The sequence below is a fragment of the Falco cherrug genome, chromosome 3 (assembly GCF_023634085.1).
Source record: "Falco cherrug isolate bFalChe1 chromosome 3, bFalChe1.pri, whole genome shotgun sequence".
NCBI classification, from domain to species: domain Eukaryota; kingdom Metazoa; phylum Chordata; class Aves; order Falconiformes; family Falconidae; genus Falco; species Falco cherrug.
The window spans coordinates 112,367,669-112,604,587 of record NC_073699.1 but is presented as its reverse complement, the minus strand read 5'-3'; the positions used below and the strand labels follow the sequence as shown (position 1 = coordinate 112,604,587).

The 236,919-nt window shown below is 40.5% G+C and overlaps 6 protein-coding genes and 1 long non-coding RNA gene across 17 annotated transcripts; 5 read left to right on the top strand and 2 right to left on the bottom strand.

The window, feature by feature from the left end:
- Window positions 1–6,666: 6,666 nt before the first annotated feature.
- On the top strand, window positions 6,667–33,358 carry TNFRSF8 (TNF receptor superfamily member 8). Of its 4 annotated transcripts, none has more exons than XM_055703978.1 (12): window positions 6,667–8,538; window positions 9,020–9,229; window positions 18,935–19,025; window positions 22,585–22,710; window positions 23,130–23,285; window positions 23,387–23,480; window positions 23,908–24,188; window positions 24,397–24,507; window positions 25,039–25,086; window positions 26,200–26,225; window positions 28,082–28,286; window positions 29,817–33,358. In XM_055703978.1, exons 2-12 carry the CDS (start codon window positions 9,158–9,160, stop codon window positions 30,011–30,013), a joined length of 1,407 nt encoding a protein of 468 aa, XP_055559953.1. In that variant the 5' UTR covers window positions 6,667–8,538; window positions 9,020–9,157; the 3' UTR covers window positions 30,014–33,358. The 4 variants fall into 4 exon arrangements, with proteins under 4 accessions (XP_055559953.1, XP_027658050.2, XP_055559954.1 ...); XM_027802249.2 differs by having other exon boundaries at window positions 6,670–8,538; window positions 29,766–33,358; XM_027802248.2 differs by lacking the exon at window positions 6,667–8,538 and adding an exon at window positions 8,551–8,904 and having other exon boundaries at window positions 29,766–33,358.
- Window positions 33,359–33,732: 374 nt separating this feature from the next.
- On the top strand, window positions 33,733–49,086 carry TNFRSF1B (TNF receptor superfamily member 1B). Its single transcript, XM_055703980.1, has 10 exons — window positions 33,733–33,861; window positions 38,874–38,976; window positions 41,152–41,280; window positions 42,415–42,564; window positions 43,435–43,528; window positions 43,613–43,806; window positions 44,563–44,637; window positions 45,586–45,623; window positions 46,082–46,352; window positions 46,923–49,086. Exons 1-10 carry the CDS (start codon window positions 33,808–33,810, stop codon window positions 47,159–47,161), a joined length of 1,347 nt encoding a protein of 448 aa, XP_055559955.1. The 5' UTR covers window positions 33,733–33,807; the 3' UTR covers window positions 47,162–49,086.
- A 332-nt stretch (window positions 49,087–49,418) lies between these two features.
- VPS13D (vacuolar protein sorting 13 homolog D) lies at window positions 49,419–156,994 on the top strand. Of its 6 annotated transcripts, XR_008731233.1 has the most exons (71): window positions 49,419–49,560; window positions 52,075–52,245; window positions 53,135–53,212; window positions 53,451–53,641; window positions 53,957–54,037; window positions 55,339–55,455; window positions 55,678–55,782; window positions 56,124–56,294; window positions 57,254–57,354; window positions 58,012–58,180; window positions 59,449–59,541; window positions 60,263–60,473; window positions 61,058–61,237; window positions 61,685–61,815; window positions 62,574–62,646; window positions 63,150–63,320; window positions 64,478–64,608; window positions 65,521–65,653; window positions 66,558–68,777; window positions 69,140–69,291; window positions 70,079–71,116; window positions 72,033–72,123; window positions 72,667–72,793; window positions 73,702–73,882; window positions 74,892–75,074; window positions 77,734–77,953; window positions 78,418–78,628; window positions 78,761–78,932; window positions 80,272–80,384; window positions 80,883–81,092; window positions 83,093–83,358; window positions 83,534–83,667; window positions 84,579–84,734; window positions 85,333–85,558; window positions 86,447–86,521; window positions 87,233–87,439; window positions 87,904–87,993; window positions 88,985–89,125; window positions 90,353–90,475; window positions 91,122–91,196; window positions 93,620–93,725; window positions 94,032–94,184; window positions 94,801–94,936; window positions 95,936–95,983; window positions 96,723–96,873; window positions 97,510–97,720; window positions 98,838–99,085; window positions 99,753–99,944; window positions 100,517–100,643; window positions 101,552–101,694; window positions 102,535–102,665; window positions 102,912–103,087; window positions 103,210–103,333; window positions 104,168–104,403; window positions 105,155–105,263; window positions 105,914–106,071; window positions 106,425–106,533; window positions 108,407–108,586; window positions 108,849–108,965; window positions 109,306–109,455; window positions 110,319–110,468; window positions 111,314–111,410; window positions 113,090–113,238; window positions 115,612–115,746; window positions 116,076–116,243; window positions 128,494–128,626; window positions 130,574–130,769; window positions 148,037–148,168; window positions 152,855–153,095; window positions 153,926–154,206; window positions 155,052–156,994. XR_008731233.1 is itself a non-coding variant. In XM_055703965.1 (70 exons), the coding sequence occupies exons 2-70, from the start codon at window positions 52,149–52,151 to the stop codon at window positions 154,055–154,057; spliced, it is 13,179 nt and encodes a 4,392-aa protein (XP_055559940.1). In that variant the 5' UTR covers window positions 49,419–49,560; window positions 52,075–52,148; the 3' UTR covers window positions 154,058–156,994. The 6 variants fall into 6 exon arrangements, 5 of the variants coding, with proteins under 5 accessions (XP_055559940.1, XP_055559939.1, XP_055559938.1 ...); XM_055703965.1 differs by having other exon boundaries at window positions 66,561–68,777; window positions 153,926–156,994; XM_055703964.1 differs by having other exon boundaries at window positions 77,737–77,953; window positions 153,926–156,994.
- LOC129735538 (uncharacterized) lies at window positions 156,458–158,903 on the bottom strand. The gene is made up of 3 exons (XR_008731235.1): window positions 158,719–158,903; window positions 157,998–158,121; window positions 156,458–156,569 (listed from the first exon to the last, which is right to left on the bottom strand). It is a non-coding gene; the product is annotated as an uncharacterized LOC129735538 (long non-coding RNA).
- A 19,552-nt stretch (window positions 158,904–178,455) lies between these two features.
- On the bottom strand, window positions 178,456–208,770 carry DHRS3 (dehydrogenase/reductase 3). Of its 3 annotated transcripts, XM_055705659.1 has the most exons (7): window positions 208,704–208,720; window positions 207,783–208,022; window positions 185,686–185,829; window positions 185,289–185,408; window positions 184,294–184,532; window positions 183,132–183,257; window positions 178,456–181,949 (listed from the first exon to the last, which is right to left on the bottom strand). In XM_055705659.1, the coding sequence occupies exons 2-7, from the start codon at window positions 207,975–207,977 to the stop codon at window positions 181,865–181,867; spliced, it is 909 nt and encodes a 302-aa protein (XP_055561634.1). In that variant the 5' UTR covers window positions 207,978–208,022; window positions 208,704–208,720; the 3' UTR covers window positions 178,456–181,864. The 3 variants fall into 3 exon arrangements, with proteins under 3 accessions (XP_055561634.1, XP_055561633.1, XP_055561635.1); XM_055705658.1 differs by having other exon boundaries at window positions 207,783–208,770; XM_055705660.1 differs by lacking the exons at window positions 207,783–208,022; window positions 208,704–208,720 and adding an exon at window positions 207,659–207,754.
- An 8,414-nt stretch (window positions 208,771–217,184) lies between these two features.
- Window positions 217,185–225,943, top strand: LOC102059059 (arylacetamide deacetylase-like 4). The gene is made up of 4 exons (XM_005437124.1): window positions 217,185–217,355; window positions 221,677–221,893; window positions 223,430–223,493; window positions 225,172–225,943. The coding sequence occupies exons 1-4, from the start codon at window positions 217,185–217,187 to the stop codon at window positions 225,941–225,943; spliced, it is 1,224 nt and encodes a 407-aa protein (XP_005437181.1).
- Window positions 225,944–231,203: 5,260 nt separating this feature from the next.
- LOC102059230 (arylacetamide deacetylase-like 4) lies at window positions 231,204–236,248 on the top strand. The gene is made up of 4 exons (XM_014278275.2): window positions 231,204–231,359; window positions 233,375–233,591; window positions 234,387–234,450; window positions 235,471–236,248. The coding sequence occupies exons 1-4, from the start codon at window positions 231,204–231,206 to the stop codon at window positions 236,246–236,248; spliced, it is 1,215 nt and encodes a 404-aa protein (XP_014133750.2).
- The last annotated feature ends 671 nt before the right edge of the window (window positions 236,249–236,919 follow it).

Here is a 236,919-nt window from a genome sequence, read left to right as displayed (position 1 = left end):
GCAAATTTGGAAGCTATTATGTTGCTCACAGTGATGCCATTAGAAGTTGGAATAGCCAAAGTGAAGTCCAGCATTCCTGACTTGACCTGGATTTTTTTGGTTAGTTTTTTTCCTCATTCATAGCACTTGGGAACACGCTGGCTTAGTCTGCTCAGCCGTGTCTTCTGTTAACGTCTGACTCCAGTGTGTGTGCCCATTTGCGTTCTCTTTTGGCATGAGTGATGACTACCTGATGCTTTTGGTGGTAAAGCTGGTGGTTTAGTTCCCCTTTATGACTGTATTGCGTGTATATAACACTGATTCATAAGCTGGGAAACCCAGCTTTGCTTAATTAAACAAATTAGACACAGTAAATAATGCATTTGTGGTCAGTTTTAACAGAGAAGTGTAGTGCAGCCTTTAAAATGTAGCTCTGCCTGCTTCTCATTTAACAGCCTTAGGCTGCCATTAGTGTTTTGTCAGTTTGCTTCCTCTAGGATTATTGTAAGACAGTTTCAGTGATGTCTCAGGATCAGATGTTTCTTGCATCAGTACATTGTGAGAATTAATATCAAGAGTCGTGAATGAATGTAGTGCTGATTTACACATTCTGTTTAGTTATCAGCATGTCAAGGAATGAGTGTCTCCAGAACCCTCAGGTGAAGCATCTGCATGTGGCATGAGCTTGCTTTCTGAATGATTTGCAAACTTTGATTTTTGAGGCTTTCATCTCTTTGGAACTTGCATTTTCAAAGCCCAGAAGAATTTGTTTTCAGAGTGTGTCAAATCTGAAAACACAAGAGAAGTTTTGCCCCTTCCCTTTGGAGTTAAAAACCTCTATTTCACCTGTTTCCTGGGTAATGGCAGACTAAACATAAGGACTTGGGTTTCTCCTTCAGCTGGTGTATCCCATTGGCTCCTGCAGAGCAAACCCATGCTGCTAGGAAAAGGAAAATAAGACCCTAAATTGTCAAGCGTTGAGATGCTGAGCTATAGTCATAGACAAAAATTTTACACTCTTTGAAAAAACTGTGTCCTGAGAATATTCCCATTCATTTATTTCACAAAAACTATGTAATATTTCCCAATTTTCTTTTGGTTGTGTCAGCAAAGGAAAGCTCATCTTGCTTCTGTTAATAGATAATCTTTAGAACTCTTAGCTTTTAGATGAGTACCACCAAGAAAGGATATGAGTTACCCAAAAATTCTGTACACTATGGGGAACTAATGAGTCCCACTCCTGTGTTTTAATCGTAAGGCCAGTCTTCCTCAAACATTATTATTTTCAACTTTGGATTAAAATGTATAGAATTGGAACTCTTGGAGCTTTCTCAATTTCCTTGGTTTACTTCCCAGGTATATACATAGAGCACGTTTCAATTGCAACAATAGCATTAAAAATTGCCTATCAGTGAACAATTGTAAAATACTTGCACAAAGGGTAGTTAACAAGGAAAACTTTGGCATATCTTCTTAGTATTTTGAACTTAGTAAGACTCTTCACCTTTCCAGTAATAGAGGTCAAGAGTTACTCTGTTGAGTTTACTGGAGTTTGTTTGTATTTATATTTGTGTAAATGTGAGCAGAACTACTTTTTATTGGAAGGAAGTGAAATGCTCATAATTCCAGTAGTCTTCTAAAAGGGTGTATTTATTCCCGAAGTAAAAACCCCAAAAGTTAATATAGGGAGTGCAGTAAAATCATAAGTAATTTCCAGTAAATGATAGAGTAGCATTTCATCCTGAAACAGCTGGTTTATTTGGGAACTGTTTATTGAACTGCAGATGAACTTCATGGGTTAAATGCTTTGCTGAAATAACTGAACCTGGCTACAAAAGACCTGTCTGTCAGTTCACAGATGCAAAATATCTGAAAGTAGATCTGTGAAATGACAAGGTGCTGCAAAAGCTTTGTCAACAGCTAAACAGGTGAAAGAGCCTCTTACTTTGGTTCTGTCCTATGCTTGAATCTCGCTTCATGGTATCTTTCACTGAAGTTGTCTTTAGCATTTTCTGCCAAGAGTTTACAGATAAATTCTTGAGTGCCTGAGTATACTTTCTGGTTTAATTCTGTTCACAGTTGAAAAGCATCTTCCAAAAACTGTAGGTGAAAACTGGATCTGATGAGGTAGGTTTTAGTTTTAATAAATCTCAAATAAGTAACACCTAGAATGGAATACAAGAACACCATTAAAAATGCCTAGTCTGATATTTGAAATTTAAGAAATGTTAGCATTAAAGTGTCTTTGCACATGCCCACTCGCTTTAACATGGTTTTTATTTACAGTGTCCAATGAGTCCAAGCTTCCCTCACCAGTTGTCTTCCTCCCTAGGGAGCTGGTCCCTAGTCTAAGCTTTTTGATCCCTTCAGTTGATTCTGTCTTTGTTCTCTATATGAATTTTATGGCACTCTCTTTCCAAAGCTTCACTTTGAATGTCTCCTTGAAATCAAAGGAGATAGTCTTCCTCTTCTCAGTTTCAGTTCCTGGTCATATGCTGATGAGGAGAAACTGCTATGGAGAAAGTCTGGTTTTGCTTCTGAAATGCAATGTGGGAATTCAACGATGTGAACATACTGCACAACAGGCAACTTTGGGAGCTGTGAGTGCCTTCAGAATGCTTAGAGAGAAGGAATATATTAGAGATCTCCCTGCTGAAAATCAAACGCATTCACCGTTAGGGTTGTGCAAGGTTTGGATTTTTGTTAGGCTTTAGGTTGGTCAGTTTTTGGCAGACTTTCATGGCTTCTCAAAAGGCACATTTCTCCACATTCCTGCTACGAGAATTACTGTGTAGTAGGGGAATTCAAGAATTCAGACTGAGGCAGATGTTCTGCTCTGGCACTGCAGAGTTTGGCTTGTGAGTAGCTGAAAACTAAGGGTTTTTTTTAAGTGCCAGATAAAGCTCAACACCGACCTGCAAAGAATAACTATGCAGTCAAAATCAAATAATGTAAACCTTGAACATGCTTCTTTGACTATAACAACAATTTCCAGTAGAATTTTTGCATGGGGAAAATTACTATGAAATAAAAAAGGTGTGAATTTACTGCAAACTGGCTGCTGCTATTAGCTCTATGCAGATATACTGTACGTTTAGAAACTGTACTTAGCTGCTTGCCTTTTAGCGGTCCTTTCGTGTAAGTGATGGCCTTACAGAAGCCTTCCTGCACTTTCTGGTTGGATCGGGGAAACTGAGCTTTATAGAGCTCCAAAGACTTTTGACATGAGGTAAGACCGAACTAAAGTCAAAGCCGGTGCCTGTGGATTAAATTGTATCAGTGCAAAGGCTGGGGGTGGAGAGAGGGGCCCAGAACAAATAGTGCTGTTGTGGGTCATTTAAATTTACAGTATGATTACTCCAGCAAATGAACAGCAGAGAGGACTTTTGCTTTAAATTAAACCTGTGCTAGGGAGGCGTGGAGAAGTGGGCATGAAGGGTCTTTAAAATGCCTGAGCCTTCACATGCTCTACCTGTCCAATCTTTGTTACCCACCACTTTCTTCACAGCTGTAATGATCAAGTGGCTATCCTGTCTGGACGTGGAAGATTCACCCTTGAACCTTTCCATTTCTAGCAAAGTAGAGGAAGGGCATAATACAAATGATATTGAAAAGAACATCTTTCTCAAGAGCTTTTTCTCTGGAGAATGATGACATGTAAATCTACCACTCTTCCAGAAGCTATAGTCAGAATTACTGAAAGTACAGACATGATGTGATCTTTCTTCTAAGGTCATCTCTCCCTCTCAGCCAGCTTCTGGGGATAGTAATTCTGTGATAAGGGTTTAGTTTCTTTCATGGAAGCCAAGTCTTTCCTGAGAGCACAGAGTTCGCTGTCAGCTCTTCTCATTTTTCAGTCTGACTCAAAATACACTTCAGTTTTGAAGCTACTGTGCACCAGAAAAAGACATTTTATACAGGTTCTTTTTTTTGTTACATTAGTTATTTTATCGCTCTATATAAGGTAGTAGTATTAGTTGAGATAACAAAAATAGGGTTATAAGATTGTGATCCACATCAGCTTTCTTTAAATGATACCTATAAAAGAAACCTAATTGCAAATTTAGCCATTGCTAATTTAGCCATGTTACCATTATTACTAACATGATCAGTGTGACACAGTTTTAGCTGCTTAGGTTTTTGTTTCAATCAAAGTTCTGGATGACTTAAATCAAACATGAATAAAATGGCAGACATACTGTGATATCTTGTTTTGCATATAAACACTGCATCCAAATCTCTGGTAGCAGAAATACGTGGTTACGCTTCCAGAAAATTTTACTTTTTAAGCATAACAATACTCAGAGTCATTTTGCTGCTTCTGGAAGGCCAGAGTGTAGTACTGCCAGATACCGTACTATTTAAACTAAGCATATATTCAGGTGGAAGTAATTGAAATGATAACTAGGGAACATGAATGGAGTCAATGGGCTTTGTGTCTGTGGATTTATAGATCCTGGCTGAAGCAAGACTTCTTGCGGTAAGACTAATATCAGCTGAGAAGATTCTTGTTTTTTGCCCAGTGCATTTAGGTTCTCTGCTGTCTGAGAACTCTTCCAACAGCTATGTTGTGGCTCAGTGTCAGCAAAAAAAATTTGTTGACAGCATTTCTGAGCTTCCCACAGTCAGGAATTGGCTGTTTCATGTAAGTACTTTTTGACATTATATTCTATAATTAAAAAAAACAAACCAAAACCCAAACAAAATATAACCTTCTCATTGCTTGGTAACAGACCAGGATGCATCTCCTTCCTTTGGTGGTTTATTAATTGCCAAGAATTTTCCTGTGCTCAGCAAGAGCACAGCTGATTGAGACAAAAGTCCCGAGTTGCAAACAAACAAGAACTAGTCTGTTCTTTTATTTTAGATTGCTGGGTTTCGTATGTGTGAAAATCTTTATAAAGCAAGGAAGCTGTTTTCTTTTTCTATTACTTTTACTAGAGAACAGAAACACCCTGTGAGAATGTCCATCTAGTGAAACTACATTTACTGAAATGACTTGGGATTTCCCATGTGTACTGGGACTTTATTATGTACCACAGCTCATTATAACCAGTTTATTTTCTGCTGGGAACTCTTGTTTTAAGCCATCGCTCCATTTCAACAAGTATGCAACAAGAGCTTCGTAGCATCTTCCTTCTTAGTCACAGTGGACAAATATACCAAGGTAAATTGCTAAATCAGTATAGCTCTGCAGATCACATTATCAAGAGCACCTGCAGTGTACTTGACATACCGTGGGTGGTTTGATTGATGGGACATGGTTAAATGGATTGACAAATATTTAATACTGAGAACCAGAGACGTGCATGTGCCGGAATGTACGTATCAGTACCAGAATGGCAGAAGAGCAGAATTTTGCCAGTCTGTGGCATACTTGGCATAAATGTGATTTTACTCCTTTTTATACATTTAGACAAGTTCTAATACTGTGTCAGCTACAGGTAGTTCAAACTCTGATTGCTTGCTTTCTCACCAAGTGATGTTTCCCCATGAGATCACGTTGCAGCAGTGTTGCCCTCCCTCCTGTCTGTCCTCTTTGGGCTACTGAAAGATTTCCAGAGTAGTTCAGTATGTTGGTTTTGCTTTACAATACCTAAAATCATTGGGATCCTGAATGCTGTCCCTGTGTGTTGTTACCACAGTGTCACTTTCCAAGATCCCAAGGGAGAGAGCTCTCTGATGGCTAAAATGCATAAATAGATTGAGAGGTGTCAAGAAACTCATCCTTGGTGACTGCTTGCTTGCCACCTTTTAACCATGAGATTCTTTGGGGTTTTATTACAGAAAATGCCTTAATTTTTCTTTTCTTTTTTTTTAATTTGTTAAGAATTCCACCTTTTATTTGCACCCCATATAGTATATAGCCTGTATCCCAACAAGCGCTGCCTTTGGTACTGCTGAGACTCCTAGTGAAGTTTTAGAGTCTGGTGTTGTTTCGTCTGGGTAAGTAGCAAGAGTTTAGTGATTTTTCATCAGCATGCCACAATGCTCTAAATAGCAACACTGACAGACACTGAAATCCAGATTTTAGATTTTAAATTTCACGGTCTCCTTTATCTGTTTGACAGGTGTTTAGAGATTACGCTTCTCTCTGTTTTTCTTTCACCGATACAGCTAGATAAATATTAAGTGAACATACATATTTAAAAACACAAGGGACCATGCTAGAAGTACAATATGAGACTAAAATCAGCCACTTCAAAATTAGAAACTGTCGTGGGTACTTTTGCTTGAGCCTGTGTGTAACAACGCTACTTCTGCAGTATTCTGTTCCTCCTTTCTTTACTAGGCTGTCACCCATAGCAGCACAATGACTAGACAGTGCTGAAGGAACGCCTTGGGCATGTGTTGAAGAGTCTTTCCCTCATGGCTTAGCTGGGTCTCTGCATTCTTTTGCTTAGGTGTCAAGTGATGTTTGAATAACCGCTGACTTACAGGACCTTCCCTGATCTCCTCCATGGGACTCACAGGTGATCCCTGTAGATCAGAGACCTGGTATAAAAATTACCTAAGCATTAGCTAAGTTCAGTATTAACTAATTAGTTAAAATAAAAAATGCCAAGTAACCTTATCTTTGGGCCTTGCTACCTCTAACACCTAAACCAAAAGGAGATTCAGATGTTAGAGACAGATGTGTGTGATCAAATAAACATAAATAATAATAGCATGCTCATAGAGGGTTTCCCCTTTTTTTCTGATAGTCCTCTGGTGGAAGAACAGAGAAATAGGGGTTGGTTGTTTGCTTCTATTTGTTCTGCTTTTTTTTTTCTTTTTTTTTCTTATACTAACATAGAAGATTATTTTCTAGGAATTATAGGCAACATTTAGAGAACAGTAGTGTGGGTTTGTTATAAGACAGAGGTGCTTCTTCCAGTTACTGATAGGGCTTCTTTTGGAAAGCCCCTTCCATTGTATTTGAAATCAAAACACGCAGAGTCTGAAATTAATGCATTCAGATAAAAATGCATGCAGGTTGGAACATTCCTATTAAACAGAACCTCATCACTCTTTTCATTGGCGTTGCCTTTATTACAGACTTGTAATAGCACCGTGAAAGGTAATAGCCTTTCCAAAAAAGCTAGCAGTAACAATAGGCGCTTTCCACTTCCCATCTTTTTTAATACCTAGTTCTAAGAAGGATGGCAGCTGGGAAGCCTGGTTTCACTTTGTATGTGTGAGAAGGATTCTTTCTTCTGAGGAACACTGGTGTCCCACTGCAGCCTTTCCTTCAGTGAGAGTATCTTTCTCTTTGTCCAAGTCATCTGCTTCCATGAAACTCTGTAAAACTTAATGACATTGACTGAACCACATTTGATTTAAGTTATCTAGCAGGTTAAAAAATTATTGACACCATTGATTGAAAAGGAACTGACATACACATATATGACATATATATATATATATATACACACATATATATACAAAATGCTCAGTATGCTCATCTCAGTCTTATTTTTTTCTGGAAAACAGGCCAGAAAACTGTTGCCAGTCCTGGAAAGTATTTCACACTTGATTTTTTGTACTCAGATACTTAGATTTTGTATCGGATACGATGACCTCAGCAGTGTAACTTACAGAGGCTAAAACTTTCCAGGCTGTGTCTTATGTTGGTTCCTGTACTTTTGCTAGAAAAGCTTAGATAGGAGCTGATCAGAAAAGAAACCCTCCATGTAACCACACCCCCCCCAAAACAGAGCTCACCAATTGCCCTGACTACTATGTCATTTGAAAACACACTCATAAATTGGGAGAATTGCCTAATGGCATATTGCTACACAAGATTAAGACATTTTCTAGCCCATTATTTAATTGGAAAAACCAAGAATGAAATATCTGGACATTCAAATACTTAGTTGTCTCTAGACTTTAAAGGCATACCTGCTACAATCAGCTGTTACAGCTAAGAGAGCTTAGAAACTGAGAAGTAATCTAACAGAGTGAAGAAAGAAATAAGGTTAGTTTGTATGTCAAATACACAGTATGCAATGCAAAAAATGCCTGGTTTTTATAAGATGGTATTCTGGAGAAAGAAATAGAGGCAATTAGTTAAACTGAAAAGAGTTATAGCTGTGAGTTAAAGAAGATACTTGCGTCATCCCAGGGTCTCCATGGAATGCTCTTTTCTTTGGAACTCTGTTGTGATGGCAGTGAGGTAGCTGTGGGTCTTTAATAAAAATCAATTATCTGACTTTTAATCTTTTCTCATTTCTTTTTGTTTTTGCTGATAAGGGTGAGAAGCCGAAAACCATGGGTGTGAGAATTCAAATTCTCATTATTTTTCTGAGCACCTCAGAGAGTTTTCAAGGCAGTCTGCCCTTTTTTGAAGTGGCTAACTTTTACTTTTGACAAAACTTTTAGGGCAGATAAGAAAGCTTTGTGACACCTTAAACCGACTGAAATCTTTCCCAGGCACTGTAGCCAAAAAACGTTATCCAGAGCAACAAATGAAAGTGAGTGAAATGACAAGTGGCAGTCTGAGGGATGATTGTCAGCCACAGGAACTGATTTCAAGTGGGACTAGAGGAAAAAGGAGGATTCTCAAAAGGATGGTCTGCGGTATGTTGGTGATTAAATGGCAACGTGTAAAGCCTAAACCTTCATGGAGTCACCCTGGCCGGTTGTGAGTTTTCACACACTCACCCAAACAGGAGTTAAATGACTGTACTGAAAAAAATGAGTGTTTCTTACTGGGAACTCTCTTGAGGCTTGGTTGCAGCTCTCGAGAGTGTGGCGGATGGATGGGGCAGGGCTTGGACTCATGCCTGGCCAAGGCTTTGGGGTGGTGAAGTGCTCTCTGAGGGTAGCCTAGATGACTCAGGAGCCTGCATTGCTGCACAGCCAGCCGTGTACCTCGGGTGACAACCTTGATGCAGGCAACCGACTCACAGAAACCAGACAGCTCCGGGACTAGTGATTGACGCGGTTTTGTTTTGTCTTTTACTTTTCTTTTTTGGGCAGCTCCCCCTCCTCCTTCCTTCTGCATTGTTTTCTCAGCTTGCTTGTGTCTCAAAGCCTGTCTCCTGCTTGCCTTGAACAGCTGGAATGGCCCTGGATTGAATGAACAATCACTGAGCAAGACTAGGCTGGACCCTGGGAGGATCTCTACTTCCAGGAGGAGCAACCTGGCTGTCTAACCTGTGATGCTGGGAGCTGGGGAGCTTTGACACCACTGCAGATGGCTGCCTGCAGCCTGGCACAAGGACTGTGCCTCCTACTGCTTCTCCAGGATATCCAGACAGCCCCACAGGTAAGGCAGGGTGGCACCAGGAGCCTGCAGTCCCTCAGGATGCAGGAGCCTGGAGAGGTCTGGCAGCACCCTGGGCTTCAGGGCCATTGTGCCTCTTGGCTGGGTGCTGGGTAGTAGGTGTCCACAGAAACAAAGAGGCTTTGTGCAACACACGGTGATACAGGTATAAAGCAGAGCTACGAAGAGATAAAGTTATAAAGCAGAGCAGCCAGGAGATTTTCCCCTCTTTGGGAACTTTGCAGGCAGGAGCAGGGGACATGAGCTATGATCTGCATCTTTCTGTTGGCATTGCCAGTGTTACTGTACCTCCAGGCACATCACAGCTTGGAAATGAGGAGAGATTTCCTAGGGATGGGGGAGTGTTCTCATTTGTTTGGGCAAGTGGCTTTTATTTTTGCATGGATAGCCGGGTGCTCTGAGACAGACACGTTCCTTGCAGAGCTTGGTTCATTCTGCTCACTCTGCTGATGTGAGTCAGGGCTGGCAAACTGGAAGGTGTAAAGGCAAACTGGAAGGTGTAAAGGCAAACAAAACAATAAAATACCTTCCTCTTTATAGCCACCCACCCCTCTGACACTGACTTCTTCATGAATGGGCTATTATTTCTGCATAAAATTGACTTAAAATAGACACAGCCGACTACTCACAGCTGATGCTGTAGATGCAAGCTAGCTCCCTGCTCAGATTGTATCACCTCTTGTGGGTTTGCTCTCCCCTCCACCACCACTCACCCCCTCCTCCCTAGAGGATCATGTGGCAATGAGCCTTCAGCACCTGGCATAAATCCAGGTAATTTCCCTGGCTGACACTTATGTGTGGTCATGAAAAAAAAAAAAAAGGTCAGTTAGAGAGGTTCTTTGCACAGGTAAAGTCAAGTAGGTGAGTAATTGCGCACTGTGTTGGATCCTGGAATTGGCCATTTTCCCTTGCAGTGGAAATAGGAGCCTATATTAACTATGACACCTGTCTGTTCATTGTAACTGAATGATACAGCACATCACTTGTGCTGTCAGGAGATTTTTTACAAGAAACTGACTCTGATTAGATCTTTGAAAATAACCAAGTCCTGCATCCTCTTCATAGACATTTGAAAAGGATCCTCCTGGCTCTTTTGGTAAGAGTAGGAGTTCACCCTTGTGTCTTTAGTTGTGAATTCCCCTCCCACGTTGTAAATTTGCTCTATTTTGCCCTGGTTATCTGTCCTGACACTGTCTCCTTCCTGAAATATAGAAGGATCACTGTTCTATAGGATTGGAGTCTGTAGTCCTTACTCACCTGAAGAGCACTTAGATAAGCTTGTCTGGTCTGCTGAATGCAAACTGCTTTAGGAGAAAGGCAATAGAAAAAAAGAGGGTATTTTTGCTATTTGGCATCACTTTTGGTGTCTTGTTTGCAAAATGAAAGGGACAGAGAGAAAATTTGGTTTTCTGATGCTCATTGTCAACGTTCAGACTCACTGCAAGATCATCAGTTACCTAAAATAAATATGTAGGTCTTGCTGGGATAAGCAGCTAGGTTTTCACTGTCTTTCTATATTACCTCTATCGCAGCAACACTTACTTTTACTGCTACAGGAATACAAGCGATACTGTTTTGTGTGAGCAAGTCAAGCTTATTGCTCATATTTTAAACCATATTCCACCTTACTTGAGTCCACAGTTTGGGTTTTGGTTGTTTGCTTTTTTTGTTTGTCAGTTAATTCTTACTTGTTAATGATGTCCTTACTATTAAACAGATTAATCTTGACTAATTGAAGTCTTAGATTATTGGCTGCTTTTGTACTGTCAGAATTTGGATAGAAGCTTGAAAGGGAGTCAACTGTTTTGCTACAGTATTAGTCAGTTCTAGAATAGCCAATGCTGGTAGAAGATTTTTTTTTTACCGTAATGCGCTTTCTTCCTGACTGACAGCTCATTTGTAGCAAGCTGATTTCTTACTCTGCCTCACCATCACTTTTTCTCTATGAGCTCAAAAGGCCATAATTAAATGAGTCAAACCTTGTCCTGACTGAATTGCAGAGTAGCCCACTGAATTCAGTACCATCTTTACAATTGCCATTACTTAAATTGGAACGGCAAATGTGTTTGTAGGTGCAAGGAAACAGAGAGGAGCTACAAAAAGCCCATTTTCTAAAACAAATTCTCAAAAGAAAGCACTGAAAACCCCAAATGCTTTGTATCAAATATGTTTGCTTTATTTAATGGGACCTTGATCTGCAGTGCTTTAAAAAATTTAAATAAAATATTTGACCTGATAGATCAATGAAAGCACTAAGCCAAGGGATCCCTGGCCACCACGTTGCAGAGTGGTCCGAGGAGGATGTGAATTGTGGTCTTTTCTTTCACAAGATGTATTCCTGCTCCTTCTTAATAAAAAACATTTATTTGAAGTGCATGCAGGAAATTCTCTCTGCCACCCTCCATTTGAACAGTACACTGAACCCAATTTAAGAACTCTTCGTATTAGAGTAAAACCAGATGCAAATTTCTAGTCTGATACAGACTCGTGGCTTGTTGAAATTTGTTCAAAAAAAGTACAGATTAACTTGGTAGTGGCAGGCTTTCTGCTATGCTGGCGATCGTTTACTACACCAGCTTACCTTCTTGTTAGTTTAAATATTTATCTGTTCCTCTGCAGCTGGCATAAAGCAGCACAAACTCTGCATTGTGGCTTCATATGCAATCCCAGTTCTGTTGTAGTATACAGATGCAGAAATAACGCCTGTGAGGTTTCCCATTACAGCTGTGCCTGTCAGCAGAGAGCTGTCATGCACCGGGGCGGGGGCACCTGCTTCTGACTACAGAGTGCCAACTTTCTTGCGTCGATTTAGTGTACATGACTGTGCAGCTGCTAAGTGAGTTGTTTCACTGCAGTAACCTACCGAAAACCAACTTCACAAATTCAGAAAGCAAAATTTTCAGTCAAATGAACTCCTAGAACTGATTAATCCTGTAGAAACACAATTTCTCAGTCTCAGACAATCAAGGAGTTAGAGGGGAAGGAAAATGCAGGTACAGGCAAGAGAGGAGAAGTGGGATTGCGCTCTTGGATGGCAAAGAGACACAGGATTAGCACAGCTGTAATAGACACGTATTCCTGCTTGGCTAATCTGTTCTTCATACAGACCCATCCATGCAGTTTCCTCAGAATCAGAGGGAAGGACAAAGACCTACTGTCCACCACAGCTGGATTCCTCACCCCCACCCACCAACACTTCTGTGATCTTCCTTGAATTTTAAGTGTTTTTTTTTTTAACAATACATACTAATAAACAGAACTGTAAGTACCTAACGGACAATACTATATGTCATTGGGATAAAATGGGTATTTCTTCATTAGGACTGAATTATCTTTTGGAGAGGGGACAGGGAAATGTACAACGTCCTCTTTTCTTCAGGAAAGAGTAGGAAATGATGCCTTAAAAAGTGAAATTGTGCTAAAATTTTTAATTCCCCTGGTAGAGCCTGAGTTCTGTTTCTGTCTTGAGATTCAGACAAGAGTGGATAAGGAGGAGGGACAGTCAAAAGATAAGAGAAAAATACTCTGAATTTTAATTAAACAGGATTTTGAGGTTACTGTGTTTTATTCTGTTCCTTGCAGAGATGAGGAAAATTTGTTCTGTAAAACTTATTGGAGATTTCCTTGATGCAAAGCCACATGCTAGTTGCTGCTCAGTATGGATTATACCACACTCTTCAGTGTTTCTAGACATTCCAGGGAGAAAAGGAGGGAATGGAGCAGAAGTTAAAGTTCTTATGCACAAATCCTTCCCTACAAAATAAGTAGTAAGGGGCAAAAATGATGAACGGAATCTTCTCTCACTGGATAATTGATAATTTCTGTAAGCATATTGGAGCCAGAAGAAATGGCCAACACTGCTTGTGGAGAATTCCTTAGCACTTTCTTTTTTGTGGGCCTCTACACACAGGCATCGTGGAATCAGGAAGGTGACCCCCCCACACCAACACTCACAGGTGATGCTTTTTTGTAAGAAGGTGATAGTGTTGAGATTTTGTAATGCAAGGCTGAAACTTCTTTCTGTCTCCTTTGCTTTATCCCTTCCTTTCATTTCAAGAGCTATTTATGAGCAACCAGGACCTGCTAAGTCAAACCTTAACCTTCAGCTTCTGCCTGACGGAGTCTTAATTTAAATAAACTTGTTTTGCTCTGGAAAATTTAGTTTTATTACTGATATTTACACAATCCTGAGTCAAAGTAATTAAGTTCATATTTTTTTCTGAGACAGGGTTAAATTTCCACCCTCATCTTAGGATGTATTGAAAAAGGGTTCTTTGACTTATGTTCATACTAACAAATAGGGTAGTGGTCCAAGGCAGAAGACTTTCACTGTTTTGTAGTTAAACCTCCTGTGTTCTATTCAATATTTTATAATGCTTGGTTTTGTCCAAGCGCTCACAACCAGAAATATATTAGAAATGTCTTAATGCTGAGATTTTTGTTGGCAATGAAAGCAGTAAGAGCACATATGCTTTTCCTTCCTGCTGTGTTCTTCTTGAGCCCTCATATGTGAAGTACCACTTTTTACATGAATTTTTCCCTTTTCTCCTCACTGCCCTTGCAAACCCCTCCCTTTTTCTAGGTGATCCCTGTTCTGATTAAGGCTTGACAAGAGGGACATTTTCTGTAAAAGCTTCCGCTGTCGGCTACCATCACCTTGGCCACAATACCAGAAACCTGGTGCACAGAAGGTTCCCACAGTCACAGCCGTTGGTACCGCAGCTCAGAACAGGTCTGTGCAACTCGGCACAGCATGTGTCTGTGCTGGGGAGGTCAGTGTTGCTGCTGTTGGTGGGAATTTTTCTCAGAATTTCCCTCATCTAAACAGGATCATTCTGTGCTGTCACCAGATTGCTTTTGTAGCCATGATGTTAGAAGATAACTAGCTTTTCCCCTGCCTGTTTTGATTACGGACACCATGTGATGTCCTCCAGAGCAAACTGTTTACCCAAGTTTTTGAGTGGAAAGAAGCTGTTATATTTCCCTGGAAAAGCTAGAGTTCTGTAAGTTCTGCTGTGGCAGACTGACCTATCCTCCCTTGGCAGGGTGAGTGTTTACAGCACTATTGGCAACAGTTTGGACAAGATTTGGTAAAGGCAAGGCAATCTAAGGTTGAGGAGCCAGTGGGACTGAAGGGACAATATGTCCTGTATGCCCTTGCAGAGCCTGTCTGGGGTTCCCTGGCGCTGCCACCACAACAGTACCCACAGCCGCAGACAGACGTTGGGCCTGGTGCAGCAAGGACTTTAAGGTAACACATCTAAGGCTGAGCCATGACAGAGCCAGGAACGGAACCACCAGCCGTGAACATTAAGCTATGGGGCCTTTTCCTGCCCTCAGCCTTGTGGTGGCCTCGCTGGCACGTTGCTGTGGGTTTATACAGAGTTAAGGCTGGAGGTCCAAGGTCCTACTGGACTACTCAGCAACAGCGGTTCACCCAAGGCGGTTTGGTATGTAGCAGGTGAGGGTCAGAAGTCCGGTTTGTGTTCCAGCTGCCGTTTGTAGTAGGCTTACCACCATGCAGAAATGCTAAGCTGCTATTGCAAGTAGATACGTCGGTTCAACCACCTTAATTTCTGAGAAGTTATGCACATATGTTGCTTCCATAATTCTGTGGAAATCTAATGCTTTTTTTGGCCAAGCCACTGAAATACTTTTTGCTTTTTAACAGTATTGGTTGATCAGCATTAAAGTATTTTATAACTACAGCACTCATTCTGTCCAGAAACAGCTAGACAGATACGCATGAACTATTTTGCAGTCCCTCCAAATCTGGATGGATTTGATGGTTGTTGTCTAGATTTCTGCTGTTAAAAAGGACTAGCCAACAGCTGAGGAACGAAAACCCCAAACATGTCAATCACATCACTTGGAGTTGTCTTGCACACAGAAATTTAAGATGATGGTCAAATCAAGAAAATGCCTAAGGTATCTTTCCAGAAGCACAGAGTTGTAAAGGGAATGGGAAATACGAAATCTAGAATTCCTTGTGTTTCTTGGTGAATGGTTTCCAGTGATGTCTTCCTGATTAGAAATACTGAGCTCATCAAAATGAAAGATCAAACAAGCTAATATCTTATTGCAAACTTGCCCCCTAATTTCCCTAATTGTTGATGACATGTCAGAGGTGGTATTTTCTGTGTGGGAAGAGTAGTTACAGGTGGTGAAACTGAGGTGATTCTCATGTTCAGTCACTGAATGGGTAAATCACCTCAGTTCAAGCCTGTTGCTACCCACTAATAATGCACATTTCTGTTTCTTTTTCACTTCATGTCTTTGGCTGCTTATCTTTTGTTTTAGTTAACTTGCTACCATGATTTTCATTACATACAGACAGAAAAATGAAAATTGCAATATCCTTGTATGGCTTATTTTGTTTCACCCTTTTCTCAAAAGTAGCCTAATCAAACTTCGGCAGAAATTGAGTTGGCACCATTGCTTCATGGAAGACTTAAAACATGTTGAGACCTTGGCCCTTCACCTCTGCCATTTCTTCAAGGCGTGTTCTTTGGTTTTAGGCACCAATTTCTTTCACTCCCCCAAAAGCTTACGGAAGATTTGGTGGATTCTTAGTGCACAATGCCAGATGCATGAAAACTTGCGATTTAGCTTACAAAATGCCTTGCATACGTTAAGAAGCAGAGCCCATATAATTTTTAGTGACATTTGCCTTTCTGCACTGCCAGTTTTGCTTATGTAATTAATTTTGAGCTTTTAAGCATGAAGTGCTACAAGTATGAGGGCTTGGTTTATACTTGGGTCCTTACCTTAAAGTATGCTGTCTACAAAGGGTCAGCCTTTCTCTTAGTTTTAAGAGCAGAACTTTGCATTGTTGCGTTGCTGTTACAGGTCACATTAGAAATCAAACGGGAAAAAATGACAAGAATGGGGAGATGATGACTGCTGAGCATTGATATGTACATTATTTATCACTGGAAGGATTTTAGTAAGCTTCATACTCATGAAACACCTCTACTGAACAGCCAGCAACTGTTAAAGCCATTTTGCAGGGAGCTATGGATTAGAAGCGATGGGATCTTCAGAAGGTGGTTTCTCAGCCATAGAAATCATGTCATGATTTGCTAAAATGACTTCTTTTTACAATGGAGAACTTTGGGCTTGGCTCGGTAAACAGTAAAGGTGGTTCCAAAGTTGTGCTCCTAGCTGGACACCTGAAAGCAATATTTGTTCTAAAGCTTTGGCTGTCCTGTATTGCGTAGCTGGCAGTAGTATATAGCTGCCCTCTTGTGGAAAGGAAAAAAAAAAAGATTTGAGTACTCTCTCATAATTTGTGTGGTATGTATGCATATTTCATGCAGCAATTTATCACAGCGCTAGCATCAGGTCAAATTCATAATCAGAATTTGCACTGCTGTAACTAAAAGCAGAATCTAATCCTAAACCGATTTCAGTATTTTAGACAAAGTCACTTTTCAAGAAGCAGCCCTTCCCTCACACTTTTACACAGACAGTAGTCCTTTATTTAAATCCCAAAGGAGACAATTAAATAAGATGTAAGCTTATACGCTGCATAAATCACTCATGAATTGTATTCCCACCCCAATTTAAAATTCAGTATCATTTGCAGCCAGAGTTGGTTGCCCAGGAGAACTAAGAAGGGAAGATGAAGTTTTTGTGGTGACTTCCCATAGCTCTTACAGAGAAACTAATCCAGGATGACTTATCTACGGCCAGGATGCTGTTACTCCTTGAATTTTCGTTATAAAACTAGTTAATTTCCACTTCATGTCACTGAATTGACTCCTGAATGACCCTTTGTCTAGTGGCTGCTCTCGTTATCATTTCCTGGTACCCAGTTTGGTCTCAGAGTACCTAGCTAACCACGGTGCTTCTCCATGCAGATGCAAGGAGATTCCGCTTCCTTTGCCTGCAGTCTGGGGCTTCCTATTCAGAAAAGAAAAATACAGGGTGCACATTTGTAAGCTTGATTTGGGTCAGGCTGAGCAAGCAGACATTTGCTATTTCCTCTGTACAATAAGCCAGAAAAAAATGCTTTGCGGGGAGGCTGCGTGGCCAGGAGTTAGTGCAGAAATGTGTCAGGCAGGATTTCTTAGTTCTGTTACTGAAGCTTGATGAAATTTAATGGTTTCAATAAATTTCTGTTTCTCCTCCTTTTGTTCATTTCCTCCTTGACTGAAAGTTCCTGGGTTTTGATGTAATCTGGGGCAAGTTAAACAATTTCTGTGTTTTGTGGTCCTGCCATAAAAAGAACAGCGTATTGAACAGGAGAATATGGCTGTGAAATTAGGTGGGTAGTAAGATTCTGCACTGCATACAAAGGCACTGGGTATTATTTCAAAGACCAATGGGAAATTCATCTGCAGAAAGTGAGGTGTAGGTTTTCTGAATTATTTAACCGCTCTACCGGTACCATGTGGGAAAATCTGTGGGGAATCTGCTGATTCTTTACAAAAAATTGCCATTTGTACTTCTAGCAAATACTGAAAATGAAATTCAGGTAACAACATTTTTAGGGGATTATTAAGGGAGATAACAAATTCAAAAATCTGATTTTCTCATCAGAGAACTTGTAGCACTGTAATTTTCCAAAGCATGTAGTGGCCCTGCTGTAAAAAGATGAAATCTTATTATATGCTTCTTGATATGTTTCATAGCCAAGTCTCATTTTCTAAGCTAATACTAGAACTATTGTGTGGTATTTTGTAACTAAATATGTATTAGTTATGTAGTCAAGGTTTTCAGGAACAACCTGAAAACTTTGTGAAAACTGCACAAAAACCCCCTGTTTAACTCACAATAGAAGTGGGATTAGTTATTTCAATAAGGGCTTCATTGTGTAAGTGCTTGTAGCATTCTTTTCAAGGCAAAAACCTCTTGTTCTCAGTATAGGATTTATCCCTAAATGGTCGGTAAGACAGTGTATTGGTTTACAATAAACATATCTTTAGGTGGCTGAATTCAAGCATTATGACTGCATAAATAACTGAACAGAAAGACTTGTTTGCTGCAAACAAAATTTTTCTTTGTGGATTACAGCTAATCTAGCTAGATTTAGATGATGCAGACTATGACACCACCTCTTATTCCAGTGCGCACACAGCTGGAAAGCTGTTACAGATGTTAGAGATTTGGGCGGGGTTATTATTTATTTTTCTAAAAAATTCTTATCTCAAATTAATATGGGATCATTTTGGGACAGCGAACTAAAAAAAAAAAGCTAAAAATCGCTAACTGCTACAAGATTTCTAAAGGAGATGCCGACTAATAGACAAGCTTTTTTTAGTGACCTTGGTGGTGTTGCATCTAGGTTTTAAAGGGTGTTTGGTGGATTGGCTGAAAAACTTTTTTGTAGGGCAATGCCAGTACCTTTTTTTATTGTGTGAAACAAGGAGTTAGTCTCTGAGTGCTGAAATGCTTGATACATGGGTTGGGCTGCAGTGTTCCCGTGTCTAAATGACTTTCAGATAAAAGAGCCTGCTGAGCGAAGATACGTATTGAATTATTGCTAAACACACTAGATATTGCAATCTTTGTGTAAGCATATGGGCAACAGTAATTAAATCGCTTTGGGGATACTTGAACTTTCAAGAAGCTGTAGGCTTTTCCTTTCTATCTGCAACTACCGTCACTTGAGACAGATACCAGATCTGCTAATACAAAACTAATTGTTTCCTAATTGTATCTTTTGTCTGTTTCAATTTCTAGACATCACTAGCCCCATCTCATTCCTGTGATACACTTGAGAATTGGTTCTATGATGAAACTTCACGAAGCTGCTGTTACAAGTGTCCCTCAGGTCAGTACGCTTATAATTCCACCAGATTAACATGGAGCCTTTCTCGTAGAGATGGTCACACATGTGTATCTCCAGAACTGCTTTTGTCCCTGGAGAGAAGTGCTGTTTCATGAATCACTGTCTAGTGTGGATCCAGATGTGAACTTGTTCACCCCTGCTTTTGTTCAGTCTGCATGCAAACAATCTGTAAATTGCAAACAAGATAAATTGCTAGAACTTTTAATGTGATTTTTATTGGTTGACTTGACAATCTGAAGTAGCTAGAAGTAGGCAGGTCTAAGAATTCATTTCAGCTTGCCTCATGGTGTGAAATAGCACAGTGAAATTAGGCTAAATAAGTTTCTGATCAGAGACAAAAATATAAAATGAAGGTGTGGAAAATCTGTCATTAACCCTCATAGTCTAGTTTAGAGAGTGTCTCACATGAGCAAGGGAAGAGCCCCCAGCCAGGGGACACTGAGCTTTGCAGGAAGCTGGCTGTGACTCAGAGGCACATGAGGTCAGAGGCAGGAAACACCTCAGTGAGACAAGAGTTCTGGAAATGTCTGAAACTCTCCCTGTTGGCCAAAAAACCCCTCAGTGGGTGGGGCATTTTATGGTACTTCACCATCATCAAGCTCTTCTTATAGAAATGTTGTGTCTCTTTTTTTTTTTTTTTTAAAGGAAATTTTTGACATTTATTTGTGCTGTAATAATAAAGAGGGGTTGAGCTCTGGGTTGCTAGCATTTGCATGCAGTTACATTGGGGACATCTGTACTGCTGGCCACACCACTAGAATCATTCAGAAGTTGTACAAGTAAACAAGACCAAGGGATGGAGAAACTGGTGCCATAGAAGAAGAAGAGGGGTGGGGATCTGACTCTGAGCCAGTCCCAAGAAAAGCTCTTTTCTCCTTCAAAGCCATACTTTCCAAAATCTCCCATAATGACAGACGACATAGTGAGGTCCTGTGAAAAGCAGAGACCTGATTTACATCTGGCTGTAATGAGCCACCAGTCTCAATCATTTCACCTCCTGAAACTCGTTTTGTTGCCACATCCTCATGTCAGTCTTGGACATCTCTTCACATCCTCCAGGGCCTCCTTCAAACAGAAACTTGTAAGAATCCTTTTTCATTTTAATCTTTCCCTATTCCTTCAAGCAATAACCTGTTCATATCTGCTACTAACTCAACTGCTTACTGCAAAGAAAGAGAAGCTTTTCTAAAATTCCATTTAATCAAAGGGGAGCATCTCAAACTCTTGATGCAGCCTGGCTTCACTTTCTGTGCTGTTCCAGCCCACAGATGTACAGCTTTCAATCTGAGCACACTGGCCCACATGCAAGCCATCCTTCGTTTCAAAATTAATTTCAAGATAAAATTCAAACCAAACCTCAAAAGATCATTCTAATCAATTTCTATAGTTGCCACATCTCTTCTCATGTACTTAATTCTTGTGCAGGTAAAATGAGACCTCATTCCTGGGATACCAGAAGAATATTTTCTTTCTGGCATCACAGAACAAAGTATTTCCAGCTTGTCAAGGGGAGGAGTAGAGACTTTCATGGGAAATAATGGTAATGCTAGAACAGCTCATGTTAGGCAGAAGTTGGTGTTCCACTTCTATTTATTTTGTTTATGGGTTTTTACCTTTTTTGTGCAGGTTTTTTTTTGTGCAGGTGTTTTGTTTTTTGTGGAGGTTTTGGGGTTTTTTTTGTGTGCAGGGGTTTTTTTTTGTTTGTTTTAGACTCTAAATCAGGTATCTAGCTCCACGAGGCAGCACTGCAGTCAACACACAAGATAATTTCCTACCCACAGTTAGCAGCAAATCCTTAGGAGTAAATGAATGCACATACAAAAGAAAACCACTTAAAACACTTGTTTCATCTACTTACTTTCAGTACATTTTTCTGTACAGGTGGTTGCAGCTGGTATTCCTGCTGCTCAGGCTTTTATCTGGTTGTTGAGCCATGAACACAGTCAGTGGAGAGCAGCACCAGAAGACACTGTTAGTCAAGCTTCAAAGCTACTGCACCTGGGGCGCACGTCCCCCAAGGGAGGGGCCCATGTGTACAGGAAATCTCAAATAACTGAAGTTAAAGCTTTTGGGTCGCTGGGGGAGGAAGGGGAAAGTGACACACGTGCAGGTACACCTGAGTGCTGAGATTCAGCAGTCAGAATCGAAAAGAATAGTCTCAGACAAGCAGTTTGGAGCAGGTGGGAGTGGCATCGTTCAGGCTTGCCTGGTGGTATTTAGTGGGCCAAATATAGCACAGCTGGTTTTACCTGCTCTCCTACATCATGCTTGTCAAAATGTATAGTAGGTGAGTTATTTCCCTGCCAGGTTCTCCCTCCCTGTGGATAACTCTGTGATTGGGTGATGCAGGCTGGATGCTGAAACTGGGATTCATGTCCCTCCTGTTTGCCACCTGTGAAACATTCAACTCTTCCTATCTGTGTGTTGCTGCTGCTTTAGGTTTTCCTTTTGCTTCTGCAACTGTTGCTGTTCCTTACCCTCTTGCAGTTATTTCCACCTCCTTGCAAGGTCACAGCTGACCACTGCACCTTCTAATTTCTTTGGCATTATGGCCAGTGGTAGAATACCTCATCTGTTGTTTCAGGAGCTGAAATATTAGGAATGTTTCTGTCCCAGCCTTTCGATACTCCTAGCTCATTATTGTACCTAGCTTGCCAGACAGATGCTTTTAAAAGCTACTCACTAGAAAATGATTACCAGACATAAACATAGAGTCACAGAATAGCTTACGTTTGACAAGGACCTCCAGAGGTCATCTAGTTCAGCCAGCTGCTCAGCTTCGTGCATGTTGCATATGCACAGCAGGTCTGCAAGATCAAGGCTGGTATGCTTGCAAACCGTGAGCAGTGAGTCTGGGTGAGCTGGAAGTGTCGAGCACAGAAAGCGTGTAGTATATACATCCAGCATCAGAAAGACATACATATGTAGTTTAAAGGAAAAGGATTGGAAAGTTAAACCATCTCACAACTGCCAAGGCAACTGTGAAACTAGCAGGACTGCTCAGAAAGCAACCTACTGCAAACCTGCTGGGGTGTTTGGGGCTCTTGAAGTACCGTCTTGTAACGCCCCGTTCTGAACACGGGAGGTGGGGTAGTCCCTGCATGAATCCCTGTGCATCTAGGCAATTCTGGCAGCTTTTCAAAGGAAAAGTGATGCCTTAGCTAGCAAAATATTAGGATTTCATATGTGTAATCAAGAAGAAAACATGAAAAATGGTTGCCTGGGAACTCAGTAATGGCAGGGCAGTATCACGCTCCCTTGCGGGTTTGGTGGTCGCTGCTGACTCAGCAGATGACTTGCCAGGTGCCCTTTCTGCAGCAGCCCACACTGGCCGAGGGTGCCATGCGTAGTGGTGCTTAACAGGACAGCTGGGATCCCTCCACGCTTGGGTGGGAAGGGCAGAAATGTGCTAGAGAAACCCAACGGCAGGTACAAAGAGAAGACTCTGCTAGTGGGTCTAACAGGTAAATGAGCTTACAAGAGCACTTCAGCAGGATGGTTCTCAACAGGCATCCTGCATATTTTGTTTTTCTTTCTCCAGGCTATGTTAAAAAGAAAGCATGTCCTAGGGACCCAGATGAGGACTGCATGACATGTGGACCTGAACAATATGTGAATGAAGAATTAGGAAAGCCACAATGTGACGCTTGTGTATTATGTGCAAAAGGTTTGCTTTCCCTCACATATACATGGACATCTCTATTCCCTCTACGTATTTTATGTACACTTCATTTATATGTTATTCATTTAGAATTTTCAGCAGCAAAATTATCCATCCTTGGTTACCGAGGTCGAGAGCAGAATGCTACCTTGCACATAATCAGTGTTGCTTCCTGTGTGACCTGGGACTACCTAATAAATCTCTCGTCCAATGCTGGCCAAGTCCGATTTCTGCTTTCTGTCTTGCATTACAAGCCACTGTCTACAGCCTTCTGCCGTTACTCATGACTTCAGTTGCCATCAGGAAGAGCATCTGCAGCCTGTTCTGCTTCCTGAGCCTTTGAACTGATGTTGCTCAGCTTTGGCCCATCGTGCATTTTCTTTGCAGGGTGATCCTTTGTTACCGCATCTGTTTCTTCCCCACAGAGTCTGAGCTCGTGGAGAAAAAGCCCTGCTCCTTCAATTCTAGCCGCGTGTGTGAGTGCCGACCAGGCTTGTTCTGTCAAATGGCTGTCAAGAACACTTGCTTGCGATGCCAGCAGCACGCTGTTTGCAAGCCTGGTTTTGGAGTCAAAGTCAGAGGTAGGAATTCCTGCCTGTCTGGCTTATCTCTCCTGTTCTGGTCCATAGGCCTGGACCTGGTGGCTCTTGTTTGGTTGGTCTCAGTCGTTATTTTTATTCAGGCACCTCCACAAACGATGTTACTTGTGAAGAGTGCCCTTCTGGGACCTTCTCTGATCAAAGTTCCAGCACTGACGTCTGCAAGCCCCACACAAAGTAAGTCCGTAGTTATTTAAGGTGACAAAATAATTAATTGAAGTTAATAAAGGATGAAAAGGGACACTTCTGTGCTTCTGGTGCAAAGTATACAGATCTGTCTTAGAGGCGATGGGATAGCTTGGGGCCTGTGTGCAGAGTTTCGAGGCCTCTCTTTGTAACCATTGCACAACTCTGTACTGGAGGAAGGAAGGGATCTCTCTTGTCTCATTTTTAGTTCATAAGTATGGTGGAGTTATACATGCTTGTGAGTATCGGCTGTGCATCCAGGTCAAGAAATAATGTCACAGGGGTGAGAAAAAGGTAAAGCAACGATTGCAGGTGGTACGAAAATGACCAAAGGGATGTTTGGCACCTGGAAAACACTCTCACATTGTACCATGGCAGTTTCCTCTGGGCTGATGAGCTGTTCTCTTTCATTCCCTAGCTGTGCCAAGTTAAACAAAGTAGCAGTAAGTGAAGGAAATGCCACACATGATCAGGTTTGCCTGGACCAATTGCCCACCTACCTCATCCCAAGCACTTTGTCCGTGAGATTCAGCAATGAAACAAGTAACTCTGACCTCAGGAGGTTTGAGGAGAGCCTGGTGACCATTGCTAGTATCCTTTTAAGTGCCACGACAACTGAAAATCCCAGTTCAACTCCTGAGGAGAAAGCTCTGGCTGGCACTTTTCCCACCTCAGCCAAGGAGGGGATGACGACGGGAGGTAACAAAGTATTGACTCTGTCTAGCATGTTTTATTTTGATTTATTTTTGGTAAATGCAGTTTTTGTGTGGAAGCTTCCAGCAAATCCCCTATGAGTTATGAAATGATGTCCATGGACCTATGTCCGAACACATAGATCTACTAATAGTTTCCCCTCTGCCTTTTCTTAGCCTTTCCTGTACTCCCTTTCCTTTTCTGTGTGCTATAGGTCTAGTTCTTTGGGGAGTGGTTCTCTCTGTGATAGTGCTACTTGTGGGCATGCTGTTATTTTGGAAACGGAAGGTTTGCAAGAAGCGGATCCTCATTCTCAAAGCAAAGCGTGAGTTTTTAAAGCTGCAATACACAGCGTGCTGTTTGATCTCCAAGTGTATGCCAGCTGGGAACTCAAAAATCCCGAGATTTTGTGGAGTCATTGGGGAAGAGAATGTTCACCACTGCCTGGTGAAGGCAGGCCAGATAAGGGTTCTTGGCAAACTGTTCATGTTGGAGAACATGGGAGAAAGTCTGAAGCAGCTCTGAATTTAGGGAGGAAGATACTAAAAGATGGGTGGGGAAAGAGTCGTCTCTCAGCACAGACACTAATATCAAATGATACCTGAAGTGTTTTGTGAGTATTTGTTGGTTCCAAGGATGGGGTTGGACTTTCAGCATGAGAGGAAGAATGATTTTTACTGATACTGACTTTCTGTAGCTTTGCCTAGTTTCATGTAGGGTGTGCCTGCAGAACCACATTCCCTCTTACAGAAAGCAGGATGTGCGTGTTGTAGGTTGGCTGTAGACCTGTGGGTGCGGTAGAGCTGTTAAAGCCTGTACAATTTAGTTTTACTAAATGAATGGTTTCTTTTCTCAGCACATCTGCAATCTGTCAGTTCACACAAATCTGGGCTCGGCTCTCAAGGTGAGTGACTGATGGGCTGGGAATTGTAATCTATCTCTCTAAAGAATAAGTGGATAGTTTTAATATGGAATTTTATGCCATTTTAACTTGAACCGTGGAGGTTTTTTCCTGTCAAAGGCACGTCTCTGCTGACACCTGAAGGGCAGCCCTGACGCCGCGAGGGGCGGGCCGCGCCGCTAGGTGGCGCCCTGCCCCCACGGCACCCGAGCGGCTGGGTGGGTGCCCCGGGCACTGCTGGGTGTCGCGGGTGTGCGCCACGACACGGGGGCGGGAGCCCCGGCAACCTGGCCGGGTCCCCTGGAGGGCACACATCCTGGCCAACTAACTAATCCTTCTCAGTGCTTCCATTTTCATTGGGTGATCTATTTTATCTGTTGTGTTAGACTCTCCTACTCACCACACGCCATAGCTTTTTATACTCTTTATTCAGGAATACAATTTAAACCCTCTTGTGTGCGGCTTAATTTTCTCAAAATGGGATTTTTGCTTCCTTACTTGCCTTGCGCAATAGAAACTCTTACTGTGAAGCATTATAGAACTGATGCATTGAAAATAAAGGTGGCCGCATGTCAGGATAAAATTAAGATAGTAGGCCTGAGCCCAGCTAGCTTCATGGTGCTGCAGAAGGATGCTGTACGCTCCCTTCTTTCCCAGTGTTCATTTCCTCCATCCTTGCATAAAATCCCACCCCCTTAATATTCATCTGACCACACAATGAATTGATCCAACTTGTTAATGCAGTAGAAAGTTATTAACATTTTTTACTCTTTGTTGGTTGTTTTTTTTAAATAAGCCTGTCTTCTGCTTATCTAGAAAGTTTAATCAGTTCATCATTTCATCGTTTCAATAGCTGAGTATCATTTGTGATGTGGGGAGAGTGACAGGGATGGCTGCAGAGGGCTTTGGGGAGAGCAGGAGCTCACGATCTTGGCAGCAACATGTTGCTTGTTCACCTCAGCCATGTCACAGGAGGGTGCCCTCAGTGGTAAAGCATAACGCAGGTGGGTTGGGTGGTGGAGTAGGTGATGGCTAAGTGATCTTTCAGAGCAAATATGAACATTTTTTTGATTGCTGTGAATTTTCTTCTGATAATTTTTTCTCTTTCCATTGCAGGTTCTGACCTAGCAAACAAATGTGCAGTAAGTGTGAACAATATTCCAAAACAGATCGCTTTCTATTCCAATGTAAATAATGATATTTTTTAAATGTCCTGTCAAAGAGTGCCAGCCTTTTTGTTTGGACTTTCCCCTGTAACACATGATCCTGTAGGTGCAGTGATTGGATGTACTAGGGCTTGCTATTTTTATGTCCTGGGCTATCTTTAATGTGGTGTTAAATAACGTGATACTGTCAGTCTTATTTATGAAGGGAGTATTTGGTTTGGCCTTAGGCCATTCATGGGGCATTCTATGGGAAAAGACCCCAAATCACAGGATGAACATGACTTTTCTACCTTCTGGGAGAACTCTGTCTGTCAGTCCCATTTTAGCTTTCTGCTCCATTCACACAAGTGGGATTTGTACTCTTCTGTCTCCATCCATATTGCCTTCCCTCTTTCCAGGATTTGGCATGACTGTAATATAGGTACACAGTGGGTATTGTTTGTCTGGAAGACTTCCCATCAGGACCTGCTTCTGGTTTAACAGTATAGTTTGCAGGTGAACAAGACAAACATCAGTTGACACGGTAACAACAGAAAGCAGTTCCTGAGCTGCTGAAATCATCACAGCTCTGATTACTCCACTTGCAGTGAAATTACAGCATTTTTCATCCTTTGAGTCTTCTCAGTTTATTAGGCTTGTTATCTTTAAATGTCCATATCTGCTAAAACACTCTGTAGACCGTTCCTTTTTTTTTTTAATCAGTTTGCTTTTCAATGTGGTACATCTGCACACATACAAGGTACTACTTATTCTAATAAATCTGGTTGCAATCAGTTATCGTAATTTCAGTGTGTCATTGCTAATTCCTGAATTGCAGGGAGCTTACACTCTTGCTTTCATAATGATGTCAGATGTGAGCAAGAGTTTTAAGCTGCACATTTCAAGATCATAGTATGTTTTTTTCCAACCTTGTAGAAACAGAAACAGAGCTAGAAACAATCAGAAATTTGTCATGCAGGACCTTTAACCTGTCTTAGATTCTGGCTCTTCTTTTAAAGGACGGTTTGGAATTAATTCTTCACATAATAGCTAGGTTTTCCTACCTGTGGTTCTGCTGAGGCAATTCCATTTTGAAGTTCAACCAGTTCAACCTCTGGCTTGTTTTGTTCTTCCATAGGAGAATGGTAGGTCTTTGCAGAAATCTAAGAGGAAGTTAAACCATATATTTTCAGTTTTAACTGTTTGACTCTCACTATATGACTACATACCTGTACAGGTTTGTCCTCTGAACTTATCTCACAACTAAATATGAGAAATACCTTGTTATAAGTTCCTTCTGTGCAAATCCCTTAAAATTTTTACCTCCAGCATCTATCTTTCTTACTGATGTTACACTCTTTGCTGAAAAGTGCTACTAAGTTTCAGCCCCCCAGAATGCGGCTGCTACTGTATGACAGGATAGCACACTCTGCAACAAGACCAGAGAGCGTTAGGCTTGCAGCAAAAAGTCAAAATGACAAAGGTGGATTTGCAAGGTTCATCGGCATCTAAATTGCAGACAAGGCAGTGGAATTTACCAAAGTATCCAAGCAGGTCCAGAAAACTGGATTGCAGTGGGAGTGAGGTACATTCTTGCAAATGTCATAAAAAATTCAGCTTATAGAAGCGTTATTTTTAAATATGGCCTTAAGTGATACAGGAACCTAGTTCGAAAAAACTTACGTTCCTGTGTCAGTTAAGCACTTTGCAATTTTTTACTCCCTGTGACAGTGGTGCTATGAAGTACATTATGTTATTCTGATTGCCGCAGAAGGACTCGGTAGACCTATTGCAGTCTTCACAGTGCTCTTTTTACATTTACCCCACTTCTCCTCTCCTCTTTGTATTGGCAGATCATACTGACTACTGACAGTAGGCCAGAAGAGGAGGAGTTAATTGACAGGACCCTCCCTTTGGAAACGAACAATAACTTGGTCTCCAGCACAGAAAAAGCATGTGGTCCTCACCTGAGTCTGACTGACCTGACACAGAGCAATGGAAATGCCCCAGATTGCCCTATTGATTCCCGAGTGAGAGACCACACGAATAATCGAATTGGTGAGTCTTGATTATTTTTTTTTCTCTTGCCTTTTCAGTTCTTCAACCATCATTCTGAGATTACTAGTAAGCTGCAAAATGTCCAAAGCTTCTAAAAAGATTGGGGCTGAAACTGCAGAACCTTTGACAGCAAGTCAACCTTTGACACGCCAGTTCTGGTGTATCTATTCATTTGAATATAACACTTTCTTGTTTTCACATTTACCTTACTCACTTAGGAACCTTACAGAAAAATGCTCGTATTCCTCTTTTTCATTCCAGAAGATGTACATTTGCAAAAGAAATTTGAAATCCAAAATATGTCAGCTGGAAGATGCTTATGTAATACTTAACGAGAGTTGTACTTCACATGTCTCAAGCTATCACTTTGGTTTCACAGTAATAGCTTGAAGTGTCTCCCATATGTTCCCATAAAGTCTTTGACTACAGTATAGGGTAGGAGATAAAGTCAAGCAAGGAAGCTTACTAACGGGGGAGAATCGTTACTCAATATGCAGTCTACATGAGACATGCTGGCTATGTTTCCAAACCCAGTTTCGAGGTTATTTGAAGGGGGTTTTTTTGGTGTTACTAGGGCCAACCTTTCCTTACTAAATGCCCGTTCTGTTTTTTCTGTGAGTGATGGACTTTGGATGAATGTGATTGTCTGACTTACCGTACCCAAATATCTCCTACAATAACCTACAGTGTCTGATCTGAAGCATCCTTCTGAATAGAATGTAGTTGTCCAAGCAATAGCAAAGGCCTCATTTACCTTTTGTAAAGGAGTAGGGCCAACAAGCTGGACACAAGATTCAAGTCTATCCCAGAAAATTTTGTGTCTGATTCTCTGCTGGGAAGAAATTAATTTCTTTGCTGGTCCTACGACCCCAGAGAATTACCCAGAATTTCTGTACAGTGCTGATCGTTGCCCAAAGGCTGCTTTTAATGCAGTTATTATTGCTTCTTGAAACAGCAGGACCATAAACCTTGGCTTCTCTGTATCTGTCTTACCCAGATCCTGATTAATTGCTTCTTCTAACAGCCTCTCGTGAATATCTTACTGCCTTTTCTAATTTCTCTTTCTCCTGTAGTCCTAGCTATAGCGCAGTGGCTTCATCACATGGGACCTAGATCCACTTTATCTAAAATGCCCAGAGTCCCACTGACGGTGGTCCAAAAACAGACAGTATAGTATAAAATGTGCAGGCCTTCTTTATCACTTGGTATGGTCGGTGCTTTTATTTCAAAATTAAAAGTACCTCATAAATAAACAGCAAAATAGACAACTTACAATGTGTGAATTCTAAAAGCTCTAGTGGGTTAGTGAATTCTGTGTTTCCACAGTGATGGGCTTGATCTGTATGCCTCTGAAGAAAAAAGAATGAGGGTGGGGGGAGAAAAACTGAGTACCAAATACAAATTTTGCATGAAAAGGAACCATCTCTAGGGTCAGCAGTGACTGTTAACTACGCTCAGCACTATTTTTTTCCTCCTCAGAAAAAATATACATCATGAAGGCTGACACTGTTATTGTGGGGTCCGTTTCAGAAGTGCCTAGTGGCAAGAACTGTGCTGCTAGAGGATGTGAAAGTAATGTTGATGCCCAGGAAAGCATGGAAGAGGAACTGGCAATGCACTATCCAGAGCAGGAAACAGAATCTTTTCCAGGGAATGACGTAACGGTTCCTGTGGAAGAGGAAGGAAAGGAATTTCACCACCCCACCACTGCCACTGAAAAATGGTAACCCACTGGGATGTGTGAAGCTACAGAAACATCCAGCGTGACACTAAGCCTGAATCTATGACAAGGGAGGTAAACACTTAGTGCCTTAGGTTGTCTGAAAACTCATGAAAAACACTGAAACACATTCAAACAAGGAGTGCTAGAACCCATTTCATCTAACAAATGAGAGGAATCATCCAAACCATTGGCCTTCATAGCTGACATCAAATATTTCTCTTTTCCTCTCTCTCCCAGTGTTATGCTGGAAACAAATTTGAATAAAACCTACAAAATTTAGAGGAAATCTGCATGTCAACTCAAGTTTCACAGCTTGCTTTCTTTGCATGAAGGAATGGGTTGAAAACTATACCCAAGAACTTCTATTAGCTATGAAAATTCTGGCTAGAATTCAGAGTTAAGCTTGAGACTCAGCCATATTTCATACGTTGTTTCTATTCCAGTATTACCAGTACTTCCAATTTGGTCACGTATCTGATATTTTTCTTAAGGACTCTGCTCTTGACCGGAAGTAATGACAATTTCAGTTTTCTTGAACACAAACAGAACTCCTAAATTTGTGGACATTATGTCTCTTGAGGAAATAAGATCAAAAGATGCCTCACAGGCTCAGAAAACAGAAGGCAAATAAACCTAATTGAAGTCTGCTGTACTTTAGGCCATTCTTTCTAAGTTTTGAAGTCTGATTCATGTTTTTTGACTACTTCAGATCATCGATAACTGTACAAAATGGCCTCTTCTGATGGAAGCCAAACTGGCTGAACATTTGGATATTGGATGAACTATGGGTTTAGCCCGGCGTGGAGTTTGTAAAAAGGGAAATGAAGAAAAGAAACTATTTTTCTACAAAAAGGAAAGACTGAAAAACAGGCACAGCAGTTATTTCCTATAACATTGTTAATATCTGCTTGTTTTAGAATTGCTCATAATCAGGGTGATGCTGATTTGCATATCTATTCTTTTTAAAAAAATATGTTTTGTGGTCAACTGGCTTGTGTTATGCTATTTCTCAGTCTTTCATGTTGCTAGTTTGATAACTGTAAACGTAGTAGTGTTGACTGTATTTTTGCACAGGACAGTGGAAAATGAGCAAGATGACAAAGTATGCCTTAATAATCAAAAAAAGGAACCACAAAAACAATTACTTGCTTTGTAGTTTTACCCTGGACAGGATACTGTAATAACAGCTGTGCAACAGCAATGTCTTTTCCCTTACAACACACAAAGGGAACATAAAGGCATAAGAAACACCTTTTTGGGCCAGACTATAGTAGTATGAGCCCAACACACTATCTCTGGCAGTCGCAGTAAGAGATGTTATTTAGGAAGAGCACACAAGCCTGGTTAATATCTGCTGTTTGCATTCCTCGTAGTTCTGCAGTGTCAACTGTATTTGGATTAAGGATGTTAAAAGAATTTATCCCAGCCTCTAGTATTCATTCATATTATCATTTATTTTTCTTCTCTCTTTTGAACTTCCTGGGACAATCTGCCTCCACAGGCACCTCTGGCAACAGGCTACAGGTGGTTACCATGTACTGTGTAAAGTACTTTACCACTTTTAAACTGACCTCTTATTTCAGTGCCACTAGTTCTTGTATTACAGAATGTAGTGCAATACTGAGTTGCTTTTACAATCCTTGATTGTATCCTCAGTCTCCAGCTTGAGTTCCCATCTTTTTATATTTTTCATGTCAGTTAGATGCTCCACTGCCTTGGTCATTTTAGGTGACCTCTTCCACATTTTCTCTAACTTCACTACATTCTTCTGAACAGCTGGAGGCCAGAACCAGGCGCTGCACTGAAGAAGAGGATTGGGCCAAGGTTTTAAATAGTGGCAAAATGATACTTTCTGTTTCATTCTCAGTACTTCTCTAGATGATGCCCACCATTTTGTTTGCTTTTTTTTTGGCTGCCTGTGCACTTTAAGCAGTTGATTTCAGAGAACCATCAAGCATGACTCTTAAGATTGCTTTTCTGAGTGCTAGTTACTAGGTGTGAATTCAGCACCATTTATGCTTAGTTTAGATTTTTTTTCCCCCAAATGTATTGCCTTGCATTCATTTGCCACCTTTTTATGAGCTCCTTCTGGCTTTACTTGCCTTCTACATGTCATGTAGCTACCTGGATATGTTTAGTATTGCCTTCGCTATGTGGGCGCTCTTTTCGCCAGCTCACTGATGAAGATACTGAATAGAACTGGCCCCACCAATCCCCCCGGCTAACTGTTCTCTATCCTGAAAAAAATACCATTATGCTATGCTCTTTCCTTCTTGCCCTTTAAACAGCCATAACTGTTGTATCCTGTAACCTTTTAGCAAACCTATAACATGACCTTTTCTCCAATCCCATGACAACTTTGTTTTCCCACCACCTTAGGCATGGAACCTCATCAAAGGCTTTTTGAAAACCTCCATGTAGTAGGTCCGTTGGATCTTGTTTATCCGTTCAGCTTCACAGTGTAAGGGAGTGTATGTTATCAACATTTTGTGGTTGAAGAAATAAATCTGGAGAAATTCATACTTCCTGGAACTGCAGCCCCAGAGATGAACTGGGAGAATCTCAGCATTATGGGATCTAGTCACTGACTTCCATCAGTGGATAATGTGCCTATAGTACACTTGAAAACTGGTTGTAATTTCAAGTGGTGTTAGTTCCAGTACTTACTTCTTGAATTCATCATAAGATAATTTCTAAAAACAACTGCTGCCAGTGTCTATTTCAGTACGTCTACCGAGTCTCACAAGAGAGGCGATTAGTGAATCCTTTCTGCCTACTTCTGGGTTTGCACTTGTTTTCTTCCAGAAGATAAGCGGCTCCTAATGCTCAGATCGAAATTTCTTTTGACTATCAGTATCGCCATGTCAGCAGCAGAGACGTGAGGTGAAGAAGGAAACAGAACTGACATTTTTTGGTTTAAGTGCTTGTTGTGCAACAGAAGGTCAAGTCACTAAGCACTGCGATAAAACAGCAATGCAAGGGAGGAGAAACAACTGTGCGGGACAAACACCGGTCACCCTTTCCTCGCTTCCCGTCAGGGTAGTTCATTGTTTTCCAGTGCATATGCCTCATTGTGGAAAAATACAGGAACTCCTGCTCATTTTAGAGAACACCAGTTTGTGTATCACAAACTGTGAGTAACCACCTTCACCTGGCTGTGGCTGTTGAAGGATGCTCTGTAACGACAGCTAATTGTGTACTTCACCTCTGTATAGGAATTCACCCTTTTTGCTGGAACAGCTTTCTAGATGAATCACACGCATTGCACCTGCCAGATGTGTTAATCGTCAGTTGGTTTAATAATGCTGGTCATCTTTGAATTAAAAATGACATGGATTTTTAAGCCCTAGCCATGCTTTTCTTGTCTGATATGTAAATGTTTCATTGTTGGTAATTTCAGTACATAGATCAGTTGCAGGAAAAATATTTTGGAAAAGAGCCGTTCCAAACTTAGGAAGCTGTTAAGTCAGCCGGAGTTTCTCCTGGGTAGCGGCAGGCCTGCCTGTGCGGTAAGGGGGCTGGGGGGCGCGGGCGGGTGCTGCGGGCGGCAGGGCCGTGTCCCGGGGCTGGGGGAGCACAAACTCGGCCCGAGGCCCGGGGCGCCCCTCCGGCGCGACCCCGAGTGCCTCTGGTGCCCGCCGGCACCGGCGCTGCCCCGCGGTGGGGGCGGGCCCAGGCTCCCACCGGCACTGCGGGGGCCCCGGGGCGGTGCTCCCCGCCGGGACCGGGACCGGGGCCGGGCAGCCGCCAGCCCCGCCCCGCGCCGTGCCGTGCCAGTACCGCCGGCAGCCTCCCGGGATGGGGCCGCGCTGGGCGCTGCTGGCCGCGCTGCTCCACGCCGCGGGCGGCCGGGTGAGTGCGGGGCTGGGGGCGGGGGGCCGCTCCGGCTGCACCGGCTGCGCGGGGTCCGGCGCCTGCCGTGGTGCGGCAGCCCCCCGCCGTGGCGCTTGCGGGGGGGCGCAGCCCGTGGGCGCCGTTTCGCTGTTGCCGTCGCGGTCCCTCGGACCACCCGCCCGCTCCTGGCTGCGCTGAGCTCGGAGCGGCGCTCGCAGCAGCCTCGAGTCCCGCTCCTGGACTTGTTCACAGCGCACCGGGCTCCCTGCGGCTATGCCGTTGTTATTTCCTGCCTTCCCAAAGCGATGACTAACCGTTTTTCCTGGATTTTCACTGGAAATGGGTTCGCTTTTCAGGCTTGTTTGAATATTTGCAAAAAACTGTGAGTGGCCCGGCAAGCGCACGATGTAAATCCGCGTGTATTTTACACCGTTGTCTAAACAGGAAGAGCTTGTTGTGCCCTGGTGGTTCCCTAAACTACCTTATTTACATAGAAAAGCCCTTTAATTCACATCGAAGACCTGATGCGTTGCAGCTGCGACTGTTCTCTTTTGTATCCAGCTGTGCCACTCCTTGGCAATGAATGCTTTTAACTGTTTAAACCAAAGAGCTTGATGGGATCTATTTGACTTTGATGTATGCTGTACTGGTATAGTGATAGTATTTTTCTATCTGATTTTAAAGTGTCCTGGCTTGTGAAGATTAATATGGAAATGCTGCTGAGATGTACAGGTTGTTGCCTTTTCGTAGGATGTGTATGTTATTTACAAGTTTATTTAATCTTATTAATTTAGCCTTGATAAGGCAAAAAGGTTCAGTGAAACCAGATGAGGATGTCAGAATGTGTATTGAACCTGGAATTATGTAGTGGTCAAGGAGCACTGGGTGCTATAGCAGGCTGATACTACGTTAAAGTAATTCTTTTAACTGCTTCTCACTAATTTTTGATTCAGCCCTGGTTTTTGTAAGGTGATAGTATTTTGAACCTGATTTACTGAACACCTTGGAGTGGGTAGGGTAGTACAGATTAAGAAGGGAGAATCTCAGAATTGTAGCAGATCTTACCACCAGAATTTAAGTGTGAAGTTTTGTCATGCTTCTTGCTGAACAAAGGGCTTGGATTGGAAAGGATTTAACTCTCCTTTCACCCTAAATGTGCCCGTAAAATTGTGACAGGCTGGGAGTAGTTGAGACCTGAACTACCTTATCAATAGGTAGAGCCAGGTTGGTGCATTGGCTCAAGCTCTTCCAATTTGGAAGAAGTCTGAATCCAGACCTTGTGTTGTAGTTCGTGACATGGGCTCAGCTCTGGTGCTGACTGGGGTCTCGGTTGTGGTTGGTCTCTGTACAACTGGGGACACCCCCCCACCCCGCAGGCCGTTTCCCTTTACTAGTGCTGCTCCACACAGCACAGGTACAGCTGCAGGCTTGAAAATCATGAGATACAGGCATGTTCTCCACTCCTTTTATCTTCCAGGGGTAGGATATAGGGAATCTTGGAAACATTGTACTTGTGCCTACGTAGAGTTGTACTAACCTCTCAGCTGCGTGGAGAGTGCTGTTAGCCCACTCCTCCCCAGTGACAAATCAGGTCACTTATATACTGGGTGTCTGTAGTGCAGATGGGAAAACTGATTCAAACAATTCAGGCACTCTGGAGAGAGAGTCTTGAGTCATTGACTTTTTGCATCTAACTTCTTAGCTATTGCTCAATACGCAGGCATTGCAGAAATCTCCCTAGTGAGTTGTGTAGTCAAAGGCAAGCATAGTTCACTAGTTTCTGTGTCAAAATAGATTGCTTAATTTGATTAATGGGTATACAGCTAGACTAAACTTCATGTTTAATAATGTTTGTGCTTCTGCTGCTAGATAGATATGGCATTATACTTCTACTTGTACCTGTCAAATTAGATGGAGTCTTACAAAGTCTTCATTTTGTTTGTGTAAATACCCTAAAAGTCTGCTGCCCTTAGACACTACTGCCTAATCTGACAAGTTCTAAGGGTGTAAGAACAAAAGAAGCAACATCAGGTTAGTTTCCCTTCAGACAATCTGCTAACAGAACACAGAATCAATAAAAGCAGAAGGCAAAATAAGGACTTACGAGAGATACAAACAGTAACAAAATGCAAGGCTTGTGGAATAGAATCTGGCCCTACTCATCAGTCTTTCAGCCCAAAGTGGCCTACGGATCTGCATGCCAGATACAAACATTGTACTGCCCAACTCAGCCCGTCGAATTGGTGAGATGGCTAGAAAAACTGGGGTTGTCGTGTAGCCAAGAAATTTAGGAAAGTTTTATACTTAGGAGGCCTGCAATTCCTCTGACAGAGTAGGAGATTTTACTGCTGGCCTTGACAGCTTTGATTAAACTAGTTTACATTGGAAGTAACTACTAAAAGTAATGGCATCCTTTCAGTGCAAACAAAGCTGAGCTCATGTGTGTATAGAAATTGTATCTATGTGAGTTACAACTCCCTTTTAGTTTCCCATAATGTTCTTTGAGGACAGTTGGCTAGAAATTGTCAGTTGTATGTTACTGAGAGCCACAGAGCATCAGATAAAATTTCAGGGAGATTCTATCAGACAGTAGAGAGACCCTTTGAAGCACAACTTAAGAGAAATAGATGTGAACCCATCAACCGACAGGTTTTCCTGTGTCTTTAACTCACAGGGCAGTATTTACAGCAGGTAATGCAGAAGATAAGAGCATTTTTTGCCAGGAAGCCTCACCAGCAGGGTAATATGTGATGCGGTTTATTTTATTTCTCCACATTTTTTTTTCTGTGTCTGCTCTTGCAGTGAAGTTTTACATTTGAAAAAAAACTCTCCAGTATTTGTTTTAATGAAGTTGATCATAGTGACTACAAAAATGTGATGACAACACCTGATCTTTTTTAATAAACAAGAAAGTAACTTAAAAATACTTCTGATGAGAGCAGAGCCTCTTGCTTTTACTTCAAAGTCTTCAGTCCTCATGCAAGCCCCCTTTAAGTAAGCCTTTTTAACTGGAAAGCAAAAATGGAGGCCAAAGTAGATTTTGGAGGTATTTGAGGCTGCAGCATGTTTCCTGCAAACCTGGCTTTCTTCTCATCAAAAGACAAAGAGCAGAATTTGAAAACTGCACTTTGTGCTTGGCAGCTCTTTCTTATTTCACCTGCTCTAGTGTTTAAGGAGAATTTTTTTTTTCCATCCTTCCCCACTCCATCACAGTTTCTAGCCTGTTAAAGGCATCTTTACAAAGTTCGTTCTTCAGTTTGCAGCTTGACTGTTTCTCATTGATCGGGCTGTGAGAGAATGGGGCTGGTACTAGTGAAACCTGTCCCCAGTTCCCCAGTCTAGTCCTGAGCTCAACTGACGGATCAGGAGAGACCAGAATTGTCCTGATGGCTGGTCAGCGTTACCGGCTTTCACAGCGTCTTAAATAGAGGCTGTGAAACTCCTACTTAAATGGTTTCTTTCCTTTTTTCTTTTCTGGGATAAATATTGAAACTCAAGAATGCCTTTCTCTGCCTTCACATTCTCAGGAAAGGTTCTTTTAGACACTGACCATTGAGTAGATGGGCAAAACCCTTTTTTTTATACAGCTAGGTAAAAAGTAAAGTATTTCAACAAGCTGCATAAGAAAAGTTGGGTTCCCTTTAAGCAATTGTTGAGAGTGGGAAGTGTTACTCTCCTTTGTCCGTAATATGAAGACACAATAGATAATCAACATGTTTTTTCAGTAAGGAGGAAGGATTTTTTCATTACCGGCGTCTCAAGAGCATGTTCCTGTTTTGATTTCTCTTTTTAGTAATACTTTTTTAAAGTACTTCTCTAAATGTGTGTAGATTATACATTGAGCGGTCTTTTCAGACTGCAGAAGGCTGAGCAGCGTCACATACTTTTTGAACAGCATCTTTCTGATCTAGCAGGAAACTCCTACGCTTGTACTATCTAATATTAGCCTTTTTCTTTTGAGTGACTACATTTTTCCCTTTGAAAATGAATAGCAGGTCCTCCAATATTTTGACACTTGTTCATTGAAATCATTGAGCTGTGCTGATCCGCGTGAGCTGAAAATAAGGTACATTGTATTTTGTGACTATTTCTTGCACATTTGACCTGCCATGATAGGTAGCGTTTTTTATTTCTAATTATGTTTTGCAGCCAGTTGCTCCTTTTCAGAAGCAGCAGTGCAGTTTTTGGAGGCATCATTTTCAAAACATCAAGGCCTTTCTCATTCAGAAAGGAATCACAGAGTATCTGGAATGAGAAAAGCCTTTTTTCCTTTCCTTTGGTGAAACAGTTCTAATAGTGCAGGTCCTCTGACTGAAGGGGTGAGTTATCTTACCTGGATAGCACATGGGTGTAAGTGAGGACGTAATGAACATAAGCACAGTAGAGAATGGAGCATAGTGCCCTGTGGCCTTTCGTGGCACCCACTGATGGAAACAGAAAGATTCCTTCAAGCACTGCAGTAGTGCTGGACCTGCAGCTCCCTTGTCCACCAGCTCAAGAGGCCTGAGGGAATTAAGGAGCAAAATCAATCTTCTAGTTTCAGATGGGGCTCGAAATATGTATAGGGAGTAGACCTACTAAGAAAGAAGGTACGTAGCCACTTCCAGAACATGCTTCTCCCCACAAACCCACAAGTAGGAATTTACATTTCACTAGTGTTTTGTCAAGGGTTGAATCATGGCAAATGAGAATAGGTACTTAGTCCTTTGGTTTAGGGGATGCTGTGGTGACCAGGTGTGATCCCATAGTTCCATTGCATTCTTTTGAACATAAAACCTGGAGAAATCACCTGTTCGTTGTGACAGATCTTTGGAAAACAGAGGAATCTGTAAATGGTCTCAAGTAGCTTATAAGCTGTGCATTCTCCTTCAGTTTATGGCGTCTGCTGCTTTCTGTTTCATCAGGCTTACATCACTGCCTGGGAAAGGAAGGTGGTCGGAACTGCACTGATCTTTAAGTGTTTGTCTCTTTTTGAATCTCTACAGTTTGAATGGACTTGTGGTTCATGATCTTCCATTAATTTCTCCTAGGAATATTCATTGCCTTATACACCACAGTTTGCAAAATGCAAAGATCCCAGCACGGAATTCTATGAGGAAGAACTTAATAAATGTTGCAGCCAGTGCCCTCCAGGTAGGTTATAATTCAAATTATTACTTTACATAGCCAAATTCAGTCAGTTTTCAGGTAAGCATAGCACCTTTTGATTACTTATACATTGGAAGAACATTGGATTTTTGCTGCTGTAATGCACTCTAGCTGGAAGACAATGAAATGCTGTGAACGTAAAACCCATCTGCAAAAGAGACACGTTGTTCACCAGAACTGGAATTCTCGTACAGGGTTCACCTGGCCAGGGCTTATCAGGAGGCAGGCTGCTGAGCTCTTGTAAGCCCAGCTTTTTGCTGAGCTTTTGTAAGCCCAGCTTTGCTTGGTATTTTGAGTAAAGTATTTGTAAGTCAACATTGGGGTGGGAGCAACAGCTTGCTAAGGGGATTGCAAAAATTCGACAACATGTGTCAGACCCAAGCCCACTAATACGAAAAACGTTGTAAAACAGGACATGAGGTAGAGCTTAGTTTCTGTACTTTGATAATACCACTCATATAGGGGGGCTTTCCATTGGAGAGCTTAATCTATAATAGCTCATTAAAGGAGTTTTGTTGTCTTTTACTGTAAATCAGACACTGCAGAATCAGAGACTGGGTGCAAGAATACAGAAACTGTCTGCTTTGAGGTGTCATGTCTTACACTCCAGTGGTAATTATTAGTGATCTTTTGTTATCAAAAGTTGATGACAACCGAAATGTGGTTGTGTGGGTTGGCTTTTCTTGGGGCAGTAATGCTGTTTGGATATTTTGCTAACAGAGTTTTTGCAATGAGTTGTCATTATATTACTAGATTAGACACAGCAAAAATCTGCCTTTTTTTCTTATTACATGCTGAGCAAGCAAAATTTGTCTCCATAAATGCTGAGTTTCTGTCAGAGAGATCCGGAAGTTTAAGCAGGAAATCAGTATGTGCTGAAGCAGTCACAGTTGTCTGAATTAACCGAAAATGTCTAGATAGACCTGTCAAACTTCCTTTGTTAAAAACACAACAGATGAAAGATGGTAATTCATAGGTAAAACCTTTTTCTGTTGTGGTCTGTACTGTTCTGTCTATTCCTCCTTAATTTTATTTTTTAGAATAACAAACTCTGGACAACAAGTTGTTTAGACAACAAGTCTAAAATCATTATTTTCATTGTGAATTCAAATTTTTTTACTGTAATTTATGAAAAATTGAAGCCTAAATCATTAGCAGGATGTGGGAGGCAGAATGTTAAGCTTCAAGTAAGTACACGGAAAAACAAAGTCTTTGGAAATAATTCCTATGGCTCGCCTCCAGGGATCATTCTTTTGCAGAACAGAGATTCTCCAAGCAGCTCCAAAAAATTTAAGTGTTACTCCTGCTTTCTGAGTATATTTTCCAGGATATTTCTGTACAGGATATGAGACATTGACTTTTATCTTCCTCCTTTCAAGCAAGGGGGAAATGGCAACTGAGGTGTTTCCCTTTCTCCAAAATGGGTATGTTGGAGCTCATATTTACTTATTCCCACCACTGCACTGAACTCTGTTGTTGGTGAGAAGCATTGGAGAAACTACCTTTGATAGCTTTTGATTTTGTCTGGAATGCCAGTAGCTTTGGAAACTGACTGCTTTGCTGTGTTAGGGTTGGCTGAAGAGCTGAAGGAAAATGAGTGAGCTCACGTCCCTTCGGTAATGACAAGTGGTGAACTTCTAATTCAGGTCTGTTTGTGATAACACTTTATTAAGCCTTCTTCACTCGCTGCCTGTAAAGGTAGTAAGGGCCTCACCCAGACACATCATTCTGCCACATGCCAGACTTTTGGCGTGAAAAGCCATCCTCTGTGTCGCCACAAAACACAGCTTCTAGGAGGGTAAAAAGTTTGGTTTATGTACCATGGTGGCTGCATCAAAGTGTATGTTGAGGGGTTTTGTTAAGGATTGAGGCTGCCTGGTTTTGAACATGTCTGGAATTCACTGAACTGAATGTAGGAAAAGGGGGTCAAACCAGAACAACATAAATCAAATCAGAGTTTCCCTGTATATACATGCAGTCCTCCTTGAAGTCAGTACGTACTTGGTGTACATTACCAATCTGATAGTGGCAGTGAAGGGAAGGGGTTTCTACAGCTAAGAATGAAACTTAACCTTAAACAATTCCTAGTGATCTTTTCCAATGAGAGGCTTTCTGCTTTTTTTTTTTGTTTGTTTTGTTTTGGTTTTGTTTTTTTAATAGGTGAATACAAGACTGAGAGCTGCAGTCACACTGTGGACACAAAGTGCAGTCCCTGTAGCCCTAACACATACACAGCAATCTGGAATCGGTCTCCGCAGTGCTTTGCCTGCTCGCCACCCTGCAGGAAAGGTAGGCTTGGGTGGCTAAAGAGGCATTTGTGACTTTAACAGCCTGCTCAGGCTGGGCTTGGTTTAACTTAGTCTTTTCTCCCTAAGAGAACGAGGTGCTTTTGTCTGTCACTCGTGTAGTCCCATTCTCATGCTGTTGGTACTGGTAAGATCTGTGGAAAAGAATCAGGGAAAAGCCTTGCAGGCAGCCCTGCCCCATTTTCTTTCTAAGTCCTAAAAATGTGACACCAATCTTACATTCTTGGGAACTAAGGCACTGCATCGCTAAAATGGATCCAGATTTCATCAGCAGAGTAACTTCCTGCTTATACTTTCCAGCCCAGGGAGCTTAAGACCTGACTTGCACAGAGGTGAATGCGTAATTACATTCCAGCATCCAGTCATCTCGGTTTGTCTGCTGAACTGACAACAGCCAGCACTAGTTGTGATAGTTCTATATTATTTTTATTTCTTTTGCAAAGCAGCATAGTCAGTGAGAGCATGCTGGATGAGTTTGTTAAAGCAGCAAAACAATAAATAAGGTTGTACCAACGTCTGTAGATCAGTCTAATGGATCACATGCATTAACAAATTCAGTCACACTGTTGCCCACCATTTCTAACAGAAACTGGTGTAGAAAATTATCTACTTGACTCATTGGCAAGTAAAAGGATACAGTCTTTATCTTTGGTCTCATCTAAATAGATAATCCTATAAAACTGGTTAATTACAGTATGAAAATGTCTGTAATAAGGTCCCAATCACTTTGGATACAGTTGCACGATCTGCATAGACTGCAGATCTTGGTGTGGCCCCCAGATACTGCAGTGATGAACACAGGTAACACAAATTTGCATATTTATGGTTATGATACAATATAATGCAACTATAGGTACAGAGTTTCAAATGTGCATTCTATAGATGCAAATTTCTCCTTTCCTAGAGCGAGTGAGAGAGAGATAGAGTAAACTCTTCTGAAAATGTAGGTTTTGGGGCATATAATGTATTTGTTTTACGATGGTATACTAGCCAGAAGCTGCAAAATTGTCTTCAGTTTATGGTACGTGAACATCACCTCATATTAACTTGAAATGTTGCAGGCTATGATTTTATATGTTGCTAATGATATCTTCCCTTATTTTTGTTTTACAAACAGGATTTGTGCAGAATCAGACATGCACTAAATCACAGGACAGAATCTGTAGCTGCCCACCCAATGAGTACTGCATTTCGAAAATATTTGGGTACTGCGAAATCTGTAAAGTGCATAAAAAATGTGGAAAAGGTTACAGAGTTTCCAGAAGAGGTAATTTAATTCTCTACACACACAAAATAGTTTTACTCTATGAAGAGGGTTATTTTTTTTTGCATAAATATTTCTGAACCTGTCTCCAACTCAGTAATTTACAGGAATATGGCCTTTTAATTCCTTAGAGTTATGCATTCTTTTTAGTGCAAGCATTATCTTAGCAAGTAGGCAGTAATTAGAGCAACAGTATTCTCAAGAGGTATATCCAAAGGGACAAGAAGTTGCTATCTGTTACTACCATATATCATAAAGTTCCCCGATCCAACTTAATCTTCCTTTGTTTTGCTCTACTGTGTGATTTATTCTATAAAGATACTCAGACTCAAAACCACTTAATTCCTCCTGAAATCCTTGAAACAGAGCTTCACTTTGAATTTTGGTTATGGTAAATAATGATGACTATGCTGTCCTGCAGAATTAATCTGTTTTTATTAGATGGTGAAATTCACCGCTCTGATAATGTAGCTGTCTCAAGATGATGAATATAATTCAAAAAGGTGGAACACTGAGTATTTTTAAGAAACTAAGAATCATTTGAAAAGATACAGAGCTCCAACAGAATGGAGTAGGTGGTCAGTCTGCCAGGGACCAGTGGAAAAGCTCAGCTTTGTCTGCAGTACCATATTTTAACCTTTTGATGGGTTTTTATAGTCTTTGAAAAAGACTGACTACGATGGGCACGAAACTAACAGCCAGTGAATCTTCTGATTTGTGTTTGGGTGGGTGTTTCAGATTAATCTCTACAGTTAAAGACTGTATTTTTGTCTACTGTCTCTGTATCACTTCCAGGATCTGTACTGCCGACCTTGATTATTCATTTTTGTTTCTCACTAGATGACTAACGGGAGTTTTTCTGTTTGTTTAAAGGGACAGATAGCACAGATACAGAATGCAAACCTTGTCCTCCTGGCACTTTTTCACGTGAGGAATCTTACGATACCAGCTGTATACCACATACAGTGTGAGCCGGTGTTTCTGTCTAATAGCAACCTCAACTGTGCACAGGGCTGATTTCTTTCCTAACTTCTCTTTTTGTTTCTTGCAGTTGTAAATCAGTGGCTATTCCTGGAAACAGCGTGAATGACACTGTTTGCAGTGACTCAAGAAAAGCGGTTGCCACTGTTCTACCTCACACTGTTTTGAACCTGCTCCTGACACAAAGCTTGCCTTCCAACAAACCTGAAAAAATAACTCGACCTGTCACTTCAAACTCTGTGACTGACGTGTCTTACATCATCGGTGAGCTGTTAACTCATTTAAAGTTACTTCTGTCTGGCTAGGAAGCAAGTTTGTATTTACTGTTCAGCTTCTTTCTAGGACCAACGACCTGTACTCAGAGCTGCAGAAGAGCTGAATTAATTCAGTATGACACTGCTCGTAGTGAGTGGCGCAGTACTTACCTGTGCATCTGCGCTACCCAAGAGACTTTGTAATGCTGGAAATAGTTCTAAAAAGCCCCAAACTAGATTATACAAAGCATTTCCTGAGAACTGCTACTGTGAAGGAGCTGGTAGAAAAAGGTGTATCTTAGGTTCTGGACTGAGGCAAACCTGACTTCTTAAACTCCCTGGTGAGAAGTCTGGAGATTTCTGGCAGCCTTTCCCAAGACAGGAGGTCCTTGTGGCATTCGCAGGTGTGGATGCGTTCTCTCCTGTTCACAACCTGTCTGGAAGGCATGTATGTTTAGGAGCATTCTGGGCTGCCTGGCTGTGTGTTTAACAAACTGTTGCTAGCCTAGAGACATGTTTTGTGACCGAGGCCAAAAGTCTGTCCTGACTTCTCCGGAAAGGAAAATTCGATTTTATGAAGTGGTGGAGACTGAAATGAGATGTTGGTATCTGACAACAGAGGCATCAAATGTGAATGTCAAACACCACTGGTATTTGTAGATTTAGCTTTTGTAGCCGTGGACAGAAGCTACAAAACTACCTCTTTCTAATTAGATACTTTATCAGATCCACCTGCTAAATAATATATCTTTTTTATTTATTTCAGGATCAGTAGCAGGGCCGTTGTTATTGGTCCTGATAATCGCTATCTTGGGGTATTGTGTAGTCTCCAAAAAAAAAGGTAAGATTCATGAATTGAAAACAAGCAGATCTGTAAATACAGGAAAGAGTGTCACCTGATTTTGTATGGATTTGAGCCTAGTGGTTGACTACCATTACTGTCTTAGAAGATGCTAGCTCTCTGAAGCTTTTCTCATGGCTGTCTATGGATGAAGTATAACAAATGTGGAGATTCTTTGGTGTCTAATAATGTATGAGTTAGTTTATTTTCCTTTCAAGTGGATAAGGCGATGATTTACAGGTTTCTGCCTCACTAGCTGGCAACCTGTAGCTCTGTGAAACCGTGCGGAGCATTTGACACCGTTCCTCTAGTATACTGGGACGAAATTGGCAAGAAGCTTCAAAGGTCAATAGAAGAGAGACTAAGAGAAAACTCAGGCAAATCAGCTTGAACACATAAGCTTTGCAGCTACAGAAAAGTAGAATTAAATACTCCAGGAATTCAATATGTATTTAGAATAAAAGTATCTTTATTGAATCACATGGGGTGAAATTAATCTCAGTACAGGGATACAGTAAGGGAAATGTCCCATTCAAATCTCTCTTGTTCCTCTGATTTTAGACAATTGTCCAAACATACAACATCCTAGTGGAGCTGGACAGCTGTGCAACAGCTGTACTCCTACTGGAGATTGTTAAATATTTTGTACTTCATCATTTAAATATTAGACATTATCAAATGTTATCATTAAACAGTGATGACCATAGTTTATTGTCATCAATGCTTTTTCTCACTTACTAATTCATGTAGAGCGTCCTCTTTGCTTGCTGGCTAAATTTAAGTCACAGTTATGAAATCAATACAATATAGCTTTCAACATTTTCAAACACTGTGTAATAAACGTACATTTGGAGTTTATTTGAGGAGCAGAGGATGAGAGTAGTTAAGAGAGCAGATTTTGCAACAGAAACAAATTTAGGTGCTAATAAACTTTTTCCTCACTTGCAGCCCTTGTATACTCTCCACCGACCACAGCAGCAGATTCGGTGAGTGTCACTCCTTCCTTTCCATCTTTTCTATTTCTTTAGAAGTTAACACAGAAATCATGCAGTCTTACCTAAGCAGAAGAAAACAGCAGAAAGGCAACTGGAGTGAGAATGAGGTGGTCTGGTCCCCAAGGTAGAGTGTAAGATAACTTACATAACGCACAAAATGCACCAGCCTCGCTTGACATTAGGCTGTGTCAGCAACAAAGCACAGCTGCGGTTCAGCAGAGCAGCCTATAGATCCTCTGTTCCCTGGGCAATCAGTGTCGAACTGTAGGTGCCTTCAGGAGACAGGCTCATTTTGTTGAACGCCTGATGAGCTGGTATGAATTTTACTTAGTCATCACTATGCAAATGGCCATTACCAGTGGTTCCTTTAGCTGGCTAAGTACTGACCAGCTCTTTGTTAGTGTTTGTTAAAAAGATTAACATTTTGCATTTTTCTGCAAATGTTCCAGCCTTTTTCCGCTACAGAAAAGCAGTGTGACAAAACCCCAAGAAATACAGGATCACAAAACTCCAGCAGTTCTGAACAGGAGGAACAGCATCTCTTGGAAACTTCTGGGTCCAGCAGTAGCGCCCTGAATCGTCCAACTGGATCTGCAAGAGTCAGTGTAGTAAATAACAAGAACAATGAAAAGAAAAAAACAGAAGAATTTCAGCAGCAACACTCAGCTGCAGAAGGGTGTAAGCTTCACAGTGGAGACAGACACCACTCTGCGAGTTCAGGTAAGAATGTATCAGAATGATCAAGAACCCCTTGACATTTGATTATTGATTCTGAGTCTTTTTAGCAGAAGTTTAAGTGGCAGGATAAAACATCAGACTCACGTTCAGCAGAGAGTATTTTGTAACTTCTGAAAACAAGAAGCGATTGATTTTAGCTGTCAGCCTCAGACAGTAAAGCGTGTGTGCTCAGTGGAGAAGTTATTTGCAGCCTAGGGGATTGGTGCGGTGGTGTAGGCGCTTACCTGTGAGTGGAGTAAGAGCCAAAGGGAGCAGTAAGAAAAGAACATTGTCAAAAGCATCTGAGATGGCAACAGATGGGTAGGGAGTTGGCTGTGATCCAGGGCTCTGTATGTATGTATTTATTTATGGGATGACATGTGGATTTTATGGTACAAAAAAAACCCCTAAAATGTTATAGAACCAACTCCACCAGCTTGCCTAAATTAAGTGAAGCAAGACGATGTTTAGTGTCTATTTTAGCTTGAAGTCAAAGCACTGGATAAAGAATCCAGCTGTCCTGTTTTGGGTTTCATTCTTCTGTGTTTAATGTGTTTTCCGTTTATTTGACAGAACATTCTGGTAACGGAGGAACGCAGGTGAATGTGACTTGTATTGTTAAAGTATGTAGTCCAGACTGCAATTCCCAGTTCCCAGAACAGACGAGTTCAACAAGCATGGATTATGGAAATGCTCCCTCTTATTCCCCAACAGGGGAAGAAATTCCCCTTTCCAAAGAAGAAAACCCCTTGAAAAAAGAAACTGAAATTCAGATCTCAGTAGAAAATGAGGACAATTTACTTCAAGACTGACTTCCAGAAGAAATGAAGCTTCCCCTGGGTATTCAAGATGTGGGGATGAAAACCAGTTAAAGGAAATTACAGATCGTATGCTGATCGACTGATAAAATTAATCAAACAACCCATTATCTTCTAAAATAAACGTTGTTAAATGTAGCATTGTTAGAGAGACTTGAAATTTTAGGCCAATATAGACATTGATGCTTCTGGGGTTTTTAATCTTTTTTTGTCAGCTTTGAGAGTCAAAGGATGATCTTTGCAGTTTACAAAAATTTTCTTTTAAACTGAATGGCCAGCTTCTCCCTTTCTTCTGTGATACCCTACCAGAGATCCTTACCAGATTTGAAAAGGAACATTTTTCTAACTTCATGCCATTGATTTTTTTTCTCCTGAGACTTCCTGTGATGGTAATTTGGGTTCAGGTATGCCACCTGTCAAGAACATGGCTGTGACCAGCACTTCCAAGAGACTGGAGTTAAATCTTCATTCATTCAATGCTAATGAATTATCCATTTGATTTTAATTTTCAGACTATTGCATTCAGTTTCCTATCACGTATCTTCACGGACATACTTCCACTCATCCTCCTGGATATTTCTTTTGTTATTACAGTTTGCTTTTGCTCATTTTTGGATCAAACTTGTCAAATCCACATTAAGTATATCAAGGAGTGAAATCTTTTGCAGGAGCTTTTTAAACTAGATTACAACAATAGCATTTTATTAGCTGTACATACTTCATTTTATTTTAGAAAATCTGTATTAAGTAGTCGCCCTCTTGGAGTAGGAAGTAGATACCTTTTGATTGACAGCTCTAAAGTTTGTCATCTTTGTGTCCTGGTTGATTTAATATGGTTCCCTGATTGATTCTGACCTCTTTTTTGAGGTTAACCATAAACCCAAAATATTTTTGCCTATGTTCCAGTGAATATTAGAGAAGGCTTATGTGAGTATGTATGCCAGAGAGCTCATGCCCGCTGACCTCACGAAAAGGACACGCTCCTGACATGGCACAGCATGATCTGTAAGGAGGGGAATTGACTCAAACCTCAGAACCAGAAAATCCTGTTCTCCTTCGTTCCTTGCTTGACACTGAAGATCCAGCCACCTCTTACAGAAAATTATTAGAGGTTTTCCTTGAATCAGAGTGGGAATCTTTTGGGTTTGGATGTCAGTTTTTAGGATCCCATTTCCTGTAATTATATTTTATATACGTGACTTAACCGACAGTTGCGGTGTCTGTATTCAACCACAGTGTGCAGTAGGGTGTCTGAATTACAATTGAGTGAAGTCCTACAGTAGGCATAACTTTTTTCTTTTATGCCATAAAAGCATACTGTTGGACTAGATGCTTGCTGTACATCCCTTCCAGCCGAACTGTTCTATTCTACAAGAGACACCAAGTGCAGTAGTTATTTCTGAGGCCTTAGACTGAAAAAGGCATTTTGGAATAGCATTTATTCTGCAACTACAGAAGATATACAGATTTTTAAAATACAGAGTTTAAACTGCCACAGGACCTATGAGTTTTACTAATATTATTTCTGGAACAGAACCGACAATCAGGTCTTTAATTCTGCTGTGAAGGAACCTCTCACAACTGTATATTAAAACTTGCACTTGAAGGCAATTTTCAGAAAAAAAACTTTGAAAATGGCCACACTGAAACCATTACAGAACTGAAGGATTTAGGCAAGAAAACCTAATTTGTAGAGTGCTTTGAATCCCTTGCGCTGCAGCGGGTATGGCCATGCCCACCAGCTCCCTGTACGGGGACCGCGCTGGAGTAAGAGTGGAAGATTTTTGAGTAAGTTTTAAAAACAGTAAAAGGAAGATCTTGTTACAGCAGTTAATTTACTGGGTTCTCAAATTACAGAGCTGTGTGACAGAAGGAAAATCCAAGTTTTATGTTGAAGTAGGAAGAATGTGCTTGTGAAACCCCCCCCCCCCCAAAAAAAAACCCAGCCTCTCTTTTTGTAATTACGTGTATCTGCAAGTTTCCCGACATCTTTATTAAAACCTCTAATTTCTGGAATGGGTTCTTTAATTCCACAGGTTGACCTGCTGCTTTCCGAAGGCCCTTCCCTGTGGTGTCAGGTGCCGCCCGGCCCGGCGCGGCGGCCGCTCCCGCCTCGCAGCCCGGCCCGGCGCTTCCCGCCATTTCCCTCGGCAGGCGCCAGCGGCTGAGGGGCCCCGGCCGGGCACGCGCTGCTGCGCAGGGCGCCGAGCGGCGGCGCGGGAAGAGCCCGCCCCGCCCGCGCCGGCTCCGCCTCAAAGAGGCGGGCGAGGCGGCCATCGACAGCTCGGCGCTCCCCGACGCAGGCGCCTCCCGTCGGTTGGCTCGGGATCGATTGGCGTGCGGCCCGCCGACACCGCCGCGCCACTGAGGAGGCGGCCGCCACCGGAGTCCAGGTGGGTGCCGGCGGGCCGGGGGGAGAGCCGTGCCGGCGGCCCCGGCCCCCCGCTCTCGTTTCCTCCTGCGTCAGTCATCGCTGGGAACGCGGCCCGCGGCTGCACAGCGCGGACCCGGCCCTGAGGGCCCCTCCCTGCCTCACGCCCCTCGCAGGGCTCCGCCCCGCCAGCCCGGCCCCGGGGGGGCGAGGGGCGGCCGCGCAGCCCCCCCCCGGTCGCTGCGCCGGGGGGCCGGAGCCGCGGCGGGCAGCGCTCCCCCGCCGCCGGGGCTGGTGGCGCCTCAGCCCCACGCCCGGGTGCCCGCGGGCGCGCTCCCCGCGGGGCGCAGGCCGGCCGCCTCGCCAGGGCCGTCTCGCCAGGGCCGCCTCGGGGCTGTCCCGGGCGCCGCCGGGCAAGGTGACCTTTCGCCGCGCCACCGACGCGTGGTGTGTGCCAACAGGTCTCTCGGTGCCGCCTTCCAAAATCCCCACCGGGCGTTTGCTTGCGTGGGGGGAGAGACGGGAGAGTGCCCGGGAGGCGCCTCCCGTCCCGTCCCTGCCGTGCGGCCGCAGTGTGTCCGTCTCCCCCCAGCCCGCCCGCCTCGGCCCGCAGCTCCCGCCGCGCTTCCCGGGCCCGGCGCGGCCCCTCTGCCCCGCTGCCTCTCCCAGAAAAAGTGAGCCGGTGTGGGCGAGCCCCTGCTTTGGTCTTGGATTCTCATCCCGATGAGTGCTTACTGTGCCTTTTTTGTTATGTGTGTTAAGGAAATAAAAATACTGTCATAGAAAACAAGTGTTTCGGTTTTCTTCCCAGTGACACAGCAGTGGATGAGAAAATGACAAACGTAAAAGCCTTAAAACATTTGAAAGATGCCTAAGTAGTTGCTTATGATGCACAAGTTTAGGCTAAGGAAGCAATGTACTTTACAGGTCTTGTGGTGGCTTCAGGCATGGAATTGTTCTCGCGCCGAAGGTTCTCGGTCACTGAGACACTAACCTGTTCCATGCTCCTGAATGTCTCTTCAGGATCTTCTGATTTGGCTCCTGACACCTGTGGATTTCTTTTTTATTTATTTTTTTTAAGGGTAATATGGCAAGGATTACTGTATCTGCTTTTGCTTGAACTTCAGTTTCTCATCAGTTCTGTTAGACTAAAAAGTAGTGGCCCAGGTGTACAAATGCTCAGTCTTTATTATGTGGAATAAGGCTGTTGATTTTGAAGACTATTGAGAAGTTTAACAGATAAATGTGTTAAAATGCGTTTAACATGAAGATATGCCTTATTGAATGTGACTTCCCAGTGTTACTTATAGCTGTGTTTCGTTCTGCATGACAGCATAGCTGTACTTTCCAAAAAGCCTTTCATTATATGCGTAATTCTGGTTATTTTGTTGAATATTTTTACTGGCTGTTTTTTAAAGATCTAAAGGCTCAAATGAAGGTGCCTAAAATCAAGCAAACCTGGTTATTGGAAAAAACCCCAGAATCTTAATATAATTTAAAATACAGTTCTTGAGGTTGTTATTTTCTTCTATTGTCAGATGTGAATAAGTAATGTATCTTGCTTTTCTGCTCCGTAGAACTCAGTCGAATTATGTACACTGGTTTAGGGAGGTATGTGGGATTGGGACACTTTTCTAAACACGGAACTGATAGGTTTACTGCATTCTAACCTGAAGATATGGCCTGCATGCTTTTTTACTTACTGTAACAACATACTTGATCCTACCTTTGCAGCAGCTAATAGAAGTTTTGCAGTTTACTGGTTAAAAACTTGAAAATGGACTTAGTGGTTTTAATGGTCTGATTACCATTTAAGTTGAAGCAGAAACGGTTGGAGAAAAGTAAGACGTTTTCATGTTTGCGATGTTTGCACATATGACCAGTATTGCTTTGCTAATGTAGCTTTTTTTCTCATCCTTGATGCAGTAATCTACACTATCATTTCGCAAACCTGTTAGAGTAACTGTTGATGAGCTATTTATGGGACTTGTATCTGATTACTTCCCACACATACGCTCTTCCCAAAAAAGGGGTTTGAGCAGGGTGAGTTGTTTCATAGGTGTTGTATAAGAATTCTATAAAAATATGGTTGAAGGCTCTGGGCTGTTGCTTTGGACTAGGCTTCTAAAACCAGAATGCTGGCAACTTGGAGAAGATGCTGGCAGCAGAAGTCAGAGAGGCCAGTGCAAAACTGCTCCAGATCAGCATGGAATTTTAGTCTTCCCTTTTCTGGAAGGGGATTGTAGATTGGCCTTTTTGATTACTGCAACAACATCTGGTGTTTTGATTAGGAAAAGGATGGAAAGATGAACTTAATTTGCAAATGGGAAGTGGTCTGTAGTCATCAAAGTTCTATATGCAGCTCTGATTTGAGAATTAAAGGGCATAGCATAAAGCATTTTTTTAAGGTGGAAATAAAGCTTAGTGGTTGTACTGTTTTTTAGATTGATTACAGTAAGAACAGTGATAGCAGTATGTCAGCTCTGCTGAGAGTGTATGTTTTGGACAATAATTTTCTTCATGTTTTTTCTTTCAGAGCTAGACTGTAATTATGGAACAGAAATCCAGAAAATGACAGAAAAACACTAGTTGCCCTCTTCTAGGACAGTCATGTTGGAAGGGTTGGTAGCCTGGGTCCTCAACACCTATTTGGGCAAATATGTCAATAACCTGAACACTGACCAACTTTCAGTCGCTCTTCTAAAGGGTGAGGCTTTGTGCTATTTTCTGTAGTGTTTTCATACTGTGATTAAAAAAAAAAAAGTGATATGTTTTTGTAATAATTTGAAGGTGGAATAGAAACAATCAGTTAATATTGAGTTTAACATTTATATAAACCCTTTTAATACAGAGTTTTGTGCTAGTACTTCATAATAAATAGGAAATTCTCTTGTGTTCCTATCTTTGTTGCTTTTTATCAACACTGTTAAACCAATATATATGAAACTTTCAAACATATGCTTAACATACCTTATCAGCATGTTTATATAATATTTGAGTGTCATTTTTCTTAATGCTGTTCAGTATCTTTCCTGTTGAGGGACTGTGGCAGGAAGTATTCTGTAGTCTTTACCTCTTACGTTTTGGTGCTGGTAGTTACTCCCCTGTAATTAAGACTTCTGGTTTCTGTCATGTTATGTTTGTGAGTCTTGTACTTTTACAGAGTGCTCAGATCAGTACTTTGTAGTTTACCTTTTGCTGCTGTTATCTGCTGCTTCTGAAGAGCACATAACACATCAAAGCTTTTCTGTGCGTACTTTTTGTAATATTGAGAAAACACTTTATCTCTTTGGAAAAGACACTGAGGAGAAGCTTTCTCCTTGGTTATGATAAAGTTTGGATCTAAAACCTTGCAGAAGATTGCTTCTAGATGGCCTCATCAAACAGTTTGAACACGTGGCATGGGAAGATAAACAAACATATTAAATAACCGTTGCAGTTGTAGCTTGAAGTGATAGGTTGGCTGTTCTCATGAAAGCCTGTTTGATATTTTTTCCTTTAAAACACAGTGCCAGTCATATTAGGCTTATAACGTTCAAGCTGGCGTTCTTTAACGTAGTTTTGTTTAGCAGACTTGTCTTTTCTGCTTTGTGTAGGTGCTGTTGAATTGGAAAACTTGCCGCTAAAGAAAGATGCCTTGAAGGAACTTGAATTACCGTTTGAAGTAAAGGCAGGTTTGTATTTTGCTTGTGTGAGCAGGACCAATATTTATAAACAGGAAGTATTGCATATTTTAGAAGAGCCTTTACCTGTGAGTCAGAAGCTTGAATAAATCAGGTAGCCTGGTTTTCAGGTTATCCAGTTTTGGTTTAGCTTGTTTGTTTCTTACACCAGTTTTTCTTTCAGTTTTCCCAAGGGTGAACTATTGTGTTTAAGAAGGAATCTGATAGCATCTCTGTTTTGTATATCTAGGTTTCATTGGCAAAATAACACTGCAGATACCTTTTTATCGTCCACATGTGGATCCATGGGTGATATCTATCTCAAAACTGCACTTAATTGGTGCACCAGAAAAAAAAGATGATTTTGATGAGGAAAGGGAGAAGTTGCAAGAAAGAGAACGCAAGAAAGCCCTTCTTCTAGCACTTGAAGAAAAATGGAAAGTGAGTCATGTATGTTTTTCATGGTGGAGAAACTGCTGTGGTAGATGGGTTGCATTTAAGTCTCCTAACAAGTGGGGTAACAGATGCATAGGAAACTAAGTTAGAATTTGATTCGTACATGCTACTATAGTGCGTTGCTGCCCTGCCCCACCCCCATCATGTTGTGTATCCCACATACTTTGGAGATACTGAAATTGTTCTGTTTTTTTTTTTTTTTCTTCTCCCTGTTCACAGTAATTTCAGTGTAACAAGGTAATCATCTCCTGACCAGTTGTTACAGTGTTGGTTAATGCTTATCCCTATTTTCTCTTCTAGAAAGAACAACGACAGAAAGGGGAATCTTATTGGTACTCTGTTACTGCATCTGTGGTCACAAGAATTGTAGAAAACATTGAAGTAAGCCTTTGCATTGTAGAGCCTTTCCCACTTGTTAAGAATTACCTGTGCCCACTGTGCTTCACATGGTTGTAGTCTTCAGAGAAGAAATAATGTAAATCGAAAGTAAATGTTTGGCAGAGGGCAGTCCCTTTTCAGATTGAACCTTCATAACTTCAGTCTTAAACTGGCACTCGTGGGGGATTCTGGAAAATGAAGAACTATCCATTCTGCTTTTCCCAAAGGGAAAGCACCAACTTTTTTTTTTGGTTTGTAACAGTAGGTGGATAATGAATTTGAATGAAATCTGATGGGTTTTGCTCACTTTTTAATGTTTTGATTTATAAACCCACCAAAATAATTTGTTTATGAAGCAGAAGAGCATGATTTGTTTTGATAAAAAGCTAATTTGTAAAGAAGCAAATCTCTGCTGATTTACGATTTTGATTATTTGACTGCGTGGTGTTCTCAAATACTTGAATTATTCTTTTTCTACTAATAATAAATACCTGCCATGTGTCTCCTAAGTTTCAAAATAACTCGAAAGTGTGACTGTTACACTGTTGCTTTTTCTTGTTGGAAGTCTTAATGTAGTTAATGACATTGTAGCAACACCTCGTTAATCATTTGTGTTTAAGAACCAGAAGCCTTCTAGGTATTACTTGCTAAAATTTGTCTGCTCACCTCCGTGGAAAGCCTGGCCTTTCTCCTTATGTGCAGCTAGACTGACTGTGTTATTTGCTTGCATTTCAACTCACTAGAGGCAATTCACAAGCAAGACACCTTGGACTACTTGCTTTTCCTGATAGTTTGAGAAGGATGTGTTTGGTGCAGGAGCTCAAGATGAGAGTATCTGTGCTTTTCTCAGTCATGGACTCTACACGCTCTGAGAAACCACAGTAACTTGATGTTCTCAAAGGTTTTACCAATGTAAATTTAGTTTGGGTCACGTGTGTTGTTACTTGTAATCCTGGCCCATGCTGACAATTTTAGTACATAAACGAAATTTGAGTCTTCAGTTGACAGTTACACATTTGCCTTTAAACTGGAGAATAACAGTAGGAGAGCAAAGTCTTCGAAAGTGGCAGGTTGTTTTGGGGGAGAAAGGCAGGGACTAGTGGTATCTGAGGAGAAGGCAGAACCAGAGATTGCAAAAACAGAAGTGAGGAATAGGATTTCTGTGAGGTCTAAATAACTACCAGAAATTTACTGGAGAATTGCAGAAATTAAATACTAAATTGCTTTAGTATTAATGAACAGTACTGCTGTCCTCTCTAATGATGTAAATAGCTGTCTCTAGTAACCTTTTTTTTTCTGTCTAGTTAAAAATTCAGGATGTCCATTTGAGGTTTGAAGATGGTGTCACAAATCCTTTGCAACCATTTGCGTTTGGCATATGCATCAAGAATGTATCAATGCAAAATGCGGTATTTGAACCAGTATGTATAACTTTTTGTACAAGAACTCCTGGCGGCTAAGATGTCATGCTGTGTTTTATGGGTGCTAGTAAATATTTAGTAAAATGTATGGCATTTTAGTAATCTTCAGGTTACTGTACTAAATAGGTTCTGGGCATTTGATACCATTTATTGACTGTGGAACTAAAGACAACATGGCATGTGGTCTGTGATCTTGACTTTATTGCACTTTTTCTACCTCAGGTAGAGAGGCTGATGCGGAAAAAACAGTTGGATGTTGCAGACTTCAGTGTTTATTGGGATACCAGCTGCACTTTATTGGGTGACCTGCCTCCTGGTCAGATACAGGTGCGAGAGAGAGATTTTGCATATGAAACAAAGATGGTTGTTGTTGTTTTTAGTCTCCTTTCTGTATCGCAGACCTAATTGACTTAGAATTCATTGAATCTGGCGCTTTTAAGAACAACAGAAGTTTATGGTTTCACAGTGTAATGACAGGATACAAGTGCAACCCATAAAGCTATGCTGTGAAATACCTTGTTTTACCCTTGAAGAGAACGTGTTTAAGAGTTTGTTTTTTTTAATGGACTGGCATGTTCATAAAGCATATTCTAGCATATGAAATCCTGCATCCCAGTAAGTATTGTATGCTCATTTTTTAATAGAATAAATTCACTTGTAACCCACAGGAAGCGATGGATAAAAGTATGGAAAGTCGTGATCATAATTACATCATGGAACCTGTGTGCACTTCTGCTCTTCTTAAGAGAAATTGTTCTAAGGAACCTTTAAGGTCACGCCAGACTCCGCGGCTTGAGTGTGACATTCAGCTTGAGACTATACCCTTGAAGCTTTCACAGGTAAATACCAACCGTCTTCATTTAACTCTCAGTATCTGAAACAGAGGCAGTTGAGGAGCAGGGTAAATGAGGCCATCTGGAACTCTCTGCTGTGAATCATGTCAGGCTGCGTTGGGTGTCCAAAATAGTTAGTCTTCAAGATTGCTTGGGTGTCTGTATGCTGTACTGCACTCTGCTTTATGGTCAGATTCTAACAAAGTGACACTGATTAAAGAAGATGTTCCTTTATGTTTTGGTGATCACAATGTCTACAAATTCAAATTGGTACATTGACATAGAGTGTATTTTCTCCTTGCCACCTGCTGCAGCTGTTGTTTGTATGTCAGTGTTTTTAAAGATTCTGCTGGTAAATTACATCTTGAATTATCTGCCTCTAAGAAAACAGTTGCTGATTCAAACAGTGAAATATCTGTAGGCATCATAAATCTATGGTAGTGTTTGTTAACAGCTTAAATACCAAGTATTGTAGCATAAAATTAATACTTTCTTAAAAACTTAGTTTTAGAGGCAACTGAAAGGGATACACTACAGTTTGTTTTAAAACTAAGCATTCAAAACTGTTTAATTATTTTACTGCAACTGATTTACTTTCTTGTTAGTTTATTGTAGTAATAGGAGGGATGCATAGGCATTATTTTAGTCTATAGAATGTACAATAGTGGCTAATGTTAGGTTGATAATCTGACGTGGAAGGAGATCTCATTCTGTGTGTTTGTAAATAAAAAAACCTGTAAACTGAATGTCACACATCTAACTACTAGCTACTGGGAGAAGATCTGTGACACTAGAGAACCAAATTATGAATTATGGTTAACATTAATCTTCATTCTGAGGCCATATGCAGGCAATTGATGTAGTCAAACTAAGCTTGTAGTTGTTTTATTTGTTGTTGTTTTTTTCTCCCCTTTGCTTTGGAAAGCAATATTACCTAATTGATCTGTGTATTGTTTTACTAAAAGATGCAGTATCAGCAAATCATGGAATTTTTAAAGGAACTGGCTAGAAAGGAACGACAGCTGAAATTCAGGAAGTGGAGACCAAAGGTTACAGTAACAGAGAAGTGAGTATATCTAAATGTGTGGTGGTGTTAATATTATATTAAAAACTATAGTAGGGAGACTAGAATGAAGGCAAATACAAAAAGGTAGATAATAATCATGTATTAGAGTTTCTGTTTGCATGTTTTTTGTTGTCCTACCTCATAAATCAGTTTTAAATAGTCCATTTATTGTATTTTGAATAGATACAATATTGAAAAGACGTAATTCAGACTTAAAATAAAATTATTCTTACCTGAGGCATTAAATCCTTCTTTCACAGCTTCTGAGAATGAAATCAATTTGGAGGTTCTACCTCCTACACTGTGGTATTCTGAAATTTACTTTGTGGAAAGAGCTCCTATTAAATTACTTTTATGGATAAATAAGAAAGATGGTATCAGTTCAGACCAGAGGTCTGGGTAGCTCAACATTTTGCTGTCTGTGCCTGATCCATAAGAGCTGTGCGAACTCCCACTGCAGTGGTGGGGACTGCAGAGCACTGGTCTGGGCGGTTTGTAGGACTAGTCCAGCTAGGCTATCTTCAATACTGATGCTTTTTCTGACCAGTCGCCCTCTTGTTTTTTCACTGAATCTCTCCTGGACCTTTCACCAATTTGTATGCATTTGGGTGTTTTCTTTTTTTGGAAATACTGGTAATACAATTAAAAATGTTTCAGCTGCCGAGAATGGTGGATCTTTGCTTTGAATGCTAATCTTTCGGAGATCAGGGAGCAGAGACAACGTTCTACGTGGGAGTTCGCATTACATCGGGCCCAAGATGCAGTATCTTACACTGACATGTATTATAGCAAGTTGAAGGGGGAACCACTGTCTACTGCAGAGCAGGTATCTAGATTTGAGTTCTCTATAGTGTTTATTAATTATCTTGTTTGATTTGTTTCATCTTCTCAAGTTTAAAATCTATTCTAGTTTAGAGACACCTGCCTAAAGCTGCCTTTTTTTTTTTGAGCTGTAACTGGGTTTCACCAAAAATAGCATTAAATGGCATAGAATGCTTATGTCAGTCTGTGGCATGCTTTCTTGTGTTCCCTATAGACTCAAAAAATATTTAGGTATCAGAAGTGTGTCAGGTCACCCAAATGGCTGGGTAGATAACGTGGGAAAAATTGTGGCTAGTTGACAGTGTGTTTGGGGGTGCTTGTTTTTGGTTTTTTTTGGTTTTGTTTTCCACAGTTGATTTTAGGCTGAAGATTTTAGAGGGAAAGTGCCCATAACGGTGAACCTGTGTCCTACTTCAGAGAGAAAAAAACCTGTGAACTATAATTAGCTGCTCTTTGTGTTTAGGTGTACTGGGACTTCTTCGTTAAATCAGTTCAGGGCACCATGTACCTCACCTGTCTTAATTACAGATGCGATTCTATTGATACATTAAGGTGTATGTAATCCTTAACTTGTATTAATTTAGACATGAACTGTAGGAGTAGGTCAGTGTACTGGAAGTTTTGTAGTACTTGGCCAAGCGGGAGACTTTCACTTTAATATAGCTTGCATTGTCTTCAGCAGAGCTGTGAAATGTAACAAGGGCAATGCCACTGGACTAGAAAACTGTCTTTTGCTTTCTTGTTCCGTGATATATTTTTTAGACTTGGGTGAATCATAAGCTTCCACAAACAGCTTTTTTAGTCAGTACAAAGAAGACAACATATCTAAGTAACTGAAAACAAATACCACATTGTCCTAATTTATGCAGTTCACTTCCTTTACCTCCTTTACTAGAGACGGAAGCTTGTTTTGCACCTGGCTAAGCTAGGTGTTCTGTTAAATCGGGTATTTTTCATGGCTTAGACTCTGTGCTGCAGACCTTGCTGCTTATGCATGATAGGAGGATATAGTTGGGCAAGGAATTGTTGCCATGAAAAGTGTTAAAATCGTGTATTTTACAATGCAAATAAACTTTATTTGTGCTACAGGAGAATGCCAGTGTTACGGTTGCCCACATGACTTCTGTTTGTTTTCTTGTGCCTAGGTGCTTGGATACTATCATGCTAGTTTTTTCTGTGAATCTCTGAATTACTCCGTGCAGCGATGTTTGACATGTTCGTGAGCAAGATGCTCTGTTCTTTTAGCGTAGTTACTTTGTTTTGTCTTTTCAGGCCGAAATGCATCGTATTGAAGATGAGCAAACTTATGAAGAGTTAAAGATATTATATGAGATAGTTCATGATAAATTTCATGACCTAGCTGAGGTGAGGAACATTCTGCATACAGGGTAATACTTGAATCTTTAAGTGTATTATTCTGAGGTATTGTGTTCTGTTCTGCTGGGGAGTGTTAGCATGTATTTGCTTTGATTTAAATGCTAAAATCACAAACAGTGCTCGGTTCCTGCAGTTTTTACTGTTGTGTCGCTTGCACAGTGAAATTATTACTCTAAATGATCTTCCTCATTAGTATCCTTGCCAGAATTCCTAGGGCACATAGCCTTCATCTTAAAAACAAAGTGTAGAAATAAGGTCCTGTAATGAATATTTTCCCAGAATAAATATATGGCAGAGGTGAGGCTCCTGTAAATGGCTTTCTGAGCACACTGCATAAAATGTGGGCTAATGTCTGTAACAGTACAGTCTTATCTCTCTTCCAAATACAGCTGCTAAAATCGAGGGCTCTGGTTTTATGTGTCAAAATTACTTCCTACTTGGTTTAGTGTTTCTAGAATTAAGATTTAAATAACGCTGTATGGCTTTATGTATGAATATGCAGCAGTTAACGGACGATACATTTTTATTTCTCTGCTGCTGCTCTTCTAATAGGCTAAGTATTGATTGAAAATATCACTGTTGGTATACTGAAGAGTGCAGAGTAAACAGTAGATGGAATTATGTTTTTATTGCGATGGTTTTGTACACTTGTGATAGTCTTTCACTTACCAGCACTAATGTGTAGTATGTCTTCAATGTTCAAACACAGAGTGTTAAAGAGCCGTTCCCCGATTCCCCTGGAGGTTCCCCTACAGCAGAATCTGCGCATGGCAGTAGCACTGGGATGCTGCAGTATCTCCAGTCTTGGTTTCCTGGCTGGGGAGGCTGGTATGGGTATGCTCAGCAAACATATGAAGGTGAACCTTTTGAAGGGCTGCTGCCTGACCCAAAGGAACAGTGGAATCCAGAAGACATACTGGGTATGGGAATACAGGCCTTTCTGTTTCCTTGTAAGGCTGGCAATACTGCCGTAGTTAGATACCTGGTGATGCGAACAGAAACAACTCTTTGGTTCTGTCCTGTTAAAAGATTCTGTGTGTCAGATGATGTAGATAGGCAGCAGCACCTGTCTAAAGCTTAATGACCTGTTAAAAAGTCCAGCACCTGGTGTACCTGCTTATTTCTAAAGCAGTATATGGAATACATTTGCTTCCATTATTATAGATACTTATGGCAAAGGGCTTTGGGACGACTTCTGTTTAGGTGGGTGAGGGTCATGTGGTGGGCTGTGACTGCATATCATGTTAACAGTACCGGGTTGTTGGCGTCTTCATAAGTGTATGTTTACAGTACCTTAATTGAAATAGAAGAGTTCTATGGAAGATTCAGTTTTGCTGAGGAAGAAGGTATACCTGCTTTTATTTTTTGTTTCTATTTTTCTTCCCTAGAACTGGGGAAATCTTTATTTTCAAAATTAGAGAAACTTTTTTGTTCTTCAGTAGTCTTCCAGAGGAATTTGACTTATTTAATGCATTGTTTTGTGGTGTTGTCTTTTTTTCCTTAGGTGCAGATGATTTTTTTGATCCTGCTGCAGATGCTTCTAGCATGAATACCTTTACAAAGAGAGATCATGTTTTTGCGAAATTAAATCTACAGTTGCAGGGTGGCTCTTTCACTCTGCTGCATAAGGAGAAGAAAGTGGTACATGCTGAGGAGACTGCTTTCATGCAGCTGGAGTTCTCAGGTATTAAGACAATTTCCATTCTTTCTCAGAAAAGACCAGAGCTTTGTCTGCCTTCAGACTTTTGTTTGTTTTTATGGGTTTTGGTGGGGGTTTTTTTGTTTTAATTCTTAAATTACTACACCAAAACAAAGCTCAAAATGAAAATACGAAAACAGCTTGCAGAAATTGATATGTCATGTGAAAATAAGTTTCTCTCTTCAGATGTGTGGGTGACTTCAATTTTAGACATTTTTATGTGTGAAAGGAAGACAACTGTAGAAATACATGCTTCACAATCACTGTAATTATCCCAAATTTACGTGTTTAATTTTTTTTAGTAGAAATGAATATATATAAGCACTTCCAAGAGACTTCTTAGTTGGACAGTATTTGTTATCTGTAAGATTTAAATGAAACCTATGCTGTGTACTGAAAGACAAAAAAGCATTTTATGTTTTTATATTCCAGGTGTAAAGATCTTAGCAGAATCTCTTCCTCGCAGAAATTCTTCCCTTCTCAAAGTTCAGCTTGGTGGTCTTTTTCTGAGGGATTTGGCCACAGAAGGGACCATATTTCCTGTTCTTGTTTTCCCAAATCCTGTACGTGAAAAAACCTCTTCAGGTTACTATGTGGGATGCTTAAGTGTGTATGAGAACAGTTACATTCCAAAACTTGCCACATGTTTTTCTTGGTTTGTGCCTTATCCCAAAAAGAACACAAAAATCTTGAAGAAAGATTTCTACTTGTTGAACTTACTTTTCCCCTCCCTTTCCAAAGGTCCTTTGTAGAACTCTTGTGTTGTTTGCTATGTATGCTTGTAACTTTTAACATTACAGCTAGCGGTGTTGAGCAGAAGATAATCTGTTGAACAAGGTTTGAATTTTTTGAACAAACAGCATTGCTGTTTAATCAGTGATTGTTCTTTTTCCTAAAGCTCTTTGGTAAGTTTTTGTTTCACCTGTATACTGTTATGCAAAAAGCAGAAATACAGAACTTTTTTTTTTCTTCCTAACAAATTGCTGAAAAGATTTCAAATATCTCTTCTGAGCAAACAAAATTTGAATCTAATTCCATGAGAATTTCCTATGTATCTTGTACTTTGTAATTCATAGAGAACTGACTGAAATTTGCACTTCTGCTTCAGTCTGTCTGCTGCATGAGTAGATAGTGTTAGCTTCTTAGTCATACTTCTTCTCTTGACTACTTCAGGGAAAAAAAGCATAGAATAATCTCAGGCTATACATACAGTCACTTTATAAGTGAATTGTAAGACTAATACAGAAAAGACTTCTATGCTTGTATCAGTTGGCTTGGTTGATTTTATCTAAACTTTCTTTTTCTTTTAAATTTGTATCAGCAAAAAGAAGTTGGCTGCATGTCTTCCTTTGGACTCCAGAGTTTTTCCTCAGAAATGACTCATCAGAGCACTGGTAAAAATTTCATTTTATGTTTAATGATCACCAGCATATAAGATAATTGCTACAAATCAGAAACTTCAAATCTTTCTGCCTAGAGTTTGAATTCATGCAAATGCCCGTTGAAAACAGCGAAGGTAAAACCATAGAAGCTTTTCTTCAGATACAAGGGTGTGTTCAAGTTGACTTTAAAGAAAGCGAGTAAGAAAAAAAGTGTTTCAGGAGAAGGGGAGTTGCATTTCCTCTTTGTCTTTGTTTAAAAAAAGAAAAAAAATTGTTAGGAGTTCAGCATTAGGGCCCCAATTCTGAAAATGTTGACATGTTGAATTCTGTTGATTGTAGAAGCTGATCATATTACTTGCTTCTCTGTCACCGAAGAATATTCGGACAGGTACTGCTTTCCTAGTAGTACCAATGAAAAATTAGTTATTAAATTCTTTGGGGTTTGTTTTTGCTTTTGTTCATTTGTTTTGGGTTTTTTTACAGCTGCTTTATGTAACTCATTTTTTTAAACTCAGTTGCAGATCCTGATGCCCCAGTGTTTGAGATGCTTTATGAAAGAAATCCAATTCACAGCAATTTTGAAAGGCGCCTGGAAGTCAGTACCAGACCTCTAAATATTATTTACAATCCACAAGCCATTAAGAAAGTAGCTGACTTCTTCTACAAGGGAAGGGTTCATACCTCAGGTTAACTTTTCATGTGTTTTTTTTCGGTGGGGTGTGGGTTTTAGTAGTATTATATCTTTCCTTATCTTTGATTTTTATTTATTTTCATTCTTAGAAATATAAAGCACTAATCAAAGCATCTCCACTTTAAATTTAAATTAAGCAGTACTCTGCTCATTCTCTGCGTGGGGAGGTTGTTGTTTATTATTTGGTTTTTTCTGTTAATTGAATCGGGGATTTTGCTTGGGCAGACTCCTGAAACTTTTACTTAAAAATTGCAAGTTGCTGCATGGTGGATGTCCATGCTGCCGAAATTAAAATGCATAAAGAGGGCTGTTTCTGTAATCTCTTGTGGAAATTAGTGGAGAACAGGTTTTTGGAGAGGACAGTGAAAAGCAGAGTATTTTCTGTAGTAACAGTACATGGAAATTGTGTTCTGATTCCTGTTGTATCTCTTGTGTTGGTTAAATTAAGTCTGACCTTTGTTACAGCTGCTTGGGGTACCTTGATTTTTAGATCTTGAACATACTGGCTCCTTAAGCTTCTAAGGACAGCAAGACTTAGGAGTCTAGTACGTGAACCTGTTAAAATTATAGTGACTGCCTTTGCAATTTTAGTTGTTAAAGGTCAGTTTCTGAGGGGATAAGAGGTGAGAATAAGGAACATTAAAATGTTCTTAAAGTACCAATTCTTTTTCTGTTGGTTTTGGCAAATACCAAAAGACTTAAGTTACCTAGCCTAAAGGTGTGGCTGATACTTAACCTTTTCTTAGAAGATCAGAATGTTCCATAAATGTTAGAGGTAAAGTTTAAAACAAACCAACCAAACAAGAAAAGACTGCCTACACATGCCACAAACTTTTAGCATTTAGTCAGAATTTCCTCCCTTGCCTTACTTGTTAAGTAAGACCCTTTCTGTCTCCCTCAGATTTAGTGACTGAGGCTGAAGGTCTGTCACAACCAGAAAAAGATTTGGGAAGTGGTTTGTTTTGTGCTTAGATGCTTCGTTTTTTCTGTTAAGCAGTCCGGTGTATAGGTACAGCCAATGGCTTTCAATTGCTGTGTTATCAGGTCTATATTTTACTGCTAAAATTTAAAATAGATTCTCTCTTTTTTCTCTTTCTCCCCCCTAACAGATGAACAAAATTATATCTAGTCAGTTTTCTATCTCTCGTGCAGGTTTTGGATATCAATCCGAGTTAGAGGCAAGAGTGGCTGAAGCTGCCAGAAGACAGTACAACAAGCTGAAAATGCAGACAAAAGCTGAAATCAGGCAAACTATTGATCGTTTGCTAGTAGGAGACTTCATTGTAAGTTTTTGCCCTCAAAATATTTATGTAGGCTTTCTAGCCATATGTTTTACAACTTGAAGCTCTAAAGAATGGTGGGGTTTTTTGGTTCATTTATGAAGTGTTCTTTTTAAGAAAGTGAGGAGTTTTACATGTGGTATTGTAGTATTCCTTTTGCTGTCAGAGTTCCGTTTTTGTGGTGCAGACCTGCTGTGATTGATGGCAGAATAGTATTTTTCTGTTCTTGACCCCATTACTGAGATTACTTTGTGTCAACTTGTTGGCTTCAGTGTGCATTGGAGCTGTGTTATGTCAAACTTACTAAATTTGTGTGGAACTTATTTAAAGCTTATTTTCTAAATTAAAACATTGTTCTACCTTTGTTTTTTGCTCATTCTTTAGTCTTCAAGTAGTATTACTGTAGGTATCAGTATCGTAATCCCTAGCTTTGGAGTTAGCTGTAGTTAGCTATATTGATGCAAGACGGTTTATATTCTTTTCATTAAAATGAAAAAGTTCATTGTTCTGAAAAAAGTAAGTTTGATGTTTGATAAAGCAGTCTAGTGCCTGTTGTATTTGTGGATAGCCTTGACAAGGATCTTGCTGATCCAGTGTCATGTAAAAGGTAGATGCCTTCTCTTAGCTCTGCAGGTAGGTTTGCTCTCCTCAGTTTAGAGATGGGGAGTCCCTTGGCAGAGGGTTCATCGCATCTGCCTTAGCAGGGGGTGTTCCCCTACTGAGAATGTCTCTTCAGTGATAGTAATGGGAGTCTGTGGTGTAACAAGCCATCAGACTGGTATGGCTGAAGTTTGTGAAAGTTAGCTCTTCAGGTGAAAAAAAGTGGCTGCCTAGACTGATTTGTTTGACATGGCTTTTTTTTGTATGTGAGGGGAAACTATTTCTTATGGGCTATTACATCTTCTTAACTTCCAGGAAAACAGCAAAAGCTGGACTGTGTGCCTTGATATTTCTGCCCCTCAGGTGATCTTTCCTGATGATTTCAAATTTGTGGATCCCGTGTTAGTTGTTGTAGATCTGGGAAGAATATTACTTACCAATTCTCAAGGTATGATCTAGTATTGCTGCAGCTTTGCTTGTCTCCACCTTTTCCCTGAAATTGCTTTTTCTGTGTAGAAAGTAGCGATGTCTTAAGGTTATTGCCCCTATACACGTAGTTTCACATAACAATTCTGCTGTTATAAACATATTTTTAATTAAGATGGAGATACAGTTTTAAAATACTGTCTTGGAATAATTTAATCTCTTCTAGCACCAACTCATCTCTGTAAAGTTTTAATAGCTTCTTTTTTAGTAAATTCTGTCTTAACAGTAAACTAGAAAAAGAGCACAAATTGTTTATACAAGATTGATATGTATTTCCCTGTGAAACTGAGGCATTGGCCTGTTCAAAGTAGCTTGGGCTTTAAAAAAAGAAAAAGGTAAAGAAGTATGGGAAAGTTTTGGAGGGTGTTCCAGCTTTGTAAGGTAGAAAAAATAATTTTTTTACAATAATAAAATGAAAGTTAGTATTAGGCAATTAAGTTAATTGGGTAAAAACTTCTGATCATAAATATATTGTAGCTGAGTAGCTATTACCTTTCATTTGGTTTTGAGGATTGAAGGAATTGCGAAGGCAGAGTAATGTTGTTTTTTATTTTTTTTTGAAACAACTTGATTAAAAGTAAATCTTGTAGTAATATTAAGTGGGTTGAAAAATGAGACAATAGTGTCTATTGATACTATAATACATTGTCACTGACATCTGCATGCGTGTAAAAGAAGTGTAGTAGATTGCCTGTTGAGAGAAAAAAAGTGTCAGTGGAAGGAGAAAAGGACAGAACTGGATATGCTTTGTGTTTAAGAAAAACCTGCAACTTCAGAGAGGGTGATCAGGTAATGATGGGAAACATCCAAGGAGGGAGGCGAATACTTGTTATTTGTTTGTTTACAGTTATTTTTTTAATCCACAGAAGAATCTAAAAGGAGTGCAGATACTTTTTCTTCAGAAGTCAATGAATTGAGTGATGAGGAATATAAAACACCTCTCGCAACTCCTCCGAATACTCCACCACCAGAAACTAACACTAATAGCGGCCTAAAAATGTCTGAATTAACCGGAGTAGAAATAAGTGAAGAGCAGCTACAAGCACACTTAATGAGTAAAAAAATGTATGAGAGATACACACTTTCATTTATGGACCTTCAGATCATGGTGGGCCGAGTGAAAGACAACTGGAAACATGTTCAGGATAGTGATGTGGGTCCAACTCATGTGGTAGAAAAATTCAATGTTCACCTGCAGTTGGAGCGCAGACTGATATACACGTCTGACCCAAAATACCCAGGAGCTGTCTTGTCTGGCAGTCTGCCAGACTTGAAAATTCATATCAACGAAGACAAAATCTCAGCTCTGAAGAACTGTTGCACACAGCTGAGTACATCTGAAACCAAGTCTTCCGATGCCCTGCATTTGGGGAAGGACAAGATTTTTGCAGAGGTAGACCAGCTTGGCAGTTTGCATGATTCTGTGATGAATCTAACACAGAGTGTTGTAATGCTAGAGCAACATACCAGGGAAGTTCTTGTTGAATCTCAGCTGCTTTTGGCTGAATTCAAAGTAAACTGTATGCAGTTGGGTGTTGAAAGTAATGGGCGATACATCTCTGTACTCAAGGTTTTTGGCACCAATGCCCATTTTGTGAAAAGGCCGTATGATGCAGAAGTGTCCTTGACTGTTCATGGCCTGTTGCTGGTTGATACTATGCAAACATACGGAACAGATTTTGATCTTTTGATGGCTTCTCATAAGAATCTGAGTTTTGACGTGCCAACGGGAAGTCTTCGAGACAGTAGGGCTCAGTCCCCAGTTTATGGACCGTATGATGCACGCCCCATTGATGCAGCTAGTTTGACAGAGAGATGTACTACAGCCTCAAACACCTCATCTGGTAACAATGGGAAAGATCAAGAATCCCTGATAAAATTAGAGTATCAGTTTGTGAGTGCAGAATGCCCGTCAATGAATTTGGATAGTAGTCTGCAGGTGATCTCTGTACAGGTGAACAACCTGGATATCATCCTTAATCCAGAGACTATTGTTGAACTGATTGGGTTTCTCCAGAAATCCTTCCCAAAGGAGAAAGAAGAGTCTAGTCCTCAGCCTTTAATAACTGACTTGGAAAGAGACTGGAGGGAACAGGAAACCTTCCAGTCTACTTACGTACAGAATACAGAGGTAGCAGTTGATATTCACTGGTTAAATATACTCCTTCTCAGGACAGTTGGCATGACAAATGGAGAAAAATATGGCAGAAAAATTGCAACAGCCAGCATTGGTGGCACCAAAGTCAATGTCTCCATGTGCAGTAAATTTGATGTAAATGGCTCTCTCGGATGCCTTCACCTTACGGACCTCACACAAGATAGTATTAAGAACCAGTATGTTGTCAGCATAGGGAATACAGTAAGGTATGAAAATCTCATTGGTGATGTAGGTTATTTTGAATCTTTGTTCTTTAGGCTTGATGATGAAAATAGCCTTCCAGATGCTTTAAGTTTCACTTTAACAGAAAAGTCAAAAGAGGAATGTTCTCTCAACCTCAAAATGGCCTCTTTACACTACAACCACTCTCCTAAATTTTTGAAAGAACTAACTTTGTCAATGGATGAATTGGAAGAGAATTTCCGCAGCATGCTGAAAAGTGCAGCTTCAAAAGTTACTACAGTCTTGGCAACTAAGACTGCTGAATACAGTGAAATGGTTTCCTTGTTTGATACAACACCGCGATCAAGAGATATTGCCAATTTAGAAGATAATGAAGGCTGTGCCTATGGATCACAACCTCTCAAAACTGATACCATTAAGCTTATATTAAATGTAAACATTGAATCGCCAATTGTCTCAATACCTCGAAAGCCTGGTAGCTCTGAACTGCTTGTAGGTCATCTAGGACAAATATCTATTCAGAATTTTGTACCAGGAGAAGATGAATCTACAAGTGATAGACTGCAAGTTGAAATTAAAGATATTAAAATGTATTCTTTAAATAGCAGTCAATTTACAAGCAAGAAGGAGCCTGCAACTGAAATATCTCGTGGGCATTCTTCTTCAGGTCCTGCCAGTATTAATAGCCAGGAAGAATCCCATTTTACTCGTCATGACTTCTTTGAATCGTTACATAAAGGCCATGGTATGTCAATCAGAGGACTCAAATTATTTTATTATAAGTAGTAAATGGTACTAAAAATGTATATTGACCATAGGTCTGATTGTGTACTGTGTCACCCATCCTTCTGAAATGTACTGCTCAATTTGAATTACATTGGACAAGTTAATGTTATTTATATTCATTTTTAGTCTCCTAAGCAAAAGCTGAAAAGTGCCTTTCATGCAGAAATTTAACAAAACGTAGTCCTATATACTTACTTCGGCATTGCTAAGAGAGTCTGAGCAAGTTGAATAGATACTGTGTTATCTATGCTGTGCAGTCTTTATAGGATAATCAGTTTACTTATTATAATGTTGTTTTAATTTCATTTTCTCTTTCTTCAGCTTTCCACATTCTGAATAACACCACCATCCAGTTTAAATTGGAAAAGATACCACTAGAGAGAGAGTTGGATTTAACCTTTCCCCTGAGTAATGAAGACTTTGGAATATCAAGCGTTATGAAGATTGAAGGGAAATTTGTGAACCCTCTTCAGGTATAGTAATGTAGTATTTCCACTGTCAATATAAAAGTGTTTCCCTGCGTGGAAGATCAGTATTTTTCAGGCAAGAATCTTCAAGTTTAACATGTTGGTAGTTTAGAAATCAGATCTGTATACATGTGATTAGAAGAGACAATCTTAAGTCATAATAACAATGACCAACATTTAATCTTGGTTTGGGGCATTTTAGACATTTTTATGGTTTAGTCTAACTTTCACTTACCCTGAACAGCTATCAACAGAAATTAAAATAGATGTGTCACTGTCCAGGTGCCACTGTCCAAATACATTTGTTTGCAGTTCTAGTAGAAACTAAGAATTAAAGTGCCATTATCTTGAAAAAAAATCTCTGCAGGAGCAGAGATTTTTAAGTAGAGGAAGCAAATTTCTATGGAGACAAGCAATGATGGGCAAGTAGAATGTTTTTTCCATATATTACTGTTTACTCTCAGGATGGTAAATTAAGGCTAGTTTCTATGGTGAATTATTTTTAACTAACTCTGGGTGGGTGCTTTTTGCCTAGGGATACAAGGTATCCTATTCTAGGGTCCCGTGGTGTATGTTTCCAGATTGTGTCACCTTGCAGAGCTAGTGCAAAGGATTATTCTGCTTCAGCTTTGCAGTAAACCTTGTTCTGGTTTATTTTTTACTTGTGGACAAACTTAAAATGTGTCTGTTTTGAAGTTCAGAGTCTTTCTGCTTGGGAGTTTTAAAATACGTACTGATTTTATTAGTATAGAGATATCTAACATGATGATTGTTTCTTTTTTCTACATGGCAGGTGGTGTTAGCAAAACATGTGTATGAACAAGTCCTTCAGACTCTGGATAATTTAATTTACAGTGAAGACTTGAACAAATTTCCAGCCACTTCTGTATCTGCAACTTGTCATAGTTCTCCTTCAGCATCACTTCATAGTACAGGCACAGAATTGTCAAGTGAACGGAAGGAAAATGGCTTGTTCAGCCATTCTAGTTTTAATTCTGCTCCAAACAAGTCACTGGCTATCAGCAGATCTGCAAAATCTTTTACTCAGATTCAAGCAAACTTTCACATCTCAGAGCTCCAGGTTCAGTTAAGTGGTGATCTTACACTTGGCGCACAGGGCCTTGTCAGCCTCAAGTTTCAGGATTTTGATGTTGAGTTTGCTAAAGATCATCCTCAGACTTTGTCTATTCAGATTGCCTTGCGTTCTCTGCTAATGGAAGATCTTCTGGAAAAAAACCCAGACTCAATGTATAAGAATCTCATGGTGTCCCATGGAGCACCCAAGCCTTCCAGTTTAGCACATAAGGAGTACCTTTCACAGTCTTGTCCCTCGGTATCCAATATAGAATATCCAGATATGCCACGTTCCCTACCTTCCCATATGGAAGAAGCAACAAATGTCTTTCAGCTATACCAAAGACCAGTTTGTGCCTCTCGTAAGAAGCAAAAAGATGATGCTGACTCTGAGTATCCTCTGACTCCACCTCCTTCTCCAACAGCAGACAGATCCAAGTTGCCCTGTGGAAAAAGTAACTTTGATGATTCATTAGTTCATATCAATGTATTTCTAGTGGATAGGAAGCATCCTGAATTTTCTTCTCACTATAACAAAATTAACCGTAGCGTAGATGTTGATTTTAATTGTCTAGATGTCTTAATAACTTTGCAAACTTGGGTAGTGATACTGGATTTCTTTGGGATTGGATCCACTGCTGATAACCATGCTATGAAGCTGCAACCTGAAGATACTCAGCAGACAATCAAATCAGAAATAAATACCTTGTCGGTTTCTCAAGCGCAAGAGCCTGTAAACACTAAGCTGGATCTGAAGGTATACTTGAGATGCAAAATAGTAACTGGATTGTCTCTCATAAAATGTCTGGTTTATAGAAACTTAAGGTGACATTTAAATCAAATGTTTTATATTCTAGGGGAGAATGTGCATAGATTCAGAAACAGTAGATTTTTTTGAAAAAGTACAGAAGTCACAGAAAAGCAAAACGCTTGCAGAGCACTTGGCTCCCTCGCTCTGGGACCCTCCTTAGACACATGTGCCACTTTAAGGGACGCTGAGGTAGAATGCTCTGTGTTCATCCCAGGGAGCTGTCACGGGTAGAGTTTGACACACACTCCCAGCCCCATCCAGTATGCTTGAGAGTCTGAGGAAAGTGTACGTCTTACGGGCAGTGATTTACTTTTCTGGGATAACACAGGACACAGACTAAATGTCTGTGATCTCTTAAATGATAAGGTTGCTTTAATGTGAAAGACTTGACATGCTGAAATTGGCACTGTGCTGTTCTGGATACTTGGGAATTAATTTTCTTTTTTTAAAGTATATGCTCTTCTAAATATGTAAACATAAATATATATATAAACATGTATTTTAAAAAAAAATATCTTTGTGTGTATTTATATATAAAAAAGTATGTATAGTTTTTGCCCAGAGGTTCTGCAGTCTAACTTAACAAGTCTTGAAAAGAGAGAGGGGCGAAGGTAACAGTGCTTGGATTTTTGTGTGACCTGATCATTTGATCATTCTAAGTTGCTTGGAAGACCCATTAATGTGCAAACAAAGACTTTAAAAGGTTGCTTTCTTCCACAATCTGTGGAGGTTGCTGTCTCCCAATCAGATAATTCTTGTTAGCCATTTATGTTACACTGCAAATGTCTTGAAAAAAACTTAAGATGTTCTGGCTGTGAAGTCATATTGTTTAATACCGATCTGTTCCATTTTGTTTGACCAGGTCCATTCTTTATCATTAGTACTGAATAAGACAACTAGTGAGCTTGCTAAGGCCAGCGTGTCAAAACTTGCAGCTCACTTGGAAGTGATTGGTGAGTAGATTAGCAGGCTGAGGTTGTATGCAGTGTAAAGTAAAAGGAGGTGTGCCCTTTGTGCTTTGAAATGTTTTATTTTGGTGCTCATTGCAGGTTTTGTGTGTTTGTTTCCTGGGCCAGGTGCACGTTCTCTTCCCACTGCTTCGTCATCTGTTTTTTCAGACTTGAGTATAAATCCTTGCATCCCTCCCAGCTGTCAAACCCTTCATCGCTTTAGCTGAGATTTACTAGGTTTTTAATACTTCACAGAACAGAACGATAGTGTATATTGCTCTTTTAGAGAAATAAAAAAGAGTTGTATTTAAGTTTTCACAAATCACATTGGTGTGATCACATGATGTGTGTAAACCGTAGTTATGTTTGGGTTATTACAATCTCTGTAGCAGAAAGATGTGGTTTTCTTTCAGCCTGAGGTTTAATGTTTAATTGAGTGTGACGTATTGAATTACTTGTAACAAGTTTATCCCACTAGTAGAAACTTCAGGATTTTAGTAACTTATCTTTGTTTAGGGATCCTAATTGTCCTCTTTTGTTTTGCAGAGGGAGATTTAGCCCTGCAAGGAAGTATTGGAAGTCTGTCCTTAAGTGATCTTACAGCTCATGGAGAATTTTACAGAGAACGTTTCACTACAAGTGGTGAAGAAGCACTCATTTTCCAAGTCTATAAGTATGAATTTTACCTTCTTGTTACTCTATACTAGCACCACTAACTCTCCCCACTCCCCTCAAAGAAAACAAACAAACAAAAAAAACCCAACCAAACCCCAAAACCCCAAACTCACAACTGTCAGGTCTGCATGATTATGCTTTGGATGCTTGTGACTTAAATGAGACTTTGAACATTTTCAGTCATAAACTTATGATTATGATTTTTTACTTCTTTGTCCTGCAATGTACATGGCTTATCAGGAAGAGTAGTTTTTTATTTCCCTCTAAAGTTGTTCTTGAAAGTATTTAGGTGATGGTTTGTTCTGAGATAAAATAGTAGTGGTTTTTTAAAAGTTGGAAGAAGTTTTCAACTGGTGAAATGGATTCACCGTTACTCCTTGGTTTTGGAATTAAGGGTTTACTTTTGTCATTGTGTACTCTTGAAGTTCTGCTTTGTGTAAAGCAACAGTTCTTACCCTGTGATATTTCATGGTTTTCCACCCCGTCCTCCACCCAGTAGAATTAATTGGGTTAGAAATTGTCAAAGTAATGTTACGGAATTAATTTCAAATGTAACAGCACGCTGATTCAGAGTTTAATCTACATATTATCATGCAGTCGAGTACTTACCAAGCCACTGTTCAGATGTACATCACCACAGGTGTAGCTGTTAGATGGAGAGATCAGAGGTACCTTCCAAATGGAGAATTTTACTGTTTGCTTGATTAAAACTCAGTAGCACTTAAATATACGTAATTCAGAAATACTTAGTATAAAACCAGTTTTTCATATCTATAATTGAAATACTTATAATTATATACTGTGAACATCAGTGAAATCCTCTGTATTAAATGAAAAAAAAATGAATAGCACTATTTGTAAAATGTAGCAAAGAGAGCTGAATTTTACTTTCAACCTTTATCATAGATACGGGAGGCCAGATCCATTGCTGCAGAGGGAGTGTGATATGCGTGTCACCCTACGGATGGCATCTGTTCAGTATGTGCATACTCAGCGTTTCCAGGCAGAGGTGGTATCTTTCATCCAGCATTTTACTCAACTTCAGGACGTCTTGGGGCGGCAGAGAGCAGCAATTGAAGGACAGACAGTATGTCTGGGTTTTTTCTGTTCTTCCCTATAGCCTATTTTTGGAAGTTGATATGCAGTATAAAATTTATGTTAATGCATCAACTCGGTGAGTTGAAAAGATGGGAGGTTTTAGAGTTCTGATCTTAGTGAAGATTGCTCATACTCATCTTGTAGTTAAAAATCCTTATTTGGAACCATCCTGCTATTTGAAAGTGTAGAATACCAAATTTGCACGTTACATAAAATTTTGGCACCTGGATCCTGCAGTATGCACCGATACAGGTGTTTTCTTAATGTTGTGGTCCTGGACAAAAAGGGCTCAAGATCTTACCTTGCCTTGTTCTCTGCTGTTACCAGGTAGTTATAATGCCTGAATAAGGAGATCCAGGCGAGGAGTCCTTCTGTTCTACTGAGGTGTATGTCCTTGATTTGGTAGACTGAGAAAATCAGCTGCTGGATTCTGCACGATACAGTATATAAATAATCATGACAGTCATGGCCTATTTTGTCCAAAACCTAATGTGGGAATGATTAATATAGTTAATAGTAATAGTCTTGTTTAAGAAGTTGTGTCTCATAATTGGAAGAAAGACAGTTAATGCTTGCATATATTGAGATGCTTCACTGTACATCAGTTAGGAAGTTTGAATGTGATCTTGAAGCATTGTTCTAAATGACAGATTTTTTCCTTTTTCTAAGTAATTTTTCTTAAGTAATCTTTGTGAGCTGAGTAGAGTCTGTTATGCCTCTTAGTTCAGTGGTGACAGTATGCTTCTACTCCTTATTGCCACACCTGTTGCACAGGTGTGTGCTGTTTGCATCATAATCCTTTTTTAACTAGCTTTTGTTCTCTGCCTAAAACAGGAGTTTGAGGTTTGGTTTGGTTTTTTTGGTATAAAATTTTATCACATCTTAATTTCGTAAATCAAGGAGTAGTGTTCCTGAATGTAGTACTAATCAGCGTGAAATAATCTTCTGCTTCCCGTATTTTTGAATTGTTTTTTTAAATGAATTTTTGCTTTTCCCAGGTAAGAGATAAAGCACAGCGAGCTTCCCGTGTTCTTCTTGATATTGAGGCTGGTGCTCCTGTTCTGCTCATACCTGAAAGCTCAAAGTCTAACAGTCTTATTGTAGCTAATCTTGGAAAACTGAAAGTCAAGAACAGATTTCTGTTTGCGGGTATGCCGGGTACTTTTTCATTAAAGAACAAGGTAAGAACATTACTTCTTCATTTAGCAACTTGTGTTTTTTCTAGTTCTTGTGCATTTTATTTAGATACCAAAATAGTAAATGATTCTTACATTTTACTTTATATATACACTTTGTACTACTAGTAGTGAAACAGTCCGTGCTGTTGTGCTGGGTAATCAGGTTCTGGCCTGCTGCTGATTGTGCCCAGCTGCTCCCTTCTGTGCCTGCACCTGGGCTTGCTTTCTGAGACCTTCTGGGCAGAGGGCAGACTGTTCTGTGGAACTTGCTAGAACTGGCCTTGGTAGGCAGCAGGTCCCAGCTGGGTGTGCATCTGAATGTGGGAGCGTAACGGGCTTTCAGCCAGCTCTGTTCGGTAGCTCCTGCAGCTCTTGACCCAACAATGCTTCAGCAGTGTAAGTACCAGAAGGTAGAGATCTGTGTTGGCTAAGACGTGCTGGAACACACTGGAGAACAGAATTGGTTTTAACTTACATTTTTTTTCATGCTCTTAATGAAACTGAGTGTATGTAGTTGCTTTCATTAGGTGAAACATAATGAAAGGTTTCTAGTGAATGCTTGAACCTAAGGCTAGGCACAGGACAGGTAATAGTTGGTGTTGCTGTTGAGAGATGCAGCCAGAAAATTTGGGGTGAGGAAGATCCACCTTGGATGGCTTTCTCTGTCTCACCTATGCAACAGAATGGGTAGCCCTTCTGGGAACCCTCTAGTCCCAGTTTAAAGTGAGGCAGAAATCAGGTGGGCTAAATCGCTGCAGCAGTTTGATGGCGTGTCTGGTACCTCCATCTGATGTATACATACCGGTGTCCTTACTGTAAGGACATATGGGACCGTAGTATTGAATTGTCTTCTGTAGTCTAGTGTGCTGACATACTTAAAGGTTTGTAAGTGGTAGATGCCTAAATTAATGTTAGAAGTTAAAAGAAAGGATGTGTGCATAGTAATTTTATTTCTACTTAAACATGGTGTGTTATGTAGCACTGTAGAAATTTAAGCGTTTGACATGCAATCAGGTGGGTTTTGAGTTTGGGTTGGGGTTTTTTTTGTTTCATTTTTTCTTTGTTCTATGCTTATTTTTGAGGATCGGATTTTACAAGGCAATACATACAAGGATCCAGTTTTATTTGAGGTATTTCACATCTTTATAGTAGTGTTCAGGTGCTCCTAATTTTTTATTTTTTTTTTTAAATGAAGTTTTCTTGCGGAATTCAGTGCTTTAAAAGTTACTTTATACGTTAAAAATGATGTTTCTGTTCTAAAGACTTTGAATTCTGTAAGAATTGGATTTAAATTTGTTGTGGTGTGCTCTTTATGCATGTCTAGGAGCTATTTGGATTTATTGCATAAATTCATAGATTTGTAGATGGTGTGATGATTTTTCTATGCATGTATTTTTCAGTGTTGTCTTTACAGTTTAAATTTACACATTAATGTCTTCAGATGTTTAATTTTATATCCTTAATCATGGTTGAAGTGAATTTTCCCAATGAATAATACTTTAAAACTATGTAAGGCAAGTAAGATTAATGATTAAAATCAGAAAGGAAGGTTTATGGGTGAGGATTGTATGGTGACATCAGAAGCTGGATACAGAAAGAAGTTGGGAAATGACAGTAGCGATATGGCAGTCATGGGTCAGGTGAGCAACCCCAGAGTAAGGGGCGAGTGGATCACTAAAGACAGATCATAGAATCATTTAGGTTGGAAGGGGCTACTTGAAGATCATCTAGTTCTCACCCCTGGTGATTGTTACCTGCTAGGGTGTGTGAAGCTGAGTAGAATTGAAACATGGGGTTAATACAGACTAAATGAACCCTGAAATTGGCCTCAGAATATAAAGGTACTGTGTAAACCCATTCCACCAGAACTATGGTTTTGGGAGAATAAATTCCTAATGTTGATGTGACTATTTTACTAGTGAACTGTACCCTTCGCAGGTTTTTGATGCTGGATAAGCTCATAAGATTTCCCCTGGATACGTGGTGGTGGGGAAAGGTCTAAAATATATATCAATGTAAATAAACTTTTTCTCTTTTCACCTGTGGGGACTTCAGCAGTAAGGGTAGGGATTTTTTTCTGTCTTAAACTTAGCTACTGCACAAAAAGTTTTGGACACATTTCGGTATGACGACTGAAGTATTTAAAACACACAAAATAATTTCATGTATAGAAGTGTTTGTTCCCATATTCTAATAAAATATTAAGTTACTGACATAATCTTGCAGAAATAATGGCATATGTTGTTTTCATCATCTGAAGGTGTTCTGAAAAACAAATTTAAATATTTATCAGTCTTTATTCTACAGAAATGCTTGATATCTTGACAGTATTACCCCTCTATTTTGTATTAATTTCATTTACGGGGGTTTTTTTTGGTTTTGTGCAAAAACCACTGGTTTTGAATTAATTTCCTGCTGAAAAGATTTCACAGCTTTTTTGAAAATGTTGCTGAAATAAACTTTTTTCGAAAGAAAATGTTTTAATTTTCTGTTAAGTTTATAGGAAAAAAGTTTGACCGTCTTTCAACAGTAAAAGATCCTGGCATTCAAATAAAATATTTTGTTTTCTGACAGGAATTTGTTGCAGATTGAACCTTGGTGTATTAGTTCCTTAGAACTTAAATTAAAAATCTATTATTAATTACAAAATTACTTTAATTAGCAGGATTCAGTTCAATTTTCATCTCCTTTGGGAACCCCAAAACATAGCATGAAGAAAACAAGTACTGATGAATCAAAAGCAGTGATGGAAGGATTGTTCATGAAAAAATCATCAGGGACAAACGTTTCTAGGCTGAAGAATGAGCCCGTGCTGAGTACATTGAGTAAGCAACAAGGGCAACAACTAAAGCTACCTGTTGTACCAAACCCTGACAGCCCAGGTATGTGGTAAACAGTAGAAACACCATATAGAGAGAGCTCTTCTTTTTCCTTGTAAAATAATACAGTGCAGTTTTGCTTATATCTTCTGTGAAACTGGAAAAAGTAAGGCTTGCTGAGTCTAAAGATTGTAGATGTAAAAGAAATGGCTTCCTAGTTTCAGGGTTGCTTTTTTGCAGCTTGAAGGATCAGGGAATTGTAGTTCAGTTCTGGAAGAGCAATGCTGCAGTCTGGCCATGTTTTGAGATGCATATTGCAGATGTCTGGGGACTGTAGTTGGACTCGTAAATAAAAGTTTAAATTTACCTATGAATGAGTTTGGTGTCTGGAAGTTATGATATTGATGAGTGTGAATAAAAAAAAATAATTATATCAGAATAACTTCCAGGAGAAAAATTATTTATAAAGTTGCATTATACAGATTGTATTTTTCTTTCTTTATGTGTTATCTCCTGTGCACTTGCAGAGGATCACATCTGCCTCTTAGACTGCATTGTGGTTGATCTGCAGGACATGGACATATTTGCTGCGGAAAGATACCAGAGAGAGTATTCAAAGGCCATGGAAGATACTAGCATGGACTTGAGCTTTCCATCCTACTTCGTGAGGCAGACAGGAGGAAGCCTATTAACAGAACCTTTCAGACTGAAGTTACAAGTAGAGAGAAACTTAGACAAGTGAGTTTAAATAGGATTGCTTTTTGCTGTCATCCTAAACCCAGTGTTTTAGATGCCGTTCATTGTATCTTAGAAGTATTGCCTGCTCTTTTGTAGCACCTTGAAATACTGAGGTTTCTTTCTTTGTTATAGAGAGCTAAGTCATGCAGTTGCAGACATATCAATACATGGCAATCTGTCATCAGTCCATTGCACTCTGGATTTGAGCAAGTATAAGCTGATACGTGGACTGCTGGAGAACAACCTTGGGGAGCCTATAGAAGAGTTCATGCGGCCTTACGATTTACAGGATCCAAGAATTCATGTAAGAGGAGCTATATGCAGTTAAATTCTGTCTTGAAATGTCTGGGCGTTTGCTGATTAGGCTAAATTTCTGTTATTTTCTTGTAGTTTACCAATTGGAATGATGAATTTAAAAAAAATTTAAAAAAATCACGTAGATGAACAGCAAAGGAACCTTTTTGTCACACCTGTGAACTCTGGTTTATTATTCTCGGCAATACAGTTGCCCTTCCAGGTGTGGCTTGCTCTTGTGATTGCTTCGTGTTTCTGAGATTCTAGTCTTTAGAGGAGACGGTGTGACAAAACAGCCTAATTGTTAGTCCGTTTTAGGTCTGCCAAAATATATTGGTGGGGAAAAAAGTTAACAGATCTATGAGAACTGTACTTTCCCACCCCCTACTCCCCCCAAAGTATTTAGGCTGAGCTGCTGTTGCAGTATATTATTAGGACGTTAACAAGCTTAAGATTTTTCCATCTGAATGGAGCTTTTTGGAGCAACTTGAAGGTTATCCTGTAATCATGTTTGAGGTGATGATTCCTTTTGCATGGTGTCTATGACATACCTAAAGACTTACGAGATTGTGGAATGTGTATTACGTATTAAAAGCCCTCATTTTGTCCTATAAATCTGCAAGAAGAAGTTCAGTAATAAAAGCTTTACAGCAGAGCTTAGGCCTTGTTGTTTGTTGAGCAAATATTGCCTGTTTGGCTGTTGTCAAATAGTACCTTTTCAGGAAGAGTGCGGGCAGCACCTGGAAATAATCAATACTTACCCTTACCACTGGGAAGGGAAGTTGTTGAACAACCTGTTTCCTCTTGATCTTGTGGGTCTTCTAAGCATTGTCTGTGTCGCATGGCTGTAATCTTTGCTTAATAAGCAAATATGTGAACACAGCAGGGGGAAAAGTTGCTAGGAAGCGGCTAGGATTCTCTTTAAGAGAGGGGAGACTGGGTAAAGTTCTGCTAATACAAGTATGGTCTTCATGTCAAGCTTTTCACTTAAAACATCTTAAAAAGTTTTAGAAACGACAAATCCGATTTAATAATAGAAGGTTCCTGAAACACTTCGAAAGAATTGTTGGCTGTTTGTTTTTCTGGGGGGGGCGGGATGATGACAGCAACATTTTGTTTAAGAACAAAGAAGCTATAGAACAGTGGTTTGAAAATGGATTAATAGACATTTTTCAAGTTGAAGGCTACGTACTGTGAAATGTAGCGTTTCCCCAGCAACAGTTAATGAAACTCTTTGAAAGAGAAAGACACGACAGCTGTTTGCATTTGTCTAAAATAACAATATTTAGTTCAGGAATGAAAGTTAAACGGATGCGTTTAAAAAGAATGTTGGTGTTTTCTACTTTCAGACAGTTTTGAGTGGAGAAGTGTTTACTTCTATGTTGTTCCTCATTGACATGGTTAATGTGAGTCTGGAACTGATGGATCCAAAAGGAAAAGATGGGTGTAGCTCTTTAGCCAGGTACGAATTTTCTTTTGTTAGTGAGTATCTTATCCTAAATACTCCGCTCGTCTGAGCGGTTGTAGAACAGGAGTTAACATAATACATGAAAATACGATTTAATAATGCAATGAAGTAGAATTTCTTATTAGAGTCTGAATTGAGAGTGTCAGTTGATCTGAAAGATACCGTTCAAAAGAATACTGTCTGTGTCTTTCAAGTTGTCCTTGAAATCACAGTTCGGTAATCAGTTGACTTGCTCAAGACAAATGGTATTCTAACTAAGAAGATGTTGAGAGGTAATCTTAAAAAACAGATTTCTGCTATGTTGTTTTTGTGTTTTTTGTTGTTTTTTTTTTTTTTTTAATCCAGAAGGTTCTGTATCAGTGGAAAGTATTACATAGAATATAGATCTGCTTTCTGTCTCTGTGACATGAGATGTGATTATTGTTGTTTTAAGAAATATATCAGCAGTATACCATGCATATTTTAAAAATAAGTTGCGTTTTATTCTCCTAGGTTTGATTTTAAGAAATCCAAGTTGCTTTTTGAGAGCTCTTCAAATGGAACAAAGTCAGTAAATTTGGTTTCTCATTCCATGATGGCATTTGACACACGTTATGCCGGACAGAAGTCTACTGCAGGCACGCCGAATGTGTTCAATTGCATCTTTCAGTCATCAAAGAATACTAGCAGTCCAGGAGCCATCCAGATTGAATTGCACTTCAGGTTGGAAATTCTGGGATTTATTTGTTTTGTTTGTTTTTAATAATTACATATTTGATCAGGTTTGTCTCCCTTTTAACACAGCTGTTACTAATGTAGATAAACTTGCTGGCATTGTATTTAAATATGAAGACTTTTTGGGGTGGTCAGTGGTACCTGATAGTTGTTAATTAACTGCAGGTTGTTGGATTTATTTTTTTTTTCTCCTCATTCCAATAAAATTTAGGTTTGAATGTGTAATGAGTTGGATGAAGTTCTGGCCTCTTAAAATCAGTTAGATAAGTCTGGCCTGTCACTTGTGTGTTTGCATAAACACATATTATAGAATTTTTGATACATGTTGTGTAAAAGCTGTTTTCCAGTAGGTGTCACACTTGCCTTTCTGGGAGAATCACATCAATGCAGAAATGGCTCCTCTTTCAAAAAAAAAGTCTCTGCATTCTCTTCTGTATTCTGTCCTGCCCTGTTTGGTTTTCCTTATCCAGATCCCTTGCAGTGCTTAAAGGCATCGCAGTGGATGACTGTTTTGTTCTAATTTAATACTGAGAATGGGACTATGAAGTATAATGCCAGTATTTACCTGGATCAGCATGGTGTTTTGTTGAGGATGTTAACTAAAGAAGAAAAGGGTGAAATGAGATGACTAGAGATGTTGCTTTCAGGCACATCAGGTTTGTTCAGGCACACTAACCAAACTCAGCTTGTAACTCTTACAAGTACGATACCTTCTGAAGCAGTTGCAGCAGTAATGTAGAAAAAAAATCTGTGGACTTTTTTAGTCCAGTAGTAAACCTTGAAGGCCTTTGTAAAAACAACCAAACAAACTTGAGGCAACTGAGAGTAATTTGTTGTAAAGATGTGGATAATGTGTGGTGATTTTAATGGTACTATAACGAGTTTGTGTTCAGAAAGACACCAAGATTTTGATTTGAATAAAAAAAGAATGCCATGGGATTTACCAAATAACCCCAAACCAAGCAACCAAATGGTGACTGTTGAGGCAGTAGCTGCCTGGATTGAGGGTTAGTTTGCACAGCGTAGCCTAATCTGGTTTATGAGTGGTAGTTTCAGGAATTTTCTTCCCAACTGTTGTGCTTTTAAATTTTAGCCACATGAGCATGTGTTACGTTTTTACTGGTGAGAGCATCCTTGGCACTAGATGTAAGCTTTTGCAGAGCTCAATGATAGTGTTACACTGGCTCGTGCCTTTTGGAAATATCCTGGCGAGCCAGGGAGGGTGAAGGGCTTTTGCTATTGGAAGCAGTGCAGGCAGGCTGCTTCTCACAAAGGAATTACAGTTCTTCAGAGATTTTATAGTTCAGAATGTGTTGGATATAAAATTGTTTCATGGCATTTAAGTACTTAGATTATTTTCCAGTTAGCATGACCAAATATAATTGGTATTCCAGATCATGAAGCCAAACACTTTTATCCCCTCTAGCCAGATACTCAAAACGTGATGCTAGAAGTTCAGTAAGGCTAGCATTTTTTCTGAATGACAAAGAAGCTTCCTGTGCTGCAAAATGCTGTCAGGGCGTGAGAGGAAACACATTGTACGTCTAATCTTTTAGAGGGATATGGAGCCAGATCTAAGTTTCACACGCAGTACGTTAGGTTTGATACTGAACAGATGTATAATAATAATAAAAAGATCCATTTTAAAATTTGAGACTTTGCAAATTAATGTCAATAATATGAATATATTAAAGGAGGTTTTTTAAGTTCATTTCTTGGTACATAGTTTTTCAGTTCATCTTTTGTATCATTACAGCTTAGAATTCATGTGGTTAAGATCCATTGGGTTTCTGTAGGTACAGCAACTTGATGAACTTCAATCTATTTTAAAATAGATACATATTTTAAAGGCTAGACACTCTGTAAACCAAGTGTATCCCTAAAAAGTTCCATATAGTTCTTACTTGCTTGATACTGGTATTTTTCGGCCTAATTTTGAATATATGCAAGATGTGAAATTCATACGTGTTGTTCTGTCTTCTTAAAAGGTCTACTAAGGATTCCTCCAGTTTCACAGTTGTTCTGAACAATCTTCGTGTATTTCTAATATTTGACTGGTTGTTACTTGTTCATGACTTCTTATATACTCCTGGAGATACCAAAAAGCGGGAAAGTCATGTTTCTTCCCGGCAGAGAACTTACAGCAGTGAAACAACTGTAGTTCCAAAAGCAGTGAAAAGTGGAGTAGTTACAAAACGTTCATCGCTACCTGTCTGTACAGAAAAACAACTGGAAGTTAAGGTTAATGTGACAGGTATGTGTTCTTTTCTAGTGCTTTTTTAAGGAACTTTTCTGATTAAAAGCTGTGTGCTAGTGGAAAACCATGTCCATTAAAGGATGGACAATCAAAAACCTGCTACAAATGCTGAAACCACCTTAATGGTATTTCCAAGCACTCTGTTTATTATTTGTCATTTTGTTTTGTTAAGGAACTGAATTTGTGGTCGTTGAAGACATGTCTTGTTTCGATACCAATGCAATTATTTTGAAGGGGACCACTGTTCTCACTTACAAGCCCAAGCTGTTAGATCGTCCTTTCTCTGGTAGTTTGTTTGGCATTGAGGTAAGAAGAAATAAGTTTTGCTTTTGTAAAACATACAAAATTAGCAGAGCTTGTAAAGATACTTTACTGTAAATGTATTTACAATAGGTGTAGTCCACAATGAAGTTTTGTAGTTTGTCATCAAATGCTCTCATTCTATACCAGTTTTAAGAATGGTTTTATATTGTTTCTGTTAAGACATTGAAACCCTTGACTATAATCTCAAAATATTGCTAGTTACTAATTGGCTTCCAGCCATAAGCAGGTAAATTTAATTGAAAGCTGAGGAGTGACTGGGTAGACAGAAGCCGACATAGTCAGCAAAGGCCTGCAAGCTGTAATCGTAACCGACTTAAAGTGAACAAGCAGTATGGTGCCATTGGAATATGCGAATAGGCGTCTTTTGCAAGTAGGAATTTTGAGTTTGGCAAAAATGCAAGGATCACTTTGCAGTGCTGCGGCCTGTCTTGGGGAACCAGAGCAGAAGAAGCTCTGAGCAACTGACAGGAGAGCGACAAGAGCACTCAGAATTGAGGGTTGTGTTGAGATACTGGGAAAGTTTAAAAACTTGCTCAGAAGAAGAGGCTGTGCAGAGATGTGGTAAATTCTAAGTGGTTATTGTAGACCAACGAATAAAGCGTTTTCCATATCTGTGACAGAAGGAGTAGTGGAGCTAAACTTAGTGGTGAAGGGAATATTTGGTTACACATCAGACTCTTTAGCTGGCCACTGGAATAAATTGTCTGGAAAGATTTTGGACTCTCTGCTGTCTTAAAACTTACGATGGAATAGACTACAGAGAACGGTTAGTTCATGGCTATAGTTCATGGCTATAGTTCATGTTTTGTGATACAATTGGTCTTTGATTTTGAGGTTTATGCCAGGCCTGTTTTTTCAGTTCCTAATTTTTTAAAACCATTTGTAATTTTTAGGTTTTTTCATGCCGGTTAGGAAATGAACAAGAGACGGCACTGTCGATTATTGATCCAGTACAAATTCAGATGGAACTCATTGGGAATGCTTCCTACCCAAGTGGTTCAGGACTGCTGGATGCTTTCAATAGTGAGGATTTTCCTCCTATTCTAGAGGTAATGTTAAAGGCATGAATAAAACTGTAGGCAATAGAGGGTATGATCTAGCACACATTTTTTTATGCTCAAGGATTCAATAGAATGCGTCCAAATGCATAAAAAAAAATAAGAGTAAGATAAATTTTTCCTGAAGTGGAAAAGGCAAAGAAACAAGCATGCAGAAAATGCTCTTAGTGGTAATGGAGGAATGGTTTCTGGGATGTGTTACAGATATTAGTAGTGGGGAAAAAAGTGGGCTGGTAATGTAGACACATTAGATACTAATACCTGAAAGAAAAAGGTTTATTTTCTGTATCTCATTGTTAGTGTTTGTTAGAGGGGAGATCTGTTCAGGGACTTCTTTTTACCATTATACCAAAGGAAAACTGCCCCCACCCCTGCCCCCGATAAATGCTTTTAATGCTTTTGGTTGTTAATAAATAATGACAAGTTGGTTACAAGTTTACTGGAGCTTTAAAACAGTATTTTAAACAGTCATCAGATTTTAATATTAAATCTTGTCTTCCTTTGGGAAAAGCTTTGTTAATATCCAAAGTATACAGGAAAAATAAGTAGAAAACAGTAACTGAATCTTATTTTTTATTTTTTTATTTAGATTCAGTTGCAAGCACTTGATATAAGACTGTCCTACAATGATGTTCAACTGTTCCTGGCAATTGCGAAGTCAATTCCTCAACAGACCAGTGCAGCTATGCCTGACCCAACTGTATCGATTGCTGAAAATACTGCTAGTCCTTCCAGTTTAGCCCTGGTGACTGAGGCGTCCTCCTTGCCACATGAAAACAGAGAAATACCCAAACGTGTGTTGGATCCTGTTCTTGGTATGTTTTAGCTGTTGGAGTGAAGCCAGATTTTAGATCTAAAGGAGATTTCTGGAATGTGAAGCTTGACTATGTGCTTAAGACAAAAGATGTTGATATCTTCATGATGTAAAACCCTTCATTGATTCGAATTACCTGACAAAAGCGTTTTACTGATGATACTATTTTAAAAAAAAGTAGATTGTGGGTTGGTTTTTTTTTTTTTCTGCTTGTAGTATGACAGTGGGTTGTTTTATAGTAAGTTTTATTTAGTGTCACTTGTCATTGTAAATCATCATGATGGAGTACTTCTTAGGTAGCAAACTTCTAAAGGAGGAAAGGGCCACCTCTTCAAACTCATTAAAGTGAAATTATAAAGCCATTATAATTACTAGTTGCCTCTTCATGTTTAGCAATCTTCTGGTTTGGTGATGTTGCTTTTTTGTAAAGTAAAAATTGTGTGTGGTTGGAACCACTGCCTGACAATAGCAAGGAACTACACACTGGTGAAAAAGGCTTTCTTCTGCTCTGCTGCGCTTGACAGCCATGTAGGGAGTTCCAAATAAATGGGTAATTGTGTTCTGAATGAAGGTTTGGTTTACAAAAAAAATTCTGAAATTCAGGGAGTACATTGGCTTCCCATAGGAGAATATAAATAGCCCATATGTTGTAGAGTGTAAACATGATGAGTTGGGGATTTGGTTTTCAGGCTTTTCTTTTTTTTTTTCTTTCTTTTTTCTTTTCTTTCTTTTTTTTTTTTTGTAAAAGAAGTGGTGAATTATATGCTTTTTCTACAGTGGTGATCTTAAACAAACCCCTGTTTTTCATGCAGATATGTTTTGATTTTAGAAATGAAAAAGAAGTAGATAACTGTCAAGGATTTGTGATTGGTTAACTGTTTAATTACAGAGGTACAGCTGGCTCGCCTCCAGGAGCTGGGATTCAGTATGGAAGATTGTCGTAAAGCTCTTCTGATCTGCCAAGGTAACCTCAAATATTCTGAGCTGGCCTTGCAGATTGTTCCCATTGCCTAACTTGCAATTAAGTAAAAACTTTCAGGCTGTAAGGTAGCTGATGCAGAAGCATTATTTCCTTCTTTTCTTTACTTTGGCTCTGTGTTGGCGCGTAATCTTAAGCATTCTAATTTTTCTGTTCTACTACTGTGTACAACTTGCTGCCCCCCAAGATTATTCTTGCTTTTGGGGATGTTGGATGTGGTGTGTTGGAGTGTATTTTCGTTTTGGGCTTTGGGCTATTTAGTTTGTTGGGTTTTTTTTCTTTTGTGATATACCTATTTCTTGCCATTATCTATCTCTTTAGAGCACGTGTTTTCATCTCTCCCTTTTTGAATCATGCTTCTGCATGCAGTACGTGAAAAGAAGATGCTTTCACACAAGTGGTTCTTTAGCTCTGTCATGTTTCTGACCTTTCTTAAGGCATTGATAGTATTAGATACAGATTTATATTGTATTGCCACTTGGTTTGAAAACTTCAAAACATATTTCTTATTCTTAGAAAATACTAATTATTTATAATCTTTTCATATTCATGTTATTAAATAGAACACATTCAAGGTACTGTTGGTGTTTTGCTGCACTTCTTGAGAGAGGGAATTAGTTTGCTTCCATATGTTGTTTAAGTACATTTCCTTGAGAAAGTAGGTGATGATTGATTGACCGTTTGGTTTTATCTAAGGTGACTTAAAAAAGGCAGCGAGTTGGTTATTTAAGAATGCTGAACCTGTGAAATCAGTTTCCCTGACCTCTTCTGCTCGAGATAGCCAGGGGATTGTGCCTTTTCAGTTCATCTCTGGAGTGGAAATAAAAGCAGAAAGTATATGCATTTGCTTTATTGATGACTGCATGGACTGTGACGTTCCCCTTGCTGAGTTAACCTTTTCACGTGAGTATCTTGTTTTGCTGAGTTGCGTAAAACTGCTGTCACTTACTTGTGCGTTCAGCGCCATGCTCTGGTTTCTTAGGACTTGTGAAATTTCAACGGACAGTGTTGTGGTGGTGGTTGTTGTTGTAGGGGGTTTGGTTTTTTTGGGTTGATGATTTTTTTTTTCTTCATTTTTTGTTTGTTTGAAGTTTTGGTTTTAAGATTATAGTCTTTGTAGGGTTATGTTTCTGTTTTCCCCTTTATACATCACATAACAAGTGGAGTCTGTCCTGAGCAGAACCCAAGGGAGGCTCCATAGGCATGGCTGTCTATAAATGCTATTTGAAGAGTATTATGATATGCTTTTTGTACCGTTTCAGTTTAAAAGACGATACAAAACCTTCTGTTGCTTGCTTAACAGTTCAAAAAATCTGGAAAGTTGATTGGTTTGCATTAGTATAACATTCACTTCCCCCCCTCCCCAGGCTTGAATTTTCTCCAACATTTGAGAGCCAACCCTGAAGGCTATGCTGATTTTACCCTCTCTGGAGATTACTACAATCGTGAGCTTTCAGGTGAGATACTGGGGGGTAGAGGTTGTTTTTCTTTGTTTAAGTTTAAGAAAAAAGCCTTGGCTACTACAGTAGGCTGAAATTCACCAGATTTGAAATACATATAAGGGAAGGTGAAAGACAGGATGACTGTTGGGGTGTGTGAGAACGTGTGATCCTAGACAAGATATTCTAACTTGATATCAGATGGAGGGACATGGAAAGTAGAGACATTACGGATATGAAAGTTGCTTTGAAATTTTCAAATGTAACGGCATGAAAAGGTTACATAACTATCTGTGTCTGTATTCACTTCTCTTTTTTTTAGTATTTAATTGGTTTGATGCATGCAGTTGTTTCAGGAAGGAAAAGCACATGAGGGCAGGTGATTAGGCTGAGGAGAACAGATTAAGAAAGACAACCGTCATTTATGTTTTCATATATAAAAAAGCAAGTTATGCCTCAATACAGGTCAGACACTGACAAAAGAAATGATCTGTTTCTGTGTTTTCTCTGAATTTAGAAGCTAAATTTTCTGTTACAAAATTGGTGACAGAAACTTAGAAATTTTCTGTCAATAAAAAGGTAGGGTTTTTTTAAAAATAAAAATACATAGGGTGTTTTTTTAAAATAGCTTTTAGACCTTTGTCTTTTGTGATAATAGTAGGCCAACATACGTATAATTGTGTGAAAATAATTTTCAAAACTGTTTCAGAGAAATTAGTTCCAGCTAACTTCAGTGTGAAGCTGTAATTGCCTTCTAATGCTTTCCTCGGAGTAAGATATTTCTGCAGGACCATACATACAGTATGCACTGGTTCAGATGGAGGGGCTGGAGCAACTTTGTATTAGCTAGTGAATTAAATCTGTGGGCTTACAAGTTCATTTTGAACACAGACTGGAAGCAAAGGACCTCATTATTAAAGCTGTATTATTAAATTCTTAGATATGTAAACAGCATTCCAATGTGGCCTTCAAATCTGTAATCCATGTGACGTTTTCTGTTTGTTCTCAGGCTGGGAGCCATTTATTGAGCCGTGGTCGTGTTCAGTTTCTTGGCAGCAACAAGCTTCGAGCCGCCTCCACCCTTCCCGACTGAAGCTGGAAGTGAAAGCTAAACATCGTTTGGATATAAACATCACCTCTGTCTTCCTAGGTATGTAGGAGTATTCCCTGAGAGCACCGCTACACGGTCTGACTTTCACTGTACTGAAAATGACAGACTTCTCTAATTGAGTCCTGCTGCTGTCCCATAGCTGGAGGGAGGGGAGACTTGGCACAAATCCCTACATACTTCACATGATATTGTACACAGGTGTGCATTTAGGCAGCCTGTATTTTATCAGATATTGTGGAAGTGTAAAGACATGAGCTACATATTTTAGAGGTTAGTAGGAATTCTTTCTCTGTCATATGAATTCTATAAAATTCATATGTTATTTGAAATTCATTTTTAATCAGAAGCAGGCTTTCATCTAAAGCTTTCCATACTTTACAGTACTTAAAAATATTTTGATAAGCTTGTCATTTTTCAGTACATTGACAGGTGTAGTGAGGAGCTACTTATTTCAGTTTTGCAGTCTCTGACAACCTGAGCTGTCAATTCCCACTTCAGGAAATCAAAATATTTTGTTCATCATTAACTCAGACTTTATGTAAGCTTCTGTGTTGTGCGATGATGATTGTGTGCATTTCCTAGAAAAACTGTTGCTTATTCTGTATGCAAATCTGAATAATTTGGTGGTCACAGTAAAAAAATATAAACACCGGAGCTTGCAAACGTAACAGAAGAGCCTTCCTTGTTCCTTGAATATTTGTTCCTTTCTCCCACAAGGCTTGTGGGGTTGGCAGAAAGAGGGAGCCACGGTGGGAGGAAAAGAAGCAAATCAATGATTCCTAAGAGTTTCCATGATGCCTTTTATACTAGCGGTAACAAGTAGTAAGACTAGTTTATGGCTAATACTGTGCCAGAGGACTCCGGTGTGTCTTGATATTTATGCAGGAATGTGCATGTACCTCTTAAAAAGAAAAAAAAATAAATCAGAAACTGCTTCTGACCTGAAAATATTTAAGGTTAATGGCCTTCTCAGGGAGAGCTTTTATATTGCCACAGGAGTGTCTTAAGAACATGGAATTCCACTGAAAGTTTTTTTAAAAAAATATCTTAAGAATATAAAAATATTTGGTTTTGAAGATACTGCTGTGATTTCATGAGCTGTTGTTTGTCTTTAACTTATGTAAGTGGCTCATAGAAAAAGCAGTGAAGTAAAACTTTTGCCATTGAAAAGCAGTAACTTCAGTGTTATGAATTTAACGTACTTTTAAATTACTTTCTTTACTTTCACCTTGGAGGCATTTACTGTCTGTGCTTATATTCCTCTAGAACAATATACGTGTACCAAACAGTCATGGATGGAAGATTACTGCAAACAGGACAAAGAAGTGAATTTAATCAGTTCAGAAGACTGGATGGGTTCTTCAGTGGATCCACCGTGTTTTGGGCAGAGTATGATATTCATTAATCACACTATTTGAAACAGTCCTGACACATACAGTCACCAGTCTAATGTATTACAAACATAAGTATTGGGTCTCCATGGCGTACAATGAGTTGTTAGAGGTATTTGGCAAAAAAGGCAAAAATGCTATGTTCTGTTCAATTGTGTTCAATTCTTTAAAAACAAAAACCTTTCTGGCTGCTTAGCTTTGAGTGAGAACTTTGCACTGCTAGTTCTGCTTCCTTTTTTTGGTCACACTTTCAAAGTTAATGAGTGACTATCCTGTCAAAGATTAAATAAGAATGTCGACTTTAGGGTGCGTGCAGTTCAGACGTGATCTTTCTCTTTCTGTACTTTCTTTCTGTACATTTCTAATGAGTTTCTGGAAAGAATGCTGTTACATTCGTGAAACAATTCTCTAAGTGACAGCTTTTGATATGTGGCAGGTCTTTTCAGCTTCTTTTCTTCCATTATTACTTCTGGAAGAAATGTTAGCAATTCAAATGCCAGCGCAGTTAAGCAGCTGGGTTGGAGACTCCAAGACTGATTGCGTGATGCCGGCTGTCTGTATCTTTCCTGATGCATGATGGGGAAGAGTCTACCTGTATTTGTGTGTTTTTCTTGCCAGCTAACTTTGTCTTTCCTGTCTGCCAGGCCTTCCTCTTGTCTACCTTAGAACTAGGAGTACAGCCAGTTTGACTAACCTAGAGCATCAGATCTATGCTAGAGGTACTGTATAGCAGAGAGAGACAAAAAGGCTTTTTTCTTCTTTGGAGGGCTCTTGTATAATAAATGCTGTGTTGTGTATGTGACTTGCTGGTAGATTGGCCTCTGTATTAAAAACAAACAAACAAAGAAACAAAAAACCCCAAACCAGACAATGTAACAGCTACTTTGATTTTAAGCTTCTTAACTTAGTAGTTCAGCATCTCTTATGTTCCTCTCTGGGCCCTTCAGGAAAGAAGGGAGAAGTGTAACTAATCCTGTGTAGGAAGACTGTTTTTGAGGAAGGTCGTATGAATTGTTGACTGCTCAGTGTCCCTTTTCTAGAGAGACTGTAAAGGGTCATTAAAAATAGCATGATAAAATCACAAGATTTTATTTTATATTTTAAAAAATATCCCACATTATGTTCACTATATGTACTTGTACTTGATTCAGCATGTGTATTTAGCTACTTAAAACTCTTAGATGCCTTCACAAGGAGCAGTCTTGTTCTGAATAAGGCTTAAGAAGTAAGGCATTCCTAATAAATATCTTGTTAATTTGTTTGCTTTATATTTGACAGTACAGTCTTCGGGCAAAACCATGCAGTTTAAGATTCTTTAATTTTTGACACTATGGAAGATGCAATAGCACACTTAATAAATGTATTGCCCCTGCAGAAAAGCTGCTGAATGGGAGGACAGAAAGCTTCTATAAACCTACGTCTGTGGCCCATTCAGGCTGCCCCTTAGAAACATTTTCTCGGAGTGGCTGCAGAGAGTTCATAGATGTTTAAAAAAAAAAACCCCAAACCAGAAAATGATAGAAGGATTTCTTTTTCTGAGGTACTTTTCAGGAAGGTGCGGTGGGGTTTTTTTGTGGGGAAAAAAATCAATCAAACAAAAGCTCTCCAATATTTATTGCTTGGCTTTTAGTAGGTATTGCAACTAATTACTAAAATAATTGTGACCTTGTAAGAGTGGCCTTTATTTTCAGGCAGGAGTCTCAAAATACAACTCTTACATTAAGTTTTCTTTAGAAAATCCAGGCCATAGTCCCAAAAACAATTTTTTTAAAAATCTAAAAAAATAAATTGGCAATTAATTAATGCCAGAGCAAAAGTTTGTGTGGCTTCTGGTCTGTAATTCTGTCGAACCTGGGCTAGCCAAAAGACTGTATAAACTAAAGTTCAACACTAAAAAGATTGGTTTGTTTGCAGTTGGCAAAAGTCAGGGTTTTAATTTTCAAGAATTAAATCTTCTTGCTATTTAATTGGAAAGAACTTTCTCTGTAAGTTTTAGAGAGATCAGATTTAAGTCTCCACTGACAACGTAAGGTATGCAGGAATTTGGTGTCGTTGATGTGGAAGAAAGTTGTATGCCATCATCAGTAACTCCTTCATAAACTTACCTACCCACCCTGCACTATCCCTTCTTGCCTCTCTAAACCTGTGCTTAAGTTACTCTTGGTTAGAGACTTGTTGCGGAGGGATGAATGGGTCTCAGAACACAAAGTGCATGAACTGGTATCAGTCAGCCTTTGGAGTGACTGCAGACAAATTCTGTGGAATAGGTTTCATTTCTGTCTTACCTTTCCTTTAAGCAGCTTGTCACTGTGTGCACCGTCTTTCTCCTTCTCTCATACAAGAAGATATATGTATTTAGGTAGCAGCCACTTACCTTCCTTTGTAAGTTACTGGAGTTTGACAGGGTTTTCTTGTGTCCAGACATGGTAAGTATTTCCACAGATACAGTGTACTGCAGCATGGAAGATCAGAGTAACACTTGTGTACTTGTATGCATACTTGAAAAAAGTCAGACTTGTTAGGTGAAGTTTCTTTGTCTGGGGTTTTGCTGTCCCAGCATTTCAACAAAACCAGATTACCTCTGGTTGCTTTCAAATCATTTTTCATACTTCGTTTTAATGGGCTTTATACCATATTGGAAGATATTGCTACTTGTTCAGTCTTTAAGGATAAAAGTTCCATTCAAAGAGGGTACTGGGTACTGAATAATCCTGTATTCATCATGTTAAATAGAGCATAAATCTTAATTATAAGTGAATATGTGTTTAACACTTTATGAGCATTTGGATGTACGTAAAAAGTTACTGATTGTGACTGGGGTTTTGGTTAGGTTTTCTACATGTTAGTTGTAACTGAAGGTGTGGTATAACACTTGATATGAAGAAACAAAAGAACATTTAGGTTAAAAATCAGTTCCTGGGGAACTTGATGTAAGGGAAGACTTTGTTTGCTTTGTACCATTTCTGTAATAGTCACTGAATTTTTTAATGTTTTTAGTAATCTATTACCCTACCTATTTCTTCCATCTGTTTTTTAGTTAATGCAGATTGTGGTTCTGCAGCCATTGTATCTCACCCTGCATTAGCATCTGGTAAATGCTTCTCTCGTAAGCATTTAGACAAATATTTATTCTGTTTTATAGCTGAAATGAAGACTCCAAAACGTAGGCAACCATTTGTTCCGTTTGCTCTAAGAAATCATACTGGATGCACTCTGTGGTTTGCTACCCTAACTACAACACCCACCCGGTAAGAAGCTGTTGTGGGATCACTTTGACAGTATTTGGCTTCTCTAACACATCAGCCAAACCCTGTTGTTTTCAGTGCTTTGGTTTCCTTGCAGAGAAATGTAGGCAACTCCCAGTCTTGCTTAGTTAAGAGCCTTTTCTTTGACAGCAAGATAGTTTTACTACTAAAAAAAGATAACAGTCAGATCCATTCATGATGTAGATATGTTTGCTGCAGGACTTCGGTAGACTGAGGCAGTCTAAACAGCACTTGTTACTTGCAGTAGTCGTTTTGTCAGTTTGAAAAATGTTGGGATTCTCTTCACAGGGCTGCACTGTCTCACAGCGGGAGTCCAGGTGTTGTTCCTGAGGAAAATGGGACATTGCTAGATGATGCCCATAATGTCAGTGAATGGCAAGAAGTTATCACTGGGGAAGAGATTCCATTTGAATTTGAAGCCAGAGGGAAACTCAGACACAGGTGAAGGGACCAGGCTGAGAGATACGTTTTGACAGACTCGTATATGGAACTCCTAGGATCATAGTTATGAGGACTTCAGCAGATGTTAAATAAAAAGTGGATATTTTTTAAAATCTCCTGTTAATGTTTCAGTTTTCAATATTTAAAACTCATGTATAGAGTGAAATTACCAGTTGTTTAGTAAGCAGCATATATTGCTACTGGTGGCAGCTGTTCCTAGATATGAGGTGGATCATCATAAGCTTTCAGAAAGACATAGGGACCTCAATTACAAATCATACGTTCTTTATTCTAAAGGATGTGGGGGCAGTGTTGGTCATTTTAGCATAAGTGCCATCAGTGTTAAGAACTAGAAGAATTTCTTAACAAATATGGAGCATGCTTTTATTTTTGTCTGTATGACATAGTTGTAGTTCTCTGTGTTCATTAGGGAAGGTGGAACAAATGGATGTAAAATCAGGTCTTTATCCATGAGATGGAAAACCTCTGGAGACTTTTTTTATAATGCCTTGGATTCTTTTTTTCAGAATCTAGAGAATGTTTTTGGTTTGAACTGTTTGGTGCTTACACTATGTAATAGTGCTTAAGAGTAATTTAACTTGTTCTAACCTGGTAGGCACACGCATGATCTACGAATTCATCAGTTGCAAGTGCGAGTAAATGGCTGGGAAGAAGTCAGTCCAGTGTCTGTAGACAAAGTTGGAACGTTTTTTCGATATGCTGCTCCAGATAAGAACTCATCCTCTTCCACTGTAAGTTCTGATTTTGAGTGTTAGTTTTAATAGAATATGTAATTTGAGAGTAAGGATGTCTCCAAGATTTTAAAGCAGCCGCTGTATGAGGTTGTCCTCTTTCCAGTTAGCTTGAATTGGGAGAGTTTAGGGGTGCTGGGTTCCTAACTGGCATTTTTATACGTAACAAAACCACAGACAGAGTAGCCAGCAGTTAGTCTGTGCTTAGCAGTCAGAGCTTCCAATGACAAAACTAAGATATTGGTGACAGTGTCATGGACTCACAGAAACTGAGCTTTAAATCAGCCCAGCATTTCAGTGGCTATTTTTATTTTTTCCATTGCAGGAATGCTTTTCATGTGTTGAATTTACTTAAAATAAACACCACTGACAGTTTCCTGTAAGCCTAGAGATTGTTGAAATATGTGGCTGCTTAGACAAAATATACTTGTCATGAAGGAAAAATGCAATTGTAATAATCAGCAGGCTGGCAGTTGGTGGTTGAGTCTTAATGATAAAAGTGATAGTGTAGATTTCAAAACTAGTTAAGTTTTGAGACTAGCTACTGAAGATGTTTGATCATTTGAGAAACTGGAAGTTGAGATCTTTTTGTTATAAAACAGGATTAGAATTTAATTTCATGATGACAAGAGCCAGTAGTCTTTTATTTGAATTGTTTTTGATGTTTGTGTATTGAAGCATAAAAAGCATTGTCTCTCTGTGCAACTAGATTCTTGAAGGGAAAGGATGCAAATAATGGGAATTCCTGTTCAGGAACATCTTCTGTAGCTTTTTTCTTTTTTTCAACAAACCTTCTTCCTTCAGCTTAATGTCTTTTTGAAGTATTACAAATAGGTTTTGCTAATATAGTTCTGATGTGTTTTCCAAGCTGTATTGAAGATCAGAACCACAAAGTGATGAAAGAACTTAGTTTATTCTTCTGTAGTAACGTTCTGTGTTACTGAAAGTAATACCTTAAAAGCTGAACAACTTTAACTTTCTTGTTTACTCTTCTCCCAGCTTGGAAGCCCAATAAGTAGAACAAATATAATACATCCACAAGTCTACGTGAGTATATGTTTTCATCTTTCTAGAGCTACTTACTAGCATAATTCGACAAGTGAACTGGCTTTTACATCCTTCTAAGAACCTTTTCAATAGAAAGGAAACAAAAGTCAAGCAAACAAAACAAACTTTCAAATCAGAACAAGTATGTAACATGACTTACCATTCTCACCAGTGTAAATGTTTGGTTGAAGAATGGGTCTTAAATTCCAGTATGTGAATTCCAGCATGTGAACCCATATAAAATGTGCTTCTCAGGACTGAAGTGGCAATAACTTTGTGTAATGTAGGACATAAACCAGCTAAGAGTGAAGAAAGTATGACTATCTTAAGAAAGCTCCACCTTATTTTTTTAGTTTTGACAGATAGGAATGATGAGTGACTTAATTACATGAGGCTTGAAATTCAAACTCCGTGAATTTGTAAAATAAGGTAATAGTGTAGTGTATAAAGTGTTCTTGTAGGATCTGTATTGCTCTTATTGAACTTGCATCGTTTTGAAAAAGATAATGGAGTTTGTCGTGTTTAGAATTGCATTTTCATAGTTAGTTTTACTGTGTTTTGAGGAGGAGGAACAGGATTATAAGTCATTATTATGAAACTGTATATACTTTAGGTGTTGCATATGGTTGGACTCGGTTGGCAAGTTTTCACTCCAGCAGTTACTGCTTTAAAATTGAGGTGTCCCTCTTGTAGATATAATCATTACCTGAGCTTTTTAATGCTTTTAAATATCTTCCAGTTTTCTTCATTGCCTCCAGTTCGTGTGGTATTTGAAGTTACCATGGAAGGTAGTGCTCGGAAAGTGATAACAGTGCGCTCAGCCTTGATAGTGAAGAACAAGCTGGAAATGCCAATGGAACTAAGACTAGACAGTCCTTCCGCACCTGACAGTAAGTGGTGTCGATTTCTTCCACACTGGGGAATCTTTAGCTTCCTCCCTGAGAAGATTCACCACTCTCTGTAACAATTGACTACAAAGTAGACCTCCCTGGAGGGGAAATAGGTAGTGTTAAGAAGAAAGTGATCAGCAAGGTAAGCTAGAGAACCCACTAGGATTTTTGCTTATTGTTCAGGTAAACAGGAAAAGCTGAGACGAAAGACTGAATCTTACTTCTGTGTGTAGCATGTTTTATCTTTTAGCAGTAGTGTAGAAGGTTTCAGGTGTTAGCATGCAAAGGTGCAGTCTAGAAATACAGTGATACGCTGGTAATGTACCCAAAATATAATGAATGAAGTCTTTTTGAAATAAGCATTTTCACTAAAGCATTCAAGGAACAAGAATTTGAATTCCAGCAAGCTTTTAGTCTGTGTCCAGTTTCACATTTACACACGTAAATTTGTCTGCTGCCAGACTGTTAATAGGGCTTAAAAAAACTAGTTGGTGTTTGAAACATATATAAAGTAGCTAGTGTTTTATGTTAAAATGAAACGTGTTGCTTCAAAATTAGAGATTTACTATTTGAAAATTTTATGCTTTTTAGTAAAGGGGCCTGTTTTGATATGTGCGTTTTCTTTTTTGGTTGCAGAACCTGTAGTTCTTCCAGCGGTTATGCCAGGAGATTCCTTTGCTATCCCATTACATCTTACCTCTTGGCATTTGCAAGCCAGGCCAAAAGGAATGGGAGTCTTTTTCTGTAAGGCTCCGATTCATTGGACTAATGTTCAAAAGACAACAGAAGTATGTAGCAGTAAGCGAGAGTGTCATTCAATGGAATCTGAAAATAGCCGATTTTTCAGGTAAGAAAGACCTAATTATTTTGCTGTAAACTGTGTTATCTTCTTCTGATAAATGAAATACTGTGAAAGTAAGTAACAGGAAAGAAAATACTTGAGAGTTGAAAGCTTCTGCAGCTTCATGGGATGTTTTGTTTCTTCTGTTGAATAACCAGAAAGCATTGAAGCATAGCTGCTGTACATCTGTAGGGCTCCTTGAAGCCCCTTTGACAGTGCCTGTTAGCAAATGTCTAAGAATACAGAGCAAGCACACTGTTAATATTTATTGTAAAAAAGGAAAGGGTAGAAAATAGAATGTGTATTCATGTTAAGTTAGCTAGTCTGTGTCACGGAGAATAATGAGTGGCTTGCCATAGTGTGTTCGCAAATATTCTTTTTCCTGAATGTCCTGTACTCTGTTCTCAGCCCAAAAATGCTGCTGCATAGTGAGGACTTAATGGAATTTTGTAGTTGCCTGATACAATGGATTTAGAGATGCTTTCAGTTTGAGTAATACTAGAATAGAGATTATGGAAGTTGTTTCAGGAAATGACCTTTGCACACTATAATAGTTACCACTATGTGTTCCGTAGTTCATTTTTTAATATGCTGGGTTTGAATGTATCAACAGGGAGGAAAATTAACAAATTTAAAATTAAGGTTTATTTACTCAACTTTTTACCTTAACTAATGAAAAACTGAAGTGTCAGGTGGCCAAAGCAAGGCTCTGTCTATTGGAAGGAAGGACATGTTCAGCATTTATGTTTGAGAACATGATTATAATTTACTTCAATAGTTAAAATATCTTTTTGGTAATAGTGCATAACATGTGTTTGCAAGTTTATGGAAGTTGGTTTTAAAGTTGGTAATCTGTAAAAGCCATTTTCTATTAGGTCTCTGAACAGGTGAAGTTTGAGTGACTAAATTCTTTGGGAAACTCCTGTTGTCTTAATGTTAGGCACAAATACAGAATACTTTATAATCAGACTCTGAAGTGATTATGTGGAGAACAATTCTAAACACTTTTTTTGATATCAGTCCTGCAATTACAGCATGTTGTGTGATTTAGTCCATTACACAAAGACAGGGTTCGATTATTCTGACAAGCTCTTTGATGTCTCACATATGTCTGCCTTCACAGGTTTTGTGTGGCTATAAAGAAAGAAAATTACCCGGATTACATGCCTTCCAACATATTTTCTGACAGTGCTAAACAAATTTTCAGACAGCCTGGGCATACTATTTATCTATTGCCGACGGTGGTAATCTGTAACTTGCTACCTTGTGAACTCGAGTTCTATGTTAAAGGAATGCCAATTAACGGGACGTTAAAACCTGGCAAAGAGGCAGCGTTGCACACAGCTGATACTTCTCAGAACATTGAACTTGGTAAGGTCCTTCTTCAGATACCTCTTTCTGATCCTCCTAGAGGAGTATCTCAATATAACTTGTTCCTTGTACAAGGAACTATGTGCAAGAAGGGAAAAATGTAAAAATTGAAAGCATTTATATGAATATTTCATTGGGTTACAGGGCTTCTTATAGTTAACACACCAAGTGCTCACATCCAAAAAAGCCAACTATAAATTGCCATCATTCCCCCAAATCTGTCAGCTGTCTTGATCTGTTCCTTATTCAGCTGTTCACTTGTTTTCCTGAGAGTGGAAACAGTGGAAAGTTGAGAGAACAGTGATGAAGAAGGGAATAAATCAGATAAGTTCCCAGCATTTTGGGTGGTTTTGCTGTTTTCTTTCTGACAGAAAAAGTTCGTGTTGAGAAGTGTGTGTGGAATTACTCAACACTGGCTGGACATCTGACGCCAAAGGCAGTAATTAGCCCTACACAGGGTATTTTACAGAAGGTTCTTTTTTGTTGTTGTTTGTGACTTAAATTGAGGTATTTCTTCATGAGGTCAGAGGTTACTACACTGGGCAGAATTAGAAGTTAGGCTGGGTAAGCTACAAGAAATACTCAGGGAGATCAAGCCATGCAAAACACCAGCCTGTATGCTTCTCAGAAACTAACGTTTCTTTGGGGTGATGTTTGCTTTTCGTAGGCGTATTGCTAGAAAACTTCCCGATCTGTAAAGAGCTGTTGATTCCTCCTGGGACACAAAACTATATGGTGCGGATGCGATTGTATGATGTCAACAAACGACTGCTAAATTTGACCATAAGGATTATATGTCGTGCTGAAGGTTCTCTAAAAATACTAATTTCAGCACCGTACTGGTTAATCAACAAAACAGGTAAGTTTACAGTATTTTCTTTCATAGCTGTAATCATGAGCTAGGAAATAAAGATTTCACACAGTGTTGTGATTTGCTTTCTAGTCAAACAGAGCTTTTAAATACTGCTTAAGAGGAATTAAAAGGAGCAGGATTTTTTTTTTTACTTTTTTTCACAGTGCCAGCAGCTGTTGTTTGATGAATATTGGATAACTTAAGACATTTTAGTTGCTGTAGTGCAGGTCTTCAACCATGACCATAGATTCAAAAATCAGCATAGATTCGATCACTCATAAAATTGTGGTTTTCAAGAGCTTGAAATGCCTCGAGAAAGCCACAGGTCTAAATTGCAGTTACTCTGCGTTAGCGTCTGTTGGCACTTTCAGAGGTCCCAGAACTCCCTTTCTGCATGGAGCAGGCTCCCTGGAGCAGGTTAGGCAGATGGAGAGGGAGAATGCATGCAGACTGATGGCTATTACAGCCTGATTATTTCAGGTTGTTCCTTAATTTGAAGTAGTTTGTACCATTCTCATTTTCATTTGTGCAAAGGTGAAGTGTTGTTTAACACTCCATTTTTCTGCGTTTACTTAAAGGATTACCACTTATCTTCAGACAAGATAATGCAAAAACAGATGCTGCAGGTCAGTTTGAAGAGCATGAGCTTGCTAGAAGCCTCAGCCCCCTTCTGTTCTGTTACGCTGATAAAGAACAGCCAAACTTGTAAGTAATACTGCAAGAAGAGCAGACGGGAGGAGCCTTACAAAGTATGAAAGTAATTCACAGAGCTTGGGTGCTGAAATATTAGTATGAATATCATGTAGGAAAAAGACTTTCCCTGTTAAAATGACCTGTTAAGTTCTTAAGTTTCTAAATACTGAAATAAGCATATGGGATCTTTAGACATTTCCTACTGAAAACTCCTTGGCTGGCTAATTCTGTTGTGTCTGCGAGCTGCTTTGGTTTTATTTTGCATGTTTTGAACTCATGCTTCATTTCTAAGAAAATCAAAAACCTTTATGAAGAGACTTACCGAGTTGTGTAAATTGCATTGCTACCACTAAAAAAACCTGCTTCATATCCCTAATCCTAAACTCTGAATACTAATAGAGAAGCAGCAGAAAGTCTCCATGCAGCAGAGCTGTTGTGATTCTGACGTAAAAGGAAACGGAAGGGGTTTGGAAAGGAAACTTTTCAGCTACTTTAACTGGCATCAAGGAGAAAACTTGCTTTTTCCATGAAAATTAGAAATAAGAACATGATTTAAAATCTAAGAATTGTTCATTTGAGCAAAAATCAAAAACATTTCAGATAAATTTATCACAAAAACTTTGAATTTTTTTTCTTTCAAAGAAAAAAGACACACAAATGTTGTCATGGTTAAGCAGTCTGAAAATTACCAAGCTTTTTACCTGACATAGTCACTGAATCTTGACCAATATGTTAAAAGAGCTTATGGCATAAATGCAGAATGAATTACTCAAGAAGAGATTTGTCATGACTTCAGTGCTTTGATATTAATACACAGGTGTTCTTTTTGTACCTGGGTATGTGTTTGATCATCGGTATCGTGTTGATATTTGATCCCTCATTTAAATGACTAAATCTTTGTGTTTTCTTCTTGCCCGTAGTTGTACAATGCGGGTTGGAAAAGGCATCCATCCTGAAGGTATGCCGGGCTGGTGCCAGGGTTTCTCCCTGGATGGCGGTAGTGGTGTCAGAGCCCTGAAGGTGATCCAGCATGGAAACCGGCCAGGCCTCGTTTATAACATCGGTATGTGTTGATAGGAACGTTGGAGAAACACTGTAGAACTTGGTAAGACATGATGTCAGTGACAGCAGAAATGGAACAATAACAACACGTTCCCCTGCTGTAAAGGGTTGTTGAGGGTCTGCAGAAAATTATTAAACAAAAAATAGTATTCTAAGTATTTTTATGTCTTTATATTTAATTTCATTAGCTTAAAAATCAGTTTTCAGTTATTTCTATTTTTACATTTCATCAGTGAGTGTTAATAACTGCATTTGCAAACTGTCCTTTCTGTTCCTGTGTATTCCCCCCGATTGTTACTGCTAAGTGCACACAAATCCTACGGCGTTACTGTCTTCAGCTGTTTTGAGTGTCTGTGTGCTGTCACTGCCCAGCCATGTGCTCCTTCTGGGGCTTTTGCTTTGTGCCTCTCTGGGCTGATGTGCAACTTCTGTCTTCCTTGCACTCCAAGCATATGTAAAGTACAAATTCCTTGGAAGCTTTTAGTTTTTAATGACAGTTTGGAAGTTACACCACAGTGATTTTTGAGGAATTTTTCATATGTTTAAAAGTAGAATAATTACTTGCATTGATTTACTTGTTATTGAAAATAGTTTGGGTTGGTTTTTTTTATGTTCAGTGCTTATGATCTCTAAATTATACTTGAGAAACAGAGGGTAACATGACATAAAATTACGTTTAGTGTTTAAAGTGGTGCTTCAAAATATGGCAGTGTTACAGCAGAAACAGCATGTCTCAGGAACCCAAGAAAAGAAACTTTTGTTATGTGAAATATATTGTGGCAGATGTCTTTTGCTTTTTTTGTAAATAACAGCTTTGGTTTTAACTTGTTTTTATTACTAGGTATCGATGTTAAAAAAGGCAGAGGCCGCTATATTGATACATGCATGGTAACATTTGCGCCTCGTTACCTGTTAGATAATAAATCAAGCTACAAGCTTGCCTTTGTTCAGCGGGAATTTGCCAGAGGTCGGGTAAGATGCATCCTTTTTGTTACTTGTTATTATGATACTTGTCGTTAGTCACAGCGTCTTCCAACCAAAAAGAACACAAACATTATACTTGAAGGTATTGTTGGCTAGTTATGAGGATCTTTCTCCGTATTCTAATAGCAGCATCCACCTAACTGAATTAATTACTGGGTACATATTTGAGAGGTATATAGATAATACTGGTTTTTAAATATCTATAGGGTATGTATTTTCCAATTTCTGTACTAGGGAACGTCCAATCCTGATGGCTATATCTCCACCCTTCCTGGATCCAGCGTCGTGTTCCACTGGCCACGTAATGATTACGATCAACTATTATGTGTGAGACTAATGGATGTCCCAAACTGCATTTGGTCCGGGGGCTTTGAGGTCAACAAAAACAACTCATTCCATATTAATATGAGGTAGCTATTATATATAAATGTTCTGTAGCATACTTCTATTTTTTGAAAGAAGCATCTATTTCACACTGCAGATAATGCAGCTCAGAAGCCTGCCGCTCTTGTAATTGTTTGTTCTTGTTCAGGGACACCTTGGGAAAATGTTACTTCTTAAGAGTAGAAATTACTCTTCAAGGAGCCACATACCGCATTGCGTTCAGCGACACAGATCAGTTACCACCACCTTTCCGCATAGACAATTTTTCCAAGGTAAAAGAAGAAAAAAAAACCCCACATTTTTCTTTCATTTTTTTAGTTTAAAAAGCAAAGTTCTTTTGTGTTCGTTAGATGAGGGAGCTGATTAGCTTGTGTAATGAAATAAAAATTTGTGGCAAGAGGTATTCGTGTAGATACTAATTTTCTGAAGTTTTAATAAAAGTTGTTAGTACTCAGCTGCTTTATCTTGTTTAATAGTAGTGCTAACATTGTGGCTTTTATGAGTACGTTAAAAGTCTTAGAAGGAAGGGCCTTATTACTGTTGAGAAAATTGTGCGAGGGTGATAGTTTGTCATCTGCTCTGTGTTCTTTTCAACACTTGACTAACCCAAAGTTAATTCAAAGAAAGAATTTGGCTGCTGCTGCCCCTTCCTTTCTCTCTGTCTTCAGGCTTCCATGTCAGCGAGTATAAAAACCAGAGAATTTACTTTGCACATTTAACAGTAACGCACTGACTGCCTTGTGATCAGAGCAAGAGCTGGAGCAGTTCGTACTTACTGGTTCTCGTTCTGTTTGGTACTGAACTGTTAAATAGAACTGGGCAAGTCCTAATTTTGATGATGAGGTTTGAGATGCTACCTACCACAGGACTAAAGACATTTTGAACTACGGACAGCAGATAAAAGCAAAGATGACATTTCTCATCCCTTTGAGACTATCTTTAATGGAGACTGAATGGAAGAGAATGCATGTGAAACCATTGGCGGGGGGGAGGGGAGCTGAACACATTTCAGTGATCAACTCCTGAGAAAGGAACAGTGATAGCAACAAATCTGTCTGGTTAACAATTTCTGCATGAAACCACATCCTCTTTCATGACTGTTACAGGTCCCGATTGTTTTCAATCAGCACGGTGTTGTCGAGCCAAGGCTGTACACTGAAGTGAAGCCCATGACCTCTCTGGATTACGCATGGGATGAACCGATTCTGCCGCCTTTCGTAACGCTGACAGTTAAAGGGGCGGGCTCCTCAGAGATCGTCTGCAGCATGAATGACTTCGAAGATAGCAAGCAGCTTTACTATGAAAACTTCATCTATATTGCTGCTACGTATACTTTCTCAGGGTAATTCTTTATATATTAGGTGAACATACTTTGAATGTTCATGGTGTTCTTCAGGCTTTACATCAATATTCTCTTAATGGTTGCCATTTGAAAATTTTTCAAATGCAGCTAAACTTATGTCAACCTTATAGCTCACAGACAAATGCCAAATTTCAGGAGTCTATAAGCTGTGTATCTTACCTCGTTTGGTCGTGGTAACTTGGCTCTATAGGTGCAGCTTGCCATTATTTATTTTATCACATAATGAGAAGGATTTGGCATATAGCATCTGCTGTGACCCCACTGTCTGATCTTGGGAGAGCAAGGACGTTTAGGGTCATCTCTGGGGGCTTAATTTCACTTGATGTATAAAGGAACTTGACTACAGGGCATACCTGTTTATGAGATGCCTGTGAATTTTAACCTTGCACTGCTATATATGCTATTGAAAACAGCTACGGGAGGTTAATACATTGTTTATCGCTTTCCTCAATACAAGGTAGAAAATTTTCTTCAGCATTCATCTGCTTTGCTTGTGAAGTTCCTAGCTGCAGTGAGAAATCAAAGCCCCTTTTAAGAATGTACTCAAATTGACAGCTTACACTGGTGATTCCAAAAATAATGAGGAAAAAAAAGGCAATACAAATTTTTGCCTGATCGGCTATATTAGACGCATAAGCTTCCTCACTTGGATTTTGGTACAGATCTGATTCAGACTACAGAAGCAGCAGCTTCTGTGAATAAACATGATGATGTTTTCTTGGTGTTCTAGTTCACAGGAGCCAAGTGTAAGACCAGTTGCTTCGAATAAGGATGCTGCATATGCAGAGCTTGTCCTTGACGTTTCTCCAAAGACTCAGCGAGTTGTGCTGAAAAAGAAGGTACCAAGGCACATTTGTTTTTATTAAAATGCTGTTGCTACGTGCTGAAGTAAAATCATATGCTGGGAGAAGGGAAAAATAAAAAACACTTTCAGGATAACTAGGGTTGGACACAGACACCGTTGAAAGTGACAAGTTACTGCAATTCGGGCTGCTTGAATTAATGGTGGTGCTCCCACATAAGACTTTTTTATGGAGGTAAGGGTGACAGAAAAGAAAGTTTGAATAAAAGTAGTAAGGAACGTTGTAAACGCCTCTAAGACAATCAAGTGTTAATTATATGTTGGATGTTGTAATGAAGTTACAAGGTAGGGCATGCTTCCTTTTTGGTTGCCTTGTAAGTAAAATCTTCTATTTCTGGAGCTCTTAAGACATAGAAACTCTATTTAAATATTGCCGAGATTAAAAATAGCTTGTAAATGCAGCTCTGCATCTAACAGTGCTAATGTAGGATGTATACCTGTTGAACATCAGAGCTGAATTAGAAGGTTTTATACAGACTAGTTCCTAATTCTAATTCAGGGCTCTGAAGATAAATACGTACAAGTCCTTCCAAGAATTATAATTCAAAGCATCTGATAGCAAACCAGAACAGAAGTATCTGCTCTGTGCTGCTGTGTTCATTTAAATGTTGAGTTTTTATGCAACAGGAGCCAGGAAAACGATCTCAGCTTTGGAGAATGATGGGCACAGGAATGCTTTGCCATGAAGGTTCTTCAGTTCCTCATAACCCCCATAAACCTTCTCGGTCTGTGGACTCTTCTATGATTTTAGATATTGCAGGCCTGGCAGCTGTCACGGATAACAGGTATTGCAAATACAATTTCTCAGGAACCTGATGTATATTCTAACCATGTCTTTGAAAGCATACTTAACATGATATTCTCTGAATAAGGAAAGAAACTATTTTGAAGACGTGGAAAAGCTAGATTTTTATCTGTCTTTGTGAATGGACCTCATGATCACTTTTGTGACTTGGGAGAATTTTTACAAGCATGACTAATGTATTTTCAGCAGCAGATTGTTAAAAGACCACTTCAGAAGTGAGATTAGGAGAATTTGCTTGAGGAAAATTAGAGTGAGTGTTCACCATCAACAGATCTGCAGAGTAAAACTGTGTTGTAACCCTCTCCAGTGCTGGGTGACATGCTTTCCTTGCAGGTACGAGCCCCTGATGCTGAGAAAGCCTGATCGACGGCGCAGTACTACCCAGACATGGAGTTTCCGTGACGGAAAGCTGACCTGTGGTATTCATGGACTTGTTGTCCAGGTCAGTCCTGATCATATGTTAAACTTGTTTTGGCTGTTGTGATAGAGATGATGGAGTCATTTAGGCTTAGTATTGAAGTGAACTAAAAGCTTTGAGGCCAAAGTTCAGAATGCAGAGGAAACCAGACTTGCACAAACTGCTTGTATGGTTTAAATTCATGTTTGAACGTTCTTACCAGTTTCAAATAATTAATATCTTGCACTATTACTTACTATAAATAAGTAATCAGAAAGGTAATAGTACATCATAGTTGAAAATGGACGGTATAGTGATAAATAAGGGCCTTGATATTCTCACACATACCAGATGTGAAAAAGCTGCAGATTGTGTCAGTATCGCTGATGAAGGTCAAGATTTGCACTTCTCAGAACCATGGTTCTGACATTTTAGTAATTAGAATTTTAAAAGCAGTTTGAACTGTTTGCTCTGTGTGTTCCAGGAAACTGGCTTGCAGACAACTAACACTTGCAAACTGCTTGATAATTCTGCCTGCTGATGGTAGAATTTGTAGGCACAGAAACCTGGATTGCTTTTACAAATTTGAGAACTAAACATCAAAAGAATTTTGATTCTCTTTTTTTCTTTCTTTTTAAAAGTGTTTCAACCATATTTATCCATAGCTTACAAACAAATTTTAGTAAGTTATCCTGCATATTGTTGAAATAGAAAGTATGTTTGTAATAAATAATGATGTTATATCTAATGTTTTATTTTGAAAAATAAATTCTGCCAGCTACATCAATGGAAAACGACCTCAGTTCAGTGGAAAAAGTACCTTTATAGGGAATACATTAACTCTTGTGATGAAAGTGAGTCTTTTATGTACACAGTGAATCTGGAATGGGTCTGTAGGGTTAAGAATGTTACTACTTAAAAAATTCTGCAGCTAGAACACCCTCATGTCCTGTTGGAGATAGCTCCCCCACCCCTGTTCTTTTCTTGCTTCTAAATTCATTGTGATTCATTGGTTGGGGTTTTTTTTCCAAAACACATGCTTTGGATATTTCTTCATCTTAAAACAGGACAGCAATGACAGAAGACCAGCATCTTGGTCATTTTGCTCACTGTGTAATAGCAGGACAGTATGCATGTTCCCTGTGAAACTAGAAGTAGCCTGCCAAAACCAGTTTTGAAGTTTCAGATGCTTGTTCTGATGTAAGAAAAGAAGAAAAGTATGGGAAATGCTCCTAGGGGTTCACAATAACCTTTTAAGACTGTATTTGTAGTTCTGTTCTGATTAATTTTAAAGGAATGTAGTAGCCATAAAAGAAGGTTCCAGCCTCCAGGATAGATACAGTAGGGATAGCAGCAATGTAGTGTTCCTTTGTCACCTTTGATGCTGTGTTTCAATTCTAATACCAAAAAATAGATCTAGAGAGAAGTATTTGACTTAGTTCCATGATGTTGCATTGATCGTTTTGTGATCAAATTACTGTAGCTTAGTAAGTTACTACTTATCAGTTTGAAGCAACCAAAAAAGCCTTGCATTGCTGTTTTAAGGTGTTGACTCAGTAAGGATTTACATCCTGATCTGCAGATCCAGAGTTCAGCTTTTATGTCGTTTTGAAAATTTTTTCAGGAAGGACTTCCCATGTTCAGTCACAGTATGATATCTGCAGTTTCTGAACGTGCAGTGGGAATACTTAATTACTGATCTTGGCTTTTTCTTGTAGCTGCCAAACTGATTAAACACGAGTTACCAGAAGCTTTAGCAATATCAAGTCAAATGCTGCTGGACTGCTTTTCTTTTAGCTCTGAAGAGCAAGGAGAGGAAAGTAAAATACACTTTTAAATCATTGTACGTAAAGTTACCTGAAGCTTTTAACCTATCGCTTTTTTTTTTCTCTCCCCTTACTCTTTGTTCTCTTTGCAGGCAAAGGGAGGAATACTAGGTCTGCATGATGGAGCAGAAGTTGTTCTTGGTCCTGATACTGCACTTGAACTTCTGGGGCCAGTTCCACCTGAACAGCAGTTCATAAACCAAAAGATGAGGCCTGGGTCAGGAGTACTAGCTGTTAGAGTCATCCCGGATGGGCCAACTAGGGTTCTACAGGTGAAGTCCTTCATTAACTAGAATCCAGTCTCATTATTTGCTTGTACTTGAAATACCTTTTTCTGTATTGCATCTCTGAATTCTTGCAAGAAGAATTTTGTAGTTATATGAAGGGGGAGGAGAATATCATAAAACAGAAATAATAACAACAAAAGTTTTCATTGTACTTATGTTTAAAAATGATAACTTTGTAAGGTAGGACAGTATAGCTGTGATTTATAAATAGGAAAGCGATCATTCCAGTAATGTATCTGTTTATCAGATAACGGATTTTAACCAACGTAGAAATGATCGTTTATCTAGTGAAGGAGATGAACTTCCAGTTACGGAACAAGATCTACACAAGTTAAAAAATCCAGATACAGAGCAGGAATTAGAAGTAAGTTATTACAACTAGTATCTGTCTCTTTTATTTCTCATTTTCCTTTCTAGATTTTAAAGGGGGGGTTGGGGGGTTGATTGTTAACTTTTCCCCATGATGGCCTCTTGTTATGAACTTGTAGATTTTCCTGCTAAAACTCCTTATTCTTAAAAGTTGGGATTATGTCTTAACACCTTGTTATTTGAAGACTAATTGTCAGTTAGCTTCTCAGCCTCTTTGGAGAGATGAGTCTAAGAAAATAAATTCTTTGCAGAAGTATGTATTCAGTATCACAGATTTTTTCAGTGTTGATTTGTTACTAGGGGTTTTTTTTTTCCCTCTTCAAATATTTTCTCAGGTGCTTGTGAAACTGGAAGGTGGAATAGGGTTGTCTTTGGTCAACAAAGTTCCTGAAGAGCTAGTATTTGCGAGCCTCACAAGAATTCATGTCCACTACACACAACTGTCGACAAGTCAGGTGCTAGAGCTTAGTGTGCAAGACATACAGGTATTTACCATTTTGAAACATTTATTTGGTCATGGATCTTCTGCAGAAGTTCAGTCAGCATCGGTGTTCCTTTATTTTCTTTGTTTTCGACTGTATCTCATACCATCTGTCTGTTAGGCAAGTTAGAATCTTACTTTATTTTGTAAACAGGTGAGATTGAGATTTTTCTCCCTTCCTGGTTCTTGGTTCTTGATGCTTTCATTACGTAGTGGAAAAGCAGCTATTGAAAGCAGGAGTCCTAATGCTGGTAGCACTGCAGTATAAATCATAGAATCATAGGCAGACAAGACAAGTATAAACCTATTACATTTTTTCCACCTAGATTTTGGGTTTGACTCTGCAGTTCTGCCTTAACACTTGTTTTGAGTTCAGTCTTTGCAATTCAGAATTCACAAGTTAAACTGAAAGAGTGTAAAAAGTGGTTTTATTCTACTAAAAAACTCCTCTAAATTATTAGAATTTGTTCCCAATATATAAGATTTTATTGGAAGGGGAATTGTAGATACTGATGTAGATAACATGAGATAAATGGATATTTACATGCATCAGTCAAATGCAGGAGTAGCTTAAGTCTCCTGTGCAATATTTTTGGCTGTTTTTTGTAAAGGAAAAAGTCACAGAGGATGTAGCAATTTTGTTACAAGTTTTGTTTGTTGGTATCTGTAATAGTATTTTTTTTAAGGGAGGACATTTCTGACTACTTTTCAGTATGATCTCAGTGAGATCAATAACCAAGTATATTCAGTGTCTCTCTGGCTCAGGCACCATGTATTTCTGAAAGCTTTGAAGTCCTCAGTTAAGTGGGATCGATTTTGCTGTTGTCTTCTGCTCAGATTTTGTTGTTGTCCTTATCCACTCTGTAGGTGGACAACCAGCTTATTGGCACTACACAGCCTTTTATGCTCTTTCTCACGCCTAAGATGAGTGAAAACGAACCTGTGGAGACTGGTCCTGCTGTGCAAGTAAATGCAATGAAATTTCCCAGTAAGAATGCACTGACTGATATATACAAGGTAAACCCCAGTCTTGTGATGGTGCCATGCAGGTGCTGCTCTGTTTAAATGACCCTTCCTGTTCCTAATTTTCACTAGTAATCTGAATTCAATAATTTGTGAAATACACTGTGTTGAATTAATAGTGGCGTTTAAAGGACACTATATCCACCTTCTCATGTTCATAGTGTTTAAAGCTACGGTACAGTGAGGAGCAGGATAATAAATATAGTTAAAAATATAACAAATTGGGCCAGACCCTTGATTGTTCACATCTGTGGCCTTACTTTTCAAGCCAGTTATTCTCCCCTCAGAATTGGTAGGTACCATTGTAGCATAGTGAGCCAGAATATCTATGCTATATTTCTTGTGAGCATTTACAAGGTTATTACTTCTCTCTGATAAGCTGTTATCTTGCAGCATAAACCCTGTTCTGTGTACTGCAGCTGTTCGGAAATGTTGCCTGGAAATGTATCCACCAACTGTGGCATGCATTGTGAGGGCAAAATGGAGTTAGTTATCAAGACCTGTTTTCTCACTCGGAATCTTTACCTGTGTATGTCAGTGCTGTTTTCAAAAAGAATGGATCTTGGTGTTGGAAAACAGCTAAGCATCAGATGCTGAAGTGTTAGTATTAGGTAATGACACACAATGCCTCCCAAAAAATGGAAACAGTCATCACCAGTTGTAGATAACTTTATGTGAAGAAAACTACCAAAGACGTTTTGAAGGTGTCAGTCTTACACTACAAACCCATTCCAGTGAAAATATTCTGTTGGAGTAGAACACATTGTCCTGTTTAATGGATTACGTGGATTATATTTCTAGCGTTAATACTGTAAACTGAGACTTGTTTATCTTCCTAGCATCTGATGATCACTGCACGTAAGTTCACAGTTCAAATTGAGGAGAAACTCCTTCTGAAGCTGTTGAGTTTCTTTGGCTATGATCAGTCTGAATCAGGTATAGTATAAAATTACAAAGACCAGTTTTACAGCATACGGAAGTATTATGATCTTACATATAAAATAAGGTCAAAATGCCTAGATACTCTTAGCTCCTTGGAGGCTTCCGCTGCTGAATAGAGAGCTGGGAAGCTAACGTCTCGGTGGCCCCTGTAAAGCTGTTCAGATGTACTGTGCTCGGTACCGTCTTCAGGTGATGACCTGTGCAGCATGCTGTTGTCCAGTACATGATGGCTGAGCTGAGCCTCCATGGGAAGCAGTTCCATATTCATCTGAGGTTCCTGTATCTGGATTCATCTGCATTAGGCTAAAAGAAATTGTGTCATTAATGCAGCGAACCTCATTGTTTAGTAATGCTTGTTTATTTAAACCCAAGGCTAGAAATGGGATCTCTGTTCATTTGTTCCTTGGGCAGTTCCTCTTGTTTAACTGAAGGAAACATTTGGCTGTCTGACCTTTTAGTTGTGGCATCCATAGCCCTAGCTTTGATTGTAATCAAGTGTTCTTCCATTCAGTGAGACAAGACAGAGCTCTTGAATCTTCTAATCTCATAGATGTTGTTGTAATCCCTCTGTTGTGGGGTTTATCTGTACTTTGGAAACTTTCTGAAATGTTTGTTTTGGAGTGGTAATTGAAAAAGTCACTTTTATTATGCAGTAGGGTCTGTAGGGTTATATAATAAAGCAACTGTTGCAGGAAAAAAAGTATTTTTGGCGTGATTCCAAATGAGGGCAAGCCTACAAATGATGCTCAGGAGTCCTGTATCTGGCTGATCCACAGACATCTGAATTGTCTCTGAAAAACTATGAGTATTATGTTTCCCAGTTCCACAGAGGACTTAAAGACTTAGGTCTGTGGTGATGGGGAGAAATAAAGATTTTGGGTTTTGCTCTTAGCTGCATACTAATCTGTCCTTTGTTTTGGTTTACCCTGACGCTTTTGCTGGATTTTTTTCCTTATTGACTGTACACTCTTTGTAGTTTATCCACTGATGCTGATGAAGTCATCCAGGATTCAGACAAAAAATATTTTGTCATTTACAGTCAACATGTTAGTTTGTTCAACCTGAGTTGATAGGACTTCGTAATCTTTCATCTTTCCCCTGCCTTCTCACACCACCAAGGTGCTCTTACAAATAACATTTGAACCTGTTAGTGTCAATAATATTTGGCTCACTCTGTATGTAAATTGATTTGTTGAATCCCTTCCAAGTAGGCATTTTGTCCATTCTGTAGTGATAATTGAAGATTGTCAACTTTGCTTGCTTTGTACATACTATTGAGTTTAGTGTGTAAGGTAGCGGAGAGAGGAAAACGTAAGACCGTGACTACACAGTGGGTGACGTTGCGTAGTTATGTTTGTCTCCTTGTTTCTGTATGCTGACAGAGATAAATTAGAAGCAAGATTAAAAGCTCAAACAGCTTAAACTATGCACTTGGGTGATGTTTTAGCTAGCTACAAACACATTCAGTTTTTAGAGATGCAGGCAGATCTGAAAAAAAATTCTTGAACCTCAAAGGTCAACTTCATGTCACAAGGCATGAGTAACTTTTATGGCTACACGAGCAGTCGCACATACTTCTTATTTGTAGAGATGAACTATTAGAGTATGCATTCATAACCCCATATTTATTGATGTATAATCTATTCCAATTCCTGTGTTTTGTCTGGATGCAGAGGTTGAAAATTATGATGAGAACCTCCATGAAAAGGTTGTTGAACAAGGTGGAGGACAAAAGCGATACTACTTTGAAAATCTGAAAATTAGTGTGCCTCAAATAAAGTTGAGTGTCTTCACTTCCAACAAGCTGCCTTTGGATCTCAAGGTATGGCGATGTATTCACAGCGTACGCTTCCAAGTAAGGAGATTCTGGTGCAGGAAGAAGAGGGAACAGAAAAGCTTTAACTTACTGCTATTAATTTCCATTTACTCTTCCGTTATTTAAGTTACAAATAATAGAAGTTCCAGTAACTTCTACTATTTAATTTGCATTGATTTCCAGTCTCTTCTGTAATATTCTTTCATTTTTGTAATTTCAGTTGAAGCACAGCCAACTGAACCTAATAACTCACTGCTTTACAAAGGATCGTAGGTACATTAATAGTAGTATAAAGAGCTTAAGGGGAATGCCTGTCATATGGGAGGGCTGAGGTGAGGGTGAAGAAAGATAAGAAGTTACTTAACTTAGGGAGTAGAAATGCAGGACAACTCTAAGCGTTTTCATCCAGAAAATATTGTCATGTTTACAGTCGTCCAGGTAAACCAGGGATCCCAAATTATAGCAAGAAGATAATCGTGTCCCGCGTTCCCAACTTGTGTGTTGGGACCTTCCCGGATGTAATAAGATGGCAACAGTCAGCAATATTTTGGTTCTTTCTGAACTAATAAAACTAATTTCCTCCAGGGTGGGGGAGTTGAAACCAAGCCAACCAACCAAACCATAAAAACCCCTCCCCACTGGGGGGGAACAGAGCTGCTGCCTACTCAACTTGTGTGTTCAAAAAGCAAAATAGAGATGCTGATCAGGCTTTTTTGTGCCCTTGATATTAAGGGCATTAAGATGTACAAGTTTTAAAAGAAGTTTAGTTTTGTGGAATGAATGTCTATCATGGAGTCCTACCAAGATGACCCAGAATGCCATCAGCCCTGCATTCTTGTACTGCTTTTACCATATCCGTGTGCAAAGTGGACAGTTCAATAGCTCGCATTAGCAGTGTCTGGAATGTGTCTGTAGTTTAGCTTCAACGTGAACATGCTTATTATCCGATTATCTCAAATTCATAGAGAGAAAACAGTGTTAGTGGTGAGTGCCTTTAAGAAACTGGTATGTGCACTCCTCTGTTTGGATTTCCTACCACCTTTGGTATAAGATTGCGTATGGATATGGCTTGGCAGCCGCCAGCATTGTTCCCGAGAGAAAACTTGGCATATACATTCTCCCCCTCAACGATAACAGTCACTGGCTGTATTCTGTATATTAGCTGCCACAGAAAGAGTTCCATTCAGGTTTGTAGCACAGGAGAGTTCAGGGTAGGAGGGAGACAATAATCACAGTAGAGCCTTTGTAGAAGTTTTTCTGACTACCTCTAATGTTTCTGGCTTGGACATTGCTGTCTGGTAATTTGGTGTAGACAGATTATTTTTATTAGGTACCAGTATTAACAAAGTTGCCTTATATAATATCTGATAGTTAAACAGGAAATTACTTCCTACCCAAGTGAATAATGAGGACTACTCTAGTTAGTCATCCATTTACTGGAAAAATAAATAGGTCCTTTCTTACTCGCAAACTGAAATCAGACCTGTAATTTGCCTTAACTGCCTGCAGATGGCAGAACACCTCATACTCCTTACTGCCAAGCTCGCTTTAGTGATTCATGTAGGAAGATGCAACGCGAGTACCAGGCTTCTTGCCGCCTTCTGATTTTCTGGTGACTAGGACTGTGCAGATGCCATTATCAAGACCTGAAATAGAGAGGATCTCTTTCTTTCTCTAAAAGATTAGTTTTCTTGTGAATTTTTCAAAAATGACTGTATGTGTGTGTATATATAGATGTATGGCTTATCCACCTCAAACATATTTTTTTAATGTATAAATTGTTCAAGTTAGAGATGGCCCATGGACTAATTACTGTCTTAGTTTTCTTCTTTGCAAGTAACTGAAAAAGCTGGTGTAAATTTCAGTACACCACATAATGTGAAGAAATGAGCCTCAGGTGCGCAGGAAATTATGTATGTTATTCCAGCTCATCCTGACACTTCACACATTCGCAGAACTTCAGCAGGGTGGAAAATACGCAGCTTTGTCTTCACGGTATATCAAGGAAATTGATTTAGGGTCTGATTTAATTGAACATAGAGCCGTTACACAGCTAAATGCTAAGCATAGAATCTTAAATGCATTTTGTTTTGAAACATCCCTATCAAGTGTAGAAAACAAACAGATTGCATCAGGAAGAGCATTTAATGACTACCTAATTAGTGAAGAAATGCAGCTGTAGTAATTGATCATTGCTTACAGGTAAGAGGTTTATGGAGTGGTTGCACTCTGTATCAAAGCGTCTGCATAGCAGTGGTAAATTACTCTGGCAGCTTCAGATAATTTTGGTTTGTTACCTGCTTTAAGATGAATTCATTTGGGTCCTGTGAATGAGAAGCAGAGAGAAAAATCAAAGTAGCAATATCTTTTATTTAATAGGCATTGAAAAGCACACTGGGATTTCCTCTAATCCGATTTGAAGATGCTGTGATTAATCTGGATCCTTTCACTAGGGTCCATCCATATGAAACTCAGGAGTTTATCATTAATGACATTCTGAAACACTTCCAAGAGGTAAGTGTCATACAGATTTCCGTTGTGGCAAAGGCTGAACTTCCAGAGAAGTTCTCTACTGAGGGCGCAGGAATCTTCCTTGGCTATTTACTGAAGTGTTGGCACTGTGTTGCTGCTTTGGTACATGGAGAAATAGCATCACGTGCTTCTAAGAATACACTGCATTTTAAGGTGAAACTGTTGTTGATCTTAACTGATATTTGTGTGGTCATTTCTTCAGTGAAACTATTTTGTATAGGGGTTTGTTGCGGGTGGGACTTTTGTAATCAACCTTGCTGCTGTCAGTGTGATCTGTAAGCGGTATTTCATTCTTCCTGTTGATTCTACAGGAGCTGCTCAGTCAGGCAGCAAGGATTCTAGGTTCTGTGGATTTCCTTGGCAACCCTATGGGTCTGTTGAATGATGTTTCAGAAGGTGTTACTGGACTTATAAAATACGGCAATGTTGGTGGTCTCATAAGAAACGTCACACATGGAGTATCAAACTCTGCTGCAAAGGTAATAATTATGATATTAAAGTTTGCTAGAACAGTAGGCAAAAAAGAGTCAGGAAACCAGTCAGAATTACAGACCATCTTTAAATTGCGTTATGTACCGTTTGTTTTGTAAAAATTGTGTTTGAAGTGTAGATTTTTTTTTTTAACATTTTATATACACAGTTCAGGGATGCCAAAAACCTTGCAGGAGTCAATGAAACCACTTGAGGCCTTATTATTGATATACATATATTTGCAGATTGAATGCAGTAGTTAACGAGTGCAAGAATTTAAATGTTGGTTAAGTGTGGCATCATCTCCTGTGTGCAAGTGAACAGAGTTCTATCACATGATGTATATTCAAGAGAAAGAACATTATAGAAATTGGGAGTATTTAAGGGGTTATTTAGTGTAACAGGAGTTGTTAACTTTTATTTTTGGAAAGTGATTAAGCTGATATGAATATAAATTATTATGATAACACTTGAGATGTTTTATTGTCCTTGGCACACAGCAACAAACTAGGGAATTGCTAGATTGCTACGCATTTATCTTTAGTTTTAATTGCAAAGCCTTTGCATGGGGAATGTTCTTTTGTCCTTCCTGATAACAACTGAGAGAATTCAACTATATCAGTGTTATCGGTGAAAATAACTGTCCTTAGTGCCCGAGAGAGGTATGATCTGAGACGGCAGCCAGAAGTAGGAAGTGGCTTCCATCATGGCTGATACTGTGCGTGATACTGAACAAACATAATGCTCTTGACATATTTTTCATTACATGCATGGTGTACCAACATGTACTGTAAATGAACTTTGTGATCATGGGTAGAGCCGGAATAATGCTTTCTTCACATAAGGACATGTTAGGACATGTTGTTAGGATTTGTTTGTGGGAAAATTCTTTACTTCCTACTATTTTCATTTACCGAAGTGGGAAGTTTGTACATGTATGTTATCATGGTTCATCCTTTCACAACCTATTGCACTTATACACAAGGAGATCTACTCTTTGCCCCACATTAGTGGGAAACGGTAATTCAGAAGATGAGAAAGCTAAAATGTAGAGTTTGCATAATTACAGGTAGATCAAGAGTAACATTATGAAACCTAGTCAGAGTGCCCTAGAGATCCCCAGTCCATTGCTGCGGGCGTAGCTGTGAGCATGTCTAACCCAGATACTTGAACCCTGAGGGAAGATGACATACACCTTCTCTATCATAATTACCTTGTTCCCAGCATTAGCCCATTTGGGGCAATTTCAAGAAAATTAAACAAAATACCATGTTGTTGATGTTCCTGTCTTAACCCCATACCGAGTGATCCTGTGACTGTCAGCACCACACATCCCAGCTTATCCAGGCAGCCTGGTGGAGGCTTACTGAGCTTCCCCAGGGCAGGGGCCCTCTGGGCGGATGCCTGGTTTGGCCAGACTTTGTGCTCGTGGTTCCAGTCTCTGGTGACCCATCCATGCCACCCAATAGAGTTTGTTTCTTTAGAGTTTCCTTTCTGTAAAGTGTTGTTTCCTCATTGCAGTCACATCTGCAGCAACAGTCTCATAAATCTTTCTTTAAAAGGCACGAGCCTTCCTATGTTTCCCACAAGGGCAAGGTCATTCTTTGAACTTTGGAGTCATTTGTAACCAAGGTTTTGTGAAGGAAGAGTTTCAAAGGCAGAAGGGCAGTTGGATGCTGAACTCCTTTCAAAATCCAACAGGAGCTGAGTGCCTGCTTCCCATTTATACCTTTTGAAAATCACCCCATGTACTATTTATCTGTCTTCCCAGGTATTTTTTTCTTTCTCCTTGATAGATCCAAAATGTCTGTGATGCAGGTTTCACACAGTTCCCTTGTAAAAACTTATGTGGATTATGTATTTGTCCTTTCAGAACAAGGAGAGAATTATATCCTTTAGGAAGGCTTAATAGTACATTTTGGAACTCTTCATTAATCCTTCTTCCAAAGGATGCATCGTAATTCTACTGCATAGAAGATAATGGTAAAGGTTCATATAGGGAAGAACTAATCTTAATGATATGTCGCGCTGCCTTTAGGCATCTAAATCAGCTAGAAAATGGAGCCAGGAATGTCCATATAATAAAAAACTGACATTTCACAATTTGTGCCGTGTTGCGTACGTGGTACAGCATGGAACTTGGTCTTTTACTTCTTTCTGCTCTACCATGTGTATGCCTTATGATCATGCCTAGGATATGTGAAGTTTGGTAAAGAAAAAAAAAGGGGTGCAGGATAATTCCAGTTACTCAAGAAAACCATGGCTGAAACAGTAAATCATTTTCATCTTGCTATTGGTGCTCTCTGTAGGAAGGTATTTTAACGTATATTTTCACCTGATTCAGCCGTGCCATAGAGGTCCTCAGCCCTGCAGCTCCTGTGGGGCTGGTGTAACGCAGCCGGAGCTGGGTGAGCAGCGCTGCACAGGGCTGTGGCTGGGGGAACACCCGCTGCGGCCGGTTGGGATACCTGACCTTTAAAGGGGTAAATAAAAATCTATCCTAGATTTTCAGATCAGTTAGCTTTTAAGGTGTGAGTAGATAGATAAACAAATTTTAATGCTATAATCATCACTTTAAAAGTAACGCTGCTTGACTGAATTGAAAATGAAGCTCTTTGAGTTGTATCTGGTTTTGTCATGTTATTGCTTTCCTATTTTATAGTTCTGTTGATCATCCCTGTAATGGCTTTTCCATGCATTTCAGAACACGCAGTGGGTAATGCCTTCTTTCAAGTGGAGAGCTGCAGTGTATTTAAGTTGGCACAAAACCTTAGGTTAAATAAAGTTCACTGCAGACAGTTTTGTAGTTTTTATCCCTTGGAGACTCCAAGTTCTGTGTTTTAAAAAGTTCTTTGATCCTAAATATAGACACCTGAGGGAATTTCATTCCCTCTGAATGGAGACTTCTATAGTTGCCATATGCGTAGAAATGTCTTGCATTCTTGGCATCCACAGGTTATTTTTTTTTATTTCCCCCATCAGGCATGATAGCATAAATCCTAAAGTATTCCTGTTGCAGAGGTGTTTCAATTAGAAACAAGTACTGAACACTGAATTAGCATCTGAACAGAAATGTTCTGTAGCTTGTGTTCTCCAAATGGAAAATTAAGCGTGGTTGTATCTATTACTGGCAAATAGGTGGTGTGCTGACATCATGAAATTCCTGGTGGTAAAGGATTGAAAATTTGATTAATCAGCTTGTCAATACTGTATTTAATTTGCCTGATTCTTTCAACCCTCACAAGGAGTTCTGTTACCTTTTCTGAATTATGAGCACATAGTAATGCAGTTGTTACGCCCCTGCTACATACATATTTATTGGATGGAAATAATTGTTGTGTCCCTCCCTTCCTCACGAAAGGAATAATTTAATGAACTTGAAATAGCTTAATTTTCATATTGAACTTTGAAGTTTCCAGTGATAAATTTAATTAGGCTTCTTAAGGCAAGGTAAGCCATCAGCTGCAGTTGCATTTCCACGTTGGGTTTTTGTGGAAGCTGGCAGAGTTCTGAGGGGCAGGCTTGGGAGCAGGCACCCGAGATGCCAAAGCTTACGTGTAAAGGAGTTGCAACAAATTGTATGGTGGGTGGGTGTTTTCTTTTATGGCTGAGGAAGAGGCACATATGAACTGTGCCCCGGAGTTTCATTCCATATATTTATTTTAACTCGGTTCAGAGCAATGACAGAGGTGCTCAACAGAGATAGGAAAAGAGGTGGGGTGTTGGAACCAGGTAGGAAAATGTGAAGGCTAGTAAGGAGATGGATATTTCTCCAGGTGAGTGTTTGACATGGAGGCATTTGTAGAAAAGGAGCATGAAAGCAGCACGAAGGGAAACAGGAGTTTTAACCCTCATTGTGAAATAAATCAAAGCAGAATCTCAAGTGGTCGGCAGTGACAGAAAAATAAAGATAACTGAATGGAAAATGAAGAGGAAGTAATAAAAGGATTATTTAAAAACAAATCATGAACAAGTGTTTGACTTGTGTGAATGTTAACTTTAACAAAACTGGCAATAAATAAGATGAGAAGCGGATCTAGCAGAATACAAGAAAGTAGGTACAATTCAAGCAGGTTCTACCCAAGAACAGAGACAAATGTTTTAAAGCACTCGGAGCTGATGGTTCCCTTCTGTTTAAAGTTTCTTAGTTCATGTAACCAACCACTCTTACTTGATTCAGAAGCAAGAACAACTGGCATTCTTGTATCTTTGGAGACACTGTGGTTCAGTAGTTCTTGGAATATTAGCTCAAAATGCAATTCAGGTAGCTGAAAAAGAAACTTGTGTTGGTGACAGGGAACTTCTGACAAAGGCCTTTGTAGATGAAGCCTGAGAAAGAAGCACGTGGTGGTCTTTTCCTCAGGAGAGCATTAAACAAAATAGTCAGCTGGTAATGTAGAAAGGTCATGGTGGCATTCAGGTTCTGAGTTCCCTCCTATTCTGTATTTTCACAATTTTTCACTCCCTGCTCTTCTGTTTATATGTTAACACAGAATGTGTATGATTACTGATGGTCCCATACTGGATAAAAATGAGGAAGGCTGGAATACATGTCGTCTTCCTGGGCAACTTCACAGTTTTTAATTTGGGTCTTTGGGAATGCCGATGGTCATCCTTTACAAGGGTATTCTAGGTATTGAAGTTGCGGCATTTAGCAGCAATCGCCATAAATATTTTTTTTCTATTCCTAGAAGTGATTTACACAGTTCAGGTCAAACGTAGCTTTCCCTGTGTTTCCTTCAGTGTAATCTTCAGATTTTTTTTCCTTGTGTCTTCCCCAGTATTGTGTAGGGGCTACTGCAGCTTTTTCAGGTAATCCATCCAGGTGGCACTGCAAATCATCTCCAGTGCAGCTTGCATTTCCTTCAAAGATTAGCAGTTCCTGTGCAGGTTCAGGTGCTGAGCAGTGAGAATCTGTATAAAAATGTGCAGATTGTGAGATGAAAGTAATTGAAATTCCCAGGCAGAAATTTTCACTGCTGGGAGGAGCATTATAGATGAGGCCATTTCCCCGTTTCCTGGCAGTTTTAAAGGACAGCAAGTTTTATGGCCAATTAGTGACAATCAGAAGCCATGGAAAGCGTCGCTTTTTATGTGCAGGACATCTGGTATCTATAATCAGTATCTTTGAAAGAGGTTTTGGGCTAAAGGATCGTCTTTGAGAAGTTTGAAGTATTACTTTATTCTTCCTGTTTTTCATTTGTACCATGGGATAAGATGTGTGTGGCCAGCATCCTGGTGAGAAAGTTTTCTTCACAATTCAGGTTAAATTCACCCTTCCTTTTACAAAGTTGCTTCTGCAAAGTGTGTGTGAACGTGCTTTGGCTGCAGCGTGGGTTTACGTGGAGGAATGGGCATGGGTGAGATCAAATGGAAACGGTGACGTATTCTGTGGGAAGAACCGTTCTGATCTGGACTTGATGTCTTAAAACGTGCGTGCTCGGAACCCAGCTGGCACAGGGGCAGCAGCTTTGCGTGAGCCTTTTCCAGGAGAAAGTACCCAGCGGGCGGTGAGAATCCTGCACAGCGCAGCCGCTGCGGAGCATGAGGTGCTGAGCTGTGTATAGAAATTTGCAAGTGAGCATCTTGACAAAAAGACAGAAGGGGGGGGGTCTCAGAGAGCTTTTATGTTTTACACCTGCTCTAGAGCTTTGCAAAATAAAATACAATGTTCCTGTTTTGCTGACTCATTGGGGAATTAGGTGAAAAAAGGAGAACTTAAAATGTGGTATGCAAAACGTTGCCAAATCATACTGTGAAATTAGAAATGAACATTTATCATAGAGATGAAATGAAATTTGATCTTAACCTACAGTTTTTGAATGGTTAACATGTCATGAAAACAGGGACATACATCCCAAATATTACCATTCGCATCTGAAGGAGAAAAAATGGGGCGTGGGTTGGGAATTAATGACTTCAGTCCTGACAGAAGGCTCACTGCACCTCCCTACTGTGTATATAAAGTTATGTAGTTGTGTAGAATATGCTAAATAGTACAGATTTAAACTTGAAGTTCTTTGGTGGCCCATCCCTGAGGAGGGAAAAGAGGACGTTTACGTCCACGGGAGGCGGCAGCACCTTCCGAAGCTGTAACGATAGATGGTTGGCATCAGCTCAGCAGATCCAAACGCATCGTCCCTCAGAGCTGTTTGCTGCTTACACAGCACATGATGGCAGGCGGAATTAACGGGTCTGCGTTTTGCATTAGGTTTTCTTCAAAACTTTAATGGAAACGTGGAAAACCTGTGGGCTTTTAAATAGGGGTTCATCCAGAGCCGGGGACTCGTCCCAGGTGACCATGGCAGGGATGAAAGTGGCAGGGAAGAGACTGGCTGCTGGGGTGGCTGCGGCTGGAAGTGCCCTGGGGAAATAAAAATCCACAGAGTTGGTAAAGATGGTGTTAAAACCCGAGCGTAATGTGCCGCCTCCAAATACATTGTGGTTAGCTATTAACTGCAGAACCAGGCTCGATCTGTCAGGGTTTTCTCAGGTTTTCAGTATATAGAGGGGGTTTTAAGGAGGGAGGTGGAGGAGGGCAAATAATTCCATTCCCAGAAAATAAACAAATAGGAAGACCTTAAAGCTTTGCGAGAGTTGGAAGTTGGGGGGAGGGGAATTATCTGTTAAGAGTATTAGTTGTTTAATAAAGCCAGTTGTCCTCCAGATGAACCCGCCAGTGACTCTGCAGTTGGGGTCATTCCAAGTTCATGCTGTGGACTTTTCCCTGCCTGTGTCTGTGTGAGGGGTTCCTGCGGGGTGGCTGCCTGGCCCGGGACACCGGGCTGTGCCCAGGGGGCACCTGCTGCTGCCAGCCCGGGGGGGGGACCCCAGGCACCGGGGGCTCCCTGCCCCCCGGCCCCCTGGGCATCCACACGGGCAGCGCAGCGGGACGCTTCGCACGTCACCAGCCAGCACGCCGCTGTCGGGATGCATTAGGAAGCTTAGTTGATGATGGGATGTGAGCTAATTAAAGCTCCGTTACTTTAGTTATATGACATAAATAGGGGTGGAGAATGCTGCACCGAATCTCAAACACGTTTGTTCAATGGGAAAAGCTGTTGCCTCCTCTTGGATGTCAGTAATGTAGAGAGGGTCAAAGTTTATGTCTGAAAATGAGAAGCTGATGATAGCATTTTGCTGATTTAGTATTCTCTAAATTGAGAGTGTGTCAGTTCCATTCACAGTTCCATTACATGTTTCTCTCTACGCGGTTCGACTCTGTTATAAATGCCTTCTGGGCTCAGCCTGAACTGCCCTTTCTGTTTAGGATTGCGTTTAACAGTTGACCCGGGTATGTATTAGCACGTGAAGGAAAGCATAAAAGTCTGGAGAGTATAAATTTACCTGAGTTCACAGACTTTCTTGCTTAAATATCTTGAGTAATTCTTCCAACGCTGACAGAAGCCATGGTAAAAGTATTTTGTGGAACAGTTTCAGATAGCTAGGCCTTTTAAATCTGACAAGTAAACACCTGCTGTTTTTTCAAATCCTTAAAGCATTTAATTTTTTGATCCCAGTATAATGCCCAGTTGACCACAGCGATATGAAAGGAGGAAGCTGTGCTGGCTGGCTGCTTGCTGATGTCCAGTTTGTGAAATTAAACAAGCAGCGCTTCTGTTCCATAACTGTGCATGTATTTGGATTAGTAAAGAAGCTGCTCTAGAAGTTATTTTTATGGTTAGTTACAGAAATGTCTTAAGTATCAGTCATGAGACACTGCAATAAAAGCAAGGAAACTCAGGCTGAAGAATTTACTAGACAACTTTATCTGTCCCACTGCACATAGTCATTATGTGTATCCAAGAATACTGCACGTCTTTTTTCTTTTTACCCTTCCAAAAGAATTAACAGCAAGATTTTGAGGATAGCTAACTACTCTACCGCAAATCCTAGCAGCGTGTACTGCTGTCTCCTTAGCCTGTGACATGTACACTGTGAAGGTTTTTGCCTCCTTGTAGCGAAATAAATGCTTTATTTTGAACTGTTGCCTTTCACTGTCAGAAGTCAGTGTAGAGACTGGCTTCCTCAGGCTGCAGAGATGGTGATGTTTAATGATACCGCTAGAAGGCAAGTAACCACCAGGGATGAGACTTAGAGGTAGGTGTTAAATGTTTAGACATGGTCCACTGTAATTAATCACTTGGCTGAACAGCGCTTCCAAACCTTCTGTTCAGTAAGGAAGGGAGTGCATGTGTGGGTTTTTTTTTTAAAAAAAAAAAAAGCCAAAACACAACTTTAAAGAAGGCAGCCTCCAGTGCCTGACGCTGTCAGTCTACTTGAGTTTATGTAACTTGTAGCTATGTTTTATGTTAAGGTAACTTTTAAATATATATATAAAATATGTTTTGACATTTTATTTTAAATGTATCTAGATAATAGCTAAAGAAACATCATGATGTCATGGTAAAAAGACAGCTTATTGTGTCGGTGTAAAACATTTTGTACTATATATGAATATATCTTTTGGCACAGGGAGGTGTCAGTATTTTCCAGCTAATATTTATCTAGTGTGTATATATTTATTAGGGTTTTACTGTTAGGTTCACTGATGTGGGATGTTTGTGCCTTTCAAGCCACCTGTGCTGTGATGCCTGTTGCTTCTGTTGGTAGTACCTCAGAAAGAAGGTACATGTCAGGGTGGCGGAGGGGAGGACAGTGATGCTGCAAAACCAGTGTTCCTGTTGGGGCTTAAGGAAGAATGTATCTGACAGAACTCAAATAATCACTGGGTTTTTCCTTTACCTATACAGCCTTTGTTTCTTGTGATAAGCAGGTCTTCTCTTTCACGTAGACAATTGTATTTAGGGGAGTTACTATTGAGACTGTGGAATGAGTTTTAATCATCATGCCTAGGGATTTCTGTTGTTTGGAAAATATAAGATTGTGTATAAGAACTGAAGGTGACAATTCACAGTTTACATTAGACTTTCTAACCTAAATAAATTTTAAATACTCTTTTCTACCTTGCTGAAATAACATATTTAAATTTGTGCTTTGGTCTCTGAGATCCAGCCTTTATTATTGGAGATAAAGGTATGAACATCATTGATGCGTGGTGTTCAAGGTTTTTTTGAAAGGTGGGGGGAGCGTTGAATGGACTTCAACAAAACTTTTTCAACGGGTCGTGCAAAGCAAAAGTGAGAACTGAGCAAATGCTGCGAGTCCTAATTTACAGGCAGTTCGTGTAAGGTTTGCACAGAAGTGATACCTGACCTACATTTAATTTCATCACTTCCTCCCTTAAAATTTCATCTTGGAATGTTCTACTTTGCTCAGTCAATAATATTTGTAAATGTACCATTCTCTGATGCTAGAATTACAATGGAATGTTTGGACTAAAGTCATAATTGTGTATTTATCTTTTTGGGATGTCCTTAGAGAACCAGGCAGTGCCAAGAGCTTAAAAGGCTTTAAAAGATTACTGAAACCTTATTTCCATGCTGTGTGCTTCATGCATCTGGCTCAGAGGGAACATGCAGTACAGAGGCTCGAAAGAGTTTTCATTTGCTTTGAATTCTCCCTGTGCCCTCTAAGCGTGTTGTTTGGCACCAGCTTTGATTTGCAGATGCTGTATACCGGGCGGGTTTGGGTTTCGTCTGTTGCTGAAGCAGCAAATGATACATAGTCGGTGGTAAAAGTTTTTGCGGCAAAACTTTCTTAATTATTGGCCCTTTAAAAAGAAAGAAAAACAAACATATGCACTAAAACATGAGTGGATTAGTTTCTTGTACAGATTCAACTGCTTTTGCAGATCTTGTAGATAGTTAATACTGATTGGTGACACTATTTAAATGTAAAACAAAACGATGAATCATCTGTTTACTTGAGTCCGCAGAGCTAAGGCCAGCGTGCCCCAGGTTTATGGAACCATAATAACATTTTCAATGATCGTGAAGTGCTGAGTGGTTTACATCTTGTTCCAGAGACAGTGCTCAGAGTAGCATCACGTCCTGGAATTTGGAAGAAAATGTGAAAGTGGACGTATCCCACCCTCCTCAGGAGAATCAGTTTATGTTAGGCCACATAAGCTTAAGTTAATGAAGTGTGGTGGGTCATAATTCCTGCTTGCAGTGTATTTCCAGGTGGTACCTTCACATCGTATGTGAACAGTGTGGGGTGAAAAACCAGGGATCGAGTGTCTGTGGAACGCAGACCTGGGAGAAGAGGTCAGTGTGCTTCCACGGAGGGGCAATGCAGAAAGTGCCATCTGCTTTGGGGAGAAAAAGCGTCAGAGGAGAAAGGGGTGTCTGTGAGGGAAGTTGGCCACATGCTCAGATCCACGGAGCTTCTTGGAGAGGTTCTAATTTTTCTGTCCAGGCAGAACGGATAAGGCAAAGTATGAACCAATGCATATTAATGATAAGTTGAAATATTTTTAGTAATTGAAATTACAGAACTTTGAATTAGTAGCCTGGAAGACCCACAGTTCACTTTGTTTGGGGATGGCAGGTTGAGAGGTGAAATACCTGCCGCCTTACCTGTGCCTGCTGTGTGGGCTGGCTCTGTCCGGGGGCACGTGTGCGCCTTTTGGTCAGGAAGCAGGTACCGTGGCTTAGCTGATACTGATGGATTGTGTTGCAGTTCTTTCTCAAGGAAAAGGGTATCTGAAATGGGGAAAAATGCAGAGATAAAAGACCAAGTCAGTAGTTTGGTTTTTTTTTTCATCGGCAAGTAGACAAAGAACTTATTATGAAAATGAGGATAGAAAAGGAGGGGGGCTGGTTTTAGAACTCCCTTGATTAGTTTCATATTTGTTCCACAGACTGTTTTATTTAGTTATGTTGGCATTTACATACTCTTAAGCACACTTTGAAGTTACCAGGTCACACCTTATTAAAAAAAACCAAGGAGGACAAGGGTGGGTCACACTTTTGTTGTCACCTTTGTTTATCTGGAGACTATCTTCTGCATGACTGGGTTAACAGCTCAGCAAGCCACCATCACTGCTCTTCCACAGGTCTTAATATCTAATACCGCATCTCTCGAAGGAGGCAGCTAAAAGCGAGACGTTTGGGGGGTGGGGGGGTGGGGAGGCAAGTCTGCTCTTGTGCTTTAACTTGTTCAAACCTCCCTACAGAGTTTAAGCTGGACTTAAACTGCTTACGTTCTGATGCTTACATGGATTTCTAATCCTGAAGTAACTTGCTACTACTGAGTAATTTTTCTCAATACAGTGATTAGAATCTACACAGACTGGTCATAAGGTGTTGTGCGGGTGGGTGGGTGAGGTGTTTTTTATGTTAGAAATCTTTATTTTTCCTATTTATATGGGTAGACACAATCCTGTTTATCAAAACAGGCTTCAGAAACCATGTTGGGGCAAGTATTTCTGAGGTGCACAGGGAAACACCTGCTAGCAGTCCTTTTCTGTAATAATATTCTGAATATGAGGTCAGGTCTCAGTTTTTCTGTCTCCTTTTTTTGCCTCCCTCCCTCCCTCCCTCCCTCCACCAAGCTTCTGTTTTGTATCTGATTACATCAAACTAAAGGTCAACAGATAACAATAGATCACTTTTATTTGGTACTTTTTCATTGACGCGTACTCAGTAATGGTCAGAGTTCTCAGACCAGATCCTGTTTGGACTTGGGTATCCTTTCATCTGCAAGTATGTCTCAGGTCTTCCCACACACTGCTAAAGGTGAGTGTAAGGAGTAAAAATGCTCCATGCACACGTTCAGGGTTGCCCCTAGGCTTTTGTTTTACAGTGTGTAGTACCTGGGGAGGCTTGTCAGCATAGCCTCTTCTAGTGCACCCCCCACCCTGTGTGCTGCAGTGGACGTGGCATGGCTCCCCCGCCAGCTCTTCCCACAATGGGGCTGTTTCTACATTGTGTTACTGAAAATCATTAATTCTTGCAAATGTTTTAGTTTCGTTATGGGTGTATTTGAAGTTTTTCACATATCTTTGCAGAAGAAAAGTGCTGCATCTAAATAACGTTCCCCTGAGTTTCTGGAAGGTCACTGGCCCTTCTGGTACATCTTTCACAGACTACATTTGTTTTGGCTTGGCTGCTGCAGTTGGGCACCTGCTTGGTTTTTGGACTGTCACCTCAGGATGTAGGATGCACCAGTGGACAGCTCAGGTCCATCTGTGTCAGAGCTTTCTTCATGGCAGGAATGGTGGAGTGACTGCAGACGTGTAACAGAAGGAGTTGTGTAAATCTGTTTCACAACCAGAGTCTAGTTTTCCTCAGCAAATGGATGTAAGAGATGTTGTTCTGATAGTGACAGAAAAGGTTGGTTCTACTCTTGCAGTTCGCCGGGACCTTGTCGGATGGTTTGGGAAAGACAATGGATAACAGACATCAGACCGAACGCGAATACATTCGGTACCATGCTGCAACGAGCGGCGAGCATCTCGTAGCTGGAATCCATGGACTTGCACATGGTAACCCTTAGCTGTAATTTTAACTTCTTTCTCTCTTAAAAGTAATGGTCTGGCTGAAAAGCGCAGTTTGTACCAGTACTGGGTGATACTGGAAGCCAGGGAAGTGGAGCTGTCCCAGGCTTTGTGTTTGACTTTGAGTGCTTGCAGGTCGAGTGGGGGCACGGGCAGATCGTAGTTGACAGAAATTACATTTAAGAATAAGGGCTTTCACCTGTAACTAAGTAAAAGCTTTTCTTCCAATTAAAATGAATTTTTGAACAAAGTTCATCCAAAACTTCAATTTCTTTATAGAGGCATAAAATATCCATAGGGACAGGTTTGTTGAGGGCCAGACATTAAAATAAAAAAAAATTAAACAAACAAACAAAAGAGTATGGCTGGACTATAGCTTTCAGTTCCAGAACCCCGAGTTTCCTCAGAATCGGTACCTCAGTTCACAGGCACATTCCACCAGTTGGGTTATTTTGTGGTTCTGTTTTGGGTTTTTAAGTCTACTAAGAACTAGAGAAGTGAATTTGTGTAAAAGGCAGCGAACTAATCTTAATTTGGCCGAATCTCACATCAATTTAGTTATGATTTATCTGTTGAAGAAGGTTAAATTAATACAAGCCAAGTTTAAATCAAATATTTATATTTTGCATCATCGTGACTGCATTTGTTTAAATGTCATTCTTCTAGTGCAACTGGTGCAGCCCGTGTAAGGACAGTCAGCCTTTCACCAACAGGGCAGTCTTGTCTGTGCTAAGCAAAAGTCATTAGCTGGACTTTTGTCATAAAGAGTTGCCGTAGGTATTGAAATGGGTCGTGAGAGAGGTTTCTCTCTCCCCACTGTGCTGTAAAGTCTGAAATAAATCATATTGGTAGAAATGCAGAAAATCAGAAATAAGTCAGTCTTTGCTAAAAAGTCAGTTAAAAAAGCACTTTGTTCTATTGCATTATCCAGTAATTAGCGGGACTGTTTTTGTCTTAATTCTGTAGAGTTTTTATATGCTTCCCATTCAGGTTTTTTTGTTTCTTTTGGGGGGTTTGGGGTTGTTTTTTTGTTTGTTTAGGCTTTTTTCTTTTTTTCTTTCTCTTTTTTTTTTTTTTTTTTTTTTAAAGCAAGTGACTGCTAAATCCTATCTGTTGAAATGTAGGAATTAGCCATAAGCTCTAGTTACTCAAGAGAAGTGATTTAAGTACTTTCTCCTTCTCACGTGTGGAAGCTGAGATGCTGCCTGGTCTGTACTTCAATTACAGAACTTAAAAAGAGGACCTGGCTGCTGAAAGATGAAGAGCCAAATAGCCGTAAATGTTTTTAAATGAGCGCTTAGGCCAGTTCACTAAAAATTGTGATATACTAATTGTGGAGATGTGAGATCTGTGAAGAATATTCTCAGGTAATACGAACTGTTCCAAGTTTTCAGAAGCCACAGTAGGCTCTTGATTTCTTCAGAGCATTCAGATTCCCAGCAACGGAAAAGTGCACAGAGATGACTGTCGGCAGCATCACAGTTAAAATCACACGATGCCAGTTTAAAGTAATTGACTTTTTTTTTTCCAGTGGAGAAATGCACTTTTCTATTTTATGTCTCAAATTGTTAGAAGCTCTTGTGGGAACAGAGTTTTGTCACATGGTAAGTAACCACTTCACCTCAGGAACAGATGAGAACTGTTTGTGTAAATACAGCTGGGAAATAAAACAGTATGGAAATATTTCAAAATATGCATATTTAATAAGGAATTACATTTCTTTCTGTGGGACATTGTTGTGTGTATACTACACGTACAAAGTGATTAGCTAATGTAATCAGTTTTGAAACAGGTTTTGTATTGCACTAAATGCACAGTACATTTCTGTCAAGCTTGACAGTAAATCGTGTAGGCAGGCAGCATCAGCTGCGGCAAGGCTCTGTAATTTTTAGAGCCAATACTGCTGGCCTACTTTGTCGTTCTTGTCTCTGCTAGGTATCATTGGAGGGCTGACAAGTGTCATAACTTCAACAGTCGAAGGTGTGAAAACTGAAGGAGGCGTCAGCGGCTTCATATCGGGCCTTGGCAAAGGGCTGGTCGGCACAGTGACCAAACCTGTGGCGGGAGCTCTGGATTTTGCATCGGAAACTGCACAGGCGGTGAGGGACACTGCGACCCTCAGTGGCCCCAGGTCAGTAAGCAGTTCACATTTCTGATCCTTAATGCTATAAAAATGTGTATTAATTACCTGCTGCTGTTTCTGATCTGATTATCTTTCCTTACCCAAAGAAATGACAACTTAATCAAACTGACTGTGAGTTGTTATTAGTGCTGCAGCCCAGTGCTTTCAGTTGGCTTTTTCTTTAATAGATGCCATTTGTCGATACTATAAAAAGACTGAAATTTGCACAGAAAAGCCACGCCATAAAATGGGATTTCTTAAGCTGCAGCATTAGATTAAAGCAAATTTTTTAGAGGCTGTATGTAATGAGATGAAACTTCCAGCATGGAATCCTTCCACAGAATTGAAATGGGAGAGTTGTTCTCCCTGCTCTACCTGCACGTTCCATTTGGCTGTGTGGAAAAAGAGTTCTTCAAAGGTTTGAAGAGTTCTGGCATCAGTCTATAGTGCCATTATCTTCTAATTTTCATTTTGTACAATAGTTCTCATAGCAAGTGTGGATATATGCCCCCATGTCTGCGTGCTTATCTGTTCCCCATACGTATGTGGATGTTACGTGTCAGCACAGCAGCACAGAGGCTTTGGCTTCCTGCCTGTGCTCAGTTACTGGCATGATGTGGTCTCTACAAAATAACGACCGATGTCGTAAGTAAATGAATGTTCATGCACACCAACTATGAGCGTGGAAGTGAGAAAGGGCCTAGTTCTAGAAAGGCGGCTCCAAGAGAAGATCCTTCTTACTCTGTGGCCAGGGGTTTACTTTATGATAGTACCGTGCCAAGAAGTTCCGTTGTGTGTACATGAGATACTGCGTTCTGAAGAAGTGAAGGAAAATCTTAAGTAAACTTTATTGTTGAAAGCTTAGAGAAAAATGTTTGCAAAACGTTGGGTTTTCTGGTTGTTTTGTCTTCCCATTTGGCTTTTCCATTTCCTGTGTTTTATTGTGCCACACTTGGAGTCCTGAAGTGTCTGGGGTCAGCATTTCAGTAACGAACAATAAGCTTGATGAAGTGTGAGTGAGGTGCAGGAGACTGAAGAATGAACCTAGGTGTACTTTGTTGTGAGAACAGAAGTGTTCACATGCCGCATCTTGTGTGTTTGGTACTTGGCTTGATTTGCAAACCCAAGAGGCCAAGGATCCAGTTCGGTAAGTACATCTGTGTACACAAAATTACATGAGAACGTGAAGGGCATCCCCAAGGGAACACATCTACTGTTTTGCTTGTATGTCTTAACCTTGTGGCTGTACAGATTGAATTATTTATTTAAAGGTGAGGAGTACGTACCTGGCTGTACTGTTAGTTGTCTTAGTAGTTGAGCTGTGTTTCTATTCTAATTTGTTTCAAGATACACACATACTTAAAATTCCTGTCTTGACACACTTCTAGGAGATACGGGGAATACCCAGTAGCAATGATGCTATCAACAGCTGACAAACCAGACAGCAACTGGGAGGGGTGGGAGCGCCTCTGCCCAGCCTTATCTCTAGCTTGTGTTTGCTTGCCTGATGCATTTCCCTTTAACTTGTTAACTGGCAATTAAGAGACAGGGTTAAGACAGATGAGCTGAAACACATTTTTGCTTCCACTAGATTCTGAAATACTGTTGTCGTAGACAAGCACTGTGAATTATTTTAGTGTCTACACACACAATGCAAAAAGTTTCTGACCCAGCAACCTTCGGGGGTGGGGGGGGGTGGGACACCAAAAGAAAAACTTTCTCAATTACTACACTTCTCCAGTCTACAAAATCTTTTTTTCAGATGAACAGAGCAAAACTTATTTTAGAGAAACAAATGTACTTGAGAATATGTAGATAATGGGGGGGGGGGGGAGGGGCAGGGAGGAGAGAAACCCCAACCACACCACCTCCTATAACCAACCCTGCACTCATGTTGTATGGTAAGGTGGGTTTTTTTTTACTGTGCTTATATAATGAAGCGACCAAAGTGTTCTTTCAGGGGTATATTTTACAAAAAAAAGACAAAGGATTTGTACATTTTTGAGACTGCTGTGTACCAATATCCCCCTGCTGCATGTGTTAACTGTTCAAATATGTGTGGTTTGGAACCAGAGCAGAGCAGTGTTCCAGACCCAAGTCGCTGGCTCCAGTTGGATATTCTAAGCAGGCTGGGCCATGCAGCCTCCTCCAGGCGGAGTCCGCAACCCGGCCAGCCCTGCCGAGTGGCGGTTTGTGGCAGAAACACATCTCAAGTGTAGTTCTGAACAACTGAAAACGAGAGTTAATACGCATGGCAGGAGCCATCGACCTTATCTTGAGCCTGACGGTGTCTGTGCAGGTTTCCGGTACTGGTGCAAAGTTGAGTCAGCCAGTTAATTACAGTTGCATTTAAATAGCATGATACATAAATTATAGGCCCCTTGCAATTCTGTAATTATGTGCTTTAATTTTAGAAAAACCCTGAATTTAAGCTGCTTGACTTTAACCATTGGATCAGTTTTGATGTAGATGAAGAATTTTGAGGTTTTAGGTTTTCCTAAAAGGCGTGTTCTAATTCCAGCAAAGTTACTGAATTGAGTAGAACACTGATGAACACTGTGTAGCTTGCGTTACTGTGACCATGCTACAGGGACACAAGTCTCTTTTGGCCTCAGAATGTATTGATTTGTGCTGGGACTCGTGCAGCTAGCACGAACCGTGTGCTGGGACGTGGAGCCACCCGAATGCGGCTGGGGTGCAGACAATGGCTTTATAGCTGATGGTGGTCGTATAAAAGGTGATTTGTTTAAAGTACGGGAAAATATTTTTTTTTTTAAAGCTGAACTTTCAAGGTTCACCTTACAACTTCTTATGTAATCGTTTACTTTATTATGCTTGGGGTTTATGAACAAAGCTGTCTTAATACTTCTAAATTTTAAGACAGAGGAGAATGTAAAGTAGTTGTAGACAATGCAGCATACATCTCATTTATAAACAGTTAAGGCCTGTGACTCGATACCTTTTTTTGAGTGGGGTTTGTGTGTTCCAAGTACTCTAGTGTCACATACAAGAGTTCTGATTATTTCCATATTTGTCGTATACTGCCAAAAGTCTTAAAGACCAGTTCAAGACAGGAAAGCTGTTATGTCTCTGGATATGCTTGGAAAGCTCTCTCCTAGAAACGTGTTTTGTCCTAGTGCAGCACAAGTAAAGAACATTTATATTTAGATGTGTGTCTCACTTAACAAGTCGTGCAGGAAACTGCCATTCTGGCTTTCTCTCAGGCTTCAGCCAGGTCAGTGCAAGTTTAAGATTGTTCTTGAACTGTTGCTGCAAGGGTTTGTGTTCTTTCCCGGTAGTCGTGATGTGAAACTTGGAAGTAAGGAGATGACTTTGTGACTTGCCCAGCTCTAATGCATTCTGTCGGTGAACTAGGGTGTACTGGGAAAGAATGGTTTCAAATTGGTGAGCCATTCATGGTCACAGAAAAGCCTTATGTAAGTGTTTGATTCTTTTAAATGTAGTTCACCTGGAAAGAAGCAGCCTGTGCTAATTGTTCTTTTGTTCATCACTTTAATGCCGTCAGCTGAAAGTGTGCAGCTGTTTGAGACCATGTCAACAGCAGGTGATTTTAATTATTATTATTTTTTGCCTTTGTGCATCCATCTTTCTGTTAGCTAGGAGTTTGATTGTAAGGTCAAAAGCAGTAGAGTTGAGAGCATGAGTACCTGTGACACTGAGAAGTAGAAAATACATAGCCAATTGTATGGAACACCACCTCGGCTGATACACTGCAAAGAGTGTATTCTCAAGGTTCTCAGGTTTTACAGATAAATATTGCTTGAACCTTAACGCCTCTGTGTGTGTCCCAGATTCCATCCTGCCCTTGGCCTTGATCTAGCGCTGACTTCAAGGGTAATGTCAGTCATGTATGGGCCACGACTCCGGTGAAGGAGATGTTATTCTTCTCCTGGCAAGCCCTTCCTAAGATTTTCCTAGAGGCCAGAGAGCAAATACATCCATCAACTGGTATTCATTGTGTTGTCTAAATCTGGAAACGCTGCATGAAGGACAGTTTAGCTGAATCATCGGTCTAATCTGTGAATGACTTGGGCAGTGCAAGTTCCTTCATATCCACTTTTTTTTTTTTTCCCCAGTGGGATAACATGTCCTTAAAATGATCTGCTTTCTTTTGAGCAAGTTTGTCCACTTTACTCCTGTGGCCCCGTTACGTGGCTGTAGACATTGGCTCTTCCTCAGTGTCAGATCTTCGGTCACTGTCAAACTTCATTTTATGGGTTCATATTCTTCTGTCATTAGTCTGTCCAGATTCTTCTACTGATGCTGTTGAGCTACTTTGAAATCCCCCCAGTCTGTATGTCCCATCAGTACTGCGTGAAAAGGGACCGTCGTGTCCCTGTTCTGTGACAAGCTGTCCTCTGCAGGTCATCCAAAATTGTTGGCTGGTTTTACTGCCATATCATGTTGCAAATCGATATCCAGTTTTCTGCTTGCCATTTTCCCCCCAAGAGTTTTTTATGTTTTATTTTATTTTACTGCTTTGCAAAGATCTCCTTGTCATTTAATATTTGTGTTCTGGATTATTGTTCCCCAGATGAAGCAGGTTGCAATTTTGTAGGTTGAATCCCATTTCATTTCCTGCCATATTTCTGACCTCTTCAGGTTCTTTAGTACTTTGCTGTCCTCGCTGGAGTTTTAAACGCCTCAGTTTGTTCTCTCCAAATACTAGATCCTTGAAGTTAAGCAAGCCTGGGTTTGTGCCCGTGCATTTTGAAGCACCTCAGTAGACACTTCTCCCTGCTTTAATCGTTCTGTTACCAGTCTCACCTGGTCAGTAATCTCCTGTCAGGTTCTCGTTTATCACTGGTAACTTGCTGTAGTTCTGCTGAGTCTCAATTTTTCTTCTGAAAATGCGCCTCAGCTTCTTTTAGTTTAAGTAGAAAGAGACAATAATCCATCACCTAAGACCTAAAACGACTTCTAAACAAATGAAGCTACCCTTAAGAATGAACATAAATGGTTCTCTGTTCCTTCTGCCTGTTCAAAGAGTGCTTCTTACTGCCATGAGACACTTCTGGCTTGTAGTTGGGACTATGGTTTGCTTTTCTACAGCTTTCTGTAAGAATGATTTATTTTTTTCTTGCTTTTACTCAGAATTATTTTCCAAAGTAATGACTCAGAGTAGAAAGAAGTGCAGTCTTTCCTAGACTACACAGAAACAAGTCTCACATGCTGTATGTCAAGAAACCAGTAGGGCTTTTTGTCAGAGAAGTCTTATGCGATGATTATATTTGACTGGGAGTGGAATCCTGTCAAGATAGCTTTGCATTTCACTCTACCACTTCCCCGTGAAGCTCTGTGGAAGGAATTCAAGCAGCTGAGGCATGTGGTTACTCTTCCAGAGCACCTACCATCAGGAGAGTTGGATGGCGCGCACTGCCGTCCTGCCTTTCACTGCACTTCTGAATCTCCACGTGCTCATATAGTGGCTAATTCGAAAGTCAAGCTTCAGTTAATAAAACTTACTATTTCAAGAAATAAAAATGTAATTTTCAAAGTGATATAACTTTACAAATAAAGGATAGTAGAGTTAAGTCCAAGAGCTTCTGTGTGTGTGTGGCAGCTGGTTTTCCACACCCTCCAAGACTGAGCCTGGGCATCTCAGTTGTTTCCCTTTGCCTTCCCCCTCTATGACCAAGACCTGAATTACAGTTCCTTGGGAGCACAGCCTCTGTTCTCCACGACAGAGCAGGGTTTGCTGTGCATCATTTAAGAAAATAACTGATGCATGTATTTTTCTGTTTGTGTTTTTTTTTTTAATCCACAGGATAGGAAAAGAAAAGTGAATCTTTGAAACTTCATTCAGTTTGCTTAATCGTATTTTACAGCAGAGTCTGTAGGTCTAGAGCCGCACGTGTAGCAGTGTCACAGATCCCAGGACACTGCACTGCTGGCTGTGCAGCACCCGGCAGCAGGCTGCACGGCCTGGGAGCCCAGGCTCCGCGCTGACGTACCCCTCTCCCTTCCCTTCTAGGGGGCTGGGTGGACAGGGATCGGTACCTGCTGTAGAACCAAGCTGACACCTTGTTATGCGTTGCTGCAGATACCTTACTTCACATCTGAAGGATGTCTCCAGGAGGTTACTGCTAGATGTCTGCATTACTAGATACCATTTATATTTGGCATATTTGTGAAATCAGTTGTCTTTACAGTTGGTTGTCTCTGTCCCCTTTTTTGAACCTGGCTCAATTTAAGTATTCGAAAGTATGGAAGAAAAAACCCAGAGTGTTTGGGCCTACAGCAGCAACATAAGACTTGATTAATATTGTATAGATGTGGTTCTGTTCACATCTGCTGTATAGCAATGTTTTTAAGTAATAGGAGGTTTCAGAAAAAAATATTACTGGCTTGTATTAGGCAACATTTAGTCATGCAGGCCTTACGTTTTACATGTATTACAGCTCATTAGCTTCTGGAGCTTAGGAGCTAGCCTTTGAGTGGCAGGGTCTGAGGCAGGAAAGCCTGGACCCCAACCCCTTACCTACTGGTAAGAGGATGATTTTTCAAGTGCAGGGGTTGAAGCTGCTGAGGCTGCTCCATTAGAGCTCGTCTGGACCTCTGGAGTCACCATTGGGACCATGTCTGCTAACACTGCAAAGGGAGACTTCATGAGGCACTGACCTGTTGTTCTACATACCAGCATCTATTTTGTAAGTAAGAAAGACTTTCTGCTAAATCAGTGTTTAACTTGACATTTAAGGGCAGAAAGATATCCTGATTGCATCTGGACTGTTCGTTAAGGGACAGAACGGGACACAGGCACCAGAAGGGAACACTGCGAGCAGAGGACAAAGGAGCAAAAATGGAAAACATCAAAGTGAATAATGCTAAGTAGCTAGCCAACCATAAAATGTGATATTATGTTTTTCTTTAATGCCCATTCATTATTAGCAACAAATAATTTCAAAAAGATGAATGAATACAGAGTTCTTACTGCGATAGTCTTCCCAAAACCAAAATATTTACTGATTTTCGCTAGTGCCCTGGCATGTTACAACTAGAGGCAGGTTATACTTTCGTCAGACATCACATTATACGGTACTGCATTGAGTGAAACTTGCATTGCTTTTGCATTAAACAAAGGACTGCTGCTATGGCTGGGTTCAGATCAGAGACCAGATTAAGCTTGATTTTATTGTGTCCAGGAACAGGTTTGGAAAAGGTGCAAGTTTTGAGGAAGAGGCAGTATGTTGGATTAGGCTGGTCGGCTACGGCAGGAGGGAGGGCTGACAGTGGCAGGAGGGAGGGCTGACAGTGGCGTCGTGGGGGCGCAGCGCTGCTGAAGGCCTGGGGAGCGCTGCCGCGGCACAGACAGACATGCAGTAGGCAGCCAGTGATTCCCAGTTTGGTTAAATGCAAGGCACTGGTGTGTCAGCCTGGCGTAGCCCATCAGAAATATACACAATTACGAACTTCCTTCTGAAAAGAGCTGGTAAATCCATTGTTGGATTCACCACAGATGTATTCTGCTCCTTACACTTCACGTGACAATTAAGAGGACTGCATTTGCTCCACAAAGTGGAATTCTGATACTGTGTGCCTGCTTCACGGTATTGAGCTATTAACTAAAAGGAATGCATCTACACAGGGAAAAAAAAAAATCATATCCTTTGGAAATACTTGCATTTCTAGAGCCTGCATATTTTGTCTAAGTATCTTATGTGTTAGCAAAAGCTTTTGGACACCAAGCCCGGAAGGTAAGAGGAACACCTTTCACTGTGGTGTGTGTTTCCTGCTCTCTGGCATTTGTGTGTCTTCTAGATCCATCTTTACTCATAAGGCGCTCTGCTAGGTGATACTGCCGCTGTGGCGTAGTCGATGTAATGGTTTCCTTGGGCTGAAACAATTAGAGCGCTGCAGATTTAACCAGTCTGCAATGGAATCTCCTAGAATGGAACTGGAGAGACTTCAAAAAAGGTTACATTCACGCGCTAGTGTCAGCAGAACAAACTAAAGCCATCGAAGACCAGGCAGTAAAGTGTTCACGATTTCCATTCACAAATCTACTTGCTTAGAATTAGGTGGGATAAGTTGAAAGCGTATGTGTACCAGAAATGAACAAAAGCTTTATTCAAAACAGACGTGTCTGTTGGAATGTACCAGGACAAATCATCAGACTGCATTAAACCAGTCGGACTTGATCCCCAGAATTGAAAAAAATTTAATACACATTCTGTGGGTTTTTATAATATCTTTTGGCCCTCTTACTAGTATTTTCAGTTCATAAAAATAGCAGGAAAGTTGAAACTGGCGTAGCGCAATAGGAATATAGCATTTGTTTATTTCCTTCTAAAGCACAAGTGGCACGAACTGCTCGCCAATGCAGTGGCTGTATGACCTCATGTCCTGAAACATCTGCGTGTTGTGCCAGAGGGGTGAAGTCTGGTACAGCAGGTCTAGGGCAGCTTTCTGGGAATGGGCTGTGCTGGTCCCAGTAGTGCTGGGTACTTCCTGTACCGAGGAATGAGTACACGGGTACCTTGCGTTAGTGCATAACCAGGAACAGTCCTTGTGGTTTTCTGTGTATGTGTTTCTTTCTCTTGTCTGCATTTGGAGCACCATCTTTCAAGCTGTCTTTCCATTCACTTTCACTCCAGACAATTCTGCCTTGAGATCACATTAAAGCCGCCTTTACGTCCTTAATTTTGTGACCTTTATCAAGAAGTGAGTCTTTAATTCCCACAGCAGTAAATCTTTGAGTAGAGTATCTGAGCATGCCCAAAGGTGGACTTTTTCCATTCCAGACCAGACATAAAGATGCAGGAAATGCCTGTTACATACAAAATGACAATCTTCTCTACACACTGCATTTCCAGTAGTTTTGTGTTTTACTAGAATTAATTGCTGTGTTCTTCTCCCAAGCAGAAATATCATGGCATCAGGTTCTCCAAGGTTACTCCGCACACTTAACAGTATTAAACCATGCAGCTGGTCAGGTAGTCATTTGTACTGACATGTTTTATTTTCAAATTAAAAGACAGAGCATTGCTTTAAAACTAATCCCACTCCTAAGCAGTATTTGAAGCCAGGTTAGTGGAGGTTTGTATTTCTGTAGCAATTACAGGCTTAGTGAAAGCAGGGGACCTTGCGGCAAGGTACGTGCTGGAGCCCTGCTCAGCCGTTTACCTGTCACGAGACAGATTTTCCCGTGTCACTAACAGCGAGGTTTTCTGTTCAGTCCTGGTCCGGAGCCTGTAGATGGGAGCCCAGGGCCTGCTGGGATGGGGTTTTACACTTGTGCTGTCCTTTTGCCCTTCCACTGAACTCTTTTCATTTCAGTCATGAGCAAACAGTCAGTGCCTGAACTAACAACCCTGCAATCCTCCAAAGCACGCCTCGCTTACAGTACCAAACAAAGGGAGGCCCGCGTGGGCCGGCCCAGGCCAAGGAATGCAGCTTCAGGGTTCTGCTCCATAAATTTAACCAGCACGACAAAAAGGAGATAATATGAGCCTTCGTGATGATCTGAAAGGGGGAGGTTTGTGTCCCATTGATTGCGGTCTGGCCTACTGCCAGGCCCCAAGCCTGACCGACAGTTGAACCATATCGTTAAGGCGTGTAATACAGCTCGAGTCTTGTACAGCAGCCAATGAGTACATATCCAGAGGGCAAAAGTTTATAAAGAGTTGAGGCTGTCCTGTTTAACCCTCTCACACTGCATGTAATATATACTGCTGCCATTCAGAAATAGTCACATTGCTATTAAAAATGTAAACCTTCAGCTTTACTTGGAAAAAAATACACGTGTGTCTGATTTCTAATGTGCAGCAGATTTATAAAGTGATCTGAGAAAAATATGTAAAACTGATTTTTATTTTTTTATAATTTAACAAAAAAAATCCAACCCGCTTTTTCTTCAGTACTACTTTATCCGTAGTTGCTTTTTTGTTCAGCGACGTCTTCTGGGTTGTTCTACAAACTCTTTCATACAGATGGAGCTATTTATTGCCTTGATGTCACCTCATTTAGCATGTGGCTGGTATTTTTATAGATAATTTTTTCACCTAATGCTGCTGTTAACATGTGGAATGCTCTTTTATCAGTTTTGTAAGTACAGCCAGTCGATTTGAATTGTTCTTGCAATTGCTAACTTTAAAACCAAAACAAACTTTATGAGTAGCTTTTCGTTAGATGAAGTCGGTGCTCAAGGACTTCACTGTGCCTCTTGCGGCCTGGGGTGCACCAACTGGAAAGTTTCATAAAGCAGGGTCTGAAGAGAAAACACGTAGAGCCATCACCGCTGGTCTCTCACAGCCCTGGATGCACAGCTAGCAGTGCGTCCTGGTGCGGGGCGGGCGCGCGGCCTTGCTGCCTTCCCAGAACGGCGGGAGTGAATACGGAAACGCTCTGTTACGCTCGGAGTGAAGGGACCGTGTTTGCATTTACAACAAACGGGTGCTGCCGGGACCTACAGACACGAGCACAGACCCACCAGCGCTCCATCCCCCACACCGCCCTGCCTGGCAGCAGGCTGCATGCACAAGCCTTGAGACCTCGTCCTGTGCCCCGAAGCACGGTAAATGCTGTGGCCCTGGGCACTTTATTCTTCACTAAGGCACGTTCAGCTCACGTTTTTCAGATAGGTGTTTGCAAGAAATCCCTGCTTTTTACATTGAATTGCCAGGTGAATGGGAGCATTTTTCAACACATCTGTGAGACAGGGAATGTTAAGGTGACAGCTGTAATCGTCACTGTGGTCAGTACAGGAAGAGTCTGGCAGAAGCTGGAAGCTGAGATGGCAGTGTTAGGTTTGGTAACTTCTTAAGCTTGATGACATCGAAGTGCTTGAACAAGCTGGTTTGCTGCACAGCTGCTCCACTCAGCAGTGGAGCAAGTGCCAGAGGCTGAGGACTGGCTGATGTAAGTGTGGCTGGTGTAAGTGCCGTGCAGCTGTCTAGCATGCAGGCACACACACCTTACGCAGATCTTGGATTTGTAATGTGGACATCATCAGGATGTGCCATTTGGGTGAGTGCATCTGCTGGTTTTAAAGGGATTCTTGATACCTTAATTAAGCTCATCTCACTTCCTTTTGAACTTGGAGCCTGAAGAGGCTGTGTATGATCATAAACCCAATGAACAGTTTTCAGTTTTGTTTTGATGTTGTATACAAAAGAAAGGGGAAAGGGGGAGAAGAGCTGCATCTCATAAGAACTTGGCAGGAACGGCCTGTGTGATAAACAGTTGCTTCTTCAGCATGCTGTAGTTCTCCTAAAGGTATATCAGGTCAGATAAAGGTCCTTAGCATCTGAGCTGGTAGATCCCTCAAAAAAGGAGGGATTTGACTGTTAGTGGGAGGTTTTAACCCTAGGCACCATTTATGTGCATGTTTCTGCCTGAAACTAGCATTTTGGGAACACATTTAACAAGCACAATATATTCCATGCATTTGCTGGAATAAACGGTGCATATAAGCTTCCTCAGATATGCAGTCAGCAGGGAGCTGTCTGGCTCATGGTTTTACACATTCTTGCATCTAACTGAGACGTTCTAATGCCAAATCCAACACTCGGACTGACTGCACTGCATGTGCATTTTTAACACACCTTAAAAGCATCTGTGTCTGAGGCGGTGAATGAATGCCATCGCGGAGCTGTGCCAGGCCCCTGGGTTCAGGCGTCAAGTCTTCGAGCAGTTACCTGCCTGTGGGGAGCTGCACCCCCGAAGTCCCGCACTGGGAAGGAGGCAGCTGTAGTTACCCTTTGAAATACGGCCTTAACATCTGCCAGCACAGCCACAGCGGAACATGAACTCTCGGTTGTCACAGGCTTTTCTGAAATTAGGCCCAAGTCATTTAATGCTCTCAGACGCGGAGAACTAGCACGTAAAAAATAATGCTGAGTCCCCTTATGCTCAGTAAATTCAGGGGGACATTCAGTATTTGAAACAAAGCAAGTATGTCAGTGAGGAAAGAATAACGGGAAGTTTTCAGTATTTTGAAAAGGTCTGATACAAAATACAGATTATATCGGGAACAGCATACGTTTGTATGTTATCCTTATGATCCTGTGGCACGACTGCATCGTCTGTTATTTGTTGCTGTGATGGCTGAACTTTTAGGTTAATTTTTAAGACGCATATTGTTTAGCATTTAATTGTTTCTGGCACTTCTGAGGATGCTGTGCGCTGTCCGCGTGTTACACGTCTATGAGACAAGTACTGTCTTGGTGCTGTGTTTTGTGGAAGTCACGTGCATGGGCTGACGCCACTTACGGAAGGCTGCAGGTGGAATTCCGCACTGAGCTCCCACAAGTGTAGCAGGTATTGCAGTTGCTGCGCGTTTTATGATAGACGGTGTAAGGCTGTTCCTCCTTTAATTTAGCAGATTAAGTCACTTCTTAATGTCTGAAATGCACTAAAGCCTCTCAGACAAAGCCCTCCCTGTATTTATGAAGCAGACTTTTTCCAGAGCCAAGTAAGTAACAGGTTTGATATTGTTTCTTCAGAATACCAGCAGCAATTGAATTGTTTCATGGGCTTGTATTACCTGCCAATTTTCCTTTGTTTGAACTAAGGTTGTTTTATGATTATTTCAAGGGGATAAAAATTGTTCCCAGGCTGGAAGTCAGTATGCCAAGTTACAGCCCAGAGCAGGCTTTTATCAATAAATTTTATGCAAACCTGAAAAAACAAGTTTATAATGGAAACACTGACAGAATTTGAGCTATACCAGAACCAGTAAGTTACTGCTTTAAACGGGTTGGAATGATGGGGTTGTGAAACTGGAACACCGTTATGAAGGCTGGCAGGTCTGGCAGCAAGAGCCGGGTCTAGGGGAGGAAGATGATAACGTGGGGGAGAGCCCTGCGGCCAGAGAGCTCGGGGGGGCTTACGTGGCTCATGGGCACACAGCGTCTGTCGGCTCGAACGCACGGGGGTGTCGGTGACGGGCAGGCTGTGCAGCAGGTGAAGGCCCTGTGAAGAGCCTCTTCGTTAAGTACTTATTTCAGATGCCAAAATCACATCTCCTTGCACTTACAGCTGTTATTTGTGCAGGATTTGGGGGGTCCCTGCGCAATTCCAATTAAGGATCAAAATCTCTACACACGCCCAAGTTGGGCTCCTTAGTCAGCTTGCAGTTGACAGTGCTGCTCTCTTACCAAAAGGACAGATGAAAAATTCCACAAATACACATTTTACATGAAAAGCTGCGGTGATCACTGTGTCAGTCATAGGGTTCTTCCTTGTTGCTTTTTTTCTCTCAGGAGAAGCAGCTCCATTTCCCATAGCTGTTTTACTCTGAATTATTATTCTGGGTGCGATACTGAGGAAACAGAAAGATGTAAATTTGTGTATAATTTTAGAAGTGCAATGTTGTGTTTTCACAGATGATCATCTGTTGATACACAAAGTTTGATACCTTCTGATTTATATTTTGTTAATGTTTTTGTCAAAGCAATCTAGGTGCACTTCAAGGAAATTTGTTAGGTCCAAAAGACACTCAAAGATGAGTAACAGCTACTGTTCTCAAAACCTGTGTATTTATGCACCTCAGCAAGAACCTGGTATAATCCGGACAGCGTACCTGATGGGGTAAACATGTAGTGGAGGAACAAGATAAGTAGTTCTGTAAAACATGTAGTTGTTTCTACAAGAGACTTGTTGTTTCTACAAGAAAGAACTTGTAGTTCTTTCAGTCTAAGTTGGTAAATGATTATCACCAATCATACCCGAATGACTTCCTTGTATCAGTGGGTCGGTGATCTGTTTGATTACAAAACTTTTGGCTTAAAACTGGTCAACTGAATCACAAGATTTCTGTGAACTGTTAAGCAAAAGCCAACCAATTAACACTGTTAACTGTTTTTAGTGTGCATACAGCCATCTGAAATGAGATTCTCCAGGGTTCAGCTTTGTCTGAACAGTGAAGAACTGGAGTGTGTGCCTCAACCTTCTGACACCATTTCCAATCTCTTTGTGTCTTCATTCAGCAGCACTCTTCCCTGCTGTGACTAGTAGACGTGAGGGCATTTCTGTCTTGTATTGCCTTTGTGTGCTTATTAAAAAAGAATCAGCAGATCTGTTGAGTGCTTGTTTAATGTAACACAGATGTGGGCACACCACCGTTCATTCTGCCTTACAAATATTCAGCTTTTTGTATTTCATCAGTGTTGCTTATTATTTACAGAACGTAACTTGAGACAGTAGAACAAATTTTTAGATTAAAAAAATCAAGTTGTGTGGAATGTTTTTAGCTGTCCAGACCAAACAGACCAGTTTGCCAAGGGGGTGGCGAACTAAATCAATGTAATTTATGCTTGTGCTAGTGGCATTTAGTGAAAAGCAGCTGACCTTCTTATCACTGAGACAGGAATTACCTTTTATCACCAGGATGAACGTTTTGGCAGGGGGAGCAGTGGGGCAGTAAGCACTGTGCTCTTAAGTACTTCTTCCATTTAAAAACAAAAATGAAAACCAGCCAGAACCAAACGCACAACTCGGAAATTGCCAGGCCTTCCAGAAATTCACTGTGGTGCCTAGTTCTGTTGGAAACAGTTTCCCAGTTGGAAACCCGTGTTCGCTGGTGTTCCCAAGGCTCAGGCCTGACTACGAGGCCCTGCGCTTTCCTTGCAGATACCCCTTACGGTACTGCAGGACATGAGAGAAAACAGCGCGGCTGAACCTTTATCTGAAAGGTGCTTAATGTAAAAGCCATTATGCAGTGGTGTTGCTCACTCCCATACGGATGGTTGGCTAACCTTCCTCAACCTGTGACAGGAAAGTAAAAAGTTATTGATTGGTCGATAGTTAATTAAAAACTACATTATGCTTCAGACATTCACTCTTTAAACTTGTCAACAGAAGCTACAGGTGCTGTAGAGTGCTAGGAGCCAATGGGGGCTTCCTGGATAACCGAAATTTTGCCATTTTACTGCTTTTGGAAGTCAGGAAGTAGGACAAGCAGCAAGATGCGAATTACACTGGTTGGAAACCTGTAATTTCTTTGGAAATTTGCCTCATCTTTTTGTGTTTCATGAAGGCAAATACATACTTTTGTTTACTACTGTGTAAGAATCTAATGGGTAAAACAGGCAGTTATTTCTTCTCCTCTGGTGCAGGTTCAGAATGGTAACAATACTGCCATGTAACTGTGCCTGGTACAGGTGAACCCTGTTTATATCTGAAAAATCTAAGGGGCAGGAGAGGTGACTTGCTCTGGAGTCATAGTGCTTAACAGCGAGTTCTAACCACTGCATACAGCTGTTATTCAGTGGGATAATGTCAAGTTATACATAGGTGGTGGAAGTCACCTATTTACCTGGTGTTTAGGTTATTCTGATTCAGGGAAGTGCTACTAATGGAAGAATATGGCTTTAAGACATTGTACATTTTGCAAATGAGGAAAACTGAGTACCTTTATGCAGCAAACTGCAGTTTTCATACTGGCGTTTTTTAGCTTAGATGCGTAACGCTGTAATTAACTAATGGGCGTCTAATCAAAAGCAGCAGCAGTGTAGCAGGACAGGTAAAGCAGTGAGAACATCTGTCAGCAGAGGTAAAACTGAAAATTTGACTGGTCACATTTAATGACATACTGGCACTATTAATGACAACATTTGTTACGGTTTCTTAAGCCCTTGCTCTGTTTCACATTCTTTTAGTTGGAGAATTTCCACTTTTCATTTCATCCTCCCTGCTGACAAACTGACTTTCCATCTTAGCATAACCATAGTTCAGCTGAAGTGAAGTCAAGAGCTTTTTGTCTTTCCTGAAATTTCTCTCAAAGAGGATCAGGGATAAGCACTACTCTGAGCCACTGTAATTTGTTGTGCAGATCAGGGATGTAATAATCTCATTAACAAAATCAGAACTTACCAGGTAGCCATAATGCATTAAAAATATAAATTGGCTTGTTTTTCTCCACTGTGCTGGAAAGCCAGTATCTTTGGCTTCTATACCTTGTTTGCAAAATACCTTGTTGATACCAGACAGAGCAGTAATAGCCAAAACAGAGGCCAGTTACCCAACGGGAGAGCAGCAAAGATGGTATTAATTCATTAGTGACGTGTAGGAGATTCTGTTCCAGTAACATTTACTGCAGCCAAGAAGGGAAGGGGCAGAAAAAAAAAAAAATCATCACCATTAAAAGTCAAGGGTGTCAGAGGCTCGAAGGAGAACAAATTTTAAAATGGTGGATGGGTTTCCAGCCTGGGACAGGACTGCTGAAAGGGAAAGGTGACAAAGAATCAAGGCTCCAGAGAGAACATCTGCAGAAAGCAAAGCTTACGAGGCAAGTACTCCTGTGTGCTATTGCCAAGCAGCTTAGACAGAAAATGCGTTGTTACACAGGACTTTTTCCCTGTCTTCTGATCACAAATGATAGCAGCAGTTCATTGTACAGGATCTTTACAAAGAATCAAGATAGGAAATGGAGAGCACTGGTCAAAAATGGTACGCTTGCCTTGGAAAATTACTAACAGCGGTAGCCTGAGAGAGATACGAAAAAGCATGCAGCAGCAGACCCAGTGATGCTGCTGGGAACGGACAGAGATTAAAGCATGGCTAGGCAGTCTGTAACACAAGTCTTCAGGGGTAGGGCGTTCCAAAAGCTTAAAGGAATTCGGAATATTATTTTTTAACAGAATACTGTTAAGGGAGGAACCTAGCCTGCAGTTCTTTAGCACTGTGGCCAGTATCAACCTCTGATGCCTGTTAGGCCACACATATGTGTCTTTTCTGTCTTGGGTCTTTTTTTTTTATTATTTATTACTGTCATTTTTTTAATAGACACCCAAGAAAGGTAAAGTATGTTAAACCCTACTACAGAGACTCCAATTAACCGTGGATTTTTATTTTGTCTTAACTGCATGTTCCTATTTCTAGAACCTTCAGTTCTCAAACTACTGACGCTGTCCATCAGTGTGAGCTCTAGGTTGATGCACTCTTATTTTCTGTAGAAAAGTGAGAAGAAACAGTCCAATCAGTAAAACTCTGCCGATAAATAGATCCCAAAATCTGCAGACATTATACTCAGTTCAGGTTGCTTCTTCCTATTAATTTAGCACAATGCCCCTTAATTGCAGAATAAACCTAGGAGACATTTCTTTGAAATGTAAAACCGTATGAGCAGACACCACGCCTTCCAGATCAAGAACTACAGAATCCACATGCTGCATTTGTGAAGCCCTTGTATTTTTAAAGGCTTCGTCACACCTTGTGTTTCCAAATAAGTAAAACTTTGTGTGCTGACAGGTTGAAGTGGAAGGAAGAGCGCTGCTGTTGCACTCATTTTTCTGCATCTATTTTGCACGTAGGACCCAGGCGGAGAGAGTGAGAAAGCCACGCTGCTGCAGAGGACCTCAAGGGCTCTTGCCCCGCTATTTGGAAAGTCAAGCGGAAGGACAAGAACAGCTGTTCAAGCTGACTGACAACATCCAAGATGAGTTGTAAGTACTGACTTAAAGTATTTTAAGTAGTTCTGTTTGCTGGCATCGTATCTTCCATGTCTGTGGGGAAGAGGGACTAAAAACTGCTTCACACGCGCACACGCGTGCAGTTAGCTTGTTTTCTCCTGGTACCCATGAGCAGCACAGTGTGAGCACCTGGTGACTTCCACGGTGGCCTGCCCGGTGGCTGTATGCAAGTGTCACTGCAGGTGCCACAGGTTCGCTTGTCGCTTACTGCCTTTGATCACACATCATGTAGAGGCTGTGGAAGAGTCGGAGCCTTGGTCTGTTGACTCCTCCTCCTGTTAATGTCCCTGGTCCCCTTCTGTCATTACAAAAGATGAAATCTCAGTAAGTTTCCTTGGAATCGCTAGCCCACACACGATACGTGTCCAACCCTCCACGTCACTGACAAAACAAGCGCTTGTTTCAAGCCTGTGCTCTCCTTCCTCTGTAACATCCGTACAGGCAGAACCAGTGCCTCTTCCCCTACCTTCTGTTTCTCACAGCCCAAAGCCTGGGAGAGTGGCTAGTGAGAGCGGTACCTGAGCCACCAACAGGCACACAATGCGTCAGAGGTGGCTCTGGTTTACATGGGAGAGAAGCTGACTTGGGATACTATGGTGGTACATGTTATTCCTAAGCTGCAGCTGTTAATGACCAAAATAACCTGCAAAATATTTACATTTTTTTCTCCAGAAAAGTCAATACCGAGTAATTTGAATGAGTAATACGCTCAAGGTGCACCTACATTTGAGTGCCCTGGATATGGGTTCATGAAAGCAAGTGAAAACAGCTATTAGTGGTCAGGTCTGAAAACATGAAAAAAAAAACCACCTACAGAGTGAATGCATGGGAAGACCCGTGTACGTGTTTCTGTCTCTGAACTTGGCACTGGTGAGGCTGCACCTTGAACACCGAGTTCAGCTCTGGCCCCTCGCCGCAGGAGGGACGTCGGGTGCTGGAGCGTGTCCAGAGCCGGGCAGCGGGGCTGGGGCACCACTCTGGTGGGGAGCTGGGGGGGTTCAGCCTGCAGAGAAGGGGGCTCAGGGGGACCCTCTCGCTCCCTGCAGCTGCCTGACGGGAGCGGGTAGCGAGGGGGGGTCGGGCTCTGCTCCCAGGTGACAAGCGACAGGACAAGAGGGAACGGCCTCAACTTGCACCAGGGGAGGGTCAGGTTGGGCATTAGGAAAAACATCTTCACCGAAAGGGCTGTCAAGCGCTGGGACCGGCTGTCAGGGAGCTGGGGGGGTCACCACCCCCGGGGCGCTTAAAAGATGCGTGGATGTGGCGCCTGGGGACATTCTTTAGCGGTGGGCTTGGCAGTGTCGGTTAACGGTTGGACTCTGTGAGCTTTAAGGCCTTTTCCAACCTAAACAATTCTGTGATTGTACGGGAGATGTCAGTTTGTTGGATTGGGGTCGTAAGGCGTAATTCATTACTTAACCTGCTCTCCACCACAGCTACCTGAACAGCTGTTTTCAGTGGAGAGTGTAGGACACTGTGTTTTGCATCTATCATCCGTCAGAGTATCTGCCAAGGCAAAGCAGTGAGAACCACGAGGTGAGGCTCGTGGGGAGGTACCAGCTCAGCACCTTCATCTCACCCGCATCAGTGGTCACTGAAGCCACAGGCCGCTCCAGCACTCGAGCTTCTACCCTCAGCTGCCTGGGAGGAAGAGCCTGTGTGCTGGTGTATCTGCCACTTGCGGCCTTGTGATCTTACGCTGTCGTTATCCTGGTTTCATCTCGTTTAAGGGTCTTCATGCATATACAGTCTGGCTGTTCAGGAGGGAGAATTTAAAGAGCGCAATTTGTGACTAGAAAACGTTGTCAGCTTTTTGCAAGTGTACTCCATAAGCAGATCAGTGGGCTTTTGTCATCGAGTCACGCTGTTCATTCACTGTGACTTTCACCATTAGGAACATCATTCAACAAGAAAACAGTGTTTCTTGTCATGGAAAATAAGTACAAAATTATGCCTCTGACTTTTATCCTAGTATCATAATCAGAAACACATTTAAAGACCTGATTATTTGCATATTTTCCTTCAGAGTTAAATCCATAAAAGGGGGTTTAATACCTTGCTCTACTGTTCTAACTAAATGTTTCCACATTTTTTTCCAGTTAGGCTCGCTGTTTCACTTCTGGAAAATATTGTGTAATTACTTCCTGATGTTGTTAAAAAACCCACAGATTCTCCAGAGATCTGGTTGCTTCTACTTTGTTCTACTGGATCATGTTTCATCTAATTTTTAGTTTTATTAATTTGAGATCTTTCTAATAGTGTAGAAGTATGGGTTTAAAAAAAAAGTACTATCTTGAAGTAGTATCTTAAAAGGTTCAATACCCATTTTGAGAACTAGGCACAGAGAAGAAAGCAAGAGTTGGCAAGAGAAAATGGGTAATGATGCATGACTCAAACTTAGAACAGAATGTAGAACTTGAACTACAAATTAGCTAATGTTTCTGTGCTTCACCATTAAATCACTGACCTCTGTTTCCATACGTGACACCAGTAAAAATCGTGCATGGAACATTAGATATATAACCTGTTGTTCTTATGAAAAAAAAACCGAACCCGAACTCTGATCACCCAGTTCTTTCCACCAAACTTTGCAGTGGCTTTCAGTGCTCCAGTTCTCTCTGTGGATGTCCCTCATACCGCGTGCTGTGACACCCTGCGTTGGGGAATAGGTGTTCTGCTTTTGTGGGTGTACAGACCCCTCTCAGGTTTCTCAGCATTGCTGTGACAATTGCAAAGCACAGCGATACAGTATTAGGGGTTTCTGATAATCGCCTTTTCATCTGCTTTCCCTGCTGGGAAAGTAGCAAAGCAAAGCAAGGTGCCAGCAAGCTTCCTCTGGTTCCACTCCTAGTGGAGCCTGACCCCAGTCAGAGCTGGGATCTCTGTAAAACGCTGTACTTGCTTTCATCTGCCTGGCCTAAGGAACAAGGCTATTATTCTGCAGACCATAACGCTGCTCTATTTTAAAATTAAGTTTTCTATGACACTTCATAAAAAATACCACTCTCCATCCTACTTAACTAACTTCAAAGACAAAACCTTGCCCCAAAGTGTTTCAACTCTGATGGAAAACTGAGGGGCAATTGGTAGTTTCAGTAACTGCTAACATTGCTTTTCACCTAGTTTTTTTTAAGGCAAAATACACATTTTTGTCCATTTTGTTTTACTTAAAGGAACACAATTCAATTATCCTATCCCATAGTTTTATCCAAGGTTAGAGCTGGGCAAAGTACATTGCAGGCTTTTTGTATTGGAATGGCTGTGCTTTTCTCAGCGCTTCGATGAAATGTAAGTTGTTGACTGCAGTAAGCGTGTGTGCCTTTCCCAGATTTAGGGACCTAAGGGCATTTGTCCGCTGCCGTGGCCAGGAGGCGTAGGGCAGGGAAAAGACCATTTCAGTTCAGAGTACCATCTTTCAGAAGACTAGTATTAGAAAATTACTGGGATTATTCTTCTATACCACAGAAAGAAACTGTGATCTGACCTCTTGATATATTTTTGGCTATTAAGATTCTAGTTATAGCTCTGGGTTTATTTGGATATAGCTCAGAGTAATTTGTGCAAAGTGTTACTTAAATGGTAAAGCCGACAGTAATTTTGGAGATGGTAGGCTTTTCTTATCTGCCAAAAAACCCTCTCAGTACTGACAAAGTACTGTCAAAGATTGCGGTGTATTTTGCAGAATGTATTTGGACAACAGCAGCCAGATTTGTACAAGCAACAGTTCAGAAAATAGTAATTTTGAATCTACCTGACAGCATGAGGATCTTAGTTTTACAGACACGCTTCTGCTGCTGGGGGTTATTGGCACAGCATCATTACTCTGTTTAGCACACACAGTCATGATTTCATCCTCACTTTTCTGAATTTTTCAGCATTTTAGAAAACCCACTAATGAGGTTCAGAGGTTCATTTCAGTAGTAACTCAGAAGTGGGGGAGAAGCATCTGTGTGTGAAAAATCTATTTCATGTTTGCATTCCTTACTGTTATTTTTTTACACATCAATCTTTTCAGCCATCATAATTCTCAATATTCTTAACTCACTCTTCTCTACCTCTACTATTCATCACTCAGGCTAATCTCTCTGGGGAAACCTGCTTGCTGCTTAACCTTTCACCCCAGTGTTAAACAGCTAATTTCTCTTTCTAGCTGTGACTCAGGCAGCAGGTTAAACTTGGTTTTTGTTTTTAAAGGCAAGGGAGGTGTGTGGTAAAAGGAAGCACAGTAGGTTTACAGTGTATAGAAGGATAATGCTCTTGTCATAAATATCTGCAAACCTTTCAGGTATCAGCAGTGAAACTGAAGTTAGTTACAATTACATTGCAGTTTTAGGACTTGCAGTGTTCCAAGGCAAGGAAATTACTCTTTGTAAGCCTTATTAAAGGGTATTTTTATATGCCCTTTTAATGTTCAAAGCTAGAAGCCAGGCATTTAGTGCTAATATTTGATTTACAGCATGGTTTTTTTACCTGGGTGAGAGGGTACTTCATCAGCTTGATTTTTAGAAGAGTTTAAATTAAATACAGATGAATTGTACATGTTACGCTACTAATTTTTCTGAAAGACTTCTAAAGGTCACTGAAAGCATTAACAGGTGAAGACACTGGTTCGTTTACTATTTTTAGCTTCAAGTGAGTAATTTTTCTTTTTCTTCACAGCTTCATAGCAGCAGAGAACATAGACAGCTACTGTGTTCTCATTTCATCTAAAGCTGTGTATTTCCTGAAGAGCGGTGATTACACAGACCGCGAGGCCATCTTCCTAGAAGTCAAGTATGACGATCTCTACCACTGCCTTGTTTCAAAAGACCATGGGAATGTGTACATACAGTTGACGAAGAAAGCTGTCAATACAAGCAGTGGTGTAGCAATGCCAGGCCCATCACAACAGAAGCCAATGGTAAGGATCTAGCACCTATTGTTTCATTCATGCAGGGTTTCTTTTCCCCTTTATGCTTGTACTGGTGCTGGAAGTGTTTGTGGTCATTAGTGTTTGGTTTCCTGTGCTGGGTAACAATGAAAACTTTGTTCTGGTAGCAGTGGAAATAGCTGCTGCCGAAAAGGTTTAGGTGACAGTAGAACTTGCTTCCTGCACTCCTGAGAAAAGCTCAAGGCAAAATCTAAAATATTGCTGCAGGCAGAAAAGTTACCGTAGGAAATGTGTGTTTACCTGAGGAGGGCTTTTAACTTTAACATACATACATGAAGCTTAAGTACTTTGCTGTCTATTTACTCTAGTTTTCTCCTCCTAGACATAGTATTTTTTTACTGCAAAGTATCTAAGATTGGAAAGAGTGTTTATGTCACGCACATAAAAGTTAATCAGAACTCTCACTTCTAAAAACCCATTACAGGAGTTTTTTGCTTCATTACAGTAGTTGCTCAGGGGTCTGTTTTACGGGCAAGGTTACAAGCTCACCCCTGACCCAAGTCAGTTTACATTCCAAACAGACAAGCCAGATAAAAGGTAGAAGGGGAAGCAAAGGAAATCAAATATTGTGATGTTTTACTCTCATCCTAAAATACCTACTTCTATTTACCCATCTCTTTCTCTCTCACCTCTCCCTTACTTCAGCCTCAGCACTGAAAAAGAATCTCTACTGAAACATTTCTGTTCCTCACAGACTTCAAACCTAATCCCTTCACTAACTGAAGTTAATACAAAATACATACATTTTGCTTTAGACAACAGCAGTACCACATTAAGAAAAACTGCATTTCTTTTTGCAGGTGAAAGTGAAATCTGAAGTTCTTGCAGTAAAGCTATCTCAAGAAATAAACTATGCAAAAAGCCTTTATTATGAACAACAGCTTATGTTGAGACTCAGTGAAAATCAAGAACAATTAGAGCTGGACTCTTGAAGCCTCTCCCTTACTGCCAGAGTGAATTGCAAGGATCAGGCCGGAGCTGGTGGTGTTCTGTACCTAGAGAAAGTACCCCATAGGAAGGAAATAAATACGATTGTAGTATTTAGCTAAATGGAATCACTGTGCATAAGAAAATGAGTGAGGTGGGCTTTTTCTTTTTTTTAAAAAAAAAAGGCATTAGTTGTATAACAAAGATGTAGCTGAAATGCATTTGGTTCTGGGAGAAGCCCTGTATTTTGCTAATGTGTATATATGTAAAAGTGTTTCATGTAAATAAGAAAGTACAGACCAGGGCGTTGGTATAAATAGCAGTCTGTTTACTGTGTAAAGAAATTATAGGAGCTATACTGAGTCTTACTGCACTACCTGAAACTAGCCATTCTCTCTTTCTTTTCTTGAGAAAGCTGATATCTGCAGTGCAGAAATGCAGATAAAAGTTTAAAATAAAATTAAAGAATTAATTGCAGCTGTTGGAGCACAGACACCTGTAGTTTGGAGCTTTAACACTGTGATCAGGGTGCATCGTTTGGCGTTGTTTATTGGGGTTTTGGGTTTTTTTCTTAAATCACTAGCACAGCTAAAGGCACATGTACCTAGTGTTCCACTGAAATTTCATAGTTTGTTAACAAAAAGAATTGCATTTTGTTAAATACTGCAGTGAGGACTCACTAATTCAGTTACGTTTTTTAAATATTAGAAAACAAGACGCTGATTCTGAACACAGCACTCAAACCTAAGCAAAGTCTGCACCTCTAAAGGTCTCTGCTTCTAAGTTGTTTTAATACTAGTTCAAGTGAGCAGCCTTGGAAATCTTTAACTTCAGTTTTTTCCTTCACTTGGACTAAGTGTATATAGTTGGCTGGCTAGTATGGAATTCTGCTAGCACTGGAAATGCTGGGTGGGGGGGAGAGGAAACCACTGCATCATTTGTATTTGTGACAACCTCTTCAAAATTAAACTTTTTGAAATAATTAACATGTTTTTTCAGATGTTGTACATCCAATCAGTATTTGTCTCGATCGACTGGAACCATGCTGCAGATTGGGGCATGAGCGTACTTACATACCTTACTCGCAGGAACTAGGGACCTCCTTTTCGTGCCTGCTCCCTGGCGAGTTCAGCCACAGTGCTGAACGGCTGCGCAGGGTTTACGTGTGAACACACAACCTTCCTGTAACTGCTGAGTAACCTCTGTTCTAAAAGCATTATTTTGTAAACCTTTGAATCAAAGTAAGGCATCCACTATAGCTTTACTTTCAACTTAGTTTACCTTTTAATACCCTTTCCTAAAGGCATACGGGAATATTTTTAAACTGCAGGTTAGAATTAAACCAGTTCTCAACTCCTGTGAAGCAGAAGGTAGAGAATTATTGTGTAAGGAAAAAAAAACTGACATCAGTGGATGTGTGTATGATCTGTGACTGGAAATCAAAATCCGTAAAGGTCCATGACACAAATGAAACTGATAGAACACACCACTTTTGTATACTTCTCTGTGTAATTTTTAAGTAAAATGTAGAACTGGAGTGTATTGACTCAGCAGTGCTTTAACATGCCGCTCCTGCTGGACTCTGCTACCAGACTCCCTGCTTCTCTTCCCCTGTAAAATTCTTTTTTAATGCAGCGAATATCTAGCTGCTGAAGGTGGTAAGTACAGGGGGAAGGAAAATAAGGTAGTTTATTGCTGTGTGTTGAGAATTTACAGAAGAATGACTTGAATACTTAAGTTTTATAAACACTAGATAAGGAGCTGAGATGCAAACACATTTGAAAAATAGTTTGACAATACACACTTGGAGTTACCTGAACTCTTAATTTGCGTATTTGCTTATTTCTTTTGGACTGTGGTTAACCTGTTTGTTTGACTGTTGTTGATCACAATTAAACAGAACATTATTTAAATCTTTGAAAAGTGTACCCACTGATCACGGGCTACACCTGGCCCAGGTATGTCATGGTGCTGAGCCCCCCGGACAGCGATGGGCGGCTGAAGTTGCTCCACCGTCTCCCGGGAAGGTTTTCTCTGAGGGGCGCACACAGTGCTGATCACAAGGCATGATGTACAGCCTGGAAGCTGCACACTGCCTCGTTTAGCATTCCAGAACAAACTGAATCAGAACTTTTTTTTTAAAGCACAAATGATGTTATTGGTTGCTGTAACCCAACTATTTTTATATAATTTCAGAACTCTTACTGTGGACTTCCTATTGCTATTGGCACTACTAACATTATTAGTCAGTGAATAAATATAACTTTCTGATTCCAGGAGCCATACTCAAAAATAGTTTTCAGAGGACGTTGAGAGTCAGTTCAAGTCTCCAGCCTTCACTCAAACTCTTAAGCACTCAAACACAAGCTGTAAGCAGACAAAGACAACATCATAGTTCCATTTACCAAATTCTGAGCCTTCTGAAGACAGTACGCTTACCACACTCAGCCTGGTTTCACTGGAGGAGGTGTGACCGCTGCAGCAATGAAAGCGGATTCAGTCTTCAAATTGCAGAAGCTGGGGAGGAAAAAAAATTCACTGATGAGAGACAGCAGCAGAGCTTCCTCCCCCTGCCCACTGTCTTCAGCACACAGCCAATACAATTTAGGGAAGACAATGCTTTTTTATGCCTTTTTGCTCAAGTCTTTATAAAAAGCTGTTCACCTTCACACTCTGTTTAATAAAGATTAAATAACCCATCAACAATGCCGGTAGTATTTCAAAAACGCTGTAACCCATGCAGTGATGTGCTGAGGTAGAAGTACTTTGCTTTAACCTGTTAGCTCTGGGTTTACCTGTATTTTGCCGAGAACTGTACAACTTGTTCTCTGCCTACCCTGACCAACTTTGTGTTCTTGCTGGAGTTGCTGCTGAAGAAATCTAAAATTAAGATTATTGACATAAGATAATTCTGGAGAAGTGCAATAAACTTATTCCACCTACGCTCTTGACGTGTCATTGCTTGCAAAACCATTAATTATGTGCAGGAACAGAAAATGACTGTAGAGGACAGGAATGACTAATTGCCTAAGGTAGACACATGCCTCTTCAGTGGCTGAACAGCCCTCAAGACTGTCCTTACATCACACAATTCTGATGTTTGAGGTAAACCTGGACAATCCCCTGGAATGCTGGTTGTTGCTGCATCAAACCCAGACTTACACTGTGTTTCTCTTGTTTCTCTGAGCTGGGCACTCAGAAAATCTGCATTTGCAATGGTCTAGTGTTCCACAAGTCATTCAGGAGCAGGAAATATAGATGCTAAGTTGCTTAAACTTCAAAGAAAAAGCACATCTTTGTAAAGCAAAAATCCAGACATCTTTCTCACACAGCTGGATGACCAGCAAGGCTGATACAGACTTTTGTGCTACAGGAGCACCTCACAGTACATGTCACCTACCCATGCTATACAGTGCCACACTACGCTTCCAAAAAAAAAATAATAAAAGCACTTTCAGTAATAATATAATTTTATGCAGGAAACATGAATCCTAGTATTTTTTTAACGCTTACCCAGACCCATGCATTCTGCTGTCACTAAAATGAGACAGACCTGTGACTGAATTAGGTAAGCAAGATTTACTGTGCAATATATGCAGAAGAATACAGATGGCAATGCCATTTTATTCTAGAAGCAATTCTGGACAAGCAGAGCTACAGCAGTCGTTTCTGTTCTGACCAAAATCCACAACTGTGCTTGCAAGCTTGCATTTTGCTGCCCTGTATCTGACAAAGCAAGCAAACCACGGAGAATTACTGTTTTCGATCGTATTGGTTTAAGCTCTATGACACGCTTATAGCTAGCAGGAAGGTGACAAGGCCACAAAGAGACCTTTTTGCCTAGGAAAAAGTATTACTGGTACACAAGCCGGTACTGCAAAAATACAAAGATACAGGGAACGTGCATAACATAGCTGCTGAAAGAGGCAAATCCACACCACTCACCAGTACGTGATTTTTCTTCTTTTGTAACCAAAGGTTAATTGCCAGAGACAGTCCTTAGCTGGTAGCAGGATCTAGTACGGTACAGGTGGGATGAGTAGATGCGGTGTCTGCCCACTTGCTGCCTCTGGAAGAAGAGAAAGTAATCACCTTCTGAAGTCACAGAATGAACCGGGGAAAAAGTTTAGTAACTTTTAAGACACTACTCAAACCAGTGATGAGGTTCTACATGTACACACCATCTTACTATGGTATGATCAGGCTGAAACAGACTCTTTGTTATAGTCATTACTGGATCATAAACAATTCCGTTACCTGCTTAAATTAGCCATTTATAAATAAAGTCTAGGCAGTGAAACAGGAAATAGAAAACAAGGGATGCCTGAAATGAGGTAAATGGTGAACATCCTTCCCTTCTTTCTGCTCCTGAATAGATTTCCAATAAATCAGCTAGATGATACTATCTGAACTTAATAATGATACTTAAGCTGTGAATGCTGTTTACCAAAAAAAGTGCAGTGCTTACATTTTTGTGGAGAGACTGTAAGTGGCTAAATGGTCCACATCTCAAAACAGAAAAACAAGCATAACATTTCCCTATGACAGAGAGGTTTTGATCTAGTTGCTATCCCATCTCCTAGACTGCATGATGGTTTTCAGCATTTATCTATTTTCTCATCAATAGAATACTTAAAACTTTTTTTCCCTCTGTAACACAACTGACCTGTTCCCTACAGTACATGAACCACTAGATGATGACTCCTCTAGGAATAACCTTGCTTGCTCTCCTTCTCTTCTTAGAAGGACATGCCTCTGTTTGCCAAGCACAATGATTTCACCTCAGGTACCTGGATCTGAAAAAGCAGGTTTGGAGGAGTATACTCTCTTCAGGTTACAGGCTGCTGCAAAGATATATAAAAAAAACCAAACCACACCAGAACACATTTTAATTAAGTCAACAGTTGCTCAAAATCACTTACACAACTTGGATTCTTACAAAGAATAACCCTCTGTGTGTGTGTGTGTGTGTGTGTGTGTGTGCATATACTTACATACTTTTTTAATATGCACACATGCACACACCCACAAATCTATATACATCCATACTTATACTTTTTTTTAAAATAACTTATCTTGAAAAGTGATGGCCATACTCCAAACTCCTCTGTTCTTAAAAACATAGTTTTTACAAAGAAGGAATACGTAAGTCTTATTTTTCTGGGAAAAAAAAGTCAAGTTATGCCCAGAGCTTTAGATTCCAATCCAGACTTCTGTAAAATTCAGGCTTGATAGTAGACCCTTAATCAGTACATGTTCTGATGCTTTGTTTTATCAAATGTAGGGCTAGGACCAAAACACTTCCAGTTCCCCACTTGTATTATTAGTTCAACTTTATTTGTCTACTGGTAGCTGGTCCAGTGCGCTCACAGCCTTAAAAAGCAACTGGGACAGCACAAAGCCATCTGCCTCCGGAGAACCATAAAGGTACCTAGCTGAGAAGGCGTTTCACTAACAGAGGACAGAAGTTTGACTGAAGCGTATGCTTTTCATAGCTCTCTATCAGCAGATTTTCTGAAGTGGGAGCATGTGAGGAAAAAACAGCACCAGATGTGTGCATAAGGCTGGGTCCTCACACTGTGACCAGCTTTGCACATGTCTCATTTGTTAGAAAATGCAGTGTTAATCATATGGAAGGAAGCTTGCCAAAAAAGAAGAAAGGTTACTCATTAACCACTGAGAAACACTGGGGAGGGGGGGAATATTTTTTGCTATTTTCCTCAGTAGAAATACACAGCACATTCTTGTACAGAAATAAAAATAATCTTGGAGCGAACTGCAGTTACGTAAGAGATGCATGCCTACTGCATTAAATCAATTCTATTAATGGCCTGTTGTATAGTTATGTTGACTCAATGCAATCGGGCTCCCTATCACAAGGGGTTTGGGTTGTTTTTTGGGGGGTTGGGTGTTTCTTTCCTGTGTAGCTGACACACTATTGCCCAAGCAATGTGCCCAGCACAAAGAGTTCTCTGGGTGGATAAGAATAACCTTGCACCTCAGGCCTACTCTGCTCTTACTCAAAAGTACTACAAGGCCAGGAGAGAAGTAAACAGCTTTCATGTGCATTTACATTTTGGACAAATGGATGGGTCACCCAAAGGACACAGACTGTGTATGGGAGCTACAGAACAATTGTTTCTGCGCACTAAAAATGCCAGCAAAAAAGTCCCCTGGATGCTGCAGCTGTAGAGAAATTTTAACGAATAAAAGAGAAATCTATCATAGCCACTATCCCTCAACCCTCTAGACAGAGCAAAAAGCAAACATTTGCTTTGACCTGGGAGGGTGACTCATCATTCCCAACGATGTTGCTTCAAGGCCCTTGGCAAACAACTGATAAATCAGCAGTACAAATCACCAAGTATCAAAATAATGATGTAGCAAAAAAATTGTGCCTGCATATAGTTTTGGTGGGAGGGATGAAAAAAACAAAAAGGGAAACCACCGTTTGCAGGACCAGACTGTGCCCTCAGCCTGACTTTGGGAAGGTCAGGCCCCTGACACAGCACGTCCTACAGCCGTGAAAACACCACCAGTGATGTTTTCCCTCCGCCAATGTGTAATTCCAGGCCCTCTGAATAATCCTTTGTATGCCAATATATTTTTCAAGTATTCTTTTAAAGTATGGAGGGAACAGTATTTGAGGTAAACATCCCAGAAATGTGAAGATTATATTGAGCACTACTTTCTGTACCATGATACATCTTTATTTGTGGTATGACAGCAGTTGCACTATGAGTCTTCAGAGGGTTACACAGTGACAGCATCCTTACACTGAGTTCAGACAGATTATGCAGAACACAGGAACGCCATACTGTGTATATATATATATGGATAAAACTATTCTTTCTGACCTAGCTCAGTACAGAGTTGATCTCCAATCATGATATTTATAGAATCACAGAACAGTTTGGACTGGAAGGGACCTTTAAAGGTCACCTAGTCCCACCCCTGCAGCAAGCAGGGACATCTTCAGCTTGATCAGGTTGCTCAGACCCTGTCCAGCTTGACCTTGAATGTTTCCAGGGATGGGGCACCTACCACCTCTCCGGGCAACCTGTGCCGGTGTTTCACCACCCTCATCACAGTAAATTTCTTCCTTATATCTAGTCTAAATTTACCCTCTTGGTTTAAAGCCATTACCCCTTGTCCTATCACAACAGGCCCTGCTAAAATCTCTGTCCCCATCTTTCCTACAAGCCCCTTTATGTACCGGGAGGTGCCCCAAGGCCCCCCCGGCGCCGTCTCTCCCCCAGGCTGAGCAGCCCCAGCCCCCTCAGCCTGGCTCCGCAGCAGGGGGGCTCCAGCCCCCGGTCACTGTGTGGCCGCCCCTGGCCCCGCTCCAGCAGGCCCCTGTCTTTCCTGTGCTGAGGGCTCCAGAGCCGGACACGTTGACTTGCTACCTGTATTTAGTTACCTCTAATGCTTCTTAAGGGCTTCTGTAATGTGCACCAGCCTCAGTACACAACAGTATCTCAACTTGCAATTTGACCACCTTGTCAGTTCTGTGGCAGAAGAATCTGTTACTCACAGAGCTCACTCGCATTTTGCTTTGCTGACACTAATTTCAACTGCTGATCCCACCCATTAAAAAAATGTTAAGCCAAAGCAGTATCTACCTGGAGAAACTATCTCCTGATAAAACATCGTGAGCAAAAATAAACAGCTGCCAAGTTCATACTCGCACTGGGATCACACCAAGAGCTGACATTTATAAGCAGGTTTAAGAGCTAACTCCCCAGCTTTGAGCTTCCTGATTTCAAATGCTAAATCCACATAACACACAGACCTTCTTTCTTTCCAGTAGCTGCCTTTTTGCCCTCTCCTTCAAGCACACACCAGAGGGAAGCTAACGTGCAGCACATGTAGTGATATACCAGAAACCCAGAACACATCACAGCATCAGCAGTGTTGGATGCACTCAGAATCTGAAAGACAAGCAGCCACTGTCAAAGCAGAGGTTACATGCCTGTTTGACTATTAACCATCAATGACAGGCAGCATGTGCGCCTCAGCTGTATGCTGGCCCAAAGATTATGGTATTACTGCAGGATCTACTTGCTGTGGGTTCCTGTGGAAGTTTGATATAACACACACACAGCACAAGAACCCACTTCTGTGCCTTGCACGCACGGGTAAGCCTTCTAGACTCATGTTGGTAACTGGACTGCCGTGGGGAGAAAGCAGGTTTCTCTGCATCTTTCACAAACAAATGCTGAAACATGAGCAACCTGCAACAAAAAGCACGCCACTGACTGGCTGATCATCAACACAAGTACAGCACAGTGCCTGCACATTCCACAGAACAAACATCTGCACCCCTCCTGGGTTGTATTCAGCAACACTCCTTCCCACTACCTGCACTAAACGGGCAGCAGTGAACCACAGGTCTCCACCACAAGCAAGACACCCGGAAGAGCCTCAGCGCTCTCTCAGAGAGACAAGTAGGAGGTACTTCTGGAGGTCTGGCTCCTATTCAGAAGAGAAATGTTTCCCTTGGCTTGTGAAAGCTGCTCAGACTGAGCGCCGAAACAGGCTGAAGAAGCCAGCTTTCCATTCCCTGTTCCATTACTCTTTTTGATTGGCACTTTAATGAGGGCGCTAGGGGTCGACCCCCTGCCAGGGGGCCGGTTCATGCCCCGTTTATCTCACAGTCCATGTAAGACTAAAATAACACGCCAGGCTGAGTTTCACTGGCTTGTGATCCAACAGCCCACCATGATGGATTGAGTGACTGCAGCAAGTTGGCAGCTAAAGTGTGTTGTAACAGTATCTTTCTGTCAGCACAACACAATGGATTTGCTGATTCCCGGGCTTTCCCAGTGCTCACGGTTACATCGGCTCAGAATTTTCTAAAGTTCATTTTCCAGGGGGCTGCAAAGTGATAATAAATAACATACCAAGGTTACACCAAGCTTTTCTTCCCCTCAACTGTCCTACTGCTGACAAAGTAGGGACTGTGGTGCCAGCTTTACTACACACACAAGAACAGCCATAAATCCACTTGCTTTTCCAGAAAGGAAGAAAGGGGGCAGCTATATTGCTCTTTTCGTGTGAGCTCATTCTGCTAGGCCAACACCTGCTACACAGGACTTTTCACCCCTGAACAGAACAGTGAATACAATCCAACACAAGGGGCAGCTGCCATGTAAAGCAGTTCTCCCCAGAAGAGCCGTCAGCTTATTTGGGAGCTAGGTTCCCAGACTGCAGAGACCTGGCTGACAAGCCACAGTGCTTGCCATCATCTTTCTTTCTTGCATGGCGTAGAACCATCAAAATAACCCGTGAGTGAGCTAGAAAATCCAGGAACCCAGTGCAAAGGATGGATTATGCTATCTTTTTTATTAAAGACCCTTTTCTTTCATAGTATAAAATATCCTCCTATCTCCTCTGCAGAAAAACCCCAGACAAGACGGGGTTTTCCTTTAAAAAACTGGAGTACTAGGAAATTGACTGAACTTTTATGAGTCATCTGATGATGTCCTTCATGTCCTGTTACTAAGACCTTGTCTCCGTACCCTGTTTCCTCAATAGCCTTTCTGTTCTCCTTGCCACTGTCTGCGAAATGAACAACTCGCCTCAAACACCACAGAGAACATCCATATTTTCAGTTGTTGCCATCCTAAGCCCTCCCAGCAAGAGCGAAGAAATGAGCTCCACAGCAGAAGTGGCTTTTCACTTCCTGCCTAAGTATTTTTGACAGCACAAATTTCAACAAGCTAACAACTCCCCTGCCCCTCCCCAAAGTCAGATTAACACCCCACCCCCGCGGCTAATAAATAGGGAAGGGTGAATGCTTTCCCTTGCTTAGGGGAGAATAGCTCTGTAGATCCGTACAACTCCATGTCTATGGTTTTCAGTTTCTTTTAGGCCTTGCACAAGACAATCTAACACAGCCAAAAATACCTCTAAAATGAACTTGGAACTTCAGCTGCCTTAATCTCAACGTGTTCTAAAATATTTCATTGTGGGCATCCAGGATGGATCCAATCTCACCCTTTTCCATCGCTGGGACTGTAGATCCATCTAACTCTGGGCAAAACCAAGTGTGTTACTGCCAACAGAAGAAATTACTAAGAGAGAGAATGAGCAAGGAAAGCGAAAGAAACGAGAATACAAATGTGGAAGGGACTCAAACAGACAAGATATGAAGAATGCACAGGGTATGAGGAGAACATGAGGGGGAAAAGGGACCAGACTGAGGAGCTGCTTGATGAAAATATGGTGGCTCTCAACAGGTTACTGTTTACACTGACAATATGAATCACTGCACAGTACGGATTTCAATTCATAGTGCTGGAGAAACAAACCTACGAACCAGAACAGCAGCAACACATGGGGTCGCTACTGATGCAAGTCTTTGCTAGTGCAGAGCATGTAATTAGCATAGTTCTTTGCAGAACTCCTCTAGAGAATCCACTTTGTAGCTGAGTGCACCCCAACACCGCAGCCTGCAAATACATTAGTCATCCAGCTTTGAACTAGCTACCTCAGAGACTGCCACCGCCACAGCAGAACAAGTGGAAGATGGGCTGCAAACGTGGTTTGAAGCTTTACTGAAGCTGCCAGTAGTCGATCTACCTTGCCAGTTCCATTCCAGCTCGTATATGCCTACGCAAGATGCTGCAGCCAAGCCCCAAGTGTTCCTCTGGGGAGAGCCAGATACTTACACCTCAGCACAGTAACACAGAAGAGGGCATACTGAGCCTACAGCCAGAAAGCCTGGGAATTATTAGGAAAAATGAGTGGGTGGGGGAGCTCAAGGGACCAGTGGGAGGATGCGGGAAATCAGTAACACTGATTTGAATAACTGGTAACAATTATTAGATCTTTTTTGGTATGAATCATCTCTCAGAGACTCATCATTTAAATGATGTCACTCAAGGGGCAGTAAAAAATACAGTAGAAGAAAATGAGTCTGCCATGACACAAGGGTTTCAAGCCACAAGGTGAATGGCCAAACAGCTCTGGGAAGCTTTACCAACACATCTAAAAGGGAGAAACTTTTGTGGAGAATATATACTCTGACAGATCAGACAAGCAAATTTGTCTTTAGGAAGATTATGCTGTTGCTTAGAGCTCTGCAGAATCTGCTTAAACTGATGGAAAAGAAGCGGTCTCACTTACGTGATGACCACTGAACTTGCCCTTGCCCCATCCCCTCCCCAGTGGTGGTATTTGCATTTGAAACTACAGGTTGTAAATAAATCAGCCAGAACCATTCCATGGGAATAAACCAAAACCACAAGAACAAAACAAGCCCAAATGAGGAAACAAAAAAAGTGAGTTTGAAGAGAATCCCTTCTCTGATTGGGCTCACCAAACCTACAAAAATGCTCCTGTCATTGCAGGGGAAGGGGCAGCAGAGAGCAGTGCTGCCTTAGACAGATTTCAACGACTTCCCTTTTTAAACAACTGCACAAGACAAAAAAATATTGTTTGATAAACAACTAGTAGTATCAGCAACAGGCAGGCTCAGGAACTCGGTGGCAACCACACTAGCTCATGCTCCCTTCCTCCATACCTTCCCCTAACACACCCACACTTTTCCCAACCTTCAGAACCAGGTTCTGTCAATGAAAACAGCGAGCTTCTGCATCCAATCCACATGGGCAAAATACGCAATGTTAAGAAAGCAAAATTACATTCTCATCCTCTGGTACAGAAGGGGTGAGCAAACCGCAGACGGCAGCAGTAAGCTCTACAATAGGCATGGCCTTTCTTCCCCATGTTTTCCCCCACCAGTTCTCCTGTACCCAAGCATGGCTTGGGATAGCCAAAGCCAGCTGTTCTACTGCAACACAGGGCTGACCTGAATGCACATCTGGACAGCACGGTCATGTCTGTCTGAGCTCCTGTCCTTCCTCAGCACCCAGGAATTTGGGACACCAAGGGAGATGCTGTCAGTACTACTCTGCAGCCAATCACCTAACGTAAACCTGGCAGTGGCTGAAGAGCTGTGAACTGACCTTCACACAGAGTCCGAGAAGAACTTGACCTCCTTCCCAGATACAAAAATGCGGGGTGGAAATCATCATTCTGCACTGAGCAGAGCAGGGGGCAAAACTGAAAATATTCACTGCTCCAGGAAGATTCACAGCTTCCTGAAGTCAAGAGATTATCTCTAGGTTTATACAATGCTCTTTCCTTTTTAGACAGAGAGCTCCAGACATTTATATGTGAAAGCACACTACTGATAGAAGTTTCTTAAGGGGGGTCTTCAAAGACCCCTATTTTATGGAATTTAGGCATGCACGCAGAAAAATATGGGATTTAACTTCTGGAAATACTGTGTATTAGACAGCTTCTGTTGCTTTCAGACCTTCCTCACCTACGATGAGTGAAAAGGCAGAAGGAAGATCAGGAGAGAATTTGAGAGCCCCAGTTTCAAGACAGTGATCTTTAGCCTAGAAACTAGGTTTAACTGCTTTACCAGGTATTGTTCTCCAACAAACCTGCCACACAAAACAGAAAAATGGTCTAAGAGCACATCAGAAACTTCAGCCTCACCACCATGCACTGATTGTGCTGGCGCAGCTACTTAAAGAACAGTAACTTCAATTTGCTTGGAGCTTTCCTGGGAGAGCAGAGCAGGAGAAGAAGCAGTAGGGATTTAGGAAATGGTCAACAGAACAAATTCAGCTCTTGGTTCCATACTGCACCTCTGGAGCAAAGCCCATTATGTAGAGGTGATGTGAGTAAGAGCCCAAGTACACCATGTCTAGTTATCAATATGTATAATTAACTAAGAAAAAAAATAAGCTTAATGGTAAGCATAGTGCTATGTTTTTACAACATCTGTCAGCAATTATTTGTATTTACTTGCACTGCAAATGCAGAAGAAAAGTCAGAGAAATATAAACACCAGAATTCACTGAATTCCCATCAGTCTTGCGTTTTCCCACAAAGAATCTCTTAATCATTCTTATTCAGACACTGTCATTTCTTCCTTGCCCTCTCCAGTACAGAGTTTCTTCCCAATCCTCTGTGACCAAAAATTGCTGGTCCTCGTTCTATACTGGAGCAAAAAATGACTAACCCCTCTGCAATTAACGGTGTTAACCTCAGCACTCTTAAGACAGCAATAAGAACTGTAATATTTCTTGGACTCAAAACAGCAGATCAAACCCTTTCAGCTCCTGCTCTCCCCTTGGCCATGCTTTACACTGGAGCAAAGAAAGGCAGGGAGAGCAAGGGTTGTGCTCTACTTGAGTTGTACTCCACCTGTGCAAAGCAGGGTGAGGAACAGGTTAGCTGGGTGAAAAGTTCACTGCAAGCTGAGCTGTCTGTTTCTCTTGCTTAATTTATCCGATATTTGGCTAACCTTGCTCTGAACCCAGCCCCCAAGACCCCCTTCCTCTCATCCCTCCCCAGCGGGTTCATGTCAGCCAAAGACACCGCCTCTTATTCCCTTCTCCCTGACCCTGCTGAACGGAGCGGGGGCTGGGACAGAGGGCCAGGCACAGAGTGAGAGCCCTTGCACTGCAGAGATAATAATTATTTATACTCTAAACTTCAACAGGCCTCACCCTCAGAAGCAAACAGAAAAGTCTACAGTCAGCAACATCGGCTGATATTGTGTTCAAGCTTATCAGTTTCCCCAAGGCTGGATGGCACCCACCCGGCGCCCCCACCTCCTCTGCACCCTTGTCACTCCTCCAAGGATGCGGCACTTCCGAAGGCAGTTTGTAATGGATCCTTGAGATCCAATTTGGCAGCCCCTTGCAACTGTCATGCAGTTTCTGCCGCTTTCACGACCTCCAAGATACCAGGCAGCCCAGTATGCCCATTACCTCATTCCTGCACCTCAAGCCCCTCAAAAGGAACAGAACCAACACGCTTAAAATACCACGAAGAACAAAGCAGTAACTGCAGTAACACAGAACGTAAGGGGGAGATGGGTTTTCTCCCCTCAAATCCCATGAAGTCAGTGAAGGAAAGGCTGGGGTAGTGAGATGTGATACTGCTGCTCTTTGGAGAAACGGATTCCCTGATCCATGGACTTCTACGCATCTGTAAGCTACTCATACTGCATACAGAAGAGGGTCTGCTCAGAAACTGCTAGGCAGTTTCCCTTTCAGCACTAGCCTACAACTTCCCCACACATCCTCCCCCTGTACCAACTAAAAGCTCCACAAGAACACCCTGAAGTGCGCAGGCAGTAGCAGGGCACCAGTTTCACCTCCCAGAAAACATACTTGACACCACCTCTTGATTCAACACGTCAGAGCTCCACATCAGGTGATGCAGACTCCTGGAAAAACTACCCAAGAAGGCGCATTTCTGGCAGGCTTTCATTATTTTCCTGCTGTGCTCAGGACTGCTCCCAGCTCTCTCTGGAGCCACGCAAAGTGTGTTTGATGGCCTTCTCAGTGACTGGCTACACCACCAGAAAACAGCACACAAACCAGACCTGTGGTGCTCCCGCTGCTCGGCTGAGCTGCTAGCACTCTCTTTCATGTTTAACCTCAGACTGCCAAGAATCAACAACCCTTTCTACCCAACTGCTGGCACTCTCTGCCTCCATGAGACCGTGAGTTAGGATGTGACGAGACTCTGCTAATTGAGAAGAATAAATGTTTCCTGTAAACTCTAACTTCATTAAATTCTTTGACCTGACAAAGGACCTTATAGCTGTTCCATGGCTTTAATACACCTACAACGCTTTCGCTCCAGTAGAAACTCTCATAACAGCTTAGTATTACTAATGTGTACCATCACAGTGACCCAAAACCCTATTACAGTAACACCGTACAGACAGAGAACAAAGCTGCTGCCCCACTGACTGGGGGGGCAGACACACAGCCTGACAGCTTTACTGTAAGTGGAAATTCCCTGCAGTCTAAGAATAATATTAAACTTGCTTCTCAGGACCACCAGATGACCTTGCCTTGACACATGGCTTAATTTCTCTCCGGAATCAGTGCAGACTGGAGCAATTCTGATGTGGTCACCAATTTAGTGACACCATCCCTTTCAAACTTCACCACTCCCACACCAAGGTAGCAAAAGACCAGTTTGCAACAAAGAGTCCTTGTTATTAAAGGAATCTTGAGCACTTATCAAAGAACACGATCCAGCATCCCCCACCTAACCCCTGCATACTTTCAAGGCATGAAAATTGCTAAGAAAAGCCAAGCAAGGTTGTCAGGAAGACATCAGACTTCAAACTGCTACAGAAGAAAACAGAGGATACACACCAAATCCTCAGCCGACCTTGCATAACTCACCCAGTACCTGTATTTCTCAACAGGACCACCACAGATACTCACTTACCATTACATGAGAGTAATTAAACTATTAAAATAACAGACAACAGTAATTTCCATACAAGGAGTTCTTTATGCCAACTCCCAAAACTTTTGTTAGAGATTTTAACACCTCTTCAATGCTGAAACTATTCACAGACAGGTAAAAAGGCATAGGATTGATACAGCAGATGTGAAAGATGATGCATAAAATCCATCGCAGGGTTCAAGTGCCACTTATCCAACTTCTTTGCCCCCTCCATCCACCACACAGAAAAGTAAAAATACTTCCAAAGATACCATACCGACATGGGAAAATTAAAGGCAAGCTGAACTGAAATGCAGCTCAAAAACCATTTACAACTTGTGGTTTAAGAATCACCTCATTAAAAAAAAACAAAAAACCAAATAGTAACAAACTTGACACCGATTCAGGCCTACCCCAAAACTTAACAACAAAAAAGAGCTCATGAAAACCCAGCCGTTCAGAGAGAAACAGCTTTCGCCTTAGAAATAACATACAGCAGGACAATTAACAGGTCGACCTTTAAAGGAAACCGATGCCCTCTTCTCCAGGTATCCAACTTAAAGGCTTCTGTTGTCAGTGGAAAACAAAACAAAACAAAAGCAAACCCCAACAGCTGCACGCCCTCCTCCCCTAAACCCCACACAATATGAACACATAAGGGGGCAGCAATCGGAGACTGCATTTCGGCCTCTCTGGCAGGTTCTTTTGTTCTTGCCGATTCCATACACCGGAGGAAATGTCTCTCCCCTGCGATCGCAGGCAACCCTCCACAAGCATAAATCCTCCACTTCCAGATACTTAAGGTTCAGTGCACTTCCACTTGCTGCTTGTCATGAGCGCGTATCTGGATTAACTCTGACAGCAGACCCTCACACTGGCGGGGCAGGCTCGCTACCAGGGCTGGAGGTACCATGCGTAGTGAAGGAAATTAAAGACAACGGCAGGGGAATCGCCACCCCACGGGGGGACAGCGGCGCCCACCACAGCACCCTTCCCCGGGAGGGGCCGGCCCGGCTCCCTCGGCCCCGGGGCGGGCGGCCGCCTCCCCGCGGCTATCACGGCGCTTATACGCCTTCACGAGCCGACAACGAGCGCTCGGCGCTCGCCCCCGGCAGCCAGGACCTCTCCCTGCCCCCCAGCGCGGTGCCCCGGCGGTGGCGGCCCCGCCGGCGGCCCCGCTCCCCGCCACCCTCCGGCCCCCCGGGCCGCGCTCGAAGGCGGCCGCAGCGCTCGGGCCCGGCGCCGCCACACAGCCCGGGGACGGCGAGGGCGGGGGGACGCCGCCAGCCTGGGATGGGCCGGGGGAGTGTTTTTCCACAAAAAAAAGGCAAAAAAAAAAAAAAAAGGCCTTTCCGCTCACCTGGCGCCACGCCGCTCCTCACGGCCGCCTCACATCGCCCCGCCCCGCCCCGCGCGCCGCCTCAGCGCTCCAGAAGGTTCCAGCGGGAACGGCGCGCGGCGGGGGGCGGCGGCGCTGCCGACTGAGCGGCCCAGCTCTGGGGATGGCCGACATGTGGGATCCGTTAGGGCGTTGAGAAGGAATTCACGTTCATTGTTTGCCTTGAAATATAAAGGTTATAAAACTTAACGGCCGCATGACAAGGAAACGATATGAAACACTCAGAGATTTACAGAGCCGCGGCGAGGTCCCTCGGGCCTGTGGGCCGGGAGCCGCTGTGCACCAGCAACACAACCCGTGGTTTGGGCGCCGAGGGCTTCTGGCACTTTTCTTTTTTTTTTTCCTTTTTTTTGACCTTGCAGACTGGTATTCAGTTACCACAGCAGCTCCAAAGTAAAACAGAAACACAGCTTGTATCTTCTTTCAAATATTTATTTCTTTTGTCCTGTTAACATCAAATCATGAAAGGAATTGTAAGGATTTAGGAAGGGGGGGCGAGGGGTAAAGAGAATGAAAGCAGGAGAAAGGAGAAAAAAAACCCAACAACGCAATGGCTTAATTTCTCACAGCATGTGCGGCATAAACGAACAGCAAACACACACCGCAGAAAAATGTGAACAAGGCTCCGGGCGCTCAGCGCCCCCAGGAAACCCACCATGAGTGTGAGCATGGGTGCCCCAGCAGTGAGTGTGAGTGCGCCAGCACCGTGTCCGCCATCAGCCCCCGGGGGGCCGGTGCCACCAGGTGTGCCCAGCACCCCTGCCCCTCGCCCAGCATCTCCACCCCTCACCCAGCACCCTCGCCCAGCACCCCCGCCCCTCGCCCAGCTCCCCTGCCCTGGCAGCAGCCTGCAGCCCACAGCCCAACCACCGTCAGCGTTAAGGCGTGGGAGCATCGCAATTACGGCATGAAGCGGAAGCTGCCATCTAACATAACGGGTCAAGTACAACTGGGAACAGCCCATTACGAATTTGCCACTAGGGTTTGTCTGCACACAGCGACGTACCTGAGCTAGCAACAGTTCCCAGGCAAACCGCGCTGCGACGTGCATGTCAGACCGAGGCCCCGGCAGCAGCCGCGCTGACCCATGGGCCCAGCCCTATAGCGGCCGTGAGGGCCCTGCCAGCCATGAACCGTTACCATCCCGCGCTGCCGCACCGGGCAGGGCTGTACAGTTCTCGGTCTCACCCTTGCCCTGTGTATGCAATAGAAGCTGCAGCGCTCTGGCAGGACAAGAACTGCAAAGGTCTATGTCAAAACACTGCATTTGCAGTTTTGATACACAAGTTTCAACCCCACACTCTGAAGTCGAGAGGGAGGAGGGAGAATATAAGCATCAGGTGAACTGAATTGTGCTCAGCAGCAAGCACGATTTTTCTGCTAGCACACCTGTGTCTCAGTGCATCCAGACATTCTGCTCTTTTTTTGTACATTTGCTCACTTTCCCAATGTAAGTGGCAGTACAACTTTATTCCACTTGAGGTTTATTTTCTGAAATGAACTAAGGATGAGTATGCAGCAACAGAATCCTAAAAAATCATGCCATTCCCTTCATATGGAAATATACTGCACCCTGAGGTCAGGTCACTTTTTATATTAATTAAATATTTCCAGGATCAGCACAGTATGGATCCAACCTCCCCCGACCTAAGGCTTAGAGAAAGGTGAATCCAGTGAAAGCAACAAAACCAAACTGAAAATCTTCCACTGTAAGTAAAAATCTTCCACTGTAAGTAAAGGCAAATGCACTTTTGACAGTATCCCAAGTTAAGAGGTTTTTTTCCCTTGAAAATGTCTGTAAGCATGTTTTTTGATGAGAAGATTGGAATATGTCATGAGCACACATTCAAGTACGCATTTGCATTAATACTGTTGCCAGAAGCCATCTCACAGTCATCGCCAGACACACTGGAGCCCCTGGGAAGCTTCCTGTGGGATTGGGAGGCAGCCAGCCAGGGGAAAGCAAAGCCACCACTCATCTGGACGGCCAGTTCCACAGGAAAACGATACATTAATGAATGGCAAACACTCAAAGTGGTGGTTATGGTGAATAGCTTGCAAGCAAATAATTGGCCGTGAACCATTAAGTATTTAAATATTTGATAAATGAAAATTTGAAAGAAGTCTATTTAAAAACAATCCATTGAAAGAAAACAGGCTGATTTTACAGCAAGACTTGCCCATGTCAAAGAGTACTGCTAGCTGTAACGAAGATCACTAGAATAAGTTGCCCATCCAGCTTTAAAGCACATCCAATGCAGTATGTACTTTACACTGCAAAAGGACACTTTCAGGTATCGTTAAAACAATCTATTTTAATATTCCTGAATGCTAAATTATCAGAAGAAATCAGATAGCAGTACTGGGTACCTTGCAGTTCAGGGCTTGTACCATCTTTCCATTATCCTGACAGATGGAAAGCATTCATGTGCTTTACTTTGTGTTTATTTTCTACTTCAGTACTGATCTATAAATGCCAGGAGATCTACAGTTCATTATTTGTCCCCAAAAGTGGGGATGTTGTACCTAAACCTACTGTATGCACTCTAGGGACTTTTCATGCATATACTGCCCATTCCAGCAAACCTTCCTTCTTTCATTACTTGATTTTTAGTCTACGATTCCCCCTTTAATGATAAACTGGTTAAATTTGTTGCCAGCCACTACCTAACAGTCCTTCCTAGTTCAAATCCTAATCCTGTAGGTGTTAAAACCAATATGCAGTTATCAACTCATTAGGCAAAAGTAATTATAGCTCTCTGGGCTTTCCATACACTTGTGGCTTTAAAGGAAGCTGATCTTGAAGATATTTAGGGAAGTTTGCAGCATTAATGTATAAGAAGGTGTGGGCGCAGGCATGCCCAGGTGAGAGACTGCCTGAAGGGAAGGCACAGAGATGAATAATCTGCATGCACAGCATTCTGGCTCAGAAACTCTCAAAACATAGTCCTCCCCAATAGGAACAATTGGAAGAGACAGAGAAAACGGTGAAAAATGAAGGGATCAGCAGAAATAAGACCTAATATAAACCCAACTAAAATAAACGCAGCATGGCTCCTGTGGCTCATTCAAAAGAAGGTCTTCTCTGAGAGCTTATTTGCAAGAACTCAGCGCACTGAAGAAGGCAGACAGACTGCAGCTTCCTCTGTCGTGCGCTATTAGGAGCCACTGGCAAATCTGATTGACAATACGAAGAGGTTTTTAAAGGGAAATACTGAAGATTGCAATGCTACCTACCAGACTGCGTCACAGGGAACGTGACATCTCTAGCCAGAAAGCATCAGTGCTCCTAAATGCTGGGCTTAAGAGTTTGAAAGAATGAAGATTGTTTTCTTAATTGATGTAGGGAATGAGATCTGTGAGGAGTACTTGTGTGAATTAAAAAATAAATTGTAGCTTTTACATAAGAAAACTTACAAATCTGTAATTTGATTGAACAGAGGGGACGTGTATCGGGACACCTATTTTTGAAACTGGTATGAAGATGCATTGACTCTGTATGTTCAAAGCAATCAAAATGAGGTCAGACGGCTCAATGCTGTAACGCTGTAATGATGGAAGCAGAGCATTCTGTTGAATGATTAAACATAGTTGTTTGTACATGACTTCTTTGGTTTTTAATGTATGTAGCAACTTTTGCTGCAGGGCATCAACACTTTTTTAATTTTTTTTCTGTGTCAGCATCAGATCCCTCCTGAAGAAATTCAAGGTTATATTTGATTTGATTAACATGCTTGTTAAACCTCAGCTATGCTAACAGGACAACAGAGAAGATGAATGTGGTTTAGGGTTCAAAAGTATTGCAATAGTTTATGTGGGTGAAGGTGGTTTCTTGCACTAGCATACAGTTGAGAAACACATCAGATCGCTAATACTGAATATTCAAGAATATCAGAATATTGACAGTTACAGACTATTCAGCCACCGAAGCACACCCAACATTGCTTGGTGGTGTCTCTCTCTCTCCTGTCTTTTGCATAGCCCTTCGAATAGTAACAAAATTGTGCCCAGCTCTGCAAGCATTCTCCATGAATCTGCAGCCTTGACAGGAGTCCAGAAGAAACGAAAAGGTATTTTATTGCTGTGGAAAAGAAAGACTGATCTATGATTCTGTTTAGTCCTATTGCTGATTTGAGTCAATCATATTCTTCCCACTTAATTATTAACAAGGGGAAATGTGGCCTGAGACCTCAAGGAATCAGCTAGGAGGGACTGAGGCTTCTCTCTCTGGTAGCTGAGAGTCTTCTTCATTCTCTAAGGCTGACACTGAACCAAAGAATTGCTTTGTTCTCAGATGGACATTTTAAAAATCTTTTTTTTAAAAAAAGGACTTCTTTTGCTACATTCAACAGTCGAGATAGCAGAGACAATGAGCCTGTCACCTCTGCTTTTACTTGCACGAGGGAGAGTTGCAGGGGGTGTAACGACCATGTGAGTGAACTGATGTTGCTATGACATGTCTGCATGAAATGCGCATTCCCAGCAGGCTCCAGGATGAGGAACTGTGTGTTTGGATATCACTTGTTTTCCATTATGGCCATTTCCATCTTCTGTTAACATTCTTCTGAGATGAGCCCTTTCTATTATAAAGCCTTATTCCATATGACAGCATTTTTCATAGAGCCAAAATACTCCAGAAACCATATCACCCCTGCATTTATGTCAGTCCTCTCTCTTCATAAAGGCACTAACAGTTGACTTTCCTGGAAAGGATAGCAATGAATCGCCTCCTTTTCTTACAGCTAATGTTAATAGTGTGATGTGCCAGAACAGTATCTGGGAACACTCATCAGGTCAAGAGCAAAGCCCAAAGCAGCAGCAGGTGGCTATACTCCAAAGTGCCTAATGCTAAAAAAGGAAGACGAAGAAGCTTTTCAGTTAAATGTATTCACACAACAACGTCCAATGTTTGCACAGAGTCGTTCAAGGGAAGGAATCAGTCAGGGGTCACAGCTAAGGCAGGACTTGTGGCAGTCCTGTAGGCTACTCTCAGGCACCCTATAGGCAAATAGAGACCTCACTGCAGTACTTGGGTTTGAACCGGCTACCACGTGTCAGCTCGTTCGTTAGCCTATTTTCTTCAAAAGTGTCTTGCAGGACCAGAAGTTGAAATCAGTTTGTGCAGTGATTATATGTACCGCAGCTTTCCATGCAGTCTTCCTCTGTACTAGTGCACTGTAATGGCTGCTCGCTCAGGTAAGCGATCTCGGTGGTAAACTGCCTCGGACCTGCAGGGAGGCACGTTTGGCAGCCAGGGCCGCTTTCATCCAGAAGCCTACTGGCTTCTGAGAGGTCTGGATTTAAGGCATTGATATGCCAGCAGGGCTCCTCTACATCAATTCCGCATTGCTGGGGGAAGAGGATGCTTGGGGAAGATGTCAAAAAGCAACTTTTCACTTTTGTATTCTATCAATTATCGTTTGATTAACATAAGGAAATCTCATGCCTAGGATGCCTGCCTGTGAGAAGCCTGTACAACAGAGAGGCAACTCTTTCAGATAAGTAAAATTCAAGTTAAAAAACATTCTTTTGCATAAGAAAAAACCAGGAAACTGAACAACATCTACCTAGTAGCACTAGGTCAGGATGATTACCAGCACAAGCCAGAGCCATATGTCCTTGTAATACCTAGGCATGATGGATAACCTTTGCAGCTGGCTAGAAAAAATGGGGTGGTGAGTCAAACTGACCCTTCCTTGTTTTTACACGTATGGGTTGCTTTCCCTTCCTCAAAAAACAAAGCGACAGCAAACCGTAACAGGCATATTGGGGTGTTCTGAACCAGCAAGCTACAAAGTTAATGGACTGCTTTTTAGGGCATGGTGACCCATGGGAATGAGCAGGAGTAACAGCACACTTCTTTTATAGACTGTTTTTGGATGAAAATCACGTGCCTCTGTTATTATATAACTTCAAGAATTATGGTAGCACGTTGCCTTTGTCTGTTTAGGGCCACCACACTCCCCCTAAGATCGTATCTATCCTCTGTTTTGTTTTCTCATATACTTACTCTTTGGTCACTCTCAAGCTCAAATTAGAGTGCTTTCTTCCCTCATTTAAGGAGGAACTGTTCAAGATTTATGCAGAAAGATCAACATTTGCCTAGGGTTTTTTTCTGTGTTAATATGTCACGATGCCCATGGCAAAGGCGAGCATAAGGAACTAATAAGTTTGGACTCTTTGGGAAGGTGTGAAATATAAATTGCCTCCTCAGAGGTCCGTGCTTTTCAGCTGTATCCAGTCCTCACAGGCCGGCTCAGTGTGCATTTCTGCTAAAGCGTCAGCTGGAGGGATCCGTTTCAGAAACAAGAGAGGGTGTGATGTTTCAAGCAAAGATGACAGGAGCAGGGGAACTCACTGCCTTCTAAGGTACTGGCAACATTCGGGTTGTGTCTTCCATCTGTAGCCCACAGGCTGCCGTACCTGAGCCCCGTGCAAACTGCCTGGTCCTCTCTCTAGCACATTACCTTGCTGATCTGACTCTCCTCAAGAATACAGAAAGGGTTGTTTCTGTTGAAGCTGTCAACTCCCTGAAGGTATTGAAGAAAGGTACTGAGGCAATCTTAGTAGCACAGAGCGTGGGAAGAGGGGCAGTTTATCAGTCAGAAAAGTTACTAAATTGCCAGCTTCCCGTAGAAATCACTGGATAAAAGAGAATGAGTAGCAGAGAAGGTGAAGTTCTGGTTTTCTTCATGTCTTTCTCCAAGTTAGTTGCTGAAATCTGCGGGAGGTGCCTGCCAGTAGTCACATCTCAGAACCTCTAACACTCTAACAAAGGAGCTTCTGTTCCTCAGAGAACCTTGTGACTGACAAGTTTCAGTCAGTCTCCAAACTCCAGCAGGCTGAGAAGCAATACCAGGTTGAAGGATCTTCGCACCAGGGAGGTGAAAGCTGCAAAGACAGCGCAGAATATTCTGATTCTCAAGGCTGTCGGTTGGTTGGTGAAAAATGCAAAAGGTTACATTTGAAACAGTCTTGCTTTACCCCCAAACTTATGAACAAGTGCTGTCAAAAAAGTGGCTGTCACCCAGATTAAGTTTATTAAAGCCACATGAAGGAATAAAACCAAACTAGATGATCCAAGGTCACCCTGTATTCTTTTCTCAACAGTTGCACTTCAGCTAGAGGAAAACGCTAGGCCCAATTAACTTCTGCTACAAACAGGTGTGTTCTCTTTGAAATAAATGCACCCACTTATGCTCTGCCTGCATTGAGTCTGTTGCTGGGTTTTTATGAGATTTGGCAAGTGCAGTGCTATCTGTTAATATCTGAAGGTGGGAGTGTTCAGGGAGTTGTCTGAAAGGCTTGCAAGACTAGATCTGATCATACCCACCCACGCTAATTAACACATTACATAAAAGTACAACAAGTTTCTCTTTGCAAACATCAGAATCACTTGCCCAGGCATTTTCTGTGAAGTTCTGGAAGAACTACAGGGATGGACTCATCACTTTTTAACCTCAACAGAACAATCAATGAGTAGGTAGGGTGCAGGGCTCACTCCTTTTCTTCATCCTGCTAGGAAATGTCATGAGCAGGGACATGGCTGGAATGACCTTGTTTAAGTTCACCAAGGGCGCACAAGGGAACATGATCCCCCCCCCCCGGTCAAAAACAAAACACAAAATCAAATATTGAACATGAGGAATCGGACTGACTTACAAAGGACTCCTAATTAGTTTGTATAAACACCAGCCTCTGAAAACACCTGGAAAAGAAAAATCCTCCCATTTAAATAAGGTCTTTTAATGTCAGGAGAACGTATGTCCCAAAACGGCTAACATTTCTGTATCATTCACATTTTAAACCAGCAACAATCTCCTGTATAAAAATGACAGTAAGGGGTCGTCTCCTTCTTCCCAGATCGGAGCAAGTAAAACTAATTTCGTATGAAACTTCTGTGACCTGCTCATACAACTTCACCTAGATTCCTCCAGCAGGATAATAAATATATACCATGATTTCAATTTACTCCAGACTCTTTGTATGACATCTGGCTTCAAGATGGTGGCACTGAAAAGTGCAGTGATGACATAGGAAAACAGAAGGAAAAAAAATAATTGTGCAGTGGAAAGCAGGAGGCGGTGGAGAGAGCAGGGAAAACCAAAATTAAAATAAGTCAAAGGGCGGAAATTCCTTTGAGAAGGCCTTAGGCTTCAACAAAGCTTGTCGACATTTGCAGCACTTCAAGATTACCCAATACTAACCTTATGTGAAAAGGGACAGTAGACTTCAGCAGGCATTCCAGAGGAGCCTTTCTGTTACAAAAAAAAAAGTCTTCAAATGTATCCATCCAAATTTGCAAGTAGCTGAATGGATGGAAAGCATTCTATCTCACAATACTCACAAGAAAGCCTCCTACCCAACTCCTCCCTACTATCTGAAAAGCAAAGTCAGTGTTTTCCTCATCATTTTGTTTGCTGCATACCTCTCCCCCACTGTGCCTGCTATTTGACCTGCTGTCCACCCAGAGACCCTGAGGGAAAGAGAGGGAAGTCTGTGTGTGTGTGAGTGTGTGTGTAGGAGAGGAGGGAGACGATGAGAGTCTCAGCTACCGCCCGACTTGTTTATATTCATTAGAAAGAAATCAACATGTAAGGCAACCTCTGAACATCTTTTATGCAGTGCTGGCAAAGAGCAGATTCATCTAAGGGACAGGATTTTGGGGATGAGCGGGGATTTAATGTCAAAGGGTGTACTAGTTTTTACCTCACTGTTGCATTAGAATGTTATCAATGAATAGAATTTCAGCATAAAGGTTTAATTTAAGGGGGGCACTGCAGGGTGCCCTCTCTCACCAATTCTGTTTGCTCTTGCATCCACAGGCCTGGCATGCCTGATTGTGATTAATGAGAAACTAGAAAGGATTAGAGTGCATGAGGGGAGGTATGTATAATGATCCCTTCCCCTCCCAAGCATCTCTTCATAAACATGGTACCTTCAGTATTCCTAGCAGATCCTGGAAGGGTTCTCCCCTCATTGCACTTGTGATTTCAATGAACTGGGTTTCTTCTCAAAACTGACAAAAAATAAAGCTGAAAGCTTCTATTAGGGTGGGCGTCAAAATCACAGAGATCAAAGTTTCTTTTCATCCTCTCCAGAGAGCCTCAGACATCTAGGAATTCAAAACAAAACTCCATTGTAAGAAACCTTTTCAAAGCTGGCACAGTGCTACAGCTTACATGTTCTGAACTCAGAAGGAAAGCACTGACCCAGACAGGAGAGCTCCTCAACATACCGGTGCAGGCAGCGGGGCCTGCCGCAGTGGCACTTCTGCCAACACCTTCCTCCCAAACTGCTCAAGAAGAGAGATAGCTACTGCTTCACAGTACGGCTCAGATCTTCAGATTTTAATATTCACACCATTACACCTAAGTAGTTGGTCTCCATTCTACATGGCAGAACCAAAGGAATATTTCAAATACAGCTCACAGCTTTTCTGCTTGAACTTAGATCTCTTTTAGGAAGTTATCTATTTTGGCATATGGGGTTTATCCTCTTCTAAATTTTTGTTTCAAACCTCTTGGTTTATGAGCAAGTACTGCTTTTCCTTTCTATAGCATGTTCCATTTGAATTTGCTGAGCTTTCAACAAACATTTAGGTAGTCAGGCTTAAGAGGTAGGGAAACACTAGAAATATCTGCTTTGCAGGTCAGGGCACACCTTGAAATTATGCAGTTTGCCCCAGGTCATGCAGGACGTCTATGGAAAAGCTCGAAATTCAAGTCAGGAGCCCTAAATTCACTCCTTTACTTTAACCCCGTGGCCTTCCTTGAGGCACTTCGTTCAGGTGCTCTCCAGTTAGGCTTGCTACTTTCCTGTACTGCAATTATATTAATTCCTCTTTTAGTAGTGTTCCAATAGGTTTCAGCTACATTACTATGCCTAGTGCTGCACACTGCATCTGGCATAGGAATGCAGTGTTGCTCTTACTAGGCTGTCAAAGAGAATATATCATTACAAAAATAAATAATGTCTAGCTGCTTCTGCCATTTCAGTCCAAGCAGTATTTATCGCTTTTGGCTGATCAGTGCCTGATTCAATGCCCCTGAAAAACAATGGGGATATTCCCAGTTGAATTCAATGTGCATTTAATCAGGTCTTTGCTAACTGTGCTTCCAAACTTCACATTTCATGAGCACAACAGTACTGTCTCTTCTATTTTTAGAGCATTATTCCACTTACTTCACTGTGCAGATTGATACAATGGATTTTCCTCTGCATGGATTATGTCAGTGAATGTATGTTTGTACAGGCAGGCTCTAGTTTTAGTTCTAGATTTAGCTCATCCCCAATGTGATGCTGCCTACATGCAGCGTGGCAATCTGGGATTAATGCTAAATATATATATATTTTTTTTTTTTATCATAAATGAATGAAAATATTCAGAAAGACAATTAAATTCCATGTATGAGTTCAGTGACAGAAAGCATCTTCTATTCAAACTGTCTGCTCTTCTGACTGAGCATTCCTCTCCAGCCTTCGCAGGTGAAGTAAGACAGCTTTCCTGCACCCAGCACAGTCCTTCCAGGCAGAAGTCCTTGGTGGCCTTTAACAAAGAAAAGATTACTCCACACTTTGTTCCTTCCTTCCCTGATGTGAGCTGGGAACAGCTTCATTAGGGGATGTAAAGTGAAGGAAGGGAAGTAAGTTTCCATTAGATGTCCATAACTTTTAGTTCGTCAAAGTATTTTTTAAGTTCCCCATTGAAAAAGCTGAAATGAAACCAGTAGCAGTTCGTAATTGCAGTTCCTCTGAAAAGAGGGAATAAAGTATGTTAGGGGTGTGATGTGCTGCCTCTCAGCCGAGACAGCCTACAGACACTTCAGAAACAAAAATTACATCTTAAAAATATGAGTAGATTTAACAATTGAACTCTAAAGAATTAAACATCGTATAAACATTTCACACTTTCTGTTTTTCTTTCCAAGGGTCCATAGTCTAGTCATTCAGTCCTGTGCAAAGGTCATGTTACTATGGATATGACCTGCAAGAAATGTGTTGCCTCAGAGCAGCACAAGTCACATGAACAGGCTAAAAGCCAAGACTGCTGATTCACAGTCTTGTCAGGATTTTCATGCTTGTGTTGTTGGTTTCACTGAAGAATAGTAGAATAGTCCTTGCACCACCAAGTCTATGTTCGTCCTTTAAAAGTGTTCATGCAGGTGTAGCTCCCAGAAAACTTGTGGATTTCTTCAAGTGCTGCCTGAGGGAGAATGCTGTGGGAGAAGCAGAAAAAATAAGCAGATCAGACAAACCTCTTAAGTCTATTCTAGTAAGAGGATGTGTAAGTACGCGTTTACATGCATGCATATGTAAGGATACATATTCTCAAAAATCAGCTAGTGAGAGTGCACAGACAAAACGTGTCAGTATCCCGCTGTGAGTAGGCCTACAGGGAGAAAGTTATATCAGGTTGCTCTTTCTCTACAGAAATACTTGTCCAAAAAGGTCTGTAAAATCTGTAACTTGGAAGATACCATCATTCCTCCCAACTACTACCTTGTACTCTGAAATACACAAATTTAAACAGAGTTCTCTGGTTAACTTGCCATCTATTTGTGCTAGTCAAGTGACCCCCGTATTATAAGACATGGATATAGATCTAATTTCATGACAGCTACTGTCATGGAAAATAAATGATTCATTCTTACAATAAAGGAGAACAGCCCTTTTCAGTCTGTAGAATTTCTGGGAACTTTTGAGAGTATCCCAGATTTTACATTAAGAGCAAAGCATTTATTGTGAATTATTTCCTCTTGTTTGAAATGCAATATTGTAATGAATTCCCACGGAAGTCTCATGACCTTGTTTCAATTCCTGACTGAAGCAGGTTTTCCAAAGGCTTTAGTGCAAACTTGCATGGAAACAAATTTTAAATGTCCTTTCTCTTCAGTTGTTTCAGGATATGAACTTCTTTCCTAAAGGACTTTAAAATTCCTGTCCTAATCATACACAGAAATATTTTTTAATAGTTTCACAAGCCATGATCTCTAAATACAGCTGTGATGTACATATCTTACTGTACTGAAATCCTTTACAGTATAAAGCCTGGAGTCCAAAGAGTGACTTACTAAATCAAAATCAACTACCTGCATATGTTAATTGTTAAGAAATTTCGTAGATACAAATGCCAGTTCAGACCTCAGGAATCCAGATTTTGGGAGTGAAACTACTTTTGTAAAGGGGTTATATCCAGGGAAAACATCTACAAAGGGAATCTCAGGAAGTTTTCTCCCTTTTGCTTCTCTGACTGTCTTCCATGGGAAGGGATGAAGCAATCTGTTCCTGGATCCCACGTTACAGTCACACTGAGGTTTGCCTTGGTGGACAGGCACAGAGGACCATAAGCCCACCTTGCCTAACCGGCTAGGCTTTTGCTGGGCAAAAGAAATATTTACCTTTTTAGGATGACAAGAACATGCATTGTCCATGGAAGGAGCAGGAAAGCTTGATTCATCTGAACAGCTTCTACTGTCCTCCTAGCCACTGTCTCTGGCTTGAGAGGAGGAAAAAGATTAGGGAACCTGAATAAACAAAGTAGAAAATAAAATAATTATTTGTTAACCAAATTCCTTCTTTAAGAAATCAGTGTCCAAGTCCTGTAACTCACTAAGCTACCGCTGGTTACTGGCATTCAAACATGCCCCAAAGCAGGCTGAAAGAAGCAGAAAGTTCCAGTTCCATCCAGAAAGCTGGAAAGCAGAAAGCCCAGTTCCAACCAGTACTGCTGGGTTAGCTAAACGGTTAAGAAGGTACAAGTTGGTGCCTTTAGGGAGAAGTGGCAGAGTGTATTTGGAACCTTGATTCAGGGATTTTCTTAAACTGTATGCAGACCAGTAAGAAAATACTGTCTTTTCAGTGTTGGTGGTTTTCCTCTTCCTCTCTGTTGCTCTTTGCTTGATTCAAATTCTTGACAGGTGAAAGACAAGTATTATCCCCCATGGCTTCTAATATCAAACATAAGGCTTTTCCCAGCTCCAGCCATAGCCTGACACCACGTATTTTCTTGACTAAAAGAATACAAGCTATATTACTAGGCTACTTTGTCCATTGTAAAAGATTAATTTGGTCAGCTGTTAGTCTTTGAATTTAGCTTGTTTTCTTAGACAGAGGTAAAAAGGAGGTAGATAGCCTTACTTCAGTAAGCAGCTGCCAATCCTTTCAATGGGAAAGAATTGAGTATTTCAGCCACTAAAGAAGGAATTTGTACTGTTAATTCTCAAGTAATTTGTGAACTGCTCCTTTTGAATGACCTCAGTTTTCAGATTGCCTCCCCTCCCTCTTTGGTAGCTGCATATGGCCCAAATACGCTCAGGGAAAAATAGCTTTCAGTTTTCTCTGTAGAAGCAAATGTCTCACTCAGTACAGGCGGGCTGTATGAATATGCCAGCAAACTGAGGGAACCAGTCTGATGAGTCCCAAGTGGCCTAGAGTGACCCTCTGTTCCCAGGCAGCCAAATGAGACATCAAATTCTCTTAACTAAATGAAGCATTAATTAGGAGTGTATTCTGATGATTCATTTAAAATGAGATGCTTTATTCTAGTTCCCCTGGACTGACCTGATTCTCATGCCCTGAAACATCTCTGTGCTCGTATGGAAGGGCAAGACTGTTGTGGCATTCACTCCTGGGCAGTCCAGCAGCCCCAAGGTCAGGCTCTCCATAAAGGCAAAGGATGAGGCTTTGGAGGTGCAGTAGTCAATGGCACCAGGGATGGCTGACAAGGCCAGGACAGAGTTCAGGCAAACAATGTGTCCATTCTGCAGCTCCAGCATCCTTGGCAGGAATGCTTTGGTGGTCTGAAGAACAACAGAGTTGATTTTTTTTTTAAAAAAAAAAAAAAAAAGTTTGCTCAGCAGACATACAACAAAACCAATAGTTACTGTAAAAAATAAGGTGACACGGAAACAACAAGCCAAACTGTGCTGCTTATTACACGAGGAAAAGGGTGGGAGAGTACCTTGTTGCTTTGTCATTTTCTGAAAGATTCCAAATAGGCAACGTTTGTGCAGACACAAAACAAAATCTTCCCTAGCACGTAAGTAAGCAGTACCCACAGATCAAGGCCGTGAACAGAATGCTTTGTATGTTTAAAAACTTGTACAGGATAAAGTCTTCAATGATGTGATGACATCACAAGAAGCTCTTTTTTTACTACTATTACCTAAATCAAAATTGAATTAGTTTCACACTAGCTTCCTTCGCTGAACAACGTCGTCTCGGTCTCTTCTGATGTTCCATACGCATCACTGTACAGAAAACTATCTTCTGTGAGTTCAGGCTTTTTCAAGAGAAATCAAATATTTTACTGGAAGTCACAGAATGGGGATACAAAAGCATCAAATACTGTGTTACTACTGGAAAAATTAAGTGGTTTTAGACTTCTTTCCTTTGGCTCTTGCCCCTCACATTGTTTTTTCTGTCTCCTTTTCATGTCAGACTGATTTTACCAAGCATCATTTAGAAAGGCCTAGTAGCAGCCAAGTGTTTGCTGGCTGTAATCTATCACTCTCATTCCCAGTTGTGAATACACGTAATACAGGAGCTTATCTTACCCAGAACTGTCCCAGGGTGTTTATATGTTGTGATTTGAGCAGTGCATCATCATCGCTGTCCATCAGGCTCTTACCGTGGACCACAGCAGCATTGTTCACCAGGATAGTGATATCACCCACCTGCAAAAAAAGCAAATGACTTGTTACAACTAATATCTCTCCTCACGAATCAGCAGTCACCCTCATATCTGAGCATCTCTCATTGCTTGAATACATTATTATTTTCATAGCTTTTGATGTTATTGCCTATAGGCCTTGTAATCCTTCTGGATCACTTAAAGCAGGTAGCTAGACTGAATGGTCACCCTTCTTTTTTCCCAGTTTGCCAATATATTTTTATTCTCATCAAATATAATTGTTACTAAATGCTGCCCACAGTGTTTCCACAGACACTAACCTTTTCCCGCACAGCTTTGGCTTGCTGATAGACCTCCTCTCGATTTCCTACATCACAAATGAAATAATGGCATTCTGTCCCCATCATCCTGATTTCCTCTGTAGTCTCCTTCAGGCATTTCTCTGTTCGACCCCACAGGATGATCTGCAGCAAGAAACTTTTGTTAGAGTCAAACTGCTTCTGCTTCAAATCTAAGCTAATTAAAACATGCTTCTAACTTCAACAGTTTGATGAACATCTTTGAAGTGTTTTCACTGCCAGCCCTGTTGCATTGTTTCATTTAAGACTAACAATGATTTTCTATTACATGGGGATGGGACTTCAGTATCACAGTGGTAGCTGTCTCCCACTGCTGACAGTCTATTTACAGGTTCTTTACAAGCAACACGATAGCTTACACAAAAAATCAGATCTTTAGCCTAACATGACAAATAGATGAATCACTTGGCAAATTTTCTGTATCAGGAAATCTCAAGTCTATTCCTGTTTTCGCTATACACACACAGAAAGATAAATTTATTCTGAAATCACAGCCCTTCCTGTATATCTGGTATGTTATCTACTTCTTGTTCTACATCTGGAGATATTACCTGCTCTGGAGTAACACGTATTTTTTCAGCATATCATATGTAACTATTTGCAATGCTGTTTGCAGGCAGGTGTCCTAGGTACATTTCAAACCAGAGGTTCCTCCTAATACAGACACTCAAGGTGAGACATTTCAAGCATGAATTTATTTTGCAGCTAATATATGCAAGAATTCACGTGCCACTCCCTTTTAACAGAATAAAAATGATACGACACTGCTTGTACAAAGAATGATTCTGAATATCTGCAGAAATAAAACATTCAAATAATAGAGCATGGATTTGATGTATAATGAAGACATAAGCAGCACAACAATCCTGTCTGTATTTCTACACCATCATGGAGGTCAGAAATAGAAATAACTTGAAAAACTACCAGGTTCCTTAACATTCATGGTGGGGCTTTATCCAGTATTTTTCCTAGTGAGACAACAGTATTAGTCTCAAGGATGAGATAGTTCTTCCACCACTGTCTTTCAAACATTAATCTACAGCTAAACAGATTTAACAAAAATATTTCTTTCCTACTATATAACCTTATTTTCTATTTCTTTTAAGGCTACTGGAAGGAATGTGATTTTGTCTTTCTGTTACCCAAGACATTTATACATGAATCAGTCTACCCTTTTTGCTCTTTAAGCTAAGTCTTCTCAGCATTCAGCATGTTATGAATGGTGAGTCACTTGCCATTCTGCAAAAAATAAATTACTGAATGGAGTATGTTATGGAAATCAGCTGACTGCTCTGTGAGGCACACAGCAAGATCCAAAAGAGAAAAAAGAAAAGGTCGGTACTGCTTACAACTGCAATTGTGAGCACTGATAATGCAAAACTACTATTTGTACTAAAAAATAAATGAGGACACTCACGTAGTCAAACGTAGGTTTACTCTGATCAGGAACTGGGAAACTGGGCTTTGAAAATGGAAACAGCTTTGTTGCTCTCAGAACAGTGCTATTTCCACGCAGTGGCCTTATCACCTGTGATCCAGGATTACAATTGATTCCTATACCACTGTGTATAAAGTATGAATCTGACTGGTACACTGATATTTTTTAATGGTTAAAAATAAGTACACTTAAACTTTAAATAATTGTTGAGTTTTCCAGAAGTTGAAAGAACAGGAAAAAAAGGTCTGAACTACATCACTGTTTATAACTCAATCCTTGCAATTCACTTAATAATAGCAAGATAAACAAAAAATTAGGACCTGTGGTATTCCCTCCCCACCACAAATCTCCTGCAGAGAGCTTTAACATGCTTATTTTTAAGGACTAGTTAAGCTTATCTCATAACTGGTACTAAAACTAATTTCTGGCAGGGTCAAAGAGCTCTTCCAGTGTGACTAAGCAAGGCTAAAACACAGAAGTACCTGGGTCCTTAACTATTTCCTAAATGAGTTACATTTACAATTAATCCCATTTATAAGTCATTGGCACTTCTGTCAACATAAACAGACACAGACTGATAGACTTATATTCTCAAAATCACCAAAGGACTACCGAGTTGGTTAACCAGAAACTTCAGAGCATGTATAAATATGCCAGAGCTGTTTCATGGGAAATCTTGTATCAGGGGAAGCAATTTTCAAGGAAAAAGCTGTGACCAGACTTAGAAACTGTAAGAAAGCACATGGCTAAAAATGTGGCTTGTGTATTGGCTTGTCTTTGAAAGTCTCAGCATTATCCCCCTCGGCCATCAGGCTTTGACATCTACGCAAAGCTTGTAAAACTGATGGCTATGTACATGCTTCTGAACTCCGAGCTAGACTGGGTGATATTTCTTATGCCTACTCTGAAGGGAAATCAAGAACATGTGAGACATTTCACAAGCTTTCAGGAAATATTTACAAAACACTGTTCAACTATAAGCATACACACTTACTTGCTCTCTCTTTCACAACCAACATCTCTGTGGAAAGAGGAGGAAAAAACCCACTACAAAATGTCAACTGTAAGCATCAAGTTTGATGCCAAACACAGTTCACATCGGTGTGAACTTCAACTTCTTAGCAGGACTGATCAGTCAAATGCAAACACTAAAAAATTAACTGACAAGTTGAAGAGTGATGGAAGGTAGAGGAAGAGGAGAGAAAAGAGAAATAAGGTGTCAGACAAGGTGAGTAAGGCAAGAAACTGACCTCACATACCTAGCATTCCAGGGTTTCAAACTGCTATTGCAAAACAAAAAGTAGATCCCCCATCTTCAGTTTAATCTGTCTCAAACATCCATACAGTCTCCTATTCCCAAGAGCTGCCACTGATGCATTGAATGTCAGGAAATATACATGGAAGAATAGTTAAGCAAAGGACAACCTGTCAAAGGAACATCTGTGTGTGATGCAGCTCTCGGACATAACATTTTTTATGCCCCAACAGTTACTTTGGGACCTTTAATATCCTACAGGCAAGTCTTGCAAGGTAACCCCATTAAAATTTGGGCCATCTGGGGAAGACAGAATTTGCTGGTTATCCTGCTGACAGCATTAACTTCATGGATTTTTTTTTCCATGGGAAGTTTTTGTGTCCTTGATACTGGTCATACTCAGGTGAAGGCTTCAGCCTTTGTAAGAAAAAAAGGAGTAAATAAAAGACCATTCTTTTGTGAGGGGTGAAAGTTCCCTAACGACACAGTGGGAAGTGAAGCTTTCTGCCGTCATTTCTGCTACTTTTTACAGATGGATAAAACTCAAAACTCAATACATGGTTTTGATCCAAATTCAAGCTTGACTGCTCCTACAAGATTATATGAGACTTTCAAATTCTCTCTTACATCTGGCCAAATTAAATTGGCATGGGCTTCCCTTGGGCCTCCTAGGATATCAGATCTTACAAAGAGACAAGACTTAGCTGCTGCATTAGCCTCATTGTTGAGGCTTCTGTTGCTCCTGAACTCTCTTGTCTTTACAGAGGGCTTTGGCTTAGTGTTTCTGTGTAGGCAATACTTTCTTCTTTTCTTGTTTGCAGCAGGTTCACCAACGTTCTTCTAGGTCCCTACCTCTACTATTGCCTTCTGAGATTGTCTACAAGCCTACTCATCAGTCCCCTGCTCTCCTGATTTCACCTCCTTCTGCAAATTTGCAATTTGACAGTTTGCTGCCAGGCACTCATAAGGTTGTGTTATTTGCAACATTCTCACTGAACCATTCAACTTGGCAGCTTCAGAGTCGGGGATAACCATGCAGCTCTCAGGGCTCCACAACAAAAACTTTTGCTCACTGTTGAACTGATGGATGACTGTGGGCCTGGGGGCTTCGTGTTGCTGATGGCACTTCCCTTTATATGCAAGCGTGTGAAGAACTCTCCTTTTATTCTTTGCTCAGTCCTCATCAAGAAAGGCACGGTTCAGCTTTATCCTGCCCTAGTCAGGACTTGAGGGCTCTGCATTTGTAAGGAGTCTAGACCTGAGTTTAGGAAATGGTCCATTTGATTAGGATGCACAGTTTTGAAAATGTAGATGTGGGTCTCAGTCTGGTCTGTGTCTCCTTTCCTTTTTAAGTTTAATTCCAAATTGGCAATAAGCATGTCCAACTGGAGGCTAAGTCGTGGAGAGAATGACTCTTACAGACACCGAGGTTCCTGTCTGAGACAGAGGAAAATGCAGAGGAATAAAGGAGAAAAGACTGTGTTCCTTATTACACAGCCTGTCAGGATGTTGCACAGCCACCCGTTCACGGTAATTTAATGGTGGATAGAGGAATATTTAATTCGTGTTTCGGGTAAGTTCTTGGACAGACAGTTTTCCGTCCTGGAAATAATCCAGCCCCTATTTCTTCTCCCCCTTCATCTCTCATCATCCTCTCCTGCCTGCGCCTCCCTGCTGCACTAGACACGCTCTCCTTTCAAGACCTTACTGACCAGAAAGCTGGGAGGGCAGCAGCCCAGCGAGGGGCCAGCCCCCGCTGCGGCAGCCCTCCGCCCCAGCCGCCCCCCGCCAGGCCTTACCTCCGCCTGACCCCGCGGGCCGGCAGGCAGGTGGCTCGGGAAAGCCACCGCTTGTGCCGCGCTGCGGGCCGGGGGCGGCAGGGTGGCCGTCCTGCCACTGCACTACGGAGTAACAGATTTACGGCGACAGAGGAACTTAACACGCCCTCCTCTTAATTAACTTTAAAGTAGGCAAGGGCTGTGACATCACAGCTCAGTGCAGATTTTCCCAGGATTTATTCATGAGCAGATTTTTGCAAAACAAACCTTATCTCCAGATCTTCTCCCCTCCGGCCAGCCCCAGAACTCCTTATCTGCCCTTCGGAAAATGATTTCAGGCAGAGTGGCAGGCTCAGTAGACACTGCATCCTCTGCTCCCAGAGGACTCGTTTAACTCTGGACTTAATCTGCTAATGAGACATGCCCTGAGGTCGGAGGGGAGTCAAGAGGAAGGTTTTAGCTGCCCTTGTACTAAGGCAACACTGTAATAGCGGCCGAGGCTGGCTGCTTGCCAAAAGCCCCAAACCTGACTGCAGGTTGAAATCCTGATTTTCACCGTAACACAAGTAAGAGTTATGCTTTTGACTGCCACAGAATCAGATAAAGCCACTAATTTATATAAACTGGTGTAGATTGAAGCTGCTGTCAACCACAATATACATGCATGATCTATGCTTCCAGAGCCTGAAGTATATTATTGGTGCAGGAGATGAGGTTAAAGCTAATTTTACATAATTCACAAGGCTATTACTTAACTTGTTTGGTCTGATTTTACTGCTAGCAGAGCGCAAGAACGGCAGCAAAGGAATGCTGCCCTTTTACATCGTCAATTAATTTGTCACTGTATCTTCAGCAAACATGCTGGGCTAGACATTATCCCTCCACTGAACTGGACCAGTATCGGAAAAGGTGTCCCGCAACAAAAGTATTTCTGACACTGAACATGTGCCATTTCTTGACACTCCCCTTGGATTATCTGGGTTGTATGTTAGTAGTACAGAATTGTTCACTCTTGGTCTTTTCCAACACAACAACGTGCACTGTGATTAGCAGATATAACTGCCATTCCAAAAGTTTCTGCATCTTACAATTCATGAAGCAATTCTCTGTATCAATTTGAAGACACTGAAAGATTGAAGTGTTAGACACGAGAGTGCCCTTCCTGCTGATCTCATTACGGCTGCCTTCACAAATCAACCACAACGCCTGGCCACAGATCACCAGAGATAGCAAGTAGTTGGTAGGTCAACACATTTCATCCCCCTCTTTCAACTTCCTTCCTAGTCCAGCGAAACAAAAGTTGCTCTATTTGAGTTGGTATCTGTAACTGTGCAGACTGCTACCTTTGTTCAAACAGAGAAAGCTGTTCTGCACCCAATACTGAAAGTTCCTGCATACTTTTAGGAAGTACAAAGTGTAGATAATCCACTGGAGTATGCCGGTTTTATCCCCATGTATTTACACAGCCTGGTAGTACTAACTCACAGTTGGTCCTCCAAAGAAATCCATTCCAGTGTATCCCATAATCCTGGCAGAGTTTTGCAAATCATGGGAACAGGAGGCTAAATCCTACAGCCTCAAAAGTGTTCCTGTATTTTGCTTGTCAATGGGATAAGGTTTTTCTCCACCCCTTCCCCTCTCTCGCCCCCAGGCAAAGTCAGGCAAGTCCTTTCAGGAGCTCTGGCTGGGACAGGCATGCTAAAACCAGATTACTGGAAGAGCAGAAGGTGTGGCTGTTCAGTGTGAAAAGCCAATCTTTGCTTTAGAAAGGAAAAAAAGAAGCTTTTGATGCCTGAAGTAGGTCAAAATACTTAACCCAGCCCCTTACTGACACTTATATAAAAGTAAGCAAACAAAGCAGGCCAGTGGCAAGATTTTCTCCATTCCCACAGTGGAAAGTGAATATCAAAGCTGCCAGGGGTGGGTATAAGAAAGATTACAGGTAAGCATGGGGGAATTGAGGGAGTAAGCCTATTTACCTATTTTACACACAAACTTTTCTAGGTTAGTATTTAGAAGAAGTTGTAAAGAGATTAGACTATAAGAATTTATCTTAAATTTAATCCTGCCACCATGGTAAGCACAAAACACAGACTTTATCATAAACAGGTTTGAGTTAAGGTCAGGAGTAACATACAGTAATGAGATTAAAAGTTAGGTCTAAAGAGACTTCAGAAGGAGACTAAAAGAGTGAATTCCAATTTCTTTAGTCTAGAGTCAGACCTTTTATTACTTTATACATTGATTTAGCACTCAACGGGATTAACATTATCCACCTAAACCACAGTCAGTTCCAACTGTATCCCAGTCATCCCTTTTTTCCTCTGAAGGAACAAAACAGCACCTAAAAAAATAATTGAGAAGTATGTAAACACCTGTCTTCTATTCAGTAGAGGCCCTCCTTGGAAGTAAAATTTGTAATTTTCTGTCTGCATACAGGCATTTAAACCCAGCTCCCTCTAAAGAAGGGAACAAATGCCTACTGTTCTCACAGTCAGGACTATTTAAGGACAGGTGGCCCCATGCTGACTTTTTTCCAGTGGTTTTTCCAATTGCTTTCGTCTGCAACATGAACTGCGACTCCAGACTGCCTTGGGAGTAACACTTTTCAGCTCTGTGGTACAGAACAGTTGAGGAAGGGGAAGGGTTAGGGTTGTTTGCAAGAAGAGGTCATGCAGGAGTCAGCCTTTACAATCCTATTAACGCTGGGACAGGGTCATATGGAGTGCACGTTCCAACCAAAGCACCAAGTGGCCACAAGCTGTCACCCGGCAAAGGGTCCTGGAAGCATTTGAGGGGAAAAAAAAAAAAAACAAAAAAAACCCCCACCAAACAAACAACAAAAAAAAAAGAGACAGATTTTTAATGGTGAATGTCTGCCACACCATGTGTTAGAACCGGCCTCTGCTCCAGGGAACCAAAGCACACAAAGAAATATCCAGCAATAAAATTCTCTGGCTGCAAAGCAGAAAGATGTGGCATGTTTAGGGGGTGGGGAGGGGGTTAAGTTTAAGTTATGTATTTGAGGTAAGGCTTTGTAGATAGCTACCAACAGAAATGTAATACTCCATCCTGTAAAAATAACCAGCGTGCTGCTGCCTCCATTTGCTTGGCATGCCATCCTTATAATCCAGATTCATATAAAAAAGTCCGCAGAGATCTCAGGAAATTGTGGGGAGGGTAAATATGCAGGTGCAGAAAGCCCTTTGGTACTGCAAGCACAGCAGACAGGATGAAGGGATAGAAAGTCAGTAAATAACATTTCAAAGGAGGAAAAGAAAGTACTGGTTCTTCTTGACAGAAATGCCATGGTCTGGCAGGGCGTTTTAACATAGCAGAAGGTTTGCCATTTGCACGTTTTCCTTCGAAAATGCTGCATTATTATTTTTAATTCTTCCATATACCTCTCAGGGTAAAGAGTTATTAACATGTGGCAGGTTAAATGTTCATGTAATAGAGTTAAACATTTACTATGACAGAAAATTATGTTGACACTGAACGGTGAGAGTGTTTTTGTAAAGCCAAAAACAATCAGAAGTTTAGGTTACAGGGTAAGGTTAGAAGTAAGGGACTTGTTAAATTAAAAATATGGATCCAACAGTAGTATTTCCATCACGTGACTGGGTGAAAGTAACTCCTAAAATTGTCCAGTTCAACCTACACTTAACTGAAAAGTCTGCTACTTCTTAACTAACACAGTGGAAAAATCAGACCTAACACACATTTACAGAAAAGAAGAATTAAAGAGCTATAAACTGGGTGCCAATAGAACTGGATTATTTTGTAGAGTTTGCCTTTTATTTCCGAGATGAGTGCTGTAACAGAGTGCCTAATCTTGAAATGCTGAGCGGTTTGAATGTGGAGCGGGGAAGGCCGGCCACTGCATCACCACCCCTGAGACAGCACTCAGACCTGTGGGCTAGACCATGTGTAGCTTACAGAAGGACCAGTTATGCTGAATTACCAGCTTAGAGTAAAGCATTGTCAGTGTTAATTCAGAACATCTTCAAGTTGTGCTTTGAGCAAAATCATTATGAGGACTTCATCAGCACTTTACTTATTTTGGGGAATATATAAAATTCCACTACAAGCTCTATAATAAATACAATTTTATTAACCAGATGTTATACTGAGAAGGTAATTTAATCAGCTTTCTGATGCTGGACCGGTTCTGAACTTGGGCAGTAATCTATGATCACTGCTGTGTGAACTGGAGCTAAGTTTACTACACGTTCTAACGTAGATCTGTGAGACGTCATTATAGTCCTGCTACCAGTCAAAGAGACTTCGCATTTCTCTGTACTGTCACATTAGCACAACTGAAAAATAAGATGGACAAAATGGTGACTGTTTAGAAGGCTCTGATGAATGAGGAAAGCTACAAGGAATGTCTACAAGCCAGAGGAAGACACAGGCAGACAGACAACCCCAACTCTTGTAGGAGCATCACAGAAAAGGAAGACTAGGGGAAGTGTTTAAGTATGTTAAACTAGAAAAAGCCTTGCAACAAAACCAGGCACGGAAAGCTAAGGATGAATAATGTTTCTAACACTGTCATTATAAACTACCCTCCAGAAAGCCCTAAAATATGCTCTAGATCATCCACGTGCATAATATGATGCAGCTCTTGACTGAAAAAATAAGGTCTCCCATGAGGCTACTGGAGAAGTATTGGGAGTTAAAATAGCCTACATTAAATTCATATATAAACTGAACACTAGCAACAGCTCGAGACCAGCTCCACTACAAGCTTCCTTTGCCTCCAGAAAAAGAATTGCTACCAATTGAAAACCATCTAAAAGCTGTCAAAAGGAGCTTTTCTTACAAGTATTTTAGTCAAAGAAATAAAGGGTAATGCTTTGAAGAAAGCTTTGATATTTAAATGCTTAACTGGTTTCCTATCTTTCTGTGTACATTTCAAAATGTTATTTTTTAATGGCCGCTGTTGCTATGCAACAGGGCAGAATTTCTAAAATCTATTCATCTGTTGTACAAATGACAATGTTTTCAGGACATATTTAACTCTCACAGCCTATTAAGTCCAAGGAGGACAGAATTGCAGGATTATAAGCTCCTAGAGCATGCAACCCCCAAAGGGGTACAGCATGGCTAAAAAGGGTCTTTCACCAATTATCCAATTTTTCAATATGCTGTAAAGATGAAGTAGCTACTCTGCTTATAGAAATTGTGAAAACCAGTCCAGCTTCAGTTAAATAAAGTGACATGTAAATGTAGAAACAAAAGTTATGATCATTACTTTTATCCAGAAATTATCAAAGCAATTCTAATCAGATTCTGCTACAATGATACTTATTGAAACTACAGGTGCTGGTCAGGCAATCACAAATCAAGCTCCAGCATATTAATAACTTACAGCTCCCTTGGAAGTTATCACCCTTTGGATATGATCATCTATTGTGTGCATGCTTTTTAGGCCGCTGCAATGCAAAATGAAGTTAATTCACTTGAACATGGTCATAAAATCAATTAAGCTATCACAGAACATGAGATAAGCTTTACTTTCCAGTAAAATAAACTATATAAAGTAACCTGGTCAGTAAGCCGAAGGGGCAGTAATACAATCTTGAGGCACAATAATTCCTTACTGCTCAAAGCTGGTAACAAGCACAGCTCAATGCCATAAGGGTTTTCTACCTATCAGTAGACTGCAGAGCACTGGGGATGTGTAAACCACTAGGAAAAGTGTGAAATTTAGCCCTAAAAAGCAGGCCTATTTTTGGCTGACTTGCATTCACTGTAGAACAGTCTTTACTTCCACTGAAAAATATCTATAGGTACACAAAAAACCAAAACCAATTGACCTGACTGACGTGATTTGCAGGAGCGATGACTAACAGCAATCTCCACGTGTGTCAGTGGGAAACCTGTGATGTATTGTCAGTGTCAAAACTGCACTTAGAAGCCTAGATCTTGAAACAAGTAACACCACTTGGCCTAATTCTGTAACTCAAAGACAAACCAGAAGTATTTTAACTGGTTTTATTGACTCTGCTGGCTAAAGCAGCCATTCTGCCTTCAGAATAGTTCATCCCAGTTACATTGACTCCCTTTGAGATGGATCTTTTTGCAATCTATAACCAGCATTCTGATTATTTAGTTGCTTTATAACAATTTCAATGACGACATGAAATACTGTTCTTGTAACAGAATTTCAATGGTTAAGAATTTTCTCTCCTTTATTTTCCCTTTTATATCCATCAGGAAGAGAAAGTAAACTCACTTTATAGAAGATGCTTTTCTAAATGTCTAATTTTGCAAAAATGCTGGACTGAAATAAGATAATGGCAGCGGTCAAACCCATCAGCACAGCACTTCCTCTGTGTGAGCAGTAAACAAGTGTAGGGATGTCATTAGCAGCTTGGCTGACCCACTGATGAACTCCGGGCTGCAAAGGAGATGCAAGGTGCCAGATCACTACGTGCACACTCTTACTACACACACACGTACACACACGTGTGCATGCACACACACAGGTCCTTACAGCATAAAAGGTGTCATAGAGCAATCTGCAACAGCTACACATCATCATCTAGGGAAATGAAACCCTGAAAAACCCCTTTGACAGCGAAACGTTTTGCTTTTAAAGAGGCAAACCTCTTGCTTTCATAAAGCACACATTCAAATATAAACACCACACAGACAATAGTCTCTAAGGGGCCTGGATTAAAATCAAATAACAAGCAACACAAAGAACACTCTACAACATTGCACAATCAGCATATCTCAAAATCCAAAATCAAACAACTCTGTTCAGTGAGACAGGACTCCTGCGCTTCCCAAGAGTCTTGGAAATGTTCTTACATCATTTCTGACAGCTCAGAGCCAGCCCTGTTCTATTACCACTTGGGGAAAGAAGCACTTGTACCAGCTGGCTGGCTTTAATATTCAGCTTGGAAGCATGACCTCTTCTCTTTAAGGCAGTGAGCTGAGTTTTGTTCTCACTGGTAATGACTTTTTTAGGAGGTAGGGCACAGGGCATTGGAGTCTGTAGTCAACATAAAGCCAAGCTGCTGAAAGTGGATGTCAGGATTTCCCATTCCCTCTCCAAACTACCCCAGCCAAGTCTCACCCCGCGAACGCACTGATCAGGGAGACAAGGCATCTGTTTACTGCTAGCAAGGAGATTAAAATGACAGATCTAAGACTAACACTAATTTAATCTTCGTGTAGAAATTATCTGATTTTCCACTGTTATTGTCAATCTATTCTTTTTAAGGGCATGGAAAGGTGAACTGCACAATGTCTTTACAACAACATCTTCCGCTCCCATTAATTTATTTTAAGCCTAGTATATTTGAGGTTTTTCTTAACGCCCAGTTAAAAGATTATCTAACAGTTTCTGCTTTCAGTTAAAGTGTTGCAAGTTTGTCCACTCCTCAGATATGAAGAAAATCTTGAAAGTGTAACTTGTGTTTACCCAGTGATTCAAAGGGCAAACAGAACAAAACCCCACTTGTATATAGAACATCATGCTTTTTTTGAGTGGTAACTCCCGATTTGTTAAAGTAGGCCTAGCTATACAGGACACATTTGCCACCCAGTGAAGCTTCTAAGAAACACTGAAATAAGATTTTATTCAGTGGCTGAAGTTTCTACATCCTGATACAAGTCAGCACTCAGAAACTTAGCTAGCAGTTTCAGTCCAGGACTTAGGGGGAAAGAGGTCATACCCAAGACAAACGCTACCTGTTGGTACAACTGGTGTAAGCCAGTACCTGTGATGACCAAGAGGAGAAACACCGACTAAATGAGAAGTCAAGCTTGAACTCCATTTGCACCTAAATGGCTGTTTCACTTAGATAAGGGATGAAATATATTAGCCAGGTCATACCAACTGCCACCCCATCTCCACACAGACTTCTAACCCATGGCTAAAACTATGTCATACTACAGGATAATCACAACCCAGAATTTTTACAGGTATCGTTTTTATAACTCCTCAAAATACGTATAATTTTATGTTGTTTAAGTGTACTCAGAGGTACAATTGCCACTGATTACATACAGAGAGACGGATTTATCCCCTAGTTACATACGTAAAGAGTAACTGATTTTAACAGAGCTGAATTTATGCTTTCAAACACTATTTTATTGCCAAAAGTGGAGCACTGACACATTTGCTCAGGCAGTGTTTGGACAACAGAAATCCCTATGTTAATCAAAACAAGTAAGCTCTGTAGCACTGTATTCAATAAACTGTAATTAAGAAGGTGGCAACATAAGGGTGGCTGTCCACAAAATCCTTTTGTAATTATGCATGGTTTGTGGCTGAGCTAATAGGATGAACAATCTAAATTAGTTACAAACTCTACCAAGTACCAAGGTACCATCCGTTCCCGAGTCTATTAATTAGAATCAATTTAATCCCTACTGGGATAAAGGTCAAACAACATGTATTTGACCCTTTTCTACTGGCGTCAGTGTTATCAGCCAATGGATCTGGCAGTGCCTGGGTCTGACTTGTTCAACTCTTCAGCATGTTGACATGATGCTTTGAAGAACAGAGTCTGGACCCAGCTAAAAAGATCTAATAATTTCTGCTTTCTATTCCTGATAAGCACACAGGTTTAAAAACTCCAGAGTTTGTTCTCTCTCGGTGGCCAGCTCTGAGGCTGTTGTTCTCCGTCTTCAAGATTTTTACTTTCCAGTCTCCCTTTCTTACATAATACCTTAAGGAAGCAATGGTTTTGGATTTTTATCTTCAATTCAGTCCAGAAATCAAAGTGAAAAATTAACTTTAAATGTAACAGACATTTGTTAATGGATTTTAAAACAAATGCTCAGAATCAATAACAATTACCTGACATTTCCAAACTGTCCAGAAGGAGACAGAATTTCTGCACACTTATCCAATTTTATGGGAAAGAAATAGAGAGAACTGTTGTCTCTTTTGCTTTTCCCCACAGTTCCTGTAGAATTAACTGACTACTTCTGTGGAGTTCATCATCATTTATTTGTCCTACTTCTTTTCTTGGAAAAGTTGTTATAATACTTTCATACCTCTCAGGTTACAGTAAGGCTAAGTTCCTGGTCTTGGCTATGGTAATATGATGTAAAACCAGCTAGATCTTGATGTACTTACTTTGTGTATGTTCCCTTTGAATGTTGCTGTTCTGTTTGAGGAATGTCATTCAGAGTCTATTCAGAGTTTTCCAAGCTCTTCCTTCATATTTTTACTATCCACTGCACAGTATCACCCTATCAAGAGAGGTTTCCACAGCAGGGTAAAAAAAAAACAACACAAAAATACACTGTAAAAAAAAATCTTTGATTCCTTCTAACCTTTTTAGTCAGAATGCTTAAAAATGTATGTAGGGCTTATGGTCATTCTTAAAGCAAATTGCTGTGCCAAACTAATCAGAGATTAGCTCAACAGCATGTTTAATTAATTTTATAATGCAGTAGTATATTTATCAATGCTTCAGATGGAAATAGTTCTACAAATCTGAGACAACTTTTTCCTAGCCTGTGCCAGACTCATGACAGAAATGCAACAGAAATACACAGCAGCACATTTACAGGTCACAGTAGGTGATGAAACCGTGCAAATAAAATAGGGATGAATCACTTCAGATAAGTAAGGTGAAACATCACAGACCAAAGAAATGTTGAAAAGCAGCCTTCTGAATCCTTTCTTTGGTACAAGTAAGACCAAGATTACAGAATCACAGAAGGGTTGAGGCTGGACAGGACCTCTGGAGGTCATCTGGTCCACCCCCCCTGCTCAGGATAAGATCCCTAGTCTACTACTTTGACCAAGTCAACTCTCATTTTGAATTTCACTGACTCCTCTTCAAGCTTTCCATATCAAAGCTTCTGTATTCACTTTCAAGGCTGCTATCCCCGTGTTAACGCAGACCTTTCATTTAGCATCAGATCTCCTATTGCAGCCTTTACCTACCAGCATTAATTAAAAAAAAAAAAACAAAACCAAACTTTGGGTTTTCTACTACACTGTCTGCACCTTTGTAAACATTCCCCTAAACTCTTTATTGTAGCTCTTCAAATCCCACCTTAAAATCTCTGTTGCTGCGATGCCTTTCCAAAAACTTGAAAATGGCTAAACAAGTGGTGCTGAAATCACTTGCTTTACAATCACCATCAGTACAGACTTCTGTGTCTCTATTCAGCTGTTGTTTTTTGGTTTATATCTACAATGTAAACCCTGAGGTAGGTATTGTCTTTTTCTGTTGTCCTTATACAGCACATTTAGCATCTTTATGCTAAATAATTTCTGGTGCATGATTTGATTTCTGAGGCACCACAACAACATTTATATATAACCTCACCTTTAAAATGTCAAGACTTCTTACAGCATTGACATGGTCCTTGTATTTTGTGGAAAGCCTCATATAACTGTCTTGATGCCAGTTCTTAAGCATTTTAAGTGCTGGATTTTTTGGTGGGCCAACACAGCATGGTTGCACTGGGATAATATTTTCACATGACATCACTCTATCCTGATGCGAGATGACAAGCCTGTTACTCTGCAAGTTCCACTTCTTGCCAACATTATTTATTCTCCTTACAACACACCCAGTAACAAAAGACAGGTATGTTCTAAATTATAAGCTAAAACAGCTCCAGCCAGAATGTCTGTGAAGCAGCATCAACAGATCTGATATCTGATAAATTCTGGCTGTGCTTGCCAACCAGAGACACTTATTCAGCATGTTATCCAAACTGTGGCCTTGGCACTAGCACACATAGCAGGCTTAATGCCATTGAAGCCTGGGACTTGAAGCGAGGGTTCTTCTGCCCATCCTTAACTTCAAACAACAAGGAAGTGAACTGCCAAGAGGAAACCATTAAATAAAGCTGCTGTCAGTATATAATCTTTATAGAAAGAAAGCCTTTCCACAGACCATAAAGCGACTCAATCAAATCTGTGCTCTCACAGTTTACCAAAAGTTCCAAATTAATATATTATTTTGCATGACATGGAAGAACATTCACACCCCAATTCTTTTCACATACTTCTTATTACTGGTAAGTTATGACACACTCTAATAGTTCGTTGTAAGATTAAGTGCTTAAATTTAAGTAAGATTAAAGTAACTATCACTAAAAATATGCCTGAAACTGTTCAGTTCCTGTGGTGGTGGTTTGGTTTTTTTCAACCACAGCCAACAGGAGAGAAAAATTACCTAGAACCTGATATTTACACTATTGGTAAATCTTCTCATTATACTAAAATATCTATAACATAGAAAATGCAAAATTTCCTTTTGGCTTACGTGATCTTTTTCACTTTGAGACAGGTCAAAGTCTTTTTTCAAAAAGGCTAGTTACTTATTTCCATTTCTAAATTACTACAGAAAAATCCGGTAGATACATGAAGTGTAAGTCTATATGTCATTCTGGTATCTCCACAGGGCATAAAAAGCATTCTGGAAGTGGACAGATGCTCCCTTGACAACATTGTCTTAGTACTGGAATGTAAAAATACATACGTAAATTTTACAGAGCCTTTTTAAAATTATTATACACAAGGCTGACTCAACATCTGCTTGTGCAGTACATTTGCGTACTGCATTTGCATTGAGTACGTCAGAACTGTGTCCATTTCTTTTATAAACATAATTTTAAAGGCCTTCTGGTTTCATTATGTCAAATCATGGTGCCTGTTAAAAACAAGTAGATGATGATTAATCATATTTATGGAAAACCAGTTCCTCTCAGCTCTGACATTATGTAATTTTAAAACAGTTCTTTTCCTTACATCTAATCTCCTCTGGGGTGGCCAGATCAGCTGTATTCATGTTCTGAACTCAGACTGAATTGCAAGATACATGTCAGAAATCAGTTATTACTGGCAGAATACAAGGATCTTCTCGATGATAGGCCAAGCTGCGGTGGATTTACAACCTGACAGACAGCAAGCAGAAGGACTTACCGAGTTTACTTTAGGTATGCTATCTCATCCCTTCCCCACTCCTCCAGCACATTATCAGAAATTACACGCCTTTGTACATGACAAAAGAAACATTTTCAGGTTTGGAACACCATCCATCTGGATGGAAGCCTATGGCAGATTAAAATTCCTGTGTGTTAAGAATCTGATGTCAGGTCCTTTAGGCAAGAGCTAACTCTCAAATAGTTTAGTAAGAGTGTTCTACATGTTCTGAAAGTGAAATTGGAGACAAATGTTTGAGCATGACCAATATTTTAGGAGAACTTTTAGATTCAGAACTCTTACTGAAATCCATGAGATACTAACCGTTTGTCCTACACCTTAAAAACAGTTGCAGCTCTGGATGACTTTCAGCATCAGCCTCAGTATTTTGCCCTTGCTTCACGAGATTAGCATTAATTTCCATTTTTTTGTTGTTCACTGTCCCATAATAATCACCATATTATTGCATTTGCGGCATTCTGCAGCTGTCCATCACATTGCCATCCTGCTAAAGGTGACTCGCAGACATAACTGGCTAGACTCCAGTGCTGACAGAGCGAGGTCATGGCTATCAAGCAGTACATTCCATGCAAGAGCAAAGTTTCCGTTTCTTGTTTTTGTTGGTGATACTAGCTCCTTGCCATCTAGTAAGGGCTCTTGTCTGTCCTGATATTCCAGACTGTTTACCTCGCCTGCTGCGCAAGCATGCAAACCCTTTGAGGGGCACAGTCTCCTGCACATGGGACGTGAACGTTCAGAGGACAGAACAGTGAAAGGAGAGATCTTTCAGTGTGTTTACGAGGTCATTTCTTGCACAGTGATGAATGTGAAAAACTCTTTAATGAGGTTAACAGGAATTGTTCAACTCTTCTCTGCAGTGCTGTCACACTTAAGACAAGGCCGGGGCTACCCCTAACCCATCTGGTATTTTGGAGACATCTCTCATGCCAAAGCATCCCTAGAAGCCCTCTTGTTCATTCATCGAAAGCTACTGTTACCAAAATAGCAAACATATCACAGCTGGGAGGGAGCAAAATAGGAGGATAAAATACACATACTTTGAAAGAAACTGAGATTACAGAAATGACCACAAAGAAACAGCAGAAAAGCACTTCTGCATAAGATCCCTTGTAGATAAGCTACTGAAGATACCACTGATCTCTGAGCCCAGAACCCTCAGCATTAATAAAAAACCTAATGAAAATCAAAGGCTTTTGATTAGTTTCCCAACAGGGAAGGCCTAAGAAACTCTTCCAAAGTTACCGTCAAACAAGATCGAATACTAAAATACATACTATAGTTGGGGAATCTGTTTCTGTCCTATAACCATACCTTTTTCAGTTATTTCTGTTAGCTTTTGGTGACACTTAATAATCCTGAACACCTAAAAACCAAACATCTCTTTCCTGTTCAGTCACACACTACATTAAATAATACATGAACAAAGTAAATTAAAATTACAAGGAAAAATTTCAGACATCAAGGAAACTCCCTAAAACAAAACTTAACAAACAGCAAGACATATAAATGACATGCAAAAGACATATGAATCAATACTTCATCACTAGAGATCATCAAAACCAGGGCTGACAACTCTCTGGCAAAGGCACTATAACAGAAAATGTTGTAGGAAAAGCAAATGGCTCAGAGGAAACCAGAAGAGTTTTCCAATTCTAACCACCAGTGAATGAACCCATTCAGCCTCTGCATCCCCCTGACTACTCACATCTGCAGAGGGCTGTTCTTCCACACAAGAAATATTGTTCAAAGGGGCCAGTCTTCCCAATATTACCTTGCTTATACAGTATATCCTTTGCAAAACACCATTAGGCTTTGGAAGCGGATTTTTATTTCATAGGCATTAAATCATAAACTCATAAAAATCTCTCCTTCTCCCGTTTCATTAACGCAGATATACTCTGCCATTCTGGCTAACCACAGAATATCAAAAGCTAAGACCCTTAACAAAGCTACCAATGTGTGAGAGTGAGGCAGAGGTGATGCTGTCGTGGTCAAATACTTTTAAGGTGTAGTCAAAATTCTCAAGAGTTAAAGCCAGCAATAGTGACAATTTTGAATTCTGCAAGCAACCAAGAAGGAACCGAAAGCAAAAACGTATGTTTCTCCAGCAATTCAGCCGCAGCAAAGTAACTCCTCAGCCAGCACTTCTGAATCTGGACACATCTCCAGGGAACAGCATGAAAGCTGAATTACAATACTTGAGTGCTTCCGGAGAAAATTCAGTGTTATTCATCCCTCATAGTAACACTAACATGTCCTGGATCATTTGTAAACCACTCTTTCTCTGTATACAGCAAATTGACATGCTTTTGGTTTTTCCCAGAAGTGTTACGGGAAGCATTTAAATACACAGTGCCTGCCATGACCAAGTAGCTTTTGAAAACTTCTACCCAAAGATAAAAATGGAGTATGGATCCTTTGATCTCTTAGTATACACCTGAACAGGAACGACATGATTAAAGTCTCTCATTGCCTAAAAGTTGCCAGTAGTTTCGATTGAAAAGCCAGAAGATACACACTTCTGAAACTGAAAACACAGCTGACAGTGCTTTGTCCCCTTCTTGGCCACTTCATCAGACAGGCCAATGAACAACCATGAGAAAAGAAACATCAACTTAGAAAGAAACGTCTCCTAGACATTTATCCTTCTAAGTCATACCTGAAGCACAATGGCAGAGCAATGGACTCAAAGGAATGGAAGCTGAGAATGGGAACCAGGATGGATTTATGTGATCATGCTCAAGAGACTTCCATTGAGAATTTCAGTGTCCATGCTCATCTATCAAGCAGAAGACACTGTATCCCCATTTATATAACCCCTTTTTTTTGATGTATTTCTTGCCGTCTCCATAGCTTTAAATGCAAGATCAAATTTTACAGTAAAAAGGTTGCCTATGTAACAATTTGTAATCTTAATGAGATACGACACTTGTCGCCTTATGCGAAAACCGCTCAGATACATCTCATTTGTGATTAACAAAGCCAGCCTCTGAGGTAATGTGAGATGAAATCCAGTCCAGTGTAATTATCAGAGGAAATTTCATATGCTAACAGCCTCAACTAACCTATCTTTCAGAAGATTCTAATCTCAAAAATATGGTTATATATCGCCGCCTACCTCCAAAACTCCGCCACTATGTCTGTGTGCGCAAGCGCTGTGACGACTTTTTCAAGATGCACTGCACACCCATTATTAGAATCTGAATCTATATGTTACTGTTTCCATTCACCTCTATGTATCACTGTGCTTGGCCTCAGAATTTCACGCCTGCGGTGGAAGCGTATTTCTATACTTGGAATATTGTGACTACACCATCTGATAATCAGAATCTGTTATGAATTATTAATTATAATCAATAATTCAAGCTTTGCATGTAATTGTAGAACAGTTAATGGCATAAGAAGTCACAACAAAAATAGAATAGTTAATTTTCAGAAGCCTTATTGAAAGACAACTTGCCAGCCACTTCAAGACTTCGTTTCTTTTTAATCATCTAAGGCAAAGCGTAAAATTGAAGAGTAGTGCCAAACAGAGGTCTTGCATTCTACATGGAGACTGCATTAAATTCACCAAGTTAGGGTTGAGCACAGAAGGCAGAAAAAAAAAAAATGAAACCTTGGAGCAAAGGGAATGGAAACTACCGCATCTAGGTAAAATTGTCATTAAAAATGTTAAGGAAGAAAAGGATAAGCCTGTGTTAGTGGTGCAGGGAAAACGTGCCACTACCAAAGGCAAAAAGGCAGTGCCACTTCAAAACTTGCTGAGTGCCATACCTGACTTACTGGATAGCCACGATATAACTGAAAAAAGAACCTAATTCAAATTCAGTAAAAGCAAAAACTGAAATACCTTGATGACAGACATGAAAACAACTCATAAGGCAAACCCTGCCCCCAAAGTTCTAAACATAACTAACAACCACACAACATTTCACAATATCACGAGGCAGGTACAACGGTTCCCAACAATCATTCCCATTTATTCTTTCCTTTTAAGATATGTAGAGATTTTATAGATAAAACACACAAATTAACTACAGTCTATATCTGTTCACAGTAGTGCCATGCTCAGCTCTGTATCTTACACAGTGCTCTCTCCTTTCAGCCCATGTCACCTGGTTCATTAGGGCTGACTGCCATTGTTCAGCCTCTAGCTCAGCTGCAGCTAAGCAGCTCTTCTTGAGCAAGCCCTAGAAATGGTGGTACTTCAATACCAGAGCTTAGCATAGCAACCAGCCGGACTAAAGAAATAAATAATGCAGCATGGTATTCTAACAGATAACATAAATACACTTGCAGCAAATTGCTTGGGTCCAAAGGTCAGTCAACTTGTTTGCTCTGTCTCCAAGAATTTGTAAATCCCAACATGATGTTTAAACACAAACATACACAAACATCAAAGTTCAATGCTGACATATTTTACACCTCAAAGTTGTATGCCAGAATAGCTCCACACCACACAGAGAAAACTGTAATGCATGTGGAAGAGAGTGACAAAACACTATCCCAAACTAAATGCAAATTTTTCTTTAAATATCCTCTCATTCTGTGTTTTCTTCTTTATTCTCTATTTACTCTCATTCATCCTTTCTCACACAGAGAAGTATTTATGCAGCTGTCTTAATTTCAGAATTCCTCCCTTTCATTACCCATAAAGGGGGAGATAACACTTTAAATCTTTAAGCATGTTTTTTGTATTCCTGACTGATTCCCACATAGGGAGACACCTGTACGTATGAAAACAGAGCGTTTCAAGGTAAACCACCAGTTCCTGTGCTGAATGGACACACCAACTACACTGCCTGGAAGCGGTTGTGCAGACAGAGCAGTCTCTCAGCCTCTTTCCCTCTCTCCCAAAGGAAAAGTGCAAACAACCTCACAGCTCCTACTCATGTTGTGCTTTTCTTCCTTGCTGGGCTCTCATTCATCTTACCTTTGAACAGCTCTGGGCTGGCCAAAAGTAAAACACAAGGGACTTTAGAAAGCACAAGAAATTAATTTTGTGAATGGAAGACCGTCGGGGTGAAACCGAACCCTTCTCCCCCCTTTCTGGAGAGCCAGAGCCGTCCCCACGCACCATTTGCCCCCTCCCGAGCCAAGCCCCCCTCGGCGGGGTGGCACCATGGCTGTGGCAGTCTGGCTGTGCCGGAGAGCTCGAGATGTGCTCAGCCCGGGCGGCTGGAGCCGGCGGTCAGCTGCCCCCTCTGCCTGCGCACGGTCCCAGCAAGCAGGACTGCCAGAAGCAGCCCAGCACACAGGAACGCAAGCGAGCACTGGCCGCACGGGTGGGAGTCACACAGCCCCCCCGTCCCTGCCACAGGAAACCCAGGCTGGAGCAGACCCTCTCCTTTGTCAGCAGAGAGCATTCGGGAGGGGCCCCCTTGCTCACTGTCACATTTCCTCAGAGGAGATGGGGAGAGACAGGACGCCGGGAAGGAGGAGTGGGCAACTTCTGAAACCTAAGTCAGCGTTATGGCTCGGCGCACCAGGGTTTTGCAAAATCAGCGCCCCTCCTCCCCTCTCACCTTTTCAAAGCAATCCCACCTGTAGGCGAGGGAAAAGGCTTTTAAGTCTCCGAGTCGGAGGACTCCCCCGTAGAGCAGCAGGTGGGAGCTTCCTCCCCCGTTCCCCCTCCGTGCTGATGCTCACCTTTCTGGCTCCTCGTTTAGCAAACTCCCTGGCCAGATGGCGGCCAATGCCTCTGCCCCCTCCAGTGATGAGCACGCTCTCCCCGGACAGGTCGCGGAGCTTGGGCGGCAGCACCATGCACACGGCAGCCTTCACCACCAAATAAACCATCTGCACTGGGAAAAGCAGCAAAGCGCCCAGCCACTTCCAAATCATCCTCTTGTTCCAGGCACGTCAGGAAGGCAAAATCTTCTTCCAACCCTTCACAAAACCAAGTTAACAGAGAAAGAAAATCAATACCCTTCATGCACCCCCAGATGGGGGACAAGTCTTCAAGCCCCTTCCAAAACTTGGGGGCAAAAGATTCTCAGGCTGGAAAAATCCTTCTCTCCCCCTAAAAAAATAGGGGTAGGAGTAAAGTAGTGCAGAAGACCAAGTCACTCCCGTTTCTTGATCTGTGTCCTCTGGGATTGTCACATGCAGGTAAAACGGTTTCCTTGCTTTTTACTGGAAGACAGTTTTTTAAAATTACAAGAGAGAGAGAGAAAAAAAAAAGTAAAATTAAAAGTAACCATACATCCCTCCGCCTCAGAGACCGACATAAAAATCCAGTATCCACATGGAAGGCTTTTATATTTGGAAAAATAAAATAAAGCAGCCTATGTCTCCAAATTTCAGCCTGCAGTGCCTTCCAGGCAGCTCATTTCTATTCTTAGACTCAGGAAATTGCTTAAATAAGACAGAATTGCCAGGACCTTCTTTTTAAGAAAGGCTCTATTCAGGGCAAGGTTGTTGTTTTTGTTTTAATATCTATAAAAATCTATAGACGTCTTGTCCTGAGCCGGTTGCAAAGGTTGAGCTGATCACCGCCTCTCTCTGCCCCCTCTCCTGTTTTTTTTCACTCGGAGTATCTGTGATCACAGAGCAGGAATTATGCCGTACACTATTTCAGCTCTGGCTCTTACTCATTTCTCCCTATTGCGCTCTCTGCCTATCACAGCCGCGGCGCTGGGGAGTTTTTATACCCCATTAAGCCTGATTGACAGTTAAAGTGTTGGGGAGATTTCACTACTGTTTCTGTGAGTGGCTGGCTTTGCTCTCCCCTCCCCCAGCGCTATCCGGGAGCCACCGCACACCAGCTCGCACATGCAGGCAGGCTGAGGCGTGCAGCGCTGCCGAGCCGCAGCCTGCGGGCCGGGGGGCGCTGGGGCTGCCTGCGGGCCGGGGGGCTCTGCGCTGGGGCCGGGGGGCGCTGCCTGCGGCGCTGCGCTGGGGCCGGGGGGCGCTGCCTGCGGTGCTGCGCTGGGGCCGGGGGGCGCTGGGGCTGCCTGCGGCCCTGCGCTGGAGCGGCCGAGCCGTCTGCAGCCCCCGCCCGGCGCCGGGGGAAGGGGCTGCGGCGCCCCCCGCCCGGGAGGCAGCGCTCCCAGCAACGGGCAGGGCGAAGGCGCAGGCCGGGGGAACCGTCCCTGCCTTACCGGGCTCTGGCAGCGAACTGCTCGCCCGAGATCAGCTGCTGCGGACGGGGAACGCTTCTGGCAGCCCCAGGTCGCCTCGGCTGATGGCGAGCGACGTCCCTACCGTCGGAGCCGTGTTTTTATGGACAACGTGACAACTCGTGGGTTCCCCGAGCCGGAAGATGCCTGCATTGCTGAAAGCTGGTCGTTCAGCAGTGGGGCAGTAAAAAAGGCAGGCTCTGCATGCAGGAGGGAGCCTCGCTTGCTCACAACAAAGGGTGGTTTCTTTTCTCCCCTTTTCCAAGACTTTTTGTGCAGTTGCGAGGGCATAGTTGCAACACAAGAAGGTCTCCATAGCACTTTAAACTGTGTTGTAACAGGAGAAAGGGCAAAGTGTATTGCAACTAGGTCCCCAGCTTTTGGCGGTTTGCACTGTTAAGCATTAGGCAGGTACGTTATGTTTCCAGCTGTACTGATTAAGTATTTCTGAGGAAGATCTACATGCACATGTGAACTGAGAGCAGTTCACGCACAGTTAGAGTTGTGGCAGCCATCAGAAATAACCTAATCCACAAAGTCCTGGGAACATCCAAAGATGCTCAAGAATGTCAAACCTCACACTGATGTCCTCACAGTTGAGCTGGAAAGAACCTTGTTTTTAAGACTATATATATGATTAAGAATGTCCCAAAATTAAGCCAATCCCACATGTTAACAGGAGGTCTGGAGCTATATCCACTATCCTGGGAAGCCATCTAGTGGTAAAACCTAGAATTACTGAAAAATGACAAATTTGAAAGAGTCTCCAATTTCTTTCCATCTATAGTTACTAAAGCACCGCTGCAATGGAAGTGTGTGAGTCTAAGCATGTATACATAGGTAGCCAAGTTATATCACACAACTAACAGAAGTGAGATAGGAAGCTGAACCCCTTTGAAAATAAGCTCAGTTTCATGCTTTGGAATCAAACGGGTATTTTTGAAAACAGGTGTTGTTCAAAGTGGCCATATGGTAACATGGCAAGAATGTTCAGGGGTTATTTGTTTCCAAAAAGAAGAGTAAACTAGGTTCTGGTGCCACTCACATTTAAAACCTATGTCACACATAGGGTTTTTTTTAAAACACAAACCAGTTTCTAAATCCTTGCATTTCAGCTCTGTTACAAAGTTCCACACAAGTTTTCAGAACAAAAGGAAATAAAATTGAGAGATAAACCTGCAGAGTTCTTACCTTTAAATGTCAAATTACCTCATATGAAGTAAGCCACATGACTATCACTGCATTATCACAAAGTGTCAGGAGAGAGGCTTTTGGAGAGAAGAAGATGAAGCATTCTAATTGGAAACTGAGAGCCTGTACATATTGTCAGAATCAGGTGGTATTCCCTAACTTAACTGTGTCTGAAGTAATCAGAGCTCAGAGAATTTCCATTGCTGCTTGGCAGCATTTAGCACCTCTGTGTGTTTTTACAGTAATACCTTTAGAAATGGAGCTAGGGGAGGCACCTGGCATTACAATTTTCCTCTCAGTCCAAAAACTGAAGGGGAGAGAGAAATTACACAGAGAGACTAGTGTCTGGTTTAAACAAGAATGACTCAGTGTCTGGACTGGTAACAAATATAACAACTTTCTGGTATGGAAATAAGGAGCAGTGTTAAAAATGAAAGGATATGAAGTTCATCAAAATAAATTTCATTTTTTGATTCCTGAGTTCAGTTTCTTTTATGCATACATCACCACAGACACACTTAAAACAGAAAAGTCAGCAATATTACACAGTTAACCTGTCCAGATTAAATCCAAAATTAATTATTAATTCAAAACATTTGCAGGTCCTTTGAAAACAGGGGGAATGGAATAATCTTGTGAATGGTGATTTCATGTATCTGTTGCCAGCTTGAATAATACTCTAAAATGTATTGGAATTGGTTTTTTTTTTTCATTCATGATGATTTCAGCTTATTGTTCTATGTGCAAAGTTGCTACCAAATTTGGTCTGGGGGTAGAAAGACAGTTCTGAATATTTAAAATCTTCCTGACCTTCCTGACCTGCATGTGCGAGTTCATAATGAAATTATGAACTATTGTACTTCCTTACCACTTCACTTTAGATTTACCTTGAAGCAGTGAAAACTGGTAGTTACTATACTGTACAAATGTACAAAAGCAAGAACCAAAAGCAAATTTACAGTAAAACAGAAGTTACTGCATCTTGCCTGTAATAAATAGTGTGAAAAATACATGCAAGTTATTTTAAAATTCACCTAATTCAACCAGAAAGTAGCTCTACATTCTACACATACTATATAGAACGCTGAGAACAGCTGAGGTTTGTCCCTTTTAATTGCAGTCCCACTCTGAAAAATGGCAAAAAAGTAGCATTCTGGGGTTTCATCTGACTGTTGTATAGCAACCATTGTGCTCTTTTTTGGCAAGAGGTCTTTTCCCAAACTGTCACCTTTACAAAGCCAACATGCGCTTTTGTTCAAAAAGTTCATCTCTGTTAGTGAAACCCCCTAAAATATACCTAACCCCCTAAACCATACCTTCAAGGCTTGATTATCCAAACTGCTTTCAGTAAATGTCTATAGGTGCAAACATACACTTAGTACATACCTTTGTTGATGGTAGCAAGGATCTGTTACACCACAGCAGCTGTTCCTAATCGAAAGTTTAAAGTCCCAAAGTGAATCCTTTCCATGTTTCTCCTCAGAAGTCCTTAATCAGCGTACTGGAGCATTCAACAAGCAGGCCTGTTAATTTTGTAAAATTGCATCTGTTGCTAATGCTATCACATAGTTACAGAATTATTGTTGCATTTTGGATAACTGCACTGTACTGAAATATTTGTTTCCTATGTTGATACTCACGACAAAGTATAAATTGCAAAAAAACTTGGTTTAAGCCATTTTCATGGCACTTTACATTTTAACAGGAGCAAGAAGGTAGTCATGTAATACATCTTACTGGTAACTTGCTCCATTTTGGCCTCTGCTTTAAATTTCTGGGTTTGTACTTCTTAACAGAAGTGTAAAGTAAGACAGCTTTAATACAGTTTTACAAATCTATTCTGAATTAATAGATTTAAACGTAGATCATCCCTGACTGAGTTGCTCCTGGGACCATAAAAAGATGTGTTTAGCTTTCTAAATATTTAACCACAGTGGTGCCTAACTGTAATAGTCCAGCTTAAAACTAAACCTGTTGTTCATATTTAGGCTAGCTAATGTAAAGGTAGGTTAGGAAGGCCTATAGTAATTGAAACCCAGCTTTTGGATTGTAGTTCATGTATGTTTACTCATACTCACAATGAGAGCCATAGAAAACTACTTTTTCTTACTTGCCCCGTCTCAAAGAAAAAAACAGCAACGAAAAAGCAGCATTTACCCCCAAAGCAAGTCGATTTACTCTATACACATCACTTGCATAACAAAGGTCCATTTTTGGAGAACAATGTTACATGGATCTATGAAAAGGCTCGGGTATTGTGCCTGAATATGCTTAGATCTTCATGTATCTTCTATACATATTGGCAGAACTCTAAACTTGTTCACAGAGCCTTTGCAGCTAAGTTCCTAGCAAACCTGGAAGTCTGTTCATGCAAATGAAGTTGCTAAATTTTAAGAACTTTTAAAAGGAAGTGGAGCTGGAAATTAAAAGCATACTCAAGGCATGTTTGAAAGCCATTTGGGCTAACAGTTCTGTGTTTTCAGCTTAAAACCCACCCACCCCAATATATACAGTACATTGGTAAGCAGATGTGAAAAAAATTGGGAACACATAACAGCATTGTTACACAATAGAAAGTCTGTGTTACTAGGGTGTCAAGTACTATCAGTTTTTTACATCAGTGCAGGGTTCTTGACCATGGACAATCTATCACGATCACAGATTAAAACTAAACCCCATTTAGAAAAGGAAAATCCTTTGCCAACTGATCTGTTTTTTGTTAGATGAAGTACTGCTGTCAGATTTGGATAAATCAAGAGCTACAATTTTGTGCTTCTTGATTTCATTCTTCCCTTGAGTTCACATTTTCCATTTGAAATGTGTCCCAGTGGTTCTATGATTTCACACTGTCCTTCTACATGCTATTAAGTATTAAGAGTCTGATACTGTTGCCTTGTAAGTGGAGTTTTGCCATGGACTAAGCTCAAAGGGACCAGGTTTTTGTTTAACGTTCAGCCTTGACAGAAAACAGTCTGCGTCCAGCCTTGTGTAAAAAGCTACATTTGGATGTCTTAATTGCTTTCCCAGGGTCTGTCTCACAACAAATCAGTATAATGAATAAAGATATAACAAACATCTCTTTCTAGTTCAATATGTGTAAAAATAGTTGTCTTTATAAGCAGAAGTACAGTGTTTTCAAGTGCATGTAGGTGCTATCTGGAATTCAGACAAAGGGATACAACAAGCATGTGGTATTTCTTTCAGTTGCTTAGTCATTTTAGTACATTAGTTAGATTTTGTCATTTGTACTAACTGCCCTTCTTTTTTCTCACCTATCTTTAATTAGAAGCCAAATCTGCCACAAACTGTTAGTCTGCTTCTTCATACTGGAAGAGAGAAGAGTAAAAAAAATACCACATGTAAACAGGAATGGAGTGATTATATTTTGTTAAATCAATTGACTCATCTCATGTTCTCTTTAGTACATTTACCTCACTTTTAGGCCAAACAATATTCACCATTCCTTCTGACTAATTCCTCAGTCCTGACAAAACTTGTAAGACACACAAGGACCTAGGGAGGCAGAAGAATTAAGTCCATAAGGGCCTCAAAATTAGAGAAGCTTATTGTTTCAAGAGTCTGAACTGAAATCCTACTGAACAGGTGTGACACAGATTTTGACAAAACCAGAACAGTAGGCTAATGCCTATAGTAAGTTTCCACCAGAAACTTGTAAACTAGCTTAGGAAAAAAATTCTAGATAAAACATTCCCTGAATCCTTTCTAACAGTATCTTTTAAAAAAATTCATTATATGCAGCTATAATTTCTTCTCAGAGCTAATGGTTCACTAGTACATACAGAGGTGAAATAATTCAAGGCCTCTGTCATAAGCTTCTTCAAACCTGACAATTCCAGAAAGGAAGCCAAAAAGAGGAGGAATGTTAGGAAGAGAATGCTGTTGTCAAAGGCAAACCTTTTTGGTTGGAAGGCTAGGATGGATCAGCTTTAGGTGTATGAACTGATGTGGAAGAATACGATCATGTTATAAACTGATGATGGGAAAATAAGATCTCTGGGAAGATTCCCCTGAGCTAAGAGAAGGCACAGAGGGATCCCAGGTCTTCGTTCAGACAGAACCCACAGCATTTTTGATGACGGTCTGAGCAAGCATAAAGTTTGGAGTTTTAATAATTTATCTGGATATTTCTAGACCTATACCCACTGTTACCAGAAAGTCAGTTTGCTCATTCTTGCTGAATCATTGCCATTAGTCCTACAAATTATTATCACTAATCTTTTTAAGGGAAGAGCAGTTCTGGAGGAGGACACTAGAGCAAATGATCCATGGGGTAAACAACACAGGGCTTCCAAAGGCCAACTGATCCTTTAACTCATGTAAGGGAACTGCTGTCTTCTTAAAAGTTACTGTATAGGCACAATGGCACAGGGCAGTGAGAATCAGCTGATTCTTTGGAGGAAGAAAGATCTGTTACAAGAGTAACATGCATAAATCCAGATGTTTCCTAGAAGCTGACTTGTAAAATAAGTAACAGAGATGCTTTTTCAGAACGCTCATCCCTGCCCTCCAGGTAAACTTTGTCCAACACTACCTGGTTAAAAAAAAAAATCCCTTATACCAACCAACCAACCCCAAAATCCAAGAACCTCTCTTCACAGGACTCCTACCTCCCCTCCAATCTCTCATTACATGCTTGGATGCTGGCCTGAAAGTCTTGATATCAAGGGGGAAAAAACATGCACACTGGGAATGCCTAAGTGACTTGGCAATTGGTATTTTGACATCCAGCTTTTATGAGGGGAAATCTGGATATTCCATAATTTCCTCAGATGATAATACCAGTGGGGTGTTTAATCCATCACAAGGAGAATTAAAAATTAATAAGGAAGAAATGTCTTTGAACTTTCACTTGTCATATTTAAAAGCATATGGGGACATTCAAAACTTAAAACCTATTAATTTTAGGATGGATTAGTAAAACTCATTAAACCCCAACCTAGATATTACTTCTCAGAATATAAAAACAGCCTTAAATTTTGCTTTATGTTCTTTTTTTTTTTAATCATTCCAGTTAGTGCACCCCCACAGGTCTGGATGAAGTAAGAAGTTGGGAAGGGCTCAGTTAAGCATCCCATACCTCACAGTGGTGGAAGGGATCAGTTATTCCCCAGCTTAGTCAAATAACTTGGGTCAGTATTGGGAAGATGTTCAGTATGATCACAAGCTCCAGGCCTGCTGCGTTAAGCTGAGAGTTCCATGTTATAATTTGGATTTCATGGATTTCTTACCCTCAATACCTTTTTACTTATTTATTTGAATATTAAACCACATAATTCAATCAGTTGTACTTGCTGACTTCCACTGAAGTAAACGATTAGACCTATCCTCTTAAGAATCCACTCTGGTCACTTATATCTGGTACTTTATCTCTTATGATTCATGTTATATACTCTTATTCATTTACCCTATTGACTAATTCACATTAAAGTTTCTTGCCCTTTCCTGTAATGCATATTTTGCATAAATGGGATTTTTCTAAGCAGACATATTTCATCTGCTTCTTTTAAGGGTATAAGAAAAGCTAGACAGGACTCACCTTTTCTTAGCCAAGATGCCACTTTCTGAAGGAAACCACTACAGGTTTGTTAGCCAAAGGCAGAATGTTATGGCTCATAAAAAGAGGTATTTCTCTTCTATGACCACAATTACAAGCTTTTATAAGGGTTTTTAAATGGAGCACCCAGGAGATTAGTGGGGATAAAGAAATAGTTCAGAGTGTTCAGGCGATAAGCATAGGTTGCACTGCTTACATCAAACTAAGCTGATGTTTGTTCGCTCCTTACTTTTACCCAAACAAGTTTTGTCCAGTCACACGGTGGACAGAAATATATGGAATTGCTCCTAGTCACTCTTTCCTTCACTATTATCACTTCTATCGGTACAAACATTTGGCTAGCCATATGGTCTAATCACTAAATTACAACAAAGGATAACATGGAGTTGTCTTGGCAAAAAATAGCAAACTATGAAGTTGTAAAGACATCAAAATCTTTTCTTTTAAATGATTCAGAATAGAGGGTTAGGGCCAAAGTTCTCCAAGTCAAGAGGAAGTTTCCCTCTGATATCACTGGCTATCATTGGTGAGCCCAGAGACCTTTACTGCACACTCAGGTAGGGAGCCTCCAAATAACTGAGAGCTCTGGATGGATCTCTGAAAGCAGGATGCCTTTAGATGTCCTTCAGAATGTCTGTTCTAACCATTCTGCCCAGCAATACAGCACGGGAAAAAAAAAGATCAGCACTAAGCAAAAAGTCTGAGACTCATACTTCAGACTTGTTCCAAGAGCAGAACCATTGCAGTTCCTGAACATGGAGAATGGAGCTCAGCATGGCTAGTCACCCATGGGTTGTTCTTAAGTATCTTTCATTACACTAACTAGCACACTTGCAAATAATCACACATAGCTTTTCAGGCCTGTAAAGTGGAATATAATTAAACCAGATGAAAAATAAAGTTCATTTGCAATCTTGGGACATACAAAATAGTGACATTTCCTGGATATGACTCCTCTACGTATTAACTTTGACCATGCTAAATGAAGTCATAATAGCCGGATGTTTGTGTGCTTCTACCAGCTGGCAGCCTTACCATCTGTAGGAGAAGGGTGGAGGAATTTTGGTATTCAAATTAGTTCTCTGTGGAGTCAGTCTGGAGGATATAAATATTGACAGACTTGTATCAAGCAGTTCTCTAATAAATGATTCCCACCAAAGAAAAATGGAATCATTTCATGCTCTGGCTTTAACAGCGGGAATTCTAGTTGCTTTCGTATTACTGGTTTTAATTGCAACTTACCGTAATTCCTTCAAGGTAGAGATTCCTCCTGATGTTGACCAGCCAGCAAAGCTTCGCTTATATCACTTCATGTATATTCTGATAGGAATTCTGGTAAGTTTATCATGCTCTGTGATATTATGATTTTCAGGAAAGGAAAAACTTCAGTAGAACTATGAAGATATGCATCTAAATATTGCAGTTATGTGTAATGAGAACCACAGAGTAACACAGATTCAAAGATAAAGGCCAAAGTTTGATTTGGGATTCTATTAATGTATATAAAAGTAGCCAGTATGAGGTGAGTTCTCTTAAATACTGAGATAACCATTCTTATGCCTCTGTTGTAATTTGATAGCCTTCTGTAATGAAATGATCGGTCCTGTGGATGACAGGAGGGCTGTGGAGATCGTTTATATGAATAATAATAACCAAACCTCCTGTATCTCAATACATTTTGATATATTTAAGGTGATTTCCTAAATTTTTAACTATCTGCAGTAATTTTCTTACTTGTGATTCTGTTCTTATTCCTGCAGTGACTGAATTACTGAAACTTAGCTAAATATCATAGAATCATGTAGGTTGAAAGGTACCTCCGGAGGTCATCTGATCTAACCTCCTAGCCAAAGCAGGTTCAGCTAGACCTCTTACCACTTATTATCATGTAGGTTGAAAGGTACCTCCGGAGGTCATCTGATCTAACCTCCTGGCCAAAGCAGGTTCAGCTAGATCTCTTACCACTTATTATTTAAGTACTTGTAAGCCACATGCACTGTGCTGTGTGCTTTGCCATCTGAGAGAGAAACAGCTTTTGCCCCAAAAGATTTCAAAGAAGGCAACACAGGAGCACATAAAAGCAGGCTAAGCCCTGTCACGTCTGGCACATAACACATTAAAAGAAAGCCTGCAGGAAAATTTCAGAGTGGTTTCATTAACATTTGTACAGAGCTCATCTGAAGTAAAGGTATTCTCTAATCCCCTACTTATACCTAATGAACACAGTAACTAGGGCTCATGTCCTGAAAGGTATTTGGGGCACTCTAAGCTATTAAAGCCTTATATGGGTTGCTTGAACTTACATAGCAGCATTCACCAAATCCAGTAATTGTCCCTGGGTCTCAAATGGCCACGGCCCCATGTACCTTTCTGCATTGTCTGGCATGAAAGAAGAGTCTGCTCTCCTTATGCATCTCACATTTCACGTTAAGCTATATACCAAGTTAATACCATAATATGCCCATAATATAATAATATGACTGTATATTATTAAGCTCTCTATGTTTCTATACTTGGTTGGATGAAAAGATTCTTTCAAATCATTATTTTTATCTGCTTTTACAGCTTCTAAATGGCTGTTATGGCATAGTACATATTTTATCTTCATTGATAATATGTTCCAGAAATTTCACCTTCCTTTTTCTAAATAGTTTTAAAGATGCATTTCACCATTTGCTATGCATTGAATCCATTCATTACCTAATTTTTTTTCCAAAACCTTTAGACATCTGCTGGTACTTTTGGTGAATTTCTAGGTTTATGTTTTTACTCACAGAAGCAGCCCTCATAGTGAGCACTTCACAGGTTTCTTACAAAGTTCACAATGCTTTGTGTATTGCCCATGTGCAATGAATGTATCCTGCTTATTCTGATGAACGCTGCTGTTCTTGTGCCAGCAACGTGTCTGTACTGTATGTTGCAGTAAAGACCTCTTTTTTCTGCAATACAGGGCAGTCTTTTCCTCTTTTCTTCCACCTTACTTGCGAGATGACTTAAAAATCCTGCATCAATGGTTAAATGTGTAGTTCCCACAGCATAGGTGTCATGCATACGATGCTCCTGCTGCACCTATCCACATACTCTGTCATAAAGAAATCAGTGACAGTCTCTAACGGAAGAGATGAGAGAAAGCCTCCTATCTCACATCCTAGCTTTTGTTTTAATCTATTCATACAGATCTGCATTTAGACTAACTGTACATACTGCACTGTGATATAAAGCTTTGATGATAATTATTTTGGCTGGCAAAGTGTAATGCTTCAAAGTGACTGACAGAAAGACTGTCTAATGTAGTGTTAAAGTCCATGAAGCTCAAATTGAGTATTTTTTTGCTAGCTGGTATGTGATTTCATAATTATTTTTGAAGTAAAAATCTGGTCCCCGTATGATCATCCACATAAAAAGTCAGAATTCAGGTGCTCCAGCAAATAGCTTTTCAAAGACCCTATTTTGCAAGAAAAGGTATGCCGACATGCTGATCTGGGTCCTCTTTCTCTTACACATATACACATTTTAGAACCTGGCTTATACAGTATGTTTCACACAGTAACACTGATCACATCTGTCTAGGAAAATGGTCACACCTTTTATTTTTTCAATGTATTCTTATTGGTTCTGAAGTATTTTGTAATTATTGATCAAGAAGCTTTTCAACAGAATACATACCAAATTCCCCACTCCCCTTCATGACAGTGTTTTCCCTGAAACTGAAGTTGTCAGGAACTCCTAATATAAGGAAAGGAAAGACAGTATTTAGATAGAATGCTCTGATGCCAAGTTTATCATATATACTACTCTCATTTGAAATCTCTGTAAAAATTCAGGGATGTTGGCAAGTACAGATGAGACTAAATGGCAATTCTGCCAACTTCAACCATTCTAAAGTTGTAACTCTGACAAAAAGGTTGACTTAAGAGTCATGAGAGTTTTTGAAAATTGCTGCATTTGGAAGGTTATATTGACCCTTTGGTTTTTGCTATGATTGCCCTGGCTCTTATATTAATTTTTCCCTTTGCCATGATACCTAAAAATGTGCGTTTTCCAATGTAAGGCCAGAACTGTATCTATCCATTTATCTCTGGGAACTGGGACTTAAAATACCCAAGCACTGTTGGAAGTTGTTGCATAGAGTGTTATGAAAAAACTCCAGATAATCTCTGGGTTCCTGTCTTTTTTTCTAAATTACTTTCTCTTCCATGGCTCATGGTGGTTTCTTCTCTTACTCCTCACCCAACTTGTTTATGGCAGCAGATTATTAGGAAGAAAGAATCTGTGCTGTTTGAAAAAGGCCTTGGTGAGAAACTGGGTGTTGCAGCACACTTGAACTCCATGAGATCTGCCTTCACCCATACGTGATAGCTGGGACAGTGCACCTAAGAAAGTTCTGCCCCTCTGTCATACTCTGGTGTTCTTTCACAGCAAAATTACCATGTAAGGTAAATAACTGAATGGTCTCTGTGACAGAGCAGATCTAAAAGGCCAAATACACAAGGCTGGAAAGAACAATTTGCAAAAGCATAGCTAGCCTTTAGTTTGTGAGGCATTGACACAGCAGTATACAGAGACTTCTGTTGCTTAGAAGAGAGCAACACAATTTGCAAATTGCTTGTGATGATTATCATAACTCCAGAAGAATGAATGATAATAGTCCGTAAGGCCAACTAAGTCACCATTTAATGGGAAGGGAAACATTGTCCTAGCAGGAAGTGCATCTGTTACGTGTTCAAAATAAAGGAGGATTGATGTGTGATCTTCAGGCTATCTTAATTATCAGCAGTTGACTGGCTTTGGGTAAGAAAATGTTTTCACATATTTAACAAACCTCCCCTGTCTTCAGAATATTTGCTCTCCCTGATTAGATGTAAGAGACTGACTGCAGAGCCATTTCACGACTACCTGTGAGATCTTGATCAAGGCAACAGTTTTGCTGATGGAGGAGATAAGATTCAGAACCATTTTCATCTGTTCTTCATTTAGGCCAGCAGCCCTTCATTATTGATTACAGGCAAAATTATTTTCTTAAATCTTGTTCTCACTGAGTCTGTGGCATGGACATGACCAGTAAGTCACCCAATTTTGCACGCAAACCAGTCTGAATCTCCTCCCAGTATGCTAAATGCTGTCATGCTAGGGACATTTTCATCTCACTTAACCTTAAATACTTTAATTGAGGCATCTGAAGTACACAGCTTCCCTTCATAATCAATGGAGATGAACAGACATCTCCAGAGCATGATTTAACACACCTGAAATCGGAACCGTCCTCAAGAAATGCCTCTTTCTCTTCACCGATCAGAAAAGGAGCCTCAGGCTTCATGACTCCTAACTTCCATGCCTAAGCAAATGCCTGCTGTTACTTGTGGTAAATCCAGATCAGGCAAATTAGAAGGTATTTATATAACACATTTCATGGAACAGGTATTACAACATTCTTCTAAAAATAATGGTATCTCAAATCATGAAGATGTACATTTTCACCTTCATAACTGAAATCACAAAGCTGCTAGAGTTATTTGTGGTAATCCTAAAAAGCAGCAAATAACCAACAGAATTATCCTAAATATAGTATAGAAAAAGGTAGCTTGTGGCACTTACAGAGTGGGAAGACTAGAATTCCCTATACTAATTTCTTATTTTTCCTATTACATCTATCTAGGCAAAGAACTTAGAAAGTCTGGGTATCACTGAGGAGCACACACTTCTAAGGTTGATTGCTGATGGACTGCCGGCAAGCAGGGATTCAAAGCTCTTCATAAAGGATCTGCATTTTGATGAGGTGCCAGTGAGGATTTACCTGCCAAGGGTACCATCTGCAAACAAACGGAGAGGCGTCCTCGTCTTCCATGGAGGATGTGGGATATTTGGAAGCATCAGTAAGGAACTGAAAGACAAAATATGATTATTTAGGATTGTTAACTATGTATTTTTTAAAACTCTCCTGAACCTAAGAAATGACTGAAGCTTAGTTTGAGAGATTGAGATAGAAAGCACTTAATGTGTATTTTTCCTTTTTAAACTCTTAATCTGCCCTTATTTAGTATCTAAATTATTTTTTAATAGGATATAGCACTCTGTTTAGGATACAGCATGTATATTTCTTACAGTAAGTGGTGCTGCTAAAGAAAAAAATTCTTTTTTTGTCTGTAAACCTTACAGAAGTTATTAACACCTGCATTCCTCCCTTTGACCTCTAACTGCAGCATGTTTACTGGGACTTCCACAAACAGTGTTCTCTGCAATTCAAGTGGCCTATAGCAGCCACATTAAAACGTGTGTCCCTGATGCATTAGTTATGTTGTCTTTTTTTTCCATTTTCCATTCAGTTTATTAAGAGACAGCAGATAATTTCAAACATAATCTAAAAAGTTCTAAAAGATACTGTTTCTAAAGGCAGTAGACATGCACACATATTAAATGGCACTAGAATTCTGTAACTGAAAGAACACATCATTGAGCAAATACCTGTAAACCAAATATTCTAAATGTACCAAATTCAGACGTAAGGTTGAAGGAAAATTCAACATATCTTTATATACATTAAAAGAGGCATATTTTTGCCTATAAGCTTCCCACAGAAAAATTATATAATTATATAATCAGACAATTTACTGTAACACAATTTGGATGCCTTAGATTTCTGCCTACGTTAGCCACACAGAAATACACTGATTTTGCAGGGAGCATACCAGCTGCACCCTTCATTCTTCAGAAAATAGTCAAATCTCTGTTTCAAATACACAATTTATTTAGACTTAACTGTAGTACTACAATTAGCATTCCCACAGCAGCAAAATGATGTCAGCCTCAGACACAGTTACTTAAAACAATGTAATAAGCTTTTACAAAGATCTCAAGCTATTTTATCATTACTGTCATTATTATATTACAACGACTCTAAGCAATTGTGCATTATAATTACAGAATGTTTTGGGCTGGAAGGGATCTTAAAAATCATCTAGTCCAACCCCTCTGCCATGGACAGGGGCATCTTTCACCAGCCAGGCTGCTTGAAGCCCCATCCAGCCTGACTTTGAACACTCCCAACGATAGGGCATCCTGTCCTAGGTGACCTGTTTTATTGCCTCACCACACCCATCACAAAAAATGTCTTCCTCATTTCCAATCTAATTCTGCCCCCTCTCAGATTAAAACCATTTCCCTCTGTCTAATCATAATAGTCATAATTCCTTATTTTCCTTACAGGTAAACAATCTCCCTAATTGCATGAATTTTACAGCGTGTCCTGATGATCAAAAATCTAGATTATTTTTATCCTAGAGAAAATTTGCGTAGCTCACTAAATAGGCAAGGGGCCCACATTCAATCACGGTAATATGTCATAACAAAATAAGGGTTGATATTGCTTCAAGTATTCTAAGATATTAATTACATTAACATTTGTTCTTCAGGAAGTCATGAAAGAATATGCCGGCACATAGCCAGAAAATCTGATTCAGTGGTTGTGTCTGTTGGGTAAGTGAGCTCCACCCAATATTACTCCCAGAATTAGACAGTTCGCTGCTTCCCCCGCTACCTCCCCCACCCCTCTGAACAGTGCCCATGCTATACTTACGTTTCTTAGAATATAAGAAAAGAAACTGAGCTCTAGTGTTGCCTGCCCCTATGTTGTTGACATGTGTGAGCAAGCACGTGCCACGCAATGACAATGAGAAATACCTGATGCAAGTTTATAAAGTTACAGAAATAATATGTATGCCAGCTGTTTTCAGAAGAACAAAGAGATTTACTAATTTCATGTTGTTATTGTCACAAAAATCATTGCCTTTCATAGTAAGGCTGTTCGATAGCTATAAGCTGTTTTCCTAACTTCAGGTTTTAATAGTTAGGGGGCTTTGGGGATGATTGTAAAGAGTAAATAATAAGTCTAAAATTCAACATTTTTTTAAAACTGTATGGACCACTGCTTCCTTTTAAGATGTTCTGCTTGTGGAAAATAACTGATGGTATGAAGAAACTTCAGTTTCCAATAAATTGTTCCATTAAAAAACTCATTGTTAAAGAATTTTACAAAGTTCAGAGGAACTGGTTTTGAGAATGAATTGCATATTCCATGTCTTGTCTGAGTAAGTCACGATGCATTTAAAGCAACTCTGAAATAAGATACTGATATCCTTTTATTCCTGGGTTATTACAAAAATTACTTTATGAATCCATTGAATTAATTTCACACAATAGTGAAAAAACAGAAAAGCAGAAGCAGTGTGCCTCAGCAAACAGTGAAAGGTTAAGAGAGAATGCCTGCACTGTTACCTCTGTAGTATTTATCTTTTCCTTATTAAACTTAACCTTCTCCAAAAAGCCCTAAGACCACAAATGCAGAGAAGAAAGAACATGGCTGTTAAAAATGTAGTCTTAAAGTAGTCTTATATGTCATTGGAATCAAAGCATACCACTTTAACTTGACTGGGTATCTGACTGTTATGCCTGCCTTCTTCTCATCATATGAAAGTAAGTTGTTAGTTAAGAAATAAACAGTTTGTTATTTTAACATTATTCCTCTGTAATTCATTTGTTCCAATTAATAAAATAAATAAAAGTATTGTCTACAGGAAGCTATTTTGTCACCACAGTACATTTACTGTGTGGTGGTTTATAATATATTACTAGATTTTCTTTTTATATTAAAAAGTATTAGTAATACACAATACTGGACTAATATATAATAATACAATAACCACTGTCCCCAGTGTAAAAAGCTCAGGAGCCAGAACTTGGTTGGATTTTGTGGATAAGCTGGACTGACCATAGCCATGCATACATCCAGGCTCAGGCCAAATGAGAGCATTGCAGACTTGCTGGCTGGTATGAACTTTCAGCCCAGGCAGGTGCACTCAGAGCAGGACTTGTGTAAATGTGTGGCTTTGTATAATGTGGGTGATTGGACTGCACTACTCCAGCCCTCATGCTCTTGAATTACGCTGGAATAAACCCCAATGATTAATGGTCTCTGTATTTTGACAGAAATGGGAGGGGAAGCTGTTCTGGCTTGCTTCAGCATGCAAAACTTTAAATCAGCAATACTGGTTTTGGTGAGGTTTTGTAAATATATGAGATGCATTTAAAATAACACATTCAAGCAATTTACAAATCTATGTTATTTGTAATAATAGCTGTCTTTTGTACATTTCAGGTATCGTTTATCTCCTGACCATAAGTATCCAGCCCAAACTCTGGACTGTCTCGCTGCTACTGTATACTTTTTGAAGACCGCAGAAAACTATGGGGTGGATCCTGATCGGATTATCATTTGTGGGGATAGTGCAGGGGGCACTTTTACTGCTAGTGTTTGCCAAGAACTGGCAAATAGAAGAGATATCCCAAAGATACGTGCCCAGGTACTGATCTATCCACTTCTCCAAGCACTGAACTTTAATCTGCCATCTCACCAGAAAAATGCTTTTATTGCCTTCTTGTCCCAGGAACGTGCAGTCTATTTCGTTCTGAAGTACCTGAACAAGGATTGCTCTATGAAGGAAGCTATTTTGGCCGGCTCTCATGTTCCTGAGAGTATACATTTAAAATACAGGAAATGGATAAATCCAGATCTTATCCCAGAGGTATTTAGACTAGACTATAAGCCACCATTACCCACTTCATTTTTACCTCAAGTTCATGAAGAAACAAAAGAACTGTTTGAGACAAGATTTTCCCCACTGTTAGCAGAAGATGCTGTTGTTTGCTGCCTACCTGATACTTGTATAATTACCTGTGAGCATGATGTGCTCAGAGATGATGGGTTGTTGTACAAGAAGCGTTTAGAGGACAACAATATAAAAGTGACCTGGCACCACATACAAGAAGGCTTCCACTGTGCACTGGGATTTTTTGGTTATGGTATTTTCTCTTTTCCATCATCAAGTAAAATTGTGAATCACACTGTAAACTTTATAAAAGGTTATTAAAATGTCTTCTTGAATACAGTGTACTGGTATGCAGAGTGTATTTCAATTAACTATTTACTAGCTATTTGTACATTAGAATCTAGTAGGGAAATAATAAGATTAGCATGGTCTGCTGCATTCTGATTTTCAGTTGCTATTACTTGCAAACATGATGTATTTTTCATCTTTTTTAAAAAAACATTAATAGGTATTAACTAACATTAAAACATCTTGTTTTGCTGTTCTTTTCTTATATTGCAAGAATTTTAATTCTCTTCTTATGTCAAAGGATAAAAACTCACCATGGCAAATCCACCCCTCCTAACATTTTAAAGCATGCAATACATGAGTCATCAGCAACATGCATATGCATATCCACATAATACATGCAACATCAGCATGACAGCACAGACAAAATGCCAACCCCCAGTGCCTCTGGAGACTGGAGAGACTTTCAGTACTTCTGAGATGAGTAGTAATCATCGTCAGACTATGCGTACAGGTAACCAATCACTTTGGACCTGGCTGTAAAATCAGAAGGAGGGAATTGGCGGTACTTACAAATCTGATCTTGAAGGGCAACAGGTGACCCAGAAGGGAGGTACAGAAATGTAAGCTGTACGAGATGCCTATCTGTATAAATATCTGAGACTGGCAGCAGAGATGAAGCAAGGGAGAACTGTACAAATATAACTGAATGTCCTCTAAACTATATTCTATAAAGTTCCTTTCTGAGAAGCATTTGGTTGTATTCAGGGAAGACGGAGACATATTGGTTTTTGCCTTTTTGTAATTAGACAAATAATCAACTTGCTTACCTGGAATTTAGGGAGAAAGTATGTAAACAGCACGTGAGCTGCCAAAACAATTTCTGCAAATATCAAAAACATGAAGGAAAAGAAAAATCTGAGCTCAATTGCTACATTGCTTATTAGGACAGATCCACCTTTGCTAAACACAGATGCCAAGATAATTGACATTGCATGTCAAAATAGCTGGCCACGCAATGCCTAGGAATTGTAAAATATTTATTCATTGTTATGCAACCACCTTGCACTTGTAATATCTATGTACACACAAGTGTGGAAAGAGGTTAGTACGTATCTTCATCCTCTGCCAGCCAAACTGTGAGTAGGAAGAAAATGGTGGGTTAAATTCTTCCCATTGTCACCATATTAATTAAACACAGTGACAAGTTAGCAGTTACAAATCTCTGGAGTAACATGTTGTTACTTGTGAATTCTTGTTCCACAGTCCCTCTCAGCAAAATGAAATTATGTTTCTTCATGCTCTGTTGACACAACAGACAAAGAAATTCTTCCAGGAGTAAACAGCATGATAAAATTCCAGATGTTCCACTGTTTGAGGATTTCAGGATTTGCCTTGGTTATGCAAACTGATGTGACACTGGGGATTTGTTTTGGTTTCTGGTCTCAAGATGAAGGGTGGCTTGCCAGCTTACGTGTTGGTATCTGAAGCTAGGCCACCAGAGTTTGTATCTGCTGTAAAAGCTATGCAGAGCTGGACAATATTTGAGCAGTTAATCCATGGCTGTTCTGCCATGGCTGTACTGTTATCTGGACTAAGCAAGCTGGCTTAAAGTTAGTTTTGGCATGTCTTCACAAACTTTACTCAGACCTGTGACAGTCATTAGATTTATCTTTATTCAGGATCATTTTTATTCCTGTATCACTCTTCTTTGCATCTTCTGTAGCAGGCTTGCTCTTTTGATGCTTCTTTGCAGGTACCAAGATGGTTGGAATTGCTAGAACTAAGGATATCCATACAGTTTCACCTTGTACGTTGTAAGTTATGAGATGATCACATATGATCTCATACTATTTTACACACATCTCATTCAGTGCAGCGTGTATTATACTCCTTGTCAGTTCAGCAAGCCAATACTTGTTTTCTCTCCATTACTCAATCTCCAGACTTAGGCCTCATTTATGAGCCAATGTCCAAACTCTACACTGATCTACTTGTGAGTTTTTTCTGCGGTCCTTTATCTGTAAGTATTTAATTTACTACAAATACTAATAAATGTAGCTTTATAATACGTCAGTGGTATTACTGCCTCTCTTGAACTCATGCATTTTAATTTGTATTGAGGGTTATAACCATGGTAGTACAGAGGGGTAAGTAAAGAACAGCAAGTGCTGAAACAATGTATTCGTTTTTCAGTAGTGATTCCCATATCTTCTAAATTTAGAAAGTTACAAGATCTAATTGTATCCATGGAACTTCCTATCCTCTAATTTATTTTAACTAACTACAGATCTGCTATGTGTCTTGCATTGCTAAGACAGAATACTTGTTCATTTGAACACATTTTATAGTTTCCGAAGTTTGGTATTGATTTTCAAGTACTTAAAATACAATCAATGACAAACTTACACTGCACCTACAGAATTACGCACATTACTGTCTTTTCACAAGGAATTATACCTACAAGTACACATGGATACAAGTATGCACACACAAGTTACCACACAAAATAGGCCATTAACAGATCCTGTCAATGCTTTGCATAGGAGTTTACAGCTAATGGCAGTCAGAGCATGTTGGTGAGGACTTGACTAGGCTAGTTCAGTGCTCCAGCTCAGACCTGAAGCACCAGGTAGCTCTCACACTCTGCAGGACTCCAAAGGAGCTTCCTGGGTCAGGCAGCACCTTCTCTCAGGAATGTTTCCCAGTATCCGAGTCCAGGCATCTATCCAGTCACACTTGGTGTGTCTGAGTCTAAGCAGGTGAGTACCCAGTTGCCACCTACCAGCACCATGATTCAGAGACAGGCAGAGTTCTTGCAAACACCTGGAGACCACACAAGGAAATATTTCATACATGTTGCAACTGGCTCAGTCTCTGTCTCCCCTTAGCATGTGCAGCTACATAACAGAAAAGAAGCTTAAGGGTGCCAGCCCAGCACTGACAAGATTTCAGGCACTGACATTTAGCTCTTCACTGGAAATTAATAAGAAAGGGAGTTCCTGGGGTCGGAGAAAATGGGATTTTGGCCTCGGGGGCCAAGGCCTCTGGTGTATCGCACAGGAGAAAGAGATAAGGTTAAAATATCAGAAGCCAGAGAGAGCATACCTTTGAAAGATTTAGGTAATGGTTCTCCATTCTGGGACTCAAGCAAACTTGTAAATTGCTGAGTGTATGCTTATAAAACATTAAGCATTACCTGTGTAATGCAATGCCCAAAGGAAAAAACAGTCTATTACTTCAGGAACCAACTACTTTGTTTCTTTTACAGCTGATACCAGATTCCCGCACATCCAGATTTTGTGTGGAGCCTCTGGGGTTGGTGGGCATGCTGGAAGGTCTGGAGCCAGTTAATATGCCCGGCTACCATAAGGACTGGTACCAAAAAGATTTAGAAAAGAGATGAACAATAGGTGGCAAGAATCTTAGTAAAAGGATCCGTCACAAGTGTCAGGAGACTTCTTAGATCCCCAGAGGGGCCAAATCTGATAAGTATACTTGGACCACACCTAACTCATTGGGACAGCACAGTTCAGCACAAAGCTGATTAACTACTTTCACTATTAAACACTAAAGAAGTGAGCTGCAACCATGTTTTGTGTAACAGTATTTCCTAATGATCTTCTCCGAGCTATAAGAAAGCTGAACCCTATATGCACCTTGGTCCTGACAGGTCTGAATTCACCGCTTCCATTTCCCAGGAGAGTGTCCCAATCACCAGGCAACGTGCCTTTCATCAACATCCCTTATTGAGCTGGGTGACTATATCACGTGCCACATGGAAGAAGAAACAAAAAGCAACCTGATTTTACACCTAGCATGTAAATAACCTTCTGGCAAGGGAGGGAGAGGGAAGGGGGACACTGAGAAATGAAAGTCTGCAAAGAGTTGTTGGATAAAATGAAGAAACAGTTTGGCCAGAGGGAGCAGAACATGGAATCAGCTTCTGCTCAGAGAGCACATTACAAGACTTGAAAATGAAGTTCCTTCCTGTTTATTCTAAACAATTAATAATAAAAAAAGTTTCTAAAGTCAGGAATCAAGTCTGAGGTCTTCCTACACAGGTCATGGATTTTGAATTCTAAAGATCTGGGATTCTCTGTGTTTAGTTTAATGTTAATATACATGTCAAGTTCAGCTCATTCCTTGTACTCTTATTTATTTATTTATTTATCTATCTATCTATTTATTTATTTATTTATTTTTAAGTTTTACACACCCATTTACCCATACTGGTATTTTTCAGAGTGACAATCTGTTGCCTTCACAGTTTGAGCAGACTGGTCAAAAGACACTGTTCCCAAAGGTGACATTGTATGGACCGAAAAAGCCTTGCTTTATACATGCTTTACTTCACGTTAAATCTTATTACTAATGATTTGTGCACTGAAAAATATGTTTGTTCCAGAGGAAGGCACAGATTCTAAAGCTCACCACAGAGTACACAGAAAAGAACGCGCTGCTGATGCCTAGTCATTGCTACTAGCATTGAAACCATGAAGTCCAAGTCTAGTTTTCATTAGCTGGAATCATATCTCTACCTGGAATGACATCTGTAAGTAATATATTAATAAGAAAACAGAGACAGCAGTACTGTAAGGCTCAACCAAGAGGCTGTTAAAAAACCAAACACAAACCAAACAAACATAACTGCTGGAGAAAATCTACCCAGGAGGATGAAGCAAGCTGCAAAGCACTGACACTTCAGGCTCTAGCTGCTTCTGGTTCCATTAGACTCAAAGATGCAACAGCATAGCAGTGCACAAAATCAGTCATCAAAGATGATGAAATGTGTTTGCGACACTGAAACCCTGATTTCATTAAAAAGTCTAAAGAAGGAAGGTGTGGAAGCACAATAAACCAAGGAACTGAGCAGCTCTGAAGATGACTACTACGAAACCCTGTTTCACAGGAACTCAGAAATAATACAGACTTGACTGCATTCAAGAACTAGGGAGAGACATAAGTTTTTGTCTTCTTTTAACACTGATGCTACAAATGATACATCAAGTACGGCTTCTATATTGATAGGCAGAGACTCAGAACATGTTAGCTGCAAATACGAAAAACTGCTTATGTAAGCCTCTCCCACAACTAATTGTTACTGCCTGTTTAATTGTATGGTTTGATTGCCACACACTTTCATCTTCCTATTGGCATTTTTAAAAGCTGAATGATGGGATATGAAGAGAATTGCTAATCCTTTGCCTTTACCTTCAGAAATCCTTCAAAAGCCAGAGGGGGAAAGAAGCCACAGCTGGTTCTTCTGTTTGGCTCCTAACACTACAGTGAGATGGAACTCCTCCTAGTGACTTTTCTGGCTGTTTTGACTGTCTTTGTGGCAATGGCATTCTATTATGAACACCCCACGGCAGACATCCCTCATGGAATTAGTCAGCGCCGAAAGCTTTACCTTTTTCATTACATCCTGAACTTCGGGTTTGGTCTGGTAAGTAAAACTTCATTAAAGCTGGAGTTTTTAATTTCTGATAGAGGGGTAATGGATTGCTGAGGTTTTTTTAGAATCAGTGTTTAAATATATTGGAAATATGCCACTGGATTTATTTGGTGATGTGAGAACCACTGCAGATACCTTCAGCTCAGCTGGATGTAACAGACTCTGCTGCTTGCTACAGAGCACCAAAGGTAACAATATGGAAAAATAAAATTCTGCAGACTGTGTAATTCCCAGTGTTTTCTGATGGCCTGTGTTTTAGCTTTTTAATCCTGTTGCCTCGATGCACTGCTGGAAGGCTTCAGAAGCTTACTGCACTGTATATGTGGAACTTCTGCGCTGTGTAACACAGTGCTTACTTACAGAAGGAGCAACTAAATAATGTTTATGACTTCAGCTCCTTTCTACAGCTGTGTACTCTGAGCCTTCTGAAAGACAACTGCCACACTCATCATCTTTTGCCTTTCAATATGTCTATATGATTTTCTTTTTTGAGATAGTACACATAGTATTAAAGCTGTCTTTCTCTGTCATTGTTTTTGGCACATTTTTGATCCTCCCTTGTTTTTCATACTTGCTTCGCTTCAAAACTAAAATGTGACTTCTACTTGTCTTTCTGTTTCAACACCTATTCTTTGCTGAATTAACTGTTGCCTCTGTCATTTTAAAAACACTTCTGTGATACCTAAAATCAAGCTTCTTTTCTTTTAGTTCTTTGAATTGTAAAAAAAATAATCAGTTTCTTTGACTTGAGTATCACATTTCACTTCAATTTCATGTTCCAATGTTTTTTCTTCCTCCCTTTCCCTGCTACATTGCTTATGAAGTTTTGTTTGAAGTCAGCCAGTAAGCTCCTACGAACTGACTCATCACGTCTCTGGAGAAGTGCCCCACCCGGGCCTGAACACTGCTGCCACAGCAAAGCAATGCAGTGAAACAGAAGAGCAACACAAGTCAAATTAAATTTTCTACATCTACTCTACAATGTGTGGACTTCAACATTTTCAAAACACTGTATGAATACTCCTTATTCATCAGACAAATTTTATCTTTGTGTAATTCATATGGAAAAAGCTGAACTTCAGAATTTGGAAATAAAATGGTGATTAATGTGGTTTTTAACTTCTGATCTTATAATTTTGTACCTTTTCTGATGACCTCTTCTGAGAGGCCAAGCGAAAGCATTGTACCACATCATCTAAAGAAGCAGAAAGATAAGAATATTAATGTATGGTTATACAAAAGTTTAAATGCAAGTGAAGTCAGAGTCACGTAGCAACTTGTGGTATTGCTGTTGGGCAAATTAGTTATGCCAAAGTAGCCAAATCCTTTCAAAGATTGTCACAATGTCAAAACTGCAGGGGAAATTAAAGTCTACTAGCATATCTAGTCTTCAGCTGGGACAAAAGATGCACGTGATGTAACTGGAGAGAAAGCAGTTTGAAGTAGTTGTGTCCGATCTAATAGATTTTGTGAGAGGATGTCTGCATTCACCTATGAGGATACACTTAAATAAACCCCTCCTCACCTTAAAGTTAATACAACTTCTTCACTAAAAAATTCATTAACTCATCCTTTATTTTTTCACCCAATATTCAGTCTATAAGAAGAAAAACTGACATATTGGTAAAGCTAAACAATCGACAGGCGACTTACAACTGATCCTGTCTTGGTAATAGAGGGACTGGTTAAATTATGCTACCTACCGCGTCAATAATTGTGTAAGCTTCTTGTACCCAGTTTATTCCAGCAATGATTTAGGTAGAAGAGCTGGCATGAAGTGCAGTCAGGTTCTGGGGTGCACACGGTAGGCCTGTGTACCTGTGTACAGAGGCCAGAGGACCCTAACACCACAGATAGCACAGCTCTGTCACATCCCTCCCACAGACATTGCTCTGTGCATGTTGCTGCAAACCCTAGTCCTGTGCTTGAGCATGTCTCTGGGCCCCCACTCCTAAGCCAAGACAGACATCTGCACTAATCTGTGGTTTCTTTCCCTTTATTAATAGGGCAAATTTTTGGACAAAGTAGGTATCACCTCAGAGGTCCATTTCCTCAGGGCTGCAATGGATGGAGTACCACCATTAAAAGACAAACATCTTTTTATCAAGGACTTACGGTTTGAAAAGGTTAAAGTAAGAATTTACCAGCCAAAAATGTCAACCACTGGCCAAAGAAGAGGAATCCTTTATTTTCATGGAGGAGTTGGACGGTTTGGAAGCATACGTAAGTAATATAAATAGTATGACCTATAACTAAAAATACTATGCAGTTTCTGATCTGATTCAGTATTTCTTACATGACAAGAAGAGTTAGTAGGTTAAGCATTATAAATAACAAAATTAATTTCAGGACAGCAGAGTAATTTTATTTATATGCAGTGGGAATCATGTTAAATTCTCTTTACATAGGTTGTGTATCCAGAACTTTTAATATCTGATCATTTATAATGCCTGTTTTCTTCCTTCTTCATGCTTATGAGAAAAGTTGAAAATCTCATTAGAATTTTATTTCTTAAAGAACCCAGTCTGTGTTCACATGTATGTACAAGCTTATGTGTATGTGTGTATACTGCTGTGTCTTCACAGTGGCAAAACAAGGAAAAAAAACGTTTTGGTATTTGAATTGGAAAGGCCTAAGAGATTAGACAGCAGCACATGCACAGGAAAAATCCTTGTGCTAGGTTTAGCAGGGGGAGTTCATGTTGCCGGTTTTTTTAAAATAACTTCTCACCTGCAATACTGCTTTAGAAGTGGCAGCAGTGGTGCCTTCTATTAACTGACTTTTCAAAGAGAAGAATGAAACAATACAATACATTCATGTAAATTCCAGGGGGTTTACTGGCAAGAAGATTCCCCCAGAAGTAATGAAATGGTGAGCAATGTCCAGATTAGACCATGCTACAATAATAGAATTACAGTGTAGTATTAATCACAGAATAGAGAGAAGAATTTCAGAATGGTTTCATTCAAATTGGTTTTAACGCAAGTTACAGATCCATTGAAATATTTTGTTTTACAGGGGCCTATGAAAGAACATGCCGCTATTTCGCTAGAAAAAGCAATTCAGTGGTTGTGTCTGTTGGGTAAGTGGAGTCAATCCAGACACACAATACGATAGCCATTTGTGCCTCCTTCTAGGTTTGTAAGTCTTTACTACATAGTCACAATCCTTGTAAAGTGCATACAGTACTTACATTTAATAATCACATGTGTTTCACAGCACTAATTACTCTTAGGAAGAATTAGTCACCTAATCTCCAATTGCTTATTTCCAAATAAAATTCATTATAATAATTTTCTAATTTGTAGCCACCACTAAGAGGTAAGGATGGTTTTGTCTCCTAAAGCTGTATCCAAACCACCTATAAGGTGAAAGCCAACACTGTGCCTGAAGTATAACTGTTCCTGTAAAAGCACAGTTGCCCAGACTACTAAACACTCACTTCAGTGAGTAGTTCTGAAAAACTGGTGGAGGGATATCCACATTTAACTTGCAATCAACCTGCGATTGATTTCAAACATCAAAAATATTTTTCTGATGAGCTTTTAAAGGAAGCAATTTCTAAAAGTTCAGGAAAAAAGTTGGTGTCTTAGAAACTGATTAAAATTGCACTAACTAGTGTTTACATCCTAAAATACTTGAACAATTAACTCCTATTGATTCTGTTTATAAAGAACTCAGCTGATAAAAAAACACTGAAAACCTTTCCTATTTTCATTATCAATTTCCTGTGCTCATATTCTCTAACAATTTGTTGGGAAACGTTCACTGCAATTTCTAATTAGAATTGCTGATAACTGATACAGTTCATATCAAGGCCACACATACTGGTCTTGCCACCTAATTCTACAATGACCCAGCCTGTGCCTTCAGTCACCTAAGAGATAGGGAAAGGAGTATTCTGCAAAGATGTTTGAGGGAGTCAGTACACTATTAACAACAATAGCAAATAATACATAAGAAAGCAATAACTGATAAATTCTATTGCTGTCATTATCTCAGAATATTTTCCTGTCTTCAGAAAGAAATACATGAATGAAAAGATGACAAGAGGACCATTCACTAGATATGACTATGTTAAAACACTTTAACTCATATTTAGGTATCGCTTAGCTCCCGAGTATCCATATCCAACCCAGTCTGAGGATTGTGTCACTGCCACCGTACACTTTATGAGGACTGCACAGGAATATGGAGTAGACCCTTCCCGCATTATCATCTGTGGAGACAGTAGTGGAGGTACACTCACTGCTGCTGTTGCACAAGCACTGGTGAACAGAAGAGATCTCCCAAAGCTGAGAGCACAAATCCTAATATATCCTTTTCTCCAGTGTGTAGACTTCAATTTGCCTTCTTATCAGCAGAATAAGGGAGTCCCCATTTTGTTAAAGGAACGAACCCTTGCTCTTGGTTTGAAGTATCTTAATAAAGACTTGTCTGTCATGGAAGCAGTGTTCAAAGGTTGTCATATTCCAGAAGATTTGCAACTTAAGTATCAGAAATGGATAAACGTTGACTGCATCCCTCATGAGTTTAAAACAAGAGGCTACAAACCAAGTACAAAGCATCCTTTCTCAGAAGAAGTCTATGCAGTGGTCAAGCCTATGTTTGACACTGTTTTTTCACCACTGCTAGCTGAAGACAGTGTTATTGCTCGACTTCCTGAGACTTTCATTTTGACCTGTGAATTTGATGTGCTTAGAGATGATGGACTGCTGTACAAGAAACGATTAGAGGATCATGGTGTAAAAGTGACCTGGTGCCATCTGCAAGAGGGATTCCATGGAACATTATTCTTAGCTCTTTATGGTAAGGTGATAGGATTCCGGTCTGGAAATAAAGGCCTGGAAAAGATAGTACATTTTCTAAGATTGATGTAAAATTCCATTTCTTGCTTTCCTTTCCTGATTCCTGTCTCTTATTGCCTGCAAAGATTTTTAAAAAATACCCTCTATTTTCCTATTAAATCATCTTCTTAAATTTCTGCAGTGCATCTGTATTCTTTTTACCCAATAAATCAACTTGGTGATTGCTTTTGCTTCGTCTTCTCTTACGAGAGGCAAAATCAGGTAAACTTACCTTTCTTCTACCACCTCTTCAAAGTTTTCTCCTGTGCCCATAAAAGATCTGGTCTCCATGGCAAGTGTTCTGTAATGACGTTTGGCTCAATAAAGTTCTGGTAATATTAAAACACAAACCGCAATTTGAGGACTACTTGGGGCAGGTAACGGAATGAATCATGGAAGGTTAAGTGTATAATGAGCACAGTTAATGATTTATTAAAGCCTACATCTGGTGAAAGCTGAATTTGAAGAATGCTTAAAGAGAATTGAATATAGTAGAAAAGATTTGAGCATAGACATAAAAGAAGTGGAAGGAAAGGAGGTCAGGAAAAGGGTTAGGCCTGAAACTACAGATGTTATAAAAAGTATTGGTTAAGGAATATAAAATCTGTTTTTAAAATCCTGTATATATCTTTTATATATAGATAAAGATATATGGGAATATACAGTAGTATCAGTTACTTTACAAAGAGCTTTGTATTAACTGT

Excerpts from the sequence above, each read along its gene's own strand:
- TNFRSF8 (XM_027802249.2), top strand. The coding sequence starts at position 9,158 with ATGGCTGCCTGCAGCCTGGCACAAGGACTGTGCCTCCTACTGCTTCTC. Across the intron at positions 23,481-23,907 it reads GTCTGCAAGCCCCACACAAA|CTGTGCCAAGTTAAACAAAG; the intron begins GTAAGTCCGTAG and ends TTCATTCCCTAG. Across the intron at positions 28,287-29,765 it reads CCACACGAATAATCGAATTG|AAAAAATATACATCATGAAG; the intron begins GTGAGTCTTGAT and ends TTTCCTCCTCAG.
- TNFRSF1B (XM_055703980.1), top strand. The coding sequence starts at position 33,808 with ATGGGGCCGCGCTGGGCGCTGCTGGCCGCGCTGCTCCACGCCGCGGGC. Across the intron at positions 38,977-41,151 it reads TTGCAGCCAGTGCCCTCCAG|GTGAATACAAGACTGAGAGC; the intron begins GTAGGTTATAAT and ends TTTTTTTAATAG. Across the intron at positions 43,807-44,562 it reads TGACGTGTCTTACATCATCG|GATCAGTAGCAGGGCCGTTG; the intron begins GTGAGCTGTTAA and ends TATTTATTTCAG.
- VPS13D (XM_055703963.1), top strand. The coding sequence starts at position 52,149 with ATGTTGGAAGGGTTGGTAGCCTGGGTCCTCAACACCTATTTGGGCAAA. Across the intron at positions 62,647-63,149 it reads AATGACTCATCAGAGCACTG|TTGCAGATCCTGATGCCCCA; the intron begins GTAAAAATTTCA and ends TTTTAAACTCAG. Across the intron at positions 63,321-64,477 it reads GGGAAGGGTTCATACCTCAG|GTTTTGGATATCAATCCGAG; the intron begins GTTAACTTTTCA and ends TCTCTCGTGCAG.
- DHRS3 (XM_055705658.1), bottom strand. The coding sequence starts at position 207,977 with ATGATTTGGAAGTGGCTGGGCGCTTTGCTGCTTTTCCCAGTGCAGATG. Across the intron at positions 185,830-207,782 it reads CTAAACGAGGAGCCAGAAAG|ATCATCCTGTGGGGTCGAAC; the intron begins GTGAGCATCAGC and ends TTCTTGCTGCAG. Across the intron at positions 183,258-184,293 it reads TTTCAGGGCATGAGAATCAG|GTTCCCTAATCTTTTTCCTC; the intron begins GTCAGTCCAGGG and ends TTGTTTATTCAG.
- LOC102059059 (XM_005437124.1), top strand. The coding sequence starts at position 217,185 with ATGGAATCATTTCATGCTCTGGCTTTAACAGCGGGAATTCTAGTTGCT. Across the intron at positions 217,356-221,676 it reads ATATTCTGATAGGAATTCTG|GCAAAGAACTTAGAAAGTCT; the intron begins GTAAGTTTATCA and ends ACATCTATCTAG. Across the intron at positions 223,494-225,171 it reads TCAGTGGTTGTGTCTGTTGG|GTATCGTTTATCTCCTGACC; the intron begins GTAAGTGAGCTC and ends TGTACATTTCAG.
- LOC102059230 (XM_014278275.2), top strand. The coding sequence starts at position 231,204 with ATGGAACTCCTCCTAGTGACTTTTCTGGCTGTTTTGACTGTCTTTGTG. Across the intron at positions 231,360-233,374 it reads TGAACTTCGGGTTTGGTCTG|GGCAAATTTTTGGACAAAGT; the intron begins GTAAGTAAAACT and ends CTTTATTAATAG. Across the intron at positions 234,451-235,470 it reads TCAGTGGTTGTGTCTGTTGG|GTATCGCTTAGCTCCCGAGT; the intron begins GTAAGTGGAGTC and ends ACTCATATTTAG.